This window comes from Dendrobates tinctorius, unplaced genomic scaffold, assembly GCF_039654945.1.
Source record: "Dendrobates tinctorius isolate UK_male_01 unplaced genomic scaffold, ASM3965494v1 ptg000029l, whole genome shotgun sequence".
NCBI lineage: Eukaryota > Metazoa > Chordata > Amphibia > Anura > Dendrobatidae > Dendrobates > Dendrobates tinctorius.
In genome coordinates, this window is record NW_027361697.1 from 36007929 (window position 1) to 36296286 (window position 288358).

General features: G+C 45.7%; 3 protein-coding genes across 4 annotated transcripts; all 3 read right to left on the bottom strand.

Annotated features, from left to right (window-relative positions):
- Positions 1-109518: 109518 nt before the first annotated feature.
- LOC141085936 (flavin-containing monooxygenase 5-like) lies at positions 109519-180093 on the bottom strand. 2 transcript variants are annotated; one of them, XM_073571595.1, is made up of 9 exons: positions 179950-180093; positions 154400-154540; positions 154129-154317; positions 150355-150517; positions 139691-139833; positions 125148-125347; positions 116615-116964; positions 111238-111310; positions 109519-110329 (listed from the first exon to the last, which is right to left on the bottom strand). In XM_073571595.1, the coding sequence occupies exons 2-9, from the start codon at positions 154529-154531 to the stop codon at positions 109996-109998; spliced, it is 1584 nt and encodes a 527-aa protein (XP_073427696.1). In that variant the 5' UTR covers positions 154532-154540; positions 179950-180093; the 3' UTR covers positions 109519-109995. The 2 variants fall into 2 exon arrangements, with proteins under 2 accessions (XP_073427696.1, XP_073427695.1); XM_073571594.1 differs by lacking the exon at positions 179950-180093 and adding an exon at positions 159105-159250.
- A 6124-nt stretch (positions 180094-186217) lies between these two features.
- On the bottom strand, positions 186218-186645 carry LOC141085938 (histone H2B 1.1-like). Its single transcript, XM_073571598.1, has one exon. The coding sequence runs from the start codon at positions 186596-186598 to the stop codon at positions 186218-186220; it is 381 nt and encodes a 126-aa protein (XP_073427699.1). The 5' UTR covers positions 186599-186645.
- Positions 186646-191502: 4857 nt separating this feature from the next.
- LOC141085937 (flavin-containing monooxygenase 5-like) lies at positions 191503-229150 on the bottom strand. The gene is made up of 8 exons (XM_073571596.1): positions 228978-229150; positions 227944-228132; positions 219994-220156; positions 212003-212145; positions 200263-200459; positions 199151-199506; positions 198989-199061; positions 191503-192964 (listed from the first exon to the last, which is right to left on the bottom strand). The coding sequence occupies exons 1-8, from the start codon at positions 229107-229109 to the stop codon at positions 192619-192621; spliced, it is 1599 nt and encodes a 532-aa protein (XP_073427697.1). The 5' UTR covers positions 229110-229150; the 3' UTR covers positions 191503-192618.
- Positions 229151-288358: the final 59208 nt, after the last annotated feature.

Consider the following 288358-nt stretch of genomic DNA (forward strand, 5'->3'; position numbering starts at 1 on the left):
CACTGAGTCACAGCAGAGAGGGAAGGATAACTCCCATTCTCCAGAGCAGATTGTAACCTGGCGAGAGTTGTAATATCTCCTCTGAACTGCACCTGAACTACAGTAAATGATAAAGTGACTTTTCTTGTCTCCTGCCTTATTACTCCCTGCCTTCTACTTCCATCACAATCTCTGGGGGTCGGCCCTGGTTGGAGAAGGTTTAACATCTGAACTGCCATCGCCATGTACTCCCCCAGGGATCTTCTGCAGTGCCAGCTATACTACAGTCGAACACCCAACTGGCATCACAAATCACTACATAAACTTTATCCCTAAGCAATACTTCCCTTTTCCATGACTGCCTGAGGCCACGGACCGGGTCACTGTCACTGTAACATTTCCCATTGAAGTTAATAGGCTCGGTACCGAGTATCCCACGGCCTCTGGGGCACGTCACATACATCAAATATATCCATGCGTAACATCGATACGTGGATGATATATTTGTTGTATAGACAGAAACAGAATTTAGTGACTTTGTTAATTATTTATATGTCACTTCCTTCTGATACCTGAAAGAAAACTCTACAAACTAGGCATAGTCAAATCAGTAGGTATTCATCTTACAGAAGTGGCTTTGCCAACATTCTTGCAGTGGCTCCGCCACCACAAGCTGTCATGACTGTGTTGACGGGTGACCCAGAACCATGGGCTCCTTCCATGTCCTTAATGCTAGGGGCGCCCTAGCTCACCCTGTTCACCGGGTTACTTCTGAAGGTGAAGAAACCGGCACCACATACCTTGTCTTATCTCCTGAATCTGCCCTCCGTCTGTACCCTTCCACCACCCAGAGAAGAGAGGAGTAGCAGTGCACTGTAGTACACCAACCAGACGATCAAGGTAACAAGAACAGGAGAAACAGAAAATACCGGGCATACAAATATACACTCACATATAATAGAGAAATGCATCAGGGAGTAAAGCATGGGTTAAAACCAAAGTAGGAGAAGAAAGGGAAATATCACATTCACAAATGCAAGCAACAGTCACAGATAAATCCACCCAATGCCTACTCTAATAACCACCAACTACTATCATCCCAGCCACGTAGCATAAGCTCGCTCTGATGATGTCTCAGTCAGGACCTAGATTATATAGGGGATAGGAGTGGCTAACCATGCTAAGCTGAGAGCCCTAGCTCCCAGAGCTCTCAATATGGCAGATTAACTCCTGTATTGCCAAAAGAAATTTACACAGTTTAAAAAGAAGGTGAAGTCCTTCTATTCAACACAGGAGTAGGAGCATTCAGTCGCTGCAGTCTTCTAGCTCCTCTCTGTCGTTGTAACCCTTGACACAAGCTTTGGTGAAAGCTGCCTGAAGAATGAGCATGTCATTTCTTGTAACAGGTTCAGCTTTTCCAAACTCTGAAGCAGTTAAAAGAAGTGACGTAAAACGAACATGTGCACAGGAATATTGAATTTACAATACTGTGTATGTGTTCATTTTATGGGGTGTTTTGAGCCATTTTTAGATGAATGTAGATGTGGTGGAGCTGATGGTTTGCTCCTTAACACTCTAAAGGGTTAAATGTATTTTGTATGCATGGATGTTATAAAAGGGTAACACTCACTGGTGCTGCAGTCTAGCCTAGGCATAGTTAACTGTAATGGCGAGCACAGTTTGGGAGGCGGAGAGTTAGTACCAAGTTCAGGAAGTGACAGTTCAGTACAGGACAGTAGTGTAAAGTGACAATAGCAGTCTCATGCATTGGGCTGCTAGGGATAATATGGGCCTACTACGTGGGGCAGTAAATTGCCAAGAATACCTTTCCATGTGATTCAGTCTAGGGCAGTTCCATACTGAGAAGGAATAGTTTAAAAATTTTCAAATATTTTGGAAATAGTTAATTTTTTGTAAGTTGGTACTTCATTACACATGGCATAAGGTGGCAACACTGTTTCTTTCAAATTCCATATATTTCCAAGATGGCAGAGGGTTGCATGTGAACACCTACTGTTCTTACTGGAATCATACAGTAACAGGCTATATTGGTAAGTGGATTTCTATTAATTAGCAACATGCATAACGTAAGTTCAGTAAATATAAAAGGAGTACTGTTAGGAAACCAAAATACTATAATATCTTTGGTTCTGTAAGATTATGGTTTACCGGAAATTTTGCACATATCCATTGTAGACATTTTCTCAGTAACGTAAGTTACCAAAAAGATCAAAGGTTTTTGTAGGATTGAGAACTAAACATAAATTAAAGGGGATCTGTCACCCCAATTTAGGCCTATCAGCTGTGGCCACTGCCATCAGAGGCTTATCTACAGCATTCTGTAATGCTGTAGATAAGCCCCCAATGAAACCTAAAAGACAAAAGAGTCTGTCTGAGATGGTTTAGTGAATCCTATGCTGCATTGAGCAGGGGGTTCAACACAATAAACATTGAGGTCCCTTGCAACTCTAACATTCTATGATTCTGTTATTTTATCCAAGTTGGCTGCAGGAGCATTACTTGAGGAGAAGAGTATCCTGACTCGACCAAGATCAGCCCTGGAAGTGGAAGAGACCACCTTCCCCCAATACTTGGGCCACCTTCATGGAGGGAATGCGAATGACCCGAAAGAAGCCTTGAAAAAAGATGACTTGGACTAAATAGGCTCTGTTGCCTCAGTATGCTTCAGGAAGCCATCTCACAATGGATAGGTGAGACAACAGCAGAAAATCCTTGCTGGACGTGAACTGCCCCATTTCAAGTAAATAACTGTTTTTCATGGACACTCTGCTTCGAGGGTCCCTACCGAGAAGGACTGGTGCTGCTGAAAGTTATAAAGTTGAGCAAGATATGGTTATGTGCTGGACTGTTTCACTTGTTGTTTTGGGGCCCTTAACCAAGAAGGGCCGGATGTTCTCCGAGGTCGAAGAAGAAGTCAGGACCAGTCTACAGCTTAATGTTTTATAAAGTTTTATAATGTTTTAATCTTTACATTAACTTCATTTGACATGGTCACGGATCATAATTAAAGTGTGGGAGAATGTAGGAGTGGTGAAGCTGATGGTCTGCTCCTTGACACTCTAAACGATTAAATGCATTTTATGGAAGGAGGAACTGAGTGTTGGTGACAGGTTCAGGAAGTGTCAGGCAGTTGAGGGACAGTAGTGTGAAGTGGCAGCAGCAGTCTCACGCATTGATTGGGCTGCTAGGGAAAACGTGGGCCTAATACTCGGGGCAATGGATTGTCGAGAATACCATTCCGTGTGATTCCGTCTACGAGCCTTGGGAACCTCGAGATGGAAGTCGGGGTCTTTGGGCACACTCAGCCTGTGAAGCTACAGGGAAAGATGGACTTAGACTACGTGGGGCAGAAGGCATTGCAATCCAGGTGCACTGCTAGTGGTGGAGAAGAGCTACTGGTGCAAGAGAGTATAGCAAGAGAGACACCCTGCCTATACTGAGAGCCAGGGCTGAAGTTGTGTCCGGTACCTGTGGGAAAGAAGACAACCCTTTTGGCCTTATCCTGTATGCCTGATTGTAAAGTATGCCATTCATTAAAAAACTTTGCATGCACATACTCTCAGAATAATGACTTTTAATAACCTTAACAAGCCAAATATCTGTCTTAGAAAAATTAGTCAGAATTGGTTTTGACCAAATAATTCATGATGTGCAGGACCTATGATTAACAAACATGGTCCGGAGAAAAATCTTGAGGCATTTTGGAACTGGCCCATAGCAGTCCTGTTAGTCATTGATCATTAGCTCATAATACTTCTTTTAGACATGTGTTTTATGTCAGCAAAACAACATTTTTCAGACTTGACATCGTAGTCTTCTTAAAATCCAGACATATTTTCTGTTTGGATAGAATACCCAAAGAAGCGTTATCTGGCCATACTACCACCCAAGAGAACACAATCCACAGCTTCATACAAATGGTCTACCTAAAGCTTTGCTAGAAAACATTCACTGCACTATTATACTACTGTTTGCATCTAGTCTAATCACTACAGCATTGCTGGCCTCCAGGGTCTTCTCTGTGGTCACTGCTTCATAACATTGCAATGTCAGAGCTCTGCAACGCCATCAAGCACTTGCAGGGTATTAATGCCACAATTCATGTATGCAAACCCTCATATTCACAGAGAAATATGTATTTGTGGCGCCCTTTGTCTTTGCCGCCACAAAATAGTTAAATATGTACTGTTTTGTATGTATTTTGTAAGCAATGGGAGTTATGCTTTCTCTGCTAGAGACGACAGCACACACACACTTTTACCTCACTCCCCTATTTCCCTGAAGCTTAGAGCTTTGGAGACATACCCTAACTGGGAGGGGGAGGAGTCGAGTTGTTCTGTGAGGAAGACGATGGAGAGAAAATGGAGAAGGTTCCTGGAGCCATAACATGTGCTCCCTCCAGGAGCAATGCTAAGAAGAATCAGGGAATCAGCCCCTTGGTCATCCATGCTTTTAGAGCCGGGTGGTAAGCTGAGAGACTGCGTGGGATTATACAACCAGCAGAAAAGTGTTTTCCCTCGGAAATACTGCAACAACCTAGGATCAGTGAGAAGGATTGTGCAAGTGGGAACTAGAGCTGCTTCACAAAGGATTCAAGCTGCAAGTTGCTGAAGGAGAAATACACAGTGAGTAGAAGCTATACTGGAAGTTCTAAACTCCGGGAAGCCTTGGTCCCAGAAGGGATTAGAATAGCAGGAAGCTTTCACTGAGTCACAGCAGAGAGGGAAGGATAACTCCCATTCTCCAGAGCAGATTGTAACCTGGTGAGAGTTGTAATATCTCCTCTGAACTGCACCTGAACTACAGTAAATGATAAAGTGACTTTTCTTGTCTCCTGCCTTATTACTCCCTGCCTTCTACTTCCATCACAATCTCTGGGGGTCGGCCCTGGTTGGAGAAGGTTTAACATCTGAACTGCCATCGCCATGTACTCCCCCAGGGATCTTCTGCAGTGCCAGCTATACTACAGTCGAACACCCAACTGGCATCACAAATCACTACATAAACTTTATCCCTAAGCAATACTTCCCTTTTCCATGACTGCCTGAGGCCACGGACCGGGTCACTGTCACTGTAACATTTCCCATTGAAGTTAATAGGCTCGGTACCGAGTATCCCACGGCCTCTGGGGCACGTCACATACATCAAATATATCCATGCGTAACATCGATACGTGGATGATATATTTGTTGTATAGACAGAAACAGAATTTAGTGACTTTGTTAATTATTTATATGTCACTTCCTTCTGATACCTGAAAGAAAACTCTACAAACTAGGCATAGTCAAATCAGTAGGTATTCATCTTACAGAAGTGGCTTTGCCAACATTCTTGCAGTGGCTCCGCCACCACAAGCTGTCATGACTGTGTTGACGGGTGACCCAGAACCATGGGCTCCTTCCATGTCCTTAATGCTAGGGGCGCCCTAGCTCACCCTGTTCACCGGGTTACTTCTGAAGGTGAAGAAACCGGCACCACATACCTTGTCTTATCTCCTGAATCTGCCCTCCGTCTGTACCCTTCCACCACCCAGAGAAGAGAGGAGTAGCAGTGCACTGTAGTACACCAACCAGACGATCAAGGTAACAAGAACAGGAGAAACAGAAAATACCGGGCATACAAATATACACTCACATATAATAGAGAAATGCATCAGGGAGTAAAGCATGGGTTAAAACCAAAGTAGGAGAAGAAAGGGAAATATCACATTCACAAATGCAAGCAACAGTCACAGATAAATCCACCCAATGCCTACTCTAATAACCACCAACTACTATCATCCCAGCCACGTAGCATAAGCTCGCTCTGATGATGTCTCAGTCAGGACCTAGATTATATAGGGGATAGGAGTGGCTAACCATGCTAAGCTGAGAGCCCTAGCTCCCAGAGCTCTCAATATGGCAGATTAACTCCTGTATTGCCAAAAGAAATTTACACAGTTTAAAAAGAAGGTGAAGTCCTTCTATTCAACACAGGAGTAGGAGCATTCAGTCGCTGCAGTCTTCTAGCTCCTCTCTGTCGTTGTAACCCTTGACACAAGCTTTGGTGAAAGCTGCCTGAAGAATGAGCATGTCATTTCTTGTAACAGGTTCAGCTTTTCCAAACTCTGAAGCAGTTAAAAGAAGTGACGTAAAACGAACATGTGCACAGGAATATTGAATTTACAATACTGTGTATGTGTTCATTTTATGGGGTGTTTTGAGCCATTTTTAGATGAATGTAGATGTGGTGGAGCTGATGGTTTGCTCCTTAACACTCTAAAGGGTTAAATGTATTTTGTATGCATGGATGTTATAAAAGGGTAACACTCACTGGTGCTGCAGTCTAGCCTAGGCATAGTTAACTGTAATGGCGAGCACAGTTTGGGAGGCGGAGAGTTAGTACCAAGTTCAGGAAGTGACAGTTCAGTACAGGACAGTAGTGTAAAGTGACAATAGCAGTCTCATGCATTGGGCTGCTAGGGATAATATGGGCCTACTACGTGGGGCAGTAAATTGCCAAGAATACCTTTCCATGTGATTCAGTCTAGGGCAGTTCCATACTGAGAAGGAATAGTTTAAAAATTTTCAAATATTTTGGAAATAGTTAATTTTTTGTAAGTTGGTACTTCATTACACATGGCATAAGGTGGCAACACTGTTTCTTTCAAATTCCATATATTTCCAAGATGGCAGAGGGTTGCATGTGAACACCTACTGTTCTTACTGGAATCATACAGTAACAGGCTATATTGGTAAGTGGATTTCTATTAATTAGCAACATGCATAACGTAAGTTCAGTAAATATAAAAGGAGTACTGTTAGGAAACCAAAATACTATAATATCTTTGGTTCTGTAAGATTATGGTTTACCGGAAATTTTGCACATATCCATTGTAGACATTTTCTCAGTAACGTAAGTTACCAAAAAGATCAAAGGTTTTTGTAGGATTGAGAACTAAACATAAATTAAAGGGGATCTGTCACCCCAATTTAGGCCTATCAGCTGTGGCCACTGCCATCAGAGGCTTATCTACAGCATTCTGTAATGCTGTAGATAAGCCCCCAATGAAACCTAAAAGACAAAAGAGTCTGTCTGAGATGGTTTAGTGAATCCTATGCTGCATTGAGCAGGGGGTTCAACACAATGAACATTGAGGTCCCTTGCAACTCTAACATTCTATGATTCTGTTATTTTATCCAAGTTGGCTGCAGGAGCATTACTTGAGGAGAAGAGTATCCTGACTCGACCAAGATCAGCCCTGGAAGTGGAAGAGACCACCTTCCCCCAATACTTGGGCCACCTTCATGGAGGGAATGCGAATGACCCGAAAGAAGCCTTGAAAAAAAGATGACTTGGACTAAATAGGCTCTGTTGCCTCAGTATGCTTCAGGAAGCCATCTCACAATGGATAGGTGAGACAACAGCAGAAAATCCTTGCTGGACGTGAACTGCCCCATTTCAAGTAAATAACTGTTTTTCATGGACACTCTGCTTCGAGGGTCCCTACCGAGAAGGACTGGTGCTGCTGAAAGTTATAAAGTTGAGCAAGATATGGTTATGTGCTGGACTGTTTCACTTGTTGTTTTGGGGCCCTTAACCAAGAAGGGCCGGATGTTCTCCGAGGTCGAAGAAGAAGTCAGGACCAGTCTACAGCTTAATGTTTTATAAAGTTTTATAATGTTTTAATCTTTACATTAACTTCATTTGACATGGTCACGGATCATAATTAAAGTGTGGGAGAATGTAGGAGTGGTGAAGCTGATGGTCTGCTCCTTGACACTCTAAACGATTAAATGCATTTTATGGAAGGAGGAACTGAGTGTTGGTGACAGGTTCAGGAAGTGTCAGGCAGTTGAGGGACAGTAGTGTGAAGTGGCAGCAGCAGTCTCACGCATTGATTGGGCTGCTAGGGAAAACGTGGGCCTAATACTCGGGGCAATGGATTGTCGAGAATACCATTCCGTGTGATTCCGTCTACCAGCCTTGGGAACCTCGAGATGGAAGTCGGGGTCTTTGGGCACACTCAGCCTGTGAAGCTACAGGGAAAGATGGACTTAGACTACGTGGGGCAGAAGGCATTGCAATCCAGGTGCACTGCTAGTGGTGGAGAAGAGCTACTGGTGCAAGAGAGTATAGCAAGAGAGACACCCTGCCTATACTGAGAGCCAGGGCTGAAGTTGTGTCCGGTACCTGTGGGAAAGAAGACAACCCTTTTGGCCTTATCCTGTATGCCTGATTGTAAAGTATGCCATTCATTAAAAAACTTTGCATGCACATACTCTCAGAATAATGACTTTTAATAACCTTAACAAGCCAAATATCTGTCTTAGAAAAATTAGTCAGAATTGGTTTTGACCAAATAATTCATGATGTGCAGGACCTATGATTAACAAACATGGTCCGGAGAAAAATCTTGAGGCATTTTGGAACTGGCCCATAGCAGTCCTGTTAGTCATTGATCATTAGCTCATAATACTTCTTTTAGACATGTGTTTTATGTCAGCAAAACAACATTTTTCAGACTTGACATCGTAGTCTTCTTAAAATCCAGACATATTTTCTGTTTGGATAGAATACCCAAAGAAGCGTTATCTGGCCATACTACCACCCAAGAGAACACAATCCACAGCTTCATACAAATGGTCTACCTAAAGCTTTGCTAGAAAACATTCACTGCACTATTATACTACTGTTTGCATCTAGTCTAATCACTACAGCATTGCTGGCCTCCAGGGTCTTCTCTGTGGTCACTGCTTCATAACATTGCAATGTCAGAGCTCTGCAACGCCATCAAGCACTTGCAGGGTATTAATGCCACAATTCATGTATGCAAACCCTCATATTCACAGAGAAATATGTATTTGTGGCGCCCTTTGTCTTTGCCGCCACAAAATAGTTAAATATGTACTGTTTTGTATGTATTTTGTAAGCAATGGGAGTTATGCTTTCTCTGCTAGAGACGACTGCACACACACACTTTTACCTCACTCCCCTATTTCCCTGAAGCTTAGAGCTTTGGAGACATACCCTAACTGGGAGGGGGAGGAGTCGAGTTGTTCTGTGAGGAAGACGATGGAGAGAAAATGGAGAAGGTTCCTGGAACCATAACATGTGCTCCCTCCAGGAGCAATGCTAAGAAGAATCAGGGAATCAGCCCCTTGGTCATCCATGCTTTTAGAGCCGGGTGGTAAGCTGAGAGACTGTGTGGTTTTATACAACCAACAGCAGAGTGTCTTCTCCCAGGAAGACTACAGCAACTGAGGATCAGTGAAGGATTGTGAAAGAAGAAACTTGTGCTTCACACAGGATCCAAGCTGCAAGTTGCCAAGGGGAAAAAACACAGTGAGTAAGTGGCTGTACTTGAAGTTTCAGACTCCGGGAAGCCTTGGTCCCTGAAGGGATTAGAACAGCAGGAAGTTTACACCGAGTCTCAGCAGAGAAGGATAACTCCCATCGTGCAGAGCAGACTGTAAACCTGGTGAGAGTTGTATTTTCTCCTCTGAACTGCATCTGAACTACAGCAAATGATAAAGTGACTTTTCTTGTCTCCTGCCTTACTTCTCCGTGCCATCCACTTCCATCACAACCTCTGGGGGTCAGCTCTGGTTGGAGGGGGTTAAACATCTGCACTGCCATCACCATCTACCCCCCCAGGGATCATCTGCAGTGCTGGCTATCCTACAGTCGAACACTCCAACTGGCGTCACGTAGTTTTTTCAAATTTCTTTTATTTTTACTTTATTTTTCAACCCCCATTTCACTTTCCCTGGAGCACAGGCACTGGGCACAGCTGCCACCCTCGTGACCTCCTGAATGTAACGCTGCCCGACGACCTGAGTACCCCACTCTGGGCGAGACATATACATGATATAATAGCCAGGCTATATATGGCAAAAAACTTCCCTTTTACCCTGAACTTACACTATGAGTGTACTGTCCACTATGAATTCCCTGAAGATAGCTTCTACACTTTGTGCTGAAACTACATTCTCCTTTCTCTTCCTGCCTGAGCACTTCTGCTGCCGCCACAGAACACATAGTCTTTTTCTTGAGAATGTATATCTGATGGGCAACAGTAAGAAATTGCACACAACATCCTGATGCTGAATAGCATAGGACTTTATGTGCTATTGTGAGCACGTTGCAGGATGCAGTAACGGACCGGAGGCAGAGCAAGGGTTAATGAGGGATTTATTTTAACAGTGTATACTCCACACAGGGAGGAAAGGGGACAAAACTGATTTGGGCAGGAATTGTTAACCTGCAATGAAACAGGTGCAGGCAATTTAAAGGGGAAGTTCAGTAATGTAACCCTTATCAGTCCAACGACATCAGATTCTGAAATCCCGGATTCAAGCAGTGGTGCTAAGGCAGTGGCGCACAAGGGGTCCGGCATCGTCCTGAGGAACATGGGGTCCTGGCAGTGACGGTGAATCCTCATTGTCCTGACAGGGTCCTGGCAGTGACAGCGAGTCCTCGTTGTCCTGACGGGGGTCCTGGGTCCAGGAGACGAAGCCGAGGTACAGTCACAGTCTATAACACTGCCAGAGTATGCTGTTATTTGGCAGATGCAAGTGGGTGTATCAGGATTCAGTTCACTGAGGGTCAACCGGCTTACCATTTGCAGCACGCACGCGTCTATGTCCTGACAGAGAACTTTGGAACTCACGGTCTCCGGTGTCAGCATACACTTTGCTGGTCTCCGTCGGTAGTCTTTGGGTGAGGGTCTGAGGGCCCTAAGGCTTGGGCCTGCTCCGTCCCCTTGCACGAAGGTCGGAGCCCTGACTATGTCCTCTGCACGCTGCATGTTCATGCCAAGTCTCCCCGGCTTCCCGCGCACTGCAGCTCCTTATGTATAGCCGCGCACCCTAACACTGAGTGCAAAGGTCAGTCTGGGGTTTTAACCTTCCCCCGTGCAACTTGGGTGACAGCCCCGTCAGTTCTGGATGGATTCACAACGGAAACGGTACTCCTGGTCCTTATCCTTACACTATGCTAGGTGGCCTGACCACTCTGGTAACTTCAACCAGTAGCAACCGTTTTGTCTGCTATAATGAATTTTCCATCATGTTCCTGTAGCACCTATAAGGTTGTTGAGTTGAAGTCAGCACTTTAGCGTCTGTTCTGGAAATAAGGGCTTGTATACAGATTGTCTGCAAAATCTTAGAGTTAAATTATATAATTATGGAAGTTTTATAAACTTAAAGGGAATCTGTCACCCATATTTCGTGATATCATGTAAAGATATCACCCAATTGCCCATCCCATAAGGATTCTATTAGGGCTTTTGACTCCCCCGACCCCTCACCTTTGAAGCATAAATACCTTTTTTATCTTGTTGGGGATGTATGCAAATCGCCGCAGTCCGGTCCAATGGGCATGGCTTAGTGACCTTCTTCCTCCCCCCTCCTCGGCTTGCTGCACGTAATCTTCATATGTGAATAGCACTGATAAGATTGGTTTCCGCACTTGCGCATTGTAAAAGCCACCGGCGCCTGCGCAGTATGCTTTTCCCAACTGTGGGCGAAGCATATAATCGCTACTGCGCATGCGCCGGTATTTTCCAGCGCAGTCTATGCCCCGGAAGTCTTCACATGCAGACTTCTGTGCTGCCAATCTTCTCCCACCCTTCCCATAGTTTGCTATCATCAAAATCCAATGGGGTATTATCATGTACACAATCCTCAGCACCTGACGTGGATTGCGTCTTCAAGGGTTCATTTATCTCTTCTCACTCAATCCAGCTTTCAAACTCTAATTTTGGCTTTAATGTGAGCAGAAATCACACCCTGACACAGTCCACACACCTCAATTACTTAACGTACTGCCACCACTCACAAAACACATGGGGTAATGAGTCCCCAAAATATATTATGGTCAGACAATCAAAAGGTCACACACTCTCTGAAAGGCTGTGGTTCTTTTAGAGCATACAAGGGTCAAACTTATTAAAGGGAATCTGTCACCTATCAGCTGCGGCCACAGCCATCAGGGGCTTATCTACAGCATTCTGTAATGCTGTAGATAAGCCCCCGATGAAACCTGAAAGATAAGAAAAATATGTTAGATTATACTCACCGGTGGGTGGGGGCGGTGGGTGTCGCGGTTCGGTCCGGCGCCTCCCATCTTCATACGATGATGTCCTCCTCCTTGCTTCTCCCTCGGCTCCTGTGCATGCGTACTTTCTCTGCCCTGTTGAGGGCAGAGTAAATTACTGCAGTGCGCAGGCGCCGGGAAACGTCAGAGAGCTCCGGCGCCTGCGCACTGCAGTACTCTGCTCTGCCCACAATAGAGCAGAGAAAGTACGCCTGCCGAGGGAGAAGCAAGGAGGAGGACATCATCGTATGAAGATGGGAGGCGCCGGATCGGATGGCAACACCCATCGGACCGGACCGGACGCCAGGGTGAGTATAATCTAACTCTTTTTTCTTTCAGGTTACATTGGGGGCTTATCTACAGCATTACAGAATGCTGTAGATAAGCCCCTGATGGCGGTGGCCGCAGCTGATAGTCCAAAAATGGGGTGACAGATCCCCTTTAAGGATTTTAAGTAGTAATGAGAAAGTAGGCTCTTTGCTCGGGTTTTCCCGAGCATACTTGGGTGAGCTCCGAGTATTTGGAAGTGCTCGGAGATTTAGTTTCTGTTGCTGCAGTTGCATGATCTGCGGCTACTTGACAGCTTGAATACATGTGGGAATTACCTAACAAAAGGCAATCCCCACATGTATTCAGGCTGTCAAGTAGCTGCAAATCATGCAGCTGCGGCAACAGAAACTAAATCTCCAAGCACTTCCAAATACCCAGAGACCACCCAAGCATGCTCGGGGAAACCCGAGCAAGAGCATACCCGCTCATCACTAATTTTAAGCGTTAATATAAAAATATACAGTGCTTGCAAAAAAAGATATAAAAAAGTAAAAATACATTGACACACAAATAAGCAAAACAGTTATCAAATAAAAAGGGATAAATAACAGAAATACCTAATCTTCTATTTTCCCTAAGGGAAGGAAAAGTGAATTATTGATCACATCAGCCTCATAGGCAGCCCTCACATGTGAACAACCTCTTTTGTGACATTCACCTTTTTATAGTCCTGACTAGAGTTGAGCAAAACGGGTCGGCCAAATTCAGAATCCGCCGACTTTTGTAAAGTCGGGTTTCGCCGATCGAAACCTGACCATAGCGTGAGGTCGGCCATGAGGTCGCCGACTTGAGCGCCAAAGTCGCGTTTCAAATAATTCTTCTAGCGCCTTTTCTCTGCCAATCATCAAGGATGCACAGTGTGGGCAACGCGATTACGTAGGCAGCAGCCCCCACCATGTTAGAGAAGGGCATGCAAGTGATTGGCTGGCTTTGTGTGGTGTCACAGTGCCTATAAAAGGCCGTGACCGCCGACCGCCATCTTACTTCTGCCGATCTTAGAATAGGGAGAGGTGCTGCTGCTGATTCTGAATAGGGAGAGCGTTAGGCAGGGAAGAAGAAAAAAAAATAGCTTCTGCTGCTAGCGCTTTTCACTGTACAGTTAGTGTGAATCAGGCTGCCTTTTAAGGCTACCTGATAGCTGCACTGGTGTGTGCACACTGCTGTTCAAACTGCTTTTTTCAAAGCACTCCAACTTTTATTTTGTTCTGCTCGGTTACCGAGCGTTCAATTTTTCACACACTGTATAGCGGTGTATGCTCCTCACACACTACCGTGTACCGGCTGGTATCATGGACAAATACAAGCTATCTGTGTGTGACTCTGGAAAAACAAACCGAGGAGATTTTCCATTTTTCCAGACCTACATCGTATAGAGCTGTCCGCTTTTCAAACAGTATTGTATATCTGCTGTTTGATTACGGTCAAATCTATACAGAGACAGCATGTGTCACTCCGTATAAAAGTAGACGGAGATTTACAATTTTCCATACAGACACCGTATAGAGCTGTCTGATTCTCAAACAGTATTGTATATCTGCCATTCGCATTACGGTCACATCTATACAGAGTCAGCGTGTGTGTGTGTGTGTCACTCCATAAATACATATATGGACATTTCCATTTCTCCATACACCGTATTGAGCTGTCCAATTTGTAAACAGTATTGTATATCTGCTGTTCACATCTATACAGAGTCAGAGTGTGTGTGTGTGTGTGACACTCCGTAAATACTATACGGAGATTGTTAGTTTCACTAAAAACCTATACAGCTGTACACTTCTGATACAGTACCGTATGCTTGTTGGATTATGGTCAAATACATACTGTTAGAGGGTCTGTGACTAACAAAATATATACGGAGATTTAATTTTTTAATACACCTTACACAGCTGTACGCTCCTCATACATTACCATCTCTCTTCTGGTATTTTTGGTACATTTTCCCAAACTTGAGGAAGTATGGTGGAAGAGGCCACGGACGTGGGCAGGGGGGCGCAGCTGGTACTGATGGTGGTGGTGCATTGGCTGGTTCTGGCAAAAGTACAATAGCAGCTAAGGAAGGAGGTGTTGAGCCTGCATCATCATCTGGCACAAGAAGGACTTTAAGGTTCCCTTTTCTGGGAGTAGGTAAACCGCTTTTAAAGCCGGAGCATCAGGAACAGGTTTTGGCTTACATTGCCGAAACAGCCTCCAGCTCTATTGCCTCCTCTTCTGAAGTTACAAAAACTGCAAGCACAGAGTCATCAGTGCAGGCCTCTGGTCAGGAGCAACACCTTTCATGTCCTTCACATACACCAAAAGTGAAGGATGCTGCAGCACACACTTAGATTACTCCATGGAGCTCTTTTCACATACCATTCCTGGGTTATCAAGTCAAATCCGGAATTCCCCAGTCCAAGATGAATCTGACATGGAGTGCACTGATGCACAGCCACTGCTAGATGAATCTGCTGGTACATTCACCCACAGCACTACATTGCCCTCGCAGTCTACTGAGCCCGAAGCAGACCCTGATGAAACTTAGGTGCCCCTTCCCGCATGCTATACCACCTTACACGGTGACACAGAGGAAGGTACAGAGGAAGGTGCAGATGACATTGAAGATGAGGTCATGGATGACCCAGTTGTTGACCCGGATTGGCATCCATTGGGGGAAGAGGGTGCTAGTGACAATAGGTCAGAACAGGAGAAGGATCTGCAGCAGGCATCATCATCACAGCAGCGATTATCCGGCAGGCCCGTAGCTGTCAAAAAACTTGGCAAGAAAAGTAAAAGAGTTGCAGGACAGCTTGGCCAGACGGTCAAATTAGCACAGCGTGCAAGCCCTGAAAATTTGTACCATAGTAGGAAGAGGGCAGTATGGCACTTTTTTGAACAAAATCCTACTGATGACGCAAAGGTTATCTGTAAGAAGTGCTGAAGGACCTTTAGCAGAGGGAAAAATCTAAGAAATCTGAATACCAGTTGCATGCTTAGACATTTAACCAACATGCACTTGCAAGCGTGGACGGACTACAAAAGCTCAAGTTGCACATGTGCACCTGCTCCGACTGAAGTTAGCCGGCAAAGCTCCATTGCTTCCCCCACTGTAAGGCCACCGCTAAGCACACCACCATCAAGAAATGTTGAGGTGTCGTCGCTAGGCCAAACCAGTCAGGCAATCACAATATTTTCGCAAGGAAACACTGAATCTAGGCCATCAACACCCTCACCATCACCAACCCCTTCTCAGTCCGTCATGTCCAATGCTAGTTCCCCCATATGCAGCTCTCAAGTCCAGCTCACCCTACCAGACACTCTGAGTAGGACAAGAAAGTACTCATCCTCTCATCCGCATACACTGGCTTTGAAAACCTACATTGCCAAACTGATCTCATTAGAGATGATGCCCTTCCGTTTGGTAGAAAGCGAAGCTTTACGAAAGCTCAAGGCCTACGCTGTCCCACGCTATGACCTACCCAGTCAGCACTTCTTTTTTTGAAAAGCCATCCTTGCCCTCCATCGGCATGTGAAAGACCATATTGTCCATGCACTAAAACAATCAGTGAGTGGGAAGGTGCACCTCACAACAGATGCATGGACCAGTAGGCATGGCCAGGGCCGTTACGTGTCCATCACTGCGCACTGGGTTAATGTGGTGGATGCAGGCTCCACAGGAGAAAGCGGCGGTGGAACAGTGCTCCCTAGCCCACGGTATAGGAAACAGTTGGCTGTAGGCATTTGACCCTCCTCCTCCAGAAGCGAAAGCTCATCGACAGAGCGCAGTCGCACGAGCACTCCATCCACATTTGTCAGTGTTGCACACGAGGTGTCCCACTATCAAACAGCTAGTGGTAAGCAGCAGCAGGCTGTTTTAAAAATGAATTCTTTGGGCGACAGTAGACACACCGCGGAGGTACTGGCCGACTACTTGCATCGACAAACTGAGTCATGGCTGGGCAGTCTACATCTTGAGCCAGGCAAGGTAGTCAGTGAAACTGGGCATAATTTTGTGGCAGCCAAAGCCCTTTCAAAACTCACACACATACCTTGACTGGCTCACACCTAGAGTTGAGCGACTTTTGGTTTTTTAGGGTCGCGTTTCGTTTCGTGAAACCCGACTTTTCCAAAAGTCGGGTCGAGCAAGATCGTCCGATTATAGGGAAAAGTCGGGGTCGTCCCGAAACACGAAACCCAATGTAAGTCAATGGGGAATAAAAGTCGGCAGTGAGAGGAGGACAGGAAACACACCTACAGTGCCCATTTGAATGCCAAAAGCATCAATTCTTCTTACTTAAGCTTGTCAACCTTAATTAACTTCATAATACAAGTTACGCACTGAAAAATGGGGGTTATTTGGCTACAGACTGTGGGGGGGGAGGGCTGGCTCCAGGTTTTCATGTGCCCTGGGCGGAAGAGCGCCCCTTTAACACATACCACAACTCATCATGCTCCGATACGGCAGAGAAATAGCGGTATAGTACAATGAAAAATACCTCACTTTTTACATCTCATGACGAGGCCCATCTATTTTTCCATACAGAATCATTGGTCCCATATAATGTTTGAAACAGTATATGATGAGCTCCACATAATGCTACAGTATACGTTGGTCCCCATGGATGAAGCTCTACTGTCTTATGGGCCCAAATAATGCTCCAAACATAATGGGCCCCATTTCTAATGCTCTAGTGTATAATGGGCCCTGTAAATGCTGCTCCAGTGTCTGATGTCCACCTTTGGAATGTTCCAGTGTATGGTGGGCCCCATCTATCATTTTCAGACGGTGTTAGGCCCAGTATGGATTGCACGTGATTGCACAAAGGTTAGAAAGGGCACCGTATCCCCAGATAACATGTATGGATAGCGTACACATTCAAAATATATGTCTCAGGAGGCAGGCTCAGACGGTGTTAGGCCCAGTATGGATTGCACGTGATTGCACAAAGGTTAGAAAGGGTACCGTATCCCCGGATAACATGTATGGATAGCGTACACATTCAAAATATATGTCTATACATCAGGAGGCAGGCTCAGACGGTGTTAGGCCCAGTATGGATTGCACGTGATTGCACAAAGGTTAGAAAGGGTACCGTATCCCCGGATAACATGTATGGATAGCGTACACATTCAAAATATATGTCTCAGGAGGCAGGCTCAGACGGTGTTAGGCCCAGTATGGATTGCACGTGATTGCACAAAGGTTAGAAAGGGTACCGTATCCACAGATAACATGTATGGATAGCGTACACATTCAAAATATATGTCTATACATCAGGAGGCAGGCTCAGACGGTGTTAGGCCCAGTATGGATTGCACGTGATTGCACAAAGGTTAGAAAGGGTACCGTTTCCCCGGATAACATGTATGGATAGCGTACACATTCAAAATATATGTCTCAGGAGGCAGGCTCAGACGGTGTTAGGCCCAGTATGGATTGCACGTGATTGCACAAAGGTTAGAAAGGGTACCGTATCCCCGGATAACATGTATGGATAGCGTACACATTCAAAATATATGTCTCAGGAGGCAGGCTCAGACAGTGTTAGGCCCAGTATGGATTGCACGTGATTGCACAAAGGTTAGAAAGGGTACCGTATCCCAGGATAACATGTATGGATAGCGTACACATTCAAAATATATGTCTATACATCAGGAGGCAGGCTCAGACGGTGTCAGGCACAGTATGGATTTGACGGCCCAGATTACACAGCGGAGGAGCAGGGAGAGGTAAAGATTGCAAATGCTGGGGCCCTGCCCAAGCAAGGGGGGCCCACTCGTGGGCGTCGGTACTGGCACTGGGCCCCTCATAGTACAGCGGTGTGTCTGACGGCGGGTGTGCACCACCACCGTCAGAGACACTTGATTGCACTATGAGGGACCCTGTGCCAGTGCCCGCGCCCAAGAGTCGGCCTACCCACCTGTCCAGGGCAACGGCACTCGCACGGTGTCGTGCGCTAGGTGGTGACCCCGGCCATGGGGGGGGAGGCAGCACAGTTAGGGAGTTTTAGAAAGTGGCATATGTTGATGTTGGACATTCAGCTGATGCAAAAGGCGAAATAGGTGAAGTACCAGGAAGAGGTGGACCAAAGCAAGCCATTTTTCTGTCACCCTATGTGTCATCAGGGGAAGGTGGGACAAAATCCTTGGAAACCCATGCGTGGTTCATTTTAATGAAGGTTAGATCATCCACATTTTGGGTTGACAGACGGGTCCTTTTTTCTGTCAGGATTGATCCAGCTGCACTGAAGACTCTTTCCGATAGCACACTTGCAGCTGGGCAAGCGAGCTCCTGTAAGGCATATTGGGCCAATTCAGGCCAGGTGTCCAGTTTAGCGGCCCAATAGTCAAAGGGGAATGACCTGTGTGGGAGAACATCGATATGGGAGGAAAAGTAGTTTGTAACCATAGTTGACAACTGCTGTCTCCTGTCACTTTCCATCGATGCAGTATTACCAGTTGTGTGAGCGGTATTTGAAAAATCAGTCCACAACATTGTCATGAAACCCCTGTCTCCAACGCCACTTCTGCTGTGTGCACCACGAACACCTCTGCCAAGCTGCCCCCGGCCCGTACGGCTCGTGTGAGAACCATCACCGCTGCTGTGTGCTGGGAATGCCTCAAGCAACCGATTTACCAGAGTTGCTTGTTTATTAGCCAATATTAGGTCAAGGTTCTCCTGTGGCATGATGTTTTGTAATTTGCCTTTATAGCGTGGATCCAGGATGTTGGCCAACCAGTAGTCGTCATCGTTCATCATTTTGGCAATGCGGGGGTCCCTTTTTAGGATACGCAAGGCATAATCTGACATGTGGGCCAATGTTCCCGGTGTCAATGATGCACTGCGAGTGCTGGGTGGAGGAGCACTTTCTGGCAAATCCACATCCCTCCAGTCACGCACAAACCCTGTACCAGACCTTGCCACACCAACATTTTCACTTGCCCCACGAGATGCATCCTCCTCCCCTAAGTAATCATCCCCATCATCATCCTCCTCCTCCTCTTCTTCCTCCACCTCGTCCAGGAGAGGTCCCTGAGCAGACAATGGCTGAATGTCATCAAGGATTCCCTCCTCCTCTTCCTCCTCATCAACATTGGCTGCAGACGCCTGCTCCTTAAGGTGCGTCAAAGTTTGCATGAGCAGACGCATAAGTGGGATGCTCATGCTTAGGATGGCGTCGTCTGCGCTTACCAGCCGTGTGCATTCCTCAAAACACTGAAGGACTTTACAAAGGTCTTTCAGCTTCGACCACTGCACACCTGTCAACTCCATGTCTGCTCTCAAAGTGCCTGGCCGTGTATCCTCCCACAAATGCATTATGGCCTGCCTCTGCTCGCACAGCCGCTCCACCATGTGCAGGGTGGAGTTCCACCTTGTTGCAATGTCGATAATGAGGCAGTGGTTGGGAAGGTGGAGTAATCGCTGCAGCTTCTGCATACGAACGGAGTGTACAGGCGACCGGCGGATGTGCGCGCACAGTCTTCTCACCTTCTGGAGCAGGGCTGTTAACTCCGGATAATTTTTGAGGAAGCACTGCACCACCAGGCTCAAGGTGTGAGCCAAGCAAGGTATGTGGCTGAGTTTTGAAAGGGCTATGGCTGCCACAAAATTACGGCCGTTATCACTAACTACCTTGCCTGCCTCAAGATGTACACTGCCCAGCCATGACTCAGTTTGTCGCTTCAAGTACTCGGCCAGCACCTCGGCGGTGTGTCTGTCGCCCAAACACATCATCTGCAACACAGCCTGCTGACGCTTTCCACTAGCTGCTCGATAGGGGGACACATCGTGTGCAACAGTGGCAGCTGCAGATGGAGTGCTCGTACGACTGCGCTCTGTGGACGAGCTTTCGCTTCTGGAGGAGGAGGAGGAGGGTCGAACGCCTACAGCCAACTGTTTCCTATACCGTGGGCTAGGCAGCACTGTCCCACCACCGCTGTCCCCTGTGGACCCTGCATCCACCACATTAACCCAGTGCGCAGTGATGGACACGTAACGGCCCTGGCCATGCCGACTGGACCATGCATCAGTTGTGAGGTGCACCTTTCCGCTCACTGACTGCTTGAGTGCATGGACAATGCGGTCTTTTACATGATGGTGGAGGGCTGGGATGGCTTTGCGAGAGAAGAAGTGGCGACTGGGTAGGTCATAGCGTGGTACTGCATAGGCCATGAGTTCGCGGAAAGCTGTGCTTTCCACCAACCGAAAGGGCATCATCTCAAACGAGATTAGTTTGGCAATGTGGGCGTTCAAACCCAGTGTACGCGGATGAGAGACTGAGTACTTTCTTGACCTACTCATAGTGTCTGTGAGGGTGAGCTGGACTTGAGAGCTGCATATGGTGGAAGTAGCGGTGGACAGGGCGGACTGAGAGAGGGTTGATGATGGTGATGGAGTTGGTGTTCTTTCTGATGGCCTAGAATCAGTCTTTCGTTGATATAACAGTGGGATTCCCTGACTGCTGTGGTCTTGCAACGACACCTCAACATTTGCTGCTGTGCTAACCGGTGGGCTTACAGTGGGGGAAACAATGTAGCGTTGCTGACTACCTTCGTTGTGATCAGTTGCACATGTGGCACTTGAGGTTTGGTGTTGTGTCCACGCTTGCAAGTGCATGCTGGTTAAATGTCTAAGCATGCAACTGGTATTCAAATTTTTCAGATTTTTGCCTCGGCTAAAGGTCTTTGCACACTTCTTACAGATAACCTTGGCCTGATCATGAGGATTTTGTTCAAAAAAGGGCCACACTGCACTCTTCCTACTTTGGCAGACATTTTGCGGCCTAGCACGCTGTGATCTTTTGACCCTCTGGACAAGCTGTCCAGCAACTCTTTTGATGTTTGGAACCTGTCTTTGGAGTGCTCCGGGCCTGCCAGATAACAGCTGTTGCGATGTCGATGTCTGCTGTGGATGCTCCTCATCTGAGCTATTGGAAGCAGCACCCTCTTCCCCCAATGGATGCCAATCTGGGTCAACAACTGGGTCATCCATCACCTCCTCTTCTATGTCATGTGTACCTTCCTCTGTGTCACCGTGTATGGTGGTATAGTGTGCGGGAAGGGGCACCTGAGTCTCATCAGGGTCAGAATCTGGCTCTGTACACTGCGAGGACAATGTAGTGCTCTGAGTGAATGTACCAGAAGAATCATCCATCAGCGGCTGTGCATCAGTGCACTCCATGTCAGATTCATCTTGGCCTGGGTAATTCACCATTTCACTTGATAATCCAGGCATGGTATGTGAAAACAGCTCCATGGAGTAATCAGTAGTATGGCCTGCGTCATCCTTCAATCTTGGTTGGGGTGAAGGACACAAGGAAAGGTGTGGTTCATGAACATGAGCCTCCAATGACGACTCAGTGCTTTTACTTTTTACAACTGAAGAAGAGGAGGCGATAGAGCTGGAGGCTGAGTCAGCAATGTAAGACAAAACTTTTTCCTGATGCTCTGGCTTTAAAAGCGGTTTGCCAACTCCTAGAAAACTAAGCGTTCGAGGCCTTATGTAGCCAGACGATGACGCAGGGTCAGCACCTCCTGCATTCGGTCCTATTTTGCTCTTGCCACTACCATCAGATCCACCACCAACACCATCATTACCAGCTGCCAACCCCCGCCCAATTCCACGGCCTCTTCCACCAGCCTTCCTCATTTTTGGTAGAAATGTAGACAAAATCCAACAAACTATATAGTAATGTAAAACAAGGTACAAGGTGTCTATAGGACAGGGGAGATTTTGAATTTCTGCAGACACTTGTGGACACTGGACACTTTTGGATTGTGTGAGGCCCACTGATATCTGAGCGCTATGTGACAGGCTCGATGGCACAGCTGTGACCAAAGTGACTAGAGGATAAGGGAGATTTTGAATATCTGCACACACTTTTGGACACTGGACACTTTTGGATTGTGTGAGGCCCAATGAATATCTGAGCGCTATGTGACAGGCTCGATGGCACAGCTGTGACAAAAGTGACTAGAGGATAAGGGAGATTTTGAATCTCTGCACACACTTTTGGACACTGGATGGACACTTTTGGATTGTGTGAGGCCCACTGATATCTGAGCGCTATGTGACAGGCTCGATGGCACAGCTGTGACCAAAGTGACTAGAGGATAAGGGAGATTTTGAATCTCTGCACACACTTTTGGACACTGGATACTTTTGGATTGTGTGAGGCCCACTGATATCTGAGCGCTATGTGACAGGCTCGATGGCACAGCTGTGACCAAAGTGACTAGAGGATAAGGGAGATTTTGAATCTCTGCACACACTTTTGGACACTGGATGGACACTTTTGGATTGTGTGAGGCCCACTGATATCTGAGCGCTATGTGACAGGCTCGATGGCACAGCTGTGACCAAAGTGACTAGAGGATAAGGGAGATTTTGAATCTCTGCACACACTTTTGGACACTGGACAATTTTGGATTGTGTGAGGCCCACTGATATCTGAGCGCTATGTGACAGGCTAGATGGCACAGCTGTGACCAAAGTGACTAGAGGATAAGGGAGATTTTGAATCTCTGCACACACTTTTGGACACTGGATGGACACTTTTGAATTGTGTGAGGCCCACTGATATCTGAGCGCTATGTGACAGGCTCGATGGCACAGCTGTGACCAAAGTGACTAGAGGATAAGGGAGATTGGATTGCTTTTAAAAAAGCAGTTTGCGGAGCAGTGGGTAAACAGCAATGCAGGAATGTCAGGAAGCCTTAGAAGGCAGCCCAACAACCAACACCACTGATACACCACTATATAGCCTCCCCTTGCACTGCACACACAGTGACTGGTGTGTTGTGCAGGCCAAATTTCTAGCAGCAGAAGCAGTTTTTTTGTCTTCTCAGCAGGACAAAAAAAAAATTGGGATTGCTTTTAAAAAAGCAGTTTGCGGAGCAGTGGGTAAACAGCAATGCAGGAATGTCAGGAAGCCTTAGAAGGCAGCCCAACAACCAACACCACTGATACACCACTATATAGCCTCCCCTTGCACTGCACACACAGTGACTGGTGTGTTGTGCAGGCCAAATCGCTAGCAGCAGAAGCAGTTTTTTTGTCTTCTTCCCTGCCTAACGCTCTCCCTACAGAATCAGCAGCAACCTCTCCCTATACTAAGATCGGCAGAAGTAAGATGGCGGTCGGCGTGCACGCCCTTTTATACCCCCTGTGACGCCCACCAAAGCAAGCCAATCACTTGCATGCCCTTCTGAAAGATGGTGGTGACCCGTGCCTATGTCATCACGTTGCCCACAGTGTCCGTGGATCCTGATTGGCTGAAAAAGAGCGCAAAACAAACTTTTGAAACGCGACTTTGGCGCGTAAGTCGCCGACCTCGTGGCCGACCTCATCCTAGGGTCGGGTTTCGTTTCATGAAACACGACTTTGCCAAAAGTCGGCGACTTTTGAAATTGTTCGACCCGTTTCGCTCAACTCTACTCACACCTTGAACCTGGTGGTGCAGTGCTTCCTAAATAATTTTCCGGAGTTAACAGCCCTGCTCCATAAGGTGCGAAGACTGTGCTCACACATCCGTCGCTCAAACGTCCATTCCAGTCGTATGCAGAAGCTGCAGCGATCACTCAGCCTCCCCAACCACCGCCTAATCATAGACGTTGCTATAAGATGGAACTCCACCATGCACATGGTTGAGAGGCTGTGCGAATAGAGGCAGGCTGTAATGCATTTGTGGGAGGACACATGGGTAGGCAGTTTGAGGGCAGACATGGAATTGTCGGGTGTGCAGTAGTCAAAGCTGAAAGACCTCTGTAAAGTCCTTCAGTGTTTTGAGGAATGCACATGGCTGGTAAGAACAGACGATGCCATCATAAGCATGAGCATAACACTTAAGCGTCTGCTCGCTCATGCAAACATTGACGCACATCAAGGATCAGGCGTCTGCAGCTGAGGAGCAACAGGAGGAGGAGGGAAGCCTTGGACAATCAGCCATTGTCTGGTCAGGGAACTGGCATGGACGAGGTGGAGGAAGAAGAGGAAGATGAGAAGGAGGGGGATGATTATTTGGGGGAGGAAGATGCTTCTCAGGGGGCAAGAGAACATGTGGGCATGCCAAGGTCAGGTACAGGGTTTGTGTGTGACTGGAGGGATGTGGATTTGCCAGAAAGTGCTCCTCCACCCACCACTGGCAGTGCAGCATTGACACCTGGAACATTGGCCCACATGTGTGACTATGCCTTGCGGATCCTAAAAAGGGACCCCGGCATGGCCAAAATGATGAGGGATGACGACTACTGGTTGGCCAGCATCCTCGATCCATGCTATAAAGGCAAATTACACAACATCATGCCACAGGAGAATCTAGAGCTAATATTGGCTAACAAACAAGCAACTCTGGTAAACAGGTTGCTTGAGGCATTCCCAGCACACAGCAGTGGAGCTCGTTCTCCCACGAGCCGTAGTGGGCAAAATGGAAGCGGTGTTCGTGGTGCACACAGCCGAACTGGTGTTGGAGACAAGGGATTCCTGACTATGTTGTGGTCTGATTTCTCAAGTCCCACGCACACGACTGCTAATACAGAATCGATTGCAAGTGACAGGAGACAGCAGTTGTCAACTATGGTTACAAACTACTTCGCCTCACATATCGAGGTTCTCCCTCACAGGTCATTCCCCTTTGATTATGGGGCCTCAAAACTGGACACATGGCCTGAATTGGCACAATATGCCTTACAGGAGCTCGCTTGCCCTGCTGGTAGTGTGCTATCTTAAAGAGTTTTCAGTGCTGCTGGATCAATCCTGACATAAAAAGGACCCGTCTGTCGACCCAAAATGTTGATGAACCATGCATGGGTTTCAAAAGATTTTGTCACACCTTCCCCTGACAGCACATAGGTTGGCAAAAAAAAGGCTCGCTTTTGTCCTCCTCTTCCTCTGACTTCTCCAATTCCTCCATTTGCAGCAGCTGAAAGTCCAGCCTACACATCAACATATGCCATTTTTTAAACCACCCAAAATGGGCTGCCCCACCCCAGGCCCAGGGTCAACATCTGCCGCACCGGGGCAAGTGCTGTTGCCCTGAATAGGTGTGTGGCCCCACCTTTGGGCGATGGGACTGGCACAGGGCCTCTCATAGTACAATAAAGTGTCTCTGACAGTGAGGGGGCTCACTCGCCGTCAGACACACTGGCGTACTATGAGGGGCCCTGTGCCAGTAACGGCGCCCATGAGTGGGTCCCTTCTGCTTGCTCAGGGACACAGCACTTGCAATACTTACCTCTCCATGCTCCACCGCTGTGTAGTCTGTCCAGTTAAATCTGTCACAGGGACGGCCACTACAAATTTGGTGTACTGATCGATGATGGTTAAGATGTAGCTATGTCCTGTGCTGCTGGCCCCTACCTTCAGATTACCAATGGCTACCATTTGTAATGGATGTCAACTCCCAATTGGATGCAGTGGTGCTTTATAATCACCTTTCACATTTTTCATAGTCACAGACGTGTGACATTCCTGCCACCATTTTTCAATGTCTCCTCTCATGGCAATTCCATAGAATCCCCTATGGCCTGTGGCTTGTGTGTTTTGCACTCCAAATGACCAGACAGATCATGATAAGCAGTGAGGAGCATGTCTATAGCTCTCCCTGTGATCACAATTTGATGGAGACAAGTTACTGTGATGGGATCGACGCTACTGCGATACAGCAACCCTTTGTTCACTAATTTGCGCTTTAGCTGTATCCACAGTTAAAGTTATTGAGGGTCAGCATCACCTCTGCGAATTCACCAGGGAGGTTTTCCCATGATTAATAATTCAAAAACATCTAAAATCACTCGACTTTACGTCTGTACTTTTATCCATCTACCTTCCTCTAGCGGAGAGTCTGGACTGGCAAACTGACACTGAAATATAAACGAAGATTTCAAAGTACTCCAACACTGTCTACTGGTGTACGTTTAGAATACATTTCCCTTTTTCTCATTTTTATATTCTGGGGAATCCATACTGAGCCTGTGAGAGTTTGTGTCTTACTCTGGTAAAATATAAGGAGATTTAAAATGATACCAACACTGTATGCAGCTGAACTATTGTAAAACATTACCCTTTTTCAAGTTTTTATATTCATGTGTAATCCATACTGAGCCTGTGAGAGGCTGTATGTTACTCTTGAAATATATATGAAGATCGCCAAATGACCCCAACACTGTATACAGCCGTACGCTTGGGATCCATTCCCTTTTACTGCTTTTTATATTGACTTTTTAGATTATTGTCGAATCCATACTGGCCATGACAGAGTCTGTGTCTCCCTCTTCAAATATATACGTAGATTTATAATGTTGAAACTATACAATATATCCCTGTTATCTGGTGTTAAAATGAAACGCCACGTAGGCCCAGGGGTTACTCAGTATCGGGCCTTACAGGCTCTTTTAAGGGGGAAGTATGTCACGGTGGTGATTTGGACCCGGTCCATGGCCCTGGATGTCCAATAAAGAAGAAGTGTTCAGATGAGGTGGAAGATGGTATGATAATTAATTTGGAAAAGGGGGATCATGACGCCACCCGTGGTAATCGGCTAGGGTAGCCGACGCTGCAGTGCAGATCCTCTGGGCAGGTGTTAAAGCAGCCAAGATGATGAAGCTCTCCACGGGAAGAGCTGTATCCCAGGGCAGTTGAGATGGTGTTTGTGAGCCATTGACGGTGATGGTGAGTGTAGCGTGTGTAGCAGGCGAGTTGTAAAAGCCACCAAGGACACAGTTGGGTGCAGTTTCTGAGTTTTTCCTCTAAAGTTTTGTGCACAAGATGACCCGATTGGTACTGTGTCATCTGAGTAAGGGGTCCGGCAAACTCCAAGCTAGATCAGGAACACCTGTTCAAGACTCCTCCTTGTGTATCCTTTCTAGGCCGTGTTTCTGCGCTGATATCTCCCTTCCTTCCTGCTGTGCGCCTTCGCAAACAGTGTCCCAAGCCGGCAGCCACTGATCACACCGGGCTACATGGGTCAGGCTCCGGGGTCCTTTATTCCAACAGCTGTCCTTTTGAGTATTGAATGCGGCTGCGACTGAGGCACTTAAAGTTACCTCAGCCTCCGTCTTTCTAGCTGAGCCCTGTATTTCTCCACTACCTTCAGGAGCCACCTTCCCCAACGAGGCCTGGTCCTTCCTTCTCCAGAAATGGGCTTCACAGGTGGCTTATTGCACTTCCCGTGCCCCAAGGACACCTTCCTTCCAGTCTATGAGCTTGGACAAGATTTTTCTCTCTTCTCTGACCCTCTGCCCTCTCACAGCAATCCTGCTCTTACTCTGTCCTGTCACCGACTGACAACTCTCTAGAAAGATCCATTTACCTCAGACTTGCTACACCCATCAACTAAGAAAAAAAAGAGCAACATCCCATCCAGGTAAAGAATCGTAAAAAGATTTATTCTGCCTTTGAATAATACAACGTTTCGGCAATATTAGTGGTCTTTTTCAAGTATAACATGTAACACAAATGGTGGCCTTTTATGGTGTGGCACAGCCAATCACCACTTCAGTAACACCCATCACATATAACAATACATTAAATACATATACAGTGGGGAAAAAAAGTATTTAGTCAGTCAGCAATAGTGCAAGTTCCACCACTTAAAAAGATGAGAGGCGTCTGTAATTTACATCATAGGTAGACCTCAACTATGGGAGACAAACTGAGAAAAAAAAATCCAGAAAATCACATTGTCTGTTTTTTTTTCATTTTATTTGCATATTATGGTGGAAAATAAGTATTTGGTCAGAAACAAGCAATCAAGATTTCTGGCTCTCACAGACCTGTAACTTCTTCTTTAAGAGTCTCCTCTTTCCTCCACTCATTACCTGTAGTAATGGCACCTGTTTAAACTTGTTATCAGTATAAAAAGACACCTGTGCACACCCTCAAACAGTCTGACTCCAAACTCCACTATGGTGAAGACCAAAGAGCTGTCAAAGGACACCAAAAACAAAATTGTAGCCCTGCAACAGGCTGGGAAGACTGAATCTGCAATAGCCAACCAGCTTGGAGTGAAGAAATCAACTGTGGGAGCAATAATTAGAAAATGGAAGACATACAAGACCACTGATAATCTCCCTCGATCTGGTGCTCCACGCAAAATCCGACCCCGTGGGGTCAGAATGATCACAAGAACGGTGAGCAAAAATCCCAGAACCACGCGGGGGGACCTAGTGAATGAACTGCAGAGAGCTGGGACCAATGTAACAAGGCCTACCATAAGTAACACACTACGCCACCATGGACTCAGATCCTGCAGTGCCAGACATGTCCCACTGCTTAAGCCTGTACATGTCCGGGCCCGTCTGAAGTTTGCTAGAGAGCATTTGGATGATCCAGAGGAGTTTTGGGAGAATGTCCTATGGTCTGATGAAACCAAACTGGAACTGTTTGGTAGAAACACAACTTGTCGTGTTTGGAGGAAAAAGAATACTGAGTTGCATCCATCAAACACCATACCTACTGTAAAGCATGGTGGTGGAAACATCATGCTTTGGGGCTGTTTCTCTGCAAAGGGGCCAGGACGACTGATCCGGGTACATGAAAGAATGAATGGGGCCATGTATCGTGAGATTTTGAGTGCAAACCTCCTTCCATCAGCAAGGGCATTGAAGATGAAACGTGGCTGGGTCTTTCAACATGACAATGATCCAAAGCACACCACCAGGGCAACGAAGGAGTGGCTTCGTAAGAAGCATTTCAAGGTCCTGAAGTGGCCTAGCCAGTCTCCAGATCTCAACCCTATAGAAAACCTTTGGAGGGAGTTGAAAGTCCGTGTTGCCAAGCGAAAAGCCAAAAACATCACTGCTCTAGAGGAGATCTGCATGGAGGAATGGGCCAACATACCAACAACAGTGTGTGGCAACCTTGTGAAGACTTACAGAAAACGTTTGACCTCTGTCATTGCCAACAAAGGATATATCACAAAGTATTGAGATGAAATTTTGTTTCTGACCAAATACTTATTTTCCACCATAATATGCAAATAAAATGAAAAAAAAAACAGACAATGTGATTTTCTGGATTTTTTTTTTCTCAGTTTGTCTCCCATAGTTGAGGTCTACCTATGATGTAAATTACAGACGCCTCTCATCTTTTTAAGTGGTGGAACTTGCACTATTGCTGACTGACTAAATACTTTTTTTCCCCACTGTAATTACATCCATCAAGTACATGTAAATGCAGAAAGGCATTATATTATAGTAATGTCTGTGATCATAACATCCTTATTATAAAAAATCACAAAGGAAATCCATTTGTAAACAAAAAATCCCTTAATAAACCCACCAATTATCCACGTGCATGCAGGTCACCATGGAAATATAGAGCCAATCAGCATCAATGGTATATATATGTCTCCACATGATCTCATCCACCAATCCGTGTTCCCATTAACATTGGCGTCAACCCCAATGACCAATTGTATGTACACTCACATACCATGTATAGCAGGAGACTTCCCTCTCCCGTACATGTAACCAGGGACCTCATATGCAGGAGCAGAGCAGCACATCCGGCACCTCCCATGACATGCCCATCTGAGCCACCGCGTCTGCACCGCTACCCCGACAGGGAGGAATCACGTGACGCGCCTGTCACAAAGCACCGTGCATGCGCCGTGCCATGTACAGATCGCAGCCACACAAAACGCCTGCCGGAGGAACCACGCACGCTCAGCAATGACCAGGGACCCCTGTCACTATAATACACAAAGGGAAAAGAAGCCATCATATATATCAGATAACTATATAGGAGGTATCATATTAACCCCAATAGACATAAGCCATTGAACTTCAATCCCTATATATAATATGACACAGGGGAACCCAATGAGGGATAAATACAGAGCAAGAGACAAAAAAACATACACATATATAGCAAAGAAGAGGGCACGGGGAATAACAGACAACAGGATATACATAAAGACTAAATCATCTTCAAAATTCAGGACTGTTCAGTCCCCGTGTCCTCCAATCACCGTCATAGAAAACCTGAAAGAATCAAAGAAAAAACAAAAAATAGCTAATTAAAAACAGAAAACACCATTAAAAACCACATATATCCCCTATGACAAAGGATAATGTCAAAAGTCGAGGGTTTAGGCCAAGCATGTCTGAAGATTATAATCCAAATTCAAACCCTTTGGTTGCAATGTATCCAAAGTTGATATCCATCTCAACTCTTTCTCTTTCAACATTTTAATCCTATCACCCCCTCTTCTCAATACAGGGATCCCGTCTATCACCCTAAACCTCAACTGATTAACAGAGTGTCTGCAATTGAAAAAATGCTTCGGAATTGGTAACTCAAGAAGTTTAGTCCTTATAGTGCTCTTATGCTTACTGATACGTGCCCGAATCTTCATAGTAGTCTCCCCTACGTACATCAGCCCACAGGGGCAAAGAATTAAGTAAATTACATAGCTCGAAGAGCATGAGTACCTTTCTTTTATCAAAAAATGTTTTCCAGTACGTGGATGGTTAAAACTATCCCCTTTAAGCATGTTACCACAACAAGCACATCCTAAACATGGGAAATTACCCATCTTAGGTGGGCACAGCGTACTCTGTTTACAAATTTTAGATGGACCAACATCAGATTTCACTAGTCTATCTTTTAAATTGTATCCACGCCTATAGGAAAGCAATGGTCTCTCTATAAACTCTGTTATATGTGGCAAACCCTTCTGTGAAAGGCTCCAATGTTTGCTTAAAACTCCTCTAATCCTGCCACTGACTGGACAGAAAGTTGAAACAAAAGGAACACGCCTCGTTGACACCTTGTCACATTTACGGCAAAGATTCTCCGACGTTACATTTAAAGCCTTATTTTTATAGAATTTAACCCTATCAATTGGATAGCCTCTGTTGACAAATTTCTCACACATTTGATTTAATCTCATATCAAGGTTTTCATCCTCTTTAACAATCCTTCGCACCCGTAGCATCTGGCTCCATGTTAGTGACTCAACCATCCGCCTAGGGTGATTACTATCATACACAAGAAGACTATTTCTGTCAGTCTCTTTCGTAAAAAAAATCAGTACATAAGGACTCACCTCTCTTATAGACCAGCGTTAGGGTGATGACTATTTTAAAAATTTTGCAAAACGAAAATGAAACCCCTTACATTGGTGGAACAATTCCATACAAATGACATTAGTATCATCAAATTTGTAAAATATTCAAAAAAGTTCCCCCTCTTTTTCATTTAAAAATTTTCAAAAAAAAGATTTTTCATGTTTTAATTTAAATCTATAAAGAAAATATCTTTCTAAGTTGTAACAAAAAGTGGTATTTTATTCACATCTAGAACATTCTGGAATATTTTAAAATATTTTGTAATTTAGTATTATCTTTTCATTTTCAGTGCAAAGCTTCAAGTTTTACGATCAAGAAGTGCAGGACAGGTCATTCAGAAAATGTCTTCTAGAAATTCCAGCAACAGTGTAAAGGCAAACAGGTCTATCTGGACGAGGAATCTGCCCTCCTATTCTCAACATAAAAGGGATCCAAGTATTCCATATGTTGAAAAGCTCTCCAATCTCACGCGGATGCCAGCAAACTGCCAAATTCTTGGAAACTTCAGTTTTCTGTTCAACAGCGAGAAACGGCGAAGGCAGAAGAAGAAGGCAATTAAGTGTTTGAAGGCGCACTGGTTGGTCGAGGAGTCATTAATTGACATTCCCAGATCTAACCAAAATGCTGAACGTGCTGTAAAACTGATGGAAGAACTACATGCGAAATCGAAACAAATTGAATTTTTGAATCTAAAATTCATAGGAAAAAATAATTTTTAAACACTTCTTTTGTACATATTGTACTTATAATTAACTGTTTTATACCGTATTTGTTAAAAAACGAATAATAAAAGTTGCTTAGTTATTACTATTATCATTTCAATAATGCAAAATTGCATGTCCTTTTTTGGGGGGAAAAACAATTTTTGCCTTATTTCATTTGAATGAAAGGGGGAACTTTTTTTAAAAAACAAAAAAAAGCAATACTTATTCTTAAATAACCCATAAAAGTTCCTCCATTGCACATGGTTTCATAAAAAAAAAATTTTTGTCATTACACTAACCAGCGTATCCAAAAATTGTACCTGATCCAAAGAGTGGGTCAATGTAAATTTTAGCTCAGGAAACACGTTGTTCAATTCATTTTGGAAGTCCAAAAGGTCCTCCATACTCCCATCCCAAATACAAAAAATGTTGTTGATGTAGCGCCACCAGGCACGGATATGGCTCCAGTAGTTGGAACTGTACACATGCTGGTCCTCAAATACCGCCATATAGATGTTAGCATATGTTGGGGTCACATGGGACCCCATGGCGGTACCCCGCAACTGTAGGAAAGAAGAGGAAAAAAAAGAGGAAAAAATTCCTACTGAGGTTGAAACCCAACAGTGCCAGGACCAGCTGTGCACACACTTTAGCTAAGTCTGAGCCTGCCAGCACATCCACGGCCTCCACCCATTAACTGTCAGCTTGCTCTCTCTGATTGGATGCCCACTATCACTCCACTACCTAAGCTCCTCCCACTGTACCTACCTTCCACACTAACCCCCAACACCCTTTCCTAGTCAGTCTGGGATGAGGCCATCCTCCCGCCGGGTACACCCAGAAAGCACTGACTAACTAGTGTGTATGATGAGTGCAGGGTTAGGAGTCCAGAGTGGTGATCCCTCCTTACCTGAGGGTGGGATACCACACCTTTGGATAAGGTGCAGTACCTCTGTGGTGACCGTACCCTCAGGGGTGCCATAGTACCCTTTCTCATCTTTCGATATTGTTGTCGGATCCATATTGGGCCTGAGAGCGTCTGTGTTTGCCTCCTGAAATGAATACGGAGATTCAGTATGTTTAAACTATACTATATATACCTTGTATCTAGTGATACTGTACCCTTTTGCAAATTTTTAAATGATTGTCTAATCCATACTGAGCCTGTAACCATCTGTGTTTGACTCATGAAATATATATGGAGATTTGCAATTATCCCTAGACTGTATAGAGCTGTCCGCTTCTGAAACAGTACCATATATCTGCTTGTATTTTTAGTCCATTTTAATAAAAATTATTACGTATGGTGGAAGAGGCCGCGGATGTGAGTGTGGGGGGTCCAGCCGGTACTGATGTTGGTGGTGGTGCATCTGCTGGTATTGCCAAAAGCTCAATAGCAGCTAAGGCAGGAGGTGTTGAGCCTGCGTCATCAGCTAGCATAAGAAGGCCTTTAAGGCTCCCTTTTCTGGGATTAGGTAAACTGCTTTTAAAGCCGGGGCATCCGGAACAGGATTTGACTTACATTGCCGAAACAGCCTCCAGCTCTATTGCCTCCTCTTCTGAAGTTACAAAAACTTCAAGCACAGAGTCATCAGTGCAGGCTTGTGGTCAGGAATCACCCCTTTCCTTGTCTCTTTCACCCCCACTAAAAGTGAAGGATGCGGCAGCCCACACTTCAAATTACTCCATGGAGCACTTTTCACAGGCCATGCCTGTGTTATCAAGTGAATTTCTGAATTCCCCTGTCCAACATGAATCGGAGATGGAGTGCACTGATGCACAGCCAATGTTAGATGATTCCGCTGGTACATTCACCCACAGCACTACATTCCTCTCGCACTCTATAGAGCCAGAATGTGACACTGATGAAACTCAGGTGCCCCTACCCGCATACTTACCACGTTACATGGTGACACAGAGGAAAGTGCAGATGAAAGTGCCAGTTCCCTGAGCAGGTGGGGGGGTCCTACTCGTGGGCGACGGCAGTGGCACAGGGCCCCTCATAGTACGCATAAGTGTCTCTGCCGGTGGGAGGGCCCACTCGCCATCAGACATACCATCGTACTATGAGGGGCCCTGTGCCAGTGCCGTCGCCCACGAGTGGGCCCCCCATGCTTGCTCAGGGCCACAGAACTTGCAATACTTACCTCTGCCTGCTCCACTGCCGTGATATCTTCCGCCTTTCCTGACAGTGAAATTCAGGTTACAGAGCGCGATGACATCATGCCTGCATGCCCTCTACCGAAACAGCACAAGTGCAGAGAGCTTTAAAATGGCAGTGCTGAGGAGTTCAGAGTAGAGCAGTGCTCAGCGAGGAGAGGTATTTAACTTTTTTAAAATGATGGGTGCATTTTTTGGGGAGCAATATACACTGGAGAATGATATATGGGGCCCATCATACACTGGAGCATCATCCATTTGGCCCATCATATACTGGAGCATTCCAAATGGGGGACATCAGACACTGGAGCAGCATTTACGGGGCCCATTATACACTGGATGATTAGAAATGGGGCCAATTATATATGGAGCATAATTTGGGCCCATAACACACTGGAGCATCGTCCATGAGGACCAACATATACTGGAGCATTCCAAATGGGGGACATCAGACACTGGAGCAGCATTGACAGGGCACATTATACACTGGAGCATTAGAAATGGGGCCCATTATATATGGAGCATTATTTGGGCCCATAACACACTGGAGCATCATCCATGGGGACCAACATATATTGGAGCATTCCAAATGGGGGACATCAGACACCGGAGCTGCATTTACGGGGCACATTATACACTGGAGCATTAGAAATGGGGCCCATTATATATGGAGCATTATTTGGGCCCATAACACACTGGAGCATCGTCCATGGTGACCAACATATAATGGAGCATTCCAAATGGGGGACATCAGACACTGGAGCAGCATTTACAGGGCCCATTATACACTGGAGCATTAGAAATGGGGCCCTTTATATATGGACTCTATGGAGCATTATTTGGGCCCATAATACAGTGGAGCATCATCCATGGGGTCCAACATATACTGTAGCATTATATGGAGCTCATCATATACTGTATGGAACATTATGGGACCAATTATTCTGTATGGAGAAATATATGGGGCTCATTTTTCTGTATGGCGCACTAGGTGGTGGCCATAATCCTGTATAGAGTAATATACTGTCCATTTTTTTAGCTATTGTAGAATTTAAAATAGATAATATCAGTCATGTCATGTAAGCAGTGATGTATTTTTCATTGTACTATACCTATATTTCTGTGCCGTATCGGAGCATTATGAATTGTGGTATGTGTTAAAAGGGTGCACTGACACTCTTTGGCCTAGGGCACACGAAAACCTGGCACCAGCCCTACCCCCCACTACTTTAGCCAAATAACACCCAGTTTTCAATGCGTAAACTATTATTATAAAGTAAATTAAGTTTGCCAAGCTTAAGTAATAATAATTGATGTCGTTGACATTGAAATGGGCACTGTAGGTGTGTTTACTGTCCTCCACTCCCTGCCGACTTTGCTTCCCAATTGACTTGCATTGGGTTTCGTGTTTCAGTCGGACCCCGAGTTTTCCCTATAGTCAGCCGATTTCGTTCGACGGGTTTCATGAAACCCGACTCGACCCGAAAAAAGGCAAAGTCGCTCATATCTAGTCCTGACCATAGACTCATAATTCCATTATGACCTGAATTGGCCCATTCAAAAGTTGCTGCTTATGAATGGACAAAGGGCTAAGTTGTGGCATTTCAAATATCCGGTGTCTCACCCCCTTCTCTATATACAGACAATAGGAGATTTTCTTTCCCAGTTGAAAACCATCTGGTAGCTCTTTAAAGCTGCCATGTTTGATATCTCTAGCATTCTCCCAGGTGTCCCCCCTGTGGCTCTGAGTTCCTGCAATAAGAGAAGGCAGATTATTATTTCCTTTGGATAGAGACAGCAAGTGGTTGCAGCCTTAACTACAGTAGCTATTTTACTGATATCATAGTCCCTTACAATTATACAGTATATTTCCTTCATAGTCAACACTTGAGCACTGCAACCAGTCACTAATTGCTCATCAGCTGCAGCATTCATATTTTGTATATAAAGGACCAGCGCCAATCTGGGATGTATTGAATTTTTTTTACTTTTTTCAGTTTCAATAAGAATATGAAAAACTAAGATTTTATTAGAAAAAGGTAATACAGACTCATTAAATACATAGAAAATGGGAAAGAAAGTATTTATAGATAAGAGTAGAACAGTGACAGTAAGCCCAGAGATGATGCGGCCAACCACACTGTGTGAGGAATAGAAAGCTATAGATATACACAAAGTGTGTATCGACAAAACGATTTTGGCTAATATATGAAATATACCCATCTTTTAGTAAGAATTGCATCATATGCCCTGTTACATTGCATGCAAAAGGAATAGTGTAAATATGGGATTTGGTATTGGTCTGTGGAGTTGGATCTCCAAGTATCCCACTGGTAGGGGATGGATCTCCACACAATTCCTGCACTGTGGCCACAGTATGGCAGGAATCCACCTTAATTTAACCCAAGGTACACTCAATAATTGTTTTTTTGCGAGTAAGTACTCACCTGAACATACATGCATGCATATAACAAGGCAACAGATAAAGTGAAAAGATGGGCGTAGAAAGTTGCACTAATAATTACCCATGGCTTTTCCCCAGTGCTTATAGCTTGCTTCTTCAAGGGGCGTGGCTTATTAGATCCCATGTCTATCTATAAATATCCGGCTCCTTTGATCATGTGGTCGGCTGGAGCCAATCATTAGAGTTGAGCGACTTTTGGTTTTTTAGGGTCGCGTTTCGTTTCGTGAAACCCGACTTTTCCAAAAGTCGGGTCGAGCAAGATCGGCCGATTATAGGGAAAAGTCGGGGTCGTCCCAAAACACGAAACCCAATGTAAGTCAATGGGGAATAAAAGTCGGCAGTGAGAGGAGGACAGGAAACACACCTACAGTGCCCATTTGAATGCCAAAAGCATCAATTCTTCTTACTTAAGCTTGTCAACCTTAATTAACTTCATAATACAAGTTACGCACTGAAAAATGGGGGTTATTTGGCTAAAGTTGTGGGGGGTAGGGCTGGCTCCAGGTTTTCATGTGCCCTGGGCGAAAGAGCGCCCCTTTAACACATACCACAACTCATCATGCTCCGATACGGCAGAGAAATAGCGGTATAGTACAATGAAAAATACTTCACTTTTTACATCTCATGACGAGGCCCATCTATTTCTCCATACAGAATCATTGGTCCCATATAATGTTTGAAACAGTATATGATGAGCTCCACATAATGCTACAGTATATGTTGGTCCCCATGGATGAAGCTCCACTGTCTTATGGGCCCAAATAATGCTCCAAACATAATGGTCCCCATTTCTAATGCTCTAGTGTATAATGGGCCCTGTAAATGCTGCTCCAGTGTCTGATGTCCACCTTTGGAATGTTCCAGTGTATGGTGGGCCCCATCTATCATTCTCCAGAGTATAGTGCTCCCCAAAAATTGCTGTCCCAACATTGAAAACAATCAAATAAGTCTACTCGCTAGGGAATCCCTGTACTAGTCTGGACTCCTCGTCGTCCCCATCTTCCATCTCACTGCACAGTATTTCAACCTTGCAAGTGCTGTGATCCTGAGCAAGCAGGGGGGGCCCACTCGTTGGCGACGGCACTGGCACAGGGCCCCTGATAGTACGGTGGTGTGTCTGATGACGGGTGGGCCGAACCTGCACTTTCATCTGCAGCTTCCTCTTTGTCACCGTGTAAGATGGAACTGTATATGGGAAGGGTAACCTGAGTTTTATCAGGGTCAGATTCAGGCCGTGTAGCGTGCGAGGGGAATGTAGTGGTCTGGGTCAATGTACCAGCAGATTCATCGAGCAGTGGCTGGGCATCAGTGCACTTGTGTCGCCCCCAGGAGTACGGTCGCCACAGTGGCATTACCTTCCTCCTAGGGAGTGTGATGTCATGCTTGGGAGCAACGAAGGATCTCTCTAGCAGGTTAACTGATTGGGCGGCGTTATTCCCACGAGTCATGACCCTCCAAACAGCGTTCATGAAGGCAAAGTGTTTGTTTTACGTGGGCAGTATGGTTGCAAAGCTGAACCTTAAAGGAATGTCCAGAAGGGCACCACCAGGAGTGGAGCCTATGGTTAAATTCGACTCCACCTGGGAAACCTCAACCATGCCAGCTACAGAAAAGATGCACACATTGCAAGCTTAATTCCGTTAACGAACGAGACTCCGTCATGCCCCGCGGTCCGAGTCCGGCTTACTAGAGGGACACGGGAGGCTCTGGCACATGAGATTGGCCAATAACTGGTGTGTCATGCCCTTACATGTCCGTGGCTGCATGTGCGCTACACTGAAAAGGCCAGCTTTTGTCGCTTACAGGTGCAGATAACCCGCTGAACAACGTTAGTGATGGGGATCACTGATTACAATTATTACCCGCAAACGATGATTTCCCAGTAAGTGCAGGTCAACCGCAGTTCCGGAATTAGGCCTAACCGTCATTCCTGAAAAAATGAAAAACTTACGTGTGCAAACCACAGGTGCTGTAGCTTGCTTAACAGCTCGCCAGCCGTTCTCACGCCCAGTATGGATTACACGTGATTGCACAAAGGTGAGAAAGGGTACCGTATCCCCGGATAACATGTATGGATAGCGTACACATTCAAAATATATGTCAATACATCAGGAGGCAGGCTCAGACGGTGTTAGGCCCAGTATGGCTTGCACGTGATTGCACAAAGGTGAGAAAGGGTACCGTATCCCCGGATAACATGTATGGATAGCGTACACATTCAAAATATATGTCTATACATCAGGAGGCAGGCTCAGACGGTGTTAGGCCCAGTATGGCTTGCACCTGATTGCACAAAGGTGAGAAAGGGTACCATATCCCCGGATAACATGTATGGATAGCGTACACATTCAAAATATATGTCTATACATCAGGAGGCAGGTTCAGACGGTGTTAGGCCCAGTATGGATTGCACGTGATTGCACAAAGGTGAGAAAGGGTACCGTATCCCCGGATAACATGTATGGATAGCGTACACATTCAAAATATATGTCTATACATCAGGAGGCAGGCTCAGACGGTGTTAGGCCCAGTATGGATTGCACGTGATTGCACAAAGGTGAGAAAGGGTACCGTTTCCCCGGATAACATGTATGGATAGCGTACACATTCAAAATATATGTCTATACATCAGGAGGCAGGCTCAGACGGTGTCAGGCACAGTATGGATTTGACGGCCCAGACTACACAGCGGAGGAGCAGGGAGAGGTAAAGATTGCAAATGCTGGGGCCCTGCCCAAGCAAGGGGGGCCCACTCGTGGGCGTCGGTACTGGCACTGGGCCCCTCATAGTACGGCGGTGTGTCTGACGGCAGGTGTGCACCACCACCGTCAGAGACACTTGATTGCACTATGAGGGACCCTGTGCCAGTGCCCGCGCCCAAGAGTCGGCCTACCCACCTGTCCAGGGCAACGGCACTCGCACGGTGTCGTGCGCTAGGTGGTGACCCCGGCCATGGGGGGGGGAGGCAGCACAGTTAGGGAGTTTTAGAAAGTGGCATATGTTGATGTTGGACATTCAGTTGATGCAAAAGGCGAAATAGGTCAAGTCCCAGGAAGAGGTGGACCAAAGCAAGCCATTTTTCTGTCACCCTATGTGTCATCAGGGGAAGGTGGGACAAAATCCTTGGAAACCCATGCATGGTTCATTTTAATGAAGGTTAGATCATCCACATTTTGGGTTTACAGACGGGTCCTTTTTTCTGTCAGGATTGATCCAGCTGCACTGAAGACTCTTTCCGATAGCACACTTGCAGCTGGGCAAGCGAGCTCATGTAAGGCATATTGTGCCAATTCAGGCCAGGTGTCCAGTTTAGCGGCCCAATAGTCAAAGGGGAATGACCTGTGTGGGAGAACATCGATATGGGAGGAAAAGTAGTTTGTAACCATAGTTGACAACTGCTGTCTCCTGTCACTTTCCATCGATGCAGTATTACCAGTTGTGTGAGCGGTACTTGAAAAATCAGTCCACAACATTGTCATGAAACCCCTGTCTCCCACGCACTTCTGCTGTGTGCACCATGAACACCTCTGCCAAGCTGCCCCCGGCCCGTACGGCTCGTGTGAGAACCATCACCGCTGCTGTGTGCTGGAAATTCCTCAAGCAACCGATTTACCAGAGTTGCTTGTTTATTAGCCAATATTAGGTCAAGGTTCTCCTGTGGCATGATGTTTTGTAATTTGCCTTTATAGCGTGGATCCAGGATGCTGGCCAACCAGTAGTCGTCATCGTTCATCATTTTGGCAATGCGGGGGTCCCTTTTTAGGATCTGCAAGGCATGATCTGACATGTGGGCCAATGTTCCCGGTGTCAATGATGCACTGCGAGTGCTGGTTGGAGGAGCACTTTCTGGCAAATCCACATCCCTCCAGTCACGCACAAACCCTGTACCAGACCTTGCCACGCCAACATTTTCACTTGCCCCACGAGATACATCCTCCTCCCCTAAGTAATCATCCCCATCATCATCCTCCTCCTCCTCTTCTTCCTCCACCTCGTCCAGGAGAGGTCCCTGAGCAGACAATGGCTGAATGTCATCAAGGATTCCCTCCTCCTCTTCCTCCTCATCAACATTGCCTGCAGACGCCTGCTCCTTAAGGTGCGTCAAAGTTTGCATGAGCAGACGCATAAGTGGGATGCTCATGCTTAGGATGGCGTCGTCTGCGCTTACCAGCCGTGTGCATTCCTCAAAACACTGAAGGACTTTACAGAGGTCTTTCAGCTTCGACCACTGCACACCTGTCAACTCCATGTCTGCTCTCAAAGTGCCTGGCCTTGTATCCTCCCACAAATGCATTATGGCCTGCCTCTGCTCGCACCACCGCTCCACCATGTGCAGGGTGGAGTTCCACCTTGTTGCAATGTCGATAATGAGGCGGTGGTTGGGAAGGTGGAGCAATCGCTGCAGCTTCTGCATACGAACGGAGTGTAAAGGCGACCGGCGGATGTGCGCGCACAGTCTTCGCACCTTCTGGAGCAGGGCTGTTAACTCCGGATAATTTTTGAGGAAGCACTGCACCACCAGGTTCAAGGTGTGAGCCAAGCAAGGTATGTGGCTGAGTTTTGAAAGGGCTATGGCTGCCACAAAAATACGGCCGTTATCACTAACTACCTTGCCTGCCTCAAGATGTACACTGCCCAGCCATGACTCAGTTTGTCGCTTCAAGTACTCGGCCAGCACCTCGGCGGTGTGTCTGTCGCCCAAACACATCATCTGCAACACAGCCTGCTGACGCTTTCCACTAGCTGCTCGATAGGGGGACACCTCGTGTACAACAGTGGCAGCTGCAGATGGAGTGCTCGTACGACTGCGCTCTGTGGACGAGCTTTCGCTTCTGGAGGAGGAGGAGGAGGGTCGAACGCCTACAGCCAACTGTTTCCTATACCGTGGGCTAGGCAGCACTGTCCCACCACCGCTGTCCCCTGTGGACCCTGCATCCACCACATTAACCCAGTGCGCAGTGATGGACACGTAACGGCCCTGGCCATGCCGACTGGACCATGCATCAGTTGTGAGGTGCACCTTTCCACTCACTGACTGCTTGAGTGCATGGACAATGCGGTCTTTTACATGATGGTGGAGGGCTGGGATGGCTTTGCGAGAGAAGAAGTGGCGACTGGGTAGGTCATAGCGTGGTACTGCATAGGCCATGAGTTCTGCATAGGCCATGAGCTGCGCTTTCCACCAACCGATAGGGCATCATCTCAAACGAGATTAGATTGGCAATGTGGGCGTTCAAACCCAGTGTACGCGGATGAGAGACTGAGTACTTTCTTGACCTACTCATAGTGTCTGGGAGGGTGAGCTGGACTTGAGAGCTGCATATGGTGGAAGTAGCGGTGGACAGGGCGGACTGAGAGAGGGTTGATGATGGTGATGGAGTTGGTGTTCTTTCTGATGGCCTAGATTCAGTATTTCGTTGATATAACAGTGGGATTCCCTGACTGCTGTGGCCTTGCAACGACACCTCAACATTTGCTGCTGTGCTAACCGGTGGGCTTACAGTGGGGGAAACAATGTAGCGTTGCTGACTACCTTCGTTGTGATCTGTTGCACATGTGGCACTTGAGGTTTGGTGTTGTGTCCACGCTTGCAAGTGCATGGTGGTTAAATGTCTAAGCATGCAACTGGTATTCAAATTTTTCAGATTTTTCCCTCGGCTAAAGGTCTTTGCGCACGTCTTACAGATAACCTTGGCCTGATCATGAGGATTTTGTTCAAAAAAGGGCCACACTGCACTCTTCCTACTTTGGCAGACATTTTGCGGCCTAGCACGCTGTGATCTTTTGACCCTCTGGACAAGCTGTCCAGCAACTCTTTTGATGTTTGGAACCTGTCTTTGGAGTGCTCCGGGCCTGCCAGATAACAGCTGTTGCGATGTCGATGTCTGCTGTGGATGCTCCTCATCTGAGCTATTGGAAGCAGCACCCTCTTCCCCCAATGGATGCCAATCTGGGTCAACAACTGGGTCATCCATCACCTCCTCTTCAATGTCATGTGCACCTTCCTCTGTGTATAGTGTGCGGGAAGGGGCACCTGAGTCTCATCAGGGTCAGAATCTGGCTCTGTACACTGCGAGGACAATGTAGTGCTCTGAGTGAATGTACCAGCAGAATCATCTATCAGCGGCTGTGCATCAGTGCACTCCATGTCAGATTCATCTTGGCCTGGGTAATTCACCATTTCACTTGATAATCCAGGCATGGTATGTGAAAACAGCTCCATGGAGTAATCAGTAGTATGGCCTGCATCATCCTTCAATCTTGGTTGGGGTGAAGGACACAAGGAGAGGTGTGGTTCATGAACATGAGCCTCCAATGACGACTCAGTGCTTTTACTTTTTACAACTTCAGAAGAGGAGGCGATAGAGCTGGAGGCTGAGTCAGCAATGTAAGAGAAAACTTTTTCCTGATGCTCTGGCTTTAAAAGCGGTTTGCCAACTCCTAGAAAACTAAGCCTTCGAAGCCTTATGGAGCCAGACGATGACGCAGGCTCAACACCTCCTGCATTCGGTCATATTTTGCTCTTGCCACTACCATCAGATCCACCACCAACACCATCATTACCAGCTGCCAACCCCCGCCCAATTCCACGGCCTCTTCCACCAGCCTTCCTCATTTTTTGTAGAAATGTAGACAAAATCCAATAAACTATATAGTAATGTAAAACAAGGTACAAGGTGTCTATAGGAGAGGGGAGATTTTGAATTTCTGCACACGCTTGTGGACACTGGACACTTTTGGATTGTGTGAGGCCCACTGAATATCAGAGCGCTATGTCACAGGCTCGATGGCACAGGTGTGAAAAAAGTGACTACAGGATAAGGGAGATTTTGAATTTCTGCACACACTAGTGGACACTGGACACTTTTGGATTGTGTGAGGCCCACTGAATATCAGAGCGCTATGTCACAGGCTCGATGGCACATGTGTGAAAAAAGTGACTACAGGATCACAGAGATTTTGAATTTCTGCACACACTTATGGACACTGGACACTTATGGATTGTGTGAGGCCCACTGAATATCAGAGCGCTATGTCACAGGCTCGATGGCACAGGTGTGAAAAAAGTGACTACAGGATAAGTGAGATTTTGAATTTCTGCACACAGTAGTGGACACTGGACACTTTTGGATTGTGTGAGGCCCACTGAATATCAGAGCGCTATGTCACAGGCAGAAATTGGCTAGTGTATCACAAACTACAAGGTGTATGTAGAATTGGGCAGAATAGGAATCTCCCTAGAGTGTAGGTCTGTAAGAACGGAACAAGTCCTCCACTTATCCTTCCACAGTGACACACAGATAGCTTCACTGTGGCCGTGATAACAGCCATTACATGGTACTGAGAGGAGCGTGCACGTACACGGCTGTCCGGTGTACGTAAAATTGTCAAGCTCCGTGTTTTTTAAGTATACGGACTGACACACGCTGTCTCTCTATAGTTTTGAATGTGATCAAACAGCAAATATATTTAACTGTTTGAAAGCTAGACAAAACTAGTAGGTGCAGGTCTGTAAGAACGGAACATGTCCTCAACTAATTCTCACAGAGTGACACACAGATAGCTTCACTGTGGCCGTGATAACAGCCGTTACACGGTACTGAGAGGAGCGTGCACGTACACGGCTGTCCGGTGTACGTAAAATTGTCAAGCTCTGTGTTTTTTAAGTATATGGACTGACACACGCTGTCTCTCTATAGTTTTGAATGTGATCAAACAGCTAATATATTTAACTGTTTGAAAGCTAGACAAAACTAGTAGGTGCAGGTCTGTAAGAACGGAACATGTCCTCGACTTATTCTCACAGAGTGACACACAGATAGCTTCACTATGGCTGTGATAACAGCCGTTACACGGTACTGTGTGAGGAGCGTACACCGCTGTATGGTGTGAAAAAATGCACGCTCAGTACCTCAGCAGGACAAAAAAAAAATTGGGATTGCTTTTTAAAAAGCAGTTTGCAGAGCAGTGGGTAAACAGCAATGCAGCTGTCAGGAAGCCTTAGAAGGCAGCCTAACAACCAACACCGCTGATCAAAAACAATATAGCCTCCCCTTGCACTGCACACACAGTGACTGGTGTGTTGTACAGGCAAAATCGCTAGCAGCAGAAGCAGTTTTTTTTTCTTCTTCCCTGCCTAACGCTCTCCCTACAGAATCAGCAGCAGCAACCTCTCCCTATGCTAAGATCGGCAGAAGTAAGATGGCGGTCGGCATGCACGCCCTTTTATAACCCCTGTGACGCCCACCAAAGCAAGCCAATCACTTGCATGCCCTTCTGAAAGAAGGTGGTGACCCCTGCCTATGTCATCACGTTGCCCACAGTGTCCGTGGATCCTGATTGGCTGAAAAAGAGCGCAAAACAAACTTTTGAAACGCGACTTTGGCGCGTAAGTCGCCGACCTCGTGGCCGACCTCATCCTAGGGTCGGGTTTCGTTTCATGAAACCCGACTTTGCCAAAAGTCGGCGACTTTTGAAATTTTTCGACCTGTTTCGCTCAACTCTACCAATCATGATGGTAAATCGGCACATGCGTGTCTGCGACAAGGCGACTCACAGCTGTTCGTCCGTCTGTCAGTTCATTGCGGTCACGTGGAGTGGCCAGTGCCTGGCCATATCCACAGCAACCGCACCAAACCAGGAAGGACAGGAAGGTGCCCAGCAGAGAAGACTCTGTGAGAACATGCACGTGCACACATTGTGATTAAGGTGCATGTTTGATTATAAAGTGCCTTTGTGCTAGATGGAGTATATCAATAGCAGTTTAAGTGCTATAGTGTACTGCTGATAATAGATATATTGCCTTTATGACACATGCCAACATCAGACTAAGGAAAATTAGTGGTAAATAGTGACGTTTGCATATCTCAGCAGGCTTTGCGCCAGCCGCACAATTGCTAAATGAATATGTGCTATTTATTTAACCGATAGTGGAGTAATTTATTTTTTAGATCACCTTTATTTCACACACCTACAGCAAAATCAGGAAAATTACTGCTAAATAGTGACGTTTGCGTATCTCAGCAGGCTTTGTGCCAATCGCACAACTGCTTGATAAATATATGCTATTTATTTAACCAATAGCAGACTAATTATTTTTTTAGATCACCTTTACGACACATGCCAACATCAGACTCAGGAAAATTACTGGTAAATACTGACGTTTGCATATCTCAGCACGCTTTGCGCCAGTCACACAACTACTAGGTAAATATATGCAATTTATTTAACCAATAGCAGAGTAATTTTTTTTAAATATCGCATTTATGACACACGCCAACAGCATACTTAGGAAAATTACTGCTAAATAGTTCCATTTGCATATCTCAGCAGGCTTTGCGCAAGCCGCACAACTGCTAAATGAATATGTATATGCTTTTTATTTAATCAATAGCGGAGTAATTTATCTTTTAGATCGCCTTTATGACACACGCCAACAGCAGACTCAGGAAAACTACTTATAAATACTGACATCTGCATATCTCAGCACGCTTTGCACCAGTCGCACAACTGCTAGAGAAATATAAACCATTTATTTAAACAGCAAAAGAGCAAAAGGTTTACCCTTCCAGGCCTCCAGACAAATGCACTATCAGGATGCAGTGGACCCATATAGTTAAGATGGCAACACAGGTGCAAGAATACCGATGAAACAACCACTCACAGCCTACCAATACATGGAGGGGGCGGTTGCCTGGTATGTTAATGCACAATAAAAAAACTTGTATACGGCGCTGTTCACACTATGGCCATGCACAGCATCCAAGCCATCCTAGTAGTGACACCCCTCTATTAGCTCAGGCGGGCTGCCCAGCGCTATCAAAATGCATGCCATGTGAACAGACACCGCAGTTTACAAGACCAAATGGGCCCAACTGCACCCTGAATAAAAATTGCAAAAAAACACGTTAAAAAATGTGGAGTATTAGCTGATATTTTGGCCAAAATACGTGAGCCCGTAACCTGCGCCAAAGGTCTCCAGGTTTACGGGTACCTAACACTAAATCCTAACACTGAAATAGCACAGAAAGAGGACTTAAAAATCCTCCAATAACAGAAAACAGCAAAAGAGCAAAAAGGACTCAGGAAAACTACTTATAAATAGTGTTGAGCATTCCGATACCGCAAGTATCGGGTATCGGCCGATACTTGCTGTATCGGAATTCCGATACCGACTTCCGATATTTTTTCAATATCGGAATTCGGCATCGGAATCGGAAGTTCAAAGTTGATTGACAGACTGACGTCATCATGATGCGCGGTGTGTGCGCATCATGATGCGCCGTCATTTCGGGCCTTCCGGGGGTCTCTGCCGGCCTGCCGGGGGGCTGTGCCGGCCTGCCGGGGGGCTGTGTGGACTGCCCGGGGTCTGTACCGGCCTGCCAGGGGGCTGTGCCGGCCTGCCGGTGGTCTGTGCACCCTGTGGGGGTCTGTACCGGCCTGCCGGGGGGCTGTGCCGGCCTGCCGGTGGTCTGTGCACCCTGTGGGGGTCTGTACCGGCCTGCCGGGGGGCTGTGCCGGCCTGCCGGTGGTCTGTGCACCCTGTGGGGGTCTGTACCGGCCTGCCGGGGGGCTGTGCCGGCCTGCCGGGGGGCTGTGCTGATGTCCGGGGGTCTGTGCAAGCATCGTCCGATGGGACTACAAGTCCCATCGGGCGATGCCTGCTACCATGACAGTGATTGACACATTAGCCAATGATGGGACAGTAGTAGTCCCATCATCCGGCTAATGTGTTAAATGTTAAAAAAAAAAAAAAAATACTACATACATACTACATGCTACATACATACTACATACATACATACTACATACATGCTACATACATACTACATGCATGCTACATACATGCTACATGCTACATACATACTACATGCATGCTACATACATACTACATGCTACATACATACTACATATATACTACATACATACTACATATATACTACATACATACTACATACATGCTACATACATACTGCATGCTACATACATACTACATGCATGCTACATACATACTACATGCATGCTACATGCATGCTACATACATACCACATACATACTACATACATACTACATACTACATATATACTACATGCATGCTACATACATACTACATGCTACATACATACCACATACATACTACATACATGCTACATACTACATACATACTACATACATACTACATGCATGCTACATACATACTACATGCATGCTACATACATACTACATGCCACATACATACCACATACATACTACATACATACTACATACATACTACATGCTACATACATACTACATATATACTACATGCATGCTACATACATACTACATGCTACATACATACCACATACATACTACATACATGCTACATATATACTACATGCATGCTACATACATACTACATATATACTACATGCATGCTACATACATACTACATATATACTAACTGCATGCTACATACATACTGCATGCTACATGCATGCTACATACATACTACATACATACTACATGCTACATACATACCACATATATACTACATACATACAATACATACATACAATACATACATAGACATACAGTACATATAACATAGAGTAACATACTTACCAATACTTGTCACATTGTTCCCCGAAGCCATTGTCTTTTCCGGAATAAATATTAACATAACAAACCACAAAAATACTCACCCACGATCCGAAGCAGTCCACGAGTGTGTCCCACGACGATCTTGGGTAGAGAACTGCAGCATCAGATGATGCTGCCGTTCTCTACGGGCTGCAGGAATCCAATGACGGAAGGTAGGTATCCTTCCGCACTGTATTCCTCCGCCACTTAAAAAAAAAAAAGTCCCTAGTCTCACTTTATGCCATTGCTGCGTGGGAAATTCCCACACAGCAATGGCATAAAGTGAGACTAGGGACTTTTTTTTTTTTAAACCTTTTTAAAGAGTTAAATAATATTCTTGTGTACCAACATATACTAAGCAGCTTTTTTTTACAGTAGCATATACTAAACCACTCTCTTTTTTCAGATAAATAACATTCTTCAGTGCCAGCATATACTAAGCAACGTCCAGGAGCAATGTTCAGTTCATGTGACGTCCTCCTTTGGCAGTAGCAGCATGAGATCGGTGACCGGACGGAGGAAAGTTCGGGTAGAGCCCCCTTTTGTCACCTTAACTTCTGTCTTACGAGTCTTTCCGTCCTCGCTGGGCATGACCTTGGTGATAAGACCCATTGGCCAGTCGTTACGATGAGCCTCTTTGTCTTTCAAGAGAACAAGGTCTCCTTCTTGGAGATTGGGACTAGGTGTCTGCCATTTGTGACGGTTTTGAAGCAGGTGCAAGTATTCGGTCTTCCAACTGTGCCAAAACACGTTGGCTATGTGTTGTACTTGCTTCCACTGACGTTTGTAAATGTCCTTGTTATCGAAATTCCCGGGAGGAACTGTAGCAGCTCCAATCTTCTGTGTAAGAAGTGTAGCTGGGGTAAGAATCATTGGAGCATCAGGGTCAGATGATACTGGGACCAAAGGTCTGGCATTTATTATGGCTGACACTTCTGCGAGGAAAGTGACCAGAACTTCATGAGTAAGAGGAAGTTTATGGTCCAGCAACATGGAGTCAAGGATCCTTCGTGCAACTCCAATCATGCGTTCCCAGGATCCACCCATGTGTGAAGAGTGTGGAGGGTTGAATACCCAAGTGCATCCATTGTCGGACAAGAAATTGTCAAACTGCAATTCCTTGCAGGCTCCTACAAAGTTGGTGCCGCAGTCGGACCGGAGTTGCTTGGCAGGTCCCCGGATGGAAAAGAATCTTCTTAGGGCGTTGATGAAGCTAGAGGTATCCATGGATTCAATTACCTCGATGTGAACTGCACGCATACTGAGACAGGTGAATAGGACAGCCCACCGCTTACTGTTTGCGGCTCCTCCACGGGTTCTTCTGGCAACAACCGACCATGGGCCGAAGACGTCTACACCAACGTATGAGAATGGTTGGTCCGTGCTCAGTCGATCTGCTGGAAGGTTCGCCATTTGTTGTTGTTGATGTCTTCCTCATAACCTTCGACACTTGACACATCTATGGAGAACTGAGGAGACGCACCTCTTCATCCCCATGATCCACAAGCCAGTAGACCTGATGGCACCTTCAGTAAGATGTCTGCCTTGGTGCTGCACTCGTTCATGATAGTGCCGAATCAACAGAGTAGTGACGTGATGCCGACCTGGAATGATGATAGGGTTCTGCTCCTTATCGTATTGGTCAGATTTATTTAAACGTCCACCCACTCTTAGTAACTGGCGATGATCGACTACTGGGTTCAAGTCAAGCAGAGTGCTGTTTCTAGACATACCGACTCCCTTGGTAATACTGTCAATCTCGTGTGAATATTCTTCTTGTTGCACACACCTGATGATGACTTGTTCAGCATGGTCTATGTGGTCGGCAGTAAGACGACTCTTACACACATGCCAACCATGGCACCCTGAGGGCTTGTCCTTTGTAAAACAGCGAGCAATGTGGATGAGACGAGCTATAGTTCGTACAGCGGAGGACCAGCTAGAGAAGTGTTCGAAGCGGTGAGACTTCAACCCTTGTCTAGGTGTCGTTGAAGTATAGTGGACAGAGATAGTTTGTCTGATTTCCTTATCAGATTCTGGTTCCACCAGCTCATAAGCATCGTTGGTGTTGCTCGCACAGAAATCTTCGTACAGGAGACTGGGAGGCGTAAACCACATGTTGTCACCAAACTTAGAAGCAGATGTAAGTCTTGTACCTCGGTCAGCTGGGTTTAGATCGGTGGAGATGTGATGCCACTGCTCGGGGGTAGAAAAACTTCTGATGCGCTCTACTCTGTTGCTCACATATACATAGAACTGCTTTGTTTGGTTGTGTATGTACCCGAGTACCACTCTGCTGTCTGTGTAGAAGGTAAAAGAATCGATTGCAATGTCCATTTCGTCTCTTACAACTTCAGCAATTTCTACTGCCAGTACTGCAGCGCAAAGTTCAAGTCTGGGTACAGAGTGTGCAGGCTTCGGAGTTAATTTGGCCTTACCCAGGATGAAACTACAATGCACCTTATCAGCTTCTAAGGTCTTCAGATAAGCTACTGCGGCTATGGCTTCTGTAGATGCATCACAGAAAATATGGACTTCTCTTCTGATTGCAGCCAAAGATGATCTTGGAGAATAACAACGTGGGACTTGGAGTTGCTCTAAGAACTTCAAGGACTTCTTCCATGTCTCCCACCTTTGCTGTTTCTGAGTCGGAAGCGGGGTGTCCCAATCAGTGTTCTCGGCAGTGAGCTGTCTTAACAGTATCTTGCCTTGAATAGTGATGGATGCTACAAACCCGAGAGGATCATAGATGCTGTTTATGACAGATAGGACTCCTCGTTTGGTAAAGGGTTTGTCACAGGGCGACACTTGGAAGGTGAAGGTGTCCTGTTTGATATCCCACAGTAAACCAAGGCTGCGCTGTGTGGGAGGAACATCAGAACCTAGGTTGAGGTCCTTTAGGTTCGTGGCATGGTCCTCAGATGGAAACGCGCTCATTACTTCTTGACTGTTAGAGATGATCTTGTGGAGTCTGAGGTTTGATGTGGATAGCATTTCCTGTGTCCTGGAGAGTAGGTCAATTGCCTCTTCACTTGTGGGCAAGGACTTGAGCCCGTCGTCTACGTAGAAGTTCTTCTCTACGAATTGACGAGCATCGGATTCGTACTCTCTCTCACCTGCCTGGGCTGTCCGTCTCAGTCCGTAGATCGCCACAGCAGGTGAAGGACTGTTGCCGAAGACATGGACCTTCATCCGGTAGTCTATGACTTGATTGTTGACATTGTTGTCTTTGTGCCATAGGAACCTAAGATAGTTTCTGCTGTCTTCCTTCATGATGAAGCAATGAAACATCTGCTGGATGTCGGCCATTATAGCAACAGGTTCTTGTCTGAAGCGGATCAATACTCCAAGGAGGCTGTTGTTCAGGTTGGGTCCAGTTAGTAGCAGGTTGTTGAGAGAGAGGCCTTCATACTGAGCACTGGAGTCAAACACCACTCTGATCTGGTTAGGCTTGCGAGGGTGATAGACACCAAAGGATGGAAGGTACCAACATTCTTCTCCTTCCTTCAGTGGTGGCGCAGGTTCAGCATGATCTTTGTCAAAGATGTTCTGCATAAGTCAATGAAATGCTTCTCCATCTCTGGTTTCCTCTTTAGGGTACGTTTTAAGGATGAGAACCTTGCAGTTGCTTGCTGCAGGTTGTTTGGCAACCTCGCTCTTGGGAAACGAAAGGGTAAAGGAGCTACCCAACTGTTGGCGTCATCTTGAACAAATTCTTTGTCCATAACCTTTATGAATTCTTTATCTTCCCTTGTGGGTGCTAACTTGTTTTCTTCACTTGTGGAATCGAACACTGTTGACCCGAGGTTTTCGTCCCAGGGCTGGAGCATGTTCATGTTGTTGAAGGATTCCTGTTGCCTCTTGGTGTTACTCACTTTCTCTTTCACCCAGTAATGATGTGGGCATGGCTGAAAATGAGTGCTGCGACCATTTGGCAAGATGTGTGTTTTGTACGAGGAGATGTTATTAGGTCTCTTCATCTTGTGTATGCAAACATCGCCTGTAATTACCCAGCCTAGATCAAAGCGTTGGGCAAATGGTGCGTCGTGTGGTCCGTTAATTTGCTGACGTACCTTGTGCAGCCGGAGAATGTCTCTGCCAAGCAGAATCAGGATATCTGCGCTGTTGTTGAGGGCTGGTATCTTGTTTGCTATCCCCTTGAGATGTGGGTGATGAAGAGCAGCCTCTGGCGTTGGGATCTCTTCTCGATTGGATGGAATCTGGTTGCACTCGACAAGTGTGGGTAAGGGTATCTCAACGGTGTTGTCGAGAGATGTCGCTATAAGACCACTGGCCCTTCTCCCAGAGACCTCTGTAACACCGCTGCAGGTACCTAAGGTGTAAGGGTAAGCATTTCCCTTTAAGTTAAACATATCAAAGAGTTCTGACCTTGCAAGTGATCGGTTGCTCTGATCATCCAAGAGGACGTACACCTTCGCGGCTTTCTCTGGGTGACCGTTGGGATATACGTTCACCAGGCAAATCTTCGCACAGAACTTGTCCCAGAGACCTTCTCCGCAGACTTCTGTGCATGAAGAAGATATTGTGGTATGACTTGCAGTTTGAGCTGCGTCCTCCCCGCCATGGCTCGTGGTGGGGGAAGGAGTACGTGTAGAGTCAGGACGGTATGGGTGGAGTGCTTGTACGTGATCCTCACTGTCACACTCCATACACTTAATTGTAGTTTTACAGTCTTTAGCAAGGTGTTCAGTAGTAGCACAACATCTGTAGCATACCCCGAACTTCTTTAGAAGTTCCTTGCGTTCTTGGAGCGGTTTCTTCCTGAAGCCGATGCACTTTTTTAAGGGATGTGGCTTCTTGTGGATGGGACACTCACGATTTGGGTTCTCTATCTTTTCACCCTTGTTGCTCTTGCCTGGGGCTGATGTTGGTAAGGGAAGAATATCCGTCTTCTTCACTGACACTGGACCCCTGCGGTTTCTGTCATTCGAGCGTGTGCTCACGTATTTAGAGGGAGGTGAAGCTGGGCCACTGGATTCTTCATAGGAAAAGCTTGGGTCGTTCTTACGCTCTGCAATGTCTTTTATAAACTCACAGAAGTAGGAGAACGGAGGAAATGACACTTGATGGTCTTTCTTGTATTTTGACCCTATTGCAGTCCACTTCTCTTGTACATTGTATGGTAGCTTGGAGATAATGGGGTTTACTCCATGAGCAGTGTCCAGGTAGCTAAGGCCAGGTAGGTGGGTGTCTGCCTTGGCCAGCTGGAGCTCTAACAGCATGTCACTGAGCTCTAGGAACTTTGAACTGTCCATGCTGGATATCTTTGGAAAACTCTGTAGTCGCTTGAACAGTGCATCCTCTATGGCTTCTGGACTGCCAAAGTTTCTCTCTAGCCTTTCCCATGCAGCCATGAGACCAGCCGTTGGATTACTGATATGTACAGACCTGAGTCTCTTGACACGCTCTGTGGATTGTGGTCCTAACCATCTGATCAGCAGGTCCAGCTCTTCCGCAGCAGTGATGCCAAGGTCACCAGTTACGGTTCTAAAGGCACTTTTCCAACCTCTGTAATTTTCAGGTTGGTCGTCGAACCTTGTGAGACCGGTTTTAGTAAGTTCACGGCGAATCATGTACCTTGCGAAGTCGGACATGTCTGTTCTTTCTGACTTAGGATGCACAATTGTAGGCTGAGCGGTGTTGTACATAGAGGTGGAGACGTCTTGGCCTTGAAACATGGGGAAGTATGGAGTGGCATATGCATTTAGTCCAGCAACTGGTTTGGTGGGTATAGTTTCTGCTACATGTGGAGGTGGCACTGTGTGGTTGTCGAGGGTATAATGACCTTGAATGCAGGATTCTGTAAGTGGATCGGCATCCTGGTGCTCTAGAGAAGCGTCAACACCATCAAGAGTGTTAGTGATGATCTGCGGTTCGCCATCTTGGCTTAGCACGTAGTCTCTTGTGCGTTCAATAGGGTCTTCTGCCTCCATTTCACACAAACTGACGCTGTCTCTTTGACTCCCACTGACAGCCTGCTCGAGTACCTTTAATTCTGCCATGGCTGTTGCATGCTCACATTCCTTCTCTAGAGCTTCCTTTTCCGCTTTCACGCGTGCCGCTTCTGCATCCATTTCTGCTCTATTTTGTGCAGCAGCTGCATCCATTTCTGCTCTCTTTTGTGCAACAGCTGCGTCCATTTCTGCTCTCTTTTGTGCAACAGCTGCGTCCATTTCTGCTCTCTTTTGTGCAACAGCTGCGTCCATTTCTGCTCTCTTTTGTGCAACAGCTGCGTCCATTTCTGCTCTCTTTTGTGCAAAGGCAGCTTGTACCTTAGTAGTTTCAGCCTTAGCACGTGCTCTTATAAGCTGCTCAGTAAGAGTAGAATATTTTGATGAACTTGACCTAGATGAACGTTTTGAGTGCTTACACGATTTGGATGAGCGAGTTGATGCATCTGGTGTTCGTGCGATTCTAGCCTTTATCTTGGCTTTAATGTCACGTACAGTGCAGTCTCTTTCAGAATTACGCTGCTGGAAACCTTGCAATTCGTTTAAAGTCTCTGGGAGATTCAGTTTCTTCAGGAGAATAATGTATTGGTCACTCTTCTCCATATACATTTGGTATGCTGTGCATAATTGTTCTAGGACTCCCTCTGGTGGAAACTCATGAGAAGCAGGCCTTGATGCAGTGTCTATATGACTCAGCACTTTCTTCCATACTGAAAACACATCACTATATAATTCACATTTTGCAGTCTCTAAATTCTCCATGACTTTCCATGTGGGTTTGACTGTACGTTTTCCCCTTTCGCTAGATGGTGGATGGGGGTCTGGGTCTCTTTCCTGTGCTTGTAAGTCTGGTAGGGACATTGTATTCCTTGCTTCAGACATGATTAGATTGCAGGCAGGAAGAGTTGATGATGGGGGTTATACTTCCCACTGTTCAGCAACAGGAAATACACAGAGACTCTGCACAGAGTTGATACTTTGTATCTAATGCTGGAGCAGCTGCAGGGTCCTGTGTAATGATGGGAGTTATATTCCTCTCTGTTCAGCTGCAGTGTGTGGCTTCTATGCACGCTGGGGTCTGGCTGGAACTGGGTTACAGTCTATCTGGGAAATGTCTTTTTCCACTGAGATTTAGCACAGACCTTGAGTTACTGTCTCTGAAGGCAGGGTATTCCTTTTTACTATTCTGACTCATGGATATGTAGAACGTATGGTGCCTGGATAGACCTCTCTTTCTGGGCCCCTTCCGTATCGACCTGTACTCACGTTCATACCGATTAATCAGACAGCTTAACTCAGCCACGATCTCATGTAAGAAGACTCCAGGAAAAGAGGGATGCTTTAACTGAAATTCTTGTATTATGATGAAAGCAGCAGGTAAAAAGGAATATTCTTCAGAGGACATGTAACAGGATGCATACAGATGGAGGGACGATCACAAAATGGAGAATGAAGGAGGGAACAAACATACATCACAGGACTACAGGGAGAGAGTTGGAACAAAATACAGGGAAAGGCAAACTTCTGCCTAGCAACAGAGATGCAACACAAACAATGCAAATATTAAATGATTTCCCAAGTCGTGGGACATGACAGTCATGACGAGGAAAAATGTCCTGGTAGCGCTCCAGCGCCGCTTCCACATGTTGTACCTGTTGTGGTGAGAGTTCCTTTAGCTCAGCCCACATCTGCTCCAGGATCCGGCGCCCTTCCTTTAGATTGTTAGATGGTGGCTCTGAGGACATGATAACGGCCACTGTCCAGGGATTTCCTTGTTTCACCGCCAACTGAACAGCCTCTGGTTGCATCAGTACTTCCGGCATACCCATTATCTGTGCCACTACACTTTTGGGTGGGAGTATGAGACTGTCCTCTCCTAGGTTGACACACCGGAGCAGTACATTACCGTCGTGAACAGTGGCTAACATCTGTGCAATGAAGAGCCCGGGAGGTAGTTGATCCAGTAAGCTGGCTTTATCTGGTCTTCTACCCCTTCAAGAGGCGTGCAGGCTCATACGGGCAGAGTGAGCACAGTCTGACCTGGTGGTAAAACGACAATCAAAAATTATCTCAGGGCAATCAAATGGCACTTCAAAATCAGACTAGAAATTCAGAAAAGATATCAGAAGCTAAACGCCATAAGATGAACAAACTTTATTGTGACACATCATGAATAAAAACTAGGTAAAAAGAGATACATTCCAATTACTGCCACCGTGGTCTATATGTTCAAAAATATGAAATATAAGTATTCAAAAAATAGAGAAATGATTTAAATCCTTCACTGATATGAAGATGACTGGATTAGGTAGGTATACACAGCAGGGAAGTATATATATAGCTAATGACTATATATAGTATAGGGAATAAACATTGAAACATTCAGTGTGATAGATACTGGTGTGCTATTCCATAAAGGCTACAAATATATATATCCACACTAGAAAGAGTAAACTCTAAGGTTATAAAGCACAATTGCTTAGTGTGAATAACACCCTAATCTATGTAGATACAAATACTAAGGTGATTTCAGGGCAAGTAACCATACCAAGCTGAAATTATCCAACATCAAATATGTATAAATAGTAAATCTGACATATGCCCAAATCACTGTGGCCATGTGTGCTACAGGGAAAATAGTGCATATGCAGTTTAAGTTAATCCTATTTTCCCTGTAGCACACAGGACTTGGCTGGGTCCTTTCCTGGAGGAAGATCTGGCTAGTCCCGTGTTTGAGACTCTTAAATGAGGCTCCACAGACTTTATTTGCATATTCGTATTTCCCAGGGAGCAATGCACCTAGGATTTCACTGTGATTGAGCACCTTTGCCGGCTGCCGCAGTGTTTTCTTTGACTGGTCTCCCTGAGGTCAGTGATTGTTTCGTGATGTTACTTTAAATCTGGACATACAAGAAGCAGCGTGAAAAGCAAGTTGGGGTGGAGTGACACATGGCTGTACCTGATGGAGGCCTTTTCTTTTGTTATTATTAGGTACCGTAATTATGTATATTGATCATACTATGGTAATTTTCAGCTGGCTGATATCCTATGTCTTGTATATCATCTAGTAAGGCTGTTTAACAATACTTGGGCTAATACTATTCACCAGCTGAAATGCTATTACTGTTGCCCCAATGTTATAGTGTCATTATCATGTATTTCATTATTGACATCTTGCCACGTCCCTTATCATGTAGGCACCTTTTCTGATTTTTAATATGGTTTTACTGTTTACACTAAAAAGATTTCATTTAAAAATTGTATAATTTTTTCACTTTTTCTGTCCTGGGAATCATATTTTCCCAGGCTTTGTTTACATATATGCAACAATAGTTAACAGCAAGGTAAGCAAAATTAAAAAAATTAATTGGATCTGTCATAGAGTCAACCATTATCATCATACCCAAACAGGAGAAGAACTTTGCATTATCCAAATCTTATATACGGTACATATATTGCTACTAGAAACAGATACCACAATTTTAGTAAAAATGTTTGCAAATAGACTATAGTAATATTGGATACAGTGGATGACAATCAAAAAGGATCCCTCCCAAGTAGAAATTTACACTTACCTATTAGAAAAGTGCTTTATGGCCATCTCTTCAGGGAATAAAATGTTGAAAAATGAGGGTTGTTATCATTTAATTGCATGAAAGCTTTTGATTGTATGGAATAAAGATATTTATGGACTGTAGCAGAAAGATTTGAGGGAAGTTAAGGTGCTTATTAAATGTGTGAAATTAATATACAGGTTCAGAAGCAATGGTGGCAGTAGATGGGATTATACCCCTGGCCCTCTGTACTGGCAGTGGGAATTGTCTTCTCCACTAAAAGGAATTGTTATGATCAAGGGTTTCTATGAACACAAAACGACTATACAAACAAAGCACAGGCACTCGAAGATGCACTTTCCCATAGCATGCACCTTCCCACCTACTTGTTTTCCTTGTATGTCCAACCTCTTTTTCCTTAATTGACATCTCTGGCTTTACATGAGCCATTGGAGGTATTGTAGATGGAAACAAGTACAGTTATGTGAAAAAGTGTTGGCCCCTTCCTAATTTCCAATTCTTTTGCATGTTTGTCACACTTAAATGTGGGGCACCCTGAGGGTTCAGTCGCCACAGAGGTACTGTACATCCTCCTGAGGTGTGGTGCCCCACTATTCAGGTAAGGTGGAGACACCTGACCACACTCCAACACCTGCACCCCACACCACAAAGTAGTGTAGCAAAGCACCATTGGAGGCTTCCTGCCTGGAGTGTAGCATAGCACCCCTTGGTGGCTCCCTGCTTGGAACACGAAACGAGCTGGGTGGTGGGTGGAGCTTAGTTTACATAAAAGAGCGGGAAGAGTTGAGTCAGTCGTTCAGTTCAGTCATTCAATCAGTCAGTGAGTGAGGATGTAGAAGGACAGAGAGTGAGACAGACAGAGAAGATCCTTGGGAGAGAGATGGGAGAAGGAAGTGCTACAGCAGGCCACAGTGATCTGGGTCTGCTGGCACAGGAAAGAGACAAAGAAAGGAAGCTTGATTCTCCAGAAGAAAGAAGGATTAGGACGGAATGTAAGGAGAATAGGAGAACTAAGGAACAGGGTCGGAAGAGAGAACCCTTCCCAAGTTCACAGCGCAAGGTCGGGGTCCGGTCCCCGAGGTTGTACGGATACTAATGGTCCTGCAGCAGACACCAGAGGAATAGAAGTAGTGACCACTTTATTCCCACACAAGACTTGGGGGCACAACAGCAACATAATAGTGAGCCAGGACTTAGTAGCAAGGAGTCCCCGAAGCAGGCTACAGCTGTCTGCCATACAAGTGTTGTGGATTTACTTTTGATTTGGGTAGATTTACCCCTGTGCATACTGTGGCCTGTCCTAATTAGACAGAGTCTTATTGAGCGCTCAAAGGAAAAGAGGAAGCTACACGTAGTTAGCAACAACTCATTCCAGCAGAACTCTGGAAACTTTATTCATATATGGTCTTTTATCAGTTTGTATAAAGGAGTGGTTACTCATTAACATAAAGGCTTTACTTCTTAGCTAATTGGTCAGTTTTAATGCATAAACATATATGGGCGTCGACCTAAGGTGACTTAAGCGTCAGATGATATACTGCTCTTTGTCTTACAATGTCAGCAATGTTCTGATATCGGCTGGCACATCTGGCCTAAACTTCCTCTTTCTATGTCTGGGACAAATATCACAAGACAATGCTATCATAAGATTCCATCTGCTCCCCAGACTCTCTCATGGGGGGGAGTAGGTCAGTTCCACCAACTAGTTACAAGGTTCAAACTGTGAATATGTATCTGTGTGCAGTATATATGAGTATATAGCCTATATAAGAGTACATGAGTATATAGCCTATAGCAGGCAAGTGAGATCTATATGAAATACATATATATTTCCATAACAATCCCCCTTAGATATCACTTGCCCTAAAACCCTGCTCCTGACCCAAAGCGCTGCAACTCTTTTATGCTGCCAGTGGACTGATATATGCCTAGTGCATACATCCTCCTCTGTACAGACTTTCGCAAATGGGCGGTCAGGAGATCTGTCCCTAAAGGGGGTGTGGTGCAATGTAATCAAAGTCTCTTAGTTAGCAGTCTATGCAGTCAGTGCATGTGTATTCTCCGTCAGTTAGGTAATTTATTCAGTCAGGGAGGTCATCCACAGCATCATTCCAGCTCAGGTGTATCTTCTGGTATGAAGACCTTTTCCTGCAATGCGATGCGTGGATCCAGGCGGGGTTTTCCCTCCAGGTCGGTGGCGTCAGCACTTGGAGAAGGGTCATCGGATCTGGGATCGAGTGCTTCTCTTTACAGACGTTTTTTTCACCAACACTCAGCAGTCTCCTGATTTCAGGACGTGCATACCAGGCACCGAATCTGGACCTGGCAATGAGGGAGAAAAACTAGAGAATGGACATTAGCAAAATTCTTGATAAATTCAATTACACATGCAGACAAAGTATCATATTGCATAGTCAACTGCTAAGTAAAGAATACCCCTAAACTGGGTTTTTTACCCAAATAAAGTCTCATATTGGTGACAGCTTTCTCTGAGCCTACGGGAGTGTCTAATGCCAGGGTTTGTCTGTCTCTTGGGCAAATTTTTTAGCATGCTGCTCTTAAGTGTCCCACCTAGTCTATGGTGTGGGATGGTGAGTAGTGTGTAGGTCTACGTCTGACCCTACTGCTGATCAGATCCCTTGTGTAAGGTTTGCTGTGTATGCGGGTCCCTGATCACTTGCTATTGCTTCTGGAAACCCCATATCTGCACACTATTTTTGAGAGTAGCTTCTTTGCAGTTGTCTTCCCCAACTGGTTCCTTACTGGGAAGTCTTCAGGCCAGATGATGTGGGGGAACTTTTCCCGCTTGTCCGATGTTAAATTTGTCGGTGGCCGAACAGCTGCTGGGAATCTTCGCTGTTTAGGTGTGAGTTGAGTCCAATCTGGTCATTCATCTGTGTCTTCGATTCTGTGTGGGGGCCATGTGCCCATTGAACCACCGTAGGGTACACACTTTGAGATAGACTGGGTCTGTCTTGAGGTAGACGGTTTGAGGTAGATGGTTTGAGGTAGACGGTTTCTTGGAGCCCAGTGCTTTTGGCCTTCAGCATCCAGCTCTCCTTCTCCTCCTTCCGAGTCTGATCCTGTTACTTCTTGTACAGGTTTCAGGAAGTCATCTTGTCAGGTTTAGTGACTGGTTGTGGTAATTGAAATTCTCTGAGCTGATTGTGGGATTTTAGCTGAGGTTTCGTCTCTGTCCGCGCCTCCCTCTGTATGAAGACTCGGGTTAGACTGTGTCAGAGGAGGACTTGGGACTCTTTGCATTGGTACCGATCCAGCCGACATTCTCCGGGGATGAGGGGGAAGGTCAAACTGTTGTAGCCTTGGGATGCCTTCGGACTCATGCAGCTCGTCTCGGGGGGACGGGGTAAGTGTTGCCGTGGACTGCTCACCGTAGGACTGTGCTGGAGAAGAAGCTTCCCCACGAGAGGGTGGTGGAGGACAATCTTCTGGAATGTTCTCCATCAAATACGTCCTTTCTGGAAAGGTAGGCACCATTCTTCTGCCTCAGAATTCATATCCACGTCAGAGTCTTCGTCCTGGAAGTGATTCAGCTTGTTGGCTGGTGGAGGAGGAGGCAGCACTTCTGTCCAATTCAGAGATGGCATCTTCAACGGTTTTCCCATTGACTTCTGTTTGCCAGGTTTTCTCGTCTTCAGTCGTCATGTAGTAGCCGTCCGGCTCTACGACCTCTCCCATTTTCCAAATTGTCTTCCTCTGGCTGCTTTTTTGGCTGCCACGTCTGCCATGCTGATACCCCGTGTCTCTACTGTGTTCAGTTTTCCGTGTGCCTTGGCCTTCAGCACTGCCAAAACTTTTAGTAGTTGAAAGGCGTCCAGCAGGTCTCTGATGGCTCCATGGTGCTTCACGGTCGATCCGCTTGCTGTGATGAAGTTTCTTGCAGCCCAGATGGGTCCGAAGTCAGGTGCCATGTAATGCGAGTACCTGGAAGTTTTTGTTCTTCGCAATCTGGCAGGTCTTTCGTCAGCTTTATCAGCTCCGCTTCTTGGGCTCTTGGGCTGACAACCTTCTGGACCATAGAATGTCTTGATTGCTGGTCACTGCACATCCCGTGTGGAACTTTCCTTCATCATTTGCAAGACTGGAGCCATGTACGGTATCTTGCAGATTTTTCATCTGAGGGTCCGTATCCGCATCCCCCCTTGAGAATGGGAGTAGAGACAGGTAACGGCTGAGAGCACTGAAGAGTGGTGGAGAGCAGCCTTGTCAGGAAGGCGTGTGCTGAGGGTATTGCTTTCATGCAGGAGGGCCCCCCTCCTTGCAACTGGATCCAGGCCAGCTGAGAGGTAGTCTAGAGGCCTCTGGTTTTCCTCCGTGGGTCTGTTTTTAAACCTGGCCAGTAGCATGACCTTCTCCATCTTGGTCCTTCTTTTTCCATTTTGGTCAGGACGGGATGGCTTCTCGTAGTCAAGGAGGCCTAGAGTTGGCGCAGAGACTATGAAGTCTTTTAGTTTCCTGTACGAGATGAAGGTTGCAATGCGTTGATGCAATTGTACAGAGGCTGCATTAAGCCTGGAGCACCAGGGATCCAAGTTCTGCAGTGCGAGACTAGACTAAGGAAGGACTGCATCTTCAGAGTTGTTGAGGGAGCCACCTTCTCCTCCGCGGCCCTCCGGTCATCTGTCAAGTGTTTCGTCTAGTGGGCGATACAGTGTCTTCAGGAACTTGCTTTTGACACCACTGGACTCTGTTTTGCAGAACTTACGTTGCTGCTCTGCCAGGCAGAGTAGAGGAGACATGGAAAGCGCTGTGCAGGTAGCGATGTCGATGACTTCTGCATGCTCAGCAATCCAGTTGTCGGGGATGGAGGACAATGTTCTGGCGAGCTGTGAAAGGCTGGTCCGGGCCCTCTTGGGCCTCACTGTCCATTTGTTCCGCACCCCCCTTGTGCGTTTTCAGGAACTGGTCGTCCAGGTGAGGGGGAACATTGAGGGAAGCTTCGGGCAGATCCATTGCCGTGAGCACCGTTGCTGTGGCTGGCACGTTTGTCAGCAGAGTGTGCAGATCTGGCACAACTGGGGTTTCAAACACGGTTGCTTCGCTCACAGTCCTCAGGTTATGCACCATTCAATCTGGTCTCGTTCTCCTTTCACAGTCTTCCTCTTGATCGAGAGAAGCTGGGACCGCATGATGATTCCCGTGGGTGAGGCAGCTCAATCTGGCCTTGCTCTTCACAGTGCCATGAGTGACTCCCATCTTCTGGCACAGGGCTGGCAGGAAACCAGCCGTTTGCTGGCGTCCTCTTCGTCAGAGATGACGTCCAGCTGAGCTTTCTTGCTCTCACAGGGGGTCTTCTTGCTCGGGCGTCTTCTTTACCAGCCAGCAGCAGTTCCTTTCACCCAGCTTGATTTCAGGTCAGCATCTTGTTAACCAATTTGAGGAGCTGAGTGGCTGTCTTCTGGTCCAGAGCCTGGATTAACTTCAGGGAGCACCTTCAGAATCTTGTCCAAGATGATCCTCTGGCGCTGGAGCCGGAAGCAGTGCAGCCATTTCACGAAGCGGGTGTGGTCCCTCTGGGTTGAGAGTTTTCCTGGCCCATGCCAAAGTTCTTAGGCCGTTTCTGGGAACAGCAGTTCCACTTAGACCTCCAGGGCAGTCAGAGGCAGTTTAGCTCTGGGTGATGAGCTGCGGATGCTGGGCCTTCGGAGCGTCCGGGGTTGTAGACTTGAGTGACACCCGCACTGGCGCAACTTGAAGTCTCCCTTGGGCCACAGGCTTCTGGGTGCTATGTCCAGCACCTCCTTGGGTAGGCTTGCACCGGTTGTTCGAGCAAGGCTCTTGTAGGGCCACCAGCATGATTGATTCTTCTTGGGTCTGAGGTGGGGAAGAGGTCAAGGTCACATCTTCATGGGACACTTTGGTCACCTTCAGTTCCTGCAGTAGGTCTGCGCTCATCAGGTGGGGTGGGCAGGTCTCCACCGTAAACTGGAACAAGATGGAGTGTCCTGGCTGTGTCCACATGCTCAGGGGCTTGCAAGCTGGGGAACGTCTGTCTTGACCTTTAATCCCCATACAAGACACGGAGTGTTCTGATAGACTGGTGGGGTCAGGGATTTTCACTTCTGACTGCACCAGTGTCCACAAGGAAAGATGTGACAGCCCCCAGTGATTTGAGGTATTGAGTCCGCTGATGGGGTTTCACATGTCAGGGGCGTGACGTCTGGTGGACCTGGTTTGCCTCTGTCCTATGGACAGGGTTCTTCACTGTCTTTTGTGTTTCTTTCTTGGCCTACTCCTCTGCGTGATGACCTGGGTTGCCGGGGTGCTGTGCACTGGTTCCGGAAATGGCCAAAGTTGCCACAGTTGAAACACCTGAGAGGTCTTCTGTCTCTGCAGGGTGGTTGCTCCTCCACATCAGTGGCCATCACGGGAGGGCCTGTCCTCCGTACTCCTGGGAGGGACTCAATTCTTCTGGCAACTGTAAGCAGGACATCTACTGCTATTGTCCTGTACTCAGGTCTGGCCACTATCAGTAGTTTCTTGATTGTTTCTCTTAGTCCATGCACAAAGGCCTGTGCCAACATCTGTCCGTGTATCTGATCATGAATAGAGAAGCCTAAAATTTGGAATACTTGCCTCACTCTGCCATGAAACTCGTCTACAGACTCTGTCTCGGCTTGGCTCATGTTATGCAGGCTGAGTGCTTGTCTGGCGTTGGCCCACTCTCTAAGCTGTTCAATTAGCTTTGATCCTGATTCCCAGGAATGCACATCTAATTCTGATGGAAGCTTGAAGTGTTCCTTCATGATTTTAGAATACTGAACACCTGACTAGGGGTGAAGGGCACATAGTGTAAGAGTTCTGGCTCTATCTGCCCCTGCCTACTATGCAGCATAATCTCCTCTTCATGTTCATCAGAGGAGGAACTGTGCCACTGTGTGATTGTCTTTCTGTGTGTGTGTGTACTTCCCCCCCTTCTGAGACTGCAGCTCCGTTTGGCACATAGGATCTTCAGTCTCAGAGTTAGCAGGTGTAGTGTCTGATGGCCCACACCTCCCTTCTGCTATCTGTTGTATCGGGAGGGCACCTGTGTTGTCATGTGGGGAGTGATTCACTTTCTTCTCCCGGTGACATAACTGTCTCTTTAGAGAGAGTCCCCTGTGGAACTAGGGACACTCCATTGTCTGGATCTGGCACTGGGCCAGCGGGTGACGATGAACTGAGAGGTGGGTGAGAAAAAAGAAGAAGAAGAAGAAAGGGTGGAGGAGATGGTGAAGGCAAGGAGGAGGGAAGAGGAGATGGGTGCGGTGGATGAGAGGGATGAGAGGTGGGCGTTGGTGATGAAGATGGAAAGGAAGGAGAGGAAGGAGAGAGAAAAGGAGGAGGAGGACGAGGGATTGGAGGAGAGATAGATGAGAGAGGGGAGGAGATTTTGCATTGTGAGAATAGCAGAGATAGAGGGAGGAGGGAGATGGGAGGAGGGAAGAGTGAGGAGAGAGAAGATGGGGGGCGGACTGCTCCCCCCCGCCGTCACGGAAGGCATTCTTAGACCTGAGATTCTGAGGTCCACACCATCAGGCTCTTCTGTCCCCTCTCCCTCAGGGTAGCGGTCATATACCGGCCCCCAGGCTCACCCACCCACTTCCTTGACCACTTTTCAGCCTGGCTGCCACACTTCATGTCCTCAGAACTACCAACCCTCATCCTGGGAGACTTCAACATCCCCATAAACAGCGCTAATTCCACATCTGCATCCCAGCTTCTATCACTAACCACCTCTCTAGGCCTCTCACAGCTTTCAACCTCTGAGACACATAAGGACGGTAACACCCTTGATCTGGTCTTCTGCCGGCTCTGTTCAATCTCCCACCTAAATAACTCACCGCTTCCACTCTCTGACCACAACATTCTCTCCTTCACGCTCACAAATCCTCACCCACCCCAGCTCATTCCTACCTACCACATAGTCAGAAATCTACAAGCTATTAACCCTCAGACACTTTCAGATTCCCTACACTCATCTCTGTCCCCAATCTCCTCTCTTTCCTGTCCTAATCTGGCTGTTCATCACTACAATGACACTCTTAGAAGCACCCTTGACCAAGTAGCTCCCCTCACCCTCAGAACCTCCAAACACAGAGTAAAACAGCCCTGGCTCACATCGCAAACTCAACTTCTCCAGCGATGCTCCAGGAGTGCTGAACGCCTATGGAGAAAAACCCGCACACCAGAAGACTTCATCCACTTCAAATTTATGTTAAAAACCTATAACGCTGCCCTTCACCTTGCCAAACAGACCTACTTCACCACCCTGATCTCCTCACTAGCCAACAACCCCAAGAAACTTTTTGACACTTTTCACTCCCTCCTCAGGCCAAAAGCACAAGCCCCTATCACAGACATTTGTGCTGATGACCTGGCCTCCCACTTTACAGAAAAAATAGATAATATCCATCAAGAAATCTGCTCCCAACCACCAAGTGCTGTGACTCCCATCCCTTCCTACATCTCCCCTGGCTCACTCTCCACATTTGATACCATCACAGAAGAAGAAGTCTCCAGACTCCTCTCTTCTTCTCGTCCAACTACATGCACTACCGACCCCATTCCCTCACATCTCCTCCAGTCTCTCTCTCCAGTTGTCACAACCCACCTAACTACAATCTTTAATCTCTCCCTCTCCTCGGGCATTTTCCCATCCTCCTTCAAACACGCCATCGTTACTCCATTACTAAAGAAACCTGCTCTCGACCCATCCTGCACAAACAACTACAGACCAGTCTCCAATCTCCCCTTCATCTCTAAACTTTTGGAACGCCTAGTTTACTCCCGCCTTACCCGTTACCTCTCCATTCACTCCCTTCTAGACCCTTCACAGTCCGGCTTCCGCCCCCTACATTCGACTGAAACTGCACTCATCAAAGTGACCAATGACCTTCTGACAGCAAAACGTAACGGTGACCACTCTCTGCTCATTCTTCTTGACCTATCTGCAGCTTTCGATACTGTTGACCACCATCTCCTACTCTCTAGGCTCCAGTCACTAGGCATTAAGGACACTGCACTCTCCTGGTTCTCTTCCTATCTCTCTGACCGCTCCTTCAGTGTTTTGTTCTCTGGCTCCACGTCATCTCCTCTTCCTCTTGCTGTCGGGGTACCTCAGGGCTCAGTCCTTGACCCCCTTCTTTTCTCTCTCTACACGGCCCCAATTGGACAGACCATCAGCAGATTTGGCTTTCAGTACCATCTTTATGCTGATGACACACAACTATACACGTCTTCCCCCGACCTTACCCCCGCTGTACTACAGAACGCCAGTGACTGTCTGTCCGCAGTCTCCAATATTATGTCCGCTCTCTATCTGAAACTCAACCTCTCCAAAACTGAACTTCTTCTGCTCCCGCCGTCTACTAACCTCCCTAAATCTGACATTTCCCTCTCCGTGGGTGGTACCACAATAACACCCCGGCAGCAGGTGCGCTGTCTGGGTGTTATGTTTGACACCAATCTCTCCTTCACATCCCATATACAATCCCTTGCCCGCTCTTGCCGCCTACACCTAAAGAACATCTCTAGAATCCGCCCTTTTCTCACTATGGAAACAACAAAAACCCTCACTGTTGCATTGATCCACTCTCGCCTGGATTACTGCAACGCTCTATTAATTGGCCTCCCTGTCACTCGACTATCCCCTCTCCAGTCCATACTTAATGCAGCGGCCAGGATCGTCCATCTGGGTAATCGGTACTCGGACGCGTCCGCTCTTCGCCAGTCCTTACATTGGCTGCCCATTCATTATAGGATCCAATTCAAAGTACTTGTTCTCACCCACAAAGCTCTCCACAGTGCGGCACCCCCTTACATCTCTTCTCTCATTTCTGTCTATCGGCCTAGCCGATTGCTGCGCTCTGCAAACGACTTTCGACTAACCTCTGCACTAATCCGTACCTCCCACTCCCGACTCCAAGACTTCTCCCGTGCTGCTCCTATCCTCTGGAATGTTCTACCCCAAGAAATCAGGACTATCCACAATTTGCATAGTTTTAGGCGCTCCCTCAAAACACACCTGTTCAGAGCGGCCTATCACATTCACTAATCAAAGTCATTCTCTGTGTAAGTGTGCGTGTGTAGCCCATTCACTATCTCCATCCATCCTTCACTCCCGCAAGATGGCTGGACCTTCATTGTAAATACACCATTGTAAATACACACCTGTACTCTGTATCTCCCTCACCTCATTGTAGATTGTAAGCTCTCACAAGCAGGGTCGTCTTATTTCGTCTTATTTTGCTTTAATTATTGTATTGTTAGCGTTGTTACTTATGACTTGTGTTTTGAAACTGTTAAACTGTAAAGCGCTGCGGAATATGTTGGCGCTATATAAATAAAGATTATTATTATTATTATTATTATTAGACCTGTGGTCCTTCTCAGACGGCACAGATTAGTATGAAAACACTTTTTCCTACACGCAAAACAAAAAAAACAATCCTGTCTTGTTCACACTATCTGCTAGCACCTACTGCGGCATTAAATGCTCTGTCACTTTAAGAAATGCAGACTGCAATTGAGCTCAACTAGCTACTTCCCTTTTTTCCTTTCAATACAGTATGCCATGCTACAGCATACGGAGCTGCCCGTAGAAACCGACATGCTTAACTTTCTGAATAACACCTACTGTGTCTGTTCCAAAAACTTCAAAAAAGGTAAGTGATTAAACCTTTAAACACCTTGCAACCCCTTTTAATCTGCTTAAAAGGGAACAAAAAGAAAACAAGAATATTGAAAATCAAAAATTGGCAAGATAACACAGGAATTACCAAAGCAGGTAAAAATTCAAAATTCTTTTTTTTTTTTAACAAAAAACTAGAAGAAAGAAGTGAAAATTCTCTTTTTCACAAAAAACAGAAAAAAAGAAGTGAAAACTAAAACCTAAAAAAACTGATAAAATGTCACAAAAGGTGGAAGAAAACTAAGAAGAGATAAAAAAGGGAAAAAGTATATAAACTTTGAAAAAAAAAACACTTAGAAAAATAAAAAAAACAAATACGAGCACACTTCCAATAATAAAAGGGTTAATGCAGAATGCAGGCACCCAACTTCCTCTTTTTATGTCTGCGTCTGTGTAAAATCTGAGAACAATGGAAAATCAAAAAACCAGACTCAAAATGACCCAGCTTTCCCGAAAATTCTCATACTGCAGTAACAAGAATAAAAATCTTCACCAAAAAGGCAAGATAAAACATAAAATAGGGAAAAGCAGAGTCCAAAATATAACAATATGAAAAAAAAAAAAAAATATATATATATATATATATATCAGGGGCACACCCTGCAGGCAAAGGAGGAAGTTTACAATAAAAAAAAGCAAAACTCTTTCTGCTTCAGATCTTTGCGGAAAACCTGCAATGAATTCACATATAGACGTCCAGGGAGAGAGATCGAAAGCCCTTGTCTTGTGACGCGTATGTGAAACAGCTGCTGGTAACCGATAACTGCCAACCACACTGGGTGCACTGCGCTGGTGACCCGAGAATGTTAACACGCTGTACCGGACGTCCTGACCGGCTCGTCAGTATCAGTAATGTGATAACTCCCACTATGTTGCCACCACCTGATGCCTGGGCCGGCTTCTCCTGTCCTTCCCTGTGACCAGGTGTGTTGGTGGCAACCTGTCAAGTGGTTTGGCTCGCAATATCTCCCCTAAGCTAACACCACCGCGTGGCCTGGCATGGGCGCTGTTGTCCCTTCCTGTGCACAGGTGTTTGTTGTGATAGCTTGATGTGAGATTTGCCTCGTGATATCTCCGTAAGGCCCCCACCACCTGTCCCTGGGCAAGGACAGGAGAAGCCGTAGAGTTCTTAGGAACATCTGACAAGAGGAACCCCAGTGTAGCTCAGTACCAGGAGTACTTCATTCAAAGGCGCTATAAGAGGAGACGTTCAGAAAAGGCACATATGTTGGCGGAGTGTTGGAAAGGAGTACTTCATCTTGCCTGGAAGTTGACTGAGCTCCTGACCCGGAGGACAAGGCGCAGATGTGGGCACCTGTACCTGCAACAGACTGTGAGTAAAGCTTTGGAACTACATGTCCTGGTGTCTTCCACTTATTCTTGCGCCAACCTGCCCAGCACTGCTACATCCCTTGCGCCTGACACTGCACCATCTACGTGTCACTTCACCTACACTGCCCTGGGACTCCAGCCCTGCCTGTGGAGGGCTATAACATCATTGCTGCACCACACCATCTGTCCCAGAGGATCTGTCTGCAGCGTCGGCTTACATCTCTATTGCCGAACACCACAGGTGGCGTCACGAATCACTTATGGTGATGAAAGTTTATAAGCACACTGCAACAACTCCTTTTACAATGGGCGTCCAGAGCCACGGGCCGGGTCCCAGCTGCCGTGACATCTCCCATTGAAGCTCATTGGGCCCGGTACCGAGTACCCCACAGCCCTGGGAGGGTGACACATTTTTGGCGTCACAAACAGGATGACGAAGCCCGGTGCCACCGGGTTCTGTGTGCCTACGATTTATTGGACTTAAAAGTTTGTGGAACTGTGCAAAAGACCCAGTTTGATAGACTGTAAAATGAATGCTAAAAATGGCCACCAGCACGGTGAAGAAGGGTGTGATAATGTGGGTGGTCCTAAGAAAAGAGCACGAACTGTCCTGGGCCTCCCCTGTCTGAAATTCTATGCGACAGCAACATGGCCCACCCCCCGAGGGGTTCGTATACTGGCATGGTATGGAGGAGTAGGTAAAAGATGCCGCCCTCAGAAGGAGGGGCGGGAGCCGGTGGTGGGAAAAGAGGCCAGACAGGAAGAGAAAGGAGAGAACGCCATGATGGAAGGAGAGAGGAGGCCTGAAGAGCGAAGGGAGGTTAAGTTGAATCTCCCAGGCGCAATGGCTGAAGGCTCCGATCTGGCTTCCCATCTAGACTGTCAACAGCTGGAGGATGAGATTGCCCGGCTGACTCATGAACTGCGGCTGAAGCAGGAGGCGCTCTGGAGGAAGAAGTGGCAGCCCACCTTGGAGGGGCCTACACCCGCGGTACCCCAGTCACCGGTACCCGCCATTGCTGCACTGGATCTCCCTCAGGCAAACCCTGTGGAGCCTGCGGCCGCTGCAATACCACCGGCAGTGTCTATCACCACCGCCCCGCTGTCACCGCCGCTGTATGAGGCCTGTCCGGAGGAGTTATCTGAGGGCCTAGGGCCTGAAGCGGAGAAAGCCGTGCCCCAGCTTGGACCAAGCGCGGCTGCGCAGGTCCCACCGGAGATCCCCGCGGACCCGGAGCCGCCATCTGCTCCACCATCGCCGGCATCTGAACCCGCTACCCCTGTGGATACCCCTGCAGCTGCCCACCATCTCAGGCCTGCACCGTGACCGCAACACCTGCCAGGAGGCACCAGATATGCCCGTCGCCCCTGAAGCCAGGGAAGCCACTGGGTGCCCGCCGGCCACAGCAGCCGGATAGGTAGTGCTGGACTTGGTTTGGGACTGGGATACTAGTTCACGGGGGGAGACACCTGAACCCCTAACAGTGGTGCCGCGGTCCGCGGTGGGCAGGGGCTGGTCCCAGGAGGTGGAGGAGGAAGAGGAGTCCTATTGCCAGCAGATCCTCTGCCAACTGGCAGCGGAGCAGAGGGAGAGAGAACAGAAGAGGCTGGCAGTGCTGGGTCCTGACCTGGACCGTAAGGAGAAGGTCCGTGCGGGACATTATGGTCCCCGGGACACAGCAGGATGGGGTCGGGTCCTCAACGTTAACCAAGAACGGGGGTTTGGGTTCATAGCAGACCCCCAGAGGATCTCTGACCTATTTTTCAGCCGGAGGGATGTTGAGTCTCACCTCCTTAGGGGACACCCAGCACGTGACCTCCAGCCAGGGGAATATGTCACCTTTTCCCGGCATGAGGGGCTGCATGGCTGGTACGCCCTAAACATACGCCGCATACCAGAGGACTTATTGGCAACTTATCGGCAGGAGAAGCCTGTGTTCCCCCGAGAGAAAAACCTCCCGCAGTAGTTAACAAAACTGTGTTCGTGCCTACACCAGTGGCTCAGGCTACGTCGGCACCAATCCAGCATCCCTTGGTACAAGTCACCACCCCTGCTGTACCTCAGGCAGCAGCCATGCCAGCTGAATACCAGCAATTCATCAACCCACCAGGAGGTGGACACCCAGAGCATCTCACTTGAAAGCAGCTCAAGCAACCAGCTTCCAGAACCCCAGGAGGGGACAACTAGCCATAATGTTTGCCTAAACTAACTTTGTTACCCAGGAGGGTATTTGCACCTTTGTGCCTGTTTTTCTATGTTGTTTGGTTTGTTCATCATGCTTTTGTTTTTTTCCAGTTGTTGCCCAGTTTTATTGGCAGCGTTTTTCATACTTGAACTGTGGAGATCATGGACGCTGAGTGATCCGGAACTGTCATTGTAAATAGTTTGCACTTCTTTAGGTGCCCTCTTTTGGTTTTACATAGGTCTTTTATAAATAAGGACTACCTCATCGTGGAGCATGGCTCCTACCAAAAGGACACTGCAAGAGATCCCGGCTGGGAGCGGTGTCTGTTATGAATGGGTCACCGAGGAGGAAAAAACAAAACAAGCTAAGTCACAGAAAACCAGAGAGGTTGGTAACTATGCAGATTGCAGATCCCTGATCCTAACCACACAACTAGCAGCAGCCGTGGAGCGTACCTACGATGAACCTAGACGCCTCGTCACGGCCGGAGGACTAAATAAGCCTAAAGCAAGAAAAGGGGAAAACTAACTGCCCCAGAGCAGACCCCAAAGGAATAGACAGCCCCCACACATGTATTGACGGTGAGACAAGATGAAAACACAAACACAGGCAGGAAAATAGGCTGAGCAAACGATGGGGCCAAAACTAACTAGAAAGGATAGGAAAGGAAAGACACTGTCTGCAATCTGCCAAAAACCCTACAAAAATAATGTCCAACACTTCTGATAACAAAATTAACCCTGAAGTCACTAGACTTCTCCCACTATATCAACACTCTGAAATATTCTGAGACAGAGCAAAAAGATGCCAATCTAATAAGGGACAAAAAGCAAATTGGCAAATTCAGATAAATAAGAGTGGAAATTCAGCACAGCCCCAGCCGGGGCTGGTTGACCACACAAAAAACTGAATAGACCAGCAAAATCAAGTGTGAACATTAGCAGAAAAACTTAGCTTGAGCTGACTGGAACAGAGCTGAGAACCAAGACCTGACGAGCCAGAAGGAATCACCAGCACCAGAATAGGGCATCGGCTGTCTTAAATCCAGTCTGAGATTCCTGAGGTGCAATCGTCATCCTCCTTATCAGGTGGCAGATCTCCACTGATTAAATCAGCCTCACTACCTCCTGTTACCACAGAGGGAGCCTGGAAGGAGAATTCACAACTGGTAGACCAGAAAATGAACTCACAACAGGTGTCCAGCACTTACAAGAATTATTGATGTTTTGATGTGAAGTATTTTATAATGTGCCTTATGACAGTATTAATAGAGAATAGCTGTTATATAGACTCTAGTTAGTATCAATGACAAATAGGAATGTTTTAATAAAGACATTTGAATAAAGATGAAGATTTGGAAGATGCAGGTGATGAACCAGACATCGGCGGTTGTCACTTAGTGTTAATAAAAGAAAGTAGAAAATGTGTAAGGAGAAGTGATAATGATTGAAATAGCACTTTAAATTTTTAGGTAGCATAACTTTAAAGATAGTTAGTGAAAATTGTTTGCAACGTTCAAGAGACAGTACCTCTCATATTGAGAAGATTAGATAGGAACTGTTTGTTTTTTGCATTACAAAAATTTTGTAGGTTCCTGTATTTGTCATCTTCTGCTTTCTTGCAGCCCGCGGACGTGCTGTGTTTAACGGGGGGTATGTGGCGCCCTGAGGGTTCAGTCGCCACAGAGGTACTGCACCTCCTCCTGAGGTGTGGTGCCCCACTATTCAGGTAAGGTGGAGACACGTGACCACACTCCAACACCTGCACCCCACACCACAAAGTAGTGTAGCAAAGCACCTTCGGAGGCTCCCTGCTTGGAGTGTAGCATAGCACCCCTTGGTGGCTCCCTGCTTGGAACATGAAACGTGCTGGGAGGTGGGTGGAGTTTAGTTTACATAAAAGAGCGGGAAGAGTTGAGTCAGTCGTTCAGTTCAGTCATTCATTCAGTCAGTGAGTGAGGATGTAGAAGGACAGAGAGTGAGACAGAGAAGATCCCCGGGAGAGGGATGGGAGAAGGAAGTGCTGCAGCAGGCCACAGTGATCTGGGTCTGCTGGCACAGGAAAGAGACAAAGAAAGGAAGCTTGATTCTCCAGAAGAAAGAAGGATTAGGATGGAACGTAAGGAGAATAGGAGAACTAAGGAACAGGGTCGGAAGAGAGAACCCTTCCCAAGTTCACAGCGCAAGGCCAGGGTCCGGTCCCCGAGGTTGTACGGATACTATTGGTCCTGCAGCAGACACCGGAGGAATAGAAGTAGCGACCACTTTATTACCACACAAGACTTGGGGGCACAACAGCAACATAATAGTGAGCCGGGACTTAGTAGCAAGGAGTCCCCGAAGCAGGCTACAGCCGTCTGCCATACAAGTAGAGTTCTTAGGAACATCTGACAGGAGGAACTCCAGTGTAGCTCAGTACTAGGAGTACTTCATTCAAAGGCGCTATAAGAGGAGATGTTCAGAAAAGGCACATATGTTGGCGGAGTGTTGGAAAGGAGTACTTCATCTTGCCTGGAAGTTGGCTGAGCTCCTGACCCGGAGGACACGGCGCGGATGCGGGCTCCTGTACCTGCAACAGACTGTGAGTAAAGCTTTGGAACTACATGCCCTGGTGTCTTCCACTTATTCTTGCACCAACCTGCCCAGCACTGCTACATCCCTTGCGCCTAACACTGCACCATCTACGTGTCACTTCACCTACACTGCCCTGGGACTCCAGCCCTGCCTGTGGAGGGCTATAACATCATTGCTGCACCACACCATCTGTGCCAGAGGATCTGTCTGAAGCGTCGGCTTACATCTCTATTGCCGAACACCACAGGTGGCGTCACGAATCACTTATAAACTTTCATCACTATAAGCACACTGCAACAACTCCTTTTACAATGGGCACCCAGGGCCACGGGCCGGGTCCCAGCTGCCATGACATCTCCCATTGAAGCTCATCGGGCCCGGTACCGAGTACCCCACAGCCCTGGGAGGGAGACCCATAAATGTTTCAGATCACCAAACAAATTTAAATATTAGATAAAGATAACACAAGTAGTGATGGCTAAACTCATGAATGTTCGGGTCTGGCTGGTTTGGCCAAACATCTCAAAAACAGTTTGGTTCGGATACCCAAACGGTTCCCAAACCAAGACTCCATTCAGATGAATGGGAGGTCCAAACATCTGTTTGCCACGCTGTGAATTGCATGAGAGTGCAGCAAAGACAAGCAGTAAGATTATTACCAACTGTCAGGGCACTGCGGTTCCCACGCAGCAGATGACAGCGTGAGCCAGCCGCTATGACCAGCTGTAAAAAGTTTACCGCCAGACACAGGTGTCTGCTGATGGAAGAGTACTACTCCCATCAGCCTACGCCTGCTGTCTTTGACAACAGTCAGAGTAGGCATCACTGATGGGAATATTCATCATACGGCACCAGTAAATAAATAGATAATATAAAAAAGATGTAGGGTCGCTTCTATTTCTTCGTGCTGCAACCCTCAGCTGTCAAAGCTAGTCAAAACATGATGCTTTTTCATCATAATGCCAAACAAAAAGTGAAATAAAATGCGATCAAAAAGACGAATGTAAATAAAACTGGTATCAATGAAAACATTGTCCTGTCCTGCAAAACACAAACTACCCTAAAGCTCAGTCAGTGGAAAAATAAAAAAGTTATAGCTCTCAGAATAAAGTGATGCAAAAATAATTCTTTTTTCTACAAAATAGCTTTTTTTAGTAAAAGTTCCAGAACACACAAAAAATTATATAAATGTGTTATCGTTCTAATCGTACTGACCTGAAAAATAAAGCTGCCTTATCAATTTTATCACACACGGAATGCCATAAAAAAAAAACATAAAAGAATTCCTAAATTACTGGTGTTTGTTCATTCGGCCTCCTAAAAATTGGAATAGAAAGCTATCAAAATATATCATATGTCTGAATAAAATGTACCAATAAAAACAACAACTCGCCCTACAAAAACAACTCATCACGTGACTGTCGACAGAAATATGGAAAAAATTATAGCTCTCAAAATATGGCGATGCAAATACTGGCATTTGCCAAAAAAAACATCTTTTAGTGTGTGGCCGCAGCCAAACAGAAAAAAATCTGTATAAATTTGATATCACTGGGTTCGCACCGACCTGAAAAAAAAAGTTGTCTAATCACTTATACTGCACTAGGAACGGTGTAAAAAATAAATAAAATCAATTCTTCACCTACTGTTGATTTGCTCATTCTGCCTCCCAAAGATCACAGTAAGGCTCATATTTATCCTGAACTCTAAGCTGAGCACTTACACCAGGATTTCCATGTAAATCTTGTAAATATGTGATTCAGACAGAACTCCCGTGGAAGATTCCATGTAACGAGGCAGGTGGAGGCGTTGTGGATACTGTCTGGCTTATGTTCAGGCAGTGTCCATCTTTTTAGGTGTGCATACAAGTGCCGTTGGCCACTGTTTTGTGCACCTTTAAAAAGAAGGACAATGCTGAACAGAGGCCATATGGAGTACAGAGTAACTCTGCTGCCTCCTTCTAGTGAATGGATTCCTCGGGAGTTTCATCTGAATCACGTCACATGGTGATTTAGATGGAAACCCCAATGTAAGTGCTCAGCATAGAGCGCCGGATAAATGTCATCCCAAATGTTATGTAAAATGTTCCTAACAAACAAAATCTTCAAATCAATACATAAAAAAAGCAAGTCCCTACTCAGGTCCTTCATCTGTCGATGGAATTAAAGGAGATTTCCATGTTACTAGTAGTACCAAGGCTCTGGAAAGCGCTATAAGTCCTCACGCTCCAAAAGAAATCCAGCAAATTCTGCGCTCCCAAATCCAAATGCCCCTCTACCTTCTGACTCCAAGGTGTTCCTAAATCATATTTAGCATCCATATGTTTGGCAGTTCTGTAGCAATGAGAGCCCACTGAGCTGGACACAAAGTACTGGTCTGTTATGATTGAGTCACCGTAGGAGGCAAAAACAGAAATGCTAGCTAAGTCCAGAAAACCAGCGAAGTTGGCAGCTATCGGATTGCAGACCCCTGAAACTATCAACACAACTAGCAGTAGCCGTGGGGGGTTCCTACGATGCCCTAGACCCCTCGATCACAGCCGGAGAATTAAATAGGCCTAAAGAAAGAAAGGGGAAATCTAAACTGCCCCAGAGCAGACCCCAAAGCAATAGGCAGCCCCCAACATATAATGACGGTGAAGCAAGATGAAAACACTAACACAGACAGAAAGATAGACTGAGCAAAGACGGGGCCCAAGCTAACTAGATAGGAAAGGACAGGAAGGCTGCTGTCTGCAATCCGTGAAAAACCCTATGAAAATAAGAGCCAACAGACTGACAGTGAAAAAGGCCCTGAAGACGCTAGGCTTCAAAAAAGCTATGTCAGTACTCAGGAATATTCTGAAGACAGAGCAACAGGCAAAAGGAGATTCAGCTCACCCCAGCAGGGAATGGCAGAATCCAGAAAAGCAAGGAAAACAAAAACAAAACACAAATGCTACCAGGCAAAGCAGAAAACTTAGCTTTAGAGGAGCAGGAATCAGACTGGTGTCCTAGAAGTCCACAGAGAAATCACCCGCAGGGCAGAAGGGCGTCGGCAGCCTTATATCCAGTCCGTGACTCCACTCAGCCAGTCATCCTCATTAGGCTCAGGTGCCTGATAATCAGGCTCATTACCTTCCTTTACCAGAATAGGGAGTTCACCAGACCTCAGTGACGAAGGGGAAAATGAACTCACAACAGTACCTCCCCCTTGAGGAGGGGTCACCGAACCCTCAACCACGCCACCAGGGCGATCAGGGTGAGCCCGATGAAAGGCACGCACCAATCTTTTGGCATGAATATCAGAGGCAGAGACCCAGGAATTATCCTCCTGACCATAACCCTTCCACTTAACCAAATACTGGAGTCTCCGTCTAGCCAAACGGGAATCCAGTATTTTCTCTACCTCATATTCCATGTTACCTTCAACCAATACAGGGTCTGGAGGTGCCACCCCAGGAACAACTGGTTCAACAAACCTCTTCAACAAGGACTTATGGAACACATTATGGATTTTAAATGTGACAGGAAGAGCCAAACGAAATAATAATCTCCAAAATCTTGTAAGGTCCAATAAATCTAGGCTTAAACTTAGGAGAAGCCACCTTCATAGCAATATTTTTTGATGATACCCACACCATATCACCAATCTTAAACTGGGGACCAATGGTCCTATGTCGATTGAAAAACCACTGGGCCTTTTCCTGGGAGAGAGATAACTTATCCACCACTTGGTCCCAGATCTGGTGCATTCTCTCCACCACAGTGTCAACACCTGGGCAGGCAGAAGGCTCCACCTGCCCTGAAGAAAATTGAGGATGAAACCCAAAGTTACAAAAAAAAGGTGACATCAAAGTGGCAGAACTAGCTCTATTATTTAAAGCAAATTCGGCCAAGGGCAAAAATGAAACCCAATCATCCTGATCAGCGGAAATAAAACATCTCAAATACGACTCCAAGGTCTGGTTTGTTCTCTCTGTCTGCCCATTGGTCTGAGGGTGAAAAGCAGAGGAGAAGGACAACTGAATTCCCAGCTTGGAACAGAAAGTCCTCCAAAATCTAGACACAAACTGAACTCCTCTGTCAGATACAATGTTCTCAGGAATCCCGTGTAAGCGAACCACCTGTTGCAAAAACAGGGGCACCAACTCAGAGGAAGATGGCAACTTAGGGAGTGGTACAAGATGAGCCATCTTAGAGAACCTATCACAAATCACCCAAATAACAGTCATTCTTTGAGAGACCGGCATATCAGAGATGAAATCCATTGAAATATGGGTCCATGGCCTCCTGGAGACCGGCAAAGGCATCAACAACCCACTAGAGCGAGAACAAGATTTAGACCGGGAGCAAGTCCCACAGGACTGCACAAAATTCCTGACATCATGAGACAAGGTGGGCCACCAAAAAGAGCGACTCACCAGATCTCTAGTACCAAAAATACCTGGATGACCAGCCAATGCAGAGCAATGGACATCACTCTCTTCTTCCACTGGTCAGGAACATATAACTTTCCACTGGGACAACGCTCAGGTTTGTCCTCCTGGAACTCTTGCAGAGCAAGTCTCAAATCGGGCGAGATGGCAGAAAGAACTACCCCTTCGCCCAAGATGGTAGCAGGCTTGGTCACCACAGGAGAATCAGCAAAGAAACTCCTAGAGAGGGCGTCTGCCTTGACATTCTTAGTTCCAGGAAGAAAAGAGACCACAAAATCAAAATGTGTAAAAAACAAGGCCCACCTAGCCTGTCTAGGGTTCAAGCGTTTAGCCGACTCTAGGTAAATCAAATTCTTGTGGTCAGTGAGGACCACAACTTGATGTTTAGCTCCCTCCAACCAATGTCTCCACTCCTCAAATGCCCATTTCATGGCCAACAGTTCCCGATTCCCCACATCATAGTTACGTTCAGATGGAGAGAACTTTCGGGAAAAGAAAGCACAGGGATTCATTTTAGATGTTACAGGATCCTTTTGGGACAAAACAGCTCCTGCACCAATCTCAGAAGCATCCACCTCTACCTGGAACGGGAGTGAGACATCAGGTTGCCGCAAAACCGGGGCGGAGGTAAATCTTCGCTTCAGCTCCTGAAAGGAAGCAACAGCCTCCGGAGACCAATTCAACACATCAGCACCCTTCTTAGTCAGATCAGTCAATGGCTTGGCAATACTAGAAAATTTTGCTATAAATTTCCGATAAAAATTAGCAAAACCCAAAAACTTCTGGAGGGCCGTCAAAGAAGTGGGCTGAACCCAATCATAAATGGCCTGTACCTTGGCCGGCTCCATTTCAATAGTTGACGGAGACAAAATAAATCCCAAAAATGAAATCCTCTGTACTCCAAAAAGGCATTTCGATCCTTTGACATACAGGGAATTCTCCCTCAAGATCCGGAACACAGTCCGAATATGTTCCACATGAGAATCCCAATCCTTGGAGAAGATCAAAATATCATCCAGATAGATAATCAAAAATTTATCGACAAAGTCTCGGAAAATATCGTTCATGAAGCACTGGAAGACAGAAGGGGCATTAGTGAGCCCAAAAGGCATCAATAGGTACTCAAAATGTCCCTCCGGAGTATTAAACGCCGTCTTCCATTCATCCCCCTGCTTAATGCGGATAAGATTATACGCCCCCCTGAGGTCAAGGTTGGTAAACCAGCAAGCACCTCTAACTCTAGAGAATAGATCCGAAATCAGGGGTAACGGATACTGATATTTAATAGTAATTTTATTGAGGGCACGATAATCAATACAAGGCCTTAAAGAACCATCCTTTTGGCCACAAAAAAAAAACCGGCACCTAAGGGTGACGAGGATGGTCCAATATGACCCTTCTCCAACGCCTCCTTAATATAGGACCGCATAGCCTCGTGCTCGGGTACAGATAAATTGAAGAGCCGACCCTTGGGAAATTTACACCCCGGGCTTAGTTCGATTGCACAGTCATAACTCCTATGAGGAGGCAAGGACGCAGACTCATTCTCACTAAATACATCATAAAAGTCCGCCAAATAGTCAGGAACATCATGCGACTGAGGAGAGGTGGAAATAACCGGAGCCTCACTAAAGGCACACCGACAACCCCAACTCACCACAGACACAGATTTCCAATCCAGAACTGGATTATGAATTTGCAACCAGGGAAACCCCAGAACAACGGCATCATGCAGACCATGCAACACCAAAAATCTGCAATTTTCTTGATGGTTTGGGGCGACCCGCATGACCACCTGGGTCCAAAACTGAGGTTTATCTTTAGCCAAAGGAGTAGCATCAATCCCCCTCAAAGGGATAGGCGTCTGCAGAGGTGTCATCGGAAATCCACAACGTTTAGCAAAATCCAAGTCCATTAGGTTTAGCGCTGCTCCCGAATCCACAAAAGCCTTGGCGGAAAATGTGGACAGGGAGCAGATCAGAGTAATTGCCAGAAGAAACTTAGGTTGAACACCACCAACAGAAAACGTGTGTGCAAAGCGTTTCTCTCATTTAGGACAAACAGAAATAATATGCGATGCATCTCCACAGAAAAAACACAGCTTATTACGCCTTCTGAACTCCTGACGTTGCGCCTTAGACAAAACTCTATCACATTGCATAGGTTCAGACGTCTGTTCAACCAGTGGCAACACCTCTCATGCAATCCTGCGTTCACGTAAACGCCGATCAACCTGAATAGCTAATGACATAGAATCGTCCAGACCAGAGGGAAAAGGAAATCCCACCATAGTATCTTTTACGGCTTCTGACAAACCCTTACGAAAGAGAGCAGCCAAGGCATTATCATTCCAGGTAGTAAGGACCGCCCACTTTCGGAACTTTTGACAGTACAACTCTGCAGAATCTCGACCCTGGTTCAATGCCAACAGGGTCTTTTCAGCCTGATCAATAGCATTAGGTTCGTCATACAACAACCCCAAAGCTTGAAATAATGCATTCACATTAGTCAGAATAGGATCATCTGGTTTCAAAGAAAACGCCCAATCCTGGGGATCGCCACGCAGCAAAGAGATGACAATTTTAACCTGCTGCGCGGAGCTCCCTGACGAGTTAGGCTTCAAGGCAAAAAATAATTTACAATTATTTCTGAAACTCAAAAATTTAGATCGATCCCCAAAAAATACATCAGGTGTAGGGATCTTTGGTTCAACAGCATGCAAATGAGCAAGGTAGGTGGAAATTCCCCGCACTTCCGCAGCGAGCTGCTCCACACGATCAGACAATTGCTTTATCTCCATTGAGAGAAAAAAAAAATTCCCCCTACGGCCTCAGAGATATAGAGGAAAGAATATACACACACTTTTTTTTTTTTTTTTAAACACAATTCTTTCCTGCTATTGAGTACCCTAGGATCTGCGGTATGGCGGGTGATTCTGCTATGATTGAGTCACCGTAGGAGGCAAAAACAGAAATGCTAGCTAAGTCCAGAAAACCAGCGAAGTTGGCAGCTATCGGATTGCAGACCCCTGAACCTATCAACACAACTAGCAGTAGCCGTGGGGGGTTCCTACGATGCCCTAGACCCCTCGATCACAGCCGGAGAATTAAATAGGCCTAAAGAAAGAAAGGGGAAATCTAAACTGCCCCAGAGCAGACCCCAAAGCAATAGGCAGCCCCCAACATATAATGACGGTGAAGCAAGATGAAAATACTAACACAGACAGAAAGATAGACTGAGCAAAGACGGGGCCCAAGCTAACTAGATAGGAAAGGACAGGAAGGCTGCTGTCTGCAATCCGTGAAAAACCCTATGAAAATAAGAGCCAACAGACTGACAGTGAAAAAGGCCCTGAAGACGCTAGGCTTCAAAAAAGCTATGTCAGTACTCAGGAATATTCTGAAGACAGAGCAACAGGCAAAAGGAGATTCAGCTCACCCCAGCAGGGAATGGCAGAATCCAGAAAAGCAAGGAAAACAAAAACAAAACACAAATGCTACCAGGCAAAGCAGAAAACTTAGCTTTAGAGGAGCAGGAATCAGACTGGTGTCCTAGAAGTCCACAGAGAAATCACCCGCAGGGCAGAAGGGCGTCGGCAGCATTATATCCAGTCCGTGACTCCACTCAGCCAGTCATCCTCATTAGGCTCAGGTGCCTGATAATCAGGCTCATTACCTTCCTTTACCAGAATAGGGAGTTCACCAGACCTCAGTGACGAAGGGGAAAATGAACTCACAACACTGGTCACTACAACGTGCTGGTCACTAGAATGTACTGGTCACTACAACGTAACAGGTCACTGCAACAGAAGTTAGCAATTTTCACTTAGCAATATCCACTGCTGCTTGTTTCTAGAAAATACCCATGGTGTAAAAATCATCACTACACCTGTAGATAAATTCCCAAAGGGGTATAACTTCTAAAATAGGGTCAGTTTAAGTGCTCTTTTAGTACTTATGGGCTTTGTATGTGGAGCCCGCAAACTATTCTTGGAAAATCAGTTTTTGCATTTCCACAAAAATTTAAAATAACCAATAAATTCCGTCGAGCTTCACAATTGTGTCCCACTTGTTGTTGATTCTTCACCAAAAATTTACATTTGATATCTTTATGTTTGAAGCATGATATGTGGGAAAAGGTTGAAAAGTTCCAGGGGCCGAATACTTTTGCAAGGCACTGTATTTGATACTCCTATTTTCTCCTATTTTTTCGTGTTATTTGGAGTTAAATTCTTTCCTCTTGGGGGAATTGCTATCAGTGGTACCACCTGGCATCTACAATGCAACTGAGATTTTTGTTTATGTTAAATGAGAGGTGTAGTTTATGAAATGGGGCCACTTATGGAAGGTTCTGCTGTTCTGACACCTCAGGGGCTCTGCCAATGTGACATGGTACCCTCAAACCAGTCAACAAAAATCTGAACTCCAATATAGCTCTTCCTCCCTTCTGACCATTGCACTGTACCTCAAAAGTAATTTTTGACTGCACATGAGTTATCAGTGTACTCAGGAGTAATTGCTCAACAATTTTTGGGTCCATTTTGTCCCTTACCCTGGTGAAAATAAAAAATTTGGGGATGAAATAACATTTTTGTGGGAAAGATTTTTTTTTTATTTTCACGGCTCTACGTTATAAAATTCTGTGAAGCACTTGGGGGTTTAAGGTGCTCACCACACATCTAGATACATTCCTTGAGGAGTCTAGTTTCCAAAATAGGGTCTATTTTGGGGGGTTTCCACTGTTTAGGCACATCAGAGGTTCTCCAAATGCAACATGACACCCCACAGACCTTTCCATCAAAGTCTGCATGCCAAAACCTCACTCTTTTCCGAGGCCTGCTGGGTCGCCCTCGCACACCAAGGGCAGCGGGGTACTCGGTACCGGGCTGGTGTCAAGGCAGGAATGTGTCACAGCAGCGGGGACCCGGTCCATGGCTCTGGGTGCCCAATATCAATGGCGGTGATGTTAATGGTGTTAAAGTTTATATGAATAGTTCGTGACGCCACCCATGGTGTTTGGCAAGTAAGATGGTAAGCCAACGCTGCATACAGATCCGCTGGGACTGATGGTGTGGTGCAGCAGAGATGGTATAGCTCCCCACAGGTGGAGCTGTAGTCCCAGGGCAGTGTAGGTGCAATGGATGAGGAGAGTCGCAGAATGGTAAGGAGGCTGGTACCCAGGTGTAGTGGTGCTGGAATAACTGGAGGACACCAGGGTGTGCGGTTCCAAAGCTTTACTCACTGTTTGCAGTTCACACAACTGCCTGCCTCCGTACTGTGTTCTCCAGGTCAGGGCTCCAGCCAACCTCCAGGCAGGATAGGATTCTCCCTTCCACACTCCGCCAACATGTACCTTACTGAATGACTCCTCCAATGCGCCTTTAGGTGCGAAGCACTCCAGTACTTAGTTACCCTGGAATGCCTCTCTCTAGGTGTTCCTAGTCTTTACCTGTATGACAGCCAGCTGTAGCCTGCTCGGGGACTCCTCACTGCGTCCCGGCTCTCTATTCAGTTGCTGTTGTGTCCCAAGTCTATGATGGGAGCAAGGCGTTAGCGGCTCACTACTCCTCCGGTGTCTGTTGCCGGACATAAAGATCCAATCAACCTCAGGGACCGGGCCCCGGCCTTTGCGCTCTCTGGACTGGAAGGGTTCTCTCTCTTTCTCAACCTGCTTCCCACCGTCCTTCTATTCTCCTTCGTTCCGATCTGTTCTCTCTCTCTCTTATGGAAGGTTAGGTTATCAATCTTATCAGTCTCTTTCTCTGGTCTTTCTCATGCCAGCAGCCCAGATCACTGAGACCTACTGCAGCATGTCCCTCAGACACCCATCTTCTCTCTTCTCTCTCCTTTAACCAACTAACCACTAACTTTCACTCTTCCCACTCTTTTGTATCATCTCTCTCCACCCGCCTCCCAGCACATCTCGTGTTACGAAGCAGGGTTCCACGAGGGGTGCTCTGCTAAACCACAGCATGAAGCTGTTAGGTGGCCCCACTGAACTATCCTGTGTGTGGAATGCAGGTGTGGAGTGTGGTCAGGAGCTCCCACCTTACCTGGATGGTGGGGCACTACACCTTAGGAGAAGGTGCAGTACCTCTGTGACGACTGAAGCCTCAGGGGCGCCACACTGCCATGTGACAAACAGTAGTTTTCCACCACATGGGTATCATCGAACTCAAAAGAAATTGCACAACAAATTGTGTGCTACAAATTCTTCTGTTACCCTTGTTTAAATGCAAATATTGGGGCTAAAATAAACATTTTTGGGGGAAAAAACACCGGGGGGGGCTCAAGGTGCTTACCACAAATCTAGATAAGTTCCTTAAGGGGTGTAGTTTCTAAAATGGTGTCACTTGGGAGGGTTCCACTCTATACACAGATAAGGGGCTCTCCAAGCGCAACATGGCTTCTGCTAATTATTCCAGCAAATATTGCATTCAAAAAGTGAAATAGTGCTCCTTCCTTTCGAGCCCTGCTATGCGCCCAAACAGTTTTCCCCTACATATGGGGTATTTGCATACTTAGGAGAAATTGCACAACAAATTTATATGTTGCAAGTTCTCCTGTTACCCTTGTGAAAATGCAAAAGTTGGAGCTAAAATACATTTTGTGGGAAAAATTAGATTGTTTTATTTTCACAGCTCAACGTTATAAACGTCTGTGAAATACTTGGGGATTCAATGTGCTCAACAAACATCTAGATAAGTTACCTAAGGCTATCTCCGAGAGCTGCTACTGCGCCACCATTTCCAAATTGATTATTTTTTTCTAGCTGAATAACCTGAAGAACATGTATTATTGGGACATGAAACATGTGATTATGCTGCAGAGCAAGTGCCACGGTTTCTGCCTGCAGTTTTTTTTTTTTTTTTTGAAGTATACACAGATATTTATTATGCAAACTAGGGGGCAGGTCACTGCATTATTAATACCCAATCAGAGCACCACATGCAGACCCCCCTCCAGGTCCGCCCTGGGGCACGAGCATATCATTATCTAAAAACTGAAAATAAAGATTAAAGAACAACCACAAGACGGATTTCATCAACCAATGTATCATTTTAGTCAGTATAATGGCGCCGGCCTAACAAAGTCTGTAGGTTACGGTGCACAATCCTGCTGACAGGTTCCCTTTAAGGGCATAAAAACGAAGACTTTGAAAGTTGCGAAATTTTCAAACTTTTTGCAAAATTTCCATTTTTTTCACAAATAAATGCAAGTCATATCGAAGAAATGTTACCGTTATCATGAAGTACAATATGTAAAAAAAACTTGTTCTCATAATCAGTGGGATCTTTTGAAGTGTTCCAGAGTAATTACCTCAAAGTGAAACCGATCAGAATTGTAAAATATGGCCTGATCATTAACCCCTTTATGCCATCTGACGTACTATTCCGTCCATGGGACCGAGGCCCCTATGCCCATGGATAGAATAGTACGTCATAGCGATCAACGGCGCTCACGGGGGGAGCGCTGCTGATCGCGACCGGGTGTCAGCTGATTATCACAGCTGACACCCGGCACTATGTGTCAGGGGTGGTCACGGACCGCCCCCCAACACGTTACCCCTGCACACTGTAATAAAACACGATCGCAGTGTACTGGGGTTTAGGGAAGCATCGGCATGGAGGGGGCTCACATATTTCGTATCGCCGCGTCAGTAACGACCCGCCCTATAAAACTGTCCCATTAGTTAACCCCTTTAGTGAACCCCTTAAAAAATAAAAATAAAAAAACAAAGCAAAAAATAATGCTTTATTATTATACCACCAAACAAAAAGTGCAATAACGCGCAATCAAAAAGACGGATATAAATAACCATGGTACCGCTGAAAACGTCATCTTGTCCTGCAAAAAACGAGCTGCCATACAGCATCATCAGTGAAAAAATAAAAAAGTTATAGCTCACAGAATAAAGTGATGCAAAAATAATTATTTTTTATATAAAATTGTTTTTATTGCATAAAAGCGCCAAAATATAAAAAAAGACATAAATTGAGGTATCGCTGTAACCATACTGACCCAAAGAATTAAACCACTTTATCAATTTTACGGCACGCGGAACGGTGTAAGCGCACCTCCCAAAAGAAATTCATGAAATGCTTGTTCATTCTGCGTCCCAAAAATCGGAATAAAAAGCGATCAAAAAATGTCACATGCCCGAAAATGGTACCAATAAAAACGTCAACTCGTCCTGCAAAAAATAAGACCTCACATGACTCGGTGGGTCAAAATATTGAAAAATTATAGCTCTCAAAATGTGGTGATGCAAAAACTATTTTTACAATGAAAAGCGTCTTTTAGCGTGTGACAGCTGCCAAAAATAAAAACCCGCCATAAATAGTAAATCAAACCCCCCGTTATCATCCTAAGAGAAAAATAATAAAATTAAAAAATGTATTTATTTCCATTTTCCCATTAGGGTTAGGGCTAGGGCTGAGATTAGGGTTAGGGGTGTGATGGGGTTAGAGCTGGAGTTAGAATTGGGGGGTTTCCACTGTTTGGGCACACCAGGTGCTCTCCAAACGCAACATGGGATCTGATCTCAATTCCAGCCAATTCTGCATTGAAAAAGTCAAACGGTGCTCCTTCCCTTCAAAGCTCTGCCATGCGCCTAAACAGTGTTTTACCCTCACATATGGGGTATCAGCCTGCTCAGGACAAATTGCAAAACAACTTTTGGGGTCCAATTTCTACTGTTACCCTTAGGAAAATAAAAAATTGGGGGCAAAAATATCATTTTTGTGGAAAAAAATAAGATTTTTTTTATTTTCACGCCCGGGCTTTATAAACTTCTGTGAAGCACTTGGGGGTTCAAAGTGCTCACCACACATCTAGATAAGTTCCTTAAGGGGTCTAGTTTCCAAAATGGGGTCACTTGAAGGGAGTTTCAACAGTTTAGGCACAACAGAGGCTCTCCAAACACGACGTGACACCCGCAGACCACTCCATCAAAGTCTGCATTCCGAAACGTCACTACTTCCCTTCCGAGCTCCGACGTGTGCCCATACAGTAGTTTTCTCCCACATATGGGGTATCAGCGTACTCAGGACAAATTGGACAACAACTTTTGGGGTCCAATTTCTCCTGTTACCTTTGGGAAAATAAAAAAATTGGGGACTAAAAGATCATGTTTGTGGAAAAATATTTTTTTATTTTCACGCCCGGGCGTTATAAACTTCTGTGAAGCACTGGGGGGTTCAAAGTGCTCACCACACATCTAGATAAGTTCCTTAAGGGGTCTAGTTTCCAAAATGGGGTCACTTGTAGGGGGTTTCCACTGTTTAGGTACATCAGGGGCTCTCCAAAGGCAACATGACACCCGCAGACCATTCCATCAAAGTCTGCATTCCAAAACGTCACTTTCCCTCCGAGCCCCGACGTGTGCCCATACAGTAGTTTTCTCCCACATGTGGGGATCAGCGTACTCAGGTTAAATTGGACAACTACTTTTGGGGTCCAATTTCTCCTGTTACCCTTGGGAAAATAAAAAAATTGGGGACTGAAAGATCATGTTTGTAGAAAAAATATGATTTTTTTATTTTCACGCCCGGGTGTTATAAACTTCTGTTTTGGCACATCAGGGGCTTTCCAAACGCGACATGGTGTCCGATCTCAATTCCAGCCAAAAAAGTCAAATGGCGCTGCTTCCCTTCCGAGCTCTGCCATGCGCCCAAATAGTCATTTACACCCACATATGGGGTATCAGCGTACTCAGGACAAATTGCAAAATAAATTTTAGGGTCCTGTTACCCTTGGGAAAATAAAAATTGGGGGTGAAAAGATCATTTTTGTGGAAAAAATATGCTTTTTTAATTGTACACTGTACGTTATAAACTTCTGTGAAGCTCTTGTGGGTTCAAAGTTCTCACCACATATCTAGATAAGTTCCTTGGGGGTCTAGTTTCCAAAATGGGGTCACTTGTGGGGGGTTTCCACTGTTTAGGCACATCAGGGGCTCTCCAAACATGACATGGCGTCCGATCTGAATTCCAGCCAATTTTGCATTGAAAAAGTCAAATGGCGCTCCTTCCCTTCTGAGCTCTGCCATGCGCTGAAACAGTGGTTCCCCCCCACATATCAGGTATCAGCATACTCAGGAGAAATTGCACAATAACTTTTGCTGTCCAATTTCTACTGTTACCCTTGGTAAAATGAAAAAAAATTGGACCTGAAGTAATTTTTTTGTGAAAAAAAGTTAAATGTTCATTTTTTTTTTTAAACATTCAAAAAATTCCTGTGAAGCACCTGAAGAGTTAATAAACTTCTTGAATGTGGTTTTGAGCACCTTGAGGGGTGCAGTTTTTAGAATGGTGTCACTTTTGGGGATTTTCTTTCATATAGACCCCTCAAAGTGACTTCAAATGTGATGTGGTCCGTAAAATTAAAATGGTGTTGTAAAAATGAGAAATCGCAGGTCAACTTTTAACCCTTATAACTTCCTAACAAAAGTAAATTTTGCTTTCAAAATAGTGCTAATGTAAAGTAAACTTATGTGAAATGTTACTTATTAATTTTTTTGTGTGCCATATCTCTGTGATTTAAGGGCATAAAAATTCAAAGTTGGAAAATTGTGAAATTTTCAAAATTTTTGCCAAATTTCCGTTTTTTCACAAATAAACTCAAGTTATTTGAATGAAATTTTACCACTTACATGAAGTACAATATGTCACGAGAAAACTTTGTCAGAATCACCGGGATTCATGGAAGCGTTTCAGAGTTATTACCTCATAAAGGGACAGTGGTCAGAATTGTAAAAATTGGCCCGGTCATGAACATGCAAACCACCCTTGGGGTTAAAGGGGTTAAGATATAAACAGGCTTGGAGGTAAAAGGGTTAGGGACAGAATCAGCTTCTGCTATATACTCATGTGTTCAAAATTGTTGGTACGCCTCGTGTAATGAGAGAAAAACCCACAATGGTCACAGAAGTAACTTGAATCTGACAAAAGTAATAATAAATAAAAAATCTATGAAAATGAACAAATGAAAGTCAGACATTGCTTTTCAACCATGCTTCCATAGAATTTAAAAAAAATAAAACCCATGAAAAAGGCCTGAACAGAAATGATGGTACCCCTGAAAATAATGTGACAGAAGAGACATGTTAAATCAAGGTGTGTCTTCTAATTAACATCACAGGTGTCTACAATCTTGAAATCAGTGAGTGGCCTGTATAGAGGCTACAGATACTCACTGGGCTGTTTGGTGACATGGTGTGTACCACACTCAAGATGGTCCAGATAAAGCGAAGGAAAGAGTTGTCTCAGGAGATTAGAAAGAAATGTATAGACCAACATGTGAAAGGTAAACGTTATAAGACCATCTCCAAGCAAGCTTGATGTTCCTGTAACTTCAGTTGCACATATTATTCAGAAATTTAAGCTACATGGGACTGTAGCCAACCTATCTCGACGTGGCCACAGGAGGAAAACTGTTGACAAATCAAAGAGGCGGATAACACAATTGGTAACAAAGGAACCCAGAAAAACTTCTAAACAGATTAAAGGTGAATTTCAAGCTCAAGGAACATCAGTGTCAGATCGCACCGTCCGTCGTTGTATGAGCCAAAGTGGACTTCATGAGAGATGACCAAGAAGGACACCATTGTTGAAAAAAAATCATAAAAAAGCCAGGCTGAAATTTGTCAAACTACATGTTGACAAGCCACAAAGCTTCTGTGAGAAGGTCCTATGGACAGATGAGACCAGAATGGAACTTTTTGGCAAGGCACATCAGCTCTATGTTCACAGACGGAAAAATGAAGCATATCAAGAAAAGAACACTGTCACTATTGTGAATCATGGAGGAGGCTCTGTTATGTTCTGGGGTTTCTTTGCTGCATCTAGAACAAAGTGTCTAGAATCTGTGCAGGGTACAATGAAATCTCAAGACTATCAAGGGATTCTAGAGGGAAATGTGCTACCCAGTGTCAGAAAGGTTAGTCTCAGTCGCAGGTCATGGGTCTTGCAACAGGATAATGACCCAAAACAACAGCTAAAAACACACAAGAATGGCTAAGAGGAAAACATAGGACTGTTCTGAAGTGGCCTTCTATGAGCCATGACCTAAATCCTATTGAGCATCTTTGGAAAGAGCTGAAACATGGCATCTGGAAAAGGCTACCTTCAAACACAAGATAACTGGACCGGTTTGAGGAGTGGGCCAAAATGCCTGTCAAGAGGTGCAGAAATCTCATTAACAGTTACAGGAATCGTTTGATTGCAGTGATTGCCTCAAAGGTTGTGCAACAAAATATTAAGTTAAGGGTACCATCATTTCTGTTCAGGCTTATTTCATTTTATTTTTTAAAAACATTATGCGGAAGCATGGTTGAAAAGCAATGTCTGACTTTTCAGTTGTTCATATTCATAGATTTTTGATTTATTATCACTTTTGTCAGATTCAAGCTATTTCTGTCACCATTGTGGGTTTTTCTGTCATTAAACAAGGGATACCAACAATTTTCACCACGTGTGTATGTACATTGCATTTAGTATTGAGCTTCCTTCATCTATAAGTTTTTTTAAGCAACCTAATATTTTGAAGACTTAGTGTTATGGACAAGAACAAGATGATGTTACGTGTATTACATGAACCATATGGCATCTGTATTTTGAATGGACAATGCTATCTGATATGGACACAAGACTATGTCCAGTTGTAGACAATTGAATAAACATCCCGGCCTTGTTCCTTTTAATTTTATACATAAGCTATTTCCCAACAATTTCCTATGTGTTTTGGCAAATATATCCATATACAGAGCCAAATGTTTTCTTTAGAGGATTGGTACAAGATGAGTCAAAAAGGATCACGTGAAGGATATCCAAACAATGAAATGTTCCGGGACACACAACAGCTTGGAGCAGATAACCATCCTGTGTTTTTCTTACAGAGTTCAAACCAAACTATTGGAGGCTGAGAATGTAATTCTATATGGACTCAGTGTTTTTAAATTAACTGTTAGTTATTTTTTTCTTATCTGCCACATCACAAAGTAATTTAATGAACTGGATATGATGCTAGGTAATGTTACAATCGGGGAGAAAAACTACTGTAATTGTTAGCTACTAAATCCCTCTGTACTTATATTTCTTCATTATTGCAATGCATTTCTCACAAAATATCCAACTGCTGCATGCTGTAGCAATCACTATCACCGGGAATGATTGAGTTCACCATTATTACCAGGAAAAAGCAATGCATGCTGTACATGTAAAATATTATTATATTATTTCAGTATCATATTACAGCTTTTGAGCTGCTATTCATTACAGTCAGGGAACTTTTCAATGGATATTCAAATACCGATCCTTTGATGAAATGCTTCTATGGGCTAATACCTGTGTAAATCGAATACCATGGCATGTAGGCAGGACCTCTGATATTTCCCTTGGGTGGAGAGTTGGAAGATTCTCACAAGTAATACGTGTGTAAAGTGACCGAGAGCGGTATTCATGACCAAGCTGCTGTTTGGTTACGCTCTAGCACTTTACAGGAAAACAGACTTTTGGTCCCAGTGTGCTGGCAGGTGTGGGGTACATCCTTCTTACTTGTAGGTCGCAGTCCTCCGTTGCCTCCAGGCCTCCATCCTCAGGAGCCACCGTGCACTATTCAGAAGACATCAAGTTCTTTGTGTGAGCAGGTAGCGGGATGCAGTGACGGACAGGAGGCAGAGCAAGGGTTAACATATTTATTAACAGAGGTATACTCCATGCAGGGAGATAATGGGTTAAGCAGGGGGATAAGGGGGGTATTAGCAGGGTATGAGTGCAAGGTGTGGTATAAGGTAAAGCAACTGTTCATGAAAGGGTAAACTTATCAGTCCTCCAGCTTCCTGGCTGCAGAGCTTTAGGTTCCAACAGTGGCGCCCACGCAAGTGGCACGTGATGTCTCCGGTGTCATCATGAAGAAGTTGGGTGTCCGATTCCCGGTGATGGCGATGAGTCATTGTTGTCCTAAGCGTGGTCCTTGATCCGCAGTTCATCATACGGAATGCAGAGCAGTCTGTGTTACTGCCGGAGTATGTGGGAGAGGAATTACACAGTTCAAAATTAGTCATCCAGTCTGACTTAGGCGGCGCGAGCGCCGCAACCAATGGTGCGGGGCTTCTGCAACTTTCGGTCATGGGGACAACAGACACACGGCAAATTGCTGTCCACAGTCAGTGTCCCTGGATGCAGAGAATCTATAACGTGGGCCTGTGCTATCACGATGCTCGTTGGACAGAGCACCAAACTTCCCCTGCTGCGCACTCTGTCTTCCCGAAAAGTCGCCTCTTCCTTTCCCACGCACAGCACCTTTTATCAAAGACACACCCCCTACTGTTGAGTGTAAAGGTCGGTCCGGGTCAGAAAGCTTTCCCCCGAGCAACAATGGTGACAGCCCCGATAGTTCCGGAAACGACGCAAGAGAGGTACCCCCGGTCTGATCCATCTTCTTTCACTCCCCCTCTCCTTTTGCTCGCCATTCCACGGGCGAGAGTTCTTGTAATACACATTGACATTCTCCTATTCCTTGAACGATTTGTTGCCAAATAAATTGGTCTTGATTGTATCGGTTGGGGGGTATCCCAGCTGTTGTCCATTCGTGAATGTATTGCAGGAAATACACACTGCCATATACCGGAAAGACGGTGTGGGGGTAGGGTCAATTGATGTGGTGCTGCGTGATGAGTTAGTGACCGGGTTGAGAGATGCGCTGATTAAACAGGTCCTGCGGGGGCGCTTGCGTGTGAACCAACACATGACTTTTGCAGAAGTTGGAAGTGAGGCATGAGCGCCTGAGCATAAACAGGGGGTGATAGTTCCAGTGGTGAAGGTCTGGAGCGGAGAGGTGGCTGTGAATGCAGTAGCTGCGCCCGGATGGGTGGAAGATTTGCAAAGAGAAATCCAAGAGATGAGGGAAGATTTGACAGAAACTAAAAAAAAGGTGACCTCGCTGAGCTCATCTGGGAGCAGAGCTTTCTCAGAACCACGATGGAACGGAAGAGTGTCTAGAAGGGTTTAACTTTCTACCTGCTTCCTCTGTGGAGAGCTGGGGCACATGGCCCAGATGTGCCCACAATGAGGGCGGCCTCTCCAGCACCGTCAGGAGCCAGAACAGCCAGTAAGAAGAACTAGAAATCACACCAATGTAGTTTCAATGTGTCCGTTAGTCTGGGCAGAAATAGATAGACAAGCTACACATGCTCTGGTAGATACCGACTCCCAAGTAACCACGATGCATGAGAAGTATTTCAGAAACCATTTCCCTGAAGCGATGAGGCCTGAGTGGGGACAGGTGATAAAGTTGACGGCAGCCAATCAGCTTCCCATCCCGGTCGCAGGGGTAGCATGGATGCAAATTAAAGTCTGAGGCAAAGACTTGGGCCACAGAGGTGTGGTACTGGCTTCGGCTGGCACTGAGCATGGATATACTGTTACCCTTGGGATGAATGTGCTTAAGGAATTTGGAAATGTGCTTGTCAATGAGTCCCCAGACCTGTTTCTGAGACAATGGAGCCCTCGAACACCTCAAAGGAAAATATTTCAACATTTGATTCAGACGGTTCAGACGCAAGAAGTCTCCAGCGATGGAAAAGTGCTGGGCAGAGTGGTCATTCCGGCTGCGAACAGTCTTGAAATGCCTCTGGGGCAGACCATGCTCTCGGTCCCTCTGGAAGGAGTGGAATTACAACTAGAACCAGCTGCTATAGAGAAGCTACCATCCGGACTCCTAATTGCCCAAACATTGGCTACCGTATGAGATGGGAAGTTGCCCATGAGATGTGTAAATTTGAGAGAGGACACACTGACACTTTTCCCCAGGTGTGAAATAGCACAAATAGTCGTCATGCCGGAGGAACTGATACTATCACAGACCATACAGTCGCCGGCAAAAAAAGGAGACCCTTGGACTGTAGCAGTAGAAACTCATTTAATGTCAGAACCCCCACGGCAAAGAAAAGGGCAAATAATCTTAGAATAAATGTGGACTGAACTAACAGAGCTCACACCGCAGCAGGTGGAAGATGTACTCGGACGCTATGAAGATGTATTTGCTCGTCATGAGGACGATTTTGGCTGAACCACTGCAATCGCTCATGAGATCCCATGAGTGATTGCTACACCCATAAGAGAACACTACCGTCAAATTCCCCCACAGCTGTACCAGGAGGTGAAAGGAATGCTCTCACAGATGTTACAGAACGGTGTCGTCTGGGAAAGTCAAAGCCCATGGACTGCTCCTATAGGCCTATTACGAAAAAAAGATAGCACTCTGAGATTTTGTGTACACTATCGCAAGCTAAATGCCTGCACTGTGTGGGATTCTTACCCGCTACCCCGGATTGAAGAGTCTTTTACTGCCCTGGGACAAGCGAGATACTTCTCTACCCTAGACCTGGCAGTGTTATTGGCAAGTGCCGATATCCGAACACGACCGAGCAAAGACAGTCTTCATACTAACTATGGGCCTGTTTGAATTTAATATAATGCGGTTCGGGCTGGCCAACGCTCCAGGAACTTTTTAGCGACTAATGGAGAGGTGCTTGGGTGACCTGAATTTCGAAGCCACTTTAATCTATCTAGATTATATAATTGTCCATGCCGCCACGTTTGAAGAACACTTGCAGCAATTGGAGGATGTACCTAGCCGGTTCCAGAGACATGGACTGAAGGTAAAACTGTCCAAGTGCCATTTGTTCCGCACCTAAATCGAATACCTAAGACATGTGGTCTCTGCGGAAGGAGTACGTCTGTCCCGGGAAAATTTTGCAGCAGTGCAAGATTGGCCCACCCCGAAGACTGTCAAGGATGTCCAGGCTTTTCTGGGAATAACCGGGTACTATCGACAGTTCGTGAAAGACTTCACTCGCACCGTAAATCCATTATTAGAGCTGCTGAAAGGAGTTCTGTCTGCAGCCCAAAACCAGGAAATCCAGTGGGGAGAACGGCAGGAGAAAGCATATCAAATCTTGAAAGTGGCTTTAACAGAAGTACCAGTTGTGGCCTACGCTGACTTCTCTCGCCCCTTCATTCTACATACTGATGAAAGCTTGTATGGACTAGGAACTGTGTTGTCGCAGCTTCAGGATAGAAAGGAGCGAGTGATTGCTTATGCGAGTCATTCTCTTCATGAATCCGAACAGAATCTTGACAACTACAGTTCGTTCAAGTTGGAGCTGCTGGTGTTAGTGTGGGCTATGACAGAGAAGTTTGCGGAATACCTGTCGGGGTTTGAAGTTCTGGTGCACCCCAACCACAACCTACTGGCCCACCTGAAAAACACCAAGATAGGGGCCCTGGAACAACGGTGGGTGGCAAGAATGGCTAAATACCGGTATAAGATCGCCTACAGAAGGGGAGCTGAAAACAATCACGCGGATGCGTTGTCCAGAGTGACACATGAGAAGCCTGAGGTCCTAGCCGAAAAGAGGAACTTGAGGCTGAAGAGGTTCCTGGGTTCCAGAGTCCTTCCAGGATGTTTGCAGCCACGCAGGAACAGATACAAGCAGAGCCCCAGGAAAATGTATTGGGACAGCCTGGGGATGAGTGGGTGTGGATTCAACAGGAAGATGGAGAGCTTGCACAAATTTGCCAGTGGGTGGCTCGGAAACATCTACCTAGCAAGAAAGAGAGGGAGGCCCTGTCTCCTGGGGCCCTACAAATTCTTCGACAATGGGAGAGATTATACCTAAAGAATGGACTGTTGTACAGGAAAATTCAACTACAGCGAGCCCTATCCATCACTTGGCAGGTGGTGGTTTCCAAGGCCCTGTTGCACAAAGTGGCCATGAAGGCACAAGAAAAAGGAGTACATTTCAGCCAAGAGAAGACCTATCAATGGCTACAGAAATTAGTTTATTATTCCTTACAGAGGGCAAAGGTAGAAGACGTGTGTCGACATTGTAGAAGCTGTGAATTGTACAAACCCCCGGAACAGAGGGCCTCCACGCAAACTATTGTGACCTCGGCCCCACTGGAGGTCTTGATGATCGACTATTTGACCATTCGGCCGGCCCATCAAGGGTATGAACACTGCTTGGTAATGGTGGATCATTCCACCAAATTTGCCGTTGTGACTCCTACCCGAGACCAAACTGCGGAGTCCGCGGCCTATGCCATCTGTAAAAACTTTAGGTATAAAGCTGTTCAAAGAGGATACACTCAGACCAGGGGGCCTGCTTTCAAGGATGAGTGATGGAGGAACTACATCGTATGTACCAAATTGGGAAGTCTCAAATGACGCCCTATCATCCACAGGGTAATGGAGCGGGTGAGCGATTCAGATGTTATTCAGATGTTGAGAACGCTGAAGGACTATCGCAAGATACGCTTGTCTGAATTCTTAGCAAAACTGGTGTGGTATGCAACCGTGTACATCGCACCACAGGGTACACCCCTTACACCCTGCTCTTCAGCAGACCAGGCAAAGAGATCACAGTGCTAGAGCTGGACCCAGAGAACCACGGACAGTGGTGTCCACCTGGGTGCGAGAGCATCACCATCAGCTGCAAACACTACATCATATGGTACAGACCCGGTTTCTAGAGTTGGAGCATTCTGAGAAAACTCCTCTATGAGAGACAGCTCTACAGCCCGGAGACAGGGTGTTGGTACAAGAGAAGCGCCCTCGACTATCGATGGTAAAAAACACCGTACCGGGTAAAGCAGCGAGTCAGTTCTGAAGGACCCATCTACAAAGTCCAGCCTGAGGGGGAAGAAGATGCCCCCACTCGCATAGTACACCGAAACATGCTCTACCTCTGCGTGTCCAGGAATCCTGTTTTAGAGGAAGAAAAACCCAGTGTTGCCGAGAGCCCTCCCTTAGTTCATAGTGATTGTGAAGAAAAAAAATGTCCGAGGCTACCAATAGTGAGGCCGGAAGGAGAGCTAATATCCGAGACCCCTGGAACTTCTGAAATCCCTGAAATGGCTGCTTCACCAGAACTGGGTGTGGCCCACCCCCGTCAGTTCAACCTGATTCAACTACTCAACTGTATTCGATAGAAACTCCTAGTTTACGACGTTCTAAACGTTCGACAGCAGGAAAACCCTATAACCGGTATGATCAGGATCATTTTGTTTGGTGACAAATCGTTCACGGAATGGGAGAATGTCAGCACTTACTGCAGGAACTCTCGCCTGTGTAATGGCGAGCACAAAGAGAGGAGGAGTGTAAGGAGAAGACTTGGATGAGGCCTACCTACTCCATGAAGGATCCAGAACGGTCAGGGCTGTCACCTAGGTTTCACGGGGCAAAGCTTAAGGCCTCGGACTGACCTCTGCACCTAGGATTAGGGGGCATGGCTAAGATAAAAGGGCCACAGCGAGCGGGAAATCAGTTAGTTGCCGTGGGAACGTGCAGCGTGCAGGAGGGCAGTGTTAGGGATTCTGCCGAAAAGCCAACTGCCAGAGCGGGCCTCAACCAGCAGAGGCTAAAAGCTGCTAACAGAGACTGCCAACAATGACGTTCCTGGTCCCCGCTGACATCGCTGACCGTGCGTGCCAGGGCGCCAAGTCAGGACATAAGCACGCGCACGCACCAAAGGGAGAATTGGGACACCCGCTGTGAGGGATTTTCCTTTGTACCTGCATTGAGTTGCTCGTTGTCACTGTATGCTGACGGTGCTCTGTTCGGCTCGTCGTTTCCTGACACACCAATCACCGATCATACCACGAGAAATCACTGTCGCCACCAGGAGTCAAGATGTCATCTTTTACAGGACTACACCAGACACCGCCGTCGCAAGGATCCAGGACGCCATCTCCTCCTATTACCTCAACAGCCACTCTAACCATAACCCTAACCACAAACCTAACCCTAACACACCCCTAATCCTAATCCCAACCCTAACACTAATCCTAACCGTAACCCTAACCCTAAACTTTAACCCCAACCCTAAATCTAACTTTAGCCCCAACCCTAACCCTAACTTTAGCCCCAATCCTAACCCTAGTCCAAACACTAACCCTAATGGGAAAATGGATATAAATACATTTTTTATTTTATTATTTTACCCTTACTAAGGGGGTGATAAAGGGGAGTTTGAGTTACTATTTATAGCGGATTGAGAGTCCTCAGTAGTTGATACCTTTTAATGGCTAACTGAAAAGATGGTAATACATTGCAAGCTTTCAAGACTATTCAGGTCTCTTCATCAGGCTAGACTAATACAAAATCTGAAGTCACATATTTATGCACAATACAGCCTAGAAAAAATGCACTAGATAAGACAAGTGACGTGAAGCAGAACTATCAATATGGGAGAGGGAGAAACATAAATATAAACATTGGACCAGTTCATAGATAAGGAGTCTGGATGTTTTATGGTCCTCTGATTGGGGTCTAGTTCTGTGTTGCCCCGCAAGGTTTTAAAAGGAAATTCCTTAATTGATGTAAAAAGACATAAATCCATGCGACACATTCATTCCAGCACTGAGAGTGTCAAAGTTCGTCATAAATTTGTACTCCCAAACTCGTCTCTCTCTCTGAGACTTGAAGTTACCTTTCAATACCAGTAATTTCATATCCACGCTGCTGTGATCAGGGATACAGAAATGTTTTGCCACAGGTAGATCCATTCTTTTTTCTCTTATTGTGTGACGATGAGCATTCATCCTTGTTCTAAGCTTTTGCCCTGTCTCCCCCACATACAGACCCCCAGTTGGACATTTAGTACAAATAATTAAGTACACCACATTAGATGTAATGCAGGTGAAAGTACCTGGGATCTTGTAGTCCTGATGTGAGTTGGGGATCTTTATCTTGTCCATGGTCATTATAAATGGACAGGTTTTACATTTTTTCTGGTTGCAAGGAAAGGTTCCTGCAGCTGTTGGAGAGGACAGGGAGCTTCTGACAATGATGCTTCTTAAATTTGGGGGCTGCCTAAAACACAGCAGTGGGGGGTCTGGAAAAATGGATTTTAATCGGGCATCTTTTTGTAGTAAAGGTTGTAATTTCCGTGCAGCTCCCCTTAGCACCTCCAGATTTGGGTTGTAGGTGACTACTAGAGGCACCCGGTTAATTTCTTCTTTAGCTTTGTAATGTAGCAGGTGATTCCTTGACAATCTGGTGGCTCTTGTAATTTGGTTTTCAATTGTTCTTGGATGGTAACCCTGATTCAAAAAGGTCTTTTTGAGGCGACCAAGGTGTTTGTCTCTATCCATGGGTTTGGAACATATACGATTGTATCTGATGGCTTGGCTATAGATAATAGAGTTCTTTATGTGTTTTGGATGGAAACTGTCCCATTTAAGGTATGTTGGATGGTCGATTGGCTTCTGATACAGGGATGTCTCTATTTCATTGTTTTTTAGCTTAATGATGGTGTCCAAAAAATTAATCTCGGTACTGGAGTAGTTGAGTGTTAAATTGATGGTGGGATGAAATTGATTAAACTGTTCGTGGAACGTCTTTAGCTGTTGCTCAGACTCCGTCCAGATGATTAAAATATCATCAATGAAGCGGTAGTAGGCCAGGGGCCTGATGGGGCATGAGGACAAAAAAATCGCTTTCAAGCTTGGCCATGAAAAGATTTGCATACTGTGGAGCCATTTTACTTCCCATCGCTGTGCCAGTCTCCTGTAGATAGATCCTGTTGTCAAATTCAAAGTAATTGTGGGTGAGGATGAATTTTATAAGTTTCACCACAGCATCAGCATCAGTCCCTGTGTTTTCCATGAAGAATTTGCAGGCATTTAAACTATCTTGGTGTGGGATATTAGAGTACAAAGATTCCACATCCATGGTGGCCAGGATGGTTCCTTCTGGTAGAGGACCTATTGCTGCTAGTTTATTCAATAGGTCAGTTGTGTCCTGAATGTAGCTGGTCCACTGGCTAACACGGTACAAAGATATACATCTTTCCTGTATTTATAGCGGGTTTTTATAGCTAGTTTTTATGTTTGGCAGCGGTCACACAGTAAAAGACACTTTTTATTGCAAAAAATAGTTTTTGCATCACCACATTTTGAGAGCTATAATTTTTCCATATTTTGGTCCACAGAGTCATGTAAGGTCTTGTTTTTTGCGGGATGAGTTGACGTTTTTATCAGTACCATTTTTGGGCACATGACTTTTTTTATCGCTTTTTATTCCGATTTTTGGAAAGCAGAATGAACAAAAACCATGATTTCATGAATTTCTTTTGGGGGGGAGGAATTTATACGGCTCCCCATGTGGTAAAATTGATTAAGCAGTTTTATTCTTCGGGTCAGTACAATTACAGCAAAACCTCATTTATATTTTTTTTTTATGTTTTGGCGTTTTTATACAATAAAAACTTTTATATAAAAAATTATTATTTTTGCATCGCTTTATTTTGAGAGCGATAGCTTTTTTAGCTTTTCGCTGATGATGTATGGGGGCTTGTTTTTTGCGGGACAAGATGACATTTTCAGCGGTACCACGTTTATTTATATCTGTCTTTTTGATCGAATGTTATTCCACTTTTTGTTCAGCGGTATGTTGATAAAGCATATTTTTTTGCCTTTTTTATGGTGTTCACTAAAGGGGATAACTAGTGGGATCATTTTATAGAACAGGTCGTTACAGGCGCTGCAATACTAAATATATGTACTTTTATTATGTAGATTTTTTTATTTAAATATTTATTTATTGATTGAATAAATATTGACTTTTTTATTACTATTTTTTAAATAATTTTACAACTATTTAAAAAAAATTTTTTTACTTAATTCTTACTTTTACACTGTGTCCCACTATGGAACACTCATTTTGTGCAGGCTGATCGCTTCTATAGCATGCAGATCTGCATGCTATAGAAGCTATCAGCGCTGCATGAAGTTGCACACTGACCTGAGAGACTTCCTGGTCATCACTGCGTATGACAGGAAGTCTCTCAGCAGTGGAGACTCGGATGTGGTCGTAACGACATCGGGTCTCCATGGAAGCAATCGAGGCCCCCATCATGTTGCGGGGTCTCCGATCCAGACGCAGAGGGGCTGTCACAGCTGACAGCCCCTCTGCCTGCTCCTGGAACACTGCGATCATGTTTGGTCGCAGTGTGCCAGGGGTTAAAGAGCCGGGAGCAGTCTGTGACCACTCCTGGCACTTATTGCCGGGTTTCAGCTGTGATAATCAGCTGACACCCAGCCACGATCAGCCGCACTCCCCGTGTGAGCGCGGCTGATAGCATATGACGTACTATTCCATCCATGGGAATTAAGTCCCAGGGCACATGTACGGAATAGTACGTCATATGGCAGAAAGGGGTTAATTAGCAAAAGGACTAATGCGACAATCTACATATGTATTCAATTAATTGTTTTTACCTTGGATTTTTCACATAGGATCCCTAGCTTGTCTGCTGCTCTGTATCCTTGGTCTGTGCTTCCTCTACTACTGAGGGCGCTAGTGTCTATTTCTGGTTTTAGTGTCTTCCTAGACCTGGCCATCCAGCAAAACCGATCAATCGTGGGAGAAGAGCCTTGGTGAGAAAGGTAAAGAAGAACCCCAAGATCACTCTGGCTGAGCTCCACAGATGCCGTAGGGGAGGTGGAAGAAAGTTCCACAAACTCAACTATCACTGCAGCCCTCCACCAGACAGGCCTTTATGGCAGAGCGACCCGACGGAAGCCTCTCCTCAGTGCCAGACATATGAAAACCCGCACAGAGTTTGCTAAAAAACACATGAGGGACTCCAAGACTATGAGAAATAAGATTCTCTGGTCTGATGAGACGAAGATAGAACTTTTTGGTGATAATGTTAAGCGATATGTGTGGAGAAAACCAGGCACTGCTCACCACCTGCTCAATACAATCCCAACAGTGAAACATGGTGGTGGCAGCATCAGGCTATGGGGGTGTTTTTCAGCTGCAGTGACAGGATGACTGGTTGCAATTGAAGGAAACATGAATGCAGCCAAGTACAGAGAGATCCTGGATGAAAACCTCTTCCAGAGTGCTCTGTACCTCAGACTTGGCCGAAGGTTCACCTTCCAACAAGACAATGACCCTAAGCACACAGCTAAAATAACAAAGGAGTGTCTTCAGAACAACTCTGTGACCATTCTTGACTGGCCCAGCCAGAGCTCTGAACTAAATCCAATTAAGCATCTCTGGAGAGACCTGAAAATGGCTGTCCACTAACGTTCACCATCCAACCTGATGGAACTGGAGAGGATCTGCAAGAATGGCAGAGGATCCCCACATCCAGGTGTAAAAAACTTGTTGCATCATTCCCAAGAAGACTCATGGCTGTACTAGCTCAAGAGTGCTTCTACTCAATACTGAGCAAAGGGTCTGAATACTTATGACCATGTGATATTTCAGTTTTTCTTTTTTAATTAATTTGCAAAAAATTCTACATTTTGTTTTTTTTTCAGTCAAGATGGGGTGCAGAGTGTACATTAATGAGAAAAAAATGAACTTTTTAAATTGACCAAATGACTGCAATGAAACAAAGAGTGAAAAATGTAAAGGGGTCTGAATACTTTCTGTACCCACTGTATATCCTAGACTAAACCTATTGTCTTTATCTTATGTCCTATGCCATTGATAAGCCACTTACCGTAATATATGAACAGTACTTATCTTATCCCTACTCTAATCCTGTGCTTACCCTGCCCTAAGAGCTACTCACATTGTACATTAATACTTCACATTACTTATACGCTGTACATTACCATCACACAATATGGAAGACATACATCACTAATCACATTACATGTAAAATTGCATGACATTGTACACATAGCATGATTGTTGTCTTTAGGGGCAAGAACGCAGCCAAACAGTCCATCTCACATAAATTCCTCCCCTCTTTGGACATGGTCGTCATAGACCATTATGGAACCTGGAAGACAACATGCAGCATATAACATTCCCTTAAAACACATAAAACCAGCAGTCTCTTCTTCCTAGGATATAGAGTGTCCATTGCCGGAGAGTGCACTAACCCTGGAATAAAAGAGCTCAAGTTCTTGGGCTTGTAGACCAATACAACAACTGTGCAACACTCCTTGGGCGCATACTAAGTCTTTCTCCTGCACAGTCCTTAAGTTGGTCCTCTCTGTTAGAAACACAGAACTAATATTCATCCGAGATCATGTTCTTGTAAAACAATGGCCCTTAAACTCACTCAATAATGGCTCATCAGTCCATGAGCACAGTCTCTGGAAGTCCCTCTTCAGACCTTTAAGACAAGGGTACACTTCACATAGTTCTGAACTTCGGGTCATCATAGTCCATCAATCCGGCAGGAAGATACTTTGCTAAGACACTTAACTATATGAACAGTACTTGTCTTTTCCCTAGTCTACTGTAACCCTGTGCTTACCCTGCACTAGAACCTGCTCATATTGTACATTAATGGCCCCGTCACACACAGTGATATCATCAGCGAGATCGCTGATTTTGGGACGCATCAGCGATTTTGCCAGCAACATCGCTGTTTGTGACATGGATCAGCGACCGGCCCCCCTGCCGGATATCGCTGATCGTGCAGGATCGTCCTGGGCCGTTTTTTGATCGTTGGTCTCCCACTGGCCAGCACGCATCGCTGCGTGTGGCAGTGAGACACCAGCGATCAGCGATGCTGCACGCTGGTTTCCAATGTAAACAGCGGGTATCTACAGTAGGAGCCGCGCGGCTCTTAGTTACCCGCTGTTTACCTTGGAAATCAGCGTGCACGCTTGACCTTATCGCTGGAGGGGCTGTCTATGTGACAGCTCACCAGCGATCAGCCTAACTATGTCCCAGCGATCCCATCCATGTCCGATCATTGGTGGGATCGCTGGGACATCGTTATGTGTAACAGGGCCTTAACACTATACATTACTTATACGCTGCACATTACCATAACACAATATAGAAGACACACATCACTATTCACATTACATATAAAACCGCATGACACTGAACACATAGCACGAATGGTGTCTTCAGCGGGAAGACCGCAGCCGAATAATCCATCACCATTACACGTGTAAATTAACAGGTTGGTTTGATGCGGAAATAAAAGTGATGAAATCCTTTTAATCATTACAGTACATTGTTTAGATAGTTTATATTGCCACACTAAACCACCATGTTGGGCTGCCAACCATTCGTCAATTCATTGATAGTCCGCAAAATATGGTGCTTTGTCTCATGTCCTGAATTTCTGGCAAAAAAAAACATCTGTCATTATTTTTTTTTTTTATACCAAAGTTTGCAATGCACTTTGGCTGAAATGTTTAGCATAAATACACTAACAGCCAGAGCCAGACTGACGAGCCAGGACTCAGACGAGCAGCAAGAAGAGGAGCTGCAGTCACTGCTCTTCTGTTACATCATGTCTTATATGCCAATCACATCTGGAGCTGCAGTCACTGCTCTGCAGTTACATTGTAATGTGGCATAGGGCGGTAGCCGGTAGTGAAGTGCTCATCTCTTGCGCCGGCACATTACATGAGGTCTCACAGACGGCAGCATGACTTGGCGACTCTGATGAGTGGTTTAGTTACTGAGGTCACCGCTGTTCAGAGCCGCCAGGTCTTGCGGAGTGCAGCGGGAGTCGGCAACTCTGATGAGCATCAGTACCCAGCAACTGTGAATAGCACTAACATTACTGTCGGATTCGGGGAATGCTGGACTACGTCGGACATGGCAGGAACATTTTTTCTAATAAATTAGTGAATGAGAGACAGTGTCTTGTTTTTTTTCTCTATTTTTATGTTTTTCAGATATCCATTTGTGGACTACATCAGATTCGGTGGACTATGACGGACCTGCATGGTTTTTTATTTTATTAACAAATTGGTGAACCAGGGAAAGTGTCAGACAGTGTTTTTAGAATAAAGCCTTTCTTTAGGTGTTTTTATTTTTGATTAGGCCTGTTTCACACTTCCGTTTTTGACAATCAGTCAAGATCCGCCGAATTGGAAAAAAACGGATCCGCCATTTTTCTTTGCGGATCCGTTTTTTCCCAATTGACTTTCATTATCGGCGGATTTTGACTGATGTTGGTCCGTTGCGTCCGTATTTTTTCGGATCCGCCAAAATTTTGGCGGCCGCAAAGATTTCAGAACGGACCATGCAACGTTTTTTCGGCCTACGGATCCGGCAGACACTGATTTAACCCGCAATTCTCTCTGGGTGCCGGATGAAAAATATCTCTCTCTCTCTCATCACCTGAGTCGGTAACTGCTCTGCTACTCCCGCCTGCATCATCGCCCGATCGGCTGCTCCCGCCTGCATCATCGCCCGATCTGCTGCTCTTTGTCCGATCTGCTCCTGCGACATCTGCTGCTGCTGCCGCGATTCGCCCGATCTGCTCCTGCGCCGATTTCGTCATGCTGCTCCAGAATTGACGCGGTATGTCTCTTTTAAATTTCACCATCGGCGGATCCGTACATCCGCCGATCCGCTCACACACATTCCTGTCAGTCTGCCTGCGGATCCATTTTCCGCTATTTTGGCGGATCTGGACTGACAGGAAAAACTGAAGTGTGAAGCAGGCCTTAATGGGTTAGTAATGGGGGTGTCGGAGAGACACCTCTCCATTACTAACATCAGGGCTTGAAGCCTGCTGTTATTTTTGACAAATCATAGCGGACATTAACCCTAAGCCCCATTACCCTGATTGCCAATACACCAGAGCAAATCAGAAAGAGCGAGGCAAAGCGCCAGAATTGGTGAATCTAATGTGATGCACCACTTCTGGGGTGGCTGCAGGCTGGTATTTTTAGGAAGGGTCCAATAACCAGAGACATTCCCAGCCTGATAACATCAGCTCACATGTGTCTGCTTTACCTTTGATGGTTTTCAAAAAAATAATAATGTAATTTTTTAAAATTGTTTATTTATTAACTTAAACCAGGCTAAACGCCCTTTAGTGCCACATGACAGGCACTTAAGGGGGCAAGTTTATTGTAAGTAGGGACTTGTGAAATTTTATTTCTACAAGATATTTATCTATCTATTCTGAGGGTTCTGGCTGTGAATTTACTGTACTTGGCTGATTACATTTCTTGGTTTCTTGGAGATGTGCGTGAGAAAAAAGCAGACAGCCTACAGATGGTTCGTGTGTCATCCAATTTTATTCTCGCACTCATTGACTTGCATTGGCGAGCCTCGTCACAGGTAAATGGCCATACGCAGCATGCTGCAAATTTTTCCTCTGCCCGATTCCAAGTGAGGAAAAACTTGCAGATGAATATTGCCTCAAGGAATAACATTGTTTAGTGTGCAAAGCAATTTTTTATCTCATTGCCCTCATCGTATTTATAAGCAAGAGGGAGCGAGATCTTAAGCCCCCATCTCACATAGCGAGACCGATTTTGTGACGCAACAGTGATCTCGCCAGCGATCTCGCTACATGTGACACGCAGCAGCGACCAGCCCCCCCCCCCACTGGATATCACCGATCGTGCTTGAATGTCCTGGGCCATTTTTTCATCGTCGGTGTCCCGCTGGCCAGCGCACACCGCTGTGCTTGACCTGACAAGCGACCTCGTTGGCAACACAGAACTCAGGGACCCAGGCGGGAATCATTCAGAAAAGCTGCTGTGTGACAAGGTACCAATGACCGCCGAGGATCACTGGATGGTTGCTGTGTCACTGAAGAGATCTGCCTGTTTGGCAGCTTACGAGCGACCATGTAGCGATGCACCAGCGATCCTGACCAGGTCGTATCATTGTCGGGATCACTGATGCATTGCTAAGTGAAACGGGACCCTTACTCTTCACTAGTATCTCTCTATCTTCTGGCTTTGTCTTCTCTCTCGTTCGGGACATCCATGTCATGCGGCACTGCTCTCATCAGACCTTAGGTCTTCTTTCTACACATTTTGGGACCTTTCTGTCTTCCTGATAGGAAATGACTACTGTTTCTTCAGCTTAAACCTTCCTACTCTGGGCAAGTCCCAACCATTAACTCATACTTTCCCTACTATCAAACAACACTTTGATAACGCATAGCACAATTCACATTACATTATACAACAATACGCTTGTTCTTCCTTACAACATCACGTCTTATACTCCAGTCATATCTGGAGCTGCAGTCACTATATTGCTGAATATCATGGCGTTTCCTCCAGAGCTGCAGTCACTATTCTGCTGTTATGTCACGTCTTATACTCCAGTCACATCCAGCGCTGCAGTCGCTGTTACATTATGTCTTATTTGGGAGACTTATTGGCTATGTGTTGCTAACTCCATCTGTCTGAGGTGAAAGGAGGAGGCCCTGAATATTTGAGGGGATCAGAAGCTCCAGGGCAGCCAAGGCTCTTGGTAACTGTGCACAAGGTTGCAAATTTGATTTTTGATTTTTTTCTGGACAGCTTATTAAAAAAATCACGGACAGACAATATTTTTTATGGACACGTTGGGAAACCATAATAAAGCATTATGATTTCCAGTAAACCATGTCTACACTTAATTCAGACTTGAAGACATTTGCTGCATTCACTGTAAAATGATAATAATCACCATCAAAATAATCTATACATGTTTCTTCAGCTTCAAGAACATCACGGACGCCTTCGATTTTTTTTTTTTACGGAAAGGGCAAAAAATTGATCTATTTTTACGGATTTTCTTGGAATTTCTGGACGGTTGGCGCCCCTGCCCGTGTAACATTGCTGATTGTTTATAGAAGTAGCACCGAACTTTCTGCATGAATAGTACAAGAAAAAATTAATCAGATCATCTAGGGTTTGTAGGACTGCATTCAGCAGAAACACCCTCACCCACCCTACCTGGCTGAGCCACTGGTATCATGACATAGCGATATTAAAAGGGAGGCACAAAAAGCATTCTATAATCACTGTATTTATATATCTGTACATTATGGGTCCTTTATGTGGCAGAGCTGAAATTTATCTCTGTAGAATCATAGAATCGTAGAGTTGGAAGGGACCTCCTGGGCCATCTGGTCCAACCCCCTGCTCAAAGCAGGATTCTCTAAATCATCCCAGTCAGATGTCTGTCCAGCCTCTGTTTGAAGACTTCCATTGAAGGAGAACTCACCACTTCTCGTGGCAGCCTGTTCCACTCATTGATCACTCTAACTGTCAAAAAGTTTTTTCTAATATCTAATCTGTGTCTCCTCCCATTCAGTTTCATCCCATTGCTTCTAGTCTTTCCTTGTGCAAATGAGAATAAAGTTGATCCTTCTACAATGTGACAGCCCTTTAGATATTTGTAGACAGCTATTAAGTCTCCTCTCAGTCTTCTCTTTTGCAAACTAAACATTCCCAACTAAACATTCTTTTTTCTATAAATGTTCTATCAAAAAAAGGGGATTGAGATCGGATGAAAGCTAAATATTAAACACAACATAAATCCGCTATTAAATGAAATTGTTTTGGATATGGCGGTATTTTTTTTATGTGTTGCTATTTAAACAAGACAAAAAGCTACACGTTTTCCAGAAATGAAAAGCTTTATTGTTTTCTTTGTTAAAGGCAAAAATATTTTTATATTAAAATGATAACTCATCATCACTAATGCATAAAACGTATACGGTCATGTATGTATTGGAGCAGGATTTACAAGTAATATTTCACTACAATTAAAACCCCAAATCTGGAGAGCCCAGCAGCATGACTATTAAAATCCCTAATTGTTGCGCCAATTTCAATAGTTAACCTCAAATGTGGCTCATGGAAATTATTGATGAAAATCCTTATGGTAATCCAGAAGACAACAGTAAACTTATTATTTTCCAGAAAATAGGTCTCCTTAGCTATAGAGACCCTGTGAAAATACGTTTTGTTCACTGCGATACTGATGAAATTTACAAAAACATCAGTATGACCATATTATACAGTAGTTCATAAATCTGTCATCTGCGGTACAAATTAGTGTCATTATTGGAACCCGTATCTTCTTCATCACCAATCATACAAAAAAGAATATAGCAGCCAAAACGAGCAGCCCTACCATCACGTGTAGAAGAGAAAAGCGTGAGCTTGGTTCTACATATCGCGTTTTCATTGGCTTCAAGGTTCTGTCCCATTGAGATAAGATGGTTGCCCTCGCTTTCACCCACTTCCCAGGTCCTGATATCCGATACTGATACGGGGTGCACGGGCCAAAATACACATTCCAGGCAAGTTGGGGATCAGTTAGAAAGAGACTCAACATTTTTGGTTTCACGCCTAGCAATTCCGCCAGTTCATCCATGTATTCCAAGTAATCCACCTGTATGGTGTGCCGCTGACTGCAGACATAGCTGAGGATGAGAGAATAGACATAGAGATCACATTTAAAGAGAGCATGTCCCCAGGGCAAAAATGGCCAGAATTTGCTCTTATTTTATTACCGTTGTTCCCCTGAATATTCAGATTTTCTTTTTTTTGTATACTCCATATGCTTCCAGAGATGTGGGCTTTTTTATGTGCAACTACATTTATTGTTTTTACTAAGAGGATATGGCACACAGGGTAGAAGTGCAGAGAAACCTAAGGACATGTCTCTTTAAAAATTTGTGAGCAATGCCCCCTTGGTCAAGATACTTTTAAACATTTACTGTATCTAGACAGCTATAAAAGCTGTCAAGTAAGTCTTAAAGGAAATCTATCAGCAGGGTTTTGCTATGTAATCAGAGAGCAACAAGATGTAGAGACAGAGACCCTGATTCCAGCAATGTGTCACTTATTAGGCTGTGTCTTGCTGTTTCAATAAAATCAGTGTTTTATCAGCAGGAGATTATCACTACAGGACTAGGTCTCTTGTGCCTGCTGATCCAACCCCGCCCCCACCATTGATTACCAGCTTTTTGCCTATGCACAGTGTACATAGAAAGCTGTCAATCAGAGATGTGGGCGGGGTTATACAAAAAACTGCTAGATCTGCAGCAGATAAAACATTGATTTTATAAAGATGTCAGCAAACAGATTAGACAATATGCCTTAAATAAACTAGAATCCCCCTTTAAATGTTATTGTGGTCCTTAGAAGGGGTACAACCTGACAAGGTGGCCCCTGGAACAGAGAAAGTTGTGTCCTGTTCTAGAGCAATTTTTCCATCCATGGTTTCATGGAATCTTACAGTTTTCTTGGACCCATTCAATGATCTCCTTGGACAAAGCTCTGCTTTAAATACAGAGTACACATCTGTTGAAAGATTAAGTAAAATTACCGTTTTTCCATTTCTTCTTTCTTTTTTCTGATATCCTCTTTCATGTCACTGACCGGGGGCAATCGTTGTTCTCCTAAAGCACAAAGTAATAGCAATATATGGTATCAAGTTCCAATAAACTAATATGACACACGATGCTAAGATCTAGATCACAATTCTTTTTCCTAAATATAGATTTGGTTTTCTTTAAAGGGGTATTCTCTTATTGTATATTTATGGTATGTCACCTGGATATGCCATAAATGTAGAGTAGATTTTGGGTCAAACTAAAAGGACCTGCCTATATCTGAAGAACATGGTCCTGTTACATGGTGCTGCCAGTGCAGAGATGGTTGGAATGAACAAACAAGTGATCAAAACTTTCGACCAACTTTCCCACTGACAATGGTGACATTTTAGGGTCAAACTTACGCATTTTAATTTTGAAGTGTTACTCTCTCACCCACTGTTCAAAATGGGGGCAAAAGATGCAACTGCTTGTTGGGTAACACAAAATAGCCCCTTAATTAAAATAGGACTAACGCACAATGCTCATTGGGCAAAGGGGAGTGTGGCATCTCTGCTTACGAACTAAGGGGCTCGAAGTGACAGAGCACTGACACCATTCAACATGCCGGATGAGACTAATGTACAGACGGAAGGTAAATCTAGGGACAAAAACTACTAATGTTGAGTTAACATATTATAGGATATTGAATTGGAATTTTTTTTCTGAAATTGGATTGTGGCACAATGCAGTTGATCAAAGCCAATGTCCAAAAGGGTAAGCTCTGATTTTAAGAACCCTGACGATAAATCTGATTATCTCCTCGCATAGACACTTGACCTCAATTCATCATCGCTGTCTGCCGCGAGCAGTTCACGAGCTTCATGTATGCTGAGAAACCTCTTGCTTCCATTTTTTCCTTGTTACAAAGCCGTTCCATAGTTTAAATCCCCACTTGAATCAAATGAAGGATTTGTGATCTGTGTGAAGGTCGCCACTTTACAATCTCTGTCTTTAAATGATAATTTTTTTTCTTAATCACAGTATCCACCTTGTACAAACTGCGGAGAGAATCTGACTTGTGATTGACAAATTGTATTCAAGAGCAACATCTCTCTGAATCGATTTTACAAGCAATAATTATCTAAGATTTGGTTCTCTCTACTGTTCTCTAATGACTTTCAGGAATCCTGCACCTTAAAAATGTTATAAATCACAGAAATGACCCCAATAGGAGACAACAACCAAGGGATATTGCAAAGATAGTGCTTTATTGAAAAATTCATAAAATCAGGGCAACTGTTACTACCCACCTTTCGTGTCTACCTCTTTCCTCATAGACTGTAAGCTTGCGAGCAGGGCCCTCATTCCTCTTGGTATCTGTTATAATCTAATGTATGGGATTATTGTTATGCTGTAATGTCTATTGTCTGTACAAATCCCCTCTGAAATGTAAAGTGCTGCGGAATATGTCGGCGCTATAAAAATAAAATGTATTATTATTATTATTATAAAAAATTGGTAATAAAAGAGAATGACTCGAAATATACAAAAATCAGGGACATATCACTATAGAATACCAAAACATGCAATACTGCTATAAATGTTGTGAGGTAGCGCTGTTATTCAGTTAGGGGATCCTCACTAGGCAGCGAATAAAACACATCAGCACCGTGTTTTCATAAATCATAACAAAGTCCGTACGGTTTATTCCTCCATCATAAACCCACAGAAGCAACATAAACGGCATATACAGTGGGGAAAAAAAGTATTTAGTCAGTCAGCAATAGTGCAAGTTCCACCACTTAAAAAGATGAGAGGCGTCTGTAATTTACATCATAGGTAGACCTCAACTATGGGAGACAAACTGAGAAAAAAAAATCCAGAAAATCACATTGTCTGTTTTTTTTTTCATTTTATTTGCATATTATGGTGGAAAATAAGTATTTGGTCAGAAACAAGCAATCAAGATTTCTGGCTCTCACAGACCTGTAACTTCTTCTTTAAGAGTCTCCTCTTTCCTCCACTCATTACCTGTAGTAATGGCACCTGTTTAAACTTGTTATCAGTATAAAAAGACACCTGTGCACACCCTCAAACAGTCTGACTCCAAACTCCACTATGGTGAAGACCAAAGAGCTGTCAAAGGACACCAGAAACAAAATTGTAGCCTTGCACCAGGCTGGGAAGACTGAATCTGCAAAAGCCAACCAGCCTGGAGTGAAGAAATCAACTGTGGGAGCAATAATTAGAAAATGGAAGACATACAAGACCACTGATAATCTCCCTCGATCTGGTGCTCCACGTAAAATCCCACCCCGTGGGGTCAGAATGATCACAAGAACGGTGAGCAAAAATCCCAGAACCACGCGGGGGGACCTAGTGAATGAACTGCAGAGAGCTGGGACCAATGTAACAAGGCCTACCATAAGTAACACACTACGCCACCATGGACTCAGATCCTGCAGTGCCAGACGTGTCCCACTGCTTAAGCCTGTACATGTCCGGGCCCGTCTGAAGTTTGCTAGAGAGCATTTGGATGATCCAGAGGAGTTTTGGGAGAATGTCCTATGGTCTGATGAAACCAAACTGGAACTGTTTGGTAGAAACACAACTTGTCGTGTTTGGAGGAAAAAGAATACTGAGTTGCATCCATCAAACACCATACCTACTGTAAAGCATGGTGGTGGAAACATCATGCTTTGGGGCTGTTTCTCTGCAAAGGGGCCAGGACGACTGATCCGGGTACATGAAAGAATGAATGGGGCCATGTATCGTGAGATTTTGAGTGCAAACCTCCTTCCATCAGCAAGGCCATTGAAGATGAAACGTGGCTGGGTGTTTCAACATGACAATGATCCAAAGCACACCGCCAGGGCAACAAAGGAGTGGCTTCGTAAGAAGCATTTCAAGGTCCTGGAGTGGCCTAGCCAGTCTCCAGATCTCAACCCTATAGAAAACCTTTGGAGGGAGTTGAAAGTCCGTGTTGCCAAGCGAAAAGCCAAAAACATCACTGCTCTAAGAGGAGATCTGCATGGAGGAATGGGCCAACATACCAACAACAGTGTGTGGCAACCTTGTGAAGACTTACAGAAAACGTTTGACCTCTGTCATTGCCAACAAAGGATATATCACAAAGTATTGAGATGAAATTTTGTTTCTGACCAAATACTTATTTTCCACCATAATATGCAAATAAAATGAAAAAAAAACCAGACAATGTGATTTTCTGGATTTTTTTTTCTCAGTTTGTCTCCCATAGTTGAGGTCTACCTATGATGTAAATTACAGACGCCTCTCATCTTTTTAAGTGGTGGAACTTGCACTATTGCTGACTGACTAAATACTTTTTTTCCCCACTGTATACATTTTACAATAGCGTTATTAAACACACCCCCTGGGTGAGTTTGTAGGCAACTAGTCCCTGACACATTGAACCAGCACCTCAGCAGTATCACCGCTGACCAACACACACACAAATCTCCATCTCAAGGCCACCCACCCTGAGATACACAACGGTCATTTAGCATCTTGCCATTTATCCACTCTCCTGGAACATCCATACAGCACCCCCTAGTGGACACAGTGGTCACTACTCCACAATGTATACACATGCCAATCAATGAATGTAATTGTATGTCTTTGAAATTAGTACACGACACATGTAAGATGTAAAAATCAGCACTAAAAGTTTGAGTTATGTAACAAATGCCCACCATATAAAGTGCGCAAGTGCTTATAATATAGATTGTGGCAACACCTAAGCCTAACGCTAATAAACCTGTTATGGAGACATAGTACTCAAGCTACAATAGGACCCAAATAACAACCAAGTTACTGAGAGCAAAAATACCATCCCTTGAATTAAGGTGTAAACTGCATTAGTGCAGTCTCTAAAGTATGGTATAGCTAATGATCACATGTGGCAGCATGCATGTAGAAACAACAAACTGCATGTACCTGCAATTGCACAATGGAGTCCTGGCGTCCCTGCTGCCACATTCTCTTTTATTACCAATTTTTTATGAATTTTTCAATAAAGCACTATCTTTGCAATATCCCTTGGTTGTTGTCTCCTATTGGGGTCATTTCTGTGATTTATATTGTCTTTTGGAGGGGATATGCCTCAAAATATTAGGGGCGTTTCATACTGAGGACTCCCATATGTGATCAACCTTAATTATGTTGAATACCGGGCCTCCTTCCCACCTTTGTCTACTATTAAGAACATTTTTATTCCTTTATTCCTCTTGTATCTTTTGCTCCTTTGTAAGGCTAGAGGGGTCCATCCACCAACAAGACCATAGTAAACCTGAGAAGAGGGAGAGAGAGGAGAGAGGGAGAGAGAGAAAGCAAGAGAAAGGGAGAGGGAGAGAGAGATTTTCCAGTTCCAAATTCAGGTGGTTTAGGTTCGGGCACAGTTCTGGTACCGAAACTGAACTTTGGACTGAAGTTGGGTTGAACCCGACAAACCCAATCTTCCACGGGTCTGCTCATCCATAATCATCAGTACACAATTAGTCGAAGTCCGACCAGTAGGGGCACCACATATCATGAAGACAGGGACCCACTGACTTCCCTGTCCTGTTCAAACAGAGTAGCACATAAGCATGCACACTGCCTATCCATTCAATATATAATAAAGGAAACCGGTCAGTTCAAATAACACTATCAACCTGCTGATATATGATTAATCTGTAGGTTAATAGTGTCATGAAAATGCCCGGACGCCATACTGAAAGTGTGCCATACGTGAGCAAATTAATTTTCTTTCTTCTGGGTGCTGCTGGCTTTCAGTCTTGCAGGCATGTCCGGAGCAATTACAGTCACCACTCACAGCACAGAGATCAGCAGGTGTAACAAAGCCTTGGCACTGACTGACAGCCAGCTCAGCAGAGCATCAGTACAGAGACGGCTTTCAGTCAAAGCGACAAGCCATGCTAATAACTGCCGCTTACACAATAGTGAGAGATAACTGTAGCCGTGTCGGGACACCTGTATGACAAAGCCGGACACTCCCACGATAAATACAATTCAGTTTCTCCCAGGTGCCACACTTTCAGTACTCTGGCCTGGCACCTTCAGAACGTTATTGATCCGCAGATTAACCCTTTATCTGCAGTTGATAGTATTATCCGACCTGACAGGTCACATTTATAATGCTGAGATAGCCGAGTGTTGGACTGCGATTTCTCCTGTGCCACAGTGCCATATGGACTATGAATAGAGTGGTTGCGTTTGTGCTTGACATCACTACAGTTGAAGAGATTGAAGCTACACAAATTTAGTTCACGTGTGCCAATGCTCAGTTCCCCTATGATGCAATTATCCTCTATCCTGGGAACAGTTCTCTAGATTTCTCGGTGCTGATTGAACTCATAGTTTACTTACCAGCGAAGATTCTTGTGGCAAGTCGGCATTGAAGTTCTGAAATGGGCATAATGGCCCCTAGTGGTTGTATCAAACCAATGACGGCCAGCGTTTGCTTCTCGAGCTCCGGTAGGAAGGTATATTTATATAAAGAGACCTTGTTGTGTTGGACTTTAAGCTCCTCGCAAAAAGGAAAACTGAAGGAATAACCCGTGGCAAATATAACAACATCAATATCTTTTTCCACAGTTTCATCATCAAAAATGGCAGTCGTCTCCGTAAATTTTGCCACATTGGATTTCACGAGTACCGTGCCAGCAATAATACGATTTGGAAGATCATCATTCACCATGGGATGTTGGCTAAAAACACTGGAAGAAGTCAAAATATTAATGTCATTAATTCATATGGAAAATAATGTCATGAACATTACATCAAAGTAAAACAAATATGTATATTTGCTGGTAAATTACTGACGTTTTGGTAATAAATTACACCGATATAGGACATTATATCCTGACTTTGCCCTTTATTTAAATATTATAATCAACATATAGAAAACACACAAAGTAATTAAGTGAATGTTGCCACCTAGTGGTTGTAGTAAATGTATACACGCACCGACAATTATTCATTTGTTATAATATGTACTAGTACACTGTGTGCTGTAAGTAAAGCAGTAAATGCAATGCATGATTGCACTCCTGTGTGTAAATAAGTCAGAAGCCACAAAGTCTGTAAAGTGCACATTGTCATCTACAGACAAAACTGCAGTGACATCGGAGTGACACTAGGCAGAATTTTAATTTCCTTCAAGGAAAATGATATTTTGTTTTAACTGGTAGTCAAGGGATATTTAATATAACTTCCACCATCCCACCACCACATCCGCTTAATGAAATGGGGGTCTCTATTACAAATACAGCCATACCTGCAGTTAGGAGGAATCAAATGTATCTATAATTTAAATGTAATTCCAAAATGCATGAGTAGTCCTCTTTTTTGCTAAGTAATAAACCATCTAAGACATTCGCCACCACCAGCATACCATCCCTCTCAAAAAATTATACACATCAACCAACTGAAGCAGTCACAAGTAGTGTCAAACAATCAAAGAAGCAATTAGTAAATTTTTGAGGTACACAGACACACAGTTTTAAAGATAAACAGGGTATACAGCAGCCACAGTAATCATACCGAGACTAGATAATTAATGTATATCATCAGACAAACAATTTCTTACAGAGGCAACTGAAATTGCCATACAAGATCGTTATGCAAGTTCTTCCTTGAACTTCTGCCTGCCTCCTGCTTGTAATATGTTTCTCCCTCTCATTCCTTACAAGCTGAAGGATGGGGAGACAGGTTGAAGTTGCATCATATAGGAATACACTGGGGATTTTGCATACAGGCAGCTGATGCCGGCACACACATCGCTAGTGTATGACTTAACTTCCATGCGCCGATGCATCTGCGCCTCAGATGGATGAAGGAGAGGATGCCGCTGGACCGCAGCCAGGTAGGGAGAACATTTTTTTAAACTTTTTTGTAAAGCCGCACTATGGGGAAGAATGAAGAAAGCATGGGGGCAGACTGGAGATGCATGGGGGCAGACTGGAGTTGCATGTGGGCAAAATGGAGACACATGAGGGCAAAATGGAGACACAGCGTGGCATAATGGAGACACATGGGGGCAGGATGGAGAAGCATGGGGGCAGGATGGAGAACACAAGGGGCCTGGAATAAGAGAACACAAAGAGGCCGGGAATGAGAGAACACTAAGAGGCCAGTAATGAGAGAACACAAAGAGGCCAGTAATGAGAGAACACAAAGAGGCCACAAATGGAAGAACACAAGGGGACAGGAATGGGAAAACACAAGGGGACAGGAATGGGAAAACACAAGGGGCAAGAAATGGGAGAACACAAGGGGCAAGGAATGGGTGACAAAAGGGGCAAGGAATGAGAGAACACAAAGTAGCCAGAAAGAAGAGAACACAAGGGGCCAGGAATGCGAGAACTCAAGGGACCAGGAATGGGAGAACACAAGAGGCTGGGAATGAGAGAACACAAGAGGCTGGGAATGAGAGAACACAAGCGACCAGTAATGAATTACATATGGGACCGGGATGTGGGACATTATTATTGTATGGGGAAAATTACAGGATAATATTACTGTGGTGATGTACTTTATGTTTGAGCATACTGTTTTCAATGTGGGAGAGTTCTTGTTACTGTGCAGGGTGGCACTAAGTCACTTTTTTCCTTCATCTGGTGTAGTGTAGGAGTTGGGGAAAAATTGGGAAATTTGCTCATGAAGCCTTGCTCTAGATAACTCTGCTATTTTCTGCAGAGACGAGTCATGGCTGGAAGAAATGATGGTGGTCTGTGCTGGATGAAGAATTAATGCGAAGATTAAGGACCTCAACTAGAGATGTCACTGGGGAATCAGTGTGTTACCTGTACACTGATACTATACACTACTATGTACAGAGCTCCTGTGTAAAGAGTCAATGGTGAGTCACTGTATTACCTGTACGCAGAAACTATATACAGAGCTCATGTGTATAAAGTCACTGGTGATCACTGTATTATCTGTACACTGACACTATATACAGAGCTAATGTATATAAAGTCACTGGTGATCACTGTATTTTCTGTACACTGACAGTACACACTATATACAGAGCTCCTGTGTATAATGCCACTTATGGTATTACTTGCATTGAGTTTTTATATTATTGATGAGTACTGTAGTATTTGGTCACTATGTGGTGGTAATATGTGGTCCGGCCATGGTGTGGCAATATTTCTCCCTTGTACATGGTATTATTTGGTCATTATGTGGTGGTAATACTCAGTTTGGCCATGGTGTGGCGGTATTTTTCCCTTGTATGTGGTATTATTCAGTCACTATGTGGTGGTAATATGTGGTCAGCCATGCTGTGACAGTATTTATCCCTTATACATGGTATTATTGAATCACTATATGGTGGAAATATGTGGTCCAGCCATGGTGTGACAGTATTTGTCCCCTGTATGTGGCATTATTCAGTCACTATGTGGTGGTAATATGTGGCCCGGCTATGGTGTGGTATTATATGTTCCTGGTATGGGTCGCTATGTGGTGGTAATTCAAGGTCTGGTCATGGTGTGCCGATATTTGTTCCATATATGTCGTATTATTAGGTCACTATGTGGTGGTCATATGAAATCTAGTCATGGTGTGGAGGTGTTTGTTCCTTGTATGTGGTAGTAGTCAGTCACTATATGGTGGTAACATGTGGTCTGGCCATGCTGGCCATGGTGTGGCAGTATTTGTCCATTGTATGTGGTATTTTTAGTCATTTAAAAAAAAAAGTATGTGACACATTCCCTTAAAGAAAAATAAGGATAAGGAAAAATAATAATCTTAATAATAATAATCTTTATTTTTACATAGCGCTAACATATTCCGCAGCGCTTTACAGTTTTCACACATTATCATCATAGACCTAAAAAGAGAATTAGATATTTTAAGAAATGTTTAATAGGTTAGACTAGAGTAGGGCCCTCCCAAAAGAGTCTACCTTGTCATGGTGGCAACTTAAAAAATCTCCTACAGTGGGGGTCTAAGTGTTGGGGCCAGGTAGGTTCCGAATGCTATCAACCTGCAGATTAACCCCATATCAGCAGGTTAATAACGTATTTTCACGTGACAGATTCCCTTTAACGAGCCTTAGACGTCCAGTCAGAAGGCTCGCACTTACAGTAGCCAAATCAGACTTCCTGCTTTGCACTGATGAGGGGCAAACACACTAATTGTAATAAATATTACCTAAAGACTTCAGAAAATTTTTGAGGAAGGTTTATAAATGACTTTACGGCTGTGTGCCCACGTTGCGTTTTTTAAGCGTTTCCGCAGCGCTTTTAGACAAGCGTTTCTGCTGCAGAAACGCTTAAGAAAAGCATCTAATGTAATAGAATGGAAAACGCACATGTTGTGCTAATGGTGCGTTTTTTCCGCTGCGGAAACGCTTAGCGGAAAAAAAGCAGCATGTTCATTAATTGTGCGGAATCGCATGCGATTCCGCATACATACACTGTAATTGCAAAAACGCATAGGAAAACGCATGTCAAAACGCTTGACAATCGCGTCAAAAACGCGTGTCAAAAAGCGCATGCGTTTTCTCTGGCAAGGGCATGCATTTCTACTCAGGAATAAAAACGCTACGTGGGCACATAGCCTACATCAGTTTTCTTTCAGAAAAAAAGTTGCTAGTTCTCGTGCACACCATATTTTAGCAATAATATTTTTCTGCTTCCTGCTCTTGCCAATTTTTTAAATAGTGGAGATGGGTTAGAAGAGTGGTAAATGGAGGGTCTCCTAGCCAAACAAATTTACTATAACTTCTACCAGAAATTGGAGTCACTTTTAGTGCAAATTTATCCGAGCTCATTTGATTGGAAATTCTGCAAAATTTATAGAGAGGCACTCCAGACAGCCTTGAAATGCCAGTCTTAAAAAAGTCCCACCACAATATTACTTTTTGGACATATAAGGGTACGTTGACATCATGTTTTGGCAACACGGTCGTCACGTGACTCCGTTCAAGGGATTAAGATTAATAATATTACTTACAATTTCCAAAGACGATAACTCCATGGAAAAAAAAGCTCCAAAATTGCATGTTTCTGACTACGACTGATACTTGAAGTATATGGCTCCATTAGGGGCATGTTCGATTCCTGTTTTTTTCAGGGTTTCCTTCTGAAACACCTATGGAATCATGAACATATAGCGGAAATGTGACGTGAAACCATCCTGATTCGTGTGGTAGCTATTCTTGATATTGTTTGGTGAAAATATATTTTGCAGAGACTATTTTCATATTAATGTCTTTGCCAGGTCCGTTAAAGATTTTATGCTGGACCTAGGCCCTAGGCGTGGCCACCATGTCCTCAGTCAACACTTTAACCATATGTCCCTAATATTATCTACCATCCCCCATGTACGCCAGATGCTATAATACTATACGGTCATCAAAATCTAATGTTCTGCATAGTACCCCATTTGCCAATGTCATGAACAGTGCGCTGCATTTCGGGGCTGAATTCACAGAGTGCTCCCCCCCTGTTGGCCATCCCTGTCACTGCTTTCAGAGGCATATTAACTGTGATTAGTGCAGCTGTATATTAACTGCTCCATAAATGTATGATGTTTGTCATTATCAGCTTACAATGGTTGGATGTATGAGAAAAACTGGTCTTCTATTAGAAACATTGCAACTGCTGTGCATCGGTATGACATCGCACTTGATTATTATTCCATTGATCAATTAATTCATACCATGAAAAATGTTTTCAAAAATCTCTTTCTGCACATAATACCATCAGTCTTTCTTTGATTAATAATCAATGGTGATTGGCAAATGTGCTCAGGTAAGGTGTTATCGGAGCATGCTCGGGGGCTAACCGAGTGTCTTCAGCATACTCGAAAAGTATGTCCGAGTCCCTGCGGCTGCATGTCTCGTGTCTGTTCAACAGCAGCAAAATATAGAGGGATTGCCTGTTTGCTAGGCAACCCTTGTAGGTGTTGCAGCTGTTGTACAGCCACAAGACATGCAGCTGCAGGGACTCTGACATACCTTTTGAGTATGCCGAAGACACTCGGCTTATTTATTTTACTCATTTATATAGCGTCATTAATTCCACAGCACTTTACAGACATTATTGGCACTGTCCCCGATGGAGCTAACAATCTAAACTCCCTATCAGGAGGTCTTTGGAATGTGGGAGGAAACCGGAGAACCCGGAGGAAATCCACGCACCGTGCCGCCCATGCTGGTTAGCACCCAAGCATAACACCTAATCCCACCACGATCACTCATCCCTAATAGCCAGCGCTGCAGCGAGGTTTCCTCTGATAATGCTGTTCACAAATGTTGCGACAGCCGTACATAATTACATACATAATTGCATCATCCATAGCTGCTTGTCGTTTTCTGTATCTCAGTCTTGTAAATGTAGATGACCTTGGTTCTGTACCTAGCAGTGCTTAGCAGTATAGATAGGGCTGCATGTTGTATAGTTCTTATCACATGAAACATTTACACTTTTGACAACAGTGCTAAAAAAAGGTTGTCCACCGGGCAGCGCTCATAGCAATCGGGCAGTGACAACCACAGAGGTCTGCTGGAGACCTCTGGTTGTCATGCCAACCCATCGGTGACCCGCGATCACGTGATGGGGTCACCGATGGGCGGGATTTCTGTCGTGCTTCCCGGAAGTGTAAGTTAAATGCCGCTGTCACAGGTTGACAGCAGCATTTAAACGGGTTAACAGCCGCGGGTGGTTTGCGATTCCACCCGTGGCTGTTAGAGCTGTTTAAAACAGCTGACATGTGCCAGTAAAGATGTGGGCTCAGCGCCGGAGCCCACATCAAAGGGAGGGAGTCAGACGTGGGCAAACTATTACGCCAATATCGGAAAGGGATTAATGGAAACCAATGGCAAAAAAATGATTTTTTTTTAGCCCTAAATTCATGAAGTTAAGTTAAAAGAAAATTAGAACTTTAGTATCAGGTGTATGGCAGAATTTAGGAATTATAAACATGGCTGTAAAATAGCTCTGTGTTGTGCATAGTAGTCATATGGTTTCCACAGAGGTATATAAGCCCTCTACTGTACCCTTGTATGCCTCTGATTTCATACAAGGCATTCTCCATTGGATACTGTATGTACGTACTTGTATTCTCCCTTCAATGTATTATAAGAAATAGCTCTGGAGATACGGCACCCCATTTAGCCGGCAGCATTTATGACAGGAGTACTTTCCATTTCCTCGACATACACAGCAACCAAATAGAAAATGGCAAGGGGCATTTGCTGTGGCAGAGGTACTCGTCTTCCACACTCCAGCACACTACATGAAAATGAAGGTCCTGGCTGGGTATGTGGACTTTAGCTATGGTGTGCTACACTGATGCTGATGACTTCGTCTGGCCAGGAACAGATGTTGTAGAGTTTAATGAGGGCGACCATCACTCAAACATAATTTGTCTTTTACTGAACAATAATGTAGGGAGAAGTGTATGCAGTGGATAGCAAGTGCAAAACTTTGCAGACTTTTCTCTTAGAACATATGACGTTTTTATGCACATTTCCCTCCTTCCTGAGCTTGCTCTGCTCTCTATCGCCATTAGCCTCTAACTTCACCACCACCCAGCAGAACACTTTAGGAGCTTCCCTAGTCTCCAACAACAGCACCACTAACCAGTAAGTGAGAATCCTAATGTTCAATCAGCGGTTCTGCATCCTTTTCCCCTTAGGGGAGCTACTTGTGCCACTACGGTGGTTACTTAACATCTGATTGCTGATGCCTTGGAACTACCACACATTGCATTCTCTCTTTTCGTCCTGCTTTTATTCTCAACGCTACTCCATCATTTGACCGTCAGATAATTCTGTACCATTCCACTAGGCTTTCTGCCCCAGACATCGTCTCCAGAGAATCACTCTCAGCTTCTAACACTTGTCCTTGTCCGAACTCTAGATCACGTTATCTACTGACTTGGTCTCCGCTCACTTTAGCGACACCCACTTCATGCGGCTCTGCTGACTACTCAGACCAAAGGTCTGATCAGCTTGGAGCCAGGCTCTGACTTCCTGGGAGGAAACGCCCCATTGTGCCCTCACTAAGCCCCTCCTCCTGGGGGAGTCCCAGCTATTAACCAGGCTATCCAGTGCTGGGCAGAACACATCCTATCACTACCAATACAATGTATTTAGCATCCATACATCATAATGCATTGCAACAATATACATGTCTTCAAGGGGGAACGTGGACAACACCTCCAAATCCTTACACAACCTCTGCTGATGGGGCAGGAAGAGGCAGGGAGCGCTCGTATCATGTATATGGAGGACTCATAATTTTATTTTTTGACAGCTCCTGTTAGCCAACTGTTTAGGCTAATAGAGGTGTAAGCATGTCCAGTAATGGCAGCAGTGAAGCAGGAGCTTTCTACTGCACTTTTCTTTCTTTAACTAGTAGTCAGTTTTAGGTTAAGTTCCCATGATAAGCTTTTGGTGAGTTTTTGACACATAGTATTTTTGCTAAACACAAAAAAAACAGAGCATCATACAATTCCTGAAACGTGGATGGGATTTATAGAAATTTCATGCCCACTGCTTTTTTTTACACTGTGTGAAACGACCTTGCGGAGCGGTTTTGAAATTCACAATTTCTTTTGCAGATATGCAGAGTTTTATGTTTGGACTTTCCTCATAGAATTGCATTAAATGCCAAAAATCCGCAGGGAAAAATACATGTATTCCGCACGTGACTGTATCAATAAAGGTTTATCAAAGCCAAATACCAGGAAACATCAAAAGCAAAGCAGCTTTATTTACAACATGACACACAAAAAAGAGACAAAAATGTGATAAAAAGGCAACCTAATTTACTTTACTACTATCTCATCAAATACTCATAGTGGGAACACAGCCTTAAAGTTATCAGTGGACACCGGACACCATAAAAAGTTGCATTATATGTTTGGTAGTGTGGCTTACCTGTGTTTTGGTTTCAGGCCATAATTTGCATGGTCAAAACGTTGATTTAACTTGGACTCTGCAACATGATTCACGAGGAAGTTGGGCGTAGAATGTTTCAGAGTATTAAGAAAGCGTGTAAGATGTAACATGTCCACAGGAAAGCCATAGTCTGACACCCGGTTTACTATCCATGATCCTCTCCTGGTACTTAGAAACACCTGTAAGCAGAAAAATAGAAAATTTGCTGCATATCTAAATATGTCTTCTGGTTTATGTAATTAGAGATTAATTACTGTATAATGGAGAGCTGTGCAACTTTTATTATATACGCAGGAGGAGACGAATTAAAGGATTTGTACCTTCTCAGTTTAGAAGTGCACTGCTCCCCAGCCTTCAGAGTTTCTGATTTCTAGGGTGTGGATCCTCCAGCTTTAAGGAGTTATCCAGGGCTTAGGGCTGTTTTTCCTATTTGACCAAGACCTTACAAGTAAGTAATTGCTAAGGACATGCCTGTTCTGCCCTGTGACGGTCAATCCCAGTTCAGAACGGTCAACAGATGCTTCTGCCGGCAATTCTCCTCCCGGTTACATCACAGACACAGCAGTTTCTTCACTTTGTTTTTGTTGACGGGGTATCACTACTGAAGTCATACTGATTGACTGCCGACTCCTCTTTGTATAACTGCGGGGAGCCAGCTGTCAATCAGCATGACATCAGCAGTGACGATCCATCGACAGAGCAGACCGGAAGAGTAGGTGCTGCTCTATTGACATGACTAAGTTCTTAGCCCAATATGGGAAAAAAAAGTCTTGGATAATACCTTTAATTAATATTTGCGACCAGTTGCATTGTCTTGCCGCTGGCCCGAAGCGTGCTCTCGATGCTGATATAAGAGGCAGATTTGCCTCTGCAGCATCATTAGTGCAGTGGCATGGAAGCTGGCCACTTAACCCCTTAAACCCCAAGGGTGGTTTGCACGTTCATGACCGGACCAATTTTTACAATTCTGACCACTGTCCCTTTATGAGGTTATAACTCTGAAATGCTTCCATGGATGCCAGTGAGTCTGACATTGTTTTCTCGAGACATATTGTACTTCATGTTAGTGGTAAAATTTCATTCATATAACTTGCGTTTATTTGTGAAAAAAACATAAATTTGGGTAAAATTTTGAAAATTTCGCAATTTTCCAACTTTGAATTTTTATGCCCTTAAATCACAGAGATACGGCACACAAAAAACTTAATAAATAACATTTCCCACATGTTTACTTTACATCAGCACAATTTTGGAACCAAAATTTTTTTTCCGTTAGGAAGTTATAAGGGTTAAAAATTGACCAGCGATTTCTCATTTTTGCAACACCATTTTATTTTTACGGACCACATCACATTTGAAGCCACTTTGAGGGGTCTATATAATAGAAAATACCCAAAAGTGACACCATTCTAAAAACTGCACCCCTTAAGGTGCTCAAAACCACATTCAAGAAGTTTATTATCCCTTTAGGTGCGTCACAGGAATTTTTTGAATATTTAAAAAAAAGAACATTTAACTTTTTTTCACAAAAAAAATACTTCAGGTTCAATTTTTTTTATTTTACCAAGGGTAACAGGAGAAATTGGACTGCAAAAGTTATTGTGCAATTTGTCCTGAGTACGCTGATACCTCATATGTGGGGGGGGACCACTGTTTCGGCGCATGGCAGACCTCAGAAGGGAAGGAGCGCCGTTTGACTTTTTCAATGCAAAATAGGCTGGAATTCAGATCGGATGCCATGTCGCGTTTGGAGAGCCCCTGATGTACCTAAACAGTGGAAACTCCCCACAAGTGACCCCATTTTGGAAACTAGACCCCCCCAAGGAACTTATCTAGATATGTGGTGAGAACTTTGAACCCACAAGGGCTTCACAGAAATTTATAACGTACAGCGGTACAATTAAAAAATCATATTTTTTCCACAAAAATGATCTTTTCACCCCCAATTTTTATTTTTCCAAGGGTAACAGGACCCTAAAAGTTATTGTGCAATTTGTCCTGAGTATGCTGCTACCCCATATGTGGGTGTAAATGACTATTTGGGTGCATGGCAGAGCACGGAAAGGAAGCAGCGCCATTTGACGTTTTTGGCTGGAATTGAGATCGGACACCATGTCGCGTTTGAAAAGACCCTGATGTACCAAAACAGTAGAAACCCCCTACAAATGATACCATTTTGGAAACTAGACCCCCCAAGGAACTTATCTAGGTGTGTGGTGAGCACTTTGAACCCCCCAGTGCTTCACAGAAGTTTATAACGCCCGGGCGTGAAAATAAAAAAATCGTATTTTTTCCACAAACATGATCTTTTAGTCACCAATTTTTTTATTTTCCCAAGGGTACAAGGAGAAATTGGACCCCAAAAGTTGTTGTCCAATTTGTCCTGAGTACGCTGATACCCCATATGTGGGAGAAAACTACTGTATGGGCACACGTCTGGGCTTGGAAGGGAAGTAGTGACGTTTTGGAATGCAGACTTTGATGGATTGGTCTGCGGGTGTCATGTGTGTTTGGAGAGCCCCTGATGTACCTAAACTATTGAAACTCCCCACAAATGACCCCATTTTGGAAACTAGACCCCCCACGGAACTTATCTAGATGTGTGGTGAGCACTTTGAACCCCCAAGTGCTTCATAGAAGTTTATAACGCCTGGGCGTGAAAATAAAAAATCATTTTTTTTCCACAAAATGATATTTTTGCCCCCAATTTTTTATTTTCCTAAGGGTAACAGGAGAAATTGGACCCCAAAAGTTGTTTTGCAATTTGTCCTGAGTATGCTGATACCCTATATGTGGGGGTAAAACACTGTTTGGGCGCATGGCAGAGCTTGGAAGGGAAGGAGCACCATTTGACTTTTTCAACACAGAATTGGCTGGAATTGAGATCAGACGCCATGTTGCATTTGGAGAGCACCTGATGTGCCCAAACAGTGGAAACCCCCCAATTCTAACTCCAACCCTAACCCCAACACACCCCTAATCTCAGCCCTAACCCTAACGGGAAAATGAAAATAAATAAATTTTTTCTATTTTAGTATTTTTCCCTAACTAAGGGGGTGATAACGGGGGGTTTGATTTACTATTTATGGCGGTTTTTATGTTTGGCGACTGTCGCACGCTAAAAGACGCTTTTTATTGTAAAAATAGTTTTTGCATCACCACATATTGAGAGCTATAATTTTTCCGTATTTTGACCCACCGAGTCATGTGAGGTCTTATTTTTTGCGGGATGAGTTGACGTTTTTATTGGTACCATTTTCGGGCACGTGACATTTTTTGATCGCTTTTTATTCCGATTTTTGGGACGCAGAATAAACTAAAACCAGCGTTTCATGAATTTCTTTTGGGGGGGTGCGTTTACACCGTTCCGCGTGCGGTAAAATTGATAAAGCGGTTTTATTCTTCGGGTCAGTACGGTTACAGCGATACCTCAATTAGGTCTTTTTTTATGTTTTGTCAGTTTTATGCAATGAAAACTATTTTATATAAAAAAATAATTATTTTTGCATCGCTTTATTCTGCGAGCTATAACTTTTTTATTTTTTTGCGGATGACGCTGGATGGTGGCTCGTTTTTTGCGGGGCAAGCTGACGTTTTCAGAGGTACCATGGATATTTATATGCGTCTTCTTGATCACACGTTATTGCACTTTTTGTTCGGTGGTATGATAATAACTCATTATTTTTTGCTTTGTTTTTTATTTTTATTTTTTAAGGGGTTCATTATAGGGGTTAACTAATGGGACAGTTTTATAGGGCGGGTCGTTACGGACGCGGCGATACCAAATATGTGTACTTTTATTTATTTTTTTTTCATTTTCAAAAAAAGAATTTATTGGGGAATATTTTTTTTTTTTTTACTAATTTATTTAGCGATTTTTTTAAAATTATTTTTACACTTTTTTTTTTAACTTTATTACATTGTCCCAGGTGGGACATCACTGTCCTGTGACAGATCGCTGATCTGTCACATCACAGATCACTGTGACAAATCAGCGATCTGTCACAGGCACTGCTGCAGAATTCCTCATGCCTGCGTCGCCATCTTGGATCCGGGGGCCTGTAGGGAAACAGCCCCCCGCAGCAACGCTGCCCATTGTGCTGCCGTGGGGGGCTCAGGGAAGCACGGAGGGAGCCCCCTCCCTGCCTATGCTTCCCTTTAACCCCCGGTACACCGCGATCGTGTTTGATCGCGGTGTACAAGGGGTTAACGTGACCGCCCTTGACACTTTGTGCCGGGTGTCAGCTGTGATAATCAGCTGACACCCGGCCGCGATCAGCAGCGCTCACCACGTGGGCGCCGCTGATCGCTATGACGTACTATCCTGTCCCAGGGAATTAAGTCCCAGGGCACATGGGCGGGATAGTACGTCTGCTGGCAGAAAGGGGTTAAGGAGCCAACAATTAAGTGATCCTGACAGCTTCAGAGCAGTGCTCACTAGCTCAATAAAAAAAAAAGTTTGTAAGCACTGCGCATGTTTGGCTACAGCCGTGGCAGGTCCTCTTGGTAATAAGCCATAAACAAGAAATAGCGAAGTTGTCATTATCAGTGGAATAGAGGTTTTTTTTATTCAATTGTCTAATTACAAAAATGTTTGTTTTAACAAGCACTAACGAATAACACCCAACAATTAGGATACAAATAACTGGCACCGTCATACTGTGTAGGTAGCTATGGGGGTATTATACTGCGTAGGGAGACTAAAGTCCCCGTTACACATAACGATGTCCCAGCGATCCCACCAACGATCCGAAATGATGGGATCACTGGGACATCTTTAGGCTAATCGCTGGTGAGCTGTCACAAGACAGCCCCTCCAGCGATCAGGACCAGCGACGCTGGACGCTGGTTTCTAATGTAAACATCGGGTATCCAGGAGCCGCTGCTCTTAGATACCCAATGTTTACCTTGGAAGCCGGCATACACCAGGGATTGGAGAAGCAGGAAGCTCATCTGTATATTTCCAGTGCATTCTGGGAAGAGGAGAAGAGTCGCCTTTAGCTGATCGATCGCTGGGACTTGCCGGGTCTCGCTGTTTGAGGACATCGCAAAACCAGGGATTGGAGAAGCAGGAAGCTCATCTGCATATTTCCGGTGCATTCTGGGAAGAGGAGAAGAGTCGCCTTAAGCTGATCGATCGCTAGGACTTGCCGGGTCTCGCTGTTTGAGGACATCGCAAAACCAGGGATTGGAGAAGCAGGAAGCTCATCTGCATAATTCCGGTGCATTCTGGGAAGAGAAGAGTCGCCTTAAGCTGATCGATCGCTGGGACTTGCCGGGTTTCGCTGTTTGAGGACATCGCAAAACCAGGGATTGGAGAAGCAGGAAGCTCATCTGCATATTTCCGGTGCATTCTGGGAAGAGGAGAAGAGTCGCCTTAAGCTGATCGATCGCTGGGACTTGCCGGGTCTCGCTGTTTGAGGACATCGCAAAACCAGGGATTGGAGAAGCAGGAAGCTCTTCTGCATATATCCGGTGCATTCTGGGAAGAGGAGAAGAGTCGCCTTAAGCTGATCGATCGCTGGGACTTGCCAGGTCTCGCTGTTTGAGGACATTGCAAAACCGCGCGCCTAACGGCTCGCGAGTTTCCACCCATCATAGCCTGCATCAGCAATATGGAAGAAAAGAAAATCCACATGGTCACCTGCAACACATGCTACATGTTTACGGATCTTCCAGCCCAAAAACTCAACTTTACCTGTCAGAAGTGCAAACTTGTTGCCCTCTTAGAGGAAAAGGTGCATGGACTGGAAGAAAGTATAGCAAAATTGAAGGTAATTAAAGAACATGAGGACTTCTTGGATGAAGCAGAAACAACCATTCAGGATTTGGAAAGAGAGAAAAGCTTCAGAGCACATACAGAGGCTGAAATGTGGAGCCATGTGACGAAAAGAAGCAAACGGATCAAGTGGTCATCACCACCCACACAGCTTAGCAACCAATATGAAGCCCTCATGCTGGAGAACGAAAATGGCACCGCTCAGGATGATACCGTATCTACAAGAGAAGACACACTATCAACAAAAGTTACTCTATCATCAAAAGCGGAAACAAATGACACTCAAAAACACTCACGAGCAACAAGCAGTGCGTCCGGAAAGAAAAGAAGAGTGGTAGTTGTGGGCAACTCACTACTAAGAGGCACGGAGGCAACTATCTGCAGGCCAGACATAACCGCACGAGAAGTATGCTGCCTCCCAGGAGCAAAAATCAAGGATGTGGCCAACAGGATACCAACTATCCTCAAATTCAAGGACGACTACCCTTTCCTACTGATACATGTAGGCACAAGCGACATGGCAAGAAATGACCTACCAACTATCTGCGACAACTTTGAAATTCTGGGGAAGAAAATAAAGGAACGGAACGTACAGGTTGTTTTCTCATCAATCCTCCCAGTCGATGGCCATGGCATCAGAAGATGGAATAGGATACTAGAGGTGAACAACTGACTATGACGGTGATGCAGGCAGCAAGGATTTGGATTCTTGGACCATGGCGTGAACTACCTCTACGATGGACTTCTCGCAAGAGATGGGATACACCTCACAAAACCTGGGAAACACACATTCGCCAGAAGACTTGCCACACTCATCAGGAGGGCTTTAAACTAGAAGAAGAGGAGATGGGAGGGAAAACAGCAGACAAGAACATGCAGCAGAAGGACAAACTAATCAAGGATACTAGATGTGGTAAAGAGGACCCAAGACAGGTCCTCATTGCTAAGGAAAGTAAAACAAACCCCAAACTATTCTTTAATTATATAAACAGTAAAAAGATTAAAATTGATGGTGTCGACCCTTTAAAGAACAATGAGGGTGAAATCATAGAGAGCGATGTGGGAAAAGCAAATGTTTTAAATACTTTTTTCTCAAAAAAAGTATTTAAAACAGGAAAAGGATTTACCAGGGGAAATGCAGAGTGATAATGTAAACTCCCCATTAAGTATTACCTGCCTAACCCAGGAAGAAGTGCAGAACCATCTTAGTAAGATTAAAATTGACAAATCACCAGACCCTGATGGCATTCACCCTCGGGTATTAAGGGAGTTAAATAAGGTCTCTATTCCTTATATTTAAAGACTCTATAGAAACAGGGTCTGTTCCTTTTGATTGGCGGCAAGCAAATGTGGTACCAATATTCAAAAAGGGGTGTAAAAGGGAACCTGGAAACTATAGGCCAGTAAGCTTAACATCTGTTTGGGTAAAATTTTTGAAGGGTTTCTAAGGGATACCATTATGGAATATCTCAATGTTAATAAATGTTTAACTCCATATCAACATGGATTTATGAAGGATCGCTCCTGTCAAACTAACCTGATCAGCTTCTCTGAGGATGTAAGCTCTTAAATGGACCAAGGAGAATCATTGGATGTAATTTATCTCGACTTCTCTAAAGCCTTTGACACTGTCCCACTGTCCCTTACCAGATTGGTAAGTAAGATGAGAAAGCTTGGGCTAGGGAAAATGTGTGTAGATGGGTAGGTAGCTGGCTTAGTGATAGAAAACAAAGAGTGGTTATTAATGGTGCATACTCAGATTGGGCCAGGGTTACTAGTGGGGTACCACAGGGTTCTGTATTGGGCCCCCTACTATCTATAATAATAAATGCCCTAACCAGCTTCCGGTTGTAACAACTTCCGTCCAGTTGTAACCGGTGACGTCACCACACACACACACGCACATGTTAACCCTCAACACACCACACCGCCTCAACACACACTCCTCTCACCTTTCACCTCCACTCATGTCCACTCACTCTTTCACTCCACATACGTTCCTTTCTCTCACTCCGTTTCTCATACTCACACCGTCATCGTCGCTGCCCCGACATCTTCCTCCACCGCCGCGATCCAGGATCCAGACGTTCTCCAGGCCGCCGACATGTTCTTGCGGGACGCCATTTTGGATGTCGTGAAATCCCGCGAGATTCAAGATGGCGTCGCCGCAACAATATGTCGCTGGCGTGGACGACATCGGGATCCAAAAAGATGGCGTCGGCGAAATCTCGCGAGATTACGCCAACGCCATTTTGGATCCCGATGTCGCCCATGCCAGCGACATGTTGTTGCGGCGACGCCATCTTGAATATCGCGGGACTTCACGACATCCAAGATGGCGTCCCGCAAGAATATGTCGCTGGCGTGGGTGACATCGGGATCCAAAATGGCGTCGGCGTAATCTCGCGAGATTTCGCCGACGCCATCTTTTTGGATCCCGATGTCGTATGTGGAGTGAAAGAGTGAGTGGACATGAGTGGAGGTGAAAGGTGAGAGGAGTGTGTGTTGAGGCGGTGTGGTGTGTTGAGGGTTAACATGGCAAGAGGTGTTAACGACGTCGGCGAAATCTCGCGAGATTTCGCAGACGCCATCTTGCATTCGTGAAATTACGTCATTTACCTCACGCCGACTTGCTGTGCGGACGCTTGGCATTGCCTGTACCACCATAACTACTGCTGCCTTGGTCCTATGCCTGTTTACTGCCGGTGTCTAATTACTGGACCAATTTGCCTGTACCACCATAACTACTGCTGCCTTGCTCCTCTGCCGGTGTCTAATTACAGGACCAATTTGCCTATACCGCCATAACTACTGCCTTTGTCCTCTGCCGGTGTCTAATTACAGGGCCAATTTGCCTATACTGCCATAACTACTGCTGCCTTTGTCCTCTGCCAGTGTCTAATTACAGGGCCAATTTGCCTCTATCGCCATAACTACTGCTGCTTTGGTCATCTGCCTGTTTACTGCCGGTGTCTAATTACAAGGCCAATTTGCCTCTACCGCCATAACTACTGCTGCCTTGCTCCTCTGCCGGTGTCTAATTACAGGGCTAATTTGCCTCTACCGCCATAACTACTGCTGCATTGCTCCTCTGCCGGTGTCTAATTACAGGGCCAATTTGCCTATACCGCCATAACTACTGCTGCCTTGCTCCTCTGCCGGTGTCTAATTACAGGGCTAATTTGCCTGTACTGCCATAACTACTGCTGCCTTGCTCCTCTGCCGGTGTCTAATTACAGGGCTAATTTGCCTCTACCGCCATAACTACTGCTGCATTGCTCCTCTGCCGGTGTCTAATTACAGGGCCAATTTGCTTATACCGCCATAACTACTGCTGCCTTGCTCCTCTGCCGGTGTCTAATTACAGGGCTAATTTGTCTCTACCGCCATAACTACTGCTGCCTTGCTCCTCTGCCGGTGTCTAATTACAGGGCCAATTTGCCTCTACCGCCATAACTACTGCTGCCTTGCTCCTCTGCCGGTGTCTAATTTACAGGGCCAATTTGCCTCTACCGCCATAACTACTGCTGCCTTGCTCCTCTGCCGGTGTCTAATTACTGGACCAATTTGCCTGTACTGCCATAACTACTGCTGCATTGCTCCTCTGCCGGTGTCTAATTACAGGGCCAATTTGCCTATACCGCCATAACTACTGCTGCCTTGCTCCTCTGCCGGTGTCTAATTACAGGGCTAATTTGCCTGTACTGCCATAACTACTGCTGCCTTGCTCCTCTGCCGGTGTCTAATTACAGGGCCAATTTGCCTATACCGCCATAACTACTGCTGCCTTGCTCCTCTGCCGGTGTCTAATTACAGGGCTAATTTGTCTCTACCGCCATAACTACTGCTGCCTTGCTCCTCTGCCGGTGTCTAATTACAGGGCCAATTTGCCTCTACCGCCATAACTACTGCTGCCTTGCTCCTCTGCCGGTGTCTAATTTACAGGGCCAATTTGCCTCTACCGCCATAACTACTGCTGCCTTGCTCCTCTGCCGGTGTCTAATTACAGGATCAATTTGCCTCTACCGCCATAACTACTGCTGCATTGCTCCTCTGCTGGTGTCTAATTACAGGGCCAATTTGCCATTACCGCCATAACTACTGCTGCCTTGCTCCTCTGCCGGTGTCTAATTACAGGGCCAATTTGCCTCTACCGCTATAAGTACTGCTGCCTTGCTCCTCTGACTGTTCACTGCCTGTGTCTAATTACAGGGCTAATTTGCCTCTACCGCCATAACTACTGCTGCCTTGCTCCTCTGCCGGTGTCTAATTACAGGGCCAATTTGCCTCTACCGCCATAACTACTGCTGCCTTGCTCCTCTGCCGGTGTCTAATTACAGGGCCAATTTGCCTCTACGCCATAACTACTGCTGCCTTGCTCCTCTGCCGGTGTCTAACTACAGGGCCAATTTGCCACTACCACTTCATAACTACTGCTGGGCAATTACAGGGTCAATTAGTATCTGTTTACTCTACAATACTCCAGGACGCCTTCTTCACTGCCAGATAACTGCCAAATAGACTCCTTTACCTGTGCCAACATGAGTCATAACAAAAAGTATGCCAATGCCAGTGAAAGGAAAGCAGCTTTAGCACTACGACAAAAACAACGCCGTGCTAATGAGACTCCTGAGGAAAAACACCATCGCCTTGAGAAGATTAAGGCTTATAAACGCCGTCGCCTCACACACGAATCCCCTAACTCTAAATCCATAAGATTGGCTGAAGAAGCCTCTGCACGTCGTCACCGCCAACAACAGACGGCCTCTTCCTCATCATTATTATTAGACTCACAACAGGATGCTTCCACATCAGCATGTGGAACAATTTACTGCTACACTTCATCCCATATGCCGTTCACTGACATAACTAACTAATCAGCAATCTGTTTCTGCCCTATCAATACCACTATTCAATACCGATGCACAGTATGCCAATTCCAGTGAAAAGAAAGCAGCTTTAGCACTACAACAAAAACAATGCCGTGCTAATGAGACTCCTGAGGAAAAACAGCATCGACTTGACAAGATTAAGGCTTATAAACGCCGTCGTCTCACACACGAATCCCCTAACTCTAAATCTATTACATTGGCTGAAGAAGCCTCTACACGCCATCACCGCCAACAACAGACGGCTTCTTCCTCATCATCTATAATAATAAATGCCCTAACCAGCTTCCGGTTGTAACAACTTCCGTCCAGTTGTAACCGGTGACGTCACCACACACACACGCACGTTAACCCTCAACACACCACACCGCCTCAACACACACTCCTCTCACCTTTCACCTCCACTCACGTCCACTCACTCTTTCACTCCACATACGTTCCTTTCTCTCACTCCGTTTCTCATACTCACACCGTCATCGTCGCTGCCCCGACATCTTCCTCCGCCGCCGCGATCCTGGATCCAGACGTTCTCCAGGCCGCCGACATGTTCTTGCGGCGACGCCATCTTGGATTTCGTGAAATCCCGCGAGATTCAAGATGGCGTCGCCGCAAGAACATGTCGCTGGCGTGGACGACTCGGGATGCAAAAAGATGGCGTCGGCGAAATCTCGCGAGATTACGCCGACGCCATTTTGGATCCCGATGTCGTCCACGCCGGCGACATGTTCTTGCGGCGACGCCATTTTGGATCGGCGAAATCCCGCGATAGTCAAGATGGCGTCACCGCAAGAACATGTCGCCGGCAAGGACGACGTCGGGATCCAAAATGGCGTCGGCGAAAACTCGCGAGATTTCGCCGACGCCATTTTGGATCCCAACGTCGTCCACGCCGGCGACATGTTCTTCCGGCGACGCTATCTTGACTATCGCGGGATTTCACGATACTCAAGATGGCGTCGCCGCAAGAACATGTCGCCGGCGTGGACAACGTCTGGATCCAGGATGGCGCCGGCGGAAGAAGATGTCGGGGATCGTGGAGCAGCGGCGATGACGGCGTGAGTATGAGAGACGGAGTGAGAGAAGGGGTCGTATGTGGAGTGAAAGAGTGAGTGTAGATGGTGAAAGGTGAGAGGAGTGTGTGTTGAGGAGTGTGTGTGTTGAGGGTTAACATGGCAAGAGGTATGATGCTATCGCATCCTCCCGATGCGATAGCATCGGGCCATAATCTAGTTTAATATATTTATTAATGATCTAGTGGATGGCTTACACAGTAAAATATCAGTATTTGCAGATGATACAAAACTATGTAAGGTAGTTAACACAAAGGAGGACAGTTTGCAACTACAGACAGATTTGAGTAAATTGGAGAATTGGGCTGAAAAATGGCAAATGAGGTTTAACACAGATAAGTGTAAGGTTATGCACATGGGAAGGAGAAACAGATGCTACAATTACTTACTAAATGGGAAACTGCTGGGGAAATCAGACATGGAAAAAGACTTAGGCATCTTAGTCAATAAGAAGCTAAATTGGAGTGCCCAGTGTCAGGCAGCTGCCACCAAAGCAAATAGGGTCATGGGATGCATTAGAAGAGGTCTGGGGACACGAGATGAAAACATAATTCTCCCTCTGTACAAATCACTCGTCAGAACACACTTGGAGTATTGTGTGCAATTTTGGACGCCGGTGCTCAAGAAAGACATTACTGAACTTGAAAGGGTTCAAAGGCGGGCTACTAAAATGATAAATGGAGATAACCCAGAAAGGTTATCAAAATTAGGTCCATTTACTCTAGAAAAGAGAGGGCAGAGGGCAATACAGAGATCTCTCCAATGAACTGTTTGTACCAAGGACTGTGACAAGAACAAGGGGGCATTCTCTTCGTTTGGAGGAAAGACAATTTCTGCACCAGCATAGAAGAGGGTTCTTCACGGTAAGAGCAGTGAGGTTCTGGAATTCTCTTCCTGAGGAAGTGGTAATGGCCAACTCACTGAATGAACATAAAAAGAAAGGAATGCATGCTTTTCTTGTGAGTAACAGTATAGAAGGTTACGAATAACAGAATATTATAGGTAGATGGTTGACCCAGCTTAGGGGAAGGAATTTTTTTCCCTATGGAGAAAATTGGCTTCTACTCTGTGGGTTTTTTGCCTTCCCCAGGATCAACAATGCAAAACAGCTGCACTAAAAATAGGCTGAACTAGATGGACATAATGTCTTCCTTCAGCCTTCAAAACTATGTTACACGCTGGTTTCTAAGGTAAACATTGGGTATCCAGGAGCCGCAGCTCCTGGATACCCGATGTTTACCTTAGAAACCAGCATCGCTGATCACTGGTCTCTCGCTGCCACACGCAGCGATGCCTGCTGGCCAGTGGGAGACCAGCGATCGAAAAATGGCCCAGGCCGATCGAGCACGATCAGCGATAACCGGCAGGGGGGCCGGTCGCTGATCCCCGTCACACACAGCGATCTCACTGGCGAGATTGCTGATGCATCACAAAATCAGCGATCTCGCTAGCGAGATCGCTGTGTGTGACAGGGCCTTAAGGCCATCATACTGTGTAACGAGCCATGGGGGGCCATTATACTGCATATGGAGACTGTAAGACCATCATACTACAAAGTAGAGAGCTATGGGGGGGGACCATTATACTGCATATGGAGACTGTAAGACCATCATACTACAAAGTAGAGAGCTATGGGGGGGACCATTATACTGCGTAGGGAGACTGTGAGACCATTGTACTGTGTAAAGCAGGACTGTGTGGTTCATCATACATTATATGGGACCTAGGGACCATCATACATTGAGTGGGGGCACTGGATGGCTGTAGGGGTTTCATACTGTGTGGAGGGTATTGTAAAGGATTTAGCTGCGGGGGTATAATTTATTTGGGGGACATTTTTGCTGGCATCATAATTTATGGGGATCATATAAGGAGTATTGCAGGAGGTGAGAACATTAAAGGGCTTTAGTAGGACAAAATTACTGTGTAAATGACACAATACATATACTCCCTACTTTTAAAACTTGTGAGATACTGTATGTCCTTCTGTGACAGCAACTATAAGCAATGATATGCCAATTTTTTTTTTTTTTTTGGGGGGGGAACCCAATTAGGACATTTTCTTTAGGGCCCCATGATTTCCATACATGGCTCTGTTACAAACCTTATTCAATTTATCAACCAGACTGTTTAGCTTGTGGTAGGATTCTCCAGTACTAGATTACTAATTAACCACAATAAGCATTGATCTATGGGTCCCACATTGTTTGGGGGCCCCAGGCAATGGATTAAAAGAAATATTGATTTGATATTGAAAGAAATTTGCAATCAGTATGCAAGTACAACCAGCTGACATTGTAATCCAGTTGTAGCAATGGAGTTCTGATGTGATTATTATGAAATGATGCTTTGGAAGCTGTAGGGTATATTTCAGAATTTGGGAGCAGTAGAGGATGGGCATCTATGTGATTGGGCATGGCAACTGTTTGTTTGGCCAGAAAGGGGAGTAGGAATGGAGGAGAGGTAAGAGGCCGTAAGCTCTCGCCAACTATAGATCATCACAGAATATCCATGAGTAGAAGCTTCGGGAACACAGACGAGTATTTTCAGGCTGACACCCAAAGGTCAAGATAGTTAATTACCTTTTGTGATTTATTATGAAGTTTTATTAACTTAATTTTTGATCGGTGTTATGAAATGTACTTGGTGTATTAAACAGCAGATTTAAAAATGTATTAGAAAATTATTTGCAGGAGAGGCCCCAAGATTTTGACTGCCTCAGGGCCGCCACAGGGTTCAATCCAGCAGTGCGATTCTCCATGTAGTATTATAATTGTGACAAACCTGTGATGCCGTCCTGCTCAGTTCCACAGCAATGTCCCCACCAGAGTTTCCGATTCCAATGACAATGACTCTTTTTCCCTTAAATTGTTCGGGATTTTTATAATCTCGGCTGTGAAGGTACTGTCCTTTGAACTTTTCTATTCCTGTTGTGAATAACACATTTCAGTCTCATTTTCTGCTTTACAAATACAATGTGGAAAACGTGTCAACTCTAAGTGATGTGTCCCTACCGAAAAAATATAAGGAATCAGACGGAGTCACTTCTAGGAATAACTATTAGATGGTAGCTTCTCTCAGCCAATACACGTTAATTTGTTCAAAAGGTCAATTGAAATTAATTTGGTATCTGATTATTTAGCTTTGAAAAGTTTTTATTTCGGTATAATATATACATAAATATATACATACAGTACATACATAGATACAGTACCTTGCGAAAGTATTCGGCTCCCTGGAATTTTTCAACCTTTTCCCACATATCATGCTTCAAACATAAAAATATCAAATGTAAATTTTTGGAGAAGAATCAACAACTAGTGGGACACAATTGTGAAGTTGAATGAAATTTATTGGTTATTTTAAATTTTTGTTGAAATTCAAAAACTTAAAGTGGGGCGTGCAATATTATTCGGCCCCTTTCAGTGCAGCAAACTCACTTCAGAAGTTCATTGTGGATCTCTGAATGATCCAATGTTATCCTAAGTGTCTAATGATGATAAATATAATCCACCTGTGTGTAATAAAGTCTCTGTATAAATGCACCTGTTCTCTGATAGTCTCAGGGTTCTGATTGAAGCACAGAGAGCATCATGAAGACCAAGGAACACAACAGGCAGGTCTGTGATACTGTTGTGGAGAAGTTTAAAGCTGGATTTGGATACAAAATGATTTCCAAAACTTTAAACATCCCAAGGAGCACTGTGCAAGCGATCATATTGAAATGGAAGGAGAATCATACCACTGCAAATCTACCAAGACCCGGCTGTCCCTCGAAACTTTCATCTCAAACAAGGAGAAGACTGATCAGAGATGCAGCCAAGAGGCCCATGATCACTCTGGATGAACTGCAGAGATCTACAGCTGAGGTGGGACAGTCTGTCCATAGGACAACAATCAGTCGTACACTGCACAAATCTGGCCTTTATGGAAGAGTGGCAAGAATAAAGCCAATTCTCAAAGATATCTATAAAAAGTGTCATTTAATGTTTGCAACAAGCCACCTGGGAGACACACCAAACATGTGGAAGAAGGTGCTCTGGTCAGATGAAACCAAAATCAAACTTTTTGGCAACAATGCCAAACGATATGTTTGGCGTAAAGGCAACACAGCTCATCACCATGAACACACTATCCCCACTGTCAAACATGGTGGTGGCAACATCATGGTTTGGGCCTGCTTTTCTTCAGTAGGGACAGGGAAGATGGTTAAAATTGATAGGAAGATGGATGGAGCCAAATACAGGATCATTTTTGAGGAAAACCTGTTGGAGTCTGCAATAGAACTGAAGCCGCGGAGACACCATCACATGTTTCTCAACACAAGCAATGACCAGCCAGGTCTTTCCCCGGAAAGGAACAACCACGGGAAGGGCAGTCTCCAATGAAGGAAACCACCTATGCCAAAACATGGTATCCATCCACAGACAGCTGTTTCGGGGTATTGCCCCTCATCAGTGTGGAGTAGGAAACTGGCTGGTAGGAGCAATGCCTAGTAAAAGACTGTGAAAATGAGGATGAATGAACTCATGGAGATCAACATCCAACACTGCAGAGACACCATCACGTGTTTCTCAGCGCAGTGATTCTAGAGCACTGCCTCCATCCCTTATGGGAAATATGCAAAACATGCAAAACAGAAGCCGCGGAGACACCATCACATGTTTCTCAACACAAGCAATGACCAGCCAGGTCTTTCCCCGGGAAGGAACAACCACGGGAAGGGCAGTCTCCAATGAAGGAAACCACCTATGCCAAAACATGGTATCCATCCACAGACAGCTGTTTCAGGGTATTGCCCCTCATCAGTGTGGAGTAGGAAACTGGCTGGTAGGAGCAATGCCTAGTAAAAGACTGTGAAAATGAGGATGAATGAACTCATGGAGATCAACATCCAACACTGCGGAGACACCATCACATGTTTCTCAACGCAGTGATTCTAGAGCACTGCCCCCATCCCTTATGGGAAATATGCAAAACATGCAAAACAGAAGCCGCGGAGACACCATCACATGTTTCGCAACGCAAGCAATGACCAGCCAGGTCTTTCCCCGGGAAGGAACAACCACGGGAAGGGCAGTCTCCAATGAAGGAAACCACCTATGCCAAAACATGGTATCCATCCACAGACAGCTGTTTCGGGGTATTGCCCCTCATCAGTGTGGAGTAGGAAACTGGCTGGTAGGAGCAATGCCTAGTAAAAGACTGTGAAAATGAGGATGAATGAACTCATGGAGATCAACATCCAACACTGCGGAGACACCATCACGTGTTTCTCAACGCAGTGATTCTAGAGCACTGCCCCCATCCCTTATGGGAAATATGCAAAACATGCAAAACAGAAGCCGCGGAGACACCATCACATGTTTCTCAACGCAAGCAATGACCAGCCAGGTGTTTCCCCGGGAAGGAACAACCACGGGACGGGCAGTCTCCAATGAAGGAAACCACCTATGCCAAAACATGGTATCCATCCATGTTGTCTCCGCAGTGTTGGATGTTGATCTCCATGAGTTCATTCATCCTCATTTTCACAGTCTTTTACTAGGCATTGCTCCTACCAGCCAGTTTCCTACTCCACACTGATGAGGGGCAATACCCCGAAACAGCTGTCTGTGGATGGATACCATGTTTTGGCATAGGTGGTTTCCTTCATTGGAGACTGCCCTTCCCGTGGTTGTACCTTCCCGGGGAAAGACCTGGCTGGTCATTGCCTGCGTTGAGAAACATGTGATGGTGTCTCCGCGGCTTCTGTTTTGCATGTTTTGCATATTTCCCATAAGGGATGGGGGCAGTGCTCTAGAATCACTGCGTTGAGAAACACGTGATGGTGTCTCCGCAGTGTTGGATGTTGATCTCCATGAGTTCATTCATCCTCATTTTTGCAATAGAACTGAGACTGGGACGGAGATTTGTCTTCCAACAAGACAATGATCCCAAACATAAAGCAAAATCTACAATGGAATGGTTCACAAATAAATGTATCCTGGTGTTAGAATGGCCAAGTCAAAGTCCAGACCTGAAACCAATCGAGAATCTGTGGAAAGAGCTGAAAACTGCTGTTCACAAACGATCTCCATCAAACCTCACTGAGCTTGAGCTGTTTGCCAAGGAAGAATGGGCAAGAATTTCAGTCTCTCGATGTACAAAACTGATAGAGACATACCCCAAGCGACTTGCAGCTGTAATCGCAGCAAAAGGTGGCTTAACAAAGCATTAAGTTAAAGGGGCCGAATAATATTGACGCCCCACTTTTCAGTTTTTGTATTTCCACAAAAATTTAAAATAACCAATAAATTTAGTTCAACTTCACAATTGTGTCCCACTTGTTGTTGATTCTTCACCAAAAATTTACATTTGGTATTTTTATGTTTGAAGCATGATATGTGGGAAAAGGTTGAAAAGTTCCAGGGGGCCGACTACTTTCGCAAGGCACTGTACCTACAGTTGTGGCCAAAAGTATTGACACCCCTGCAATTCTGTCAGATAATACTCAGTTTCTTCCTGAAAATGATTGCAAACACAAATTCTTTGGTATTATTATCTTCATTTAATTTGTCTTAACTGAAAAAACACAAAAAGAATTGTCCTAAAGCCAAATTGGATATAATTCCACACCAAACATAAAAAAGAGGGTGGACAAAAGTATTGGCACTGTTCGAAAAATCATGTGATGCTTCTCTAATTTGTGCAATTAACAGCACCTGTAACTTACCTGTGGCACCTAACAGGTGTTGGCAATAACGAAATCACACTTGCAGCCAGTTGACATGGATTAAAGTTGACTCAACCTCTATCCTGTGTCCTTGTGTGTACCACATTGAGCATGGAGAAAAGAAAGAAGACCAAAGAACTGTCTGAGGACTTGAGAAACCAAATTGTGAGGAAGCATGAGCAATCTCAAGGCTACAAGTCCACTTCCAAAGACCTGAATGTTCCTGTGTCTACTGTGCGCAGTGTCATCAAGAAGTTTAAAGCCCATGGCACTGTGGCTAACCTCCCTAGATGTGAACGGAAAAGAAAAATTGACAAGAGATTTCAACGCAAGATTGTGCGTATGTTGGATAAAGAACCTCGACTAACATCCAAACAAGTTCAAGCTGCCCTGCTGTCTGAGGGTACAACAGTGTCAACCCGTACTATCCGTCGGCGTCTGAATAAAAAGGGACTGTATGGTAGGAGACCCAGGAAGACCCCACTTCTTACCCCGAGACATAAGAAAGCCAGGCTGGAGTTTGCCAAAACTTACCTGAAAAAGCCTAAAACGTTTTGGAAGAATGTTCTCTGGTCAGATGAGACAAAAGTAGAGCTTTTTGGGCAAAGGCATCAACATAGAGTTTACAGGAGAAAAAAAGAGGCATTCTAAGAAAAGAACACGGTCCCTACAGTCAAACATGGTGGAGGTTCCCAGATGTTTTGGGGTTGCTTTGCTGCCTCTGGAACTGGACTGCTTGACGGTGTGCATGGCATTATGAAGTCTGAAGACTACCAACAAATTTTGAAGCATAATGTAGGGCCCAGTGTGAGAAAGCTGGGTCTCCCTCAGAGGTCATGGGTCTTACAGCAGGACAATGACCCAAAATACACTTCAAAAAGCACTAGAAAATGGTTTGAGAGAAAGCACTGGAGACTTCTAAGGTGGCCAGCAATGAGTCCAGACCTGAATCCCATAGAACACCTGTGGAGAGATCTACAAATGGCAGTTTGTAGAAGGCACCCTTCAAATATCAGGGACCTGGAGCAGTTTGCCAAAGAAGAACGGTCTACAATTCCAGCAGAGCATTGTAAGAAACTCATTGATGGTTACCGGAAGTGGTTGGTCGCAGTTTTAATGGCTAAAGGTTGTGCAACCAAGTATTAGTCTGAGGGTGCCAATACTTTTGTCTGGCCCATTTTTGGAGTTTTGTGTGAAATAATCAATGTTTTGCTTTTTGCTTCATTCTCTTTTGTGTTTTTTCATTTAAGACAAATTAAATGAAGATAATAATACCAAAGAATTTGTGTTTGCAATCATTTTCAGGAAGAAACTGAGTATTATCTGACAGAATTGCAGGAGTGTCAATACTTTTGGCCACAACTGCAATGGCAGTCAGGGTACCTCTGGCTAGCACATGGAGGGCTGTGTGGCCCTCCAAAGAAATGCCACCCCACACCATTACTGACCCACTGCCAAACCGGTCATGCTGGAGGATGTATCAGACAGCAGAACGTTCTCCATGGCTTCTCCAGACAGTCACGTCGGTCACATGTGCTCAGTGTGAACCTGCTCTCATCCATGAAGAGCACAGGGCGCAAATGTCAAATTTGCCAATCTTGGTGTTCTCTGGCACGGTGTTGGGCTGTAAGCTCAACACCCACCACTTGTGGACTTCAGGCCCTCATACCACCCTCATGGAGTCTGTTTCAGACAGTTTGAGCTGACACATGGATGTTAGTGGCCTGCTGGAGGTCATTTTGCAGGGCTCTGGAAATGCTCCTCCTTGCACTAAGGAGGAGGCAGCAGTCCTGCTGCTGGGTCTCCTGGTATCTGCTCCATGCTCTGGACACTGTGCTGACAGACACAGCTACCCTTCTTGCCACAGCTCTCATTGATATGTGATCCTGGAAGATCTGCACTACCTGGGCAACTTCTGTGGGTTGTAGACACCGCCTTATGCTATTCTACAGTACCTCTAGGGCTGAGAGCAATGACAATATGAAAAAGTGACCAAAACAGCAAAAAAGGATGAGAACAGAGAACTGGTCTATGGTTATCCCCTGCAGAACCACTCCTTTATAGGGGGTTGTCATGCTAATTGACTATCATTTCTCTCTTTTGTCTGTTTCATTTGCCAGGACAAACTGATTAACAAACAGTGTTGCTTCATAACTGGACAGGTTTTCACAGAAGTGGGATTGATTTGGATCTACATTCTATTTAAGCTTTTCCAATCTCTGCTCTGAATCCACTCCTGTGTCTCCATTCAATGTCAGCAAGCAGTTAATCCTGAATGCTATCTATGTGTTTTCAACTCTGCAAGCTTATATCTGGTATATAGTTTTTTTCAACTTACTCTGCTTGTCCCCTTATGTTGTGAGGTCAAGAAACTTTTCAAAGTGCTTTATGATCCATGTAGTGCTGGACATGTGTTTATTTGACCACAACATTTTATTGGGTCCTGGTGTCTCAATTTAGTGTGATTGATTAACGAGAAGAGAGAGCCAAAAAAAAACAAAAAAAAAAAACTTAGCCTTAACCTCCTATATATTCAGACCTAGCTAGGGGGAGCATTTATGCAGGGGTGGCATTTATGCACATGTATCAAAGTACTATTGGCAGTTATAACATGGCAGTTGGGCAGGAGACAGGTAAGACATTTATATACATCTACTCTCTGTACATTTGGAGTACAACAAATATATACCATATGCATTTGTGTAATTTATATCCTGGCCGCTGCATTCACACACATCCACCGCCCTGGCATTAACTCTCCACACTCCATCCATATTGGCCCCTCGCTTCTTTCCTCTCCTATGTATAGCACTCATGCTCTTTTCACATTGTTAAATTGCACAGATCCAGGCAGTCCCACCATTCAACACCAGAGACGCTCTCACAAATCACTTAACCATCTGCTCACTCTTTCTATCCTCCTTCTCCTAGTTGCAGGAGACATTGCTCCCAACCCTGGTCCCCCATGTTATAGAAAGTCAAACCCCCCCACTGCTACACTCAGAAACCCCTCTAATCTTATTAATATTCCCTGCATGCCATCTGTCTCTCTTAATTGTGCACTTTGGAATTCTCGATCAGTGTGTAACAAACTCTCCTTCATTCATGACTTCTTCCTTTCTAATTCTCTTAACCTCCTGGCTCTTACTGAAACCTGGATCCAGCAGTCAGATACTACCGCTGCTGCTGCTCTTTCATACGGGGGGCTACACTTCTCTCATACCCCAAGATCAGACAATAGAGCTGGTGGAGGCGTTGGTCTGCTCCTATCACCAAAATGTACCTTTCAGGTTATCCCTCAAGTACCCTCACTTGTCTTCCCTTCTTTTGAGGTCCATGCCGTCAGAATCTACACCCCCTTCTCCATGCGAGTGGCGGTGGTGTATCGTCCTCCCGGCCCCTCCCATCAGTTCCTGGATCATTTTGCCACTTGGCTTTCACATTTTCTCTCCTGTGACATCCCTACCCTCATCATGGGAGATTTCAACATCCTCATTGCTCTTCCCCTCTCCCCATCTGCTACTCACCTTTTATCTCTAACCTCCTCATTTGGCCTTTCGCAGCTTACTAATTCTCCAACGCATGAAGACGGAAACTCCCTCGACTTGGTCTTCTCTCGGCTTTGTGCAGTGGATGATTTTGCAAACTCCCCTCTCCCGCTCTCTGACCACAATCTTCTTTCATTCTCTATAAAGAACTGCCAGGCTGCTCAGGTCACCCCCACTGTCCAGACTTATAGAAACATACAGGCCATTAACACCCAGAAACTTCTGAAGAACTTGCAGTCTTCATTGGCCCCTATCTCCTCCCTCTCATGTCCTGATTCTGCATTGAAGCATTACAATGAAACACTTCAAAGTGCCCTGGATGAATTTGCACCCCCTATAAATAGAACACCACAACACAGACGGCGACAACCCTGGCACACGGTGCAAACACGTTTCCTGCAGCGGTGCTCCAGGTGCGCCAAACGTCTGTGGAGAAAATCCAATCTACACGAAGATTTCATCCATTTTAAGTTTATGCTTAGAACATACAACACTGCCCTTCACCTCTCCAAACAAACCTATTTCAACACCCTCATCACCTCACTGTCCAATAACCCGAAACGTCTCTTTGACACTTTTCATTCTCTACTCAATCCAAGAGTACAGGCCCCAACCACGGAGCTCCGAGCTGACGATCTGGCCAATTACTTCAAAGAAAAAATTGACCAGATCCGACAGGAAATTATCTCCAAATCCCCTCATACCATGCACTGTCCTCCCTCCCCCACTGCATCTAACTCACTCTCTGATTTTGAACCAGACACAGAAGAAGAAGTAAGCAGGCTCCTTGCATCTTCTCGCCCAACTACTTACACCAGTGACCCATTTCCGTCACATCTCCTCCAGTCCCTTTCCCCTGCTGTCACCCCTCACCTAACTAAAATATTTAACCTCTCTCTCTCTTCTGGTATTTTTCCCTCCTCATTTAAGCATGCCATCATACATCCACTACTTAAAAAACCATCCCTCGACCAAAACTGTGCCGCTAACTATAGATCTGTCTCTAATCTTCCCTTCATCTCTAAACTCCTGGAACGCCTGGTCCACTCCCGTCTTATCCGGTATCTCTCAGAAAACTCTGTTCTCGACCCTCTCCAATCCGGTTTCCGCTCTTTACACTCCACTGAAACTGCCCTCACTAAAGTCTCTAATGATCTGCTAACAGCTAAATCAAATGGTCATTACTCCATGCTAATTCTCTTGGATCTCTCTGCAGCATTCGACACTGTGGATCATCAGCTCCTCCTCACTATGCTCCATTCCATTGGCCTCAAGGACACCGTTCTCTCCTGGTTCTCCTCCTATCTCTCCGACCGCTCCTTTACTGTTTCTTTTGCCGGTTCCTCCTCCTCTCACCTTCCCCTTACTGTTGGGGTTCCTCAAGGATCGGTTCTAGGCCCCCTCCTCTTCTCCTTGTACACTGCCCCTATTGGTCAAACAATCAGTAGATTTGGTTTCCAGTACCATCTCTATGCTGATGACACCCAATTATACGCTTCTTCTCCTGACATCACGACAGCCTTTCTAGAAAACACTGGCGATTGTCTAAACGCTGTGTCTAATATCATGTCCTCACTATATCTGAAACTGAACCTGTCAAAGACTGAACTCCTGGTGTTTCCTCCCGCTACTAATGTACCTACACCCGACATTGCCATTTCCGTGTGTGGTTCCACTATTACTCCCCAGCAACATGCCCGCTGTCTTGGGGTCATACTTGATTCCGAGCTTTCCTTTGCCCCCCACATTCGATCACTGGCTCGCTCTTGTCATCTGCACCTCAAAAACATTTCTAGAATTCGACCTTTTCTTACTTTTGACTCTGCAAAAACTCTTACTGTTTCTCTTATTCATTCTCGTCTCGACTATTGTAACTCTCTTCTAATCGGTCTCCCTCTTACCAAACTCTCCCCTCTCCAATCTGTCTTGAATGCTGCAGCCAGGATCATATTCCTCACCAATCGTTACACCGATGCCTCTACCTTGTGCCAGTCATTACACTGGCTACCCATCCACTCCAAAATTCAGTATAAACTTATTACCCTCACCCACAAAGCCCTCCATGGCTCAGCACCACCCTACATCTCCTCCCTTGTTTCAGTATACCACCCTACCCGCGCCCTCCGTTCTGCTGATGACCTGAGGTTAGTATCCTCAATAGTCAGAACCTCCCACTCCCGTCTCCAAGACTTTACACGTGCCGCGCCAATTCTTTGGAATGCACTTCCCAGGTCAATACGATTAGTCCCCAATCCCCACAATTTTAAGCGTGTCCTGAAAACGCATTTATTCAGACTGGCCTATCGCCTCAACACATTAACCTAACCTATCCCTGTGTGGCAGAGCCAAAAGTTTTACCATAACCAGGTTCCCAGCATCATGTTCCCACATGCTTTATGCATCCATTAGCCCTCTGTGTCTGTACTGTTACACACTTAACATTATGGCTGGTCCATACAATCAGAGCAACTGTTACCACCCACCTTTCGTGTCTACCTCTTTCCTCATAGACTGTAAGCTTGCGAGCAGGGCCCTCACTCCTCTTGTTATTTGTTATAATCTACTGTATGTGATTATTGTTATGCTGTAAGGTCTATTGTCTGTACAAATCCCCTCTGAAATGTAAAGTGCTGCGGAATATGTCGGCAAGACTCGGCACTATAAAAATAAAATTTATTATTATTATTATTATTAAGTGTTCCCTATACTTTATTGAGCAGTGCATATTTATTTTATCTATTTCTAAGCACACAGGCAGTCGGTGCTTTTTATGAGAGCGGTTCTATTAACTTCAAGTGGGAACATTAGTCTTTCACATAAACCTGATCATAGCAGAAGCCTTCAAGACAACCAATTCTCCAAATGAAGACCTATCAAATCATCACTGCATGGTCAAAAGGGGCATAAAGCATGAAGGACATATAGAAAGGAATGTTTATAAGGTATGTCTTAATCGGTTAACACTTTTTTAAGTTTGATCATGGTGGAAGAAAAGAACATCATAATCAGCATATAATAATCATTTGCAAAGTTACTACATTTTTTGTATTAAATTTGGAATATCTCAATCCAAAGTCACACAATGCTTTTAGTTTGCTAATACCAGACATGTCCATTCTATCATACACAGACATATAGGATGTTTATTCTACAACAGTCCTGACTATGAAAAATAATGAAATCACCTGGAAAGGTTTGAAGAGGGATGTGTGCTTCTGTGTGATGACCACTGCATACAAGAACAGCATCAAAAATGGCCGACTCCTGTTTACCGTCCTTCTCAGTAATTACCTCCCATTGTCCACTCTTAGCAAAGTCTGGTCGCTTCTTGACACTACAAACTGTGGTCTGAAATAAAAAAGATATTATTTCAAGTAATACACTTTCAACATTTGGGTTTTCCTTTGCCTGGGGTGCTGACCTAGCCCTGTAACTAAACATCAGGGCAGATTAACTTATTGTAGCCCCCTTGGAACCCAGAGAACATTCCCCATCAATCCCTAACCTACCCTAGCTAGGACCCCTAAAACATTGAAATAAGTTTAATCCCTTTGGATAGTGGATGTCTTCATTGTAAATATGTCTCTACATGAGTAAATGCATCTTGAACGCTATTTCTTAGGGTGGGTTCACAAGACAAAAAAAAATGGTCCAATTGTTCTGACCGGTACAATCAGCTTTTTTCTGATGTGAAAAGAAAGTTTCTCCGCCTTCTCCATTCTGTCAATCTGTGACAATTGTATCACACTCGGATGTTATCCACATGCTCTCGGGCTTTTTTTTTTCTTTTTTGCTTTTTTTACAAAACCCATAGAGTTGAGTTGCCGATTTTGATCTGATACTCATATCAAAATTGGACATACATGTTTTTTATGACCACTCAGTCTGAGGAAAGAATCCAACCACGTGCCCAGCTTCATGGAATATCATAGGTACAAGTGCTATCCATAAAAAAACACAGATAACTTTTGGACAAGAATATTGGTCGTGTGCACGAACCCTTACAATTAGTATAGCCATAGAGATAAGTCTACCGTCCAAAAGGGCAGTCTATAGGGGCTGCGTGAGGCTAGTTTCACATTACACTTCTGTCTTTTAAGCTATTGTGTCTGGCAAAAAATGAACACCAAATTTGAGGACTTTGGATTGTGTTGCCTCATTAGACTTAATTACTCCTTAAGGTTCTGTTCTGCTTCTCGGGGCTTTAGACACAAATCCGTGATGGAGACACCAAAGAAAGGAGAAATTTGATGTGAAACTGCACAATGAAGTTAGGGAGTAAGTAATCTTTCTATAAACCAACATCTATATCACAATATATCCTAAATAGTGAGGTCTACCAAAAATGGCACTTCAAAGTAACACAAATATCATAACAGACAGAGAAGTAATGCCATAAAATATAATATTTTATTAAGGCACACAGGGCAAACATTAAAAACCACAGTAAAAGGAGATTCCATTTCAAATTGGTCAGACAAGGTAAGTATACAGCTAGGTATAACTTTATACAGAAAAAATAGTAAATGGCAACAATGTTCTACCAATAGGGAATCACATTATATCTCATGTAACATCATACTGACTGACAGATATCTCCCTACAGAATTATTATGCTCTTACTGCACAGGTTATAGTGTACTGCAGACAGGTAGAGCATGCCTAGTAACCACCTAAGATGTAAATCATCCTGTAATATAACCCAAGTGATATGTCAATACAAATGAAGGTCATATAATATTGGTATACTAGACATGTGGTCTCCACTGCACGACAGAAAAAGGTCAAGCACCAATGCACACATAAAGTGCTTATAATGAGCCCATACAATGTCTATATAGAGTAAACTATCGTATGACTAGTGTCCACCCAGAGTATCCCTATAGATATATATATTAGCTGATCTATAATAAATATGCCAAGTGCGATCATAAAGGCAGGTGTACACATAGAGTCATGTTATCCCAGTGTATATTTTAAGTGGAAACCTGACCACACATCTATGACAGCAAAAATGCACAATATATAGTGCGAACTGACAGATGAGTCGTCCGTACCCAAGGTATACCTCTATATGTATACTGGCTGTTCTATTGCACAAATGTTAAAAACGGTCATATAGGTTAGTGTACATATACCACCATATCCCTAGTATATACACTAAGTAGAGACCTGGACATACATTATAACAGCAAAGGTGCACAGTGCATAAGAGAAGTATACAACCTTGTCAGGCCCTGTCCCCGACGCGCGTTTCACCACAGCTTCATCCAAGGGGGTAAAGTATGTGGTACTCATAGATTGGCATCCTTAAGTAGCCCCAGGCTATCAATCAGTAGCCTCACATCTGTGCTCAAATAGTTACGCCATATATTGCTGAAGGCGGGCTAGCTGACTTCATCAGTGCGGTTAATTGACAGCGCTTACCTGTCAGCAGTGTAAACCAGGTCACAGGAGCCCAGCGCCGCCATCTGCGGCAGTCAGCCAGCGACGGTACTTGTTCAGCGCCTGTCGCTATCCTGCGACACGCCCACTCACCGCTCCATCGCTCCCCCTTCCGACACGTCAGGATAGGGGAGGTCCTGGAAGCGCCCGAAGTGACGTAACCACCTGACAGCAAACCACAGTGCAAGGGCCCGCCGTTTGCCGCTCAGCCACACCCCCATTCGACGTGTCAGAACAGGGGAGCTGCATGTGCTGGTTAGACGGACATGTCCTACACCATGTGGAACAGAGTCTGAACAGAAGTCTTCATAAACTATGTAACGGAATACTAAGGACTAAATGCCAACTATGTATGGGTCCACATAAATACCAAAGTAATTAACACACTAAGCGTGGTACAGGGCACAGACAATTATACAGATAGTATACAGAATATATATATATAAAGAGATTCAAAGCATATTATTAAAAAAACACCAACATTATATGCAGATGTACATATCTATATTTTCACATGTGCCCATTAATACAAACACAATAGGCCTGTTGTTTAACCCTTACATGGACAATATTATATGTACCAAAAATGCCCATATGGTAATGATCTATCAAAAAGCTGAGGTACTGAATGGACCATATATATATATATAAATGTACCTAATAGGATATACGGACTGCATACGCAATACATTGTTCTTAAAAAGAGGATATTATATGACCCAAACCAATAATGAAAAAAGCTAACCTATATGACCGTTTTTGACAGTCATTATGATGTTACATGAGATATAATGTGATTCCCTATTGGTAGAACATTGTTGCCATTTACTATTTTTTCTGTATAAAGTTATACCTATCTGTATACTTACATTGTCTGGCCTATTTGAACCGGAATCTCCTTTTATTGTGGTTTTTAATGTTTGGCCTGTGTGCCTTAATAAAATATTATGTTTTATGGCATTACTTCTCTGTTTGTTATGATATCAACATCTATATCAGTGTTGGTTAATATGCAACATTATGGAGCGCTCCAACACTGTACGAACCTTGACCATAGCAGACGGCAGCATATTACCTCCAGCCAAGGGTGTAACAAGGCGTTGATATAGGTACACAAGCCATGTTTGACTATAATTATCTGATAAATGCTCATGTGTTACCTATGGTCTGCGTGCTCAGGGCCAGGAGCGTTCCTCTCAGACCATCATGCTGACTTTGCTTAACTGCTGAATCAGGGTGTGTTCCCACAATCATTTTTTCAATTTGACAAAAACGATGAGGTTTTCAAGTCTAAACCGCTTCAGGAAACGCCAGAGATTTTGAAAAGTTTTGTTTACATTTCCTGAAGGTTTTTGTTAATATTTTGTAAATTATTTTTGGGTGTTTGAGCATTTTTTTAAAGCGCTTATGAAATTTTTTTATGTCTATAAAGTAACAAATAACATTCTTGATTTTTTTCCTAAATAAAAACACTGAAAAAACACTCATAAGTGTTTTATTATCTCATATCTTACCTTAAAGCGGATATATTGAGTCAGCTGGAAATGTTCAGCATAAAGTTTAAAATACTGTAAAATCTTAGAATTGTGCATAAAGTTTGGATAATCATCTGGAATAGGGAAATCACTGTAACACATCATCTCCTTGGAAGTGTTAATAATGACAGATTTGTATATACTCGCTCTGCCCTCCTCAGGGTTTTCCTGAATAAACAAGAAATACACAAGATATTATAAATTTTGTTGGACTATGTTAGGAATAACTAAAATAATATTAGTAACCAACATTGAATCTCCATAGTCCACCAATGTCTTCAGTTCTTTCAAAACAGGTGGGTTCTAGACCCTCCTCCAAGCAACTCTTAATAGCTACAAGACCACTGGCTCCAGCTCCGATCACAGCAACTTTTTTTCCCATGGTGGTGGCCTACAAAATAAATGGAAAACTACCATTAATTGAATACATTATTTTCTAGACTTATCACCTATTAGTACATTACATATACTAGTCCATGGACCAAAACAGCCAAAGGGATGGAAACCAAACGTAATGCAGCAGTGCAGTCATGGCTGAATCGCATTGTACACCTGCGTACAACCGTAGGCCTGATCGTTAGATGCAGCTCAGGTACACAAGAGCCAAGCGAGAACCAAAGGAAAGTGAGCAACCATGAAGAAAGCAAGGATAGAAACAAAGAGCGGGAAGAGAAGGAGTTGAATCATAACAAGTGATGAGTTAACATGCTCACAAACAGGCAATCCCTGCATGTGTTGTGGCTGTCAAACATTCGGTAGACATGCAGCCGCGGGGACTAGAACATAGTATTCAAGCACGCCGAAGATACTCTATTAGCACTCGAGCATGAAGACAACACCTTAACCGAGCACGTTCGCTCATCACTAATCATAACAATAACAAAGATAATGACTGGGACAAGGCTAGAGACCATGTGAATGCTCATTAAAGATCACAGACGATCAAGGTACATCAATGTTAACAATACTGAATAACAGGCGTGTCATATGAGTTACTAACAAGATAGGCCGGGGAAGTTGTGCCACTGCCAGCACCTGCCTCGCTGTGAACAGGTAATTTAAGCACATTATATAATGGAAAGTAGACATGGAGTGTGTATACAGAGGAATGGACAAGTAGCCGGCAGTTGTTGGAAAGGCAAACTTGGGCTGCGTACAGCCTGATTAGAGGCGCTAATCAATGCAAGGTGAACCAAGGCAGACAATATGGCTCCATATCAGAAATCTCACATGGCAATGGAAGTAAAGTATTTTCCACTCCATCTAGACAATCCAAGTTTGACACCATCCATGGACATATACAGAATCAGCCGACATGTGTCACAGCTTTAAACATGCCTCAATCACACCTATCCTCAAAAAGCCCTCTCTTGACCCATCCTCTGTATCTAGCTATCGCCCTATATCACTTCTCCCCTATGCCTCAAAACTAGTGGAACAACACGTCCATCTTGAACTGTCCTCCCACCTCTCCTCTTGCTCCCTCCTTGACAGATTACAATCTGGCTTCCGGCTACACCACTCCACTGAAACTGCCCTAACTAAGGTCACCAATGACCTACTAGCCACCAAGGCCAAGCAAGACTACTCTGTCCTCCTCCTCCTGGACCTGTCCTCTGCCTTTGACACAGTGGACCATTCCCTATTACTAAAGACCCTCTCATCTCTTGGTATCATAGACTTGGCCCTATCTTGGATTGCGTCTTAAATAACAGACCAGACATTCAGCATCTCCCACTCGCACACCACCTCCTCACCGCGCCCCCTATCTGTCGGAGTCCCGCAAAGTTCAGTCCTAGGGTCCCTGCTCTTCTCCATTTACACCTTCGGCCTTGGACAGCTCATAGAATCTCATGGCTTTCAGTATCACCTCTATCCTGATGACACACAGATCTACATCTCTGGACCAGATATCACCTCCCTACTAAACAGAATCCCTCAATGTCTGTCTGCTATTTCATCCTTCTTCTCCGCTAGATTTCTAAAACTTAATATGGACAAAACAGAATGAATCATCTTTCCCCCATCTCACGTGACCCCCCCAATGGACCTATCCATTAAAGTAAACTGCTGCCCACTCTCTCCAGTCCCACAAGCTTGCTGCCTCGGGGTTATCCTTGACACTGATCTCTCTTTCAAACCACATATCCAAGCCCTTTCCACTTCCTGCCGACTTCAACTCAAAAATATTTCACAGATCCATTCATTCCTCAACCAAGAATCTGCAAAAACCCTAGTACATGCCCTCATCATCTCCTGCCTTGACTACTGCAACCTCCTGCTCTGTGGCCTCCCCTCTAACACTCTCGCACCCCTCCAATCTATTCTAAACTCTGCTGTCCGACTAATCCAACTGTCCCCCCGCTATTCCCCGGCCTCTCCCCCTGTCAATACCTGCACTGGCTCCCCACTACCCAAAGACTCCAGTTCAAAACCCTAACCATGACATACAAAGCCATCCACAACCTGAGTCCTCCATACATCTGTGACCTAGTCTCCCGGTACTTACCTGCACGAAACCTCCGAACCTCACAAGATCTCCTTCTGTACTCCCCTCTTATCTCCTCTTCCCACAATCGCATATAAGACTTCTCCTGTGCATCCCCCCTACTCTGGAACTATCTACCACAACATATCAGACTCTCGCCTACCATGGAAACCTTCAAAAAGAACCTGAAGACCTACCTCTTCCGACAAGCCTACAACCTGCAGTAAGCACCGATCCACCAAACCGCTGCACGACCAGCTCTACCCTCGCCTACTGTATCCTCACCCATCCCTCGTAGATTGTGAGCACTCGCGGGCAGGGTCCTCTCTCATCCTGTACCAGTCGTGACTTGTATTGTTTAAGAGTACTATACTTGTATGTACTATGTATACCCCTCCTCACATGTACAGTGCCATGGAATAAATGGCGCTATAATAATAAATAATAATAATAATCTGTGAGTAAAATTGCACAGGTAATTGGTAACCAAGAGGAACGCAATATCTCCCTGAATTATGGATACCTCATATTCATGTGTGGTGTGTATAGAGTGCTTGAAGGATGGATGCTCGGTAAGAGGACTCTATTGTCTCTTTAGAATGTATAATATGACCCACAGCAGAAACATGGCCCAAAGCTGGATAAGAATCAAATCAGTCCTTCTCCTCTTACCTCAGCTCAGGGGTGCGATAGACCCTTTATAACATATCATCTGCCAAATCTCAGGGTCAAAACCCAGGAGAAGCAACAGGTACTGCAGATACATCTACATTTCCCACGGTGTTCTCCTCTGCCTGAAATGTTCACAGATCCAATTCGCAAGATGTATCTGTGTGTTATCCATTTTATTTTATATTGTTTTTGCCTGTATGTATGACTTATTTTATCTTTCCTAACCTTTTAAAAACACTACTTCTTTTGTATACTAAATCTATAATTGTATAAGTTTGTTCCTTGCTGCTCTCAATGTACCCAGAAACCCTGAAGAGGGCGAGTATAGTTTGGTGTGTTAGCCAGTGTATGCTACAGTGCAAGAAGAGTACCTATCACTAGAGTTGAGCGAATTTGTTCAGGTCCCTGCTTATTCGGCAAGCTATAGCGTTTACCGAATAAGCTACAGCAGGAACCGTTACATCAGAGGCCATTCGCGCAAGGTATCCCTGGGATTGGAAGTCGCCGCCAGCGCCAATGAGGACCGGGAGGACTCCGGGAGCCGACAGAGGGTAAGTATATCCCTATTTTTTTTATTATTTTAAACATTCTATCTTTTACTATTGATGCTGCATAGGCAGCATCAATATTAAAAAGTTGGTCACACTTGTCAAGCACTATGCTTGACAAGTGAGACCAACCTGTCACTTTTCCAAGCGAATCACTTGGAAAAGCGCTAGCATTCTGCAAGCTAAAAACGCTTGTGTTTTGCAGGAAAACGCATGCGAATTCCGCATGCGTTTTATCCGCGGTGGGGAGTTGCGAAAATGCTGCGGACAATTCTACAGCATTTCTGCAACGTGAGCACATAGCCTTAATGGACATGCTGCGGATTTTACCGCTATGCGATTCCGCAGCGGAAAAAAACACAGCATTGGCACAGCCAATGCGGAATTCCATAGGATTGCATGGGAACACTTTTTTTAAGCTTTTCCGCAGCGACAAAACCGTGGCGGAAACGCTTAAAAAATGCAATGTGGGCACACAGCCTAACATTGATCATGGGGTAGGACCCTACTCAAACACAACCTACAGGCGGTGTGCTGTCTCACTTCACACAGAACATACATCATAACATGAAGCCTACTCTTTGCAGAACCACACCTATAAAAGGAAACCAAGTCAAATGTCTACTTACAAGTGATTCTGCCCCAAGTCTAGGGACCATAGTAATTTCCTTCAGTAGGACAGCTGATGTAGGGAGATTTTTGTTATCGATTGCAATAAAATGTGCTTATAATTAGAGATGAGCGAGCATCGACGGGTCCCTCCTTATCCGAAATCGGTAAGCGCTATAGCTAAGAAGCTGCATCGGGAGCCGGGATACCTAGAGCGCTCCCGATTATCAGCTGTTCGGCGCCGCAGCTGCATGTGTCGCGGCTGTGTGACAGTTGCAGCATGTGCATGGAGAGCCTGTGTGTTGTGACTGTCACACATACAGCTGCGGTGCTGAACAGCTGATCATCGGGAGCGCCCCAGGTATCCGGTTCCCAATGCAGCTTCTTCGGTAAGCGCTATCGTTTGCCAAATACGGAGGGAGCCGACGATGTTCGCTCATCTCTACTTCTAATTCTGCAATAATTGTACACAACCACATTCTGTGAATACCCCCACAATAGTCGAATATACCGTGAAATATTGCACTACATGGAAATATGTGCTATATATGACTGGAGGCTACTAGATCGCCTCTACCCGCCCGACTCATTGCTACAGAAGGGGCTGCTGCTCATTTACAAGACCCTGGATTACTTGCCTGATCTCAGTCTGAAGTGTAGCTGTAAATGCTTCCAGCTTCTGTACAGTGAGATCTTCCTATTTAACCCGGCACTGATCTGTACACAATTTTTTTTTTTATTTTTACACGGCGTGTACAGAGCTTCCAGCCATTAGGCTGTTAAGAAATGTGACAAGCAAAAAAAAAGGCGTTTGTACACCCAGCTAGGCCAATGACAATGCAGGCGGTCAGCAGAGGAAGCTCCCTTCCTTCCATGGAAGTTGCTGAACAACCTTTCACATACAGAACAGTGCAGATAACTGATACCAAAGGGTTTATTACAGAGCAAATAGAGTTTGCCCTTTGTACAGGAAAGATTCTCATTGCTGTTCATGGCCGATACACCATAAACTTCGCTCTTATCCAGAGCAGGTTTCATAGGATGGATATGTTTAATTTGCTATTTTTTTTTAAGCAAGGCTGCATTTCTCTTTTCTAAAACTGCAGCATGTTCCATGTGTACTTTTTTCTGCCATGAATTCCCTATTTTAAGATGCATTGCAGCCAAAATACTAAGACTACTTTCACACATCAGGTTTTTTCCGACAGGCAGGATCCGGCTATTTTTAGAAAAACCGGATCCGGCGTAAATTGTGGAAAACCGATGAAACTGATCCGTTTTTATGCTGGATCCGTCTAGCCTCACTGGCATTGTTTATATCTGTTTCCTGGGGGATGGCCAATTGGATCTGAGTATGCTCAGACTTAAAAATCTGGATCTTGTGGCCAGATCCATCTTTTTCTGGATCATACGCGTAACCTCAGTAGAGAAATACTAAGAGCAAGATCAGGTGAGTAGTACATAAAGTGTGAAAGTAATGCAGGGAAATTGGAGGCAGTTAGGAGAGAAAAATATATAAAACCGGTAATGGAAATATGAGCCAACTTCTGTAAGATTGTAAATGGGGTACTTTAACCCCTTAACGACCAGAGGGTTTTGCGATTTCATTTTTTGCTCCCCTTCTTCCCAGAGCCATAACTTTGGCCATGTGAGGGGCTTGCTTTTTTGCGAGACTAGTTGCACTTTTGAACGAAACCATTGGTTTTACCATATCATGTACTGTAAAATGGGATAAAAATTCCAAGTGCTGTGAATGCCAAAAAAAGTGCAATCCCACAATTGTTTTCAGGGTTTTTTTTTTACCATGTTCACTAAATGCTAAAACTGACCTGCCATTATGATTCTCCAGGTCATTTAGAGTTCATAGACACCAAAGATGTCTACGTTCTTTGAGTGGTTAAAAAAAAAAAAAAAAATTCCAAAAGTTTGTTAAAAAAAATTGCGCCTTTTTCCAATTCGCGTAGCGGCTCCATTTTTCATGATCTCTGGTTGGGTGAGGGCTTTTTTTTTTATATACCACCGTTGGTGTAGATACTGTGGGGTTTGCAGGTATGCAGGATGCAGTGACGAATCGCGAGACAATTTGGTGCTTTCTATAGTAACGTTTATAAGACTAGAGGGAACTTTCCTCAGTCACGGCCTGATCAACAAAAATGGGTAACACGGAATGCCCTCGCAGGGGCTCTATACAAGCAAACACAAATGAGTAAAACACGACTACTTCCGGCAGTAGCCGGTCACTATAGGGCCGCGGTATGGCCAACTATGGGTCCTTAATTATATAGTCAACTTAGCCGTCCAGACGTCCCTCGCCGTTCGGGATGGTGGTCTTTTGGCGAAGTAGTCGCTGGGCCCAGTTGCTGAGGCGTTGACGAAGTCTTCACGCGCTGATGACACTGGAGCCCCACAGGCCCCGGCGGAGTTCTTGAATGGATGGGCCGCAGCCCCTGGACTGGGGCAAGCGGCGGCGATGCGGGGTGGCGGGTGATAGGCCACCTGTGCAACTAGTAGCTGCGACAGGGACTTCGAGGTGAGCAAAGGCCCGGCCCTTGTCGCGGACCGGAGCGGCACTGGACTTGCCGCGGCCACGGGTGAGAGCAGGGCGGCTCCGGGTGGCGGGAGACAGGCCACAGCTGCAAGCTGGGGTGAGGCGGCAGCGGCCACGAGCAACCACGGGCAGGCCGCAGCCGCAAGCTGGGGTGAGGTGGCAATGGCCGCGGGCTGAGGTAAGGCGGCAGCGGGTCTCGGACGGTCGTCCCGGTGCCGTTCCTCTGATGTCCTCCGTGAGTGTCTCCCCTAGCACTGGTAAGTCTCTCTGGCTCTCAGCCGCTGCCACGGTCTGCTGACTCATCATCCTGGGAATTCCCCACCTCCTTTATACTGGTCCCTCCCCCAGCCCAGCTGTCTGTCACAACTTTCCATCCCCGAACTCTTTCCCCCGGGGACAGTTTCCCCCAGAACCTAGATGACGGCTCCCTTGGTTCCGGCCCGGACACTCGACGGGGCCGTTCCTCCCAAAATACAATATTTTGGTTGTCCGTTATTGCAATGTAGAAGGGACCAAAAAAAAACCCCACAATTCTGTCATTTTGAATTTTCTTCTTGTTACGCCATTTAGTTATCAGGTTAATTCTTTTTTGTATAGATTTGGTATCGGCGCGTTCAGAATTGCCCAATGTGTATGTTTGATTTTATGGTTTTATTTTGAATGGGGCAAAAGGGGGGGTGATGTGAACTTTTGAAAAATATTTAAAATATAAAAATAAAAGATGCCATAACCTGATCGCCGCTGCTACATACAGGGGATGATCAGATCGCCTGTATGTAGCAGAATTATTCACTTGCTATAAGCGCAGACCACCGGGCGGCGCTCATAACAATCGGGCTATGACAACCATAGGAGGTCTGCTGGAGACCTCTGGTTGGCATGTTAACCTGTGATCACATGACCAGTCACTGGGATTTCCGGAAGCACGAGTTCAGTTTGACAGCAGCATTTAACAGGTTAACCCCTTCACGACCAATGACGCCACATAGCGTTATGAAAACCTGTGCCTTTATGACCAGTGACGCCTATGTGGCATCATGACTTTAAAGCCCCCCTGCGGGTCGGGGTCACTAAAAGGTCACCCGACCCACAGATACAGGGGGCTTTGTACTTCACCACAGGGGGCGTGGCTTCGCCCCCATGTGGCTACGATCGCTCTGATTGGCTGTTAAAAGTGAAACAGCCAATCAGAGCGATAGTAATATTTCATCAATGAAAATTGATGAAATATTACAATCCAGCCATGGCCGATGCTGCAGTAGCATCGGACATGGCTGGTGACACCGATCTGACCCCAGCCACTGAATGACAGCGGCGATGTGCCGCCGCTGTCATCATCTGCTCCCCCCGCCTTCCCTCCGCAGTGCGCCCGCCGGCTGCAGATTCCATTCATTCATTTTGATCACTGTGATAATCTCTCACAGTGATCAAAATAGAATGAAAAGTAAATAACCCCCCCCTTTATCACCCCCATAGGCAGGAACAAATAATTTAATTAAGAAATTATTTTTATATTTATTTTTCCATTAGGGTTAGGGTTGAAAATAGGATTAGGGTTAGAATTAGGGTTAGAGTTGGAAATAGGGTTAGGGTTGGAATTAGGGTTAGGGTTAGAATTAGGGTTAGGGTTGGAATTAGGGTTAGAGAGGAATTATGGTTAGGGTTGGAATTAGGTTTAGGGTTGGAATGAGGGTTAGAATTAGGGTTAAGATTAGGGTTAGGGATGTGTTGGGGTTAGGGTTGGGATTAGGGTTAGGCTTGGGGTTAGGGTTATGGTTAGGGTTGGGATTAGGGTTAGGGGTGTGTTGGGGTTAGGGTTATGGTTAGGGTTGGGATTAGGGTTAGGGATGTGTTGGGGTTAGGGTTGGAGTTAGAATTGAGGGGTTTCCACTGTTTAGGCACATCAGGGGGTCTCCAAATGCGACATGGTTCAACCATTGATTCCAGCCTATTTTGCGTTCAAAAAGTCAAACAGTGCTCCCTCCCTTCCAAGCCCTGACGTGTGCCCAAACAGTGGTTTACCCCAACATTTGGGGTATCAGCGTACTCAGTAAAAATTGCGCAACAACTTTGGGGGTCTAATTTCTCCTGTTAGCCTTGGATAAATAAAAAATTGGGGGCTAAAAAATTATTTTTGTGGAAAAAAATTATTTTTTTATTTTCACGTCTCTGCGTTATAAACTTCTGTGAAGCACTTGGAGGTTCAAAGTGCCCACCAGACATCTATATAAGTTCCTTGGAAGGTCTAGTTTCCAAAATGAGGCCACTTGTGGGGGGTTTCTACTGTTTAGGCACATCAATGGCTCTGCAAACATAACGACGACCACAGACCATTCCATCAAAGTCTGCATTTCAAAACGTCACTACTTCCATTCTGAGCCCTTACGTCTGCCCAAACAATGGTTCCCCCCCCATATATGGGGTACCAGCATACTCAGGACAAACTGGACAACAACTTTTGGGGTCGAATTTCTCCTGTTACCCTTGTGAAAATAAAAACTTGCGAGCTAAAAAATCATTTTTTGAGGAAAAAAAAGATTTTTTATTTTCACAGCTTTGCATTATAAACGTCTGTGAAGCACTTGGGGGTTCAAAGTGCTCACCACACATCTAGATAAGTTCCTTGGGGGTCTAGTTTCCAAAGTGGGGTCACTTGTGGGGGGGTTCCACAGTTTAGGTACATCAGGGGCTCTGCAAATGTAACATGATGCCCGCAGACCATTCCATCAAAGTCAGCATTTCAAAATGTCACTACTTCCCTTCCGAGCCCCAACATGTGCCCAAACAGTGGTCCCCCCCACATATGGGATACCAGCATACTCAGGACAAACTGGACAACAACTTTTGGGGTCCAATTTCTCCTGGTACCCTTGAGAAAATAAAAAATTGCGCACTTGAGGAAAAAAAAATGTTTTTATTTTCACGGCTCTGCGTTATAAACTTTTGTGAAGCACCTGGGGGGTTCAAAGTGCTCACTATGCATCTAGATAAGTTCCTTAGGGGGTCTAGTTTCCAAAATGCGGTCATTTGTGGGGGAGCTCCAATGTTTAGGCACACGGGGCTCTCCAAACACGACATGGTGTCCGCTAACGATTAGAGGTAATTTTAATTTCAAAAAGTCAAATGGCGCTCTTTCCCTTCTGAGCCCTGCTGTGCGCCCAAACAGTGGTTCCCCCCACATATGGGGTACCTGTGTACTCAGGACAAACTGGACAACAACTTTTGTGGTCCAATTTCTCCTGTTAGCCATGTGAAAATAAAAAATAGCGTGCTAAAAAATCATTTTTGAGGAAAAAAATTATTTTTTATTTTCACTGCTCTGTGTTATAAACTTTTGTGAAGCACTTTGGGGTTCAAAGTGCTCACTGCTAGTGTTGAGCTTTCGATAACGCAAGTATCGGGTATCGGCCGATATTAGCTGTATCGGAATTCCGATACTGACTTCCGATACTTTTTTCATATCGGATACCGGAATCGGAAGTTCCCATAATGCTATCAGCCCGCTCGCTTTGATTCAGCCAATGGGAATCCTCAGAAGTGTGGGCACATCCTGTTAGGCATGTAGGCATGTTAGCTATTGGCATGGCTGTGATTGGCTGCTGAAATGATGTCATGATGCACTATAAAAGCCACCGCCGCCGCCATTTCTGGTCACTCTGATGTGAATTCAGTTAGGGACAGGCTGCTGTTGAAGACTGTGAGGGACAGTTAGAAATAGCGATTCTAAAAACAATATTGTGCTTTACCCAGGCTACATAAACCACCACTGTAGCTTTCTTTTGCCTAGCAGCAGTGTTCACAGCTGTCTGCAAGGGCTGTGTGAGTGCAGCTCACGCTGTGGAGTGGGTCCTGCAGCCACGCCTGGTTGTAGGCTGCCCAGCGTGCCTCACTGCTGCCTCATACATATTTTTCTTTTTGAGCTGCTTATTTTTAAAAAAATTATATCTAGTGTGCTTCCATCCGTATCCATATACGTTGGTTGCAAACACTAGTAGTAGACAGCGGAGCCTTTCTGCAGCCTTTCAGTGCTAGTGCCCACTTAGCTGCACTGTTCATGGCTGTCAGAGGTCTCTGACTGTGTGTGAGTGCAGCTCATGCTGAGTAGTGTGTCCTGCAGCTACGTCTGGTTGTAGGCCGCTCAGCGTGTCACTGCCTCACACATTTTTCTTTTATTGCAGCTCATTTTTTCTCCTATTAGTGTGCATCCATCCGTATCCATATACGGTGGTTGCAAACACTCTAGGAGTACACAGCGGAGCCTTTCTGCAGCCTGTCAGTGCTAGTGCCCACTTAAGGGGGTTTTACACATAGCGATATCGCTAGCAATATTGCTAAAACGTCACTGATTTTGTGACGTTATAGCGATATTGCTAGCGATATCGCTATGTGTGATACTTACCTCCGACCGGCTCCCCCCCTGTCCATCGCTGATCGCGCGGCTCCATTTCTCGTCGTCTGCTTCCTGCTGTGTGAGACGAGCGACACTGGACGCGGGCGGGAGGACGCCAGGATCGCTGTGCGTGAAAGGTCAGTATCGAGCGCTGCGTCGCTGCTGCATCGCTGTGAGATCTTTCTGTGTGAAAGCTCACTAGCGATCATTTAGCGATGCACCAGCGATCCTGACCGGGTTGGATCGCTGGTGCATCGCTAAATGTAAAAGGGCCTTTAGCTGCACTGTTCACGGCTGTCTGAGAGGTCTCTGACTGTGTGTGAGTGCAGCTCACGCTGAGTAGTGTGTCCTGCAGCTACGTCTGGTTGTAGGCCGCTCAGCGTGCGTCACTGCCTCACACATATTTTTCTTTAATTGCAGCTCATTTTTTCTTCTCCTATTAGTGTGCATCCATCCATATCCATCTACATTGGGTGGTTGCAAACACTATATAGGAGTAGATAGAGGAGCCTTTTTTCTGGCTTGTGCCCTTCAGCTGCAGCCAGATTAGTATTACCCAATTTTTTTGGAGCCTCATCTTTTGCATTGTAGGTTACCTGCCTGCATTGTAATAGCTCCAAAAAGTTGGTGATATTCTCACTTTCAAATCTTTGGTCACATCCTTTTAGTTTTTTTTCCCCAAAAAAAAAAAACACAACAAAGTTCACCAAACACTACATTTGAAAGTTGTGTAGGCCACATTAGCTCCCATTAAAGTGTAGTCGACACACACACTGCATAAAATTAGTGTTTCTTAAACCTGTAACCAGCTGTTCAGGAATAAGCACACTAAGGCCCCCCTTTGTACTTTTCTGCCTATCTTTCTCAGTCTAGCAAGATGAAGAAGGCAGGGAGTAAGGCACGTGGGCGTGGGTGTGGAGTTTCAGCAGGGAGAGGACGTGGGGATTCTGCAGGGAGAGGACGTGGGGATTCTGTGCCTGCTGTTGGCACCAGTGAGTCAGCATCTCCCAGTTTTAGCAGGCAGCAGTCCTTTTTGCGCAGCTTTGTAGGACCTCACCGTACCCCACTGCTGCTGGAGGAACAAATTGAAGCCGTTGTGGGATGGATGGCAGCTAACGCATCGACTTCAATTACTTCCACATCCTCTCAGGGCCAGGGCACCGAAGAGCAACCAACTGTCTCTTCACCACCTGCCAAAGTTCCCAGGCAGCCAGAGAGTCCTGAACAGGAGCCATCACAGTCTCTACTTCTGTTCTCGGAATCTGTTGGTTTGGAAAGAGGAGGCCAGCCAAGCAGCATTCCAGAATGTGAAGAGGAGGGAGTATGCAGTGATGCGCAACTTCTTTGTCCCTCTGAATCTGAAGAGGCGGGTGGGCCAGTGCCTAGGGTCAGCACACCTCAGTACGCATCAGATGATGACGAGACACAGTTGCCACTTTCTGTTGCGTACGGTGCTGGCGAGACAACCCAGGAGAAGCAGGTGTTTGAAGAGGGGAGTGTAGATGATGAGGTCCTTGACCCATCATGGCGTGAGGAACAGGAAGGTGGTGGGAGCAGCTCTGAGGAAGAGATTCCCCGAACGGCAAAAACCGGAGGGAGAGGGAGGGGGCAGACTTGGTTGCCTGTAGCCTCCACTTCGGCACCCGTTAGGAGCATTCCACTTTCAAAAGGCAAAACGGGCGCTCCCAAGACTTGCAGTGCGTGGTCCTTTTTTGACACAGTTGCAGATGACATTTGCTTTGTCAAATGCAAGCTGTGTCATCAGAGAGTCAAAAGAGGGAAAAATGTCAGCAACCTCAATACCACTAATATGTGGAAACATGTGCGGACCAAGCACGAGGTGGAGTTACACAGACACACTGAAGACGTAGGCCAACGTACAGCACCACCTACCACCTCTTCAGCTCGTGTTGGGGCCTCTTCCTCCAGCTCACACACAGCTGGTTCGGCTTCCTCACAGGATCGCCAAGGAAAAACCTCTGGCACTGTTGTCCGGAGACCCTGTGACATTCCACCCACAGCAAACAAGTCGCACTGTGCGCTGGTCACACTTCAGCACCACTGAGTGGGCCTTCTATGAAGGACATCTGCCTCGTTTTGCGTGCCTTCGATGATTCCACGCGGATGGCGAGTGCAGATGATGCACTAGTCAGCATGACTGTCCCCCTTATCTGCCTGCTTCAAAAAACACTGCAAGCACTAAGGGATGAGGTTTTGGAAGAGGTGGAGGATGAGGAGTCCCAAATGCCATCTGCTTCTGGACAGTCTGCGCTTCGTGCTTCCTCACAAAGGCCTAGGCAGGGGACACTTTGTGAGGAGGATGAGGAGGAGTCGATGGAGGAGGAAGACATCTCTCCAGAGGAGGGAGGTACACAAAGCTCTAGTCAGTATGTACAGCGAGGGTGGGGTGATGCAGAGCAGGCAAAGATCATGCCTCAAGCAGGGGACAGCGGTTCTTTGGCAGTTGGGAGTCTGCAGCACATGGTTGACTTCATGCTGCAGTGCCTGAGAAATGACCGCCGCATAGCCCACATTCTCTACACGGCTGACTATTGGGTGTACACCCTCCTAGATCCTCGCTACCGGGACAACTTGCAAACCCTCATACCAATGTTGATCCGGGAGCGTAAACTGCGGGAGTACCAAGACACACTGGTGCAGTCCATCATGTTTTCCATTCCACCCGACAGCAGTGGTGCTAGTGCTTTTCAAGGCACCTCTGTGCGTCGAGCCAGTGGAGGAAACTCGGCACAAAGAGGGAGCAGAGGCAGCGCCTCAGCACAAGGCAAGACCACTATGGCCCAAATGTGGCAAAGTTTTGTGTGTCCGCCACAATTGTCTACACCATCACTGACGGCTCCAGTCATCAGGAGGCAACGTTTCCGTCAGATGGTGACAGACTACATGTCTTGCCCTGTGAGTGTACTCCCAGATGGCTCTTCTCCCTTCAAGTTTTGGGTCTCTAAGCTGGATACATGGCCAGAGCTTAGCAAGTATGCATTGGAGGTGCTGGCTTGCCCTGCTGCCAGTGTCTTATTGGAACGCGTCTTTAGTGCCGCAGGTGGTGTACTAACAGGCCGTCGCACGCGACTTTCTTCCGATAACGTCGACCGGCTTACTTTTCTGAAAATGAACAAGGCCTGGATCTCCCCAGAATTTGCCAGTCCTCTTCCCGACTAAATAATTGGTTGGCAACTGTATCCAGGTCTCCTGTTGTGTTCATGTTTCTACCACCTGAACTATAATCCCTTGGCTTCAACACAGCCAGTTGTCGCTCAGATGTGTCGTCTGCACAGAGAAAAACACTAGCTCCTGTGTTATTGGGGTTCAGTAATGCCAGCTGCTCCCCTGCTGTGTGGACTGCAAAGTCTCCTGCTCCATCCACATTCAAACTACTACTGATTTTTAACCCTGCTCCACTTAGGCCTCTGGCTCCACTGTCTCTAGTATTTCCCCTGGCCTCCAACCCCGCCAGTTGCTGCTCTGAAGTGGCATCTGCACAATCCACACATGTTCCTGAGTTACTGGGGCTCAGTCACGTCAGTTGATCCCCTGATGTGTGTCTGGCAAGGTCTCCTGGTCTGTCCACATTCCCATTACTAGTAGTGTGAATGAGGACAAAGCAGGAGACCTTGCCAGACACACATCAGGGGATCAACTGACGGGATTGAGCCCAAGTAACACAGGAACAAGTGTGGATTGTGCTGACGCCACTTCAGAGCTGTCACTGGCGGGGTTGGAGGCCAGGGGAAATACTAGAGACAGTGGAGCCTGAGGCCTAAGTGGAGCACATTTACAATCAGTAGTAGTCTACAACCGCTATAAAACGTGCTGCAAGTTGGCCTCAGCCTGCTCCATGCCTCATCCTGGTCTCCAACGCCAGTTGGTGTTCAGAAGTGCCATCTTTGCAGAGAAAAACCCACTCGCTACTGTGTCTGTGGGGTTCAGTAATGCCAGATGTTCCCCTGCTGTGTAGACAGCAAAGTCTCCTGCTCCATCCACATGCCAACAACATCAGACCTCAGCCTGCTCCATGCCTCAACCTGGGCTCCAACAGCGTTAGTTGGTGTTCAGAAGTGCTGTCTTCACAGAGCAAAACACACTAGCTCCTGTGTTAGTGGGGTTCAGTAGCGTCAGCTGTTCCCCTGCTGTGTGGACGGCAATGTCTCCTGCTGCCTCCACATGCCAAAACAATCAGGCCTCAGCTTGCTCCATGCTTCATCCTGGGCTCCAACAATGCCAGTTGGTGTTCAGAAGTGCCGTCTTCACAGAGCAAAACACACTAGCTCCTGTGTCTGTGGGGTTCAGTAATGCCAGATGTTCCCCTGCTGTGTAGACGGCAAAGTCTCCTGCTCCATCCACATGCCAACAACATCAGACCTCTGCCTGCTCCATGCCTCAGCCTGGGCTCCAACAACGCTAGTTGGTGTTCAGAAGTGCCGTCTTCACAGAGCAAAACACACTAGCTCCTGTGCTAGTGGGGTTCAGTAACTTCAGCTGTTCCCCTGCTGTGTGGACGGTAATGTCTCCTGCTGCCTCCACATGCCAAAACAATCAGGCCTCAGCCTGCTCCATGCTTCATCCTGGGCTCCAACAATGCCAGTTGGTGTTCAGAAGTACCGTCTTCACAGAGCAAAATACACTAGCTCCTGTGTTAGTGGGGTTCAGTAATGCCAGCTGTTCCCCTGCTGTGTAGACGGCAAAGTCTAGTGCTGCCTCCACATGCCAACAACATCAGGCCTGAGCCTGCTCCATGCCTCATCCTCGGCTCCAACAACGCCAGTTGGTGTTCAGAAGTGCCGTCTTCGCAGACAAACACACACTAGCTCCTGTGTCAGTGGGGTTCAGTAATGCCAGCTGTTCCCCTGCTGTGTAGATGGCAAAGTCTAGTGCTGCCTCCACATGCCAACAACATCAGGCCTGAGCCTGCTCCATGCCTCATCCTGGGCTCCAACAACGCCAGTTGGTGTTCAGAAGTGCCGTCTTTGCAGACAAACACACACTAGCTCCTGTGTTAGTGGGGTTCAGTAATGCCAGCTGTTCCCCTGCTGTGTAGACGGCAAAGTCTAGTGTTGCCTCCACATGCCAACAACATCAGGCCTGAGCCTGCTCCCTGCCTCATCCTGAGCTCCAACAACGCCAGTTGGTGTTCAGAAATAGGGTTCAGTAATGCCAGCTGTTCCCCTGCTGTGTAGACGGCAAAGTCTCCTGCTCCATCCACATGCAAACTACTGATTTTTAACCGTGCTCCACTTAGGCCTCCGGCTCCACTGTCTCTAGTTTTTCCCCTGGCCTCCAACCCCGCCAGTTGCTGCTCTGTAGTGGCGTCTGCACAATCCACACTTGTTCCTGAGTTACTGGGGCTCAGTCACGTCAGTTGATCCCCTGATGTGTGTCCGGCAAGGTCTCCTGCTCTGTCCACATTCCCATTACTAGTAGTGTGAATGAGGACTGAGCAGGAGACCTTGCCAGACACACATCAGGGGATCAACTGACGTGACTGAGCCACAGTTACACAGGAACAAGTTTGGATTGTGCAGACGCCACTTCAGAGCAGGAACTGGCGGGGTTGGAGGCCAGGGGAAATACTAGAGACAGTGGAGCCAGAGGCCATAGTGGAGCACGGTTACAATCAGTAGTAGTCTACAACCTCTATAAAACCAGCTGCAAGTTGGCCTCCGCCTGCTGCATGCTTCATCATGGGCTACAACACAGCCAGTTGTAGCCTGGAAGTGCCGTCCACACAGATTGAAACACTCGCTCCGGTGTCTGTGGGGTTCAGTAACGCCAGCTGTTCCCCTGCTGTGTGGATGGCAAAGTCTCCTGCTGCCTCCAAACTCACACTACATCATATTTTCTCCTCGCTCCAAGTAGGCCTCAGCCTGCTCGGAGCATTGATCCTGGGCTACAACACAGCCAGTTGTAGCCTGGAAGTGCCGTCCGCACAGATTGAAACACTCACTCCGGTGTCTGTGGGGTTCAGTAACGCCAGCTGTTCCCCTGCTGTGTGGATGGCAAAGTCTCCTGCTGCCTCCAAACTCACACTACATCGTATTTTCTCCTCGCTCCAAGTAGGCCTCAGCCTGCTCGGAGCATTGATCCTGGGCTACAACACAGCCAGTTGTAGCCTGGAAGTGCCGTCCGCACAGATTGAAACACTCGCTCCGGTGTCTGTGGGGTTCAGTAACGCCAGCTGTTCCCCTGCTGTGTGGATGGCAAAGTCTCCTGCTGCCTTCAAACTCACACTACTACTGATTTTTAACCGTGCTCCACTTAGGCCTCTGGCTCTACTGTCTCTAGTATTTCCCCTGGCCTCCAACCCCGCCAGTCGCTGCTCTGAAGTGGTGTCTGCGCAATCCACTGTTGTTCCTGTGTTACTGTGGCTCAGGCACGTCAGTTGATCCACTGATGTGTGTCCGGCAATGTCTCCCGCTCTGTCCCCATTCCCATTACTAGTAGTGGGAATGTGGACAGAGCAGGAGACCTTGCCGGACACACATCAGTGGATCAACTGACATAAATGAGCCCCAGTCACACAGGAACAAGTGTGGATTGTGCACACGCCACTTCAGAGCAGCAACTGGCGGGGTTGGAGGCCAGGGGAAATACTAGAGACAGTAGAGCCAGAGGCCTAAGTGGAGCCCGGTTAAAATCAGTAGTTGTGTACAACCAATATAAAACTCGCTCCTAGTAGGCCTCAGCCTGCTGCATGATTGACCCCTGGGCTCCAACATCGCCAGTTGCAGCTCAGAAGTGTCTTTGGCACGGGCACTCCCTCCTGCCCAGCCTGGTTCCAGCACGCCTGCTGTTTCCGGGTAGTGTCAACGTCACTTTGCCACCTATACGTTGTCCTGTCGTGTTGCGGTCGGGTTAGCCGAGTCTATGGTGCCTGCAGTTTTGGTGCTTCCTATGTGGGCTGCGGGTTCTGGTAATAAAGGCTGGTTCCGTATTGCCAATACGACAGACACCCCCGTTGGACTGTGGGTTTCGGAAACTGCGTCCTGCTCGCGGCCTTGCAACTTTGTTGATCATGGGTACCTTCTGCTATCCATCCGAGTTCCAGCACAGTCAGCTGGTTCTCGGAAGTGTCTTTGGCATGGGCACTCCCTCCTGCCCAGCCTGGTTCCAGCACGACTGCTGTTTCCGGGTAGTGTCAACATCACTTTGGCACCAATACGTTGTCCTGTCGTGTTGCGGTCGGGTTAGCCGGGTCTATGGTGCCTGCAGTTTCGGTGCTTCCTATGTGGGCTGCGAGTTCTGGTAATAAAGGCTGGTTCCGTAGTGCCAATAGGACAAGCACCCCCTGTAGGACTGTGGGTTTCGGTAACTGCGGCCGGCTCACGGCCTTGCAACTTAGTTTTTTTCCTGGGTACCTTGTGCTACCCATCCGGGTTCCAGCACCGTCAGCTGGTTCTTGGCAGAGCCTTTGGCCTAGGTGCCTCATTCTCGGTATCCGAGTTCCAGCAATGTCTGCTGTTCCTTGGTAGTGCTTTTTAGCACAGGTACCTACTGCTTAGAAAACGTGTTCCAGCACCGTCAGCTGGTCCACGGTTGTGCCATTGGCTCTTGTTCCTTCTGCTGCCACTCTGGGTTCCAGCACCATCAGCTGGTTCTCGGTAATGCCATAGAGTATTGTAGCTTCTGCTACCCATCCGGGTTCCAGCACCGTCAGCTGGTTCTCGGCAGAGCCTTTGGCCTAGGTGCCTCCTTCTTGGTATCTGAATTCCAGCAACGTCTGCTGGTCCTTGGTAGTGCTTTGTAGCACAGGTACCTCCTGCTTAGTAACCGTGTTCCTGCACCGTCAGCTGGTCCACGGTTGTGCCATTGGCTGTTGTTCCTTCTGCTGCCACTCTGGGTTCCAGCACCGTCAGCTGGTTCTCGGTAGTTCCATTGACTTGTAGCTAATGCTACCCATGCGGGTTCCAGCACCGTCAGCTGGTTCTCGGAAGTGTCTTTGGCACGGGCACTCCCTCCTGCCCAGCCTGGTTCCAGCACGCCTGCTGTTTCCGGGTAGTGTCAACGTCACTTTGCCACCAATACGTTGTCCTGTCGTGTTTCGGTCGGGTTAGCCGAGTCTATGGTGCCTGCAGTTTTGGTGCTTCCTATGTGGGCTGCGGGTTCTGGTAATAAAGGCTGGTTCCGTACTGCCAATAGTACAAGCACCCCCTGTAGGACTGTGGGTTTCAGAAACTGCGTCCTGCTCGTGGCCTTGCAACTTTGTTGATCATGGGTACCTTCTGCTACCCATCCGAGTTCCAGCACCGTCAGCTGGTTCTCGGCAGAGCCTTTGGCCTAGGTGCCTCCTTCTCGGTATCCGAGTTCCAGCAACATCTGCTGGTCCTTGGTAGTGCTTTGGAGCACAGGTACCTCCTGCTTAGAAACAGTCTTCCAGCAACGTCAGCTGGTCTACGGTTGTGCCATTGGCTCTTGTTCATTCTGCTGCCCCTCCGGGTTCCAGTACCGTCAGCTGGTTCTCGGCAGTTCCTCAGCCTTCTTGTACCTTCTGCTACTTTTCCAAGTTCAAGCTTGTGGAAATGGTTTTTGATTCTCACTCTGGATCTCCCTGACAATGACTCTGAAGACGACGACCCTGAAGACCACACAGGCGAATACCTAAAAGATGACCCTGAAGAAGATGACCAAGAGGACAAAGAACAGGAAGACTAAAAATCAGAGCAAATGATATTATCTAATTTATAAGCAGAAGAAGACTAAGCAGTGTATGGGGGTGAGTCCGTTCCTCCTCGTGGTGCCCCTGGAAAAGGCCTGCTGCTGCAGGCCAAACTGAACGCGGACAAATCCTGTTGTAAATCTGTTGTCACAGGAGGAAAGAGGAAAGAGGAAAGAGGAAAGAGGAAAGAGGAAAGAGGAAAGAGGAAAGAGGAAAGAGGAAAGAGGAAAGAGGAAAGAGGAAAGAGGAAAGAGGAAAGAGGAAAGAGGAAAGAGGAAAGAGGAAAGAGGAAAGAGGAAAGAGGAAAGAGGAAAGAGGAAAGAGGAAAGAGGAAAGAGGAAAGAGGAAAGAGGAAAGAGGAAAGAGGAAAGAGGAAAGAGGAAAGAGGAAAGAGGAAAGAGGAAAGAGGAAAGAGGAAAGAGGAAAGAGGAAAGAGGAAAGAGGAAAGAGGAAAGAGGAAAGAGGAAAGAGGAAAGAGGAAAGAGGAAAGAGGAAAGAGGAAAGAGGAAAGAGGAAAGAGGAAAGAGGAAAGAGGAAAGAGGAAAGAGGAAAGAGGAAAGAGGAAAGAGGAAAGAGGAAAGAGGAAAGAGGAAAGAGGAAAGAGGAAAGAGGAAAGAGGAAAGAGGAAAGAGGAAAGAGGAAAGAGGAAAGAGGAAAGAGGAAAGAGGAAAGAGGAAAGAGGAAAGAGGAAAGAGGAAAGAGGAAAGAGGAAAGAGGAAAGAGGAAAGAGGAAAGAGGAAAGAGGAAAGAGGAAAGAGGAAAGAGGAAAGAGGAAAGAGGAAAGAGGAAAGAGGAAAGAGGAAAGAGGAAAGAGGAAAGAGGAAAGAGGAAAGAGGAAAGAGGAAAGAGGAAAGAGGAAAGAGGAAAGAGGAAAGAGGAAAGAGGAAAGAGGAAAGAGGAAAGAGGAAAGAGGAAAGAGGAAAGAGGAAAGAGGAAAGAGGAAAGAGGAAAGAGGAAAGAGGAAAGAGGAAAGAGGAAAGAGGAAAGAGGAAAGAGGAAAGAGGAAAGAGGAAAGAGGAAAGAGGAAAGAGGAAAGAGGAAAGAGGAAAGAGGAAAGAGGAAAGAGGAAAGAGGAAAGAGGAAAGAGGAAAGAGGAAAGAGGAAAGAGGAAAGAGGAAAGAGGAAAGAGGAAAGAGGAAAGAGGAAAGAGGAAAGAGGAAAGAGGAAAGAGGAAAGAGGAAAGAGGAAAGAGGAAAGAGGAAAGAGGAAAGAGGAAAGAGGAAAGAGGAAAGAGGAAAGAGGAAAGAGGAAAGAGGAAAGAGGAAAGAGGAAAGAGGAAAGAGGAAAGAGGAAAGAGGAAAGAGGAAAGAGGAAAGAGGAAAGAGGAAAGAGGAAAGAGGAAAGAGGAAAGAGGAAAGAGGAAAGAGGAAAGAGGAAAGAGGAAAGAGGAAAGAGGAAAGAGGAAAGAGGAAAGAGGAAAGAGGAAAGAGGAAAGAGGAAAGAGGAAAGAGGAAAGAGGAAAGAGGAAAGAGGAAAGAGGAAAGAGGAAAGAGGAAAGAGGAAAGAGGAAAGAGGAAAGAGGAAAGAGGAAAGAGGAAAGAGGAAAGAGGAAAGAGGAAAGAGGAAAGAGGAAAGAGGAAAGAGGAAAGAGGAAAGAGGAAAGAGGAAAGAGGAAAGAGGAAAGAGGAAAGAGGAAAGAGGAAAGAGGAAAGAGGAAAGAGGAAAGAGGAAAGAGGAAAGAGGAAAGAGGAAAGAGGAAAGAGGAAAGAGGAAAGAGGAAAGAGGAAAGAGGAAAGAGGAAAGAGGAAAGAGGAAAGAGGAAAGAGGAAAGAGGAAAGAGGAAAGAGGAAAGAGGAAAGAGGAAAGAGGAAAGAGGAAAGAGGAAAGAGGAAAGAGGAAAGAGGAAAGAGGAAAGAGGAAAGAGGAAAGAGGAAAGAGGAAAGAGGAAAGAGGAAAGAGGAAAGAGGAAAGAGGAAAGAGGAAAGAGGAAAGAGGAAAGAGGAAAGAGGAAAGAGGAAAGAGGAAAGAGGAAAGAGGAAAGAGGAAAGAGGAAAGAGGAAAGAGGAAAGAGGAAAGAGGAAAGAGGAAAGAGGAAAGAGGAAAGAGGAAAGAGGAAAGAGGAAAGAGGAAAGAGGAAAGAGGAAAGAGGAAAGAGGAAAGAGGAAAGAGGAAAGAGGAAAGAGGAAAGAGGAAAGAGGAAAGAGGAAAGAGGAAAGAGGAAAGAGGAAAGAGGAAAGAGGAAAGAGGAAAGAGGAAAGAGGAAAGAGGAAAGAGGAAAGAGGAAAGAGGAAAGAGGAAAGAGGAAAGAGGAAAGAGGAAAGAGGAAAGAGGAAAGAGGAAAGAGGAAAGAGGAAAGAGGAAAGAGGAAAGAGGAAAGAGGAAAGAGGAAAGAGGAAAGAGGAAAGAGGAAAGAGGAAAGAGGAAAGAGGAAAGAGGAAAGAGGAAAGAGGAAAGAGGAAAGAGGAAAGAGGAAAGAGGAAAGAGGAAAGAGGAAAGAGGAAAGAGGAAAGAGGAAAGAGGAAAGAGGAAAGAGGAAAGAGGAAAGAGGAAAGAGGAAAGAGGAAAGAGGAAAGAGGAAAGAGGAAAGAGGAAAGAGGAAAGAGGAAAGAGGAAAGAGGAAAGAGGAAAGAGGAAAGAGGAAAGAGGAAAGAGGAAAGAGGAAAGAGGAAAGAGGAAAGAGGAAAGAGGAAAGAGGAAAGAGGAAAGAGGAAAGAGGAAAGAGGAAAGAAGAAGGAAGAAGGAAGAAGGAAGAAAGAAAAAGAAGAAGAAGATGAAGAAGTAGAATAGGAAGAAGAAGAATAGTTGAATAAGAAGAATATGAAGAATGTAAAAAAAAAAAAATAGGAAGAAGGTGAAGATGAATAAGGTGAAGAAGAAGTTGGTGAAAAAGATGCTGCTGAGGATGATGAAGGAGAAAGTGTGGGAGAAGTAAAAAAGAAGGTGAAGAGCATGGAAGTAGTGAAACATACATATCTGACAAAATATAAAAGAGGTTAACATAGTAAATATCTTTGTAACTCCAAACGTCTTTAAAAAAAAAAAATTTAATTCCTGCTATTCCATTTGATTGGGCTAAACCTCTATGGCTTTAATGTTTCCTACACCTCCCACAATACATTCTACATTATTATTAGTTGTGTTTCTTCATGTAGAATTAACCTACAGGGAAAGAAAGGGTTTTTTTAATTCCGATATTTCAGTTCCATTGACTTGAATGGGTCTTCCGGGATCGGAATCGGCGATTCCCGATACTTTTTTTAGATCGGCCGATCCATTCCGATACGATATTTTTCAGTATCGGGTGGTATCGCTCAACACCACTCAGTACACATCTAGATACGTTCCTTAAGGGGTCTAGTTTCCAAAATGATGTCACTTGTGGGGGGTTTTCACTGTTTAGCCACACAGGGGCTCTCCAAACACGACATGGTCTCCGATACCGATTGGAGCTAATTTTCCATTCAAAAAGTCAAATGGCGCTCCTTCCCTTCCGTGCGCCCAAACAGTGGTTTATGAGCACATATGAAGTATCGGTGTACTCAGGGGAAATTGGCCAGCAAATTTTAAGATCCATTTTATCCTGTTGCCCATGTGAAAATGAAAAAACTGAGGCTAAAAGATAATTTTTGTGAAAAAAGTACTTTTTTTATAACGGATCAATTTGTGAAGCACCTGGGGGTTCAAAGTGATCATTATGCATCTAGATAAGTTCCTTGTGGGGTCTAGTTTCCAAAATGGTGTCACTTGTGGGGGAGCTCCAATGTTTAGGCACACAGGGGCTCTCCAAATGCGACATGGCAACCGCTAAATATTCCAGCATATTTTCCATTCAAAAAGTCAAATGGCGCTCCTTCCCTTCTGAGCCCTGCCGTGCACCCAAACAGTGGTTTATGACCACATATGAGGTATCAGTGTACCCAGGAGAAATTGCCCAACAAATATTAGGTTCCATTTTATCCTGTTGCCCATGTGAAAATGAAAAAAATTGATGCTAAAAGAAAATTTTTGTTGGAAAAATTAAAATGTCCATTTTTTTCTTTCCACATTGCTTTAGTTCCTGTGAAACACCTGAAGGGTTAATAATCTTCTTGAATGTAGTTTTGAGTAGCTTGAGGGGTGCAGTTTTTAGAATGGTGTCACTTTTGGGTATTTTCTGCCATATAGACCCCTCAAAGTGACATTAAATGTGAGGTGGTCCCTAAAAACAATGGTTTTGTAAATTTTGTTGTAAAAATGAGAAATCACTGGTCAACTGTGATGGTGTGATATGCTATATGGATATCATTTTGTGTATATTGCTATTTCACTGATTTGCATAGTGGTAATCTTGTTGCCTTGTATGTCTGCAGCCTGATTTTTATCTATGACTCTTGATGACCCCCTGTAGTGTCATAATCCCCCAGGCACTTTTTGTCAAGTCTGGGAGGCCTGAAAACTGCCCCAACCTGTTTGACTCTCCCTGGACATAATGAGGGGGTTGGGGAGGACAGGGGCTGGGCAAGTCAGTTGCTGTGTGCAGAGCATGGTGTGAAGACAGGACTTCGGAGAGAAAGAAGAATATATGGAACATGTTATCCACTGTCAGCTGGATTTTGGACTCTCATCTCCCTAGACATGTTATACTGTTACTGAACTGCATTCAGATTCTGGACTATCTATCCTTTGTGGGGTGGACTTAATATGGACCTTTCGTATTTTTGCCTAAATTAATATCTTGGAATTGTTCACTCTCCTCTTGCTCTGTTGATTGTGTGATACCAGAGAAGGACCCCGTGACAACAACTTTTAACCCTTGTAACTGCCTAACAAAAAAAAAAATTGTTTCCAAAATTGTACTGATGTAAAGTAGACATGTGCGAAATGTTATTTAGTAACTATTTTGCGTCACATAGCTCTCTGGTTTAACAGAATAAAAATTCAAAATTTGAAAATTGCTAAATTTTCACCAAATTTCTGACTTTTTCACAAATAAATGCAAAAATGATCGGCCTAAATTTACCACTATCATGAAGCCCAATATGTCACAAAAAAACATTCACAGAATCGCTAAGATTCGTTGAATCGTTCCTAAGTTATTACCTCATAAAGGGACACTGGTCAGATTTGCAAAAAATGGCCTGGTCATTAAGGTCAAAATAGGCTTGGTCATGAAGGGGTTAACAGCCGCAGGTGGATCACAATTCCACCCGCGGCTGTTAGAGGCACATGTCAGATGTTCAAGACAGCTGACATGTTCCAAGATGTGGGTTCCAACAGTGAGCTATCAAAGGAAGGGTGTCCGACATCGGTGTACGATTACACTCGATGTCAGAAAGGGGTTAAGGTCTCAAACATCTGATTTTGTTGTCTGAGTGTCAGTTTCTTGTACATTAAGAAAACCTCCACCTAAGTTTATAAAAATCTGACTGCCCTCAGATGATGGATTTCACTGCCTAATAGTTTTGCATTGCTGATTTAGGTCAGACCTTTGGCTCAAAAGTGGACTAACAATTTTCTGTGTACCACTCGGTCTGAAAAATCGTGGGTATGTGAATGGACCCATAGATCATCATAGGTACGAGTCTCACCTGTGATAACTACTCATCGCAACTGTATGAGAAAATCAGACATTGAACGATGCCCAAGACTAAACTGATAAGTCAGGAGCAAAAAATTTCCTGTGAATCAATAACCGTAACCAGTAACCAAACAGGCAACATGTTTACTAAAAGGGTTTTAACATCAAAAACTTAGGATTTGTGTGTTGAGGTAGTGGGTGAATAAGTGATTAAGTTAAAGACACTGCCAGCATCTAGAAGGTTTTTTGGGGAAAAAAAAAAAAAAAAAAAAACACTGGAAGCCACAATAGAAGAAATTGCTGCAGCGTGCAAGTGAAAACTAAGATATTTACACAAAAGCTGAAACTTGTCTATTCCTAACCTGCACTTCACTTACCTGATCGGTTGTGATTTTCTGCCTGTTATGGAATCGATCCCGTGATCAAAGTCTTATATAGGTGAACATCTCGCTGTTTAAAGTCTAACAAACACTCCCTGGCCGACACCATCATGTTCTTATCTGTGGCAGGATATCATTATGGCTATTTTTAAATATTGGGTTCAAGTCCGTGTATTCCCTTATCTTACAGGCAGTGGTGTAGTGAGGACAGCCCTTCAGCGTTATAGCTTCTCTGTCAGAAGTCAAGAGGACAAATGTTCTACAAGTCATGCATTGGTCATCCAACCTGAAGAATGGACCCGTCACTGGGCCGCTTCACCACTTTCAAAGTGGTTAAAAGAAATTACAAAAGACTGAACATGCGCACAGCAATGTTAAACCAACTCGCTGTGCATATGATCATATTTCGTGGTGGTTTTTTAGCACTTTCAGGTGGGATGAAGGAAGATTCTTCATGAAGACTATTTGCACATACCAGTGCAAGGTTCAGCCAAGACCGTAGTCATGACTGAGGACTCCGGGGAAATGGTGTCCTGGCCTCCCCTCATAGATAAACATGACAGCCTTCTGTCAGCATACCTGTAGCTCCATTCTTCTCATCGGGTTTTTCTCTAGGTTGCGGTATACTTTTTCCAGGTGTTGTGGTACAGAGTCACAGTCCCATTCAACTTTAACAATAACAGCTTTACTCATTTTTGTACGCAGCACATCCATTTTCTTTACAGCGATTACCTCAGATTGTACAGTGCACAATTCTGTCACTTTCCCTAGCTTCTCACTGTCTTCTTCCAGAACATCCTGTCCCGTTCAGCATCTTCCCTTTCCAGCTCTACCATTTTTGGGAGCTCCCATGTCTATTTTGCCCCAGACAAAAGGGCGTCTGCCCACGTAGCAAGCTGCCTCAATGAGTGACTTGTGCTGTGCTGCTGTACTGCTGCCAACTGTCCCACTAGCATCTGCAGTGTAGTCATCTGCACTTCTATGCTCTGTGCTGCTGTGACCTGTGCGGCTGTCATCTGCAGTGTTATCTGTGGCCCTCAGGCCCTAAACGGCTGTGCCCATGTCCTTAATGCTACAGAGACGACTGCCCTATCAGGGCATTCCCACCCAACTGATTCAAATCTCAGCTGTTCCTCAGCTTAACTGCTGTTAGCTCCTCCTACTTTAACTACTTACAGGCTGAGTATAAACTCCTCCCCATCTTGGGGCCTAACGCTTTCCCTACAACTATAACAGGAGTTATACATAGCATTTACATAAATATACATTATACTTTTATCCCTTAAGGTAATACACAGAATAATGTAGCAGTACCTATGTGACATGCACATAATGGTAATACACATGAACGTGTAGCAGTACCAGTAAAATATGAGAAAGAGAAAAGATAAAACAATAGCATTTTCCAATCCCTTACACCCTAATCACCCTTCATCTTCAGCCGGTGGCAGGGTTGTCAACATGACTTCAGGACAGTATTTAAAGAAAGTAATTTTTTTTTTTTTTTAAATATACAGAAGTGTGACACTTATGGAGTGCTTCTTTGGGGAGTCGTGGGGCCATCCTACAGCTTGCAAGCTCTGTACTCTATGCTTTGTTAGACTACAGCAGTAAATAGAAAAGAATACCTGGTCTTAAGAATGGAGATCATTTCTAGAAGAGGGCAGGAATAAGCGCAGCTCAATGTAACCCCACATGACTGCGCTTGGCAATGGGGCATCTTGAAAATTTTTATAGGAAAAGGTCAGGATTGTTCAGGGGGTTAGGGGAGAAATATTGAGGGGAAGCGGGCTCTGGGAGCAGGGAAAACCGCCACTTTGGGAATGGAAGCCAGAGAGAAGAGACCACCGAAAGACCCTCTTACCTTATGGAGTCGGTGGAGTCACTAATGGAGCACCTGAAGGACATTTGTGACACCCCAGAGACCAGTTGTCACAGTGACATCACCTCCCTCTAAGAGGTGAAGTCATGCTTGGAGGCAGAAAGGGACCCCCATGCCAGGTAGCATAGATAAAATCACAATTTCCTGCTGCAGGTCAGAAAAGGGAGATGCCTTATAATTTCTGGCCAGCAGAGGGGGGTTGATGAGTCAGCTAGAAGTCAGCTGTCATGGAAACGAAGCAGCTGTGAGGAGAAATGACGACAGTTAAACGTGAGGACATGAGGTAAAGAGATCTTTCTGGAAGATCCTGTGAGAAAGACAGGGATCTGATCTGTGAAGAGGGAAAGGACAAGAGCAGAAACTAAGACTCTAGGGATGCTAAAATACTGCATATTGCAGACCCCTGAGTGAAGTGCTAATAAAGAGAAAAGGGACATCAGAGTCCTAGGCTGACAGGAACTGTACGCCCTGATAGCCGAATCTGAAAGTACAAGGGATTGTAAATTCCTGTGCACATTGATCACCTGAGGGCATGGCAACGGATAAGGAGCCCGGGGCCAACGGTGAAGAGAACGGTACCCGTGGAATAGGCTTACGCTGATAGCCGTACAGGTTAGTGAAACCATCACGAATAGAGGGTCGCAGCATAGTTATATACAGCGGAGACCCACACACAAAACGCAGAAAGGAAGGTCCTAAATCTCCACCTGGCAAGGTGGATCCCCTGAATGCCTCCAGGCGAGCCGGACTCATTCCATCACCTGTATGTGGTACTCCGGACTGCAACCTATTACCAGTAAAAGGTAAAGAAACTGCACCTCTGTGTCTCTCTCATTTATCTGCACCCCAACGTTTACAGCCACTTTTACTATTTATTTAACATCTTTGCCCTGGGACTACAGCCCTACTTGTGGAGTGCTACATCATCATAGCTGCACCTAACATCCATCCCAGAGAAGCAACACCGCAGCGCTGGTCAGCTCTGACCAGATTACCACAGGTGGCGTCACGTATTTCAAATCAATCAAATTTATTATCGCCAAGTACATATTACATATATACAAGGAATTCTTTGTGGCAAAGAGGCAACATAATATATAACAACAGATACAACAAGTTACATCTAACAAGACAGATACAGTATATAGTCTACACATGACGATTTCATTGTTGAACAGAGAGTGGATAGAAGCTGTTCATATGGCGGTTGGTGCTGCATTTGGGGACTCTGAAGCGACGTCCTGAAGGGAGTAGTTGGAATGAGGAGTGTCCCGGGTGAGAGGGATCGGATGAAATTTTCAATGCGTGGGATCGAATACTCTTATCATAAAGATCCTGGATTTTAGGCAGGGGGGAACCTATAATTCTCTCTGCTGTTCTGAAAGTCCTTTGTAAGCGGAGTTTGTCATGCGCAGTGGCTCCCCCATACCAGACTATCAGAGAGGAACAAATCACAGATCTGATGACAGCATTAAAGAATAAGATCAGCAGATTCTTAGACAAACCATATCTTTTCAGCTGACGCAGGAAGAACATCCTCTGTTGTGCTTTTCTTATAACAGCATCCACGTTTTTCCCCCATTTAAGATCATGAGAGATGATAACACCAAGGAATTTGGTCTCTGTGACCCTAAGAACCACTTCGTCATGGATGTAGATTGGAAGTATCTCATGTTGATCTTTCCTAAAATCCACAACCATCTCAGCAGTTTTTTTAGTGTTGAGTACAAGATTATTGGCTTTACACCAGTCACATATTCTTTCCACCTCACTCCGATACAAGTCTTCAGCATTTCCCCTGATGAGACCAATCGGTGTCATATCATCGGCAAATTTTAAGATTTTTACTGAGTCTGCTGAAGAGATGCAATCATTCAGAGAGAAAACAGTAACGGGGACAAAACACACCCCTGAGGTGCCCCGATGTTTGTGACCAAGGTGTCCGAAGTGAATGGTCCAACTTTTACACTCTGTATCCTGGCTGTCAGGAAGTTATAAATCCACAAGCATAAGTTAAGAGGGACTCCAAGAGCTACCATTTTCTTATGAAGTAAATTCGGATCAATGGTATTGAACGCTGAGCTAAAGTCCATGAAAAGAATCCGGACATATGAGTGCAGTTCATCTGTATGATCCAAAATGTACTTCAGTGCCAGATTGACAGTGTCGTTTGCCGAACGATTCTCCTTATAGGCAAACTGAAGCGGGTCCCATAGCTTCTGCGTGAATTTTATCAGGTGGGACATCATAATTCTTTCGAAGACTTTCATAGCTACAGATGTGAGTGCTACTGGTCTATAGTCGTTCAACTCAGAGGATCCCACTTTCTTGGGGACAGGGATAATTGTGGAATTTTTCCAACACTGAGGTACAACGCACTCTTTCAGTGACACATTGTATATATTTGTCAGTATAGGGGCAAGCTGGGTAGCACATACTTTCAGACACATTGGAGATACACCATCAGGGCCAGGTGCCTTTTTGACCTTAAGTCCCTTCAGGATGCGTATCACCTCTGCCTCGGAGATCACTACTTGGGTGTTGCACAATGAATGATCTTTATATGAACAGACTGAGGAGCTTAGAGATGAATAGCCACTGTGTGTAGAGCTTGCCTCAAATCTGCAGTAGAATTCATTTAACTCTGCTGCCAGACTTCTGCTGGGGTTCACTATAGTGGGGTGGCTTTTATAATTGGTGACCTCTTAATCCTCTCCATGCAGATCTATTATCTTTTGATGAGAACCTTTCCTCCAGAATCTTTGCATACTCGTGTTTGGCTAACTTGATCTCTTTAGATAGCGAGTTCCTAAGTTTCTTGAATTCAGTAATATCGCCTGCTTTATAAGCCTCCTCTTTTCTCTTACGGATCAACCTGACTTTATTTGTAAACCACGGCTTGTTGTTTCCCCGAAAGTGGACAGATTTGGATGGAATAAACGTGTCTCCACAAAAACGGATATATGAGGACACTGCATCAACCCATTCATCCAGACCCGAGCATGTTTCCTGGAATACCTCCCAGTCCGTGCATTCAAAGCATGCTTGTAGTTGCAATTTTGCCTCCTCAGACCATGTCTTCTTTGTATAAACTGTAGGTTTGGATGTTTTCAACCTTTGCCTGTAGGCTGGAATTAAATGAATTAGACAATGATCTGAAAAGCCCACTGCTGCTCTCCTCACTGCCCTGTAGGCCCCTTTTATGACTGTATAGCAGTGATCAAGCGTATTTTTCTCTCTCGTGAAGCAGTTTATATGTTGAGTAAATTTGGGGAGATCCAGGTTGAATTTTCCTTTGTTAAAGTCCCCCATTACAATCACAAATGCTTCTGGAGATCCTTTCTCCCATTCTGATATTTTGCATGCTAATTCACCAATAGCAGCTTTAACAGATGCTTGGGGGGGAATATATACTGCAACCAGAACCATAGATGAAAACTCTCTTGGAGAGTAAAATGGTCTACAATTGAGTGCAAGGTACTCTAGATCTGGAGAGCAACCTTTTCCCAGTATGTTAACATCACAGCACCAGCTAGTGTTGATGTAGAGACATACCCCACCCCCCCTTTGTTTACCTGAAGCTACACAATCACGGTCAGCTCTGTAGATAACAAAACCAGGTAGATCCAGACTACAATCAGGGATGGTCTCATTCAACCAGGTCTCAATAAAACAAAGAGCAGCTGAATTGGCCATATCAGATCTCATGTTACAAAGTAAGTTCAGTTCCTCCATTTTGTAGTGTTTATCACCCAGATAAACTAATTATTCTCTCTCCAGTGAAGAGAACATTCTGCTATCATGCCTGATCCTGCCAAGTCTGCACCAGCGGCCAAGAAGGGCTCCAAGAAAGCTGTGACCAAGACTCAGAAGAAGGATGGAAAGAAGCGGAGGAAGAGCAGGAAGGAGAGCTACGCCATCTATGTGTACAAGGTGCTGAAGCAGGTCCACCCCAACACCGGCATCTCCTCCAAGGCCATGGGCATCATGAACTCCTTTGTCAATGACATCTTTGAGCGCATCGCAGGGGAAGCCTCCCGCCTGGCTCACTAGAACAAGCGCTCCACCATCACCTCCCGGGAGATCCAGACCGCTGTGCGCCTGCTGCTGCCCGGAGAGCTGGCCAAGCACGCCGTGTCCGAGGGCACCAAGGCCGTCACCAAGTACACCAGCGCCAAGTGATCTGCTCTGTGCTCTGCACCCACAACACTATGACATATAATGACACTATTCACATCTGTTCACCTCTAAATTGAGCTATGGCCAGGACCAAGCAGACCGCCCGCAAATCCACCGGAGGGAAGGCTCCTCGCAAGCAGCTGGCCACGAAGGCTGCCAGGAAGAGTGCGCCTGCCCCTGGCGGAGTGCAGAGCACAGAACAGATCACTTGGCGCTGGTGTACTTGGTGACGGCCTTGGTGCCCTCGGACACGGCGTGCTTGGCCAGCTCTCCGGGCAGCAGCAGGCGCACAGCGGTCTGGATCTCCCGGGAGGTGATGGTGGAGCGCTTGTTGTAGTGAGCCAGGCGGGAGGCTTCCCCTGCGATGCGCTCAAAGATGTCATTGACGAAGGAGTTCATGATGCCCATGGCCTTCGAGGAGATGCCGGTGTCGGGGTGGACCTGCTTCAGCACCTTGTACACATAGATGGCATAGCTCTCCTTCCTGCTCTTCCTCCGCTTCTTTCCATCCTTCTTCTGAGTCTTGGTCACGGCTTTCTTGGAGCCCTTCTTGGCCGCTGGTGCAGACTTGGCAGGATCAGGCATGATGAGAGCAGAATGTTCTCTTCACTGGAGAAAGAGAATAATGATGAAGATAAATAAACAGATGTGAATATCATTGTATTTCACCATCTAATAACTTTATTTTCATTTTTACCACATAAATACTACACAACTTTCCCCTATTCCATTTACTGTATGCCTCTGGGCCAAGGACCGGGTCACTGCCGCTGTGACACCGCCCCCCATGGAAGTCAACGGGCCCTGTACAGAGTACCCCCAGGCCCAGCGGGGCGCTCCACATTGCCCGGTCCATAAGAGGGGGGTGGGCTAGAGGAACAGCTTTCCTCTCTTCTGGACAGTACCGGGACATTCCCAGCAAGGGTAGGAGGACAAGTCCCCTCGAGAGACTGTCACCAGAGGTGGAGACGCGCAGGCTTCGGAGCCCCTCCAGGGACCCTGCGGAGGCGGGGTGCAGCAGCGAGACTTCCCCCGTTGTGCCCCCTCTGGCAGGAATCCTCCTGGCCGGCCAGCGCAGGATGGTGACGCGACTCCAGAAAGAGGGCTGCACCGGAAGTCCAGGCCACACAGGAAGTGCAGCCTGTCAGAGAAGAGCATGTGGCATCTATGGCCCGCGGCACACCCTGGGGTGATGTGGACTCCCGGCCTCAGCTGGATTCGGCAGCGGGGGCTGAGGTCACAGGCGGTCACCGCAATGGACAAGACCGCGGGCGATGAGTGCGCGGCTGGCGCCCCCGAAGGGGCCAATAGCGGGGACTGGCTAGGAGGAGCATTCGGTGGAAGATCACAGCGGGTAGGCAGCAGCAGTGGAATGCGCTGCTGCTGGGCCCGGACAGTCAGGAGTAGGAGAGGAGCGGTGGGCGGTGATGGCGCTCTGCCTGGCAGGGCCCTGGGATGGTCATCAGACTGGGCTGGTGGATCCAGCGAGCAGGCAAGATCGAGGCTGCAGTCAGTGGTTCGACACGCTGCATGTGCTCCGGTCCCCCTGGTGATGAGGAGGCCAGGGGCAGCGAAGTGGTGCAGAAGACTGAGTCCGGCAGTGATCTCAACGTGAACGGAGAGCGACAGTATTCGGGACGTCCGGCTGCAGGGACACAGGCCTCGGCGCAGCTCTGCAAGTATGAGTCGGTCTGGCTTGTTGCCCGCAGGGGTTGTGTCAGGTGTATGTGAAGGGAGTCAGGCATTAGGGTTGGTTGAACGGGGGTCGGGGGATCCAGTGGGATGGTAGGGCCAGATATTCAGGACATTTTTCCTAGTATGTCGCAAGTTTTGAAAAGATTGGAGGGTGGGGCAGCGAGCAGGGCCGGGGCGTCACTGGTAGGGGCATGGCTCCCAGGGTTAGGGTTCGAGTCTCAGATGGCGGCCAAACCATTGAGGCTTGTGGGGGGAGCAGGTACCGCTTCCTGGCGTATCCCTGTCAGTGCAGACGGAAAAAGATAAAGGGGATTCTGTAGAACTGGATGATTTTGCACATGTATACCTCACCTTTTCCTCTGAGGGACCCTTGGGGGTGCATTAAAAAAAAAATAAAAAAATAAAAGAAAGAAAAGATTTGGTGGGACAAGTGTGTGGAGATTTTCTCCCTCCTTCCCTTGGAAAAGTTTAATTTGGATAAGGGAAAGAGTGATGACAGCAAAAAGGAGGAAGAAAAGAGGAGGTGGCAGCCGATTCCACAGACTTTCGTTAATTGGTTGCAAGTGTTTGCGATCCTAGCGAGTGTAATAGGAGAAAAGTCCCCGGAGAATTGTTCCGGCTTATTTTGTTATCTTGATGCGATTGGTGAGGCGCACCGTACCTATGGAGGGCAGGCCTGGCTGCGCTACGCTGAGCAATTTAGGGAGAGGAAGGCGGTTCGGCCTGAGACTAGGTGGGACCAGAAAGATTTTGGGCTCTGGTTAAAAGGTGAAGGCTCCGGTCAGGTACAGGCAGTCCTTTCATGGGAGCAGAGGCAGCGAAAAGCAGCAGGCAGGCCACGGAAGCAGTTGGCAGGGGTCACAAGGAGCAAACGGGGGAAAAAACAAAAAAAAAAAAAAAAAACCTAACAGGGACATGCTGGCAATTCAATGAGGGCTAGTGTAAACATGGTAATACCTGTAGATTTAAACACGTATGCACCCACTGCAATGGAAGTTCACATTGGGCTTCCAAATGTTTCAATAAAGCAAGGGAAACGAACAGTGGGTGCCAGTCAAGGGGGTGACGCCGGTGAAACTTCAAAGGATGGCCCCCTTTCTAAGTAGGTATCCAGATCAGGACAAGGCCGCAGTCATTTGGAATGGTTTTACTGATGGTTTCAGAATCTCTCCCCCTAACCACAGTCCCCTTTTCGGTTAAGAATTTGAGATCGGCTGACTTGCACGAGAAGGTAGTCCATGTCAAATTGGAAAAAAGGTAGAATTGGGCAGAATGGCTGGCCTGATTTGTTTTTACCAATGGAAGGGGTGATTGTTTCTCAGCATGAAGATTTGCTTGTGTGGCAGTGTTTGGTAATGTACAATGGTCATTCTTTGATACAGCAGCAGATTGTTAATAATGTTGATTGAGATTTACACGGACGCAGCGGGCAGTGTCGGTTATGGGGCCTATTGCGGAGATGAGTGGAGTGTTGGGAGATGGCAAGATTGGTAGCATCAGGGGTTTCATGAGAAACCTCGTGTTGTTGGAATTGTTCCCCATTGTTGTGGCAGTTTTGATTTGGGGGTGAAAGGTTTGCAAACCACAGTTAGATTTCTTTGTGACAATATGAGTGGTGTCCGTGATCAACACCCTGTCTGCTTCTTCTCCCCCGGTGATTAAGTTGGTGAGAACTCGTTTTACGGTGTCTGGAATTGAATGCTTGGATTTCTGCGGTGCATGTGCCAGGTGTGAAACTCTAGCAGATGCTTTCTCGTTTGCAGTGGGAGCATTTCTGGGAACTGGCCCCTGGCATGGAGGCCTTAGGAGTGGAATGCCCTTTGTACTTGTGACAGATGATTACGGACAAGCAGGAAGGTTGCTTCGCGCATCGGTTACAAGCCAGACCTGGGCGTCATATGAAGCATTGTGGCAAATATGGCAAAGTTGGGTATTACAATGGGGAGCGTTAGGGTCTGAGGAAGATAAGGCTTTAGTGGTTATTTTTGGTTGGCAGGGCAGCGGATATGGGATGGTCTGTTTCTAAAGTTGGTAAATTTCTGGCTGGTCTTGCTTTTGGTTTTAAATTGGAGGGCTCAGTTGATGCAACAAAGTTTCTTGGTAAAACAGGCGTTAAAGGGTTTTTGTAAAGGTAAGACCTCATTTAGTGTGCTCAAATGGTTAGGTGGAGTCCTGGAGAGGATCTATTGCTCTAATTTTGAGACAGCGATGTTTAAGTTGGCTTTTTCTTTGGCAATGCGGATAAGCAAGTTAGTGTCCCACAGTAGGGACAGGCAGGTAGCAGAAGGTGTGGAATTTTGGGCGGGGGCATTGCGTTTTGGATTTGACGTTCCAAAACGGATCACAGGTGGGAAAAGGTAAGCATGTGGTATTTGGTAGAGTTGAGAGGTCCATGATTTGCCCACAAAGGTGTTTGGAAGCGTATTGGAGTCTGGTGGGCCTGTTGTGTCATGAGGGTGGGACATTTTTATCTCGCTTTCAGTTTATTGCAATTTTTAAACAAGGGGTTAGCCAAGCTCAGCCTTCCACTAGACAGGTACAGGTTGCATTTGTTCAGGATTGGGGCTGCTTCAGAGGCTGATAGTCTTGGCTTGGGTGCAGATGTGATCAAGCAGATAGGCCAGTGGACCTCAGGCTGCTACTTAACATACATGCCCCACTAATGGAATTGGGCAATGAAAAAGTGGGGGATGATTAACAGTTTGTTATGCATTTCAGGTCGGGATCCATATTTGGAGTGGATTTTCAGACACTTGTTTGTGTTTTGGGGGCACTTTGGGTGGACGTGAGGCTGAATGGTAGGCAGTTAGGTTTTAGCAGGGATCAGGTTTTGTTTTGGTGGTTGGGATTTTGCGGGATGGTCTGGAGCAGGTTTTTGATTTGGGCGTCAAACCAGTGAGGGAGCTGATCAGGGACATTTGCAGGTTGTGGATGTAGTTTCCTGAAGTGTTGGCTGTTTGGTCTGATGTTCCCTGACAAACTGAGGGCGCCCCGATCGTTAAAACGTATTAATAGGGCTAGGGTGAAGTTGAATAGGTCTGTGACGGGTTTCATTTCTAGGAAGGGGGTATCAGTGTAAGGCACTTCGATTTGGAAACGGGGGTTGGGAATTTGGAGTGAGGACGGGGTGCATTTAAAAGAGATTGGAATTGATTTGTGGGCACCAACGAGTCTGAGGTGGTCAGGGCTGTTTGTGGTTGGCAGGGGGTGGGGTTCTTGGAGTTGATGCCGATTCAGCAGAGAAGGAATTATAAGTAAAATTCCAGACATTTAAAATTGTGTGGGTTGATCTGGCATTTGGTTATGGGCTCTGGATGGGGTTTTTACCCTGGAAGCTGGTTGGTGGTTAGTCTTTCCAGAATGGGATGTATGGTGCCCTTGAGCTGGTGGTGTATGGCTGAGGGTAAAGTGGTGGTTGAAGTTTTTAGGTTTGCCAAATTAAGCCAGATCTTTCGGGAGCTCAAGAACCCTCCCCTCATGATTCTGCATATAAAATTACATAGCAATATTTATAGTTTAAAATGTTTGTTAATAAACTGGCCGCTGTGGCCAATATTATACAAAAAGAATTTAATGTGTAGTGTTTTTATTTTGAAGGGGGTGGCATTTTTTCCCTATGTGGGTTGGTGCCTAGGGGAGATGGCAGGTAAGCCATATGCAGTCAAGTAAATTGCAAGGTTTCTCACTACTACACTATTCAGAATTTAACCATTTACATACACTATAGGTGTTAGGCAGTTTCCACAAGTTTACCCCCCCACCCAAGAGATCAAAATATAAAGCCAAACAGCATGTTATGCAAATAAGTATTTTATTATGTTTGCACAGAACTCACGCAGTACCAGAAGTTAAAACTATTCATAATAGCATTGCATCAATATTGTAAAAATCTAGCTTAAGGTCACATCCCCATGGTGAGTATTGAGCATTTGAAGCTACAGATTCTGCATCCATTAGGTTGCATTTTTCAGAGGTTTTTATTTTTTACATGCGCTTGACTACATGGTGTTGTCTTTTAAAGCTTCAGGTTTTAAATGCTTCCGTTTGATACTTCACTACCTGGTAAGCACAGTGGACATGAGATTTCCATGGATCCCATCTACTTTGCTGGAACATGCTGCATTTGTTTGTTTTGGAGAGTTTGACATGCTACATATCACCACTGTGCAATGTGGGAACTTAGCGTAATGTCTTCATTAAAATATGTGATAATGTGGCACAAGTGTCAGAATGATCACCTAAATTACATGAAGGAGCAAATGCTACATGATACAGTGTCCTATAAGCCAGAGCGTAGCAGGTTTTACTCACGTCGCATTTAACCAACATTTGCTTGTGAGCTGGATCTCCTTTAAAGCACAATTGTTTTTTTATTTATTAGTGGTTATATTCTGTTTGTAGCAAACATTTTTTGTTCTAGGATAATAATATTTTTGTAGTATGTTCTGTAGCTATTCACCATTTTCCATATCTCTAGTTGCTATAATTCAATGACCTGCATCTAGCAGTGAGTCAGACCTTTGTGTCCATCGCAGGAGCGGGACAGATTTATCCTCAAAAATCTGACGCAGTTGGACTTTGACTTGTTGTAGTCTCCGTACATTTAGGGTCACCGTCAAAACCCATTCACTTTGTATTGTGCTGAGATGTAGCAGCAACACCTAACAAACTTTGGCTGCATGGTAGAAGGACATGGCCAAAGTTGCCGTGTAGCCCCAACCTAGAGATTATATTGAATTACTGCAACCAGAGGTCTTGGATTTTTTTTTTTTTTTTTTTCAAATGCTTTAAAATGTAAACCATGTGTTAGGAATATCCCTTAAATCTACAAATAATCAGTAGTTAATGTTAAAGGTAATCTCATTCAGCCAGTACTCCTAGTTGGAGCAGTCTACCCAATGCAAATACATTTACAGTGCAGTGTATATTGAAGCAAAAATTAGCAAGAATCCAATAATCTTAAAAAACAAGTAAAAATAATCATGAGAGTAGCTGCTACTTGTGCTTCGTGTGTACATTGGTTTGTAGATACGGTCATACTGGGTTAAAATGGTTTTTCTGGCATCATTCCACTTCCCAGGCCCAGTCAGGCGATACTGGCATGGAGTGCAAGGTCCGAAGAACAACTCCCAGGCCAGCTTAGGGTCGGATAGAAACATCCTACTCAGATCTGGCCTACAACCGATCTCTACTGCCACTTCATCCATATAATTCACATAGTCCACTTGAATGGTGTGACGCGGACTTGCAACATACCTGTAAAGAGACACAGGGCAGATCAGTCAAAGACTGCCATTTATCGTTAATCGGGACAGTACACAAGAGGGAAATGGGCAAGAGCCATAAATTTTGTATAAATACACAGTGGGGAAAAAAAGTATTTAGTCAGTCAGCAATAGTGCAAGTTCCACCACTTAAAAAGATGAGAGGCGTCTGTAATTTACATCATAGGTAGACCTCAACTATGGGAGACAAACTGAGAAAAAAAAAAATCCAGAAAATCACATTGTCTGTTTTTTTTTTTCATTTTATTTGCATATTATGGTGGAAAATAAGTATTTGGTCAGAAACAAGCAATCAAGATTTCTGGCTCTCACAGACCTGTAACTTCTTCTTTAAGAGTCTCCTCTTTCCTCCACTCATTACCTGTAGTAATGGCACCTGTTTAAACTTGTTATCAGTATAAAAAGACACCTGTGCACACCCTCAAACAGTCTGACTCCAAACTCCACTATGGTGAAGACCAAAGAGCTGTCAAAGGACACCAGAAACAAAATTGTAGCCCTGCACCAGGCTGGGAAGACTGAATCTGCAATAGCCAACCAGCTTGGAGTGAAGAAATCAACTGTGGGAGCAATAATTAGAAAATGGAAGACATACAAGACCACTGATAATCTCCCTCGATCTGGTGCTCCACGCAAAATCCCACCCCGTGGGGTCAGAATGATCACAAGAACGGTGAGCAAAAATCCCAGAACCACGCGGGGGGACCTAGTGAATGAACTGCAGAGAGCTGGGACCAATGTAACAAGGCCTACCATAAGTAACACACTACGCCACCATGGACTCAGATCCTGCAGTGCCAGACGTGTCCCACTGCTTAAGCCTGTACATGTCCGGGCCCGTCTGAAGTTTGCTACAGAGCATTTGGATGATCCAGAGGAGTTTTGGGAGAATGTCCTATGGTCTGATGAAACCAAACTGGAACTGTTTGGTAGAAACACAACTTGTCGTGTTTGGATGAAAAAGAATACTGAGTTGCATCCATCAAACACCATACCTACTGTAAAGCATGGTGGTGGAAACATCATGCTTTGGGGCTGTTTCTCTGCAAAGGGGCCAGGACGACTGATCCGGGTACATGAAAGAATGAATGGGGCCATGTATCGTGAGATTTTGAGTGCAAACCTCCTTCCATCAGCAAGGGCATTGATGATGAAACGTGGCTGGGTCTTTCAACATGACAATGATCCAAAGCACACCGCCAGGGCAACGAAGGAGTGGCTTCGTAAGAAGCATTTCAAGGTCCTGGAGTGGCCTAGCCAGTCTCCAGATCTCAACCCTATAGAAAACCTTTGGAGGGAGTTGAAAGTCCGTGTTGCCAAGCGAAAAGCCAAAAACATCACTGCTCTAGAGGAGATCTGCATGGAGGAATGGGCCAACATACCAACAACAGTGTGTGGCAACCTTGTGAAGACTTACAGAAAACGTTTGACCTCTGTCATTGCCAACAAAGGATATATCACAAAGTATTGAGATGAAATTTTGTTTCTGACCAAATACTTATTTTCCACCATAATATGCAAATAAAATGAAAAAAGACAATGTGATTTTCTGGATTTTTTTTTCTCAGTTTGTCTCCCATAGTTGAGGTCTACCCATGATGTAAATTACAGACGCCTCTCATTTTTAAGTGGTGGAACTTGCACTATTGCTGACTGACTAAATACTTTTTTTCCCCACTGTGTATATACACTCACTGGCCACTTTATTAGGTACACCATGCTAGTAACGGGTTGGACCCCCTTTTGCCTTCAGAACTGCCTCAATTCTTCGTGGCAGAGATTCAACAAGGTGCTGGAAGCATTCCTCAGAGATTTTGGACCATATTGACATGATGGCATCACACAGTTGGCGCAGATTTGTCGGCTGCACATCCCTGATGCGAATCTCCCGTTCCACCACATCCCAAAGATGCTCTATTGGATTGAGATCTGGTGACTGAGGAGGCCATTTGAGTACAGTGAACTCATTGTCATGTTCAAGAAACCAATCTGAGATGATTCGAGCTTTATGACATGGCGCATTATCCTGCTGAAAGTAGCCATCAGATGTTGGGTACATTGTGGTCATAAAGGGATGGACATGGTCAGCAACAATACTCAGGTAGGCTGTGGCGTTGCAACGATGCTCAATTGGTACCAAGGGGCCCAAAGAGTGCCAAGAAAAAATTCCCCACACCATGACACCACCACCACCAGCCTGAACCGTTGATACAAGGCAGGATGGATCCATGCTTTCATGTTGTTTACGCCAAATTCTGACCCTACCATCCGAATGTCGCAGCAGAAATCGAGACTCATCAGACCAGGCAACGTTTTTCCAATCTTCTACTGTCCAATTTCGATGAGCTTGTGCAAATTGTAGCCTCAGTTTCCTGTTCTTAGCTGAGAGGAGTGGTACCCGGTGTGGTCTTCTGCTGCTGTAGCCCATCTGCCTCAAAGTTCGACGCACTGTGCGTTCAGAGATGCTCTTCTGCCTACCTTGGTTGTAACGGGTGGCAATTTGAGTCACTGTTGCCTTTCTATCAGCTCGAACCAGTCTGCCCATTCTCCTCTGACATCAACATGGCATTTCCGGCCACAGAACTGCCGCTCACTGGATTTTTTTTCTTTTTCGGACCATTCTCTGTAAACCCTAGAGATGGTTGTGCGTGAAAATCCCAGTAGATCAGCAGTTTCTGAAATACTCAGACCAGCCCTTCTGGCACCAACAATCATGCCACGTTCAAAGGCACTCAAATCACCTTTCTTCCCCATACTGATGCTCGGTTTGAACTGCAGGAGATTGTCTTGACCATGTCTACATGCCTAAATGCACTGAGTTGCCGCCATGTGATTGGCTGATTAGAAATTAAGTCTTAACACACAGTTGGACAGGTGTACCTAATAAAGTGGCCAGTGAGTGTATATATGCCCAGTTTCTCATGTGGGTACATTGCCATGTTGGTCAAGACCAAAACATTGTACAAGTAACTTTATAGCAGTATTATAAATATACATGTGGTATTGTGAAATTCATAAGTCACCCAACAAATAAAAAAAAAAAAATAAGTAAAAGTTAAAGGTTAATATTTTAAAAATATTTGTTAGTCTTTGGAAAGATGAGAACACCCATTTAACATGAAATATTTTGTCAATTTTAATTTGTTTTAATAGAAAGCACATGTACATTTTGTATGCAACTTTGTTTTTTTTGACAGTGCTAAAAAGCATTGTTGCAGTTTGGAAGTTAAAACGGGATTTCTGGCAACAGGAAGCTTTTCTTCCAGACCCTGGAAGCACTAAGGGTGGTTTCACATTAGCGTTTCATGCAACAGCGTCGGCCTGTGCACGGACGCCGCTAAGCCCCACCCCCTCTGGTAGCTCTGCCTATGGGCGCATGACGCTGCATGCGACCCCTATCTTTAGCACTGGGGACGCAGGCATGCGTTTGGCGGCAGCATGCGTCGTTTTGATGGTGCGCCGAGCACACCAAGATGCAACAGGTTGCGTTTGGCACACTGTCAAAAGGATGCATGCGCCAAACGCATACCTGCTCACAGCCTGCGTCCCCAGTGCTAGAGATATGGGCGCATGACGCTGCATGCAACCTGCGTCCCCTAGGAGGAGCTACTGGAGGTGCGGCAGGGCTTAGCTGCAGCCATGCGCAGGCCGACGCTGCTGCATGAAATGCTAATGTGAAACCACCCTTAACCTGGTGACCAGTTCACTTTAGCCACAAACCAGTCCTGCACCAGTTCTCAAAATAGAGGTGGTGAGGGGCTTTGGTCTTGGTTCATATCGCTTATGGGTAAGCACTTGGGGCATTTATTTGTGATGTATATTTAATTGTATTTTGTCCAGTTTCAACACTGGGGGATTTTGTACATATACTGGCCAGTACTTTTATAATCTATTCCCATGGTGGTATAATGCACTTTGGCATTTACATGGTATTTAATCTGACCTTGCCTTCATTACCTGATCCCCACATTGACTTCAGAAATCGACCTGTAAACTTCTACAGGCGATGTGTTTACAGTTGCTTAAAGAGATGGGAGAAGCGTGTGTCCCTAGGTGGTACCTATGTAGAGAAGGATTAATAACTGCTGTAGGGAAGGTGACCTGACGGATGGACTTGTCTGTAGGGAGAAGGGACGGTTGGTGCACTGTAGACGGATGTTTGTAGTTAGTTACAGAAGGGAAACAGCTGGGGAAAATGGAAAAGCAGTGCAGGGGGAGCGCAAGAATAGGACTTGACAGCAGCTTAGGGCTACGGAAATGCTTAGTCATGGGGGAAGTAGGAACCCAGGAGGGGATTTCCCAAGGAGGGAGATAAATAGGACAAGAGTGGGTTCCAGTCCCAGGAGGAGAAGAATCAGTAAGGAGAACGGACAACGGTGGAGAGCTCGACCACGTGACTGATAAGAAGAGAAGTCAGGGGGGGTGGCCTCGACACGAAGAACCGCAGTACAGACTAGGCCCCGGGAGTACCAAATTGACAATGACCTTGGACTGGTGAAGCGCTAGCGGTAGATAGGCCTAGGGCAACCCCAGCTAAAGAGCTGCGAGGAGCGTCACTACGAAGTAGTAAGTCACAGGAACCCAGGCCTGAATACGGAGAGCTGTGAAGGTGCTGCGGTGTATGGCTATGGTCGTCAGGAGGACGGCCAATAAACTCGGACCTGTTGTAACTGAAATCTGCCTCAGTCTCGTGTCTGGTTGCGGTAAGCAGTGGACCACCCCCCAATCTGGGCCCCCACCACAGTGCCAAGTTCAACTGCTCAGTCCACAGGAAGTGGGTCAGGGGAAATCTTTAGTGAACACCCCTCATGCATCTCAGATAGCTGCTTCTGTAGAGAAAGCGAAGCAATTGCAGTGTGAGAGCAATGTGACCCAGACATTGCCTTCTCCAAGCAGTGTCCTGTAGCCAGAGATGAATATCTATTTTTAGCTAAATTGGCTCAATAGTGTATTCATCTCATAAAGTAAACTTTTACAAAACAGATTCTGTACAACTAGAAGAGATTAAATTGAACCCAACAGCCTGTACATGCTTCCTGAAGCAGGACAATTGGTCTGTCAATTTAAGCAGTTGTGTTTCACTCAAATTGCATTCTCTGAAACTGTGCAGCATTTTAAAGCTGGCCAGGAATCTCACTGCTCAGGTGACTGGTCCAAGAAGGCCAGTGGCTTCTCCATGCCCAATGCATGTGGTTAATATATAAATGGATTAAAGAAATCATGCAGGCCCTGCCAACGCATCCATTTCTACCACTTGTTGGAGAAAATTATGACTACAACTTGTAACAATCCAGGACAGCTACAATACATGATAATTGGCAAGCCAAGATATTAGGACGTGGCACTCACCTCTAGCATGTGAAAGCACTTTAGACCCTAGTGAGGAGCGAACGTGCTTTTGTGCCAACAGTGACTTAAGCATCCTCGATTACTGTTAGAGCCCCCATGCCTACATGTCTCCTGGCCGTTCGACAGTCACAGCACATGCAGGGATTGCCTAACAGACGAGACATGCAGGTGCTGGGATTAACACTAAGTTGTGAGCCCTTGCGGGCAGGGTCCCCACCCCTTCTGTACTGTGAAGAACTACAACACGCCGAAGACACTTAGATGAGAATGCCCTGATAACACCTTACCGGAGCACATTCGCTCATCTCCATTAGACACATTACAGATAGGAGTGCCCCCCCATGTGTCTAGCCACATAAAGTGCCATTTTACATACTAGTGGAGAGGGCAGTTACATAATATCTTGGCTGTTAGTACAGTACATTAGTCATTTGATCAGGTCATAAAAGCCACTGGGGACCAGCCTCTTGGACCATTCACAAAAGTGGCATGGTGCCTGGATGGCTCCTAAATGTTGATCTTCTGAAATGCCATGATATTTTAGAGGAAATCATACCAGCCTGAAATTGTAAACTGAGTGTTTGGGCATAATGAATCAGCTGGTTTAGTTTTGGCTTAAGCTATATTAATACAACAGAATGCCTACCTCTTCTGCATGAGGTCTCTTCGCTTTGTGATTTCAGCCTTCATGTCACTCTCAGATGGCAACTTACTTTGACCTAGAAGCAGATTAAAAGTGTTTCAAAACATGAATAATCAAGTCTCTACATTGTAGACCAGCTCAGTGGTTTAGAATTTATAAAATTACCTTTGAAGACTCTAGTTGCCCAGCGAGCCTGCAACTCAGAAACGGGCATTATAGCCCCAATTGGTTGTACATAACCAATGAAAGCTAGGGTTGGCATTTCCAAGTGTGGTGGAAAAACCATTTTATATAAAGGGGTTTGATTTTTTTCCACCTTTATGACAGATTCATCGAAAAAAGGAAAAAAGAATTTGTATCCTGTGGCAAAAATCACAACATCTATGTCTTTCTCCACTGATCCATCTTCAAACTCAACATCCCTCTGATGAATCTGCTTAATGTTGGTCTTCATCAGCACTTTACCAGAGATGATGCGATTGGGGAGATCATCACTGATTGTAGGATGTTGGCTGAGAATCCTGCATGGTTGAGAAGCAGAGATAGGACTGAGTGACTTGTAACTACATATTTAACAAGATGCATAATCTGGACTTTATTCAGAAAGTTCATACAGGTCCCCTTCAAGGGTCCAGAAAGGAGTGGCTAATAAGAGCAATTTGTGTCTGGAGGACCTAGCATTTCCATGTCTAACCTGTCAGCAGGTTTTTGCCATCCTATGAGCATCATGTTGGGGCACAGTCCCAGATTCAAGCAATGCATCATTTGCTTGTCTGCTTGCTGTAAAGTTGATAACATTACCATTTTATCTTCTGCAAAGCTACCATTTGAGCCCACACTGACAGGCCACCTGTACACTGCATAGGCATAAAGTCGCCAAACAGTGATGGATTATACAGAAATCATGAATATGCTTGACTGGCAGTCTCAGTAGTCCTTTAATGATCTCCTGTGATTAAACAGTGATGTCATCAAAACCACAGCAAGCAGCCCGGTAAGTGACATTGCTGGAATCTGTCTATTATGCTGCTCAGATTAGATGGCAAGAACTTTGAACAATGGTGGTTCAAGACAATCTGTCAGACATGGATTTCTCTTGTCCCCCCCCCCCCCCCCCAAAATAGATATGGTAAAGTGAATGTTGTCATTCATAAGCAACTCTTCGTGCAAAAACAAACCCACAACTATGGGGATTGTATTTTTTTCCAAAGTTGGACTCTAACTTTTTACACCTTAATATGCTTATATCCGACAAGAAAAGCAAAAAAGGTTCGCACCTGTGCTCAGGTTTTAGACCATAGTTTCTATGGTCGACTCTGCTGTTGACTTTATTTTCCAAGACGTTGTTTACTAGGGAGGGGAAGGCATCAGTAAGAAATGCATAGAATCTGTTGAAGAGGACAACATCCAGGGGCAAGCCACTATCAAAGACACGGTTCAAGAGCCATGCTCCTCTCCGGGTGCTGAGAAAAGTCTGAAAAATAAGAGCAGCAAATTACAAAGCTTACTCAAATCATATGTAAAGCAGGAACGTGGACGCAATGCACAGGAGCAGTGCATGAGCGATATATTTCTATTAGCATAGTCAGTTTTACAGTAACTTGAAATAAACTGTGAACAACTAGTTATACTACAAAGAAAGTCAATAATGAAACAAATGTAAGCCAAAAATGTCAGATTAAGTCTCTTGGTATATGGTGGTAATATGCTCTTCACAGAAGTGGTGCACCCATTCAGGGTAGCCACCATGCGAGTTCTGTCTGGCCCTAGCGGAGATGGGGCGCATAATCATGCACGGTCAGAGCTGGGGCGAGGCTGGGACAGCGCCAAGTATTGACTCTGGTGCATTAACCCTCCAGGTGCTGCAATGGCAACATTAGGAAGGTTCAAAAAAGATGGCGGGACCAGTGACAGAGCCCCTGCATCTGATTGACTGGATATTAACTAGTCACAGTAATGTATCCAACGATCACCGCTCCATTTTGTAACTCATGTTTTTAGAGATTGGAGTTGTGCTTCTGTTAAAGTGGATTCTCGATTTGACACTGCCACGTCATTTATATTTTTCCATATTTGTCAGTCTGTCCAATCATTGTTCAGTAGCTTTAGTGAGGTGTAGGGGCAAGTAGTTTAGAAATTGCTACAAGTTTAAGGACCAGATACATACTGAAATGGCTGCAGCCGATGAGGCTTACACCATGATCTGTTTGGTTACAGACAGCGCCAGCGAGATGTATGAGCAGTTTTGGCTGATGTTGTCCTTGTCAGCTAGCTATAGCACTGGTAAGTCTCAGCCATAACGCAGCAGGCGAGAACATGCTAGCGCTACTGTAAGTGACTGGACCCACAAAGCTACACAGGGCGGGCCAGAAATTGCACATTTGCGTTTGCCCCCTGCCACGCCCCCTCTGATAGCTCCGCCTCTGGGCGCATGACGCTGCATGCGTCCCCTATCTTTATCACTGAGGACGCAGGCCGTGCACAGTATGCGTTTTGGCGGCACCTGCATCCTTTTGACGGTGCGCCGAGCGCAACAGGTTGCGTTTGGCGCTGGTCGGCACCGTCAAAACGATGCAGGTGCCGCCAAAACGCATACTGTGCACGGCCTACGTCCTCAGTGATAAAGATAGGGGACGCATGCAGCGTCATGCGCCCAGAGGTGGAGCTATTGGAGGGGGTGGGGCTTAGAGGCAGCCGTGCGCAGGCCGTCACTGCGCCCTGAAACGCAAATGTGAAACTAGCCTAAGTGGTGAGAAAAAAAAAAAAAAAAAACTAGACATGTTTAGTATCAATAAACTTGCGTGACCTGCAGCATCATAATGGCAGGTCAGTTTTAGAATTTGGTGAACAAGGTTTAAAAACAAAGTTGTGGAATTGCACTTTTGAAGTTTCACGGCACTTAGAATTTTCACCGTTTTCCAATACACAATATGATAACAGAAGTACAACTTGTCCTGGAAAAAAACAAAACAAGCCCTCACATGGCCATTTTGACAGTAATGAAACTTCTAGCTCTGGGAAGCAAAAAAAAAAAACCAAAGGATTGTGGTGTGAAGGGGTTAAAGGACAGTGGTGGACACAGAAGAGGGCACCTGTGAAATTTAATAGGTTTTCATAAGGCACAATTCCACCTGCTTCAGGAGGTGGCCCCTTTAACTTTTGGGTCTCTGTACAGCATCAATGATGTGTCTGCCCCTGGCAAAGAGTGCACAGCACACGCTTGTGTAAAAACACTGCCATTTACAGAGTCAGCAAATAAGACTTCTGAAATTTCATGAGGGTTAGTTTTTCCATGTGGATTTGAACCATGTTCACTCAGTATAACCTTTAAACCATTAGGTTAAAACATGAATGGCACAGGATTGCCAGGCATGTAGAAAAACTTCAGAAACAGATGACGCGTTTCGACATAACAGTCTTCAGAAGACTTATGTCGAAACGCGTCATCTGTTTCTGAAGTGTTTTTCTACATGCCTGGCAATCCTGTGCCATTCATGTTTTAACCTAATGGATTAAAGGTTATATTTAAGGCTACTTTCAGACTTCAGATTTTGAAATCCGGCGGGCTGCATCGAAAAGTTGTCAAACCTGATCCGGTAGAAGCCGCAGCCCGCCGGATCATCTGTTGAGGCCGGAGACGGCGAGAGAGTCTTCGGGCATGCGCAGTGGAAAAAAAGTGGTCCGGCGCTGTCAAAACGTTGCAGGGAACGTTTTTTGCAGACGCCGGACAGGCATTTTTTGCTGTATCCGGCAAAAGCCGGACACGGCGCATGCCCATCAGGCGCAATGCGGCGATAATGCTAGTCTATGGGGGAAAGCCGATCCAGTGGCAACTGGCGCCAGCTTTTACATTTTTCGCCGCATCGCGCCTGATGCTTAAAAACTGAAGTCTGAAAGTAGCCTTAGTCTGCGATCTATGCACTTTTTTCTTCCCAAGTACGTTTGCTCTATGGATCTGTGCTGAGTGCCAGCTGCCTAATGAAGACTTCACAGAAGGGTGAGCTAACTAAATTTTGAAATTTTTTTCCTCAATGTTCAGTGTTTAGGCCTTTTCTGCAGTGGGGAAAAAAAAAAAGGCGCATGTTTTGCAGAGTTTTCCCACTTTTGCGGTGTGTATTGCAAGTGTGCTGTGTCTACTGTACATTGTTAGAAAATGCTGCAAAAAACTTTTGGTGACTGTTAAAGTTCAGTTACAAAATAAATCTCCGCAAGTTTGTTTGTAAGATTTTAGAAATCTTATCTTTTATTGGTATTTTAAAAAGTAACTTATTTTGTATAAAAAAAGCTCCATGTGAAGGTGGCCTTAAAGCATTTTTAAATTGGAAAATGTTAGTTTTCTAACATTTAAGTACGGTAATAAAAATGTATAATTTATTTAGCATTTTTCTGGCTGTAACTTGAGCATTTGCTTCTGCAATAATAAGTGCATAGGAGGAGAGCCGGATGGGCATTACATTTTAGAAATCTCCTTTGCTTTTACCTTGAAAACCATGTGGAAAAAAAAAAAAAAAAAAAAAAAACACCACATGTGAACATACTATAACAGGCTAGGTTTCTAAACCTAAAGATTCACACACATTTGCTCTTTGAAAGTGTTCAGTTAACGGTGTGGTCTAAGGGGTAAAGTTTCTGGTGGAGCGTGACAAGCTTGGCATGTCAGAGTGAGGAGACTTGTAGGCCATGCATGCTCCTCTGGGAAATTAAATAATTAAATATGTAAATTGTCTCTTCAGGGAGGAAGAGGACTAGAACTCTAGTGCTGCCTATTGGAAGCAGGGATCACAAAAAGTCAATATTGACCAAGCAGTGTGAAATTTGTTACTTGGCAACTTACAAGGCACTGCATTACCCATTCAATTTGATAGTACAATATTGTACTATGCTGGTGCAGAGATGGACAAGAGAGACTGAGTAACTAAGTGAACAATGCATATTCGGCACCAAGAGAAAGAAAAAAAAAAAAAAAAAACTCCACCAAGTCAAGTGGCCTGTATCAGTGGTTAGAGCTAAATAGCTTGGTCAGGCTGAGAAAAGGGAGTTGGTACCAGGGTAGGTTGTATGCCCATGAGCTGGGCTTTCAGTCACCATCACCACAAGTGTCAGAGCTATAGATGCCCTGAGGAAGCTCCTTGCCCCGCTCCAGTGGAAAGCTGTGGCCAGGGCCAAACCAGGCCTGAGAGATGAGCCTGGAAGGCAAGTCAGGAGGGATATTGTGAGGCAGACATCTCCAATCAAGGCCTGGGATTCAGACAATGCCAGACTGAAGAACCAACCCACACACTACCAGATTGGTGCTTGACTGGCAGTTCCTTGAAGATTCCCAGAGAATATGAGATTAGAGACTCACCTAAGCTAGTGATTGGGGGACATGAGTGAGCAGGGCTGTTGGTTCTTGCACACTGTACTGGATGGGAGGATGAAATGGGGTCTGGCCAACACTAGAGCAGCCCAGAAAACATGCTGTCAAGGCCTGGAAAACTGCAAGGGTGCCCTAGATACTGTTCCTGCCAAATACAGTGTTTCCCCCCCTCCCGATTAGGCCAAGGTTGACCTTAGACCTTGAACATTGTCAGGGGCAGACATACCACTGGTGAAACTGCACTGGGGCCTGAAGATGGAGGGGGGCCCTTACAGGCAGCCGATAGCAGCAAAATGTGCTGCTATGGGGTTAGAGTCAAGATTACAGATGGGAGTGAGAGGGCCTCTCTCCCTCCTGTAAGTCATGTGCGGCATGCAGAATGCAGGGATGATAAAAAAAAAAAAAAAAAAAAAAAAGCGTGTCATGCAGGGAGTGATGCTGGCAAATGAACACTTCCCCCAGACTGAGCGAGCGCTCACTGGCTGCCATCTGTCTTTCTGCATGGCATGCCCCAATGGCGAGTACTCATCTATAGTCAGAGGGCTCAGCCACACAGCACACAGGGGACAGTGGAGGAAAAGCTGGACTTAAGGAGTCATCTGCCTGCTCCACTGTTCAGAGGAGATGCTGCAGCCTGCTGGGAATAGAAGAGGTCAGGGCTCACTGCAAGAAGGGGGCTGGGGAAGGGCACAGCCTAGGGGAAGCCCCCGATGACTGCTATGGGCGGGAAGTTTGAACTAGTGTTGTGCCAGTTTGAAATGGTTGGCCGGGACGGGGGCCGGGGGAGGGGTTTAAGGTGGGGGCAGCCTGTATTAGGGAAAAAGTGCGGGAAAAACCGCACTCGCCAGCCAGGAGCAGAGGAGAGAAGTCCTACCTGAATCGATGGACGACGAGCAGCAACTTTTCGCCAGGCTGCAGGATGTGGCCAGGTCCAGGAGGGGAGGATGGCTACAGACCCAGCTTTCCTCCCTCCTCAGCGCTGCGGAGCAGGGAACCAGCCGGCGTGGAAGGAGGACCCGTCCCCCCGAAAGGCTGTCACCGGAGGTGTCAGCCCGCAGCAGGCGGCGACTGCGGAGCCCCTCCAGGGACCCTGCGGGCGGCGCAACAGATGGGGCTGCATCCCCTCCCTGCGCCCGTCCCAGCAGGAATCAGCCCAGCCGGCCGGTCAGAGCGGGCGGCAAGCGTGGGGGAGCAGGACAGGAACAGCAGGCCGGACCGGAAGCGACGTCGCGGGCAGGAGCCGAAGAGTCGCGCAGCAGGGAGGAGAGTAAAGGCCGCGGCAGGCCCTCACAGCGGCGAGGCCGGCGCTGGGCAACACAGCGGCGGGAGGCAGGATCGAGGGCGCCCCCGGGGATGAGGACCGCTCGGGGGCGTCTGCCAGCCAGGGCGCCAGACGTGGTGCGGCGGGCAGGAGGGGGCGTTGCAGCAGCGCCCTGCCTGGCCCCACCGTCAGCAGAAGGACCGGAGGTGAGGCGGGCGGGAGGGTGCCGGATGCTGCCGCCCTGCCTTCCCCCATTGCAGTCCATAGCGTGAGAGTGGCGGTCGGGAGGGGGCAGCACGAGGACGCCCTGCCCGGTCCCAGCAGCATGTGGAGCCCCGACCGATCGGCGGACAGGAGGGGGCTCAGCGGGGACGCCCTGCCTGGTCCCAGCAGCACGTGGAGCCCGGACCGGTTGACGGGCGGGAGGCGACTTAGCGTGGTCGCCCTGCCTGGCCCCTATCCAGCAGACGAGGCATCAGGCACCTGGGGGCATTTATCCGGGAGTCGCCCGGAGGGTGCTACGGACCGGCCAGTCGGGCATGGGTCCAGGGACTGTCACGGGTCCCACTCAAGGGGGTGTTCTCGGGAGCGGCGGGTATCGCATGCTCGGGTCCCCCCTGGTGACGAGGAGGCCAGGGGCACGGGCCTGGAGCAGCGGTGCCTGCATCAGGATCTTCGAGGACGTCAGGGTTCCGGATTTCCAGCTGGCGGGGACACAGCACCCGCGCAGCTATGCGAGTATGGCTCCATGTCGTGTTTGTCGCCCGCAGGGGCTGTATTGCAGGATGATGGGGGCAGGCAGGGAGATGGTAGGGAGCGGATGGGGCGTAGTGGGCCTAGCGGGGCTGAGGTGCCGGGGCTAAGGGACATTTTGGCGAACATGTCGCAAATATTGAGGAGACTGGAGGAGGGGGTAATTGGGGAGGCAGCTCCGTCCCCAGCGGGGGCATGGATAGTGAGTCGCGGTTCGGGCACAGAGTCGGGTGGTGACGTGTTACGCGCGGTAGAATGCGATGAAGGAGCTGCGGCAGGAGTATCTGTTTCAGTGCAGACGGAAACGGATAAGGGGGATAGGATAAAACTGGACGATAGGGCTAAGGGAGAGGTTTATGTGTGCTTTGAGGGGCCGCTGGGGGCCCATTTAAAGAAAGAAGTGAAGGAGAAGATTTGGCGGGACGAGTATGTGGAGATATTTTCATTGCTGCCGTTGGAAAAGTTTAACCTGGATAAGGGGAAGAAGGACCATAGTAAGAAAGGAGGAAGAAAAGAGGAGGTGGCGTCTGATCCCGCAGACTTTTGTGAATTGGATGCAGGCATTCGCTATTTTGGCTAGTGTCATAGGGGAGAAGTCTCTGGATAATTGTTCTGGCCTTTATTGTTATTTAGATGCTATCGGGGAGGCGCATCGTATTTATGGGGGCCAGGCGTGGCTGCGATACGACGAGCAGTTTAGGCAGAGGAAGGTGGTACGGCCAGAGATAAAGTGGGATCAAAAGGATATCGGGCTGTGGCTGAAGGTGATGGCCCCAGTGAGGTATGGGCAGTCCTTTCACGGGAGCGGGGGCAGCAGCAGTCAGCAAGCAGGTCAGGGTAGCAGTGCTCAGGCAACCCAGGGAGGAAGAGAGAAGTCAGGAGTGTGCTGGCAATTTAATGACGGGCAGTGCAAGTACGGGGCGGGCTGCAAGTCCAAGCACGTGTGCTCCCACTGCAACGGTAGCTCACACGGCACTTCCAAATGTTTTAAGAAAGGGAAAGGAAAGCCAAATGTGGGTGCCGGTCAAGGGGGAGAGCCCGGTGAGGGTTCAAGAGATGGCCCCCTTTCTAAGTAGGTACCCGGCTCGGGCAGAGGCCAGCGTGCTTTTGAATGGTTTTGTTGACGGTTTCAGGATTCCACCTCCTGGCCATGTGGTTCCTTTTTCTGTTAAAAATTTGCGGTCGGCAATAATGCATGCGGAGGTAGATGAGAAGTTAAAAAAGGAAGTGGATTTGGGCAGGATGGCTGGTCCGTTCCCCACGGCTCCTGTTGCGAGCGTGATTGTTTCCCCGTTGGGGGTTGTGCCTAAGAGGGAGCCGAATAAGTTTCGTTTGATTCAGCATTTGTCTTATCCAAAAGGCTTGTCAGTTAATGACGGTATCGATAGGGAGTTGTGTTCTGTGGAGTATACCTCTTTTGATACGGCGGTTAAGTGGGTGCGACGTTATGGGTCAGGGGCTTTGTTGGCAAAGACAGACATTGAGTCCGCTTTTCGGTTACTACCGGTTCATGCAGATAGTATCCCGCTGCTGGGATGTTTTTGGAGGGGGAATTTCTACCTCGATAGGTGTTTGCCGATGGGTTGCGCAATTTCTTGTTCCTTGTTTGAGACGTTTAGCACTTTTCTGGAGTGGGTGGTAAGGGATGTTACAGGAATGCAGTCGATCATTATCTGGATGATTTTCTTTTTATTGGCCCCCCCGGATTCGCCGTTGTGTAGGAACGCGTTGGCAGGCATGGTTTGGGTGGTGGAGCATTTTGGGGTGCCGCTGGCATCTGAGAAGACGGAAGGCCCTAAGGCTGTTATAAGTTTTTTGGGCATAGTTGTCGATTCGGAGAGGATGGAGTGTCGGTTACCAGAGGACAAGTTGGCATTGTTGAAACAGGAGGTAGACAGGATTTCGAAGTTGCGCAAAGTGACCCTCAAGGAATTACAATCCCTATTGGGGAGATTGAACTTTGCCTGCAGGATCATGCCTATGGGTCGAATTTTTTCTCGTCGTTTGGCTAGCGCGACGGCGGGAGTGAAGGCTCCGCGCCATTACGTTCGCTTGACGAAGGAGCATAGGGACGATTTGATGGTTTGGCAGCGGTTTTTGCGGAATTACAATGGGCGGTCGATGATGCAGGAGGAGACATTGAGCAATTTTGATTTTGAAATATTTACAGATGCAGCAGGCGGCTTTGGTTACGGCACCTACTGTAAGGGTAGGTGGAGTGTGGGGCGGTGGCCTCAGGCGTGGAAGTTGTTGGGCCTTACCAAAAACTTGGCACTATTGGAGCTGTTTCCTATCGTGGTAGCTGTTTTGGTGTGGGGTCCCATGTTCGAAAATAGGAGAGTGCGCTTTCATTGCGACAACGCGAGTGTTGTAGCGGTCATTAACAGTTTGTCGGCCTCCTCTCCCCCCGTAGTTAGATTGGTTAGGGTTTTGGTTCTTCGCTGTCTGGATTTGAACGCAGGGATTTCTGCAGTGCATGTGCCCGGGGTTACGAATTCAATAGCAGACTCTTTGTCTCGTTTTCAGTGGGGCCGTTTTCGAGAATTGGCGCCAGGAGCGGATGCCACGTGCGTGGAATGCCCTTCCTTTCTGTGGAAGGTGATTACAGAAGAGCAGGAAGACTGATTCGGGAATCCTTATCGCAGCAGACATGGTCGGCCTACGATTCTTCGTGGCGAGTATGGCAGAGTTGGTTGGCAGAGTGGGGTGGGGTCGAAAGTGATGAGGATAGGATGTTGGCGGTATTGTTTTTAATTGGGAAGGCAGCTGACAGCGGTTGGTCTGCTGCTAAGGTAAACAAGTTTGTAGCGGGTTTAGCTTTCGGTTTCAAGTTGCAAGGGGTGGGGGACGTTACGAAGAGCTTCTTAGTGAGTCAGGCGTTAAAAGGGTTTCGGAGGGGCAACAAAGCCGGGGACAAACGAAGGCCTATTTCGTTTAGTACGTTGGAAGGCTTAGGCAGAGTCCTTGGGGGTGTTTGCACGTCAGTTTTTGAGTTGGCCCTGTTTTGGCTGGCTTTTTCTTTGGCCTTTTTTGGGGCAATGCGCATTGGCGAGGTGGTGTCAGGCAGCAGGGTTTTGGCGGGAGGGGTGTTGGCAGAAGATGTGGAATTTTGGGCGGGGGGCATTGTTTTTTGGATTCGGCGTTCAAAAACTGATCAACAGGGTAGGGGCAGACGGGTAGTTTTGGGGCGAGTTGATGGGGCATTAATGTGCCCTAGTGGCTGTTTGGAAGCATATTGGGGCGTATGGGCGGGTAGGACGGGTCCTCTCTTGTGCCATGCGGACGGCACCCATTTGTCTCGGTTCCAGTTCATTGCGGTTTTGAAGAAGGGATTGGTAGAGTTGGGCCTTCCCCAGGACATGTATGGGTCTCATTCATTTAGAATTGGTGCTGCGACCGAAGCGGACAGCCTTGGGTTGGGGGCTGATGCGATTAGGAGAATTGGCAGGTGGCAGTCGGATCGGTATTTACTGTATGTTCGGCGTTAGCTGCGTGGTTTGCATGTCCTCGATGTGTTTTTCCTATATTCTGTTGTGTTTTTTCCAGGTGGCGACCCCTTTCTTGCATGGATATTCGGACACTCTTACGTTTATTGGGGTGCGCTACGAGCCGACGCGAGGCCAGATGGTAGGCAATTGGGCTTTGGGAGGGAGCAGGTGCTGGTCCGTTGGTTGGGTTTCCGAGGAATGGTATGGAGCAGGGTGCTCCTGGAGTTAACCAAGTCCGCTCGCTTGGATAGAACCCCCGACATTGTTTTCCATGTGGGGGGCAATGATTTAGGGGTCAGGCCGGTGAGAGAATTAATTAGGGACATACATTCCGATTTTTTGAGGCTGTGGACATCGTTCCCGAACGTGGTGACGGTATGGTCAGATGTGGTACCCAGACAGAGGTGGAGGCAAGTGAGATCGTTGAAAGGGATTAACAGGGCAAGGGTGAAATTGAATCACGCGGTGTCGGCGTTTGTGTCCAGGAATGGGGGCATTAGTGTTCGTCACTTTGAATTGGAGACAGGTGCTGGTAATTTTTGGTTGGCCGATGGGGTTCATTTAAATTCTATTGGTATTGATTTATGGGCACTGTCAATACAGGAGGGGATCGAGAGGGCCTTGGTGGTTTTGGGGCACTCACGAGCCTGAGGTGGTCAGGGCTGTTCGTGGTTGGCGGGGGGTGGGGTTCTTGGAGTTGACGGTGATTGGTCGGGGAAGGATTCGGAAGTAACATTCCCGACAGTTTAAAATGGTATGGGGGATCTGGCTTTTGGGTATTGGCTCTGGACGGGGTTTTACCTCGGGAGCTATGGTGGTTGGTCTCCCAGAAGGGGAGTTACGGTGCCCTCGAGCTGGGCTGGACGGCTGGGGGTAACATGGTGGAAATAAGTTTATAGCCAGATCTTTCTAGCTCCAAGAACCCTCCCCTCATAATTTTGAATTATTTAATGTTTATTGTTAATGTTTGTTAATAAAATTGGCCGCTGTGGCCAAAATTATCCAAAGAATTTAAATTGTACCGTGTCTTATTCTCAGGAGAAAGGAAAGAGGGGGATGATAGGAGGCGGTGAGGTATCGAGAAGGTAAAACTGAAGTCGCCATATGCGGTCATGGGACAGCAGCAAGCTGTCCCCATTCCCCCCCACAGTGGGTACTGCAGCCCTCTCCAGCTGAGCCATGAGGCAGACCGGCTCATCTGAACACCTGAGGTCATAAATTAGTATGCATGTTTGTGTATGTACAGTATATGTATGTGTCTGTACATCTATATATGCATGTATATACAGTATGTGCGATCAGATCGATGATAACTTGCTGATCACTCAGGATTCAACCACTGTGCTACCCAGAGATTCTGAGAACAGGGGTCTGCAGTCACATCCTGGATGGAGCAGAGTGGTGCATCCCCGGCCTCTGCTCTATTCATTATCAATAGAACTGCTGAGCGCTGCGCTCTGCCATGTCCATCACTTCCATAGACAATGAATAGAATATATACACACATGGTCGTACTCTGCCAGTTCCAGCAGTAATCACGTAACCATGAGGATGATCTTTGCACACTTGCTGTCATGCGCCAACCAGAGAGTCAGCCACGTCTGCAGTGTTCACTTGGCTGCAAGTAGCAGAAATGAATGCTAATGGATATATATCCATCTCAGTGAAATTTTTTTTTTTTTTTTTAATGTGTGGGGAGGCCCAAGTAGAACTTTTGCTATAGGACCCTGTGGTTGCTATGTATGCCTCTTGCAGGGCAGTAATGAGGGTGATCTGGCTTGTTTCTTGGTGCCCGAGGCTCCAAGGGGCCCATTACCCTCATCATAAGAAGTGTACCAAGACATTTCTTGCACAGGGGCCCAAAGCTGCCAGTGTCCACCCCTGGTTCTTGTAATGTACTAACCAATATGTCTGTACATATCATTGCCTGTAAGTGATACTGTGAACATTGTTCTTTTGCTGTTTATCTGTGATAATGATTTTTCCTGCTTTTAATAAAATAGAAGTAGGTTTATCCCATCTGTTGCCTTCTGATCACCTGCATTACACTGTCACACTGCAGTCAGTGAACAATGGATCCTCACAAGATACTCAGGACTAACATGGCTGTCAAGTGAGGGGAGAGTTGGTGACAAGACCACAAATTATATTTTTACCTGTTTAGTCACAGCACTGAGTTCCACAGCCAGATCAACTCCTGTGTTGCCAATACCAACCACAATTACCTTCTTGTTTTTAAAAGGCTCAGGCGATTTGTAGTCACGACTATGAAAGTACGTCCCCTTGAAATTGGCAATTCCTGCAAAGAGACTGAAGTTGATTCAGGTGGCCTTTTTCCATACATTACATTCTTAAACACTGAAAATGCAGCAGCACAAAAGGAAAAGGAACATCGCACGTTTCACCGCTTCTTCGTCAGAAGGCATAGCACCTCCTGACAAAGCGGTGAAATGCGCGTTGAGGTGGCAGGCCAGGGGGACTTTTAATACAAACGGCTAGATGTAAGTATAGCACACAGTATAACTTAGACATTGAAGTCTGACTCGCATTGGAAGTGCTAGAATCATTTAAGCTGAATAGCCTCCTTAGGAAGAAAATAGCTAAACAGACAGTATTGATTGAGTGTATGCCAGTATTGGATCACAAAGTGAGTTTACATGGCATGTGTTTTGTAGGGCGTTGATGTAATGGCATTACTACTTGTTAGTAGTTAATGTTTATACTGTGATCTGAGCCATTCCAATATGATTTAACCCCTTGTTACATGCCTGCTTAGTGAGTTGCTGTCTTTAAAATTTTATTTAATCAAAAATTAAAATGCATATCTTCAAAAATACTGACTGCTAGAAATAGCTAGGAGAAGTTTGTTATGTATTCAGAGTTGTTGGATTAATATGGTTATTCCATAGGGTATAGGAATTGTTTTGGTATTCAAAATAGCTTACATAAATCAGTACAAAACTATTTTTGTGTAAAATCTTAAAGGGTTGATTACACAGGTAGCTCAACACTGGGCTCTACATTTCTTGTATACCATGTTTCATTTATGCAGTCATAAAGAACACACAATTACTGCTACAAGGAACATTATGGCGCATTCAGACAGTCGTATATAAACTAAAGTGTTTCAGATTTATCAGAATTTGGTCAGTTTATGGTATAAAAATAAGTTAATGGGTGTGTGCATCATAGTGAGTGAAAAACTTGTATTGGGAGTTGGATCAGTCTCAGATAGATATCCCCATGATTGTGCAGACAGTGAATGACCCCATAGACTAGTGGGTATGAGTTGTACCTGGAAAAACAAATAGGGATCGTATGTGAAAGTCGTAGTTAGTCACCGGCTAATGGTATTTTTCAGAGTCCATGACAGCACCACCTGAGATGGGGATCTGCCCTTCAGGAACAGAAATCCTACAGATACATAAGGGCAGCACCTCTCCCACGCATCAGTTGGTTTACAGAGCACAAGGACCACCAAGGTTAATAGTATAATTTATGTACAATACACCACTCAGCTATTACCAGTGTACATATAGAGGAAGAAGTGCACACCCAAATTTAAACTAAAGGGAGGGAATATACAGGTGCTGTCGTGGACTCTGAAAAATACCATTAACCGGTGAGTAACTAAGACTATTCGGTCGTCCATGACAGCACCACCTGAGAGAATTCCTGAGTGTAATAATTACTTTAGGGAGGGACTACAGCCTGCAGAACCCCGACACCAGAGGAGAGGTCTGAGGAAGCACCCAGGTCTAGTCTATAATGGTTGTAAAAGGTGCTCGGAGAGGACCAAGTAGCTGCCTTACATATTTGGTCGATCGAGACTGCCAATCTCTCTGCCCATGAGACTGCCATGGCCCTGGTGAAATGAACCCTCAGCTTGCCAGGAGCCGATCTGCCCTTTGAGGTGTATGCTAACGAAATGGCCTCCCTAATCCACCTCACTAGTGAGCTTTTTGAAGCCCTAAAGGCCCTTTTACATTTAGCGATGCACCAGCGATCCAACCAGCGATCCGACCCGGTCAGGATCGCTGGTGCATCGCTAAATGATCGCTAGTGAGCTTTCATACAGAAAGATCTCACAGCGATGCAGCAGCGACGCAGCGCACGATACTTACCATTCACACACAGCGATCCTGCGTCCTCCCGCCCGCCTCCACGCGTCGCTGGACGTCACAGCAGGAAGCCCAGCAGGAAGCGCCCGACGAGAAATGGAGCCGGACATTCTCGCGCGATCAGCGATGGACAGCGGGGGAGCCGGTCGCTGGTAAGTATCACACATAGCGATATCGCTAGCAATATCGCTATAATGTCACAAAACCAGTGACGTTTTAGCGATATTGCTAGCGATATTGCTTAGTGTAAAACCCCCTTAAGGCCCTTCCTACTGCCCTGATAAGATAATGCCTTTTTTATCTCCTATTTCCAGGGGTTGGCAACTGCCAGGTACTCTAGGAGACATCTAACGTAAAAACGTAGTTTCCCCTTCATGGGATTAGGGAGGAAGGACTATCTCCTGTGTTCTATGGAAACTGGAGACTACTTTAGGCAAGTATCCTGGATCGGCTAAGAGTTACCCCATCGTCCCTGAATTGTATGTAAGGAGGAAGTGTAGATAACACCTGGATGTCACTTGCTCTACGGGCTGATGTCAACACTACCAGAAGAGCCACTTTTGAGACATTTTTTGTAGAGGCCGATGAGAGGTTCAAACAGGGCCTCCGTCATGGCTGTGAGGTCTAGGTTCAGATCCCATGGCATAAATTTCTTACCACTGGTCTGGACCTGCCCATCACCTTAAATCTATTGATCCAATAGTTACTGGCAATGTTGCAGTTAAAAAGGCCCCCCCAAGGCTGACACCTGTACTTTAAGGGTGCTGGTGGAAAGCCCCATGTTCAGACCTTTTTGCAAGAATTCTAGGATCTGCACGGACCGACCAGCTACTACCCTTGAAACTTGAAGGAATCTTTTCCAGATCCTAACAGATTTTGGTTGCAATTGGTTTTCTGCTCTTAAGCAGGGTGTTAATTAGGGCTGGGGAGAAACCGCTCCCCTTTAGTAGTGACTGTTCAAAATCCACACTGTCAGATGTAGGCCAACCACCTGAGGATGGTAAACTGTGCCCTGGCATAGGAGATCTGGGATGTCTGGTAGGACCCATGGGTCGGACACTGACATGGTCCTGAGACATGAGAACCCATGCCCTCTTGGGCGAAAACGGGGTGATCACTATAATCTTCGCCTTGTCCTTCCCAACTTTCCTCATCACCAAGGGCAGAAGAGACAGCAGAGGGAAGGCATATGCTAGCCTCAAGTCCCATTTTATCAGAAGAGCGTCTACTGCCAGAGGCCTCTCTGGGATTTAGAGAGCAAAACTGAGACACCTTCCTGTTCTCCCTGGTGGCAAAGAGGTCCACTTCTGGCCGCCCCCATTTTTTGTACGATCAGGTCGAAGATGGAGGTTTTTAAGGACCATTTCCCTTGTCTTAGGAGGTTGTGGCTTAGGAATTCCCCGCCGTGGTGTTCTCTTCCTTTTATGTGCAGAGCTGTTAAAGACAGAAGATGTTGCTCTGCCAATTGGAACAGCCGCTCTGCTACCTTCATCAGGGGTCCGGAATGAGTCCCACCTTGGTGATTGATGTAAGCGATGGTGACCTGATTGTCAGAGAATATTTGAACATGGTGACCCTGTAGATACACAAGGTTTTTAACTGCCTGCTCTATGGCTGTTAGCCCTTTCAGGTTGGAGGACATTTCCAACTGATGGTAATCCCATAGGTCCTAGATTAAGACCTCCCCCATGTGAGCCCCCCAACCAGTAGGGCTTGTGTCTGTGGTGACTACCCGGATTACATTATATTCCCAGGGCACCCCTCTGGCTAGAGGAAAACAATCAAGTCATTTTATAGTATGTTGGGACAAAGTGAACTTTCCTTCTAGGTTACCACCCAGGATTTTTTGATGAAGTAAAACCTCGCCCTGTAGCACCCTTGTATGGAACTGGGCCCACCGGACCGCGGGGATGCTTGACGAGAGAGAACCTAGGAGGGACATTGCCTTCCTAAGAGACATGGTGGGGTTATTGGAGGCGTTCAAGACCTGATGACGTGGGCGAGCTAATTTTTCGGGTGGTAGACAGTCCTGATTCTGCGAATCTAGGATTATGCCCAAGGATTACCAGGATATCTGCTTTGCATAGAAGGGCCATAACCTCCGCTATAAATTTAGTGAACACTCGGGCGGGGGGCACGACATTGGAAATGCTGCACCGACCTGTCTAAATGAACCACCACTGAGGAAACGCATGGATGGGTGTGGTGCCCCCAGGAGTATGGTCACAACAGTGGCATTGCCTTCCTCCTAGGGAGTGTGATGTCATGCTTGGAAGCAATAAAGGATCTCTGGCAGTTACCCACAACACAGCTGCATTCCAGGTCAGCAGAGGGAGCTCTGAGCCAAAACTGAGGGAGGAGCTACTCTGGGGCCCAGGAAGGAAGATTTAGGAGTTCGTGTGAGGAGGGCAAAGTGTGTGGACATGAGGAAAGGAGCTGGAAGATTAGCTAGAAGTGAGCTCTGAACTCTGCTCAGAGCGCATGATCTGGAGCCCGGTCTCCAAGGTTGTGTGGATACTGATGTTCCTGCAGCAGAAACCGGAGGAATAGGAAGCTGTAAATGCTCTGTTCCCATATAAGACTCGGAGGCAAAACAGCAACGGGTGAGCCAGAAGAAGGCTACAGGTGTCTGCCATACGAGGGAGTTATAAATGAGAACAAGCAAGTGGAACTTCAGTGTAACATAGTACTGCAAGTACCTAAGATAAGCGCTAGAAAGGAGACTACACAACCCATCTGAGAGATTCCCAAGTTGCTTCCAGGCCAGCCAGCCTCTGTTCCATCTGTAATCTGGAATTCTGGACTGCATTTATCAAGCAGATTAAAAAGGTAAAAGAAACTGCACCCTATTGTGTCCTTGCCTTCTTCCTGCAAACTCTCCAGCACTGCTACATCTGTGCCAGACACTACACCCTCTTCCTCAACATCTATCTTCTTCATCTACTCTGCCCTGGGACTGATGCCCTACCTGTGGAGGGCTACAACATCATTGCTGCACCACACCATCTGTCCCAGAGGATCTGTTTGCAGCATCAGCTTAATCCCTTTATTGCTGACCACCACAGGTGACATCACATATCCACTCAAACTTTAATCAGCCACACTATTTTACATGGATGCCCAGGGCCACAGACTGGGTCACCGCTACTGTGACACCGGCCTGGTACCGAGTACCCCCACTGCCCTGGTGGGCGATCCATGGGTATATGGTAGGATTCTTAAATCCAACACCACCATAAAGCAGTTTTCTAATAGTAACTTTGTGGAATTAGTTTCTATTTTAAGTGGGCAAAAGACCAGGAATCTATTGAGTGCCTTCAGGTTGATTATGGTCCTGTAAGAGCTATCTGGCTTATGAAAAAAAAAAAAAAAAAATTTTAAAAGCCTTTGCCCTTCTCTGCCTCTGGTACCTTTATCAGTACTTTTTTTATGGCACAGGTCATGGATTTCGGTCTCTAGGGCAGCCTGTTCGACAGGGAAGACCTGAGCGGGGTGACCTTAAGACTGTTCTGGGAGGCACAGGAAAATTCTAGCCTTAGACCTGAGGCTACCAACCCCAGGATCCAGTTACTGCTTGAAATCAGTGACCAGGCTTGGTAGAAGGCTGATAGTCATTGGGAGGTTTCTTGGTCTCATGGGATGCTTCCTGGCGTCCCCTCCAAACAAACCTGGTACCTTTTTTCTTTTTATCTTCCCATCTGCCTCTGGAAAAAAAAAAAATCTCTTCCTAGCGAAGGGACGTCTATAGGAAGGGGTTGGCATGGAAGGGAATTTCTTTGTCGCCGGCTTTCTCCAGAAGTTCATCTAGAACTGGACCAAATAGGTATTCTCCCTCACACGGGATGGAGAAAAGCTGGGATCTGGCCTGGAAATCTCTGGGCCAGCACTTCAGCCATATAGCCCTTCGGGCTGCATTCGATAGTCCTGCAGCTTTGGCCGCCATCCTTGCAGAATCTGCCAAAGCATTGGCTAAAAAGGCTGCAGCATTTTGGATGGTAGGTAGGGTTTTCAAGATAGATTCTCTCGAGGCGCTGTCCTCTGTGATTCCAGCCAGACCATCATAGATCTGGCTGTGCAGGTAGCCGCTACTGTGCCTCAGGGTGCCAGCTGACATTTCCCATGTCCCTTTCAGGTAGGAGTCTGCCTTTTTTCCCAGCTGATCTTTTAAGGAAGCCATGTCAAAGGGAATAGCAGATTTTTTGGATGCTTTAGCCACTGCAGAGTCCAATTTCAGGGCTTTATCCCATTTGTTCACCAAGGGGTCCTCAAAGGGATATTGTCGCTTAAAAGCCAGTGGTAGGGAGCCTTTCCTTTCTGGTTTCTTCCATTCCCTATTTATCAGGTTTTGGACCTTGTCATTTAATGGGAACAATTTAAGTTTCCTGGAGTCTAAGCCACTGAACATTAGGTCCTGTGCTGACCATTCTGGTTTTTCATCTGTTACCCCCATGGTGGCCCCAACTGCCTTCACCAACTTATCCACTTAGTCTAGACTTAAGCAGAACCAACTGGCATCCTCCTCTGAAGAGGACACAGGAGGAGGTCAAGGGCTCTGAGTAATCTTCATTTCCTCTATAGCCAGCTGAGGAGTCTGACTGAGAAACTTGCTCTTTTTCTTAGATGATTCCCCTGGGGATACAGACTTTAGTAGAGCTTTCACTTCCGTCCTGATAATTTCCCTTAGACTCGTAGCAAAGTCAGGGGTTTCTTCTGCCACCTGTAGGAGGAGTGGGGAAAGCTTAAGGAAGTATGTATGGTAATTTTCCTGGGACTACTCCTTCCCCCCCCCCTACTGTCTGCCGTATACATGACTGATAGTTTAGGGTAGGTGTTGGGCAAGGGACAATTGCAAAGGGCGCACTCCCTGTTTTTTGCTTTATCAGTGCACTTCTTCCCCTATAGGGGAAAAATATAAGGGGAACACTGCATCAGGGCACATTCACGAAGATCTCTTGCACTGAGCAGAAGACGTAGGTACCGGATCATGGGGAGGGGGGGGGCGCGCAAGCTGGATCCTTCGGCCTGGAGGAACTTCTGTGGCCGGATTGTCTAGTTCATTTTTTCTTTTGCTGGGAGCTTGTCTTGGACCTCTGAGGTACGTTCCTGCTCTTGGTCCAGCTGGGCCATGGGAGCTTCTGGCTCATCCATTGCTGCACATGGGCCAAAGCAGCCCTGCAGCGATTGTGACCTTTTATCCTCCCCCTGGAAATCCAGGTTAGCAGATGTCATGGCCAGGGGCATAGTTTCCCCCCCCCCTCCCGTGATGTCCATGGACTCCACCCCCTGTGTCTCACCCCCCTGCCGCTATGCCGGCGCCGCACAGAGGAAAAGCCGGCCGACATCTGACTTCTGACACAGCGCCACCGGCCCCGCTGCGTCACTCTCAGCCTCTGAACACACGGGGGCATGCAGGCCGACAGCGACATGGCGCTGTCCGACCCGGCATGGCGCTCCCTGCCACAGCAGCCGGCCCCAGACCACAGGGCGACTGCACTAGGGGGTGGGAGAACTTTCCTATGTACCTGCCAGTGCTGGCCCTGGAGATGGGCATCCTCCAGACCCTGCTCCACACACCGTCGAGGAGCCCTGCCCAGGCCCACCGTGGCACATCCAGGGGACCCTGCACTGACCGAGGTAGGAGACCCCCCCCCCCGCTACCCGAGTCAGACAGCCGGCCTGGGGATTCCTCATCCATGATAGTAAGATCTGTAGGGAATCATGTCCTCCAGGAACAGGAAGCCAACTGATGCGTGGGAGAGGTGCTGCCCTTATGTATCTGTAGGATTTCCTGTTCCTGAAGGACAGATCCCCTCAGGTGGTGCTGTCATGGATGACCTAATAAATACATGTCTGAATGAGCCCTTGGTCGAGTCCCAGTTATGATATCCAAGACAACATACAGTATGACAGCTTTATAAATACATTGTTCAGAGCCAACATTTGGCCTCTTGCCATCATATAAGCGTTACTGAATGTCCACCACCAACACTCATGCAACAACATTGTGTTTGATTCTTTGGCATTACCTGGAAAGGAACCAAGTGGTAGATTCGGAGAGCTGTGATGCCCAATACACACGAGTACAGCATCAAACACCTGGGTCTCCTGTTTTCCTTCATGTTCTGTGGTGACGTCCCACTGACCAGTGGTTGCAAAATCTGAACGCTTCTTAACACTGCAAACGGCGGTCTTTTAAAAGAAATGTCAGGTAAGCTTTTTGTCTGTAAAATCTAGAGTCCATGAGTTTTTATCTAAAGGAGCTTGCCAAGGCTTCAGTTAAAGAGTGTGCGGACTAAAGAAATAGTTTAGTTTTATTTCACAAGTCAATAGTACAGATGAAATAAGCAACAGATATCAGAAAAGCACTTTTCACCCTGACTTGGTCTTTCACAAGTAAAGATCTGTATTCCGTGAAGACAGATGGCAGTTGGTGCTTATAATATTTTATGAATAGGAGCTAGAGGCAGAGACATTCTGATGACCATCTAAAAAGTACCAACAGCTCTCCAAACTTGGAGCATCAAGTGTTAATTCACAAAAAAAAAAAAAAAAGCTGTTCGTTGAAGACAGATTTTACATGTGAATTGAGAGTGAATGATCAGTTTAGAAGGAGAAAGTAGCCATTTTTTTATTTAAAAAAATTTATAGCTATGCTTTAGGAGCGACCGTATAGTCAGAAGACGCAAGATGGCCGACTTAGCAAAGACTAATCTCAGATGGTTGAGCAGGTCTTTACCAAAACTCATAAAATGCTCATTTACATCTGTGAATATAATATAATATATATATATTATATATATATATATATATATAGCGTGCCACTTATCTGTATGGACAGATTTCTCAAAGAATGAAACACGGGTATTACATACCTGGTAATGTGTTTTTTCATGACACATGACGGCACCACGAGAGAGGGGGATCCGCCCCACGAGGACAGGAAACCTTCAAGATAAAAGGGGCGGCTCCTCTCTCCGCATCAGTTTTACAGAGCACGAGAGGAACTCTGCAGGTTAGTGGACACAAATACATATTTTATACTGCTAAATTTCCAACACCAAGGGAGTGTATAATACTAACAAAACACCCAACTAATGACGTGATCAAATAGGGCGGGAATATAAGGGTGCCGTCATGTGTCATGAAAAAACACATTACCAGGTATGTAATACCCGTGTTTTTCCATTCTACATGACGGCACCACGAGAGAGTTACAGAGATTTGTATTCTCTTTGGGGGGGAATCACTGCCTGTAACACTCTTCTCCCAAATGTGAGATCAGAGGCAGCAGATAGGTCTAATCTGTAATGTCTGAAAAAGGTAGATGGAGAGGACCAAGTGGCCGCCTTACAGATTTGGTCGATGGAGGCGTCCGCTCTCTCCGCCCAGGACGTTGCCATGGCCCTCGTGGAGTGGGCTTTTAGGCCCTCTGGAACAGCCCTGCCTGCACTACTATATGCTAGTATGATGGCCTCTCTCACCCATCTAGCTATAGTTTGCTTAGAGGCTTTAAGGCCTTTCCATGCCCCCTGATATGAGACAAATAAGGCCCTCTGTTTCCTCCATGGTTTTGTCACCTCTAACTACATCTCCTAACGTCTAAGCAATGTAATCTCTCTCCCTTTTTGTTACTGGGGTTAGGACAAAAGGATGGCAAGACTTCCTGAGCTCTGTGGAATTTCGACACTACCTTAGGGAGGTATGCTGGATCTAATCTTAACACGACTATCGTCCATAACCTGAGTGTATGGCGGGTCTGCTGATAGTGCGTGTAAGTCCCCAACCCTACGTGCCGATGTGAGTGCCACTAACAAGGCTGTTTTTAAAGTTAACACTTTATCTGATGTTGCGTTTATTGGTTCAAATGGGCTTTCTGTTAGCGATGATAGGACTAAATTTAGATCCCAGGGAGGAGGTTTAGGAGATGGGACAGAGTCAGCTCTAGTACAGGCCCGGATAAATCTGGCGACCCATCTATCGTTTGCCAGGTCATAGTTGACTAATGCTGCCAGGGCTGACACATGTACTTTCAGGGTGCTGACCGCTAAACCCAAGTCTAAACCCCTTTGTAGAAACTCTAGCACTGCCCTCACAGGTACTTCCCCCTCCTGTATTGGGCCTGAGGTGGACAAAAATTCTCCATATTCTCCTGTATATTTTTGTAGTCACTGGCTTTCTGCTACTGATTAGGGTGGCAATCAACCTTGCTGAAAAACCTCTCTCCTCTAACAGTGACCTTTCAAATTCCAGGCTGTCAAATGCAGCCTGGAATTCGGAGGGTGATTGAAGGGACCCCGTGTTAGGAGGTCGTGGTCCTCTGGGAGCACCCATGGGTCTGTCACTGACATCACTCTTAGCCAATAGAACCACGGCCTTTTTGGCCAAAAAAGGGAGCCATCATAATTACTCTGGCTTGGTCCTCCCTGATCTTCAGGACTAATGGAATGAGGCATATCGGAGGGAAGGCGTACAGGAGACCTGATGTCCATTTTATCCTGAAGGCGTCTACCGCCAGTGGCATGTCTGCTGGCCTTAGGGAGCAGAATTTTTGAACTTTTCTGTTGGTTTTTGAGGCGAAGAGATCTATTATGGGTTTTCCCCACCTCTGCACAATTTGTTGAAAAATGGACTCTTTTAGGCACCATTCACCTTGCTTTAAGCGGTTTCTGCTCAGAAAGTCCACCTTCAGGTTGTCCACGCCTCGGATATGCAGGGCCGATAATGAGAGAAACTGTTCCGCCAGAGTCAGGATTCTTCTTGCTATTTCCATTAATGCCCGAGAACGGGTGCCCCCCTGATGGTTCACGTATGCAACTGCTGTACGATTGTCCGATAGGACTTTCACATGATGTCCTCTCAGGTGTGTCAGCAATCCTTCCAGCGCTCTTTCGATGGCTAGTAGCTCCCACTCGTTTGAGGATAGATCTTTTTCCTCCTGAGCCCAAGGATCTTGGAGCCATAGGGTGTCTAGATGGGCTCCCCAGCCCCAGGGACTGGCATCTGTCGTGACTACTCTGGAGGCTGTATATGTCCAGGGTACTCCCCTCGGAGAGGACTCTCTGTAACCACCATCTTAGTGACTGGAGTACAGGATCCAGGATGGCGAGCTTCTGTTCTAACTGCCCTTGAAGCGTCAGATCGCTTTGTAACACACACCACTGAAGTTCCCTTGTGTGAAATTGAGCCCATTTTACCGCTGGTATGCAGGAGGTTAGGGACCCCAACACTGACATGGCTTTCCTCAGAGTCATTGTTGGCTTTCCTAATGTTGTCCTGATTATATTTTTGATTTTCTCTTCATTCTCCTTTGGGAGGCGACATTCCTGTATTACCGAGTCTATTGTTAGGCCCCAAAAATTCTGGACCATTGTTGGCTCCAACCTGGATTTTTTGAGGTTCAGTTGCCAACCCAGAGTCTGAAGAGTCTCTATCACTATCTTGACTCGTTCCTGACAGTGAGAGAAATCTTTCCCCACTATCAAGAAGTCGTTCAGATATGGTATTACTAGAGCATCTTTTTCTCTGAGATGTGCCGTGACCTCCGCAATTAATTTCGTGAAGACCCGGGGTGCTGTTGCTACCCCAAAGGGCAGAGCCTTATACTGAAAGTGATGCCACTGAGATTTTATCTGGACTGCCACCCTGAGATATTTGCGGTCTTGCTGCTGGATCGGGACATGATAGTAAGCATCCTTGAGATCCAGGACTGACATGTAACACCGAGGGAAGAGGAGTTTCACTGTAGATCTTATCGTCTCCATCTTGAATGATGGGACTACTAGATACTTGAGGCCTTTCAGATTTATAATCGTCCTCCAGGAATCGTCTGGTTTCTTTATCAGAAATAGGGGGGAGTAAAAGCCTTCCTTCTTTACTTTTTCTGGAACTTCTTCCAGTACGAGTTTTTGTATAAGTGATAATACCTCCTCTTCCAAACTCTTGTCTTTCTTGAGATGATTGTACCGGAGTTTGAATGAATTTTTGTGGTGGCCAGTGGTGGAATTTTAACTCCAGACCTGACCCTACTATCTGTCGGATCCAGGTGCTGGATGAGATCCTTTCCCAGGCTGGGAGGAAGTGAGAGCCTTCCCCCCCACCTGAGAAGGACCATCACTGGGAGGGTTTTTTGGCTTCTCTTGGGGGCTTACTGAAATAGAAGCCTCTCCCTCCTCTGTATCGTCTGTCAGAATTGTTTGTCACGATCTTTAAATTGTTGCCTTCTGAATTTTCGGCCCCTCTGAAAGGAGCGCCGAAAGGCTTGAAATGGTTGTTTCGGAAAATTCTTTGTATCACTCGCTTTTTCCAACACTTCATCCAATGCCGGACCGAATAAGAAATTTCCTTCACATGGTAGAGAGCAAAGTTTCATTTTTGCCTGGGTGTCCCCCGGCCAGCATTTGAGCCACACCGCACGCCTTCCTACATTGGTTAAGGCTGCTGACTTTGACGCTAGCCTGGCCGAATCTGCTGACGCCTCTGCGAGAAAGTCTGCCGCCACTCTAATAGCCGGTAATGCTTCCAGAATCGTCTCTCTGGGAACTCCTTGTTCTAATTGATCCTCCAAGTTGTCTGTCCATATCTTCAGGGACCTAGCCACACAAGTGGCTGCGATGGCGGGTCTTAGTGCCCCAGCCGAGGTTTCCCAGGCTGCCTTAAGGCAATTGTCCGCCTTACGGTCCAGCGGTTTTTAGAAACCCCAGGTCCTCAAAGGGTAGGGAAGATATTCTGGCGACCTTTGATATCGCTACATCAATTTTGGGGGCCCTATCCCAGGATGAGGATGCCTCTTCCTCAAAGGGGTATCTCCTCTTCAGGGAATTCGTTATCTGGGACTTCCTTTCTGGTTTTTCCTATTTGCGTTTTATGAGTGCTTTCAGTTGCTCATTAACAGGGAAGGTCTTACGTTTTTTCTTTTGCAGTCCACTGAACATGAGTTCTTGGGCTGTCTTTTTTGCTTGCTCTTCTACTAGCCCCATGGTAGATCTAACTGCTTTAATGAGTTCATCCGTAGTTTCTACTGGGAACGTATCTTCCCCGTCCGAGCTACTTCCTGAATACTGCGTCTTATTTGAGTCGTCCTCTGACCCTGTAGAGTCTTGTTGAGACCCCTGAGGGGCTTGATCTAGTTTTTCTCTGTATCTACAGATTGTAATGCTCTTACTGACTTGGAAACTTCTGTCTGAATTATGGACCTCAGACTATCCGAAAATGAGGGCGTCTCCTCCGCTATGGTCTTATAAATGCACTCCTGGCATAACTTTGTTCCAGGCTGCTTCTATGGGACTTTTACATAAAGCACATTTTTAGACTTTCCTCTACATTTCTTAGGGACCTCCTATACTCCACCCCATCAATGTATGTAAGAGGAGGAGGAGGAGGAGGAGGAGGAGGAGGAGGAGAGGGAAGAGAGGAGAAAAAGAACAGACATTAGATTACTGGACTTTCTCGAAGTTCACTCACCACTCGGGCGCTTCACAGAACGGGTACCGGATCTGGAGGCTGACTGGTCCTTTCACTGTCTCCCAATGAGACTATGGACCCCTCTTTCCTGCGGTGACGATCCGCCCGTGCGCTGCCCAAGTGGCTCACACTACTGCTGCGGCGGCGTGTCTTTGCTTTCTCCTCTGAGCACGACCGCCTCCCCTTTGCTTCCTGGCGCGGTGGCACATGCTCTGGCGAAGGGCTCTCCATTATGCTGCGAGTAGTCACCTCCAACTCAAAGTTGGTGCTGTGACGCCTGCTCGCCTTTTCTGGCGATCTTAAATAGCACCTTTTTTTTTGGACCACCTGGTCCCGCACCTGCCCCACTAGTGTGTGTGGACGCGCGCGTGCGTGCCCCATGCCTCTGCGTGCCCCCCCGGGACTGTGCACACCTTCTGCCTCTCGCAGGCCCTGCGGTGCTGTGCGCGTCGCTCTACTTCCGGTTCATCGGACGTTATGCGCGCTCCCAACGCGCGCGCCTCCCGGTGCGGCCATACGGACCTGGGCCGGGTGAGCGCCTGGGCCCTACTTGCTTCGGGGCCCCCAGACACCCCTTACCTGCCCGATGGCCTGGCCACCACTGACTGCAGGTATACCTTTCCTTTTCGCTGCGGGGTCCGGTGTCTGGTCTTCAACAGGGAGGGTACACTATCTGTGGCCTCCGAGGAGCCTTTTTCTCTGCCCGGGCACCGATGTGTCTCCTGGGCTGCATGGCCACTGTATGTCGACAGGGAGGGAACACTGCAAGTGGCCTCCCTGGACCTTCTTTGTGTGCTGTCATCTTGGAGGGTCCACCGCCAAGGTACCCCGCTTCGCCTGGGCATCTGCCCTACCGGCTGTGGCCATGCCTTCGCTCAGGGGGGACATAGGCATATATGGCTCCCGAGGCGACTACCGGTACCCGGCGTCGGGTGTAGCAAATCCATGCCTGCCATTAATCACCTGACCCGGGTCCAGGCATCCTCTTCTTTCTTCAAAATCTTCAAGAGGCTTTCATCTTGAGGGTTCCCCGTCGAGGACAGGAAACCAACTGATGCGGAGAGAGGAGCCGCCCCTTTTATCTTGAAGGTTTCCTGTCCTTGTGGGGCAGATCCCCTCTCTCGTGGTGCCGTCATGTAGAATGGAAAAAACTGGCTGTTTATCTAAATTACAATTAGTCTAGAAGAGGAAAAAAAAAAAAAAAAGTTGCTTGACATTTGCAGTTTGAGATTCAGGCTGAGTGCAGATGTACTTTTTGGCCCTGCGGATTTTTCCGTGCAGAATGGAAGAAATCCGCAGGTCAAATGACCTGCATTTTTCATGCGTTTTTTGAACGGTTTTCCATTGCGGTTTTCCCCCTGTGGATTTGGTGACAGGGGAGATGGAAAACCGCACAGAAGTAACATGCTGCGGATTTTGTACCGCGGGAAAACTGCGTGGAAAAATCTGTAGCATCTGCACAGCGGGTTTTTTTACATTGATTTTAAGGCTACTGTACATTACAATGCAGAAATGCAATGTTTCTGCGCGGTAAAATCCGCTGCAAATCTGCATCGTGTGCACACAGCCTCAAGGTATTCCTGTAAATAAAGATTGATACATTACTGCTTAGGCATTTTGCATGAAGCAGTAGGTTTTTAATTTCAACTTGAAATTTGGGTGGGGACAACTGGGGTCTGACAGATGGTGTTTCTGAAACCCTCCACAGTAGAATCACTTCTAGGGGGCAGATAGCTGCCCATGTCCTGTAGGGTACAGGACTCTAAATTCCACTAAACAGCCTCCCCACCATAGATACATGTGGGCTAATAGAGACAGGAAAATAGTAAGCAGTCAAATGACCCTGTATCAAAGTGAGTATCATGTTCAAAGGTTATAGTGCAAAAATAGCAAGAATGGACACAGGAGACGAAGATGCTCAGGAGACCAAATAGAACATAAAATACTTGAGAATATAAAAAAAGTATTCAAACAGGTAAACATGAAGATGGATGGCATCGTGGAAACAGTAAAATGGTCAGAGAAACAGGGCACCACAGCTATATGAATGACACAAAATGCCAAACAAGATAGAGAAGGCACTGTAGCCAAAACGCGCGTTGGGGTAGTGGGACAAAACTCCCATGTAAAATAAGCTATTGCACAGCCTTTATTTTCCCTTACCACCTCAATGGATGTACTGGCTCCCTCTGGCATTGAGTAATCCCTCACCAGCTTTAGATTGAGTATGGTTCCTGACACTATGCATTGTTATATCCCCTTTGTTCACCTGTGCATCTTGTGTCATCCATGTGGCTGTGGTGCCCTGTCTGACCATTCACCGTCTCCACTATGCAATCCATTTTCATGTTTACGTTTGAGTACTATATTCCCAATAAATATTATGTTTTATTTGGTTTCCTGTGCATCTTTTCTCCTATACATTCAGCCTCCCCACCATGTGTATGGAGCCTTGAATTTCTCAAGATTTTCCAATTTTCTTTCATTTGTCTGATATTTACGAGAATAGTGATTACCTTGAACTTGATATATCTTTGAAGTTGAAAGTGATTCATGTATTGCTTGAAATATTCCAGCACTTTAGAGTTATGCATGTAGTTGGGAAAGTCTTCTGGTATTGGGTAGTCGCTGTAGCACATCATTTCCTTTGATGTATTGATAATAACAGACTGGTAAATGCTGGCTCGGTTTTGTTCAGGATCTGTCTGCAATGACAAAAGTCACGCCTGTCAAATGCAGTTCAATCAAACAGTTAACCTAGCAAAGACACCCACTCTGCAGATGCACAACATGCAAGGAAACACATTACAGGAGCCATGAAGCTTTTAGTCTCATGACTTTGTGCTTTTTTTGCCCCTGCTGTGTAATGGCTGCATATGACTGTAGGAGCATGGTCTGATCCTGCCACATCTCCTGGGCAGGGGAGGATGCATAAAAAAAAAAAAAAAAAAAAAAAAAAGCTTTTACCTTACAAAGACTTAGCTGGGGTGTCTTGTCTGTATACTCTTGCTTTCTCTTCTGGCCAGAAGCTATGATATATCTGATTATGTATAAGGTGACAGGATTTTTTTTTTTTTTATAAATACATCCAACTATGAATTTTTATTTTAAGATTTATTAAAATGTTTAAGGGACAACCCTTTAAAATAGGAGTTGTAGCTTTGAGAGTTATATCCGATCTGCAGGCAGGCTATTAGAGCTGATCAGATGGATGTACATTTGTGGGAAAATGTTCAGCAAAACTTATTTTGTTACTGGTGCTTGTGTGGAAGAGTCCAGTGGGCAGTCTGGTCAGGAAACTGCAAATTATGGGAGGTGCAATGGTGAACAAGGCCCTTGGTCAGACCAAGGGGGTACCAAAGACCCTTGTTTATGCAATAAAGAGTGTCACACTCCTTACAATGAAGTTTATACTGCTGACATGATAGGAACCAAGTGCCTTACAAGACCATTTTATATTCTTCAGTTTGCATTTGAGGGGTGACATCTCTTTAGTAGAACAGCATATTATAGGCATCAAAGTTGTTTTTAGCTTAAGTTGTGAATATACCTTAAACCTCCAGAGGCCTCCAATATCATCACTCCTTTCAAAGCATGTAGGCGCTAAGCCTTCATCAAGACAAGACTTAATTGCAGGTAGGCCACTGCAACCGGCGCCAATCACAGCAACTTTCTTAACCATGGTGGTGGGTACAGTTTACCTTTATAAATCATAAAAAAAGAAAAGTTAGGAGAGAGTGAATACAAGCAATGCTTCAGTCAAAGTTGGATAATTAAAGGGAACTTGACATCACCAATAAATTTACATGCCGATGTAAGGTTAATCTGCAGGTAAATTGCATTAAAGCCTAGTGTAACCAGCTGAAATGAAGTGCTGCTACATAAATAAAATTAAGTTTTAGATCACTAATCTCCATGTTATGGTGCTCTGTTACCCAGACGGTGCAGGGGAGTGTTTACAGTACTGCTCAGTATACTGGGAGTATGGCTGTAATGGTCCCGCAGCACTTTGAGTGACAGCCTGCCGAGTGTGCGCAGACCAAGCTGACACTTAGTGTCAGGGGATTACAGCGGTGCTCCTAGTACTGAGCGGTGATGTAATCACTCCCCTGCACCACACTTGTGAAGTGATCCATTATATAGAGATCAGTTTCAGTTAGTAAAACTTAGTTCTCTATATAGCAGCACTTAAAATCCCATCTGGCCAGCAGAGGTTAATGCATTTACCTGCAGGTTAGCCCTATGTTTGCAGGCAGTTTTAGGTGAGATCATTCCTTGAGCCATTGTTTGTCACATCAATGAAGTTATGCCATTAATGTACCAAAAAATGATTTTTGTGCAGTGAAAATTGCTAAACTGTTAATGTTATCCAAGGTTAAATTTAACAGATTTGTAGCTTATTAAAAATATGGGATACAAGAGAAAAAACCCACACTGGTCTCCAAATGGCAGATCTAATGTAAAACGATAGTCAGATACACCCTCCAGTATAGGGATTACTTTCCACCTCCACTTCTGTCACATCAATAGGACAAACTAACTCAATCCGTGCAGCATTTATCAAAGTCATAAATGAACATATACAAGACTGGCAGGCTTAATTCCTTGGGTAACATCTGTTTCAGGTACTCATGGCACTGTTAATCAGTGTTACCAGTGTGAAAAATGACAGCTAAACACATTAACAGTAGCTGAATTAAAAAAATCAAAGCATTTTCAGCAGAAACAGCAGTAATGTGAAAACAAAGCTTGTCTGTGGTATGGCAGGTACATGGATGACATTTGGAAGTCTGATGTACAGTCTCAATGTTTAAATTGTAACCCACTTCAATCTTTATTTCACATTTAGCCATTAACAGTGCAGTATTGATTTTTTGGGCTCTAAATCATACAGATACTGTTAATACACCCATCACAACTAGGGATGAGTACTGAAGTATTTGGACTCGCTATACTCATACCAAGTATACCCCAATACACAGGTATTCGGTACAAATAGCGAGTCCAATGATAGTCAATGGAAAATGCAAGTAATTATCTGCAGGACCCTTCAAAGCGGTCTGGGGGCTGAGGAAACGCTAAAAAAAAAAAATGTGTAAAAGTATGCTGTAAACACGATTGTACATTCTAGTGAAGCAGTGGTAAAAGAAAAAAAACCCTACACTATTTTAAGTCCTTTGGTTTTTTTGCCGGAAGAGCAGGACTCATGCCACTTACGCAGTGCCAGTGATATATCAGAAGTACCATAAGAGCGAGTGATGCTGGAGGCAATCTACTGACAGCTAAAGTGTGTAAGGAGAGCAATCTGCCCTAGGGGTAGGGGCTGTGTTATGGTTAATGCAGGAAGGAGCCACCCATCACCACAAGGGATTCACAATTATAAAGTTTGGACTGTCCTTGTTGTGCCACTGCCCAATGTGTAAGCATAGATTTAGTGTCTTCAAAACATTAGCCCAAGGGGCTGTCTCATGGTTGATGAAGGAAGCAAGGCAGGTCTGAAGTGCCAAACCATTATGATAAAGCCAGGACTGCTAGCATAGAGGTGGCCGTGCCCAGGCATAGCAATAGTGTCTCCAAAAATTAGCCCAAGGGGCATGATAGCATGGTTGATGACGGAAGACAGTCTCATCACAAGTGCCTCCGATGGGAATTATTAACAACTGTTTTTAGCTTATTGACCATGAGGTACATGTGTCAGAAGCAGGTTTTGAGAACATGTGTAAGAAGAAAAGGGGCTTGTATGGGAAGAGAATGGGATGGATGTGATCACCAATTTAAAAAAAATAAATAAATAATGTGTTGGGTGACTTTGGGTTGGGATACTGTCATCTGGAGGGCTTAAATACTGTGGCAAAATCCAGTCCTTGATAAATTTTTTTATTAGAGTCAGCATTCTGTTGTCAACTGTGGGTGTGTATCTGATTGCCCCTGCTGCACTGAAAACCTGCTGACATCACACTAGCAGCAGGGCAGGCCAGCACCTTCAAGGCATAGGAGAGGTCAGGCCAACTATGCAGCTTGGATACCCAGTAATTAAACTGTACAGAAGTGTCAGGAAGGACGCAGGTATGGTCACTTAGATAGTCGTTGACCATCTTGTTCAACTTCTCCCTCCTTGACATCGCTACTGTTCCAGCTAGTCCTTGGTGATGAGCTGGTTTATTGAAGATAGCCCAGTTTGTGGACATTTTACCACCACCTCTTTTGGACCTGCTTGGCGTATCTCTCCCCATTAATGCATGCTGTTGCACAGAGCCGTTATCTCTGCTAGCAGTGGTGTCTGAGGGTGCTGTTGCCATCAAATGATTGACAATGGACTTCTTGAAGGATTCCATTGTGAAACCCCTTGGTGACTGCAACAGTAGCAAAGGAAATTTGTCCTTGCACTGTGGGTCTAGAAGGGTGGCTAACCAGTATAGGTTGCTATTGAAAATGTGGATTACGCAAGGGTCTTAGCACAGACCGTCAGATATGAAGTGTGTCAAACTGCATAGAGGCAAATTTTCTGTGACCCCTGAAGGAATACCCATCCTCTCCTCCACCTCTTCTGCCCACCCATGCTGGACAGACATGAAGCTGGGGTTTGGATTCCCCTCTGTAGCATGACATGTCCCCACGGTACTACTGAAAAAGTCCTCCCTCATTTTCATCATCCTCTTCACCCCCCAATGTCACCTGATATTGGCTGGGTAGGATCACCCATTGTGAAATCTTGCTCCATACCCAGCTGCTGGGCACACAGATTCCATTTTTTGATTCTGCAGCAATTTTTTTTTTCAGCAGACATAGCATAGGGATGGTTACACTAATAGCCTGATAACTGCTCACAAGCTTGGTGCCGTACTCAGTTAACAAGCACCTCACAAATATCAGCGATCCACACCCACTCGACAGTTGTGTCTTGGCTGAGTCTGATGGGCATGTTTAAGCTGGTATTGAGAAAGTGCCCTCTGCTGCTCACTTACCTTTGCCAACATATGATATGTTGCATTCCACTGTGTTGGCAGACCGCAAATGAGTTTGTGGTTTGGCAAATTAAAGGAATTAAGGTTGAGGAATGGCGGAGATGGGCACAAATACAGCGCACCTTCTCAAGTAGGTATGGCAAGTCAGGGTATGTTTTTATAAATTTCTGCACCACTAGGTTCAGCACGTGAGCCATGCATGGCATGTGTACCAGCTTCCTGAGCTTTAAAGCCGCCACCAGGTAACGCCCATTGTCAGACAACTAGACCAGGTTGGAGTTGCAGTGGGGAGAGCCACTGATTGGTCTGCTTTATTCCTTGCCAAAGCTCTGCTGCAGTGTGTGGTGTGTCACCTAAGCAGATCAGCTTCAGCAGAGCATTTTGCCGATGCACAGCTCCCAGCTTGGGAGTGATGTGGAGGGTAATTCACCATAGGATGATGAGGCGGAGGAGGAAGAGGGGAGACTGGATGTATATGATGAGGCGGAAACCCTGATTGAGGTTGGGCTTGCTATTTGTGGCGTGGGTAGGATGTGTTGATGGTCCAGTTTGAGACTTTGTCCCACCCTCCACCAGGTTCAGCCAGTGTGCCGTGACATATGTATCGTCCCTGGCCACAAGTACTTGTCCACGTGTGTTGTAAGATGGACCTTCCCGGTTATGGCGTGAGCACGCTTTAGATTGTTTAAGACGTGCTGGTGTAACACGGGGACAGCACACTGGGAAAAATAGTGCCGGCTAAGAACCGAGTATTGTGGGGCAGCCACAGCCAAAAGATCACGGAAAGACTGTCCCCACAAGCCTAAACTGCAACATCTCCATGGCTAGCAACTTGGCAATGTGTGCGTTCAGTATTTGCGCTTGTGGGTGTGGCTTGGTATTTATGCCTCCTTTCATACACCTGGGGCATGGACAATTGGACACTTTCCTGGGAAAAACAAGTGGATGAGCTTGTTGTGGCCTGTGTGCGCAACTGCAGCTTGTGAGCAACAGGTATGATGATCATCTACTTCCTGCCCAGCAGATTGAGGCCATATCACAGGCAACATGGTAGTGGTTTGACCTGCAGTCGCAGACACTGATTTGGTACCCTGTTCAGCCTACTGACTAGGGTGCTTGGCTGCCTTGTGTTTCCCTATACTGGTGGTGCTTTGGTTGCCTTTGCCCTGGCCTCTGCTCAGCTTCCTATGGTAGATGCTACAGACAACATTTGGTTCAGGACTATCAGAAAAAAGTTCCAGACAGCAGCTGAATGCACCCTTGCCTTGACTTGGGGCACAGAGGGATTGCTCTTGGCAACAGTTGACACTTTGCTCAAACCAGTAGCCCTTGGTGCTACGTATCCACCTTCATCCTCTGCGCTGCTGTGCTGGCTATGCATGCCAACGGACCAGGTCGGATTGGTGGTCTTGTCATCGACCACCTTGTTGTCCATGTCATCCTCCTTTTGTGTTGATATTGGCGACTGGACAGATGGCAACTGTTATCACCATCAGCCTCCCACCTCTTCACCTGGTATATCACGTGGATGAGAGTGGTTTTCTTCTGGACGTGGGGGTTTCAAAAATTTGGCCATCTTCAGACGATACCCCCTCACGTTCCTCTTCAATATTGTGTGGTGAGAGGCCAGAGGCAACAAAAGAAAATGGACCAAACAGATCCTCGGAGTGACCAAGGTTGGGGTCAAATGTTTCCTGTGACTCCTGATTGGGTGATGAACTAGGAACAGGTTGAGAATAGGATGACCCAGCGTTCTGTATGGACAGTAGACCATTTTGTCATGGACGATTGGGTGCTGCTAGAACGTTTCGTGGATGGCTGATAAGGCCTCCAAGACAGTATCTGCTCTTGTTCTTCTGGCTTCCAGGCCCATTTATGCTACAGACAGGAAATTTCGCCAGGAAACTAGATGCATCAACCTTCTTCAATCTCACAGACTGCCTTGTTGGGCACCAACAACCCCATGACCCTGTCCTTTCACAACAGCTTTTTTTTTTTAGGAATTTTGGATTTTTCTGCCATAGTTGCAGATGTTCAGATGCAGATATTGAGGAACAAGGAACAGTTAGTGCTTTGTGGAAGGTAGCAATACAGCCTAGTACTGCTTTGTGTTTTACAAACAGTACCACAGCAGCAGAGAAAAAGTTGCTTTGAGGTTTAAGGCAAGAATACGCACCCCAGACACCACACAAGACAGTGGTGCAGCATCATGCGTGCTATTCTCTGTGAATGCAGCAGCACAAAAAATCTGCCCTGCAGGGGTAAATGTGCCCAAAAAGAGCTGGGAAAATGGTCACTACTCAGTCCCTGACCTTATACTTTCAGCTCTGAAAAGAGCTTTTGGGACACACACACACACCTCCCTAGCAGCTGCACTCTCCCTACACTACACGTGTTCTGCTATTTTTGTTATTCACAGTGCCCCCTTTTATTACATAGTCCTTGTTAGATATAAAATGACTGCTGATGGAGGAGCTGGTGACAAGACTACCAGTCCATTATCTCTTCCATTAGAAAAGAAGCTTTCCCATGCTCCATCAGCCATCATTGCATTATACAACGAGAGGACAGTATGTAAAAAAAAAAAAATAAGGCTCTATATAATCCAATATGTAAGGGATGGTGCTGTACATAGCAAGCGAGGGCACTATATAAGGGATGGCAATATACATAATAAAGGAGACTATGTAGTATACAACATTATAAATAATTACTTATATAGCACCAACATATTTTGTAGTGCTTTACAGTTTGTTACTTATGACTTGTGTTTTGAAACCATGTTAACAATAAATTAATGCAAAATAAGATGACCCTGCTCTTGAGAGTTTAAAATCTACAATGAGGTGAGGGAGATACAAAGTACAGGTGTGTATTTACAATGATGGTCCAGCCATCTTGAGGGAGTGGGGGATAGATAGAGATAGTGAATGGTCCACACACACTAAGGGTGTGTGCACACACTGAGGATTGCTCTGCGGAATTTTCTGTGCGGATTTGATGAAAACTGCACGTAAATCCGCAGGTCTTTGACCTGCGGTGCATCTACAGTTTTTCTGCGGTGTTCCCTGCCACACAAAGAATTGACATGCTGCGGATTTGAAACCGCAGAAAAACTGCGTGGAAGATTCTGCACTGTGGATTTTATTTTACATAGGTTATAATGGTACTGTACACCGCAGCAGAAACTGCTGCGGATCTGCAGCGTGTGCACACACCCTTACACATAAAATGACTGATTAGTGAATGCTAGAGGCTGCTCTGAACAGATGCATTTTGAGGGAGTGCCCAAAACTGTGCAAATTGTGTTTAGTCCCAATTTCTTGGGGGTAGAGCATTCCAGATGATTGCTGCAGTGCGGGAGAAGTCTTGGAGTCAGGAGTGGGAGGTGCGGATTAGTGCAGAGGTTAGTCGAAAGTCATTTGCAGAGTGCAGCGGTCAGTTAGACTGAGACAGAAATGAGGGAGGAGATGTAGGGGGTGCTGCACTGTGGAGAGCTTTATGGGTGAGAACAAATACTTTCAATTGGATCCTATAATGAATGGGCAGCCAGTGTAATGATTGGCGAAGAGTGGACACGTCCAAGTTCCGATTAGCCAGATGGATGACCCTGGCTGCTGCATTAAGTATGGACTGTAGAAGGGAAAGTCGAGCAGCAGGGAGGCCAATTAATAGAGTGTTGCAGTAGTCCAGGCAGGAGTGGATCAATGCTACAGTGAGCGTTTTTGTTGTTTCCATGTTGAGAAAAGGGTGAATTCTGGAGATGTTCTTTAGGTGTAAGCGGCAAGAGATTGTATATGGGATGTGAAGACGAGATTGGTGTCAAACACTATACCCAGACAGCACGCCTGCTGTCCAGGTGTAATTATGGTGCCACCCACAGACAGGGAAGTTAGTAGACAGCGGGGGCAGAAGAAGCTCAGTTTGAGAGGTTAAGTTTCAGATAGAGAGCGGACATGATGTTGGAGACTGCGGACAGACAGTCACTGGTGTTCTGTAGTACTGCGGGGGTAAGGTTGGGGAATGACATGTATAGTTGTGTCATCAGCATAAAGATGGTACTGAAAGCCAAGTCTGCTGGTGGTCTGTCCAATTGGGGCTGTGTAGAGAGAAGGGGCCAAGGACTGAGCCCTGAGTTACCCAGACAGTGAGGGGGAAGAGGAGATGAAGTGGAGCCAGTGAATAAAACACTGAAGGAGCAGTCAGAAAGATAAGAAGAGAACCAGGAGAGAGCAGTGTCCTTAATGCCTAGTGACTGGAGCCTAGAGAGTAGGAGATGGTGGTCAGTGTCAAAAGCTGCAGAGAGTGGTCACTGTTACATTTTGCTGTCAGGTCATTGGTAACTTTGACAAGTGCAGTTTCAGTCAAATGTAGGGGGCAGAAGCCGGACTGTGAAGGGTCTAGGAGGGAGTGAGTGGAGAGGTAACGGGTAAGGTGGGAGTAGACTAGGCGCTCCAAGAGTTTAGAGATGAAGAGGTGATTGGAGACTGGTCTGTAGTTGTTTGTTCAGGATGGGTCGAGAGTAGATTTTAGTAGTGGAGTAACAATAGTGTTTGACGGCAGATGGGAAAATGCCAGAGGAGAGGGAGATATTAAAGATTGTAGTTAGGAGAGTTGTGACAACTGGAGATCTAGATATCTACACATGTAGCTTTGTCACCAAAAAAGGAGGGGGCCCAGACTTCTTGCACAGGGGCCCCAAGCTGTCAGTGTTTGCCCCCAATTCCTACAAGTGTGCACCCATGTTAAATATGCTTATTTGCCAAAGTTAAAACATTTTGCAGTGCCTCTGAGAAAGATTCAGTAACTCTCATCTCAGGCTGCCCACCAACCCAGATAGCCAGCAATCACTTAAGCATCCTCTGTAACCTGATTTTGCGTAGCTGGATTGTGTCAGGAGAGAGGAGCCATTCTTTATAATGAGTCACAAGTCAATACACTGAAATATGTGGTGAACTGAAGATATATAATTTTCAGGGCAACTGGAGGCTCTGGTGTATGACACTGATGCTCACACTAAAAACTTTTCCTACTATGCTGCCCCCACCATCTGTACAGTTTCTTCAGGTGTTTTGCTTTCACTCCCTAGTTGTCCTTTCATTATTCAGATTAGCCAAAAACGTCTGATGCATTTATAGAACAGATTTTCCGTTGCAAGTATTTCTGCAACAGATCTGCCACACAGACTTTAATCATCCATGTTCACGTTGAGTTTTTTTGTTATATAATGTTTGATAGTCTTGGCACTTTAGGTAAAATTTGACCTCTGGTGCACAGGTGTAACAGAACAGCTAATCATACAGCAAACAAGAAGATTGCATAAGTTTGTCAATAAAGGGAAAAAAAAAAAAAAAAAAAAAAAAAAGTTATAAAGTTGCTGCCAATACCCCTGGCAGCAGTTATGTTCTTGTGGCACAAAGAGCCCAGCAGGTTTTCATATGCAATGAACGTTAGGTTGATATTAAGTCAGTTTAAGGATTTGCAGTAATTTATAAAGAGGAGAAATCATGGATACAAAAAGGTTATATGTTAAACATTCTGCACAAATGCAGTGCTGAAAAGCTACAGAAGATGTATGGGAACACAGTAGTAGTAGCACTGAACACAAGGGGGGGGGGGGATTTAAAGTGAATATGGGTGTTGCTTCTCTTTTCACCTGCCAAATTAAATAAAAATATATAAATTATATATATTTCTCAATGATATCAAACACTTTCATGTTAGAAGAAAGTGTGGACCTCAATTATGAGAAGTTGCAGCCTAAAAGAACTGTTGACAGTAATGAGTTGTAAGTGTAGGGGTCTGTACACATTGCAGATTTGTCAAAACCTGAAGGGTTTCCCCAATGCCAGCAAAGCGACTGAGAATTGAAGTCTCATGCGCACGTTGCTTATTTTTGACTTGCAGATTAAGGCTATGTGCACACGTAAGCAGAATTTTCCTGAGCAAAAGCAGACTCCTTCGCAGGAATCTGCATTTTTATCTTGTTTTTTTGCACAGATTTTTCCTGAGCATCCTAATACAATGAACACAGTGGCAAACCCTTGGGTTTTCTGCAAAATTAATGAACATGCTGCATTTTTCCACGATGTGTTTTTTTGGCGGAAAAAAATGCAGCATGGGCGCAAAAATTGTGGAATGCATTCTAATAGGATGCTTAATGTCTGCAGTTTCTTTAAGCGTTTTTGCAGGGGAAATGCGAAAAATCCTTAACGTGTGCACACAGCCTTACAGATGCATCAGGCCTGCGGTACATCAATTATTTCACCATTACTGCTGCAGATTCACTCAAATGGGGAAAAATGCACAAAAAAAATAAGGCATCAAATGTACACCTATTTTACATACTTTTTCCTTCCAAGAAATGCAGAAATTTGGCCAAATACTTAGTGTGTACATACTCCAAGATTATACTAATGAATGCACATCACTTACCCAAGTTGTTGCAATAGAGAGTCCTTTCTGAATAATGCCCTTTCTAACTAGTCGCCAGTTATTAATTCTCCACCCTCCACCTTTCTCAAACACATTCCTCAAACAGAAGCCTGGAGGCTTTCCATGTTTTGTTACTGTTTAATATGTGAGAAATCTTGCTTTAAGATGAAACCAATAAACACTGACTTAGTGTAAAAAAAATAAATAAAAAAAATAAGGAAACTGTCAGATTTTTACTACCTCATCTGAGAACATGATGTAGGGGCTGAGAGCCTGATTCCAGCAATTTATCACTTATTGGGTTATTTGCTGTAGATTTCAATAAATCTCCTTGTCTGCTACAGATCTAACAATTCTGAATGCTGAGCTCTGTATTACCCTGCCCATATCATTGACTGACTGCACTGTGCATTGGCAGAAAGTGTTAGTTACTCACCAGTTAATGGTATTTTTTGGAGTCCATAACAGCACTACCTGAGAGGGGGTCCGCCCTTCAGGAACAGGAAATCCTACAGATACATAAGGGCGGCACCTCTCCCACACATCAGTTGGTTTACAGAGCACAAGCAGACCACCAAGGTTAATAGCATGATTTATGTACAATACTTTACTATTTATTACCAATGTACATATAAGAAATGCACACCCAAACTAAACAAAAGGGAGGGAATCTACAGGTGCTGTCATGGACTCTGAAAAATACCATTAACCGGTAAGTAACTAAGACTTTATTCGGTCGTCCATGACAGCACCACCTGAGAGAATTACAGAGTGTAATAATTACTCTAGGGAGGGACTACAGCCTGCAGAACCCTGACACCAAAGGAGAGGTCTGAGGAAGCACGTAGGTCTAGTCTATAATGGTTGTAGAAGGTGCTTGGAGAGGACCAGGTAGCTGCCTGACATATGGTCAATCGAGACTTCTGATCTCTCCGCCCATGAGGTTGCCATGGCTCTGGTGGAATGCACCCTCAACTTGCCAGGCGTCGACCTGCCCTTCGAGGTATATGCTAACAAAATGGCCTCCCTAATCCACCTAGCTAGCAAGCTTTGATGCCCTAAGGACCTTCCTAGTGCCCTGATAGGAGATAAACAAAGCATTATCCTTCTTCCAAGGATTGGTAACTGCCAGGTATTATAGGAGACATCTCACTGGATTAAGGAGGAAGGATGGAAGGACCATTTCCTGCATTCTATGGAGACTTGAGGCTACCTTAGGCAAGTATGCTGGATCAGGTATAAGTTTTACCCTGTCGTCTCAGAATTGACTAAGGTGGTAGCCTAGATAATGCCTGGATGTCACTTACTCTATGGGCTGATGTCAGTGCTACCAGAAAGGCCACTTTGAGACAAATTTTTCTTAGGGGCTGATGAAATAGGTTCAAACAGGGCCTCTGTCATGGCTGTGAGTACTAGGTTTAGATCCCATGGCATAAACTTATCTTTTACTACCGGTCTGGATCTGCCTGTTGATTTAATAATTCTACTGATCCAATAGTTACTGGCGATGTTGCAGTTAAAAAGGGCCTCTAAGGCTGACACCTGTACTTTAAGAGTACTGGTGGAAAGTCCCTTGGCCAGCCCTCTTTGTAAGCACTCTAGGATCTGTGCTATTGGTGTGGACCGCACAGCTACTACCCCTGAATTCTCAAGGAATCTTTTCCAGATCCTAACAGATCTTGGTTGTGATTGGCTTTCTGCTCTTAAGCAGGGCATTAATCAAGGCTGGGGAGAACCCTTTCTTTTAGCAGTGACCGTTCCAAATCCACACCGTCAGATGCAGCCCACCTACCTGACGATGGTACAATCTGTAGGGAATCCTGTCCTCCAGGAACAGGAAACCAACTGATGCGTGGGAGAAGTGCTGCCCTTATGTATCTGTAGGATTTCCTGTTTCTGAAGGGCAGATCCCCTCTCAGGTGGTGCTGTCATGGACAACCAAATAAAGCTGCCAGTCCGTGGTGGGGCAGTGTTACTGTGGTGCCCCTGAGGCTCAGTCGCCACAGAGGTACTGCACCTTCATTCAAGTAAGGTGGGAACTCCTGACCACACTCCAACACAACAGGGTAGTTCAGCAAAGCCACATTGCGGCTCCTTGCATAGAGTGTAGCAGAGCACCTTTGGTGGCTCCCTGCTTGGAACATGAAACGTGCTGGGAGGTGGGTGAAGTTGAGAATACATAAAAGAGTGGGAAGGTTTAGGACAGTAGTCAGTATCTCAGAGGAGTGAGGAAAGAAGATCCCTGAGAGAGGGATGGAGGAAGGAGTGCTGCAGCAGACCTGAGTGACCTGGGTCTGCTGGCACGGGAAAGGAAAGAAGGAGACAGACATTGAACTGAAGCCTGAGCTTCCATAGGAAAGAGACAAGTACAGAACGTAGGAGAGCAAGGGAACACAGGACGTTGGTTAGAAGAACCCTGCCTAGAATTTGTAAGCGCAAGGCCGGGGCCCGGTCCCTGAGGTTGTATGGACCCTAATGGTTCTGCAGCAGACACTGGTGGAGTAGTGGGCTGTAAATGCACTACTCCCATCTAAAACTTGGGGGCACAACAGCAACACAGATAGAGAGCCAGGACTCAGGAGTAAGGAGTCCCTGAAGTAGGCTACAGCTGTCTGCCTTACAAGTAGAGTTCTTGGGAACATCTGTTAGGAGGAACTCCAGTGTAACTCACTACTAGGAGATCTTCACACTAAAAGGCGCTATAAGAGGAGATGTTCAGAAAGGCACATGTTGGCAGAGCGTTGGAAGGGAGCATTCCATCTTGCCTGGAGGTTGGCTGAGTCCCTGACCCGGAGGACATGGCACAGAGGCAGGCACCCACAGACTGAGTAAAGCTTTGGAACTACAAGCCCTGGTGTCCTCCATTGATTCTTGCGCCAACACACCCAGCACCGCTACATCTGGGTAGCAGCTTCTACACTGCCTGCGCCTCTCCTCTTCCCCTACATCCACACTGCCCTGGGGCTACAGCTCCACCTGTGGGGAGCTTCACCATTTTGGCTGCAACCCATCACCAGCCCCAGAGGATCTGCAAGCAGCGTCGGCCTAACATCTCACTTACCGAACACCACTGGTGGAATAGTTTGTGACGCCACCTTTCACAATTCCACCAGTACTTGGGCGCCCAGGGCCACGGTCCGGGTCACTGCTGCTGTGACACATCCCACTGATACTGGCCCAGCACCGAGTACCCCACGGCCCTGGGAGGGCAACCCATTACAGCGAGGTCATTAATATGGAGGACTGTAAGGCAACAGGTTTAGACCTCAAGTGATAATCTCCCAGTGCTAAAAGTGGGATTCTCAAGACTACAGCAAGCTGCCCAGTAAGTGACATCGTTGGACTCAGGGTCTGTCATGCTGCCCTCAGATTTAGGTGGATGATTTTTTTTTTTTTTTTTTTTTTTTTTTTAGACTGCCAAAAGTACTCACTTTCTCTAAAATATACTGGGAAAGGAATGGAGCCGTGCCAAGTTTTTACTTTAAGGCTATGTTCACACATTGCGTTTTTGAAGTGGTTTGCAGTAACAGCAGAGCCTGAGGTTTCAGAAATCTCATTCACATTGGTTTTATTTTCCTGACCATTTTGGAGACCTGCTACATCACTCACCATATTTGCAGTTTTTTTTGTCACCCATAGGAAACAATGGGTAAGTGCAAATATACAGGTTTAGGTTTTTGATGCAAAACCTAAAGGTGGTTAAAATAAGGCTTTTTTGGGGTCACTAAACGTTAGGCTAGTTCCACATTTGTGTCTTTGCATGCATTTCTACTTGCGCATGATGCGCTGCGCACAAAAATGCACATGCGTTTTAACCAGTTTCTAGCCATGTTTACTCTTAAAACGCATGCATATGCAAACGCAGGCACATGCGTACGCCTGCAATCCCATAGACTTATGCGTTTTGGCCGAATTCTGTGCGCAAGCGTACGCATGCGTTTGACACCTTTGGACGGACCCAAAAATGCAATAGGTTGCGTCCTGCGCATCTAGATGCACCCCTTGAAAAAAACTCATGCACACGAAAATGCAGATGAACACATGCAAATGCAAGACCATGCGTACGCCATGTTAAACATAGGTATGCATGCGCAAAAAATGCTAATGTGAAACCAGCCTTAATATGCACAAGAGACTGCAAAACCTGCTTTTTGTAAGCAGAAAAAAAAACAAAAAAAACCATGTGAACATAGCCCAAAAAGATGCAGTTTATAGAGTAGCATTTCCAGCTATTTTATCCTAGACTGTCCACAAAGCAGGGAGAGAATCAGAACCAGATGGAAAGGTGCAAAGTTGATTAACCAGGGGTTAATAGGAATAGTGTCGTTTTGGTTAGGACACACCACTAGTGCTCAGGTTCAGTTCCATGTCAGCAATTGGAGTAAGACAACCCTGATCATTACAGGAACTAGATTACAGTTATGTAGACTCTGGTCTTGCAAGATGAAAGTGTGATTTATTGCAACATCGCACCTAACTGACAGTGCGCTTGTCTCAACCCGCAAAGATCTTTCTAAAAATTCCAGCTCTAAGAAACGCAATTTAGTGCCCATAGTATTAAAGGCAAGGGACAGAAAGGAGCTTGCAGGGGTATAGATCGGAATATCAGGTGTGCACATCCTAAGGTTTAAGTTTCTTAATGTGTGCACACAATGGGGGAAACAGACTGCACCCCTGTATACAACATGGGAGATCCACATAAATGATGCAATACAATAATATGGATAACAGTAGACAATGCTCATGAGAATTGTATATTGAGCCTCCTAAATAGGTGTGCTGCAAGGAATATCCAAATGACATCACAACAAGGTTCAATGAAGTGGCTGAACCCAGTAGACATGACAAAGATAAAGTGGCTGAGCGGAGACAATAAGGGTGTGTGCACACGCTGTGGAATCTGCAGGTCAAAAGACCCACGGTTTACCATCTCCACAATGGAGGAGATGGTAAACCACTGCGGAAGCTGCAGCAAAATCCGTGCGGAAAGTTCTGCAGCGTCTGCACAGCGGTTTTTGATTCCCATAGGGAATAATGGTACTGTACACTGCAGCCAATTCTGCTGCAGATCCGCAGCAGAATCCACAGCGTGTGCACACACCCTCAGACAACATCTGGTAAAGTCAGGTAAGCCGTGCAAGCTATAGCAGTGTAGATCCCAGGTGTTCAAGGGAAACAAAGGTTTCAAGAGGGTTGTGATGGTTTCTTAGACAAGCTAATAAGAGCTGAGCATGTGCAGGGCACCAACAATACAAGAAGGGCCCATGTCCTACAAAACAGGCTGCAATAAACCTTGTAGTAACATACCGGTAGAAGCCAGAGAGCGTGGCAGTGAGGCATCAGGTTGCAAGGAGAGGTGGCAGGGAGGCACACATATGGCTGCAAGCAGCTTAGTCAGGGCAAATGTCTTGAAGACATGGCATATCTGACATGGAAGAGCTGCTGTCAAATTGCCATAATGTCAAACTATTGTAAGGCTGCATTCTAAGTTTAGTTTGAATGAAGCCAATTAGTAAGTGGTACAGGTCAAGACTTGGGGTGGAGGAAGAAAGTCATCAAGTCGTGCAACATGGAAATGGTGTTCATGCCAGTTTGAAGCAACTTCACCGAAACGGGCAGCACCAGAGCTTGGCTACTCCCATCAAGTTCTGTAAGTAATGACTACGGTAGCATTTCTGGAGACACAGCTGATAGGACAAATACATTAAGTGGGGGGTGCATCTCCTAATGAAGTCAGCACTTTGTACTCCAATGAGGTCTTCATTAAGGCCGGCATGTACAACACAGAAATCATTGCCCAGAGAATTAACAGATTAGTCAGCAGACTAGTCTGCCATCATTGGTCTACAGATAGGTTCTGATGCTCAATGACCCCACCAAAAGTGCTTGTAAGAGGCAGGGCTGCCAACTGAGAAAGAAAAAAAAAAAAAAAAAAAAAAAAAAAAACACCCACACGAAGATGTCACTGATTTGAGTCTGAAGAAAATTAGATTCACCAATTATTTTAGTTTACAGAGAATTCAGCACAAGGCTTTATATCAGAACTATGGGCTATAGCCATACAGCAGATCACTCAGTGATTTATGGTTTTCCCAGTGTGTCCATAGAAGATATGTTCTAGCTGGGATTTTTTTTATTTGAGATATATATATATATATATATATATATATATATATATATATATATATATATATATTTTTTTTAACTTGGCAAACCTGGTCAGAGGACAGCACATTAATTCAACAGTCCTTCCTTTACTCACAGCAATTGCTAGCCATTGCATAATGGGAGCAGCTGCCACCTCAGGGGCTAGGACCCAGTTTTGAATGGAGATTCATTTCAAGGATTGAGCAAATACAGGGTATACAAAAGCAAAGGGGACATAAGGGTATTAATAATCGTGTTAATCTAACAGTGTGACAGATTTCAATATTTGGGCAGGGAAACCTTAAAAGAAAGAGTTCCTCAGAGAGGTTCTGCAGAAAACAAAAACAAATACGCACCTCCACTCAGATTACATGATAGGCAACAAGTGACCACCAGATCACAATTAACACATGCATAAGCACTATGGTGGGAGACTGAAGACGCATGGAAAAAGCTTACAAATGCCTGACCTAGTACTACATAAATGATAAACCCCCTCTTACTTTGTATACTGTTTTGTATCTGATAGGAGCCCATGCAGACATCCATGGAGCACATATTTTTAGGAATCTGTCACACTCAGGTGAGCTGTGGCCAGTCCACATATCGGCATCCCATGCTCAGCCATCTGCATGAGCCCTAAGCAAATCAGGCCTGTAGGCCACACTCCCCCATACACACCAGTTACCCTCAGCTCACCTCACTTGGCCACAAAAGACTAACCCCAAGCTGCTATCCCGCTTGTCTTATGGTGTCAGTGTTTCTCAACAGCCAATGGAGTGCCGCTATCAATCTATTCAAGTCCCTCCCGCCAACCGAGCCTCCTGCATCATGTGCTCCAGAATAGCTAGTAAAAATTCCAATCACATGATCACTTGTGTCCGATCCTGCTCGCAGGTCCCGCACCATAGCAGATATCAATCTATGCACTTGTCAGTCACCCGAGCCATTCACATGATCAGTAAAAGCCAGATATTTTCTTATTTTCTGCATTCTTAAAAATAGATCAACTTTATATATCGAATAGTGGGCGTAATCTACAGTGGATATAAAAGCTAGCGTGAAATAAATCATTGTTATTTGGATAAATCACATGATCAATGTAACTATACCACTCAACTTTTGAAGAACAGAAAGCGGGACAAATGATGAGGAGCGTGCAGAGTACAGCAGCAAGTTTTGGCCACGGTTCTGCCCACACCCCAATCCATGCCCGTTTACCATTTCTTTCTACCATGGCAGGAGGAGATGTCAGAGGGCCGCTGGTAGTGAGGGACATGCCACAGATGCTCAAGACTGCAGGGCGGAGACCCAAATCCGGGACTGTCCGCTGTATCTGGGACAGTTGGGACTAGAGATGAGCGGATGGATCCACAGGTCTGTAGTCCAGGGTGCAAGTCAGTGCTATCTGGCGGCTGAACAGGAGGTCGCAAATCTCTTACCATCCGGTGTCCCCGAAGCAGCTTTTGATTAGCCAGAGCTGGAGAGACGTCATCCGTGCGTCCTGCTCATGTCTAGTTCGGACCTGTGGATTTATTTTTTGCTCCTTCATTCACAGTCGGAGCCGCCAGAAACTTCTCATTTTTATGTAGCGTCACTATATGACATCTGTAAGGCCGTGTTCACACGTTGCATAAATACTATGGAGGGTTTTCTGCAGATGTCAGCACCAAACTACACAATAATAATCATTTCTGATTATTGCTGCATTTTTCTTTATGCCTTTTCCCTCTTATTTGATGCGTTTTTAGTGCAGATGTGAAGCCGGGTTTTTAATGTGTTTTTTATAGCACAGCAAAAGTTTTGATTCTGCACTTAAAAAAGTAACTGCAGTTTTTTACATTCGTTTTTTTAGGCTTCACATAGAAGACAAGAGAGAAAAAAAAAGCACCAAAACTGCACAGTTCAGCAGCGTCTTTAGGCCACAGGGGGCGCAGTTTTAATAGCATCACGTCCACTTTGCTTGTACAGTTACCCACAGCAGAATTTCTGTGCAAACAAAGCAGCAGAAAATACGCAGCATTTATGCTACGTGTGAACACGGTCCAAATTTGCAAGCAACATGCATGTGATTCCTAAATATAACATATATTGTGTACCACAGTGTATTACATGACACTTTTCTATTGCCGGTTAATATAACCATTCGCAAATTATCCTCATTTCAGTTTATCAAATGTGTGAGAGGGAAACATTTTTTTATTAGGCTATGATTTTTAAAGCAATTTTTATTGAAAATTTTCAGCTGCGTTTTACAGTACCAGCAAAATCTATGAGATTTCAGAAATTTCATGCACGCATATTGTTTTCTTTTCCCTGTTTTGTGAAAGATCTGCGTTTTTGTAAAATATTGAAAAAAAAACCTACAAGAAGCAAAATAAACAAAAATTCTACTATAACTAAATAAGTAAAAAGCAAAGTGCGTTTAAGTAACACAGGGTTCTAGTAATACGATTTTTGATAAAAAAAAAGCATGAAATCCATCTCACTGTCACCAAGGTGTACCCTGATCGAGACACAGCAAAAACGCAACGTGTGAACATAGTCTTAAAGGTCTTATTGTAAGGTTTCTTTACTTTGTATTCTAGTCTCACTGGGACAATAACCTATTCGGTTTGCGGGGCATACATTGCTTCTAAGTAGTTTTACCAAGCATGATTTAAAATCTAAGCAGATAACAAAGCAATAAAAATATTATATTTCTATTGTTTGGATTTTTAGTTTTCAATTATGTTTTTGCAAGAAAACTGTAATGAGCGTCCTTGAATAACTTTTGAGTTACATGTGGTAATGAAATAAGAACATTTTGTTAACTACTAACCCTCAGTAATTCTGCATGCACCGCACATGGAAAAAAAAATTACACAATCGCTAGAATGATCTTCTCATCTGTCATAAATAAATGTGAGAGTACATTAGTGAAGGCTGTAAATTCAAGCTGATGCTGATTTCGGAACGACAGGACTCTCTAAACAGAACAACTCCTTTGGCATCGCTTTGGAACTTCTGTTTACCCCCTTCACGACATGCGCCGTATATGTACGGCACCGCGGAAAGTGCTTTCTCACAAATTGACATACATGTACGGCGTGACTATTGTACAGGTTCAAGCTGCGCACTGCCGCAATCAAATGTGGGCGTTAGCTGTATACGAGAGTTGATACCCTGCAGCAATGCCGGCGATCAGTGCTAGCGCGGATCGTGGTCGTTTAATCCCTTTGATGCCGCTGTCAATAGTGATAGTGACATCAACATCGCAGAAGGAAGGAGCTCCCCCTTTGCTCCTATCAGCACATTGCGATTGCATTGTACCTATGGTCTCCATGGTGACTTTAGGGACGAAAGATGGCCAAATGGTCACCAAGGTGAGGTGGCCTGTGAGCTCCTGCTCGGAGCAGGAGCTCACACACCTTCTCCCTGTCTGTGAGATGCTGATCTGATGCCCTGCAATGCAGAAACACTGTAGACTATTAGATCAGTGATCAGGGCAGGAAAAATTGATGTCCCATACTGGGAAAAGGGAAAAAAAAAATTGAAAAAAAAGGTTTTAAAAGTATTTTTTGGAAAATCACAAAATAAAGAACAAAAAAAAGAAAAAATACTAATCCAATAAATACATCAATTTATGTAAAAGCAAGAAACAAAGTACACGTTTGGTATTGCTGCGTATAGAACGACCTATAAAACTGTACCACTAGTTAACCCTTGCAGTGAACACCCAAAAAAAAACTTGGCAAAAAAATGCTTTTTTAACATACTGCTGAGCAAAGAATTGGAATAAAACACGATCAAAAAGTGAAATGTAAAAAAAAGCGTTTCCCCAAAAATGTTATCTTGTCCCCATACAGCTCCATCAATGCACAAATAAAAAAGTAATAGCTCTCAGAATAAAGCGACGCAAAAACAATTTTTTTCTATCAAATAGTTTGTGTTCTGGCACCTCAGGGGCTCTGCCAATGTGACATGGCACCCTCAAACCATTGCAATGTGCACTACAATATGTCACTCCACTTCTGAGCTTTGCACTGTGCCTCAAAAGTAGTTTTCGACAACATATGAGGTATTATCGCACTCAGGAGAAATTGAGTAACATACTTTGTTGTCCATTTTCTCCTATTATCCCTTGTTACGTGTTACAGAACCACTCAGCACCCAGAATATGTTGTGCAGTTATATGTATGTATAATAGGTTCCATGTGAGATGCATGTCCCTAATACATCAGTTCACAGGCTGCGCCCCTGGGCAGAGGGGACACGATATTCTCCTTTTGTCCGCCCTTCCCCCACCTTTGTAATTCCCACAGTAAACATCGGCAGGCTCCGGCCACCTGCGGCTTTTGTAATGTATGTCTGGCCTGCCGCTTTTCTATTGGCCGGCCCTCTGTATCTGTGTGATATATTCTGTGTCCTGTGAGCAAAGTGTTGTCAGACTGGAAATACATGGAGAAGCAGTGATCTTTTATATGCGCCCATGTAACCAAGGAATTCCAGCCAGCGTCATTCATTCAGACTCCAGCCAACGCAGAGCGGACCTCCGAAAACACGGGGTGGTACTGAAAGAGGTACCCCAGCTTGGTAGACCCCGTTACACTGGTGGCAGCGGCGGGATATGATACCCCTTCTACAGGAGGAAAGGAATGAATGGAAAACAACTACCAGAAGTTAAAGAGGACTACATTAAAAGATCTGGTGGAAGCCCGAGGGTTGATCTCCAGCAACAAAACAAAAGCGGATTTGATAGCAGCCATCATGGAACACGACAGTGCAGCGCCCCCCAATGTGAACGTGGAGGAGTCCGAATTCCAGAGGGAGGTAAAGAAAAGATTGGCGTTCTATGGCCCAAACCCTGCGGTAGAGATCATACGAGAGGTGATGGCTGATGTGCGTATTGATCTGAAGGAAAAGATGGCCAAGCGGACCAGGATAGAGCTAGCCAAGATGGAGATGGCAGAGCGGACCAAAATGGAGCTGGCCAAGATGGAGATGGCAGAGCGGAGAGAGGAGAGCCAGCGAGCAGGGGGAGCTCTGGCCTTCAACCAGGTACCTTCAACAGTAAGCCACAAAAAGATCCAGTATAATGCCTTCCGACAGTTGGGGGAGGCAGAGGAAGACATTGATGGCTTTCTGCAGGACTTTGAGCGGCAGTGTGCCCTTCATCAAGTGAAGCCGGAGGAACGGGTTCAGATTCTGGCCAGCAAGCTGACAGGCCGGGCAGCGGACGCCTATCGCACGGTACCTGATGAGGACTATGAGCGGATCAAAGAAGTGATCTTGGCCTGGTATGCGCTGACACCAGAGGCATACCGCCAAAAGTTCCGCGGACTTATAAAACGCGTAACCGATACCCACGCTGAATGGGCCTGTAAATTACGGCAGTCACTGATACAGTGGGTACAAGGGAGCCAAGCAACCACTAAGGAGGATGTCCTCCAGCTCTTCTTGTTAGAACGATTCTTTAATGGACTAACCCCCGACACACAGGAATGGCTTCGGGACAGGCGGCCAACGACTCTTGAGGAAGCCGCTCGTCTGGCCGATGAACATCATGATGCCAGGAGGCCGCAGTTGTCTGGATCAAAGATGGTCACTAGGGGCCCGCCCAAGGACCTGGAGGGCCCCAAACCACCGAAGATTGTAGGGGGACCAGCTAGAAACCTGGCCTACCACAGTCCCCCTGGGGCACGATGCCACACCTGCCGTCAGCTGGGCCACCTGCAAAGACAATGTCCCAACCGGACTCAGCATACCCAGTGGCCAAAGGCGGGAACAGCTACCTTCAGCCGGGCTGCTGTACACTGCTACCAAGGCGAAGCTGACCCGGCATTGGGAGCTACGACTAACCAAGGGGTGGAAGAGATGGAGGAAGTGCTGCATGAAGTAGACCCCGTGCAGGCAGCCCGGGCAGATAATCGACAACAGCATCGACAGGTCGTGTGGGTTAATGGGAAATGTATGCAGGGACTAAGAGATTCCGGAGCAACTGTGACCCCTGTGAAGCCTCATCTCGTCCGGGACCAAGAGAAGACGGACCGGACATTGGCAGTCCGTGTAGCAGGGGGAGCCATACATCGACTGCCCACTGCCAGGATTCACCTGAACTGGGGAGTCGGGGATGGCCTTGTTGAGGTCGGCTTGATGGAGGATTTGCCTGCAGACGTCTTGCTGGGAAATGACTTGGGGCCCATGTTGTCTACATTCTCGGTGGCCCCTCTGGCTGAGACCTATCCTGTGACCACCCGGAGACAAGCTCGAGCTGCGGAGGTGGAATCACACTCAGAGGAGGCCCAGGTAAGACATCCCAGCCCTACACGTATTCCCATAGCCAGACACATTTCTTGGGCCACTCCAGATGAACTTAAGAGGGAGTTACTTGAGGATCCTTCATTAGAGGGATATCGTGGGAAGGCACAGGAGGGGAGAGGGGTACTGGAAGGGGAACAGTTTGTATGGAAGCAGGGACTTCTCTACCGGATCACAGAGCAGCACCACACAGGGATGAGCCCCACTATAAAACGACAGCTGGTAGTTCCCAAGAAGTATAGGCAGGAGCTACTGCGAATCTCTCATGACATACCCTTAGCCGGGCACTTCAGCGTCAGTCGCACCAGGCAGCATCTGACACAAAACTTCTTTTGGCCAGGGGTAACCTATGATGTTCGTCAGTACTGCCAGACCTGTGACAGTTGCCAGCGCATTGGCAAGAGGGGGGATCGATGCAAGGCCAAATTACGCCCCCTCCCCATTGTGGATGAACCATTTAGCCGAGTAGCGGTCGATCTGATAGGGCCGTTAGCCAAACCCAGTCCGTCAGGGAAAAAGAATATATTGACAGTGGTAGATTATGCCACACGGTATCCAGAGGCGGTTGCGTTGCCTAACATACTGGCAGAGACGGTGGTGGCCGCCCTGCTCCAGTTGTTCTCACGGGTTGGATTTCCCGGGAGATTATCTCGGACCAGGGTACCCAGATTACAGCAGAGGTGACCAACCAACTGTGGAAGCTGTGCGGCGTAAAGTCCATTAGAAGCGTCCCGTACCACCCACAAACCAATGGGTTGTGTGAACGCTTTAACAGGACATTAAAACAGCTCATTGGGACTTTTACCAGGACATACAGGGACTGGGAGAAATTCTTGCCACACCTCCTGTTTGCCTATCGGGAGGTGCCCCAAGAATCCACGGGGTTCTCCCCGTTCGAGCTGGTATACGGGAGACGGGTAAGGGGACCCCTAGACTTAGTGCTGGAACACTGGGAAGGGGAGGGCCTCATAGAAGGGGTACCTATTGTACCCTATGTGCTGGAATTCCGGGACCGCCTACAGGAGCTGACTCAGGCTGTACGTGAGAACATGCAGGTGACCCAGCGGTGCCAGCGCATATGGTATGATCGGAGGGCCAGAGAGCGCACTTTGGAAATAGGACAGAAGGTCCTGGTGTTAGAGCCCGCTAAGCAGAATAAGCTTCAAGCTGCATGGCAGGGGCCCTACCTGGTAGTGGGGAAAATAGCCGACACAACCTATAATGTCGCCGATTGTGACAACCCCAGGGTTATCCGCATGTTCCACGTGAATATACTGAATCCCTACCGGGAGCGCCCTGAAGAGGTAGTGGCCATCTGTGCACCTGAAGCAAAGGATTTAGCCAGACTTCCCTTGCCGGATGTCTTAGGGGAAAGGACTCAGTCTAAAACATGAGACCAGGTACACTTGGGTGAAGACCTAGGCCCCCGGGAGAGACAGCAGGTGGAGGAGTTGTTGAGGCAGCGACAGAGGATGTTTTCAGGGAGACCAGGGTACACTCGCCTGGCACAACACAAGGTTGAGACCCAGGATCAGACCCCCCTGCGACAAAACCCCTTCCGCGTCCCTGAGTCTGTACGAGAGGGGATGCGAAAAGAGATACAAGAGATGCTGTGGTTAGGGGTCATTGAAGAGTCAGATAGTCCCTGGGCATCCCCTGTAGTGTTAGTGCCCAAGAAGGATGGGACTACACGGTTTTGTGTAGACTATCGTAGGCTCAATGAGAAAACAGTGACGGATGCATACCCCATGCCGCGTGTGGATGAGTTGTTAGACCGGCTGGCGGGGGCAAAGTATTTGACCACCATCGATCTATGCAAAGGCTACTGGCAGATTCCCCTTAGTCCTGACGCTATTCCCAAGTCGGCATTTGTCACCCCATTCGGCTTATTCCAGTTTCGAGTTATGCCATTCGAGATGAAGAATGCTCCGGCGACCTTCCAAAGGCTGGCTGACCGGCTTCTGGATGGTCTCCAGGACTATGCTTGTGCCTACCTGGACGACATCGCCATCTACAGTGTGACATGGGAAGAGCATCTAAATCACCTAGAGACAGTATTGGACAGGATCCACCAGGCCGGAATCACCCTGAACCCAAACAAGTGTCACGTGGGCAAAGCAGAGGTTCAGTATTTAGGGCATTGGGTGGGAAGTGGGAAACAGCGACCAGAACCTGCCAAGATTGAGGCCATAACCAAGTGGCCCATCCCACGCACTAAAACCCAGGTCATGGCGTTTCTAGGGACAGCGGGGTATTACAGGAAATTCGTTCCCAATTACAGCAGCGTAGCCAAGCCCCTCACTGATCTGACCCATAAGAACCAACCCCGCAAGGTAACCTGGACCTCAGAGTGTGAGGAAGCCTTCCGCCAACTAAAAGACGCCCTCACCAATACCCCTGTATTGGCTGCACCAGATCCAACTAAATGTTTCCTTGTTCACACAGACGCTTCTATGTTTGGATTGGGGGCAGTACTGAGCCAAGTCGGGCCGGACGGCCAAGAACACCCGGTAGCTTACCTGAGTCGGAAACTACTGCCCCGTGAAGTAAGCTATGCGGCCATCGAGAAGGAGTGCCTGGCGGTAGTATGGGCACTCAAGAACTTGCAACCATATTTGTATGGACGACAATTTTATCTCCTAACGGACCATAATCCCCTAGTCTGGCTTAATCGGGTCTCCGGAGACAACGCCAGATTGCTGCGGTGGAGTTTAGCCCTACAACCTCTGGACTTCACCATCCACCACAGACCCGGCAAACAAAACGGTAACACCGATGGACTAAGTGGACAAACGGAACTTGTACCAACCCCATAAACTTCGGTCATCCCCAAACCGATCCGTTGAGGATCAGACTGTGTATGCCGATCGCGTCGCTGAAAAGGGGAGCCGTGTTACGTGTTACAGAACCACTCAGCACCCAGAATATGTTGTGCAGTTACTGTATATGTATGTATAATAGGTTCCATGTGAGATGCGTGTCCCTAATGCATCAGTTCACAGGCTGCGCCCCTGGGCAGAGGGGACACGATATTCTCCTTTTGTCCGCCCTTCCCCCACCTTTGTAATTCCCACAGTAAACATCGGCAGGCTCCGGCCACCTGCGGCTTTTGTAATGTATGTCTGGCCTGCCGCTTTTCTATTGGCCGGCCCTCTGTATGTGTGTGATATATTCTGTGTCCTGTGAGTAAAGTGTTGTCAGACTGGAAATACATGGAGAAGCAGTGATCTTTTATATGCGCCCATGTAACCAAGGAATTCCAGCCAGCGTCATTCATTCAGACTCCAGCCAATGCAGAGCGGACCTCCGAAAACACGGGGTGGTACTGAAAGAGGTACCCCAGCTTGGTAGACCCCGTTACATCCCTTTTGAAAATTGAAAACTTGAGGCCAAAGTAACATTTTAATGGCAAAAATGTTTTTTTTTTTACTCAGCCAAATGTTATACAATTCTGTGCATTTCATGAGGGTTTTAAAATGCTCACTTCCCCACTATATGAATTCTTCAAGAGGTTTAATTTGGAAAATGGGGTCATTTGTGGGGGTTATTACTATTTTGGCATGCCAGGGCATTTACAATCTGTTCTAGCCAAAATGGCGCTCCAGAATTCAATTGAGGCCTCTTCCCTTCTGAGTCCTGCCGTGTGCCCAAACAGTAGGATTCCACCACATATGAGGTATTGGTGTACTCAGGACAAATTGCACAACAAATTGTATGGTCCATTTTCTCCTGTTACCTTTATGAAAATGGAAAATTTGGGGCTGAAGCAACATTTTTCAGAAATTTTTTTTTTCATTTTCACGGCTCAGTCATTAAATTCTGTGAAGTTCCTGTGAGTTCAAAGTGCTCCCTACACCTATAAATAAGTTCTTCGAGGGGTGTAGTTTCCAAAATAGTGTCACTTATGCAGAGTTTACACTGTTTAGGCACATCAGGGGCTCTCCAAATGCGACATAGCATCTGCTATCTATTCCAGCCAATTTTGCGCTCCAAAAGTTACATGGTGTTGCTTCCCTCCTGAGTTCTGCCATGCACCCAAACAGTAGTTTTTCACCACATATAAGGTATTAGCGTACTCAGGAGAAATTGCACAACACATTGTATAGTCCATTTTCTCCTGCTATCCTTGTGAAAATGAAATATTTGAGCAAAATCAACATTTTTATGTGAATTTTTTCTTTCACGGGTTTAGACAGCAGCTTCTGATTTTTCCTACTCCTGTGCTGTTTAAAAGTACTTCAACTTCATATTAAATGTTTCAGGTTTCCTTTAGCAGTGCAGGGGTTAATCTGTTCAGTTGGAAGCTCTTAGATGCTTTCTTGCAGTAAGGCTCTCAGCTGTTCACTGTTAGCCACTCTCATGTCCTATATAATCTGGGATCTAGCTAGCACTCATTGCCAGAGCAAGCTTATGTTGCATGGTTAGGAGATGGTGGTTTGTGGTTTAGTGGATTTATCTGAGACTTTTCCAAGTTTTTGGATGTGCGCTAATTTCCCTCCTTTTCCTACTTTGGTTTTACCCCATCCTGCAATCCCCGATGTTTACCTCTGCTGTTTGTGTGAGTATATTTGTATGATTGGTATTTTCCTTTATCTTTGTTTTTTATTACCATGTTACTCTTGTTGGTGTATTACGGTACACTACCATTCCCCTCTTCCCTGGGTGGGGGAATAGTACAAACTGAGGTCGGATTAAGAAGCTAAGGCAAGGTCCTTGGCCCCGGCATTTTCACCATCAGAAGTAATCTGAGGAACAGGGCAAGATAGGGCGCCATTAGCGTTAGGGATAGGGAAGGAGCCCTTGGTCCTAGGACACCTGAAAACAGTCGTGACAAAAACTCTGTGCAGCATCTGTGGGTTCAAGGTGCTTACCACACATCTAGACAAGTTCCAGACAATTTTGCCCTCCAAAAGTCAAATGGCGCTTTTTCTGTCCTGAGACCTGCCGTGCGCACAAACAGAAGTTTTCCACCACATGTGGTATATTGTTGCACTCAGTAGAAATTACACAACACATTGTATAGTCAATTTTCTCCTGTTACCCTTATGAAAATGAAAAATTTTGGGCAAAAGGACAAGTGTGGGAAAAATGTATTTTTTCATTTTTACTGCTCAACGTTCTAAAATTCTGTGAAGTACTTGTGAGTTCAAAGTGCGCCCTACACGTCTAGATACATTCATTGAGGGGTCTGGTTTCCAAGATGGTGTAACTTATGGGAATTTTCCGATCTTTAGGCACATCATCTACTTAGCCAGATACAGCCTGATACAGCCAGATACATCACCACCATGGACTTAACAAAAGGATACTGGCAAATTCTCCTGCCCCAAATGTGCCAAGAAAAAAAGACTTTTCAACACCTGGCTGTTAGGAACGGCGTAACGCGATAAATAAAAATAAATAATAAAGTGCGTTTGCCGCTCGGGGTCCACCGTGCAGTAGATGTTACACCGCTGCTAGGTAATGACAGACAAGGAATATGGCGGTATAATGAGCACGGGTTAGACTTCACCCGTAGTGCGCAAAGTGGGCTCTGTTCACACACACACTGTCAAAAACTATGTGCCTGGGGGTCAGTCCTGAAGCCAAGGTTGAGTACGTCACAGTGACAGAGACACTGTCATAAGCCCAGAAACAACAGTGCCGAGAACTACTTCAGTAGAACCGGGACCTGTTTTCAGAGTTGATCAGGACGTACTGAAGCGCATGTGCGGGTAAACCAAAAGCCGTCTCAAATCCCCAAAGTCCGCCACAAGGTGATTTCAAGAAGAATGTTGAGCCTGGGTGTCATAAAAGAGTCAAATAGAGAGGCGGGTCCAGCCCCACTGTCCTTTTGCCGAAGCCTGATGGAGAATAGTGTTTCTGTAAAGGCTTGAGGAAACTAAATGAGGTGTCCAAATCGACACATATCCGATGCCCTGGAATGATGAACTCATTGAGAGGCTAGGGACAGCCAGATACATCACCACCATGGACTTAACAAAAGGATACTGGCAAATTCTCCTGCCCCAAATGTGCCAAGAAAAAAAGACTTTTCAACACCTGGCTGTTAGGAACGGCGTAACGCGATAAATAAAAATAAATAATAAAGTGCGTTTGCCGCTCGGGGTCCACCGTGCAGTAGATGTTACACCGCTGCTAGGTAATGACAGACAAGGAATATGGCGGTATAATGAGCACGGGTTAGACTTCACCCGTAGTGCGCAAAGTGGGCTCTGTTCACACACACACACACACAGAGGCGCCGCAACATAAACATACAAAAACACTGAGCCTGATAGTATCACAGGCCTCAGGTAAATGCACACACGGGATCAGGTCACAGGAGCAGGAACTAAGACAGAGGAGCTGCGTCCTTCTAGACCTACCGTGTGTGCGGCGTCGCTACTGCGAGTGCCAAGAAGGGCTGCAGCATAGCGTAGGACACTGCCGCAGGACGACACAGCTACAAAGCAGGCGCAATGTCGGACGCTAGCGTAGAGTTGCGGTGTGCACAGTGGCTTAAGGCTTGCCACTGACTGGCGCTGACTACTGATCTAATTCCCTATCCACATGCGTAATATCAGAGGGAAGGGGTTTCTTAATAAGTCAGTCACCAGTATAGTCTATACTAGCGCATGGGTGAACGGTCATGCGCGCTTTTTATAGCCATGCGGGACCTTCCAGATCTCCGAGATGGACCAATGGGATCTGGAGCAGGACCTGGGCACATGACTCCCGATCTCCAATGGGAGATCGTCTCATGAGCATACCCAGTATGAGCACAGAGTAACTTAGTCTCTGGAGAGGTCTGCTGCAAAGTAATCTTCTCTGCAGTAGATAGACAGCAGGAGACCGCAGAATGTGAGGCTCTGGATTCCTGCAGAGCAGACGCAGAAATCTGACGCCTAACATTACCCCCCCTCCTAGGGCTCCCTCCCCTCTGAGCTTTCCAGTCCACCATCTTGTGCCCATCAGAGGCATAGGCCTCAGACTCGTCCGAAGGCAAGTCTGATGTCCCGGTAGGTGACACGGAAAACCGGGACACATGGAAGGTATCAGAGGCGGCAAGATCGCCAGGTTTAAGAAGGGACACGTGGGAGACAACGGGATCGGCAAATCCTCCCAGAGCATAAGTTGAAGTGGAACGCCGCGGTGTGTCGGCGGACGTTTCCACTCTCTGTTTAAAGAGGCTAACCCGAGCACATGAGGCGCATGCCTGAATATATTTTTTAATGTCCCGAGCCCTGTGCGGCCACCAATAAGACCCTGCCAGGAGTTTTGTGGTCTGCATGTAGCCACAGTGACCACCCGCCCTGGACGCGTGTGCCCACGCGAGAACCTTCGGCCGAAGGCGAGGGGGGACAAAGGTCTTGCCCGGCGGCACAGAGTTTGGCCATTGCGGGGCCCCGTTATCCTGGGGAACAGCGTGTTGACAATGGTAACCGCAAATGGAGTTTTGTGCCGGACGCGCCTCAAGAACGGCATGAGACACCTCTATGGGCTCTGGGAGTGGAGTCTCTGGCTCAGGTGGTTCCAGAGGCTCAAAAAAGTTGGGAGCCGAGGTAACCTTTCGTTTGGATTGAGCACGCTCCAGGCCACGCTCCGAAAAACGGAGATCAATGCGGGTGGAAATGGCAATCAGCTCTTCCAAACTTGCAGGAACCTCTCTGGTAGAGAGAGCATCCTTAGCATGCTCCACCAAACCTCTCCAAAACACAGGGATGAGGACTTTGTCAGACCACTCCAGCTCGGAAGCCAGTGTCCGAAAACGAACGGCATACTGAGAGGGATCCCTGAGTCAAAGCAAGTTGCTGAAGAGAGGTGTCGTGCATGACCCGTGGTCTCAGGAAGACCTGCTTAATAGCTGTTAAAAACTGAGCAGCGGTCAGAACCTCTGGGTCACCACGCTCCCATAGTGGCGTAGCCCACTCCAACGCCTTGCCCGACAGAAGGGAAACAATAAACCCCACCTTGGCCTGTTCTGTAGGGAATCGCGCAGCCAGTAACTCCAGCTGGATAGAGCACTGGCTGACGAAACCCCTACAGGAGGCGCCATCGCCAGAAAATTTATAGGGCAACGGGAGGCGGGTAACTGTCGGCGCGAGGGAGGACGTTGACATACATGAAACGGCGTCTGCGATTGCCTGTACAGCAGCTTCAGTGGATTTTGCAGCAGAGATAGCACTCTCAAGAGTAGCCAACCGACCCTCCAGCTGCCGAATATACTGTAAGAGTTGCTGCTGTTCTGCCATCACTAGCCAGACCCTGGCGCTAGTATAATGTTAGGAACGGCGGAACGCACTAAATAAAAATAAATAATAAAGTGCGTTCGCCGCTCGGGGTCCACCGTGCAGTATATGTTACACCGATGCTAGGTAATGACAGACAAGGAATTTGGCGGTATACTGCGCACGGGTTAGACTTCACCCGTAGTGCACAAAGCGGGCTCTGTTCACACACAGAGGCGCCGCAACATAAACATACAAAAACACTGAGCCTATTAGTACCACAGGCCTCAGGTAAATGCACACACGTTATCAGGTCACAGGAGCAGGACCTAAGACAGAGGAGCTGCGTTCTTCTAGACCTACCGTGTGTGCGGCGTCGCTACTGCGAGCGCCAAGAAGGGCTGTAACTGCAGCGCGGCGTAGGGCACTGCCGCAGGACGACACAGCTACAAAGCAGGAGCAATGTCGGACGCTAGCGCAGAGGTGCGGTGTGCACAGTGGCCTAAGGCTTGCCACTGACTGGCGCTGACTACTGAACTAATTCCCTATCCACATGCGTAATATCAGAGGGAAGGGATTTCTTAATAAGTCAGTCACCAGAATCATACATCCGTCACCATTCACACATAGCAAGTATAGTCTATACTAGCGCATGGGCGAACGGTCATGCGTGCTTTTTATAGCTGTGTGGGACCTTCCAGATCTCCGAGATGGACCAATGAGATCTGGAGCAGGACATGGGCACATGACTTCCGATCTCCAATGGGAGATCATCTCATGAGCATGCCCAGTTTGAGCACAGAGGAATTTAGTCTCTGGAGCGGTCTGCTGCAAAGTAATCTTCTCTGCAGTAGATAGACAGCAGGAGACCGCAGAATGTGAGGCTCTGGATTCCTGCAGAGCAGATGCAGAAACCTGACGCCTAACACTGGCAGTTGCTTCCAGTATACCATAATGACTTCCAGGCTGCAGGGAGCCCCGGCTACCTTCCAGAGGGCCATAGGCCCTAACTCATCACAAAAAGCAGCAGCTTGCCTCAACAATATTATGATATTTAGCCTGGATTGGGGAAGTCATCTGCAGAAGGTCCAGGCCGTACTGGATGCACTGAGGAAGATGGGGTATACCATAAACTCGAAGAAATGCGCCATGTGGAAAGAGGCTACAGCATCAAAAGAGGTGAAATAAGCTGCAAGTGTAAAAGGTGAAGTGTAAAAGTGTAAAAGTGTAAAAGGTGCAGCCAAATCCAAATTTGGCTGCAACCAGTCTCCAAGAAACAGGTTTGGGGGCTTCTGGGAATTGTGGGATACTATCGGCGATTTATCCCAAATTTTTCCATGATAACCGGACCTCTCTCCGACCTTCTTAAGGGCTCGAAAATGTTGATGACGAAATGGTATTCGGAAGCGGAGATAGTGCTCTAAGAGTTGAAGCTTGCCCTCTGTAAGCAGCCGGTTTTGATCACACCTGGCTTCAGAAATTGTGGTCCAGACGGCTGCCTTAGAGGTCGGGTTAGAAGCTGTGTTGACTCAAGAAGTAAAAGGGGAGAAACATCCAATCCTGTATCTAAGTAGGAAACGCTCCTCCTGTGAGAAAAACTATGAAATTGTAGAAAAAGAATGCTTGGCCATCATATGGTCAATTGACACCCTGATGTACTACCTGTTAAGTCAGAAGATCAGCCTAGTGTCAGATCATGTGCCCCTAAGATGGATGAGGGAAAAGAAGGGGAAGAATGCTTGGGTGATTAGAGAGTTTCTAGGGCTCCGGGACTTCATCTTTCATGTAGACCAAAGGCCTGAAAAGCTGCAAGGTAGCGCAGATGCCCTGTCTAGACTTCCCTGTTTGGTGACTGAAGGTGCCAAAACCCTTGGCTTTGAGCATGGGAGGGAGATATGTGACAAAGTCACTGTCAAAGTACTGGAGAGATGATGTGTCACTGAGGTTATTAGCTTCAGTGATACGAACCTAGGAAATTGCTCCAGCACACTTAGTGCAGAGAAGTTTTAATTGGCCATGTTAAGGGCTAGGTCTAATGAACAGCTGAAAAGTGGGTGGGTGGGAGGCTGTTCACCATATTTCCACCCCAGGGTGGATTCCAAAAGGTAAATACAAAGCTTTCTGGCTTATTCAGTGTTGTGTGTGCCTTGAGATCAGAGAGGTCAGAGCTCTAGAGCTGTATTTTCGTGATAAGGAAAGTTGAACCTTTTTATGTTTGTTCCTGAGTGAGCGGATCCCCGCAGCAACACAGATTGTCCCATATGCTATGTTATTTTTGCTTTTGCATTAGGCCAGAAAAGCCATGTTTATTTTGCTAACCCTGCATTGGTTTATGCAGTACCTTTAATAGACCAGTGGGAGATTGAAAGAGATATGATTCCTGTGTCTACTTCTATAGGCAGCCATGTGAGCCGATCTACCACACTGGTCTCTGCAATTCAAGGCTTCAAGCTTCTCAAATCATGTTTTTTATTTTGACCCAGTTTTACATTCCAGATGTCAAATTTTTCTCTTATGTCAATCTTCTTAATGGAGCCGAGTTTCTAGTTGCCATTTATGCAGTTCATAAAATTCTGGAGTATTTTCAGTCTGCCTTTAGACTGAATCATTGTCAAGCTTGGTGGTCACGTTCCATCTTATGGCGGATTGACTTTATCCTCACATGCTATATAGTTGGTATAAAATGCAGGGCTGATACTCTTTCCAGGTATTTTGATCCTAAAGACGCCTCTGAAGAAACTCTACCTCATTTAATAGAACCGGAACATACTGTATTCTTCTCTCTATCTCTTCTTCTGACAGTTATTTACCCAAAAGACAATCCTTCATCTCTTAAGCACTTTGCTGGAAGGTCTTAGATTGAGCCCACTCTATTCACTCTTCTCTCTGGTCACTCATGAGTAGAATGAACTGCAGAACTCCCTTCTCATTTTTATTGGTGGCCCAAGTGGAAAGCTGGGAGTTAAAAATGTTGTGTCATCTTGCTCTCAATGTCCCCAGTTAAAATAATCTTTTCAGGTGCATCTTGTTACTATACAGCCAGTACCTATTGAATAAACATCCTGGGATCACATTTTCATGGATTTTCTTTTAGATCTACCTAAGGCACAGGTGTTCACTACCATATGAGTCATGGTGGACTGATTTTCAAAGAATCAGTATCACATTTTTGGTTACGCAGTCTTTCTGCTCATGAAGAGTAGGACTGTGGGGTTCAGTTTGTGTCTAGATTTTGGAGAACTTTCTGAAAATTTCTCAAAATATCTAAAGACTTCTTATGATCGATCATTCTATCCAACAATGCCTTAGGATTTTCTCTATTGCCCATCAAGATAATTGGTTGGATTTGCTTCTTTTGGCCAAACGCTCTCAAAACAATTCTGTTTCTAAGTTTTCTGGAAAATCTCACTTTCACAGTCATTGGTTGAAAGCCTTGTCAGTTCAGCCTATATTCCATCAGAATAAATCCCAAGGTCTACATCCTTCTAAAGAACCTAATAACTGTAAGATACAATATTGTTACGCTCCAGGAAGACCCTTGACTGAGTTCGCCATTACCACCTCCTCAGGCAAGGAATTCCAGATTCTCACTGGCCCAACAGTAAAGAATCCTCTTCTATGTTGGTGAATAAACCTTCTCTCCTCCAGACGCAGAGAATGCCCCCTTGTGACCGTCATATTCCTTGGTATAAATAGATCCTTGGAGAGATATTTGTATTGTCCCCTTATATACTTATGCATGGTTCTTAGATCGCCCCTCAGTCGTCTTTTTTCTAAATTAAATAATCCTAATTTTGCTAATGTCTCTGGGTATTGTAGTTCCCCATCCCCTTTATTAATTTTGTTGCCCTCCTTTGTACTTGCTCTAGTTCCATTATATCCTTCATTAGTACTGGTGCCCAGAACTGTACACAGTACTCCATGTGCGGTCTAACCAGGGATTTTTACAGAGGCAGTATAATGCTCTCATCATGTGTATCCAGACCTCTTTTAATGCACCCCATTACCCTGTTTGCCTTGGCTGCCGCTGCCTGGCACTGGCTGCTCCAGGTAAGTTTATCATTAACTAGGATCCCAAAGTCCTTCTCCATGTCAGATTTAGCCAGTGGTTTCCCGTTCAGTGTGTAATGGTGATATTGATTTCTTCTTCACATGTGTATAACCTTACATTTATCATTGTTAAACCACATCTGCCACCTTTCAGCCCAAGTTTCCATCTTATGACAAACATTACATCTCAATTCCACAAAGAATATTTGGTTAAAGACTACATACAAAAATCTGTCTCCAAGACTCATTGACCCATTTCAAATAAAATTGTGAATCAATTCAGGTACTTTCAATTTGAAACTGCTCTCCACCTTCAAGATTACCGATGGTTTTCATGTCTTCTAATACTGTCCAGTGATTTCCAATAAATTATCTTCTACCATCAAGTATTCTTTTTTTCCGCTACTGTTCCTCATCTGGAGTAGTAAGAATGTTTGTGTGAATTTTATTTACTCGAATGACTTTAAGGAATATGATCCCAAAGAGAAATGCTGATTTCCTGAAAAGTACATTATTATCCAATTTTGCTCAATAAAATTTGAAGCTGGGGAGACAGTTACTAATCTGTCCTGGCTCCAGCATCAATCTTCAGCGGCTAGCTCTCTATTCTTAGGAGCTTTGGGGTATAATGATAACCCAATATTCTTTTACTGTCTGCACAGATAGCTTCCACACCACCTAAGTGCTCAGATAGCAGCAAGGTGCTCCCACATGTGTTCTCTGAACCTAACCTCTTTATCAACCTAGCTTTCCTATCATCAACCTCCCCCTTCCCTCGTTTCCTGTGTTTGATTGTTTTCGCACCTTTTTTGTTGATTTATGCCATTCCATTATGATTGTCTTGGTTGTGTAAAGAAGGGGTGCCCTTGAGAAACGGGTATGTTTTAGACAAGGCATACGGTAAAACTTTTATTTATGAGAATCAGTTGATCCCAAAGTATTCTTCTGGTATTCTTAGGTTCCCAAGTAATCTAAACTACTAAACGGTCATCAGGTCAGGTCATGAACCTTATTTTTCTTTATGAACAGGCATATCTCTTCTTGTTTTGGATACTTGCAGTGTTTTAATGTTGGTAAGGAGTTTCAATAGTAAATGGCATAACTTTAAAAAGCTCATGACCGCAAAACTCATGATTAATCTCTTTGGTAATCAGTCAGATATACAGTACCATGAAAAAAACTCTCAGTACAATTTTTAAACACTAGACTTTTTATATACACACAAAGAACACTGTTTACTTCTCCCTACAAACTGAACCGTGACAAATTACATAAAAGCAACTACAATATTTGTACGGTAAACAGACAAATAAATACATTGATAATGCCTGTAAAGCGCTGCGGAATCAATGGAGCTATATAAGTGAGTAAAATAAATAAATATTTTAAAATTGATTGTAAGTTAAAAATTGGAAAACATTGTATTGCAAATAACAGTCATTTATGTACTTCCTTATGGTAATGCATCTTATGATGTGGAGACTCCAGGAGGCAACGTGTCATCACCAGTTGAGCTTTTGTAACAAGGTGGCCTGGGGTGGTAGCCATGGGCGAGTTCACCAAGTAACGGTCAGTGAGCACCCCAGCACCTTGCTCATGAAAAGTCAAAGTTCTTTGAACAGCAACACCACTGGTACTATAATGGTCAGAATAGAACTCAGCTCGGTTCTACATAAACAGCTACATCTGATAAAGGCGAAATCACTTCTGAAAGAGAACGCTCTCTCCGAAATGCGTTGGATATTTTTTGGTCAGCAATTTTTTTAGTTGTTTGTGACGTCATTACCAAAGAGCGGCTTTTTACATGGGGGACGGTCCGTATTAGTGCTACCAACCAGAGACTACCAGACTGTTTTTTCAAGGACTTTTATGGTTTCCAGGACTATGTTAGCAAAAGAAGACAAAACATCAAGGGAAAGAAAAATAAATGATTGAACTAGATGGATATAAGGAAAAGATATATCACCAGGGTGTTTTCAGGCTCCACCTTTCCTGCATATCATTGGGATATCGGTAGGATTACTTCAAAACACTAGCTTTGTGGAGATTGTATTTTAAATTGCTTTATATCGATATCCCAAAGCTACAAATGGGCTTCTAGTTAATAACTAGTAGTCTCTGTTTACTAGAACATAGAACTATATGTACCAGCGCATTTAGAGAGTTTTTTTAATGATACACTTGAAGTCCGAATACGCAGATACTTGCTGTATATATAAGTGAGAGTGCTAGGGTACATTTGAGTATACAGTCATGGCCAAAAGTTTTGAGAATGACACAAATATTAATTTTTACAAAGTCTACTGCTTCATTTTTTCGAATTTGCATATACTCCAGAATGTTATAAAGAGTGATCAGCTTAACAGCAATTACTTGCAAAGTCAATATTTGCCTAGAAAATTAACTTCATCCCCCAAAACACATTTCAACATCATTGCAGCCCTGCCTTAAAAGGACCAGCTAACATCGTTTCAGTGATTGCTCCATTAACACAGGTGTGGGTGTTGATGAGGACAGGGCTGGAGATCAATCGGTCATGATTAAGTAAGAATGACACCACTGGACACTTTAAAAGGAGGCTGGTGCTTGGCATCATTGTTTCTCTTCAGTTAACCATGGTTATCTCTAAAGAAACACGTGCAGTCATCATTGCACTGCACAAAAATGGCCTAACAGGGAAGAGTATCGCAGCTAGAAAGATTGCACCTCAGTCAACAATCTGTCGCATCATCAAGAACTTCAAGGAGAGAGGTTCCCTTGTTGCCAAAAAGGCTCCAGGGCGCCCAAGAAAGACCAGCAAGCGCCAGGACCGTCTCTTAAAAGTGTTTCAGCTGCGGGATCTGCAACCAGCAGTGAAGAGCTTGCTCAGGAATGGCAGCAGGCAGGTGTGAGTGCATCTGCACGCACTGTGAGTCGGAGACTCTTGGAGCAAGGCCTGGTCTCAAGGAGGGCAGCAAAGAAGCCACTTCTCTCCAGGAAAAACATCATGGACAGACTGATATTCTGCAAGAGGTACAGGGAGTGGACTGCTGAGGACTGGGGTAAAGTCATTTTCTCTGATGAATCCCCTTTTCGATTGTTTGGGACATCTGGAAAACGGCTTATTCGGAGAAGACCAGGTGAGTGCTACCACCAGTCTTGTCTCATGCCAACTGTCAAGCATCCTGAAACCATTCATGTGTGGGGTTGCTTCTCAGCCAAGGGAATGGGCTCTCTCTCAGTCTTGCCTAAAAACACAGCCATGAATAAAGAATGGTACCAGAATGTCCTCCAAGAGCAACTTCTCCCAACCGTCCAAGAGCAGTTTGGCGATCAACAATGCCTTTTTCAACATGATGGAGCACCTTGCCATAAAGCAAAAGTGATAACTAAATGGCTCAGGAAACAAAACATAGAGATTTTGGGACCATGGCCTGGAAACTCCCCAGATCTTAATCCCATTGAGAACTTGTGGTCAATCATCAAGAGACGGGTGGACAAACAAAAACCTTCAAATTCAGACAAAATAAAAGCATTGATTTTGCAAGAATGGACTGCTATCAGTCAGGATTTGATCCAGAAGTTGATTGAGAGCATGCCAGGGAGAATTGCTGAGGTCCTGAAGAAGAAGGGTCAACACTGCAAATATTGACTTGCTGCATTAACTCATTCTAACTGTCAATATAACCTTTTGTTACTCATAATATGATTGCAATTATATTTCTGTATGTGATAAATACATCTGACAAACACATAAAAACCAGAGGCCAGCAGATCATGTGAAAATATAATATTTGTGTCATTCTCAAAACTTTTGGCCATGACTGTAGAACATTTATTTGTAGGAACAACATCTGACCACTAGATGGCACTTGGAACAAGTTGGTAATGTGCATTACGCTGTATTTGCCATCTCTTGTCTAATCCAGTTTGGTAAATCATAGACACTCCAATGTCAGAAGGGTAAGAGAATGCAAGAGTAAATAGCGGCAGCTGTAGGGAAAATGCAGTATTACAAGCTGGAAGATGATATAAATGACCAACCATGTAAGAGATATAGTATTAGGGATGGTGGAACGCACTAAATATAAATAATAGGAAGTGCGTTCGCCGCCCGGGGTTCACCGTGCGGTAGATGTAATAACCGCTGCTGAGTAATAGCGGACATGGTATATGGCGATATACTGCACGCGGGTTTAACGTCACCCGAGAAGCGCAGAGCGGACTCTGTTGAACTCACAGAGGCGCTCGAGTGCAAATCTAAAATATAAAGCTCAAAGTGTGTATGTATGTATGTATGTGTGTGTGTGTATGTGTGTGTGTGTGTGTATGTCCAGGATAGGCATCCAGGCATCCGCACCGTCGCAGCTACAGCCCCAAAAATTTGGCACAGTCACACGTCTGGACCCCGAGAGCATCCTAAGCTATGTTGTGAGGTGAAATTTTAACCCCGCACGTTCCAATTTACCAAACAATTTTGCCCCTATCTACATACTGGGGAAAAAGTGTGCGTGTGTCAAGCCCCGCCCCTCATTATGATGTCACAATGGTTGCCATGGCGACACTGATGTCATCATAGGTTGCAAGCCCCGCCGCTCATTATGATGTCATAATGGTTGACTATGGGATGGAGGATGTGTGATCGATATATGGGCACTGGACTATGGGATGGAGGATATGTGTGATGGGTATATGGGCACTCGACTATGGGATGGCGAATATGTATGATGGGTATATGGGCACGGGACTATGGGATGGCGGATATGTATGATGGGTATATGGGCACGGGACTATGGGATGGCGGATATGTATGATGGGTATATCGGCACTCGACTATGGGATGGCGAATATGTATGATGGGTATATAGGCACGGGACTATGGGATGGCGAATATGTATGATGGGTATATAGGCATGGGACTATGGGATGGAGGATGTGTGATGGGTATATGGGCACTGGACTTTGGGATGGAGGATATGTGTGATGGGTATATGGGCACTCGACTATGGGATGGCGAATATGTATGATGGGTATATGGGCACGGGACTATGGGATGGCGGATATGTATGATGGGTATATCGGCACTCGACTATGGGATGGCGAATATGTATGATGGGTATATGGGCATGGGACTATGAGATGAAGGATGTATGATGGGTATGGGACTATGGGATGGAGGATGTGTGATGGGTATATGAGCACTCGACTATGGGATGGAGGATATGTATGATGGGTATATGGGCACGGGCCTATGGGATCATGGATATGTATGATGGGTATATGGGCACAGGCCTATGGGATGGAGGATAATTATAATTTGCTATAACTAACCATAGCTAGTTACTATGCCCGGGCAGCGCCGGGCTCTTCAGCTAGTCTAATATATAAAGCTCAAAGTGTGTATGTGTGTATGTCCGGGATAGGCATCCGCACCGTCGCAGCTACAGCCACAAAATGTAAGAGTCAGTGATAAGCGGTCATAGAGGAGCGCTTAGAAAGCAACCCAGGGGCAGACAAAAATGTCAGGTCTCCACCACAGCTCCTGCCGAAAACCTCCAATGGAGGATAGGAGCAATGAGAAAATGGAAACGGTCTTAGGAGCGCAGGAAAAAGAATCAGACAAGAGATGGGGCAACCCCATCTGTTGTCTGAGTCTCTTTCCTGCGCTCCTAAGACCACTTCCATTTTCTCGCAGCCACAAAATTTGGCAGTCACATGTCTGGACCCCGAGAGCGTCCTAAGCTACGTTGTGAGGCGAAATTTTAACCCCGCGCGTTCCAATTCACCAAACAATTTTGCCCCTATCTACATACTGGGGAAAAAGTGTGCGTGTGTCAAGCCCCGCCCCTCATTATGATGTCACAATGGTTGCCATAGCGACACTGATGTCATCATAGGTTGCAAGCCCCTCCGCTCATTATGATGTCATAATGGTTGACTATGGGATGGAGGATGTGTGATCGATATATGGGCACTGGACTATGGGATGGAGGATGTGTGATGGGTATATGGGCACTGGACTATGGGATGGAGGATATGTGTGATGGTTATATGGGCACTCGACTATGGGATGGAGGATGTGTATGATGGGTATATGGGCACTCGACGATGGGATGGAGGATATGTATGATGGGTATATGGGCACGGGACTATGGGATGGCGGATATGTATGATGGGTATATCGGCACTCGACTATGGGATGGCGAATATGTATGATGGGTATATGGGCATGGGATTATGGGATGGAGGATGTATGATGGGTATATAGGCACGGGACTATGGGATGGAGGATATGTATGATGGGTATATGGACATGGGACTATGAGATGAAGGATGTGTGATGGGTATATGAGCACTCGACTATGGGATGGAGGATATGTATGACGGGTATATGGGCACGGGCCTATGGGATCATGGATATGTATGATGGGTATATGGACACAGGCCTATGGGATGGAGGATAATTATAATTTGCTATAACTAACCATAGTTAGTTACTATGCCCGGGCAGCGCCGGGCTCTTCAGCTAGTCTAATATATAAAGCTCAAAGTGTGCATGTGTGTATGTATGTATGTACAGTATGTGTGTATGTATGTGTGTATGTCCGGGATAGGCATCTGCACCGTCGCAGCTACAGCCACAAAATGTAAGAGTCAGTGATAAGCGGTCATAGAGGAGCGCTTAGGAAGCAACCCAGGGGCAGACAAAAATGTCAGGTCTCCACCACAGCTCCAGCCGAAAACCTCCAATGGAGGATAGGAGCAATGAGAAAATGGAAACGGTCTTAGGAGCGCAGGAAAGAGAATCAGACAAGAGATGGGGCAACCCCATCTGTTGTCTGAGTCTCTTTCCTGCGCTCCTAAGACCGCTTCCATTTTCTCGCAGCCACAAAATTTGGCAGTCACATGTCTGGACCCCGAGAGCGTCCTAAGCTATGTTGTGAGGCGAAATTTTAACCCCGCGCGTTCCAATTCACCAAACAATTTTGCCCCTATCTACATACTGGGGAAAAACTGTGTGCGCGTCAAGCCCCGCCCTTCATTATGATGTCACAATGGTTGCCATGGCGACGCTGATGTCATCATAGGTTGCAAGCCCCGCCGCTCATTATGATGTCATAATGGTTGACCATGAGATGGAGGATATGTATGATGGGTATATGGGCACTGGACTATGGGATGGAGGATGTGTGATGGGTATATGGGCACAGGACTATGGGATGGAGGATATGTATGATGGGTTTATGGGCACGGGACTATGGGATGGAGGATATGTATGATGGGTATATGGGCATTGGACTATGAGATGAAGGATGTGTGATGGGTACTCGACTATGGGATGGCGAATATGTATGATGGGTATATGGGCATGGGACAATGGGATGGAGAATATGTATGATGGGTATATGGGCATGGGACTATGGGATGGAGGATGTGTGATGGGTATATGGGCACTCGACTATGGGATGGAGGATATGTATGATGGGTATATAGGCACGGGCCTATGGGATCGTGGATATGTATGATGGGTATATGGGCACGGGCCTATGGGATCATGGATATGTATGATGGGTATATGGGTCACGGGACTATGGGATGGAGGATAATTATAATTTGTTATAACTAACCACAGTTAGTTACTATGTCCGGGCATCGCCGGGCTCTTCAGCTAGTAGCCAATAAAAAAGCTTAGTTCTTGTACTCATCACCATGTCACTATATGTTAGGCGTCGGATTCCGTATGCACTGCCTTTGGGGGAGAATTCCTAGCACTAAAGGAGATAGCAAGAGGGATGCTGTACCCAGATTGAGAACTAGGGATGAAGTTATGTCCGGTACCTGTGGGAAAGACTGTAACCTGTTGTGTCCTATCCTATGTGCTTCATTGTAATGATTGTAAACGTCTCAGTAAAAGTTTGACTGCTATAAAATATTCGGTGTTCTCTATATTGTGTGCTGCGAAGGTTCTGGAAGATGGAAGCCTAGAGCCAGTGGAGGCCTATGGGCCACAAGTAAGTGTGATACACCCCCAACATAGCAGGGGGACTGGGAATGGGATACGATTTTCCTGTAGGGTGCAGAAGCAGCGGCTCGTCTACGACTACATTGCTCAAGCAAAATAAATTCATGCTTTTGCCTGCACCAGAGATTTGCTGCCCTTCTGTGCGACTGATAAGTGAGGTTATTGGCCTATAATGTAAGAATTTATTAATTAAATGTTTAATACTTATTATTTCCTTATCTCTGCAACCAAATAGGCATATTTTGGGCTAACTAACCAACAAGAGGCATCTTCCTCTGTACTGCAACTATTTCCTCTTTCCTACTATTACTAGATCCATGGCAAAAGATAATGGTCATAGTAAGGGCTACGGGGCTGCGAAAGGAAGATAAACTGAGGTAAGAGTAGGACAATTGCCCTGCAGGCAAATGTGGATAGGAAAATTACTTAATAGAAACATAGGATAAAAATAAATAAAATAATAATCTTGAACCCGGAGGCAGAGGTCTAAGTGGAGGAGGTGGAGCAGGAGGAAAATGTGGAGGTGGACTTGGCGGTGTAGGTGTAATAGGCGCAGGAGGAGGAGGCAGCCAACACTAGTTTTTTTTATTCATTTTTTGTGGGGTACTATGAAAACAGGCAGTGTAATAATCTGCTGGCCACTCTCTCCATGTATACAGGTCATGTAATACTCTGCATTTTTTTGGATTGAAAACAATGAGAAGAGCATCGAATGGGGGATGTTGTTCCATCAAGAACCACTTTCTGCTTCCTATCACTGAGCCAGGTGTTAACCCAGTTACACATATTTTCCCCTGACCCCATTACTCTTATTTTATGTAGCAACCTTTTGTGTGGCACCGTATGAAATGCCTTTGAAAAGTCCAGAAAAATCCACTGTGTTTCCCTGGTCCAATCCATAGCTTACATCCTCATAGATCAGATTAGATTACAGCACAGATCCATCATAAACATATGTTGATATTGGGAAATTAGGTTATTATTATTGAGATAGAGATCTAATCTTCCGAGATCTTGGTGCTGAGATCTCCATCTGCGCAGCCATTTTCCCGGAGTCCTCCGCACAGTAAACCATGTAAGTGTGGGGGATCTGAGCTTTCACAAAATGTCGGCAGAGCCCTCGCACCACCAAACACCTGCAGCGGCGCACATCGGAACACCCCCTCATCCCAGCCTGTGGCCTGCAGTAAAGCTCCATTCTTGCCTCCTCCAGCAGCAATCCTGGGACCCTGCTCCACCTCGGCCGGTAAGGTATATCTGCATTATAAGGCGCACCCCAAAAAATTTTGGGGGAAAAGGTGCGTCTCATAATCTGAAAAACATGGTATTTAGAGAATGAGAATTTTGATGGGAAGAGGAGCAGGGCTTCTTTAATTCCTGCAGTACTCTGGGGCGTATGTCATCCGGGTCTTTTGAATTGTCTACTTTAATGATTTTATGGCTGCGTTGTACTTCTTGCTGGGCTAAGCAGGTGACATTTAATGGAAAATGTATAGAATCCCTGATCATGTCATTTGTCATGGGATATTCGTGTGTACAAGCTGTAGAGAAGGTGTTTAGTAGATCGGCTTTACCCTCATCCTCTTCCACCATTTCTCCCAGATTAATTTAAACCATCTCTGCTGCCCTGTCAACATCCCAGAGGATCTGCATAGCAGCGTTGATCCCCTGACCGAATACCACAGGTGGCGTCAAGAACACTTTACTTTATCACAAACTTTATAAACTTTATTTCCCTTGTAAATATCCATTTAATTGGATGCCCAGGGCCATGGACTGGGTCAACTACAGCCATGACACATCCCCTTTAAATACCGGCCCGGTACCGAGTACCCCACGGCCCTAGCGGGCGATCTAGCACCCTTTTGAGCTAGTACAGCCATGAGTTTTATTGGGAATGTTGCAATAAGTTTTTCACACCTGGATGTGGGAATCCTCTACCTTTCTTCCTTGCAGGGAAAGAGAAGTACATCTGATGAAGGCGGATTCACCGCCGAAAAGCTTTGTGAGGACATAATGACCAAGTAAAGAAGTTTCTTTTCCATCCAAAACAAGTGTCTGTCTTGGTCTGAGCGCCCTAATCAGCCGTACTTCTCTTTCCTTGTATTTTCCACCCTTCTGGGTGAGCGGCTTGGTGCAGCACGGACCCAGCAGGCTTCCAACCATCCTGCAAGACCTGAAAGACGGAGGACCTGTGGTAACATCAGCATCACGTGACGCCCCTTGTGACCGGCTAACCTTGGAACCTGGAAGCCACGATGACGAATGGTGCACGATAAGCACCGCAGGCTCTGCAAACGTGGTTATGCCGGCAGCATAACCACGGCAGGTTAGTGTACTTTGTTCCTAACCTACTCTATTTGACCACCGGTATCACACCAGGAGCGCCCCTTCCTCTCTCCTATTTTGATTCTTCCTTGCAGATCCTCTCCAGTTCCGTCAGGTTGGATGGTGAACATTGGTGGACAGCCATTTTTAGGTCTCTCTAGAGATGCTCAATTGGGTTTAGGTCAGGGCTCTGGCTGGGCCAGTCAAGAATGGTAACTGTTATGAATGAGTCACCGAAGGAGGAAAAGACAAAAATACAAGCTAAGTCCAGAAAACCGGAGAGGTTGGTAGCTATCGGATTGCAGACCCCTGATCCTATTCACGCAACTAACAGTAGCTGTGGGGGGTTCCTACGGTGCCCTAGACCCCTCGTTCACAGCCAGAGAACTAAATAAGCCTAAAAAAAGAAAGGCGAAATCTAAACTGCCCCAGAGCAGACCCCAAAGCAATAGACAGCCCCCAACATGTATTGTCGGTGAAAAGCAGATGAAAACACAAACACAGACAGAAAGACAGGTTGAGCAAACGATGGGGCCCAACTAACTAAATAGGAAAGGACAGAAAAGATGCTGGCTGCAATCCGCAAAAATTCTGCCAAAATAATGTCCAACACGTCTGATAGAAAAAAGGCCCTGAAGTCACTAGACTTCAAAAACATTATATCAGCACTCAGGTATATTCTGAAGACTGAGCAAAAGATCAACTTGACCAGAGACAAAAATGGAGCTCAGCCTGTACCAACAAGGGCAGACAGAACACAAACACTAAGTAAACAGACAATATCTCATGGAAAAATAAGAGAGCAAATACTTAGCTTTCAGAAGACAGGTACTGAACTGGTTTGCAAGAGCTCAGAGCAGAAAGGATCACCAGCACCCCTGTAGGGCGTCGGCTGCCTTATATCCACTCAGTGATTACGGGTGTCCAATCAGGCTCCACCTGTTCAGATGACAGGTTCTTCCCAACCCAGTCAATTTCACTACCTCTCTTCACCAGCAGAGGGAGTTCATCAGACATCAACGGTGAAGGGGAAAATGAACTCACAACAGGTCACAGAGTTGTTTTGAAGCCACTCCTTTGTTATTTTAGCTCTGTGCTTATGGTCATTGTCTTGTTGGAAGGTGAACTTTCGGCCAAGTCTGAGGTCCAGAGCACTCTGGAAGAGGTTTTCATCCAGGATATCTCAGTACTTGGCCGCATTTATGTTTCCTTCAATTGCAACCAGTCGTCCTGTCCCTGCAGCTGGAAAACACCCCCATAACATGATGCTGCCACCACCATGTTTCACTGTTGGAATTGTGTTGGGAAGGTGATGAGCAGTGCCTGGTTTTCTCCACATATACTGTTTAGAATTATTACCAAAAAGTTCTATCTTCATCTCATCAGACCAGAGAATCTTATTTCTCATAGTCTGGGAGTCCTTCATGTGCTTTTTCACAAACTCTATGCAGGCTTTCATTTGTCTTGCACTGAGGAGAAGCTTCCGTCGGGCCACTCTGCCATAAAGGCTCGACTGGTGGGGAACTGCAGTGATAGTTGTCTTTGTGGAACTTTCTCCCATCTCCCTACTGCATCTGTGTAGCTCAGCCACAGTTATCTTGGGGTTCTTCTTTACCTCTCTCACCAAGGCTCTCCTCCCATGATTTCTCAGTTTGGCTGGACGGCCAGGTCTAGGAAGACTTTTGGTGGTCCAAAACTTCTTCCATTTAAAGATTATGGAGGCCACTGTGCTCTTAGGAACATTGCATACTGCAGAAATTGTTTTGTAACCTTGGCCAGATCTGTGCCTTGCCACAATTCTGCTGTCTCTGAGCTCCTTGGCCAGTTCCCTTGACCTCATGATTCTCATTTGGTCTGACATGCACTGTGAGCTGTGAGGTCTTATATAGACAGGTGTGTGCCTTTACAAATCAAGTCCTATCAGCTTAATTAAGCACAGCTGGACTCCAATCAAGGAGTAGAACCATCTCAAGGAGGATCACAAGGAAATGGACAGCATGTGACTTAAATATGAGTGTCTGAGCAAAGGGTCTGAATACTTATGACCATGTGATATTTCAGTTTTTCTTTTTTAATAAATTTGCAAAAATTTCTACATTTCTGTTTTTTTTTCAGTCAAGATAGGGTGCAGTGGCGTAGAGTGGGGGGGTGGTCCGCCCCAGGCGGCACGTGTGTGGGGGCGGCGCGGCAGCAATTCCTCACACCCCGAGGACAGACCTGCCTGCAGAGCCCTGTGTCCCACTGTCTGCTGTGTGCGCTGCTCTGCTGCAGTCCTGCCCACCTCCACTGCTTCCCATATGCAGCAAGATTGCAGCACTAGCACAAATGACGGCAGCCATGACTGACAGCGGACCGTACCACTAACGTCTCTCCACAGGGGGAGCTTCCTCCCAAACTGACCTCTAGCGGCCAGTGACAGCATTGTTCCACTAGTACCTACTCTGCTACATAATTGTCCCCGCCCCTTTTCTGTAACCTAGCAACCGCTTCTCTTGTTGCTGGCTTCGCTGTCTCTCTTCCCGGCATGCTTTTCGAAAAGCAAGATGGTGGCTGCCAACTCTGATGGTTTCCATGGCAGAGATTGTGATGATTCGTGAAAGAAATGGAGGAGACATTGGTGTTTCTGCTGTTCCTGACGGCTAGCAGTGGGGTGCCGCTGTACAGCAGGAGCAAGGGCAGCAGCAGGCAGGTAATGAAGGTACATAGGGAGCTGACCTGTTATATGGGGTCTAGGGGGGAGACACCACAATCTACGCGTCCCACCATTGTAGATGTTTCTGGAAATCGCATGTGCCTCTTCCATTGAAGTCTCCTTTTCTAAGAGTCCCAAATTCATCCGTGTCACTCAACTGGTCATTGTATGGAGGCTAGGGGATCCTAAACGAGCTGTACAAAATCTATGTCCTTCATGGACCTGCTGCCGAGTCCCGAATATGGGGTCTGGTGTATCCGTGGTTATATACCATCAAGGGAGGAAACGGCTGAGATCCCGGCAGTGTAACCCCTCACATGCCAAAGTCCTTGCAGCATCACTAGCTAAGGGCTCAGATGCCCTTGTTAGGTGTCAATGAGCTCCAATGGGAGCCACAGAGTTACAGGGAATCTGTCCATAGGAGTCACCCTCCAAAGCCATCTTTTTTGATGTGCAGTTTAAGTCTGAAGGTAGACTGAAGTTTAATCTATAGTCCAACATGTTGGTCCAGCGGAAGGCAAAAACCCAATGGGGCAGACACTAATAGCTCTTTATTAGGGGAAAATAATTCCTGATTCCCTGTGGGAATCGGACTATTTCTGTGGATTAACATCCCATTACAGAATCTAGCGCCCATAACCTGCAATAGTATGTTTATCAAGAAAGACATCCAGGCCCTTCCTGAATTTCAGCAGTGAATCAACCACTACAACATCATGCGGCTGAGAGTTCCATAGTGTCACTGCTCGCACAGTAATGAATCCATGGTCTCACTGCTTGTACAGTAAGGGATCCATGGTCTCACTGCTCGTACAGTAAGGAATCCATAGTCTCACTGCCCTTACAGTAAGGAATCCATAATCTCACTGCTCTTACAGTAAGGAATCCATGGGCTCACTGCTCTTACAGTAAGGAATCCATGGGCTCACTGCTCGTACAGTAAGGGATCCATGGTCTCACTGCTCGTACAGTAAGGAATCCATGGGCTCACTGCTCTTACAGTAAGGAATCCATGGGCTCACTGCTCACGGAGTGCGGGAACCTGAGGCTGTAGGTCACAGGAAGGGTGATAAGGTGCAGCAATATAGCGCCCCCTGCCGGTGCCGCAAAACTGCTCTGTTCCCCAGAGCGCACTGGTACTCTCTCCGGTGACAGTGCCTCTTTTACACCATCTTCTCTGGTGACAGTGCCTCTCCTACACCCTCCTCTCCTCTCTGGTGACAGTACCTCTCCTACACTCTCCTGTCCTCTCTGGTGACAGTGCCTCTCATATACTCTCCTGTCCTCTCTGGTGACAGTGCCTCTTTTACACCCTCTTCTCTGGTGACAGTGTCTCTCGTACACTCTCCTCTCTGGTGACTGTGTCTCTCCTACACCCTCCTCTCCTCTCTGGTGACTGTGTCTCTCCTACACCCTCCTGTCCTCTCTGGTGACTGTGTCTCTCCTACACCCTCCTGTCCTCTCTGGTGACTGTGCCTCTCCTACACCCTCCTTTCCTCTCTGGTGACAGTGCCTCTCCTACACCCTCCTCTCTGGTGACTGTGCCTCTCCTACACCCTCCTTTCCTCTCTGGTGACAGTGCCTCTCCTACACCCTCCTCTCTGGTTACAGTGCCTCTCCTACACCCTCCTTTCCTCTCTGGTGACTGTGCCTCTCCTACTCCCTCTTCTCTGATGACAGTGCCTCTACTACATGCTCCTCTCCTCTCTGGTGACCATTCCTCTCTTACACCCTCCTCTCCTCTCTGGTGACTGTGCTTCTCCTACACCCTTCTCTCTGATGACAGTGCCTCTCTTACACTCTCCTCTACTCTCTGGTGACAGTGCCTCTCCTCTCTTCTCTTTTGACAGTGCCTCTCCCTACACTCTCCTCTACTCTCTGGTGACAGTGCCTCTCATACACTCTCCTTTCTGGTCACAGTGCCTCTCTTGTCCTCTCTGGTGACAGTGCCTCTCGTACACCCTCCTCTTATCATTCACCCACTATCCAACTTATGCTCTGACTAGGTCTGCCTTGTGCCCTACTATGCCTTTCCGATTTTTGCACCCCTTGCATATCAAATCTCCTACACTCACCTAAAGCCTGCTCTTTGTAGTGTAGTGGTATGCCATCCTTGCCAAATCTCCTGAGGCTCACCCCATGAATTATCATATCTGTGACTCCCTTACTCAAGGCGTGGGTAAAGAATAACACAATACAAAGCTGAGAATTTACAGGGAATCTGTCCATAGGAGTCACCCTCCAAAGCCGTCTGTATGGATGTGCAGTTTAAGTCTGAAGGTAGACTGGAGTTTAATCTATAGTCCAACATGTTGGTCCAGCGGAAGGCAAAAACCCAATGGGGCAGACACTAATAGCTCTTTATTAGGGGAAAATAATTCCTGATTCCCTGTGGGAATCGGACTGTTTCTGTGGATTAACATCCCATTACAGAATCTAGCGCCCATAACCTGCAATAGTATGTTTATCAAGAAAGACATCCAGGCCCTTCCTGAATTTCAGCAGTGAATCAACCACTACAACATCATGCGGCTGAGAGTTCCATAGTGTCACTGCTCGCACAGTAATGAATCCATGGTCTCACTGCTTGTACAGTAAGGGATCCATGGTCTCACTGCTCGTACAGTAAGGAAACCATAGTCTCACTGCCCTTACAGTAAGGAATCCATAATCTCACTGCTCTTACAGTAAGGAATCCATGGGCTCACTGCTCTTACAGTAAGGAATCCATGGGCTCACTGCTCGTACAGTAAGGGATCCATGGTCTCACTGCTCGTACAGTAAGGAATCCATGGGCTCACTGCTCTTACAGTAAGGAATCCATGGGCTCACTGCTCACGGAGTGCTGGAACCTGAGGCTGTAGGTCACAGGAAGGGTGATGAGGTGCAGCAATATAGCGCCCCCTGCCGGTGCCGCAAAACTGCTCTGTTCCCCAGAGCGCACTGGTACTCTCTCCGGTGACAGTGCCTCTTTTACACCATCTTCTCTGGTGACAGTGCCTCTCCTACACCCTCCTCTCCTCTCTGGTGACAGTACTTCTCCTACACTCTCCTGTCCTCTCTGGTGACAGTGCCTCTCATATACTCTCCTGTCCTCTCTGGTGACAGTGCCTCTTTTACACCCTCTTCTCTGGTGACAGTGTCTCTCGTACACTCTCCTCTCTGGTGACTGTCTCTCCTACACCCTCCTCTCCTCTCTGGTGACTGTGTCTCTCCTACACCCTCCTGTCCTCTCTGGTGACTGTGTCTCTCCTACACCCTCCTGTCCTCTCTGGTGACTGTGCCTCTCCTACACCCTCCTTTCCTCTCTGGTGACAGTGCCTCTCCTACACCCTCCTCTCTGGTGACTGTGCCTCTCCTACACCCTCCTTTCCTCTCTGGTGACAGTGCCTCTCCTACACCCTCCTCTCTGGTTACAGTGCCTCTCCTACACCCTCCTTTCCTCTCTGGTGACTGTGCCTCTCCTACTCCCTCTTCTCTGATGACAGTGCCTCTACTACATGCTCCTCTCCTCTCTGGTGACCATTCCTCTCTTACACCCTCATAGAATCATAGAATCATAGAATCGTAGAGTTGGAAGGGACCTCCTGGGCCATCTGGTCCAACCCCCTGCTCAAAGCAGGATTCGCTAAATCATCCCAGTCAGATGTCTGTCCAGCCTCTGTTTGAAGACTTCCATTGAAGGAGAACTCACCACTTCTCGTGGCAGCCTGTTCCACTCATTGATCACTCTAACTGTCAAAAAGTTTTTTCTAATATCTAATCTGTGTCTCTTCCCATTCAGTTTCATCCCATTGCTTCTAGTCTTTCCTTGTGCAAATGAGAATAAATTTGATCCTTCTACAATGTGACAGCCCTTTAGATATTTGTAGACAGCTATTAAGTCTCCTCTCAGTCTTCTCTTTTGCAAACTAAACATTCCCAAATCCTGCAACCTTTCCTCATAAGACAGGGTTTGCAGACCGGTCACCATTCTGGTCGCTCTTTTCTGAACTTGCTCCAGTTTGTTGATGTCTTTTTTAAAATGTGGTGCCCAAAACTGGACACAATATTCCAGATGAGGTCTGACCAAAGAGGAGTAGAGGGAAATAATGACTTCACGTGATCTAGACTGTATGCTTCTGTTAATACATCCTAGAATTGCATTTGCCTTTTTTGCTGCTGCATCACACTGTTGACTCATATTCAGTCTGTGATCTATTAGTATACCCAAGTCTTTTTCACATGTGCTGTCACTTAGCCCTATTCCTCCCATTCTATATATGCTTTTTTCATTTTTATTGCCCAGATGTAGTACTTTGCATTTCTCCCTGTTAAAAACCATTCTGTTAGTTGCTGCCCACTTCTCCAGTTTATTTAAATCTTTTTGAATCCTCTCTCTCTCTTCTCTAGTATTAGCTATCCCTCCTAGCTTTGTGTCATCAGCAAATTTAATCAGTTTACCCTCAATTCCTTCATCTAAATCGTTGATAAAGATGTTGAACAATACAGGGCCCAGGACAGAGCCCTGTGGTACCCCACTTGAGACATTCTTCCAACTGGATGTGCAGCCATTTACGACCACTCTTTTTGGGTCCGATCACTAAGCCAGTTATGAATCCACCTAACAGTTGCCTTGTCCATTCCATACTTAGTCATTTTTTCAATAAGGATTGTATGAGAGACTTTGTCAAATGCTTTGCTGAAGTCCAGATATACTATATCTACAGCATTTCCTTGATCCACCCAATCAGTGATACCGTCATAGAAGGAAATTAAGTTAGTCTGACATGACTTATTAGTTACAAACCCATGCTGACTCTGTTTAATCACTTCATTCTTATCCAGGTATTGACATACATGTTGTTTAATAATTTGTTCAAAGATCTTTCCTGGTATAGAAGTCAGACTCACCGGCCTATAGTTGCCTGGGTCCACCTTCTTCCCCTTTTTGAAGATAGGAACAACATTTGCTCTTCTCCAGTCTTCTGGCACTTCTCCTGTTCTCCAAGAATTTTCAAAGATTATGGAGAGGGGTTCAAAAATTTCTTCTGCTATCTCCTTCAGTACTCTGGGGTGTAATTCATCTGGACCTGGAGACTTGAATTCATTTAGGTTAGCTAAGTGTTTCCTCACTATCTTTCTGTTTATAGATATCCTGGATTCTTCTATTCCCTTAATAGGACAGTGAATAACAGTTGATGTTGCATTTCCTTTCTGAGAGAAAACAGATGCAAAATAGGAATTTAAAAGTTCAGCCTTCTCAACATCCTGTCTTACCATTTCATCATTTTCATCCTGTAAAAATCCTATAGCATCTTTGACTTTTCTTTTACTTTTGACATATCCCCAAAATCCTTTATTATTGCTTTTGACATCTCTTGCAAGCCTCAGTTCATTTTCAGCTTTAGATAATCTGATTTGTGCCCTGCAGGTTCTGCAGACAGCATTATATTCTTCTTTAGATATGCCTCCCTCTTTCCATTTTATAAACATTTTTTTCTTCCTTTTTAGCATGTGCTTAAGTTCTGTGTTCATCCATCCTGGTTTCCTTAAATGCTTCCTATTCTTCCCTCTTTTCGGAATTGTTAACAACTGTGCTTTGAGAATTTCATTTTTCAAGATTTCCCATCCTTCCTGGACATTTTTGTCTTTAAGGATATCCAGCCATTGGATCCCTCCAATTCTCTTTCTGAATCCCTTAAAATCTGCCTTTCTGAAATCTAACCTTGACGTCTGAGTCTTCACAGGTCTTCCACCTCTAGTAATCCAAAATTCTAAAATAGCATGGTCGCTACCTCCTAGGGTCCCAGCCACTTTTACCTCCTCAACCATTTCCTCCCTGTTTATAAGGATTAGATCCAAGGTAGCAATTCCCCTTGTTTTCTCCCTTACCTTTTGGAAGATAAAGTTGTCAGCAAGAGAGGATAAGAATTTCCTTGACCTGTTAGTTTTGCCTGAGAGAGATTCCCAACAAATGTCTGGATAGTTGAAATCTCCCATGACAACTATGTCATATTTTTTGGAGAACTTGGCCATCTGATGCATAAAGAGTTCATCTATATCTTCGGCTTTCACAGGCGGCCTGTAGTAAATGCCTACAATGGTGTCCTTTCCATTGTTCTGTCCTTGTATTCTTACCCAAACAGTTTCCACAGAACTCCCAGTCTCTGAAGCTTCAATCTCTGTGCAGATATACGCGTTTCGAACATACAATGCGACACCCCCTCCTCGTTTATCAAGTCTATTTCTTGCAAATAAGTTGTATCCTTCTAGTCTTGTATTCCAATCATGTGTATTGTCCCACCAAGTTTCAGTGATTCCAATTACATCATATTTCTGTTCCTGTGTTAGTAGTTCCAATTCTCCTTGTTTGTTGCCCATGCTTTGTGCATTAGTATAGAAACATTTTAGTTTGTGATTGGTTTCTCTTTCTCCATTATTTTTATTAATTAGATTCTTTCGTCTTTGTTCTTCCTTTCCACTTCTAATAGCAGAGTTCTCAATAGCATTTGTCAGGTGTATGGCTTTTTCTGGTCTTTTGCTTCCCTTCCCATGTTGTTCTAGTTTAAAGCTCTCCTTACAAGTGTAGCAAGGCGACTTCCAAATACATGCTTTCCAGTCTTCGTAAGGTGCACCCCATCTCTAGCAAGTAGTCCATCGTATAAGTAGTTCACTCCGTGATCCAGAAATCCAAATCGTTGCTGACGGCACCATCGACGTAGCCAGTTGTTCACCTGCAGAATCTTATTCCACCTCCTTGTTCCATGGCCATCCACTGGGAGGATGGAAGAGAAGACCACCTGCGCTCCCAGTTCTTTCACTTTCTTGCCTAAGTCTTCAAAGTCTCTGCAGATGGTTTCCAGGTCGTTTCTTGCGGTGTCATTTGTCCCCACATGTAGTAGCAGGAATGGGTAGTCATCTGTAGGTCTGAAGAGTCCTGATATCCTGTCAGACACATCTTTAATTTTTGCACCTGGAAGACAGCACATTTCTCTTGTAGTTATATCCGGTCTGCAGATAGCGGCCTCTGTTCCTCTCAGCAGGGAATCCCCCATGACCACCACTCTCCGTTTCTTCTTCACAACATTTTTCTTTCTCCATCCAGGAGGACTCTGAGGGCGTACAAGGTTGCTGTTTGTTGGCAAAGTCTTATCCTGATGTATTTCTTCATCGTTTTCCTGCGTGAGAGCCTGGTACTGGTTCCTGAGCAGTATGGGTGCTGACTGCCTCCTGATCCTCCTGCTTCTCTGGGTCACATGTCTCCATTCCTCTGTTTCTTCAGGTGCACTTCGAATTTCTTCTCTTTCTGTAACATGAAGAGATAATTCTGCTCTGTCCAAGAACTCTTCACCTTCCTTAATGATCTTCAACGTAGCTAACCTCTCTTCGAGATTTTGCAACTTTTCCTCCAACAGGGACACAAGCTTGCATTTGTGGCATGTGAAGTTTGGCTTTTCCACTGGTAAATCTGTGAACATGTAGCAAGAAATGCAGCTCACCAAATGGCTCCTGGCCTCTTCCATCTTGAGATTTCTTAAAAACGATGAAAGATGAGCCAAATTTCGCTGCAACGGCCAAAACCCAGTGATCGTTGAGCTCGCGGAGACTCTTCACTTATCCCAGAAGGCACTGGGAATATGCAAATGATCTCCTCAAGACTCTTCCCCTGGTTTTCCGATTTCCTCTTTTCAGCTGCAACAGCCAAAACCCAGTGATCGTTGAGCTCGCGGAGACTCTTCACTTATCCCAGAAGGCACTGGGAATATGCAAATGATCTCCTCAAGACTCTTCCCCTGGTTTTCCGATTTCCTCTTTTCAGCTGCAACGGCCAAAACCCAGTGATCGTTGAGCTCGCGGAGACTCTTCACTTATCCCAGAAGGCACTGGGAATATGCAAATGATCTCCTCAAGACTCTTCCCCTGGTTTTCCGATTTCCTCTTTTCAGCTGCAACGGCCAAAACCCAGTGATCGTTGAGCTCGTGGAGACTCTTCACTTATCCCAGAAGGCACTGGGAATATGCAAATGATCTCCTCAAGACTCTTCCCCTGGTTTTCCGATTTCCTCTTTTCAGCTGCAACGGCCAAAACCCAGTGATCGTTGAGCTCGCGGAGACTCTTCACTTATCCCAGAAGGCACTGGGAATATGCAAATGATCTCCTCAAGACTCTTCCCCTGGTTTTCCAATTTCCTCTTTTCAGCTGCAACGGCCAAAACCCAGTGATCGTTGAGCTCGCGGAGACTCTTCACTTATCCCAGAAGGCACTGGGAATATGCAAATGATCTCCTCAAGACTCTTCCCCTGGTTTTCTGATTTCCTCTTTTCAGCTGCAACGGCCAAAACCCAGTGATCGTTGAGCTCGCGGAGACTCTTCACTTATCCCAGAAGGCACTGGGAATATGCAAATGATCTCCTCAAGACTCTTCCCCTGGTTCCCCTCCTCTGCTCTCTGGTGACTGTGCTTCTCCTACACCCTTCTCTCTGATGACAGTGCCTCTCTTACACTCTCCTCTACTCTCTGGTGACAGTGCCTCTCCTCTCTTCTCTTTTGACAGTGCCTCTCCCTACACTCTCCTCTACTCTCTGGTGACAGTGCCTCTCATACACTCTCCTTTCTGGTCACAGTGCCTCTCTTGTCCTCTCTGGTGACAGTGCCTCTCGTACACCCTCCTCTTATCATTCACCCACTATCCAACTTATGTTCTGACTAGGTCTGCCTTGTGCCCTACTATGCCTTTCCGATTTTTGCACCCCTTGCATATCAAATCTCCTACACTCACCTAAAGCCTGCTCTTTGTAGTGTAGTGGTATGCCATCCTTGCCAAATCTCCTGAGGCTCACCCCATGACTTATCATATCTGTGACTCCCTTACTCAAGGCGTGGGTAAAGAATAACACAATACAAAGCTGAGAATTTACCAAAACGTAAATTAGTGTAAGTAGTCCTACATGATATATAAACTGTTGCTCCTCTCTCCAGAGCCCACCTATTTTTATTTTGCAGAGCTCTACAAATCATGCTGCATATTGTCCACATGGATTAAAAGTATATTTCTGTACAGATCAACTTGGATGTCAGAATGACAGTTTTCTATTAAAATTAATTTTTACTCTGCTGCAAAGTAAATTACACAATACTGTGTTTCAAAGTCTAGAAATGTAGAAATAATAACAGCAGAGTTAGTAGCAGACTAAAAATTAGATCTTTGAGTGTAGTTTGGGCTCTTCGGATGCTTCCGTATTATCAATGACCAAAGGGGCGGCACATTTTTCGACCGCCCCGGGCGCCACAAACAGCTGCTACGCCACTGGCAGAGTGTACATCAATGAGAAAAAAATGAACTTTTTTGAATTTACCAAATAGCTGCAATGAAACAAAGAGTGAAAAATTTAAAGGAGTCTGAATACTTTCCGTACCCACTGTGTTATTACTGTACTTATCAGGCACCAGAAGAGAATCCAAAACACAGAAGAGGTGACAGTGATTCCATTATTTCTCTCTGTTCCCCTCTGGTCTTTAGCTTACAAATACTGATATAAATGACTGCCCCAAATAATCACTGTGTGATTACTTGCGTTTTTTTGCTGCGCTTTTTTTGCGCACACAAACGCATGAAAAAATGCATCATGCGTTTGTGTGCGGTTTTTTTCGGGTTGTGTTTTCGTTTTTTTGCGCATACGGGCGCATTACAATTCGCCCGTATGCGCACCCATAGACTATAATGGGTGTTTTGCTGTAAAAAAAACGCATTGCGTGCGCATGCTTTTTTTAGGGGCAAGTCAGACGCTCAAAAAATGCAATAGGATGCATTTTGTGTGCCCGAGCGCATACTGCAAAAAAAACGCATGCGCATACAAACGCATGTTAAAGTATAGGGAAAAAACGCATGCTTTTTTTGCGCTAAAAAACAGCGCAAAAAAACGCAAGTGTGAAACCAGCCTAAGGGGTCTGAAGATCTAGAGTTGTGGGTGTTAGTAATCAGCTAGGCAGGTTAACGATGCAACAAGTTTTATTTGTATCCATACAAGCATTTCAGTAAGTCCAGGTAGATGACCCCAATGTAATGCCCCCAGTCCACAGGATCAGCAACAAGTCAGTAAAAATAGTCCATGGGATAATTCCTAGGGGAATATAGATCTCACGACCGAAGCCCGAGAAAACTTAGTTCCAAGTTCGATAGTCCATTCATGGGTTCCAGGAGCGGCCTTAACTCTGCTCCTTTCGCTTCAGATCCCTAGACACAACTGCACTCCCCCATCAAGTCTCTCAACTCTACTCCCAACCCCCTAACCAAATCCAACATTCCAACCCCCTTCACCAATGTACATTGAATTCACAGCCAGTGAAGTCTCCGGCCAGTCTGGAGTGGTGTGAACCCAAGTGGCCCCCCTGCCGAGAAAGAAAGGCACATATTCCCCCACCAGATAAGGTCATTGCATGTAAATACAACATAAATTGAGGTAACTATTCATCTGTGCTGGGAAAGTATTTCAGTTCCTCACATTATGCGCACCTATGCGCACCCATGTTAAAGTATAGGGAAAAAAACGCATGTGTTTTTTTGCGCTAAAAAACAGCGCAAAAAACCGCAAGTGTGAAACCAGCCTAAGGGGGACGGAACTGTTGAAGCTACATCCCCTGAGTGTGCCAGACTTTCCCCTGTTGCCTGGGGAAAGCCCTAGCAAGGAGAAAAGCGCGTGCAGCAGCGAGGAGATAAAGGGCACAAGCGGTAAGTGGTAAGTCAGTGCAGCTCGCAGAGTGGTGAGAGGCACACTCTGATCCCCACTACAGAGTACCGGCAATGCGGCACAGCCCCACCATCTGAAGAGGACTGCCGTGCTGAGGGGAGCAGTGTTCCCAGCAGCAAACCAGAGAGAGGGACAGCTGCAGAGAGTGCAGAGCCAGGTGTGTGCAGCAGCAGGCCAGGGAGAGAAGTGCTCCAACATCGTGCAGGCCAGCGTCCTCCATCTCCTGCCGTCAGCGGTGACCAGAGACAAAGAGTCTTGCAATGTGAGACCGGTTATTACCAGAGGACAAGGCGCCAACCAGGGGCGGACCACCTATCGCCCGTGCAGACGGTTCATTGAACCCCCGTGGGAGAGGGGGGCCCCTCCAGCCTCCTGCATCACATGGCTAATTATTTAGCCATTACCATTAGCCATTACCGGCGCCGACACCGCCTGTCTCACCGGGTCCCGCTGCTGCTCTCAGGGTCCCCCCCGCTGATCCCTGCTTACCGCTCTGGCCGCTTTTTATATAGCGCTAACATATTCCGCAGCGCTTTACAGTTTGCACACATTATCATCACTGTCCCCGATGGAGCTCACAATCTAAATTCCCTATCAGTATGTCTTTGGAATGTGGGAGGAAACCGGAGTACCCGGAGGAAACCCACGCAAACATGGGGAGAACATACAAACTCCTTGCAGATGTTGTCCTTGGTGGGATTCGAACCCAGGACCCCAGTGCTGCAAGGCTGCAGTGCTAACCACTGAGCCACCATGCTGCTATGACTTTTATGAAGTCCATGGACACTCGGTTATCTGCCATTCAAACCTCCAATCCAGGTAGTGCCCCCCTGCTGGCGGGACTCCAGCAGGAGCTTGCGCAGCAGCGAGATACTCAGTCCCATATCCTTAATTACATGGCGTCTGTTGATGACCGCTTGCAGTCCCTGCAGTCATCCGCAGCGGCCTCTGCCCCATCCCGCGACCCTGCACCTCACCCACCGCCACGTTTGGGGAAGTCTCCTAGGTATGGCGGGGATCCGAGATTATGCCGGGGGTTTCTTAACCAGTGCCGCCTACATTTTGAGCTGC

Coding starts and splice junctions, on each gene's coding strand:
- LOC141085938 (XM_073571598.1), bottom strand. CDS start 186,598: ATGCCTGATCCTGCCAAGTCTGCACCAGCGGCCAAGAAGGGCTCCAAG.
- LOC141085936 (XM_073571595.1), bottom strand. CDS start 154,531: ATGGGAAAAAAAGTTGCTGTGATCGGAGCTGGAGCCAGTGGTCTTGTA. Junction 125,348..139,690: donor TGAGCAGGACGGCATCACAG/GTTTGTCACAAT, acceptor TTCTGCTTACAG/GTGTTTCTAAGTACCAGGAG. Junction 111,311..116,614: donor TGCCACAAGAATCTTCGCTG/GTAAGTAAACTA, acceptor TTTGTGCTTTAG/GAGAACAACGATTGCCCCCG.
- LOC141085937 (XM_073571596.1), bottom strand. CDS start 229,109: ATGGTTAAGAAAGTTGCTGTGATTGGCGCCGGTTGCAGTGGCCTACCT. Junction 220,157..227,943: donor AAAGATATATCAAGTTCAAG/GTAATCACTATT, acceptor TTCTTTTAAAAG/ACCGCCGTTTGCAGTGTTAA. Junction 200,460..212,002: donor TCAGTGCTGTGACTAAACAG/GTAAAAATATAA, acceptor CTTATTTTTCAG/ACTTTTCTCAGCACCCGGAG.